Below are 214,406 nucleotides of genomic sequence, written 5' to 3'. Positions count from 1 at the left end.
TTTTATTTTATATCAATCAGTAAGTTCTCAGTAAGTAATTAATTTAGGAGTCCAATTATTATTCGATAAGTATCAATAGAAAAAGTATTTTAAATAATTTCACCTCTTAATTATTACTATTATATTAGGATAATTAATATAGCGTAATTATTGAATTTGGAAGGAAATATATCATTGAACCCACATTAACTGATAATATTGCTGCAGGTATTTATTAATTAAATAATTAGGAGAACATAAATTATGACTAAATAAGTAGAAGTGAAAGATATAACATATTCAATATTATTTTGATGACCCAATCACATTTTTTTATAATTTACAAATGATGTGTTTTATATCGTATTTTTAGTAAAATTGTTGTCGAAACACATACCTACTGTGAAAATATTTTTTTATAAATTAAATTATATCCACCTAACATTATAAATTTTAAAACAATATGTACCTACTTATCGGTTTAAAAATACAAGGACAATTAATTAACTAACCGTAAATACAAATAAGATTAAAATAATTGATAACGTCATAAGATCATCAACACAACTTTTAAAAGTACATTTCCAAGGACACGACATTAAAAATTGATTAAACCAATCATCATGTGAGGTATTCTACACCAGACATATTGGTTTCATCATCACTCGATACTAATTCACTTTCACTACTGCTGTCAAAATCGACACTAAAAACTAAACTTTGGTCACTCATAGTCTCACAACATCTATCTTTTACCATATAATCCTCTCCGAATGTATTGTGTGTTCACATTGTTTTTTCCAATCGTCCGGTGTTATCGTTCCAAAAGAAGTTTTTCAACATTTACAAAAGAATTTGCAATTCTTCTTTTCACAAGTGACCAGATAAATTCTATTGGGTTAAGATCACAGGGGTATGGTGGAAGACGAACTACTGTTGAGCCTTTTCCTTTAATCAGCTTGTCGAATAAATACTTTGGTGGTGGTTTATTTCTATCAATTATTTCTTTTAATTTAGTTTTAACCATATTTTCTTCGAATATAATATTATTGTCTCTCAGCCATTCTTGCATAACGCTTTTTTTATTGGCCAGTTGGCGGTTTATTTATTTTAATGCTATGGTAAGGGGCAATATCCATAACTATTATAGAATTTGTGAGAATGTTCTCCACGCAACTATGCCGTGTCTCTCTATGATAACATTTCTTTTAGAAAGGCTTTTTTTAAATTAAAACCCTAGCTTATGTAACCGTTGCCGTAAAAATTCTCCTAAGGAAACCAGTAAGTTTTGCAGCGTCGGAACTTGTTTATGGACAGTATAAAACTCCTGCATAAACTACTATTTACATAAATGTTCATGAATATTGAATATTGAGCATGAATATTCAAATACACTGCATTTTCAAGGTCTTGCTTGACAATTAATATTGAAGCATAATTTGGCATATTAGGCAAGACTGATGTTGGTGTAAACATAGACTAATTGGGTGTAAAGGTTCAAATAGACTATATGACGATCGGGCACATATATGCTAAGAGCGTTTTAGTGTCTATGATCAAATCTATGCCATTCCGACATTTATACATACATATTGTATGACAGCTATGACATCGTATTTACACTCTGTGACACCCTGTGACACAGGACGCCAACATAAGAAACGGGTTTTTCGACATATATATGACCGATCGTCATAGAGTGTATTTGAAGCATAAGTAACATAGCAACCAAAAATTAGATGTTGAAAGATATGTCATACCATAGACATATATTATAGACAATTCAAAGTTTACTTGTTATCAGTTCAGTTTTGTTGGCGTCACATTTTCCTAGTTTAAGATAAATCTTGTATAAGAGAATGACCATCCATCCACATCTATCTCAGCAAGGAATATTTAAATTACTACCAATGATTTGGAATGAATTACACTCTTATTCATATATCACTGCATACCATTCTCAGAAATTTCACAATAATGTGAGTAAGAGGTATAACAGCACTTATGAACATGATTATAGTACACTTCATTATTAATATGATTGATAGCAATGGCGAAGACTACTTATTAAGCAGTTATTTAGCGCTTACTTAAAAAAATACCAGTAGCAAAGACTCCATAGCAAACGATTATAAAAAACATTTAATTTGACTTAAAAAAGTAGACAGCTAGCTATCAAAATGATGCATATCCAGAAAAACAAAACTATATGTTTAAAATGAAGGAATTTTATGATAATAAGACATTAGTCTAACAACGGCAGTCTTATTCTATGAAATGAAAAAATGATTTGAAATGAAAAATAAATTAGAAGGCATGTATTAAAATATATTTGAATTAATATGACATATAAAATATACTAATTATATTACATTAAGTATTAATAAATTATAAATACCACATCATTTCATAAAAATGTATCTAGTAGAACCTGGATCCGGAATAACTAATTAGTGATAACAATGGTCCAGATAATCGAATATATTTTCATTTAAACCTTTTTCTTATAATCATACAAAACTGATTATGAAAAAGACATCTGGATAATCTAGGTCCGGATGTGTAACTGAGTTACTAATTAATATGTTTATCCGGTAGCCCATCGCCCACCTTCCTCCAACAGGCAATCTTCACTACTGCCATACTCAAGTGATGTTTGACTTTCCATAATAGCGTAGCTTTGAGATGTAACATAAATAATTATTAACATGACTATATTATAACGCATTATTAATATGAATAACAATTGTGTTCAAAAGTCCATGGCTCCTTCGAGAAAACTAAGGCAGTCCACTGTATCAACTACTGCATCAAAATCTTTCTTTGTCACAATTTTCTTCTTCGCTTTCATTGTATACGAATAACATTCCTTTGTGATGGAATCAATAAACATTTCCTGCAATAAAACAAATGTAAAATTAATAAAGGCAGAAATTACAATACAATAAAAATACATTTGAAAACTCACAATACCTCCCCTCCTATGTGGAGATTTCATTTATATCAGTAGTGAGATGGCAAGCAGTTATAGATGCAGATTTGATATTTGATCAGAAATTTTAAAAAGTCAGAGCTGCAATTGTTATAATACCTATTTTAAAACTGAAAATTGATGTATCATTTGAAAAAAGAAATATAGTTACCATAGCAAAATAATGTGAATGCAAATATTGCTTTTGCCATAAAAAATACATGTAGGTATAAAAGAATTATTTGGCAATAAACATGGCCACATGCAATTTCTTCCCATGCACAGGAAGTAAGCAGGTCTAGTGTGATTATTGTCACTGGTTGCTATCGTCAAACTGTGCCCACTGTATCATTTTGTCTGGCCCACTGCTCTTCTCACTATGTCTTGTTTCAACCAAAAACTATTGAACCTCATAGCAATGTGATAAGGTGGCCATATACGTACAGTTTTCGTAAGAGGTTGAACATGCCAGTTAATACGTAATGGTGGCCATACAGTTATCTTTGGTAGATAATCTGCTGCGCCCATAGACGGACACTTTTCGACCTGTCAGATGTGTGCCATGTTCAAACTGCCAGCGACCCCCTACTCCCGTGTTTTTGTAAAACTGTTGGAATTTCAACTAGCCGAAAGTTCTTGGATGACATTAGATGTTGGTAACGTAAAGTAGAATATACCGCGCGATACAACTTCGGCTGGTGTTGCTTGTTATAAAATACAAATTCATTTATTATTAAAAATGTAATAATATTATGAACGCGGAGATCGCAAATATTATATTTTATTTATTTTTACGAGAGTAAAACAAAGTAATAGTTATTTATGTAAACATATTATTTTATACAATATAATATAAATGTTAAAATGAAAGTTATTGTGAAAATATAGACTAATAACTCAGTACTCAAATTTTATTTATTGTATGTGGTGAATATTAAAAATTATTAATTTAAGACGTTCACAACATAAATTAATATACCTAATTGTGAATGACAATGTCGCTAAATCTAAATAAAATTTAAGTACCTATATATTTTAATAATATCATAGTAATTAATTATTATACTGATGACTGATGTAAATATAATTTTGTGGCATGTTTAAATTTATTGTATATAAAATTAATACCTTTATAAATATTACCGTTTTCTTACTTAATTAATACTGTCCATTAAAGGGAATAATTTATTCAAAAGAAAAGATTATATTTTATATTTACACGAATGTGTATAACATTGTTTCGGTGAATCGATAAAATACACAATCCACTAGCGAAATCATGATTTATTTTACCAATGTCATAGGTGTGTATTTTATGTCAATTTGTTTCTAATAAAAACAATTATAACCATAATAAATTCAAAGTAAAATTATTCGTGTATCATCATTCAAGTATACACTACCTAAAACTAATTGAAACAATACCCCTGTGTAATATCTCCGCGAACCTAACCTCCATAGTTTTTGACACTTGCTCTGCCACAGACAATAACTGTACGTATATGGGCACGTCTGTTGACAGTTCGACAGATTTAAATGGGGTAGTTAAACTGATCTGTGGTGTGGCCACTAATGTACAGTTATTGTCTGTGCCATGTTCAACCTGTTACGAAAACTGTACGTATATGGCCACCTATAGGTTTAGTTATCTTAGTAAAACTCCATATCAGCAAAATGTTCCCTTTTGCCATACCTACCAAAATAGTATAATATTTTGTTGCTGGAGTCATAAGACTATTGTTTTTACAAAATTGCACTAGAAATACAATGTTTTAATAAATATTCTTTACAATACATTAGTAAATGATTATTTTTTGTGAACTGCAAGACTGCAGCACAGTTCGATCAACTAAGATTTGGAAACTCCGCCGGCTAGGTGAATGATGAAACCATAGACTAAATTTGTCGCCATGACAGCACATAACGTGATGATAATGTATTTTAAGCATAAGTCTCAATAAATGTCATCAACTAACTACTGTCACTAACAGTGTAGGTACTTGTTATAATAAATATTAAGAATTATGAAGTCTGAATGTACTTACAGTAGCTTTTGTGATTGCAAAAACTGCATCATTGCTGGCTAAATTTACGTCGGGATCCATTTTCATAATATGTTTGATTCGTGCCATAGGCAATCGGGTGAATTTTATGACTTCGGGTTTATTATTGTCAGTCTTTTCGGCAGTTGTAATAGAATCGATAACAGTATCAGAAAATTCTTCTTTATCATCATGCGGATCAGTAATGTTCTCAGTATCTTCTATAACATTTTCCATGTCCATAATGTTATCATCTATCGTAACCTCTGTTGTCAGTGAATCTTCCATCGCAAACTAGTCACTAATAACTATTTTTGGTAGGTAATTTTATTGTTTTCTACGCAGAGATTAATTTTCTCTGGGTTGTATTTTATTTATCAATTGGCTGAAGAATCAGAAACAGTATACAGTGAATAATACAATCTGGAATAACATTTGAAACGGCGAAACTTCAATAAGTTTTTGACGTTTAATTTGACATAACATTTGGCGCTTAACTGTCATAGATAAGGTAACTGTATAGTGTGGATTTCTACAACCATAGATAATATACGTAAATCTACAATAAACATACTATCCAACAATTCAGTGGATACTTGCCTTACCTTAAAACGAGGTGACTTTTATGATTAATCTAGTTGGAAATAATTGAATTGACTCAAAAAATAGATTTCTGCTAGGTACCTATTAATTTACAGTAGTTTTTTTGTTAAAAACAATTCACAGTGGTGCAATCGGCATTTAAAACATGAATCATTCTATTATATTTTATTGATAAAATATAGAAAAATACAGGACTTTTATTATATTTCACAGGATTGAATATTATAATCAATCTTAGAAAAGTGTATTATATTATATCACAGACACCATGAAGTTTTCTTACGAAAAATGAATTGTTTTTACTTTTTTTACCTATGAGATTTTTTGCTATAAGTGTTACTAATTACGATAATATTTATGATAATTTTAAATATTGGTTTAAATACACTCTATGACGATCGGTCATATATATGTCGAAAAACCCGTTTCTTATGTTGGCGTCCTGTGTCACAGGGTGTCACAGAGTGTAAATACGATGTCATAGCTGGCATACAATATGTATGTATAAATATCGGAATGGCATAGATTTGATCATAGACACTAAAACGCTCTTAGCATATATGTGCCCGATCGTCATATAGTATATTTGAACCTTAAAAACGATGGATAAGACCAGTGACGCCCCGAGACAAAATGCCGCCCCGTTTTTTATACAGCCTTTTTTATCACCTGTGCAGTTTGCACGTATCGGTCACTATGGACGTCGATGAACAACGAAAGTACCTAAACTAGACATCGCGAGCTCGACAAACAAATTACAGTCCTGTTAAACCTTTTATGTTACATAATATACAGTGAGCTGGTTTTTTTTAACGGAAATTAACGGAAAGATATACTCGTTATTACTAAATTTAGGTACCTAGCTATTTCTACACTATATAGCTACGAAATGATTCTCCTCGATTTGCCGCCCCCAAGCGACGCTCAATCTGCCTACCTCCGCGGGTCGTCACTTGATAAGACAAATTAATAATATTCCACTATTTATCTGATGACAAACTAACTAGGTACATGAAAGAAGTTGAACAGTCTTCAATGTTTTTTACTTCATGCTAACATTCTATTTAAAGATCTCAATCATTCATATTAGACAGGTAAATATATTATCATTTATTATGCTAATTATTCAGAAAAAAATTTGACAATTATTGATAATTTTAGTCTAAAGCGTTTTATTGAAATTAGGTAAGATTTCTGCTGATTTTTTTTAAATAAAAATCCTTTCACATTCTTATAGGTAATAGTTAGTTAGGTAATAGGTACTTAGTGTGACCATTTATTTGAAACTTTTTTTATATTTATAAGATTTTCATTTTCTTTCAGATATTTATAAAAAAATCCCCCGTGAGCTAAATAGACAGAGAAGTACCTAGATAGGCTACAATTAATATACTATACGTTACACCAGTGGCGAAGGGTGGATGTTGGCTGTTAAGATCCGATAGAAATTGTGCACACTAACTGTTTTCATTGAACTAAGACTACAATGTGTAGATAGTATTTGTCAGTTTTTAAAATTCAATTAAACCCTGCCTAATCCAATTTTAAAAACTAACCAGCACAATCTGCATGTTGTATTCGTAGTTCAATGAAAACAAATAAGAATCTTAACAGCATACCCTCACCCCTCGCCACTGCGTTACACCGGGGGCAATCCAGAGAGTGCGAATACCGATTAGGATTAGAGGATGTGCGTGAGGCTTGAATATTAAATATTTACATATAGATACCTATTACTTTCGCAGATTAACATACTTATTTAACGTCGTAGTCGAAAAAAATATCATCTTCACGAGAGGTAAGTACAGTGACGTCCCAAGACAAAATGCCGCCCCATTTTTATACAGTATTTTTAATCATCCTTTTATGACTCAAATATCTAAAAATTGTATGGATACAATACTAACAAAATTTATATACCACTAAATCTAATTTAAGGTTCAAATAGACTATATGACGATCGGGCACATATATGCTAAGAGCGTTTTAGTGTATATGATCAAATCTATGCCATTCCGACATTTATACATACATATTGTATGACAGCTATGACATCGTATTTACACTCTGTGACACCCTGTGACACAGGACGCCAACATAAGAAACGGGTTTTTCGACATATATATGACCGATCGTCATAGAGTGTATTTGAAGCATTAAACGCCACCTCTACTTCAATAGACAATGTTGCGAGTTTACGATTTTAGATACATTCAAAAATACACCTGACAACTTTCAAAACTCGTGAATGTAATGAAATATTTGGATAAATTAATTAGGTAAGTACCTATATACCTACATATAATTCGCAAATCTGTACGTGTCACTGCTGGTCATCAAGGACGTGACGTCCAATTATAACGGAAGTAAACTAGATATCGCGAACCCGACAAAAAAAATACAGTCCTGTTAAACCTTTTATGTTAATTAATAGATTTTGTTTCCAACCAGTGAGCTGATTTTTTTAATGGAAATATATTTCCATCATTACTAAGTTTCAAGTACATATTTCTATATATACCAGATACCTAATGATCCCCCTCAATTTGCCGCCCTTCTAGTAACTGCCGCCCCCAAGCGACGCTCAATCTGCCCACCCCCACGGGACGTCACTGGGTAAGTACTCTGAAAAGTTCTTCAAATATATTCACATTTCCTTTACTTGATTTTTGTTGCCCTATTGATACCAAAATAAGTCGCCCCCAAATACCACTTGGACTTCTTTGAAACACAGAATATAAGTTTTCCTCGATTTAATGTAGGTACCTACTTGTACTACTTACTCATTATAGCAAAGGTAAGTCTGATGTGACATTGTCCAGTGTACAACCAGTCAATCGCGAAGAAAAATCCCGTCGATCCCGATTGTGAATTTTAAAATAATATTGATAGGTAGATATCCACATTACATAATTTTTATAAATCCAAAAAATATGTGTTGCTAGGCTTATTAGTGATTACAATAATATTAAAATATGAATGACAATGGTCAAAGTAAGCGGTCACCTTTTGTGGAACTGTTTGAAATTGATTTACAGGCAATTTTGATAGTTTTAATTTGAAATTTCTATGCTTACCAAAACACGACGTTTATTTAAACAGCTGCTTTTGGTACTTATAGGTATATTACAATCGATGTATTTTATTCGTTTTTTTTTACTTTCTCGTTTTCAAATAAAATAGCTTCTAGCTCTGCCGTGAAAGTATTGTCGTATACTTTCGTGTAAACTTTTCTTCAAAACAAGGAAAGGCTTTTAAAACTAGAAATTTTAAGCAACCTTGCATCAAAATTGAATAAGCTAAATTCTGATTTACAAGGGAAATCAAAAACCATCACTGATAATAATATAAGTATTATAATAAAGATATTAATTGCTTTGTATGTGAAAAAGGTTCATTTTGAGTACTTACCTCGAAAATCATTAAATGTATAATACATTTTTTTATAAGAAAAATAGTTGCGCCATATCGACATTATTTAACATCAATTTAAAACTTAATTTTGATTTCTTAATTAAGTCTGCAATAAATTAATAAAATACAGAAACACATGGATTGTGCATGGTTCATAATTTTAATATTTCGGGTTTTATTGTCACTAGGGTAGGTGACCTTAATCGATTTTCGGCCACCAATGTTTCACATTTTTTTTGAATGACAATATGAACAACGATCTACAATATTCTATCGACTTGGCAATTCGGTTGTAGGTAGTTATACCTATTGCCAGGGCTTTTTTGTCAAGTAACGCGGTGGAACGGCGTTCCGGCACCTTTGTTCATGGTATTTTTAACGTTTAGTTAAACTATTAAACAATTAGACGAAACAAAAGACGAAAAAACCATCTCATATGGAAAGACATATCTGAAAAACTATCGCGTTTGATAAACATATGCATTGAATTCTATTACCATATTTTCTTCAAGTGAATGTGAACGCGAATTTTCGCAAATGAATCTAATTATTATCCCAAGAAGACCAAAACAGTTTAGAGACTTTTGTTAATCGGACCACCTTTGACACTTTTTGATCCTTCAAAATACGTTAATCGGTGGCTACTCAGTGGAAGACATTCGGCCATAAACTCTAACGCTAAGAAAAGAAATCAAGACGATTTGCCAGCCGAAAATTGAACTGAATTTTGGAAATCACCATGGCCCCCACAAAGGGGGGACTGAGAGGGCTCTAGCCTGGGAAATTGACCAAATAAGTGAGATATACGCACCTCACAAATTTGCTCTAATCGTAAAAAAAAATTCATTCAAGCCTATTAACAATTTAAAATACGTGGTTGTGTAATTGCATTTTATGGTTAGTATTTGTTGATACACTGAAAACCCTTAATTTTACCTCGAACACCATTTGAAAAACGCTACCATAGAGCGTTACACTGCCTTTAACCTTCGTGATAGGTAGGGAGCCCGCCAAAGATTCTGGACTGGGGACCCGCTTCAGGATGCGGGGGCCATGGAAATCACTACATACTTTTATTCAAATATATGACGTTTTTACAACTTTAAGTAGTTGTTTATTTGTATATGTTTGTTTGTTTAATTTTCTATGCGCTTCGTAACATAGGAAAAGTTGCTTTAAATGATATTTGAATATAATTTTCTTTAGTACCTAGGTAGGAAGTTTGGCAAGAAGTGAGTTCCGGCACCTTTACTTAAAAAAAAGCCCTACCTATTGCGAATAAATGATGAATTTGAACGTGTGGATATATATTTAGAGTTTAATAAATATACACTTTCGGCTCCCATCTATATTCTTTTTTTGTGAATTATTCCAAATTGTTTTTCATGTTCTGCGACCCTGACTAATTTGAGAGCTCCTGGTCTATAAGCCTATTTGGTTGGACATATGGTAAATTTGGCTCTCCTTTTCGTGGAGAGTGTCTATAAATTAATATTCAAAATATAAATAATATATACCTACATATGGGTAGTCTTGGTACTTTGACATTAAAACTGTTTCTAAAGATGATGTAACACTGCGGTGGGACTATTTACAGTTTGTACCAGGTACCTACCTACCTACACCCATCCATAAATTTAATAAAATAATCATGTCCCCTCTGTGAAAAACTCTCGCCTACAACACTAATAATGATAATTGAATGCTCATATTTTGTGACTCAGAATGTCTCTCAATGACTCAAGATTGTTTAAAATAAAACTATTCTATATTATAAAATAAATTACTGTAGTGATATTACAAGTCAGTATAGATAGGACATAGGTGCTAACTTGTAATGGTTTCTATTTGACCAACTTAATGTTGTGTAACTGTTAGAATCAGTGACGTCTCGTGGGGAAGGCAAATAATGCGCTGCATAGGGACGGTACATTATGAAGGGCGGCGAATGAAGGCACGAATACATATTACAAGTGGCGGTTTAATGAAGCAGACGATGGTCGCTTTATTAGAAAGGATCGATATAGTTGTAAAAATAATCGAAGCATAAAAATATCTGACAACATAACTATAGTTGTATTGTAATGGCGGTTTACTGCAGGCAATAATTCTTTTCAGTACTAAAGCGTCTCCCAACCTAACCTGTCACCGCCACAAACCCCACGTACCTATAACCACCACTTTTGAGAGTAGGTTTCGCGGAAATGCTCTAATTCTAAGTAGGTGGTGTGTATGTCTGTTTATTTTGTCTTTGATATCCGATAATATTAACATATTATTATAAAATAGGTAAACAGGTATCTAACGAATTTGTAGACAATTTGAAACTAAATAATTACAAGATAAAAAGAACTTTTTATATAAAACGTTTTTAAATTTTCTGTTGAATCATATAAACTTGATTTGACTAGCTTAAACGATAAAAAAAATGTACTTGATAGAAATAATACTGAAATGTCATTTTGACATTTCCATAGTAACGCACGTATATATTAATAATTTAGTTGCTAGGATACCAGACCCCTAGCAACTTATAATAGTGGATCGGATTACGGATTTCTTCCGAAATAACTTTTCATACAAAACAGAATTAACTGAAAATTAATTCAATTCTACTTAAGGGGGGACATGCTCGTCGAAGGTCAAAATTGAGTTTTTATTGTATTTTCAAACCATGATCCTGGACACTTCTTAAACGTTGTAGATAATCTATTTATATAATTTTGAAACCTTATTATCCTTTATAGTTATTTTAAACATTTGATGACTGCATAAAGTATTTTTGTTACATAAAATAGTATTCTTTTAAACCTCTCGCTCTAATGTTTTAGAATATAGTCATATTTCGGTACATAACTGTGCAGTGGTGTTACGATTTTTTACATTTATTAATTTTTAAACGCATTTATAAAACTATTAGCATAATTTATTACGAGATAATTTTTGTAAAATATTCACGATAAAAAATTATATTGATAATCTCTGTGATCCCAAATTTGACAAGAATTAGGCATTTTATTATTCAAAAAATCGGCAAGATTAACACATTTGAAGATGATTCTAAAGATATTTATTATAAGCTATATCTTTGACCATTCAAGTGTGATAAACATCTTATGAATAATGATTGCTTTATAATAATTATTGACCTAAGAATAAGGTAGTGTTTTTTAGAAATACGCCATTTCTTTTGTCATTCCCTAGTGGTTAAGCTACAACATACGGCCGTAGCCATAAATTGACAAACTATAATTAAAGTAGGGAGTAAAATTATGTTAACGCGCGTGTTTGAACATGTACCTAACCGAATTTTTTTTAATTTTTTTTTAAACGGTACATGTTCAAACACGCGCGTTAATATCATTTTACTCCCTACTTTAATTATAGTTTGTCAATTTATGGCTACGGCCGTATGTTGTAGCTTAACCACTGGGGAATGACAAAAGAAATGGCGTATTTCAAAAAAACACTACCTTATTCTTAGGTCAATAATTATTATAAAGCAATCATTATTCATAAGATGTTTATCACACTTGAATGGTCAAAGACATAGCTTATAATAAATATCTTTAGAATCATCTTCAAATGCGTAAATCTTGCCGATTTTTTGAATAATAAAATGCCTAATTCTTGTCAAATTTGGGATCACAGAGATTATCAATATAATTTTTTATCGTGAATATTTTACAAAAATTATCTCGTAATAAATTATGCTAATAGTTTTATAAATGCGTTTAAAAATTAATAAATGTAAAAAATCTTAACACCACTGCACAGTTATGTACCGAAATATGACTATATTCTAAAACATTAGAGCGAGAGGTTTAAAAGAATACTATTTTATGTAACAAAAATACTTTATGCAGTCATCAAATGTTTAAAATAACTATATAGGATAATAAGTCTTCAAAATTATATAAATAGATTATCTACAACGTTTAAGGAGTGTCCAGGATCATGGTTTGAAAATACAATAAAAACTCAATTTTGACCTTCGACGAGCATGTCCCCCCTTAAATGCATTGGCCTCGTGTTCTGATATATTCTAAAAGTTTCAAATGTCTTGCTAGTCGGGAAGTTAGTTAACAATCGATTGCAAGATTTGTACTTAATAAACAACCACCGGACAAATAAGAATACGACCTAATAAAAATGTTGTAAAATGAAAGGGGACATCACTTTGCCTAGGAACGTCACTGGTTGCAATGTGCGTCAGTAGAAATCGTTTGAAGTGTAATAATAATAATAATAATATGTACTGTGACTAAACTTTTCGGAAAAACGTTTTTTTTTCGAAAATTACTATTTTTTATCCTATATTTTGAATGGATTCCGTGACGTAAGAGTATGTAAAGCGATAGGACCAGTCAGATAAGAGCTCCTAAATCTCAGTTCGATAGTTGTCAATATAATATTAAGACAGTTATGTTTCTGCAATAATTTACAAAGGGATATTGTATTAAAATTGATTAACTCATTTATTATTCATTGAATTCAAATGTATTTAGCTACCTACGTAGGTATTGAATTTTCCAATGTATTATTTGTTTTAACTAGTAACTACTGTACGAAAACATTTTCTTGGCTACGCTTCCAGGCGCTGTTGTTTACTAAATGGGAGGAGCTAATTAGTTTACAATGGAAGTGCGGTTAAAAATTAGCGGACCATGTTAGTTCACAGTTTTAACACGTAGCCAAGAAGATGTTTTCGTACAGTAGGTAGGCGTATCAATGGAATCAATAAGAAATGATAAAATAAAGATACATAGCAACTGTAGCCTAGGTATAATTAATACCGTTTAAGACATTTTCGAAGGTGGAGACATATTTTACGTGGTTTACCTTCTTAAACAGCTCATACTCAAAAATATGAAATCAAGGTATGAAATTTTGATAAATTTAAATAAAAATCAATTTTACTAATCAAATTTAATTATCGGGCTCTATGTTAATGGCATGATAAAAAGATATCTGTAAAGTAATTTCGTTTTTACAAAATCGAAATATAGTTATAAATAATCGATTTTCACCATTTTCTGCAACTTATCATAGCGGTTCCAAATTGGCGATGAATATTAGTATTAAGCCGTTCACAAAAATATTGATTAAAATATAAATTGCATGGTAATCTGAGTTTTGGAAACTCTCGACTTGAATTTTGTGTAATTATTTTTAGAAGCACTGAGAGTGGCTGTTGTATGGTTTTTATATAAAGGCACAATCTAGATTTTAGATTCTTAAAATCATTGCCCAGATGGTCATAAATTGGCTCGCTAGTTATAAATTGGTTTACAATGTCTCCTGTGCGATCAAACCTCTGTAGGTGCTGTCCTTTTTTTCTAGATGCCTTTATGGATACCTTGCATTTACTATCGAGATTTCTTTAAGAACTTTGGCAAGTAAACTGAGTAGTTTACTTGATGTTAAGCCAAAGGAAATTTGTACCGGCTAAAAACAATTCGTCCACCGCCATCGGGTATTGCTAATTTGAATTCGGTCAGGACCTTCACACCCAGGATCACCCTGCAAAAACCCTGAAATTCTTTGTAGTGCAAGGCGGTGGTGATTCTGATAAATATTTCGTCGTACCTATTCATCCATGAGAACTGCTAACACTGTCCTGTACTGACCCCAACGAGTTTAATAATATTCATCTGTTTATTAGGTTATATTCCTGAAACGATTTTGAAAAAGATAAGAACTCGTTTAGTGGGTATTTCAATTTTTATTGAATTTCAATATAATATCAATTTTCTTAAAACTAATGTCATCGTGTTCGAAATTTCGGTCATGAAAAGCAAAACATTTTCTTCCAAATGGATTTTTTCGTTTTGGCGACAGGTAACGCGGCTAAAATGGCAGAGTCAAATGTGTCCTTCAATCGACTCCTCATTTTTGCTGATGTTTCGATGTAGGGCGCATTTAGTGATGAAGCTAAGGATTTTGCTTCTGCTTCACTAACTGGTGCCTCTCCTTTTTCCTGAAACAAAAGAGAATAAAATTCAACATTACTTCTTTGCACTTGTCATGTTTTGCTCATTATGAAACAACGTCATTTCATATTATAGGTAGTATCTATGCGATGAACAGAAATTATATAAATTCGATATTACATACTTAGTACCTATATAATATTAGTGGCGACAACTCCATACTAGGCGAATATTTAAAACATACCTCCTTAAACCTTGAAACCAAAATTCCCATTTTTAAAACGACAATTACTTTTATGATATTAAAAATTTTATATGACCACGAAATGTGCTATTTCTAATATAAGAAAATATATGTGATCATAGTGACATATACATTGTTCCTACAAAGTTTACATATTATTCAAGCTTAGCTCCCAACGATATCCCAAAATGATCAATTTCGACTTTCACGCAACACGTCGGCCCTGAATCTCTAACGCTGGGGGCACGAAATCAGTGCGCTCTAGTAACCTCTACGACACTCTACGTCCTACGACGTATGCTCTACCGTAGGCGCCTATCCTAAGTCAATGGACCAAAATCAGCGGTCCACTATGCTATTTAAGACGGTCCGCCGGAGATAAAGTTGCGAAAAAATCAGGTGTTCGGTAAAACATGATAAAATGATTTTAATAGTAATAATAATAGATATTATGATTCGTGTGTGTTGTGCTGCAACTGATATATTGGCATAATATCCATCCTATAACTTGGTACGCGGCGATAACGATGAATATGCATGATACAGTATAATATTTTGCGTCAATAAATAAATTGAAAATTGATAAATTGGCCCATTGTGTTAAAACGGTTGTGGATCACTAGCATTCGAATTTAAAAAAAATGTTGTTTATTGAATTTTCGATAAAATTGCAAACGATTCAATATTCGGAATAATTGAAGAGACTTTGTATAGTTGCAGCAGCTGCACGTTTATTTTTGCATTTCTTATCTTATATTATTTTAGTTATGGAAAAATACTGCATAATCATAGATTAAATATAATACATACATGCAAAAGATAATGTTGTTATTATAATATAATATGGAGATTTTTTCGGAAGTGGGTATATGAAACTGGGCAAGTCAGTGGTTTCAAACTTTTTCGTTAGGTCCGACATAAATTGGTATAAATCAAAATATATGTTCAATATGTATAGAATATGGATTTCCTCTTAAATCTTACGAATTCTGATTAAAAAAAGACCTTCAACCTTCAAAGAATTGTTTTTGCTCGATCAAATAAGTAGTTAGGTATTTTTTAAATTATTGGTACCTATATTATTTACACTTTCTACAATAGTTATGAAAGTTTCAGTGCGAAAATACGTAGGTGTATGCTATTCCACTCTTCATCATAAACGTGTTCTAGATTAAAAATCAGTAAGACCCCTGTATTCAAAATAGATTCTCTTTCAATCCGCCCCATGTAGCAGTATAAACATCATAATGTGACCCTCCACTCAAAAAGTTTTGGGATACCTGATTTAGTGCATAAAAATTAATTGTACTGTGTGAATAAGTAACCGCTTACATATTATTATATGGAGAACCTCACACTATCGACACCCAAAACGTGATAAGGTCGGTATACCTAAATTTATTTGCATGTGGGATTATAGCTGATTATTCGCGCAGTAACAGACAGTAGAATATCAGTAATAAAATAAACTTTAATATTGGGACCCAGATACAACCAGAACATTAACATACCTACCTATGTAGGTACAAAAGTCAGTGTTTACCGATTTTGAACATTTTACTTCCAATATTTCAATGTAGGATTTATTAAAAGTGTACAAGTGTTGATATGGCTATTCTTGCATATTTTAAAATAATTAGAACTAAAGCAAAAAAATATATTTCATATTTATATTTCAGATAATATGAGATCTCGCGGAGATTACTATCATGCTTCAATAAATTTCAGCAAAATACTTTTACCCCATGACCAAATGTATTTTTTAAGTAGGTATCTAAGTAAAGGCAGCGTTTTACCTACCTACCCTAGAACTAGATATTGCAATAGCCAATGAAAATATCAATACCGGTTGTTCGGTATTTCTTATTGAATACCTGTGTTCTTTAAAACATATAGAAAAAAATAAGTATCTATCAATAAATACAGCTATAAAATGTATTTAAAACATTGATATTAGGTATATAGGAAATTATTTGTAATTAAATGAAACGCAATTTTTTAATACTTAAGTATACCTACTTCTTACAACTTAATGTCCCCTTGAAGAGGACGAAACCGGCACAGAATTTAATTAAAAGTGGAATAAGTATTATAAAATTGTGTTTCATTTATTTACAAATAATTAATCAAATAATACAATGCAGTTCCACCATGAATTGACAGTTAATACTATAAAATAAATATATAGGTAGGTACAGGTGATAAATTATAGAACTGTTGATTTTTACAAAAATGCAATTATTAAATTCGCTTTCCAAAAACTAAATAGGTATGTCTGCATTCTCAATATGAATACGTATACCGGTATTTTGGATATTTCAAACCGGTATTTCAGTATCGATAAATCCTGGAATACCGGTTTTGAAATCCTGGTACATATTGCAATCGCTGTGAATAGGTAGGTACCTACATAATTTTAATTTATTATTGTGTGCTAGTGAATTAGAATCACGTTTGCCCAGAAAACAACGAGCGTACCTTCATTTTTAATATTAATGAATTAGCATCAACTAACTATACATGCAAGGCTACCGAAACGTCGAGAGGAGTAAAATATTATTTACGTTTGGTGTTAGGTATTTTGATATCCAGCGAAAAATAACGTGACAGCATTAACAATGAGCCAACGATGAAGAAGGATCGAGGAAGCTCCATGTATATTATTTAGATATTCAAATTATTCTTCTATTTACATTTACATGGTCCATAATGAAATTATACTGGTCGATGACATAATAATCATTTCCATCATCGGTAATACAACACACTGTGAGTCTTGTTACAGCACCGTAGCATCAAGTATCAGGATCATGGCCCCTACAAACTGAAGCGGGCCCTCAAGCCAGGATCTTTGGCGGGCCCCCCTACCTATCACTAAGGTTAAATGCATCTGACGTTCTACAATGGCGTTTTCTAAATGGTGTTCGAGGTCAATAAAAATTCAGTGTAGTTGTCGACTATCAACATACATTAAACCAAAATTGCATCGGACAACCATATATTTTTAAATGGTAATAACATCAAAGTAAAATACCACTTTTTTTACTATTAGAGCAAATTAGACCATCGGCATAAGTCTCCTGAACCTGCTTTTCCCGTCAATTTTCAGAAAAAATCTGTTTCAATTTCTAAAAATAAAAAAGTATTTCCGCAAAAATGAGAAAAAACGTGAGCAGGCATATTTTTTGAATATTTTCTTGTGATGACCTATGTGTGAGCTTTAAATAGCTGTATGTACTCACTTATATTTACTGTATTTGTATAGTATTATTACAGTCCAGTTGGCAACACTGAGGTCCATTGAAGAGGTGCATTTTAGATCAGGGGTTCTCAAAATTATTCGGTTCATGACGCCCATTATCATCATGACAAAATCAGAACATATCTATAGAAGTAAAAACGCAATAAAGCCTCGCTGATTTCCTTGTTTACGTTATTTTCGCATGATACTTACTTCTTCGCACATAATATATAAGTAGGTACAATGATTTTATTTTATTTTTGGGTAAGTAACTGGGTCTGTGGTGAGTTATATGTTCAAAACGATTGGCATTTAAACGGTTCAGTGGATTTATTGGAATATTCCGCAGCGCACATCTTGAGAACTGCTGTCTTAAATCTCTTTCCACCATTAAAATATGACTTGTCGAACAATGGTGTTCAATCCCTCTCTCTATCAACACACTATATTCTAATAACCATGGTGCGTATCGTATGTATTTATTAATTTTCAAACTGGGAGTCCATTAAACATTAAAGTAGTTAAAGTATTAGTACTTAAATAGTATAATATATTATTAAACTCTGGTTCCACTTTTACTTGTAGATTGAACGTGACTAGGTACGTCTTTACAACAAAACCAAATTGTGGTATTTCATATTTTGCATTTCAACTCACAGTACCTATATAATGGAGATTTTTTTGCAAGAAGAAATTTGTTTCACCTTACCACCGAGGGATCCTTTCATTTCACCAAAAAAAATAGCAACGGTTCCTTGTATGTACTAACCAAATATACATATGACAATATCATTAGTAAATATAGGTGATAAGTTATGTACCTAGATAACGGAATATAATTTTTAAATGCTCACTTTTAAATCATGGAGGACACTTGGATGTTGGCGCAAATCACTCTGCGTTCCTACGAGCACCAGAGGCGCTTTGATAGCTGCTGCACAAGGCGCCCATCGCCTGATCACCGATTGAAAACTGCTCGGCTTCACCACAGAAAAACACAGGATTATCACGTCGGTCCCTGGATAACAGAGCTCCCTCAATCCTTCCAGAGAATCCTGAAAAATAAAGTTTTTATCTGTTATTATTCGTAGTTATATCATTTATCGAAGAAAGTGAAAATTGTATTTAATTAAAATTATATTATTTTTAAAAGGGGACATTTAATGATTGTGGTTCAACATGTTTATTCAGTTAATCTTTACAATAATCAATGACATATGTACTTAATTACCAATTACTTGTATACCTATATAATATACTATGATAAGAAGTGCATATCAAAAATATATTTATAGTCGAGATTAGATTTCAATTCATTTGATTAACTAACCTATCTATTAATAGGAGAATATTTATTAAAAATAAATATTATTAGAAGGGCATATTATCAGGGCTCGAAATGGACCGGAACGCACCGGAGCGCCGTTCCGGTTCATAAAATCTCCAAAATTATCGCTCCGTCTCGTGGATATATATATTTGACCGCCTGAGCTAGATACGTCATATAATAAGAAATCTAATAGACTTATTTTTATAAAATACATATACAATTAGATAACAACGTTAATATTTTCATAAAATTATCGAACGTTCCGGTTCGTAAAATTTTCCATTTCGAGTGCTGCATATTATCCACGTTTACTGACAAATAATGTATAGTACCTAATTTCATTATTGTTTAAATGAATGAAGTATCAACTACCTATAACATTTTTTCTTCGAGGAATATAATAATATATTCGCACAATAAAAAATTTACTATTTCATAAGAGCCGACAACATTGAAAATGGTGTAAGTCAGATCGGAAATATCGTAGATTTTAACTTTTTAATAGAATATTATTGTATCCCATTACACTCGAAAATGAATAGTTGTATCGATGGAAAATACATTTTGCTCTTCTTCGCGATTAAATTAATTATAAGAATATTTTAACACGAGTATAGTGGTAGTTTATTATATTTACATATTATATTTAGATATAACAATAATATATCACTATCAGTAGGTACCCAGTTTCGATTAGTATGGTAATATAATTTATAATATACCTACTCAACGTAACTACATTGAAAATAATTATATTCGTTAGAAAAATATAATATTTCACAAACAATATACTATAACTACCTAATTATTATAACAAATGTGTAAGAATTCGACGATTTAAAAAAATGTATTAAATAATAAATACGCAACACGACAATAATATTTAAAATTAAGTTATTTTTTTGATGTATTCATAGTTTCTTGTTACATTATTTTTACATAGTAGGTAACAAATGAAAAAATAAACTCCGTACAATACTTGATAATTTGTATTCTCCTATATTCGATTTTATTGATTATTAAAACGATAATTTCTACAGTACATAATATTGTCATATTTTACTTGACAGCTGATGTGAAATATTTTGCAGTCTCGTGCAATATCGTGACGTTGTTGCATTATTACCAGGGACTATTTTCATTGGTGAAATAATTTTTCGCTTTGTGAATTAAGTACCTACGTCCTTTTTCTATGTTGCAAAATATTTTTTTCTAGGTGAAAACAATATTATATTTTTTTAATGCGATACACTACTTTTGTTTGGTATTATGAATTAGTTTATGTGAAAACTATTTTCTGAATGTTTGAATATTATTGTAAGTATATTGAATAATGCTGCTGTGGATTTTAACGCAGTGTGCCATTAATTCCCAATCCTTTTCTTCGAATGTGCGCTGGTAAAGGAATAAAAAACTAAATTCGTTTTTTCGAAGGTTTTGATAATATAACTCTACCATTTTTTTATCTAAAATAATAATTGTAAGAACATATTATTTTTTATTATTACTCAGGTTTGTAGGTTGCCAACTGTTTTTTTTTCAGAAAAATGAGAGTAGAGTCTTTTTAGTTGTTCCGGCCTTACGGGATGGGATGTTCAAGGGTGTACGGCCAAGATGAGAGTCGATTTATTCACGGGATATTAAAGAATTTCTAGTTATTGTTTGGGTTTACTAAATATCTGGGATATTGTGCATCCCAGCTAAGCTACATCCGGGATCCTAAACAAGGGCTTCAATTCCGGGACGATCCCGGCCAACAGTTGACAACCCTATTTATAGGTGTGTAACATTTTACATTTGCATAATAAAAATAGTCAGGTACTTACTTGTCCAGCAGTATCACAGATATCCACACTAATTGGTCTCCTGTCTACCTCAACGACCACTGAAAATGAAAACAAAAAATATTTCAGTACCTAAGTCAATAATTATTAATAATTAATACAGAACAGAACAGTTCAAGGAATATAACAATATAGGATATTAAATTTTCATAATCAATCTCAGTAAATTTGCGAGAAACGCATGGACTTCCATTTAACTTGTGGTTGACTTAAATCCCCCAGCCAGTGTTGCCAACCATCATTCACAAAAAATACGCGAGATATAGTAAAACAGTAGCTGAATTTATAAAAATGTCTAGAAACTAGCATTTTTAAAAAAATATATAAGACATGATTATCAACATTTTTTTAGAACAAGGGTTAAAGAAGAATTACTACCTAGATTGTTTCACAACTGATAAATGTCATAAAACTAAAAATGATACTGAAATTATCGAATATGTAATTTACTTATCGATAATTCCATGGGCAGGCGAGCTTTCTACGACTGAACTACCAATGTCCACAGGGGCACTCTAAAACCTGCTAGATGTACGTACCAGAAAAAAACTAAGGACCGAGAAGAGTGGAGGGAGCTAGGGGACGTCTTCACCCAGCAGTGGATAGACCGCGGCTGATGATAATACCACAGGATTCATTCTACCGTAATATAATATAGGACATAAGTAATATCAACATTATTTTTTCGTTTCCATTAACCTTTTGCATTTTAAATTAGTCAAATCAGCCTGAAATTGGCCCTGTCCTCTGAGCTATGATTTCTAGTAGAATTTTCTACTGAATTATTCGATTTCTAGCAATTATATCATTGAATTACTTCAGTGACTAAATATTTTTCAACTATGTAGGTACGTCATTGCAAGAATCGTTTATCAATATTCTGAGAAGTAAAAGTACAATATTTGAAGGTAGGATTTGGAATCATGACTATATTAAATATGACATTTTAAATGTATATAATTTAACATTGTATTTTATATTGTGAGTCATTAATTAGCACATTGGGCGTAGATATCATTTTATTATAAATTATTATGTGAATCGAAAATGAGAGGTAATGTAATGACTTCGCGATTAGATAATGATATATTAATATTGTGTGATATAAATGCATTCAGATTGTAAATTCTAGGCTTGCTAGAATGGAAATGTAAATGAAAAATATACACAGGTTGTTTTACATGCGGTTCCGATTTAATTGCCGTCACTTTTGTTAGTAGCGTTGCGGTCTGTTGTAATTTGACTTGTTTTAGTTGGACGTTGGCAACTGATTATTCGCAACATGTTATCATAAAAGACTCATAACATTTAATTACTCAGAAAATTTAATCATGAGTGACGAAGCTCATTTCAACCTGAGTAGATCTGTTAATGAACAAAATTGTCGGTTGAAAACGGAAAACCTAAGAGAATGAGAACATTATTGTTTTCTCGCTCGTGGAGTGTTGAAATTTAAGACTGTGGAATCATTTGGCCGGTTTTTAAGATAAAAATAAAAATTCGATTACTGTGAATGATAATCGGTGTAATACGATGCTCTAAATTTACCTGAAATTTATTAACAGGCCTTGCAGCATTTATGTGGTTTCAACAGGATGGTTCGATAACGCACATAGCTCGTGCTACGGTGGATATTTTTGCGCGAAGAATTTCTTGGAGGAATAACGTCAAAATCTAGTGACATCGATTATTATCCACCTATGATTTAACAGCGCTAGGTTCTTTTCGTTGAGACTACAAAAACAAGCCGACAATAATTCAACAATTAAAACCCAGCATTCGCTAAGTAATCGACAAAATGACCCAATCAATATGCATGCCAAAATGTAGTCGAACGAGGATGCATTTGCACTCCAGTCATTATGTCAAATCGATGCCTAGAATTATATAAACAATTATTAAACATATATAACTCAATATGTTATTTACGAGGTATTAAAAGACAAAATCGGAACGCCGAACGGTACATAAAAACCCCCTGTATATATTATGTACTTTGACAATCAGCAAAGGTGTCTTTCAGGCGGGCACTGATTGTGGACATATTTAAAATATAATATCTTATCGTATGTTCTATATTTTTAAGAACCTTTGCCCCAAAACCCCATTCTCCATGTAAAACAGCATTACCGCTTGAATGTAAATTGGTATTCGTCGCGAATCGGTTTTACAACCGGGAGCAGGAGAAAGATGAATCCAGAGGGTTGCCGTCGTAAAAAAGGCAATGGCACTATGCATTTCCTATGTTTGTCTACATTTATTAATAATTGTCTATATTTATTATAAGGTAGCAATTTCGTTTAATTTTAATATATTTATACATAGCTAGATTCAAATTATAATATTTTCAAGAGGTGCATTATCTACTTTTTTTGCGACAACTATTTGAAATTTAGTGACTTGCGCATCTTTTAAGGATTATAGAATACTTAAATTAATTATCGTGGTTTGAATTGTTTCGAGGCCCCTTTTAAATCTTTTGACGATATATCTAGCTTCTTGATTTACCATAATACTAAAACTAATGTCATTTGTATAGATATAGTAAAGAAACCAATCTGGGTGATTCTATACAAAAATGCTACTAAATAAAATAATTTAAGCCAAGGAGGATCCTAAGAATCGATAATTTTGAACACATTGCACTACCCGCTATTTTTATTTTTTCAAATGGGACGAACCGTTCTACGACCATGCCGATGGCATGGTACAATTATTGAATTTTCAATCAATCCCTGATTCGGTCTTGGTTTTATTGAAGAACTCAAAACATTTTTTGGTGGGTTATTAGAAAAAAATTAAAACCTCAATAAAAAAAAAATACCACTAGTATCGCCTGGCAACATCGACATTATAATATATCTTTGTGACCCCTAGAACCTATTCCAATTGTCAGAATGCGTTCCGTATATTATGTTTACGAAAAGTCTATGGGATCCTGGACTACAGGCCCGTTGTCTCGGTTTGCGAAAGTACATGTCAGTGAAGAACTGGGAACTGATAAGGAAGTAGAAGGAGCTCTCGGCGATAGATTAAACCCAGCTGATAAAGCTGACAATGACGATTAATGAATGTAAGTATTTATGATAATTCTACAATAATGAATAAACTGAAAACAGCGTTGTGCCATTTGGTTCCAAATATACCAGAACGCATTGCCAGTTCTATTACGCCACTAATAATAGTGCTGATGTGATGGCATAGAGAAAATCTTTATATTACTTAATTACGTTTCAAAATAAGCAAAATTACTGCATTAAGTTGTACTTACTTACCACATCGCAATATTAAAATAGTTATCTTTTAACGAAGCAAAATTTATATTGCGATATTTCCTAACAAGATAGTTATTAAGCATGACATAAGTATGGTATAATGAGGCAGTCTCCCAAACTTTTTTATGTTTAGCGGCGTCTGCACCCTACTACGGTTTACTTTACTTTCACGAGTAAGACCTTGTCCAGATAGCGCAAATTGACTCGTGCGTAAAAACTCGCGCGCATTCCATTGAACCATCCACACGTACTCGTGGCGTGTCATCTGTCGCGCGATAAGCACAAGCACTTGTTAGATTCTCAACGACGCGGCGTTTTTATCGCCATTCCAAAATGAATTACGACCACCTCGCGCTCGAGACGACAGTTTTTATGGGCATTTCAAAATAAATTATGTCACCTAGCTTGTACACTACCAAGAATACATCTTGCTAGTTATCATGCTAATTAAATCTCAAAGGAACCGTGTATCACGATTGAGTTGTTAGTCTTTATTCTCGCACTAGCGCTTGTCTTTAATGCCATTCAAAAAATAATTACATCACCTAGCTTGTTCACTACTAAACTAAACGCGTTATATGGACGCAGCACACACATTTGGCGTGGCATAAAGCGTGGTGAGACACGTGTCATCTGGTCAAGGTCTAACTACGACAAAAAAGGGATGCAATTTTCAGGAGAGCACAAAACTTGGGATACACCATGGCCATACCCAATACGCGCATCAAGGGAGATGTCAATTCACAAAGAGAAATCGATAACCGAATGGCAATAGCCTGAGCAATATTCGACTTGATGCGGAATGTCTGAGATTGGGGCTGGGAAAAAGAAGTATTTGCAGCGGATACTGGTTGTGCGGTGTACGACTCTAAGTGGCGTAGCACACTGCAAGGAGCCGTGCGATGCGCGTACGGCGCAGGGGCCCTAAACGGCACTTATTTTGCGCACTAAGCTATAGATTCTTGAAGGCGCCATATGGTATGCGGCGTACATAGACTACTTATGTAATTATTGTAAAGTGTGTACCTATGTACGTAGGTATTGTCACGTTGTGGATACGTACCTATACGTAATTTGAGAGTAGGTAAATTCTCACCGATAGAAGAAGAAGCAAGATCGATTCTCTTTCACACAAACCCCCACCCCGCGGCCGTTGCTGATACCTACTTGTACTTTGGCGGACAGGAGGGTTGCACCTTTATCGATCTCGTTCACTTTTACCCTGACTTCTCAACTGGATGGATCTTTCAACTTAACTTACTTTTTGTGAACGGCCGGTACGGGACGCCGGCCACACATAAAAATCAGTTTTCTTTCACTTTTATTGAACTTTTATTAACATTAATTTCTAAAATTCAGTGTCTACAATTTGAAGGGATGCAGAGCAGATGAGTACCCTATTATTTTTATTTATAATGTTTCTTGTAGAATAGCATGTCTTCGCATAAAAAAGATCACCGAGTCTCCTTAATTTCAATTGTAATACTTGTCAAAATAAATTTAATGTTTTTTTTTCCTATAATAAACGACTATTGTTATCTCTAAATCTAGTGTTTTCTTTATTTGCATGGTGTTTAATTATGTACACACTTAGACAGCACTTGGCGCCCTTTTTATCAATTCAATTTTATCACACACTTATAAGTCTCTTTTATACATAGTTTCTCAGTCTATTTAAATTCCTTTTTTTACATATTTTATAGATGCTAGTTCTCTGATAATCACATACATTTGTCAGCGCGATCTCATGGCCCTGAATAATTCAATTATCCGATTTTACTATTCACGCTTAAATCTAATCATGCTCTACCTTTAACTTGCAATTTCTACAATTTATATTTTTATTCACACATTCACTCTCCTATTTTATTCACATATTTATAATCCATTTTATAGCCAATACCACAATTGGCGCTACAACTTTGGACCGATTGTTGAACTATTTTAACATCGATTGTCAATTGTGTGTGATTTTTCAGTGGAACTTGTATTTAATTTAATTGAAGCTTTGTCAATTGTTTTATTCTCTTAAATTATTTCTTTTATTCTTATAAAACGGATGATACGTGATCTTTTGCTTGCGGAGATAGATATTTTAATTACTATGTTAGGTTATTTTGTAATCTATATTTTTGTGTATTTATTTCAGCAGTGCTAATTTTTTCGCTTAGATATTTTCTATGTTGTATTTTTTTACTAATGCATTGTTACATTTTATCATCATACTAGTTTTTAATCAGTGTATATATAATTTTGTTGGGAATATTGTAGTTTAGAAGGAGACTTATAATCTATATTGTTAGGTTTGTTAGTCAGAAAATTTTCATGTCCGACGGCATTTGACTCTAGTTATTAAATCTGTTATAGTATTTTTTCTTAGTGAATTGTTTGAATTATGAATTTTATGAAAGTCCGTTGACAGCAAATCCTATCTAAACATAGTTGTTTGTGGTGTTTTTTTTCAATTTTTGGTTAGAAACTGTTTTATAAATGCATTAGTTTGTATTCTATAAATAATGCTAGGTTTATATATTTTTTCATAGCCAAAAATACTTAATTCATGCTTTGTTAAAGTTAGTGGATTGTATTATCTTCGCTTGATTATTTATAATAATTACATTGTTCGTTTATTTTCTAACATCCAATTAAATATTGATAGAGGATATCAATAGTTCAGTGAAATTCATATAGGTAGTTTTGTTTGTTGAGGCCGTAGATGCTTCGAATGCAGATTTTTAGTTTCTCCACATGGCACTGCATTTTTACTGTATATTAGGTACGGGGCAGTTCGCATCTTTCATTTCAATCTTACCTTTCGAAGTGTCAACATCTCAGAACTTAATTGTGTTATACTATCTATACCTACTCTATAATATATTTTCTATACTAGCTTCCATTGTGCTTAGTGTCTACAAGTGGTTTGATTTTTGGTAAGTTTTTGAACTATTATTTTAATCTTATGTTTGAACTTATATTCTTTTCAGTAATTATCTTTCATAAAAAGTGTATGGTTTGTAGATAGCTTGCGGCATTGTTCATTGCAAAATCTGCTTGGTGGTTATTTTTCTGGTTATTAGTTATTATTTTAAATCAGTGATTGTTTTATATTATTGAATGTCATATTAAATTAGATAAATCTTCTGTTTGAATAAGTTTAATATTTAAAAATTTCAATTAAAACTTAGTTATTAAAATTTTAATCAATTCTAGCGTCAGTGAGGGTATTGAGTGAGGGGATTTGCAGATAAGAATATCTACTAGACCTAGTTTTTTCTCAATTAACTATTAGATGAGGTTATAAACATAATTAATTTCATGGTCTTTTATCTTTTCTTGCTGATATTCTATTATAGAGCATAATCAGTAGGTATTAATATGTTTTTTTTTTAAATATCCAATTTGTTACAAATGTTTCTAATTTGCTTTTTAGTAAGTTCAATTTAGTGGTAGATTTGTCTACATTTAATTATATTAGGAATTATTGTCATCGCAAACTTTAATTAATATAATATCATAGTTAGATAGCTTTGTTGTAATGGCGGATTGTCAATTCATTTTGATTATTTTTCTCTTATTATTTCGACTGTATTTTTTTTAGATAAACTACGTAGGTAAGTATATGAATTTATTTTCCCGCGTAAATCATTTCCGAAGATCTCATTCTATTTTTTCATAAAGTTTTTGTTGTTAAGGCAATGTTAAAATTTAATAACCGTCATTTTTGTCAAAATGTGTAGTTATGAAATCATTCATGTAGGTATATTCCTATTACTTCCAAAAACCCATTTCAGGTATAAAACCTTCTTAACATTTTGTTTCAAGTAGTTAGGCAGGGACAAAATAGAATTATAGAAAAATAGTAAACAAGGTCGTTACCTACTTTATGCATTTCAGAGTAATTTGAAACCGTCATTATGTATTTTACCCTTGGTTTTTTTTCCACACTTAACAATTGTTTAGTTTTTGTATCTCTCACTTAAATAATATTATTTATCTGCTTTCCAATTATATTTACGGCACTTCGGAGAAAAATTCTTTGAATTCACCGCATTTATTTGTTATTGTGTAAAATCTTTACCATTTCTAGGTAGTGGGTTTATTTTTATTAGCCTATTGTCACATTTAGCTCTAGACCCTCTTGATTGCACCCCAATTTAGTTTTGGGACTTTTACAACTTTATTGTTATTGCTTTCTCTAAATATTTGAAACGGATGTGTTTTTATTTAAAATGCAGTTTATTTTGCACAGAAACACATTAACTCAAGGTTTAAAACCCTCGATTTTATTACTGGTATTTTTTAGCATTCTGGTTTTGTATTTTTTTTATTGCAGTTCGGAGAAATTTGCTGCATTTTTATTGTTTTGAACCACTTAGTTCTAGGTATCTAATATTTTATTATATTGTTTACTTAGATCTTTTTTAATTACCCCTATTTAGGCATTCGGTTTTTCTTTTGACCATATCCGATCCTAATGGATGTTTTGGGTCTTAGCAAAACCCAGTTCTTATAAATGCTTTATTAATATTCTTTTAAGCAAATGTCTTTACATTTAAAATACATTAATTTTACCTACCTAGTGAATACATAAACCTTTGTATTATTCCTAGTAGATTTTAAATTGTTTTTTGTAAACTTTAGTAACTTAAAATAAGCTAATGGTTATATTCACCTACTGTTCAATAGAAACTGCTCAGCATAAAGTTTCAAGCATTCTCATTACTATTACAAAAATATAATTATATTATGCAGTGGTTAAACCTACTTTTAAACTACTATAATCTGCTTACAATGATTCTCACGAGAGTTTTTTTCTCTTTTCTCTGCATTCTTATTAATTATCATTTAAAATACAAGCATTTTATTTAATTTTTTTAATTTGCTTATAGTTTATTTCTCAGATGAGAAGCTATATAATGCTACAACATTATTACTCGAGCACATCTTTTAATTTTTGTCAATTTAGAATGGAAATAACATGAATATTTTTTCAGATAATTATTATGTCGCGTGGGCATACATACCTACTGACTCGATTGCATCATATGGGATTCTGATGAATGCTTCAAAGAGGATTTAAAAAAAAAAAATCAAGATTGTCTTCTTCAATCTTGGGAGGACAATGTCTGGTCTTCGACATACCTTCTTCAATATATCACAGAAGATATAATTGAAAAGCTAAGTAACTGGTTAAAACATCACTATTTCTTTTCAGATATTATTAATTCGTTGCCAGTGATTAACTTTTACTATGTTAATCTTTAAAATAAAATAGTTGCAGTTTTTAATCTTAAATCTGAAATTCATCATTACTTCAACGACTATTTAAATAAATACTTACTGTAATTTTATTACGTCTGCTTGATTTTTTTTGAATATTTTCATCTTGTGATTGAATTTTATTACATATTATTCGTCATCTTTCACATTTGATTAACCTTATAATTTTATCATAAGTATTCTTTCAATTTCAAGTATCGGAGATTTTTTTTTTACACCTAAAGGTTCGTAAATTTCTCGTTCATTTTAGACAATTTTACTTATTGTTTCAATATTTTTTAATTTTTTATTGATTATCTCGATTTTTATTTTTCGACATTAATTATCATCGATTAGAACCTCGATATAATTTGTCAGTAATATTTCAATATTTTTTTTTTCTTTCTAGACTTTCATCATTTCACGGCGATTTTAAACTGTCTGGGAGCTCAGTAAATTTTTTGTCAGATTTTTTTTTCGCTCATTTTCTAACATTTCTACAAGCTTATATTGTAAAGTTTTTTGTTTTTACTCTTTAGCAATCTTTCTGCAGTTTTAACGTCTTCACGTAAAATATGAAGTACGGTTAAAATCATAAAATTTCAAACAACTACTTGTTATTTTTTTTATGGAAAAGTTAAATATTACAAATTAATAAGAATGTCCACTCGTCACAAAGATTTAGACATTATGTACCGAAAGAGCTTTGTGCAATCATCGGCAGCTAATTATTTTTCTAGCAAACTGGCGCCGATATTCGTGGAAAACGTTGTTTTAAAGAAAATTTCGCCTTTAATCTACTTGCTTGGAGATAAAAATCTCAAACCAATAGGGAAATTTCATATTAAAGATATTGCCAAATCAGCATAATATTTTTTAAATTACTATTAATCTTTTTATTTAATCTAATTATAACTTATTTTATTGCACACTACCTTTTAAATTTCACTTTTATTAAAATTGTACAATACACTTTAAATGATTTTGACAAACTAACTTACATTTATTTTTTCTGAAAACTGAGAACTTATTTGTGTGCTTGTTAATATTTCTACCCTTGTTTTTCTTTTTACCAAAATACTTTTACTTTAACTTGGCAAATCACTTAATTTACATTTATTAATCTTTGGATTAACATTGTCACTCAAAGACAATAGAAAATATGATCGAATTTTTAATGGCGTCGAGGTTTACGCCTTTGTTTTTTTTTTCAATGTTTGGAAATGAGGAAATATTCTGCTCAATCTCATTCTTTTTTTTTTCAAATTCATTTCGAAGGGGGTGATTCTATCCATTAGCATGTCTAGAAACTAAGTTTTTTTTTTTTTTCAATTTATACCTATGTTAATGATTCTAATGTCATATATTTTTTTTTTTTGCAAATTTTCATGAATCATGATTAATTATGCTCTTATTATATATCGAAACTGATATTTACAAATTTGTTACTCTATAAAACTTGTGTCTAAATTAGGTATGATGATTTTGTAATTTTGTATTGTAAATAATATACTTAAATGACGTATGAATTACTTAAAATATTGCATTTAAGATAATACATTTTTTTTTTCTCTTTTCCAATTAGTTTTATCTTTTAGTATTATACGTTACATCTGATATCGAGATTTCTTTAGTTCAAAATTAAGATAAAAACAAAATCTTACAAATTATATTATATGTTTTCAAATATTCTTTCAACATGTTGTGACAATTTTAATCTACATAATTGTTTTATCTTATTCAAGGTTCACAACTACAACACTGAAAAGCTTTTATTGGATGAAAAGCAATGTCGGCTGGCAGAGATTTGTGTCGCAGTATTCCAGTGGTCAACAGCCAAATGCAATCCTGTTTTTTTAATTGTGTCTATTACTTTATGGTTGAGGACGTTCAACATCAACTTAAGTTTTGCTAGGTTGTGGTCATGAGGGCTTTTACGCAAATGCTTGCAAGGACAATTCAGTTTTCACGCTAAAACATGTTTTTTCTTTCTTTTTTATTTCTCTTTTTACAACTGTACTGTGTACAGAATTTTTCTTGTAATTTATTGTTACTTGACTATCTTATTTGTTAAATCAATCTGCAAAATGGTTTGGTTTCACTTTAGGGTTATATTTTTTTTATTCTTAGTATTATTAATTAATTTTGTGAAATGAAAATTGAGCTTGTATTTGATAGGAAGTAAGTGTTAGTGACTATAAGTTCGGAGGTCTAGTTTTTTTCAATCTTACTCTATTGTGGATGATTGCTATGCAAAACTTTAATTTTCATACATCTCCATACTCTCTTTAACTGCGAAGTCGCGGACATTTAGGATTGGTCCTTTACTTTGTAGTTTATCTGTGTCGCTCACAGATACTTTGATTTGGGTCGGGAACATTTAGCGAGGAGCTTTACCCAATCACTCTATTTAGTCATTAGTCTTATGGCATGAGTTTCATAAGCTATTGCACTACTATTCTTATTTAAGGTTGAGAAGAAGCAGATCCTATGAATGAATTTGTCACGTAACGGGCTCTAAATTCAGAATGTTTTCCTTGCATGAAAGCATAGTGGTGGCTTGTTTAGCTTAATTCTCGAAACATGAGTAAATTCTTTGTTTTGTGATGGATTTTACTTGAATAAGTAATTATCCATGGATATCGTTGGTGGTATCTAACAGTAATTTCGCACTAGCTTTCGATGTAGTTTTTGATGTAGCTGTGTTGCAACTCTCGTTTATTATGGTTTCTCAATAGATTCGTTTATTTCGCAATTCTCTTACATTTGTGTTCATGAATGGTCTCACATTAGGTTAATTTTAGTAAGTAGGAAAGTGAGTCCAAGAAAGTATATATCTGTCGTTATAGAGAAGTCTCTTTGTTTTCCTTTGCAAGCTTGATGTCTACTTTGACTTTGCAGTAATTAAGTTAGTTTTTAAATTTTGAACTTACCCTTGGTAGTGTCATGTTAATTATCGCAAGATATTGCATGATACTTCTGATGGATATACAATAAACAATAACCTTCAGTCATGTACATTGTATAAAACTCAGCGTAACTTTGAAGAAAGAACTGTTAAGGTGTGGCATCGAAGGAGCATAGAAACGCGAATAGAAGACATTAAAGCTAGATTTTTTTGTTTGGATTTTGTTTTTTTTTCAACAGTAATCGTAAATTATATAATTATTAGTACGCTAATAAGCCTAATATTATTTTTTAGTAGATTCATGTAGAGAAATTGTAGTAGGCAGATTTGTGACTGGATATTTCTTAGTGCATCATTTTTCTAAATAACGTTTCGTAGAAGATTTCCACGCATTATCACGCTGGGTTAGTATCCTCGTGGGATAAACAGAAAAGTCTGCATACTGATCTGAAATTTCAATTGTATTTAGTTTAAATTATAAATGTACGGACTGCTTACAAACAGTGAGATAGTATTATAACCGTTGAGTGAAAACCTTGAAGTGAACACCATTCCAGCAACTAAGAAATTCATGGGAAGTAGAAATTTTATTTGTGGCAGTGGCTTGTATTCTTTTTATGCATTTCATTGTACTGCTTCAATCTTTTATGTTATTATTTTTTCCACCTGTTATCCTTATGTGCTTATCGCAGGATCTACTGGTTATTAATAACTAATCTTTAACGCAATAATTGACTTGGTCGCTTTCTGTTTTCTTTTATACCAACACAATTTTTTTGCACTAAATCTTACTAAATCAACTTCCCAAGAGTTATCTTATCTTTATCTAAACTTATCTATGCATTTCTCTTTGTAAAATATTACTTATATTATCAAAGAATTGTAATTTGATACTTTACATCTTTAAACTTTTATGTTGTATAGTCATTATTATTATGATGTTGCTTGTGCAATACTAGATTTTTTTATTATTTTAAATATCACATTGTCTACTTAATGTAATGTATTCACCTAAGCATTACCATTGAACGGTAAGCTATTTTATCAAAGCAGTTTACTAAATTGTAAACATTTCCCTTTGTTTTTGAAGCTATTTCAACTCGATTAAATGAGAATGTCATAAATTATGGCGAGCTTAAAGATAAATTAATTAATGTTCTCGATATCACGTAACGGTATTAAACTAAAGACTGAATTAAAAATTGTATTTTTTTTTTTGCTGGTAGTTTTTTAATTTGGAAATGGACATACTGATAGATGTTATTTTAAATTGCTTATGTATCTTTTTTTTCTTTCATTTATTTGATAACTAATTACTACGCTTTAATTTTATCTTTGCTTGTTCTTCATAAAGCTTTTTATTATTGACGAATCATTTATCATCTTTTGCAAATGTTTTCTATTTGAAAACTTAAAACCATTTTTTTTTGCTATGCTGGCAGACTAACAACATGTATAAATTGTATTGGTATTGTTTAGCATAAGTTTTTGAATTTTTGTATATTTTTTTATTATTTTTTCTGAGACTTTTTGAGACTTCGTGATCAATTTTACTTTCTGGTATTTGCTATCATTATCATCAACATCAAGATTTTTTTTTCTCAACGTGAAAATGACAATTTTACCTTTGAAGAAACATTCAGTGAAAGTGAAAACAAGGAACGTAATTTCCTTTAGTGAAAAAATAAGGAACGAAATTTCCTTAAGTGAAAAGAATCCAAAGTGAACAAACCGTCTAAATGTTTTTCTCAAACGATGCTCAAAGATTTTCGAAGAAAGACGAGCCCTTGGAACAAACCAGTCTGCAATATGAGGAACTACTCTCCACTACTGATCTTGGGTCAGTGTATCACACGATGGTCTACTACTTAGCTACTCTGGCAGAGGCAACTGAACTTCAATGGTCGAGATACTGACGAGCCGTGGACAAATTCAACCACGATAAGTCACACCATGAACAGCTGACTGCCAATGGAAACCCTGGGAGGAGTTCAATCTTTTTTTCTTTGAGTGGAAAAGGGGTGTTGTCACGTTGTGGATACGTACCTATACGTAATTTGAGAGTAGGTAAATTCTCACCGATAGAAGAAGAAGCAAGATCGATTCTCTTTCACACAAACCCCCACCCCGCGGCCGTTGCTGATACCTACTTGTACTTTGGCGGACAGGAGGGTTGCACCTTTATCGATCTCGTTCACTTTTACCCTGACTTCTCAACTGGATGGATCTTTCAACTTAACTTACTTTTTGTGAACGGCCGGTACGGGACGCCGGCCACACATAAAAATCAGTTTTCTTTCACTTTTATTGAACTTTTATTAACATTAATTTCTAAAATTCAGTGTCTACAATTTGAAGGGATGCAGAGCAGATGAGTACCCTATTATTTTTATTTATAATGTTTCTTGTAGAATAGCATGTCTTCGCATAAAAAAGATCACCGAGTCTCCTTAATTTCAATTGTAATACTTGTCAAAATAAATTTAATGTTTTTTTTTCCTATAATAAACGACTATTGTTATCTCTAAATCTAGTGTTTTCTTTATTTGCATGGTGTTTAATTATGTACACACTTAGACAGCACTTGGCGCCCTTTTTATCAATTCAATTTTATCACACACTTATAAGTCTTTTTTATACATAGTTTCTCAGTCTATTTAAATTCCTTTTTTTACATATTTTATAGATGCTAGTTCTCTGATAATCACATACATTTGTCAGCGCGATCTCATGGCCCTGAATAATTCAATTATCCGATTTTACTATTCACGCTTAAATCTAATCATGCTCTACCTTTAACTTGCAATTTCTACAATTTATATTTTTATTCACACATTCACTCTCCTATTTTATTCACATATTTTATAATCCATTTTTATCGCAAATTACAGTATACTATTCAGTCTCGATTTAGTACGCCTACAACTTACTTTTTTATAATATGCATGATGTATGTGCCCACTGCACACTTATCTAATTGGGTTAGTGATTAGTTGGTGACGGATGATAAATAAAAGCTTGTATAATAGTTGGTAGTCACCATAATATTGTTTAACTGTACATACACCTAATTGTTATGAATTCCACTAATGTTTAATTAATTGTATACTAGTAGGTTCATAGGAATACACATTCCAATTCATGTACCTACTTATGTATAATAAGTATGTAGGTCCATCAGTTCTCGAAATATAATATTTTACGAACCGGAGAGCTCGACAATTTTCCGAACATATTAGTGGGTTCAATCTTTTCGTTATAATATGAACCTTGAACGGACGAAATGCAATTACTGTCTTTAACACACATTGAAGATAACGACCGAGAAAGTTTGTCAGCACCGCAACCCAAAATTGTATTATTCTCTGCTTCTTCTTTTATTTTCCGCCTACAAGCAGTGGAAAATCCGACTGTTTTGTAATTATTATAGATAATTAAGTTAGTACAGTAAATCCTCGACTTACGCGAATTGGGTGAATTCATACTTACGCAATTTTTTAAAATATATTTTTTCAATAATCTTCTAATATGTATATAAAAATCAATATTTGTTTGTTTGTTTGTTCGTATTTTATGCGCTGCTATACCGTTCATCCGATTGAGATAAAACTTTGTCAACTTATTGCTTGCACTTGCGCGAAGAGTATAGGCTATTTATCTTATATATAAAAATGAATGCCTGTCTGTCTGTCTGTCTGTCCCGTATGTATTCCTATACCATTCATCCGACTGCGATGAAATTTTGGTAAGTGGTTGTATGCACACCCGCGAAGGTTTCTGAATTAGAAAAATCATCATCTTCTTCTTCATTCTATTTTCTTTTATTCGTATGGTTCCTATACCATTCATCTGATTGGGACGAAACTTTCGTCAGCTATTGTACGCACACCCGCAAAGGTTTCTAAATTAGAAAAACCATCTTCTTCTTCTTCTTCATTATATCTTCTTTTATTCGTATGGTTCCTATACCATTCATCCGATTGCGATGAAACTTTCGTCAGTGGTTGTGCCAACACCCGCGAAGGTTTCTGAATTAGTACAACCATCTTCTTCATCGTCTTCTATTCTATCTTCTTCTATTTGTATGCGTTCTTATACCATTCATCCGATTGCGATGAAATTTTGACCAGTTGTTGTGCGCTCGCCCGCGAAGGTTTCTGAATTAGTACAGCCATCTTCTTCTTCTTCTATGCGTATGCGTTCCTATACCATTCATCCGATTGCAATGAAATTTTGATCAAGTGTTGTGCTCACGCCTGCAAAGGTTTCTGCTACAACTATTTTCTTCTTCTTTTTCTTCTATTCTATCTTCTTCTATTCTATTCTTCTTCTTCTGTTCGTATGCGTTCCTATACCATTAATCCGATTGCAATGAAACTTTTGTGAGTTGTCGTGCGCATAACCACGAAGATTTCTGAATTAGAAAATCATCTTCTTCTTCCATTCGTATGCGTTCCTATACCATTCATCCGATTGCGATGTAACTTTTGTCAGTTGCTGTGTGCACACCTTCGAAGGTTTCTAAATTATTATTATATAAAATACAAAGTTTGTTGTTTGTTTGTTCCATCCAATTTTGATTTTTTTTTACTACATATTAATAACATTTATTAACGTTTTCATATTTTGGATTCGATTTTAATTTAGTGTTCTTTTGTTTGACCTTTACTCCTATTAGAATTATTTTCATACTGCCATTTTGTATTACACAGATATTTTAATATTAAAAAAATAATTACCTTTTATTATTTTTTAAATATCTAAGATAAATATAACCACGAAGCGACCCTGTGCGAAGCCGGTACTTCAGCTAGTAAATAATAAAAACATTAGCTAGGATACTGGAATTTCAGTCTCGTCTTTTTTTGAGTATTCACGTGAGCGGATGGCGTAACTAAATAATATCTAATATCTAGTGTAGGTTTAGCATGTACCTATACATATAATACATAAATACCTAATACTCGAAGGAATAAAAATAGCAGCAGGTAATATTAATAAAATATTAGGTACCTATGTATGTTCTTAATTGGTATCGAGATTTCTATATTTTACTACGTTCTTGCTTACTGATTAGGTAGTACCGAATCATTTATTCATTAATACTTAACTAAATAAAGACAAACTATGAATAAATAATATTATTGATCGCCTGGCTGACTCCAAATGAAGCAATAATCTCATAATTCACTTAATCGTGCGATAACTCTGAATAAATTGTATTTATTGTATGTACCCAGTTTTAGTACGTTTTACCTACACGGGACGAATTCGTCAATTATTTTAAAATTGCATTTAATATTTCTACGGTAGAACCTTGATTATCGGGATTTAAAACATTTAAATTGTTTTTTAAGTTCGGTTCGTGAATTAGGACATAATTCAATTTATTTAGTTTACATAATATGTTTTGCTCAATTTAATATAAAAACTTGTCTAATATGGCAATTTAATTTTTTTTTTGCCTATTGCGCTGACTCCACATGACTACCTTAATCTTCAATAGATATCCATGCCACAAGTTTAAACATTACTGTTGCATTTGTCCGTCTAAGACTAAAGTATAACAAATAAATCGAACACTTATTTTTGTCTATATTTATAATATCCACATACTTATGTCAATATTTTCAGAATATTATCGAGCGCTCCGGTTCGTGAACAATTTCCATTTCGAGCGCTGCCACAACTATAACTAAACTTGAAATCCGGCCGTTTGGAAGACCAATAACTCGCAATACACAATCAACTTATAATTATTTCATTATTATACGCATCGCTCTCGCACTCGTGCTGTTTGGCTCGGGCGCAAAAAACTACAGGAGCGAGCGCTGAGTGCCCCGAGAAAAAAACAACGAACCTCAATCAAAGGCGGCCGCAACTAGAAAACCCGGGCGACTATACAGTGATATTCCTCAGCCAAATTTTGTGAAAATCTTTTTCAAATTAATCACGACGAAACCCGTGTGACATAGATCATCAGCTGTTGATTCGTATTGCATCACTCGCAGGAACGAGAGAAAGAGACTATGTGAGTCCCCAATTTAATCTGAGGCGTAGTTCCGTTTACCGTCACGCATAATTTTGTCGATTGACTTAGAATAATTGCATAACATAGTCCAATTTAATAATAATTACTGTATCACACATCGTGGCTACGCGATGCGCGGATTGTGCAAATGATGCGTGCCGAACGAAATATAATTTGTCATAAAAATCCAACATGCGTCCATTTAATGTTATGTTTATTGTTAATAATTAAAAAAATGTGTACGCATTCCCGTGCAGAGAGAATAGTATATTCATTGACATGTTTTCTTTTTTAAGTACATACGTAAAGTTTTTTAGTCATCTTTACACGATTTAAGAATATTTTCGTCCGACGCCATGACAAAACAAATCGACGTGCGGATACCTCGACTGTCGGTCTGCGATTGGCGACTAGTGAGAAATTTCATCGCACCTACTGCTGAAAATTATTTGCGGCTCTTAAATCTTTCATAGCATTATTAGTGATTCCGTGCAATGTAGGCTTAAGTACCTGACTGAATAAAATAAAAACTATTAAAGGTACGTCAGTAAACGTACATATTATGCACAATTTTACATGTAATCGCTTGTTTAGTAAATCCATCACTATTATTATCTAGATATTATCACAAGTAGTAAGTACTAAACTCCCCCTTCTCAAAATTTATTATAATTCATGGAAAGACAAATCTTAATTATTATCTTATTTGCCTTTTCTTCTCGATTAAAATAGAATAATGTGACAATTTCTGACAAGCCTACCCTATAATAATCCTGGTAGAGTTATGTAGATACTACAGTGGTGCGTTTAGGGACTTATAGACCTAAGGCACTGACTGAATTAGTGCCCCTACGATAAAAGATAAAATAAAAATTCCAACTGTAAACGGAGGACCTAATAAAAATATTAAACTATTATCGAAGATGTCGCATTATAATATAAGTGGTTTATTTTTTGTGTAGAAGTACCTACGTATCTATTTGAGTGGTTATATTATAGGCCTTTTTTTATGATAGTTCCAGGGATTTCGTTATTTGTGACTAGTTTGATCTATTTCGAGGCCCCTTTTAAATAATGACGAATCGATAGCGTCATGTACGTCAAAGAAAATCCCCGCTGAGATACAGTGTAAATATTGTAAATAAAGGGTAATTTCACTACACGGTGATTTTTGGAATGAGATTTCCGAATACAACATTGTATGGTATTTTAGCTGAAACACTATTAGATTTGTTTTTATTTTATTTTTATCAACATGTCTCGAAAAAATCTATTATTGTCCAGGTTGTCTTGTTGGACTGTTTTCTTTCTATTTCACTAATAAACGGAAACTTTGATCCATGGCATAGGTATACATCCTGTAGCGGCCCCCCAAGTCAAGATCTTTGGCGGCCCCCCAACGTTAAAATTTACAGGTAAAAGACAGTGTGACGCTCTACAGTAGCGTTTTCCAAATGGTGTTTGAGGTCAAATTAACGGTAAATTTGTATGTTTTGCGATTTTATGTATTTTTAATACATTCAATTGAATTATGGACTATTTCCTATTAGAACAAATTTGTGATGTGTGTTTTTCTTACTTATATGGTCGACCCGCCACACCGCCCCTTCCTCCTTAAGCCCAAGCCCACAGGATAGAATCCTATCAGCCCATCCCTTGTGGGGGTCATGCTTTGGTCATATAATTGGAATAGCATATCGAATAAAAAAGGCATTTTTGTAGAACTCGGACGAGAGCTTCATAGGCTGCCTACATAACCACAAGTTTATCGTGACGGGAATGGGACAACTGGGCGCCGCACTGTCGAATGAAATATATAGACGTCCGTTACGATTTTGTACAGAAAGTAGACAAGGAATCAGTTTCTATCTACAACTTCGTAGTTTCAATTAATTTTGATCTTAACATAATGTTTGTTATATTATCAGATTGAGAATTATCATGCTTGAGGCTTTATATAAAAAATAAAAGAACTCTCTTCTCACTGGAACTTAAACATATCTACAATTAAATCATTATTCACGTGTGCATTTTTAAATTCTCACCAAGTATTAAATAATAATATACTTATTAATTTTAATATAAATAATAATATTAAATATATATTTAAAAGTACCTATAATTAAGAACTTCTATTTATTTTCGAATATCATTTGATTACGTGGCGCACAGTTGTCCCGGCCCAAATCGTCCTAGACACAATTATTATATTGTGACGATGCAAATAAGATGCAATTGATAATGTTAAAAGGATAAAATCAAAAAAAATAATCGATTTCTTTTTCAAGATCCTACGCGGTCAACCCGTCAATCGCGGACAGTTTACTAACCGTTGTAGTATATTATAAAAGTATCATTAGTAGTAGGTACTTTCAAATCGAAGGTTTAGTTATAGTTTATAGTAATATACTGAAACTTAATTATACTTATTAAGATTATGCCCATAGAGGTATTAAAATTATGCCTCATACCACAAAGCCAAGACCATTATCTTCCAACAACCAAATTCTCGAAATTTTATCGACGAACCTACTTCCTCAAATATTAATTATTTAGCAATCGCTAGGTAGTATTATTTATGTAAAGGTGAAATTACAAATTACATATTGTACTTCCTTAAAATAACAAATCTAGTTGATGATAAATAATTTGTCAGTTGTGCCTCCAACGCATTAGGAAGTTTCTAAGGTCGCTTCAAGGCCTCGAATTCAAAGAATAATTTACTTCTACTTTTTACCTGAGATATTCCTACGTAGGTACCTACCTGTATAACAGCTCTGAATACACTTCAGTGTATGCCATTGAACATACATAATTGTATAGAATATGTAAGTAGTATGCTACAATTATTATTAAAGGTCGATTCTACAATATAATGGTATTAATAATAATATTAAGCATGTGCAGTAACGTCTCGTGGGAGTAGGCAGGTCATACGTTGAGTAGAAGCGGCAAATTATAAAGGGCGGCAAATGACGCGACGTATACGATCATTACAACTTTTGAAAGCATTGACGTTTTTCCATGAAGCGAATGATGCGGTCACATATATAGAAAGTACCGACATCTTAGTTTTTTTTAATCACAGGGTGCCCTCCAAACCTGTCAGCGCTTCAAGCATCAGAGTGCTAAAAACCACCGCTGTTTGAGAGTAGGATTCGTATTAATGCTCTAATCCTTAGTAGATTTTAATAATATGTAGGTTCTAGATATTTTTAAGTACATTTGTCTATTTAAAGAGTTTAAGATAATAGAATAGATATATTATAATATGCAGTATATATACACCGAATAGCTTTGCCAGCGGCGTGTTTCTTTTGCGCAAATGGTGCAATCGATTCGTCGGAAGATTTAAAAGGGACATCGAAACAGTTCACACCAGTCACACAATTATTAAATTATACTACCAAAGTCTTAAAAAGGTGCGTTATACAGAATACGCACAAAATAATATGTACCCAAAACATAATAAAATCCCTATAACTGACGTCAATCTTACACCATGGCCACTCAAATAGATACACAAAAAATAAACCACTAATATTATTATATTGTGTCACTAGGACATGTATCACATTGCTATTTTTAGTAGGTACATTGGTATAATTTATATATGGTTTTATTTTATTTTATCATGGAGGGCCTCAAAATATATCAATTCCTCGAACCTCCAAGTCTCTAAACCCGCCACTGAGTTTTGCATACAATTTGAGACTAAAAATAAAAGGAGACGACATTTTTTTAACTCTACGTATGGGTGTCATCTCACCTAGAAACTAGAGTCGTCTATGAACATTTTATATGCGTGCGTGTGACAAGTTAGCAAAACCTATCATAGTTGGTAGGTATATATACGTCTTGATTAGACTTGACCATGCTCATGCCAGATTAAATAAATTACCATTACATACATATGTATTTTCAATTTATTGCAATCGAACATAACAACCAACTTAAAAGCAACTATACCAGTGGAAGCGAGCCTTTTTTATGGTTATATAACCAGAAAACTGTTTAACAATAATTAATGTAATAATAGTGACGTGCCAATGGAAATAAATAGGAGGTTTATAATTATGAACAGCATTTTGTTCAAGCTGTTTTCTTCAATAACATAAAAAATCGTACGGAACGAAGTCAAGCTTTTAAAAACATTCTTTCCCGAAAAAAAATTCGCCCAAATTTTCTGTCTGAAAAAATATCATCCAAGAAATCAAGAACTTTTTTTAGCTTCTCATTGAACGGTTTCCGATACCAAATAAAAATGTCTGCCTAGCACCAAGAGTTTTTTTAAGGTTTTTTTAGGTATGTACTAATAGTTTTTTCACAAAAAAAAATATCCATGTCCATTTCCAACAGATCTTTCCTTTTTCATTTTTCTAGGTGCCTTCCACAGCTGAGGTTACGTTTCGTAAGTGCCCTTTAAAATTACGTGCTGTCTTGCGTTGATCTTGTACAATTATTATTCTTTCGTGTATGCCGTATGCCAAACGCAGCACGCGTGCCATAGAGAGGTGACTAGATGGAGGAACATTAAATTTTAAGAATACTGCTATGTATTTCTAACTAAGTATTATTTCTTAGTTCTACTTAAATAGTAAATTTATTCTTGTTTGGAAGGTATCTACCTCTACCACAAAACAGATTAATAAATAGAATTCTGATAGGCTATACCCCGATAGACTACATTTTGTGTTTGGTATTGGCTTGTGTGTATCTGATAATTATCTTAGGAATCGAGGGCGTCCGTTGTTTGTTCTCCCAAGGTGCAGAACTAACCTGCCATTAGTAATGCCAATTGGGAGGACAATAATTATGTTTATATTTATATTACGTGAACGTTGTTTTATAATTTTTTAAGATAGGATCTATCAACCTGGTTCAACTTTATTTTTCTTATTTTATTAATGTATTATTTACTCACATTACCCTGTATTTTTATTTGAAAAATTGTTAACACTTACTTTATGTCATGTCGTGAACGGTTTAAATTTCTAATTTGTCATTTTCATTAAGCAGGGTTTTAAATGTGTGAGTATCCCACGAAAATTAAACACACATTTTAGATGTGCAATAGTGTGTTTTAACCTTCAAATACACCAATATTGAATGAACGTCAGTGCATAAAGTGAGAGCAGTAGTTGTCAGAACGAAGGACAAGCTTAGAATGACGTATTCTTGACACGTCGTGTTTAAGGTTAGGTATCCCATATTCTTCCACACTCGAGATTGGTTGCCTGTTACTTCACACCCGTACGGTTTTTCAATTCCCATTATTTCTGAGTTCCCTAGTAGGTACCTATACGAATATTTTGCATTTTCTCCTCATTTGACGTTGCCTGAAAAGACTTCTAACCCGCATTTTAGATAGTGATATCAGTATTTACTTAAGAAAATGTTATGTGGTTATGTATATTCTTACAATATCAGCTATTGCATATAGGTATTTATATAATTTAATGATAATATACTTTCATTGTTTACTTACCATTATAATTATCAAATGCCGTTGGCTTGTAGATATCGTTAAATGTATTCTGAGCATAAGTTGTTATCAGCGAGGTTTTTCCAACGGCGCCATCTCCAACAAATACACATTTTATTTTATTTTTTTCTTTTCCATCAAACCTTTGACACTCAGTTTTTTTCTCTTTGTCTTTTCTTACTTTCTTTTCCTTTTTTATTTTCCTATTGTCCTTAATGCGAAACATACTCTGCTTCGATTGTCCGCTATCAGCGTTGATATTGGACTTTATGTTAATTTTTTTATCACAGTACAACACATTCGATTCATTGTCTATCACAGATTTATCGCTTTCTTCTTCGTTGGCGAAGTCATAAGTATTATCGTGCCTGGACTGGTCGAGCTGGAATTGGCTTGGACTATGGACACCAAAAACAAAAGGACCGTCGTCTTTGTTGACTTTGTAGGAGCGTTGCTGGTGGTGTTGTTCGGTTACTATACAACGGTCTGGTGGTGCCGTTGAATAATTAGTTGCATGAGGTATATTGTATGCCACAGGTTTGGTCGTATGGAGGAATCTATTGTTCGCGATGTCGTCGTATTCGAAGGTATGAATCGGGGGCTGTCGATAATGCGGTGAGATTTCGCGTGTGCCAATTTCCGGCAGGTGCGCTCGTTCGTTGTAATAATTGTTGAATTCATTATTGGGAACGTTGTTGTAAGGGTAAGGCAAGAAGCCGTACTCCGGAGACGGGTCCTGTCGACGAATCGGCGCACGTCCGCTCGCACCTGCCTGACCTGCCTCCAGGTGGTTGTTCACATTCTTCACTGCCCTACTATTGTTGTTTTGTTTTTGAATCGTAGCCTCTTGCGTCCACCTGATCGATGACAAAAGAGGCTCTCGATGATACTGATCGTAATTAAGCATTTTAAAACATATAATCTCACTGGAACATTTACAGTTAACACGAAAATAATACTTCTATAATAAGGAGAGAACTAGTTTTGGGTCGGTAGATTGAAACGAATTAAATAATAATAATACAAAAACTCGCGTCACTGCCTGACTAAACCATTGTAATGAGTGGTCCAAATCATGGGGGCGAAACCGTGATTCACTTTTGAGTCATCTTAAAAAAAATGCATTATCTACGGTGGGCTTCGCCAATTTAAAAAGGTAACTATCCTTGAATGAAAACTTCACTATAACTCACAGGTAAACGTGCACACCTCTCAACATATGCGATTAGACTGGGTGAAAATACAAAACGGAATATGAATGTGAGCCGAGTTGTGAATAGCTAGCGCGGCAGTTGTTGAGCGAGCGGCTGCGGGAGAAACGACCTGTTGATTCTCTATCTACCTGGTCAGGTAAGCACGATGCATCGATCAGGGTCGCACTGAGATGATTAAAAACATCTCACGGACGTTTTTTTTAATCATCCATGCCAAATAAAATGTCGATGTATAAAAAATACGTAAGTACGTACAAAAAATACTTCCTGAGTACTATTATGTATGAGTACCTCACCATCGGGAAGAGATGTCAAATTAGAATAAGGTACTTACATGTATCTACAATTTAATAAGGTGTTTTATGTTAAAATTGTTCTCTGATTTTCATCATTCTTAAAAATAATATGGCATCATCCGAAATTGCAATTATAAAAACTGACAACAAAAACATTGTTTTACAATTTTATTTTACTCCCAAACTTTTTGTCGAATATGTTGATAATCAAACGACATACGATTGTATATGTAGGTATAACTAATTCGTGTTATGTGACATTTTCAATTAAAATTTCTCCCATTTTCAATAATGACCAAACAGAACTCAACTATAATAGACTAATTTAACTAATAGCGGAACGCATGAGTCGAATATGTGAAAAAATTAAAAAAAAAAATTAAAAAATGCTTGTACTTACCTATCACGCGTCAGATTTCTGGTGTGACGGACGCATAATAAGCCTCCAGTATGATCATGATATATTTAAATCTTACCATGTAAAATGATTTACTAAATGGCATACTTTTTTTTCCCGTGACACATACCTACTTCACGTAACATGTGTTCACATGACGTGATAATTGTATGTTTCTGGCTTAGTGTATTTTCACTGGCTTATCGAAAATATAAGAGTATCTTCCAAGCAATATGAAAACTTTTAAAATACTAAAACATGAAGGGTTGTGCTTTGTTTTATCATGTTAAATTTATACATCATTTTTCTTTTCCAAAACAGACACAATTATTACTTTCCAACTAAGTTCCAGCACCTACGCCAAATTTTCAACTCTATAGTAGTTAGAGAATGTAGATGTACTTATAATTGTTATAAATGAACTGAATCAACCGTTTAATCAATAAAATGCATTTTTTTTTTAATTTTATAAGACAAAATAAAGAGTAATATGTATTTTTTATTTTATTGTAATTATGCTTGGAATACACACGTTTTATTCAAGAGAGCGAAAATAAACAAACTGAAAAGTTAACATCTTAGTAAACCTACATAATAATTTTACAATGGCAACATTTTACACCAGTAGTCCTTTAAAAATGCAAACTAGCAACAAAAATTTTATTTTATTAACGATTTAATTAAACGCTCACTGTGGCCGAACGTTTAATGCGCCGGCTTATAATGTAGTGGGTCCCAGGTTCGAATCCTGGTTATGGCAAATATCTACATATCCTATTGTTTTTCAATATGTGTTTGGAGGCGTATGGACCTAATAGGTTAAGTAAGTGGCTAACATTCATTTCTCGTAAAAAAAAAAGGCCCATATTTTGATCTACATAGAACCGGAAATGGTAAAATAGTTTGCATAATTATTTCTACGATGTCCAGTTGGCTTTTAAAAAGTGGCACGAATGATTTACGGAGCCGTTATGTGAAATATTTTTTTTATTCACTTAACATAAATATAAATTTGTTTTTCCACTTCCTACAACCTACGCAACAGGTAAATAAAAAATAATACTATTTTCAAAAATCAACCTGATTTTATGTTGAATCGATTTGAAACCTCTTTTCAAACCGATTCATTCGAATTCTTTAATTTCAAATATTCTTTCATAAGTTTGGAAAACTCTGCATTTAAGCATTAGTGACAACACCGACTTTTTGAAGGTTTTTTTTAGAATTTCCAATACATTATTATTTTCATTCATAAAAACGTATTTAAGAAATAAACGATTAATTTATTACATTGTAATAAAAATTCGACTCTGGATATTATAAAGTTGCTTTGCTCCACCAACTGCTAGTCTCGCAAGGCGGCATGGCATGTAGAAGGTTGAGCGATCAACCATGCAATGCCAGCAGCAGCTGATGATTTTACTTACCTACCTAACTAATTTGGTTCGCATTTTTTTCATATTTTTTTGTTATCATTTCAGACGACAATATAAAATTGCCAAACCGAGAAAAACCTAGTGATTCATTAATAGACTAATGTCTATCATACTATTCATACTGTCATTCAGGGTACACAAAAATAAATCTGTTATGTGCTGTCATCCATCCAGTGCTAGGCGTAAGAGAAGGGTTTTTAAACTTTTTCGATTGTCGCTGCCCTTAGTGTACCTACCTGTAAAGATTCTTTCGCAGCGCCCTAAAAAAATTAGCTTCGCGTTTATTTGTTTCCTTTCCAATTATTGTTTTTCTGTTCAACCAGTTTTCCCATGAAAATAAATTTTTCATCACGATGCGAGATCTGTTTTTCAGTTTTTCTTAATAATTTTCCCCGTCCAACCGGTGTTTACTTAATTTTGCCTGAAGAAAACAGCTTCATCGATTTTTTTCATTCATTTTCAGAAACGTCTGTTAGCGCTCGTCCAGGATATGCGCGTTCGGCGGAGCGTTGACCGGCGCGCGCAACTCAAACGTATAACCAAAAAAAGACACTGTCTACGAACATTTTCACACACGGTTCTACGTTTGAGTCGCGCGCGCCGCTCAACGCACCGCCGAACGCGCCTACCAGGGGGCCTTATGCTCCTGGGATTCGCTCATGGCGCGCGTTTGAATACCACTGAATAAAGGCGTCTGGAAGACTCATCTTACTTTACCATATTGTATAATATTGGTAGGTACCTCGTTAGTCATTACATACCTATAGTATTTAAGTTAGAAATCGTGTTCTTGCACCTTCCCTACCTTATAACTTAACACAATAGGTATTCATCAGGTAGGTCAAATAAGATCCTGCAACAAATTAGATACATAGAGAACGCGATATTAAATTTAAAGATACGTTTCTTAAAATGTTCGTCTTCGCCAAAAGAGGTCATTACCCCTCTGAGTGAGGCAAAGACTAGGATCGACTTGCACCAATACCAGCGCTCGGAATGGAGCGGAACGCCCCGGAGCGCCGTTCCGGTTCGTGAATTCGTTGACAATTCCGTTCCGTCTCGTGGATTCTTCGAATCTACCGTTCCTTCTCGTGGAATCCTGATAGCGAGATGTCTCGTAAAATTTCTCGAGCCTCATCAGAATATTTAATATAGCGTTCCGGTTCAGATTGTGTTTAAATTGAGGAATATGAATTGGTATATAAATATATTTTTAAAAAAAAAAAAATTTATTAAACAATGATTTTACTTGTTGACTACCCCTGATTTTTAATAATTCGTACATGTCGATAATAACAGGCAAATTTCTTAGAAATGCATCTAGGTATATTTTTTCCTAACAATGGAGACTAGACAACCCATGCCTGATAATAAAAAATACAGTTTTTATTGAAGAAAGCACCCTTACATGACTGTATTGCTCTCTTCCGTTTTCTTTAAGACAGTATGAGATAATAGTATATTATTCTATTCTTCAGTGCTATTCAACAAGTTTTTTTTACTTGCAGACAAAATCACAAAATACATCATTTATTTAGGGTAGGTACCTACTACTAATATCGATAATAACGTTAAATTATTACGCACCTTTTTTTTGATTTTCAATTAAAACACATGAAATATCTACATAGGTATTGTGAAAAATGATTCATTTGTTAATTAATGTTTTATGAATAAATAAATTACCTTTGTGTAGGTATCTACCAAGGCTTGGATTTTAGACACTTTGGTATGAACCACAGGGCTTAGCTGACTTGGGTAGGAGTGTAAATCGCGGGTTCCCAAACAGTTATGATTTTGAGTACATTAAATTTGTAATCAATACGGGAGTGGAAGTCACAATATTTTATGGAATGAAACGGGAGAGAAATGGATGGAAGAAACAAAACAATAACTGTCCGATTGACGATTGCATAAAATATAGGATATAGGATAGCTAACTTTATGTACTAGGTAGGCTTGACGCATTCATAGTTTTCACAATACATTATAAGACAATCGAGGCCGTTCATTAGTCGACCTGTTGATATTAGATGGTATGCAACCAACAAGGTGTCTTCCCATCGGTATGGAGCGATATACATCCAAGGAGGTTTAATAACGCTATTGTGCAAGTAAATTAAAATGTCTGTGGTCTCTGTACAATTTTTGCGTGTATGGGCATCTTCATCAGGGGGAACGAACAAATTTAAACGTTCATAGTATTACCCATATCATGCTGAGCTAGGTACCTACTCTTATTTTTTATTTCGGTTTTAGTTCGGCAGAAATACTTCGCAGTGAAAAAATACTCGTAGGTAGGTGCCTACTTAAACTCTTTACCTATCCTTCATGTTATACAGAAAATAAAGCTAATGGAAAAAATATATTGTTGAGGATATTAAAATAACCATAGTAATACGGTCCTTTGAAATAAATCATTAAATCAATATAGGTAGGTAACTACTTAGTTCATATTTTTTGTTTCACAAAACTTCTACGTAGCAAAGCTGTTTACTACTCAATAATAATACAATGAATCCTACCTATTGTGCATTGAAAAAAATATTGTCGGTGAAGATTTATTGCTTGAAGAGATTTTTTTGTTTCAAAAAAAGGTTTTATAAACAATAACTAATAGCACATGTAATTTTTGATTTGAGGGCTTTGAAAGAATAAATTTTCTTACAAAATATTAGTTTAAACAGCAATCCTCGACTAACAAGAGGTCGTGGTCGTGGTCGTTTACATCGTCGTAGTATTTATTTATAAAACCATAATAATTATAAAAAAGTACATACCCACCTAAATCAAGTAGGTACTATATTAATTATCGTGTCTTGATTGTGAGTTTTTGTTGATGTTTTGAATTATTGTTTGTCTTGTGATTGGAGAAACTTGTTGCATACTATGCAAACCACAAACATAGTGGTACTATGATAGTACTAAGGATTTTTATATAGGTACCTACTGTACAATAATAGCAGAGTACAAATGAGTAAAAATAACAAAACTGTGTAGGTATTGCCAAGTGGTAACGACGAAATCTTAGAACAATGTATTTTGAGTTGTTTCCCTATAGAAGTTGGGTATCGAATGGGACTTTACACTCCGGTGATTTGGGTAAGTGTCTAAACTCTATCTTATACCTAGTAGCATAAAAAGCGAATAAATATTATGTATTAGTTATTAATTTCATATACCTATTATCGCAAAGGTATTTTTTGTTATATATTCATAGAACAGATTCATTATTACAGAGGTATTTGAGTCATCATAGGGAGATTTAAAATACTGTAGAAAAATTGACGCGGCATTTTGTTTAGGAACATCACTGTGTGACGTGTTTTTTCTCACCCTCATATGCACCTATATATTATATAAAACATAACATATAGATTGCATTGAGCAAATAATACATTGCGAAAACTCATGCGATAGATGTTGTCGAAATAAAAGAGGTAGCATACATTTTAATAAAATCATAGAGGAATCCAATGGGAATTTACTTACATAATAATTAATAGTTTCAACAACATCAGAAACCTATTAGAATAAATTATCCCACATGCCCACATGGTGTAAATATTTGAATATCTGGGGTTGTTTAAAATTATGCATATTTAATAATGAATGCTACATTCGTAAAACTTGTGTATTCATTAAGTACTTAATTTTATTAAATTAATTCATTATGAACCATGCTTCTACTTTTTCGTACATGATGGATTTTGATGTGATTAAAAAAATTGTTTAATCAAAATATTTCCAATTTAGGTACTAGCTTTAAATAAAGTAGCATGTAACTTGGTTTAACCAATGTACTTATCTTCTGTTTGAGACTTTCACGGTTGTTTGTCATCGTAATTGATTTTTGGGTTTTCACCGTGTGTAATTCTTCATTCTTTGCTCGACGTTTCGGGCTTGTTGCAGAGGCCATTATCAAGAGATATTATATGATATCAAGGAAAGAAGGAAGAAGTACACGTGGTGAAAACCCAAAAATCAATAACGATAAGGTATCTTCACTCATGTTTCCATTTACACTGATTTACATGTTTTTATTCAAACTACTGACGAAACAAATGGACAATTGTATTGGTTTGTCCATTATTTCATATATTTTTATGTTTCCTACTCCAATTAGATTCATATACTTACATTTAGGTATACATATTTGTATAATTATTATTATTATGAATGATGTATTTTTTAGAAAACGATTTCGTAAACTTATATTATGATATATTTTTTATGTTACAAACAACTGATTCGGGCGAAGGTGATGAGGAAAATGTTTTATAAAGTACATTATGTAAAACTAAGATATTTTTTTTATATTACAGATATTATATCTAATATTGCACATTTTTGAAAAATTATTGAGCGTTCCTGTTCGTGAAATTTTCCATTTCGAGCACTGACCAATACCAAACAATTTACGAAGGTTTCACTTGCACTGTAATATTATGTTATGTGTTACAAAACGTCGATATTTATAGCAACTATAAGCGACAAACAATAAAATAATATTTTCTTATTAATTAGAATGCAGTGATACCTACTTAATGTTTATAGCGAGAGAATACTGAAATGCAATTTAATAAAGTGAACTGATAATTATTTAAATATTTCGCCTGGGTATGGTTAACATTGACCTGGACTCGAAATGGACAGGAGCGCCGTTCCGATTCATAAAATCCACAATAATATTGCTCCGTTTCGTGAAAAAAATATTTGACAAGATATGTCATGTAAAAAAAATCCAACACATTTATTTCTATAAAATACATATAAAATTAAATAAGATTGTTAATACTTTCGTAAAATTATCAAGCGCTCCGGTTCGTAAATTTTTTCATTTCAGAAGCTAAATTCGATTTAAATAAAAAGTTTTAATAAATGGCTTAATAAAGCATTAACAATACCTGCACTGGCAATAGGTTCTTGCATATTATGTAGGTACCTATATTATTAAATGGGTACTTGCCTAGTAAAATTAGTGTAGAGAGCAAAATTATTAAATTTCTTTAAATTATAATGTATCTAGCTAAAATAATACGAACATGTTAGGTACATACGCAATAAATACATACACATAAAACAATACCGTACTTTGAATAGTGTAATTAAAATAATATTGAATATTATTATGTGCTTGGTATTACGGTTGGCAGCACTGCACTACCCTGCACTGACGGGTTTATTAATATTTTATTTTTAAGTTTTCCCTAGATGGATGATAAGATCCTTTTGCACTGCGCATGCGCGAGTCCTCTTAGTTTTCACTAGAGATGGCACTGATGGATGCCAGATTGTTTTGCACTGCGCGTGCGCGAGTCCATGTATGATTGCAGCGGCTAATATGCGTTAGCCTATTTAACATGAACCATTACAATATACATCTTCACTATCACAATATACAATATACAATTACACTATCATCATGGGGACTTTAATGCACGAATCGGATCCCAACACCAGGATGATGTAGCGGTTGGGCACTTCGGACATGGCACCAGGGATGGCCGAGGAGACATGTTAGTGGAGTTTGCGGAAAACCACAATCTCTACACCATGAACTCATTCTTCAAAAAGAAGCCTTTTCGAAAATGGACATGGCGAAGCCCAGCAAAACGAACCAGCGGAATCGACTACATCCTCGCCGACAAGAAGGATATTTTTCTAGACTGCACAGTCATTAATATATTTAATACTGGCAGCGACCACCGAATGGTAAGATGTAAAGTACGATTTAACATCAAACGTGAGAGATCCAAACTGATGCAGAAGCCCAGAGTCCGCAGAGGCTTGAGAAGCAGAGTCGAATTTCAACAAGAGCTGGAGAACAGGCTAGCGGCTTTCCAGGCTGAAAATGACCCCATCTCCCTACAAAGCACCGAGGCAAAAAAAAAGATCATTATATAATCTTCGGAAGAGACAGTTGCTGCTGTGGTTGAACGAGTAAGCAAACTTTCAAAGGAAATGTTGGATCTTATGAAGCTGCGTAGGAGTACGAAAAGCGAGCAACAAGTTTCAAAAATGATCTCGAGTACTCCACGCTGTGCAAAATTCTACGTAAAAACATACGAGAAGATCTTCGTAAGTTCAATATGAACCTTGTAGAATCAATTGTTGCGTCAGGAAGGAGCTTACATTAGAACAAGCAGCATCTGTCAATAGGGAGACGGCAGATCACGACACTAAAAGCGCAAGATGGAAGTATCGTGCGTAACTGGGATCATCTACTGGACACTGTTGTAGAGTTTTACAGCGCTATATACAAAGATGACACTGACATCAATTCAGATCTTCTGGTGAACGGAGAATATGGAGATCCTCTTCATGAGGTTACTACCACAGCGGTGGAATATGCTATAATGTGCATGAAGAGTGGGAAAGCCCCGGGAGAAGATGGGCTGACTATCAATGGTCTCAAACGGGCCGGGAGGACGGTGAGCGAAGTGCTCGCACGTTTGTTCACGGTTTGTCTGCACGAAGAGAACATTCCAGAGTCATGGAAAAATGCCTCCATTATTATTCTCCATAAGAAAGGAGACACTGAAGATCTGAAAAACTATCGACTAATTAGTCTACTGCCAATTCTGTATAAGGTTTTCACAGACGCCCTTAGCAACCAAGGACTTTCCAGACGCTACATAAACATATTATATACAGTATATACAGTGATGCCACAGCATGCGTGAAACTCCACAAACGGTCGTGTAAATTTCCCATTAACAAAGGTGTCCGGCAAGGTGATACCATTTCACCTAAACTATTCACCGCTACTCTTGAGGATTTATTAAGGAAACTTGATTGGGAGGAAAAAGGTGTTCCAATTAATGGGGAGCACCTCAGTCACCTGCGCTTTGCAGATGATATTGTAATACACTCACAAGACCCGAAAGACCTCCAAGGTAGAAAGATGTCAGTCAAACGGTCGGTCTAAAGATAAATGTCTCAAAGACAAAAGTGATGAGTAACTGTTTTTCGGACCCTTCGATTATCTGTATTTATGGCACCCAACTCGAGCAAGTCAGCAGCTACGTCTATCTCGGACAGCAGGTGTCCATAGACGGAAGCATGCACGATGAAATTGTTCGAAGAACAAAGCTGGGATGGAGTGCTTTCGGACGCCTGAATAGTATCTTCAAGAGTTACCTACCATTATGTCTTAAGCGTAGGGTGTTCAACCGATGTGTGATACCCGTGCTCACGTATGGCTGCGAGACGTGGACCCTCAACACGAGAGATATCCAAAGGCTAAGAGTCACACAGCGAGCCATGGAGAGGTGTATGTTGGGCATCACGCAAAAGGACCGTAAGAGAAACGAATGGGTTAGGAAGCAGACAGGAATACGCGATGTAATAGACGTTGCCAAACTGCTGAAATGGAGATGAGCGGGGCACATTGCTCGCCGAAAGGACGGCCGCTGGACAAATGCCGTCATCCAGTGGTACCCAAGGGGCATGAAACGGCCACAGGGCCGCCTTAAAAGCCACTGGATTGACGAACTGGTAAAGTTCGGCAGAAATACGTAGCAGCGAACGACACAGGACCGAGAGAGTTGGAGAAAGCTTGGGGAGGCCTTCATCCAGCAGTGGATTGAACCCGGCTGATGATGATGATTACAATATATAAATAGATAAATTTAATAAATAATTAAATAAATAATAAATTTAAATCCAACGCCACTTTTCTTTTATTTTTTATTAGATTTCCTACCACTGGCAACGTTTTTTCCATAGATAATTGTCATCATGGCACCATTGTCAAGTTATTACCTACATTATCTATGGTGAAGTTTGACATGTGTTTTTAGTGTGGCGCAGTTAGGTTAGCTTTCATAATAATAAAATTTGAAAGCTGATTTACATTCGTCATTTACCTACCTTCTACCACAATTAATAGTAGTTACAGTTATTCACCATGGCGAAATTTTGTTTAAGTAAGTTTTATTTCACTTTTATTTTCATTAGATTAATTTTTTCTACAAAATGATAAAATCATATTAAAGTTACACTGCCAACTCTTTTATGTAGTATTTGTAAAATATGACAGTTCTTTTTATAATTTTCAAATAAGTGAGTGTCGTAATAAACATTTCGTACCTATCAAAATTAAAAAAATAAGTACTCTGTAATTTGTAGAAATGTCATTCTGCATAGATTTTATACACATTGACTGTTAATGGTTACAGGGCGAAAAAGATCCTAACAAAACATTCAATGATTACAGATAAGAAATCGAAACGTGTGAAGGCCGGCCTTAGATACAAGGTAGAAAAGAAAGTGAGAGATCACAACAAAAAAGTACGTCGAGATACTAAAAAGAATCCTAAGAAGGGTGGTAAAAAACAGAAACCCCTCGTTATTCCAAATATATGCCCATTTAAGGGTGATATTTTAAAAGAGGTAGAGCTTGTCAAGCAGCAAAAAATATTGGAAAGGCAACAGAAGAAGGAGCAAGCTGCACTTGAACGAAAGCAAGAAAAGGAAGACCAAGAAAACAAAAAGAAAGACGGTGGCATGGATCTATTGGTAACTATTAATATTATACTAGAGACCGACAACTATGACTAGAGGCGTGGTCTGAGCGCTGGTGCCGCAATGTCAGTATTGCCAACTATTAGTAATCGTCATTCTCGTCACATGTGTTCCATAGGTTGCCGACCACTAATACTTAACCACATAGGATAGGCATTTAGCAAAATTTTGATATTCCATAAGGCAATCGTGGCCAATAATTCGTCAACCTTTGGTATCAGACGGTATGTGGCCAAAGACAAAACTGAAAGCGGGAAATTTAATTTACATATTTTTTCTAGGTTAAAAATGCCGATGTACGAGGCAAAATTCACGATAAATTGACTCCTCCGACTGATTCAAATGAAAATGGACATTTCAGCAGTGATAAGAAACAAGAGAATTCTTTGAAAGCATACTACAAAGAATTCAAAAAGGTGGTTCAAGAAGCAGATGTTGTTTTGGAAATCGTCGACGCTCGAGATCCATTAGGTGAGTCTATTCATTTCTTGTGCCTATAAACAATAATTAAATCATTTATTGATTGCCATACATAAATACATAGTTAAAATAACATAGCTATATCTATCTATATTTCTGTGTTTCCGTCTCTTTATTTCAACTTTCGATTCCGCTTTTCAACGCTGAGTAGTTTAGCATGCCTTCAACTATCTACATCTGGGCATCAGTATTTTTCAGTGTAGACATGAAGTTGTAATAGACGTAACTGGTGAACATATGTTAGCAGGTTGGTTTTAATGCTGGAAAAAGTGAGAAAACCATGAAAAATACTGGTGATCGCATCGAATTAAATATTTTTAAGAACTTTACAAATGTCCACAGTAAACTGCTACGAGCTGAAAATCGAAAAAAAAAAATTCTCATTTCAGAGAAGCAATATGAACTGAAGTTTCAGGAATTATTGAATAAAAAGTTTTTACACATGTAATATGCACAAATGTGGACATAGCAATGACATTCATGTAATCAACAAATTCACCATCTAGTTTACCTATAATATTTATTATATTTTAATACACTGTAAATTTGCTAAAAATATCTATTTCAGAAACATTAACTTTCCAATAAGATAGTTTATCCCATACATATTTAATTTAAAGGTACAAGGTGTGTCCAAGTGGAAGAAGCAGTGCGAGATTCACTCGGTAACAAAAGGCTTGTGATGGTTCTGAATAAAGCTGACCTGGTACCACGAGAAAATCTGGACCAATGGCTCAAATATCTCCGTAAATCTGTACCTTCTGTCGCATTCAAAGCATCTACACAAGATCAACAGCATAATTTAGGTCGGAAGAAGATGCTAAAAGGACAGAAAAATGAAAAAAACATGAAAGGTATTTTATATGATTTTATGTAGGTATATTATGTCTTATTTGTATTATAAAACATAATATTATTTAGGACAGTATTATATTATGACTTCTATTATAATGTCTTGTATTTATCATGTATTAGCAGTATGGACGCTAAACTAAAGCTTACGAAATAATGGATTGTGGACTCAAATAAATAATATTAAAAAAATGGACACTAACCTTTTGGCTGTCATAAAAAAATTGCAGTAGGTACCATCATGCCGAATATAATTCGATTGTTTTATTAATTACATTAAAAATAAATCATAATTACCTCACCAATGATTTATTATCTGTATGTGAAAAACAGTTTTTCTTGAAAAATGAATTTAGGATAGATTTGAGTAAATGTCAGTATGTGTCGTATTTTTAAATTGGGTAGTTGATTAGAGGAATAATTGAATACTAACGAGATCTCTTGTGTGGATTATTAAACAATATATCTGGCAGTGATCCGGATAAACAATAGTTGAACTATTACTTTGCTGCTGTGACTCGGTTTTCACAACTAGTGGCTTGGATATAGGCCCATATACTTAGATCAACAATCAAAGAAATACTTTTTTTATATTCTTAAAAATATGCAAATATATTTTTCTTTGTCTCATTGGATTGAAATATATTTCAGGTTGTTAATTTTTATGGATTATACTATTTTTTATTATGATTTATACATTAAGGTTCTTCATGCGTTGGAGCTGAACTTCTCATGTCACTCTTAGGCAATTACTGCCGAAATAAGGGTATCAAGACGTCAATAACAGTTGGCGTGGTGGGCCTTCCCAATGTTGGAAAGAGCTCCATCATCAACAGCTTGAAGAGGTCCAGAGCGTGCAATGTTGGCAGTACTCCGGGCATTACAAAGTAAGTTTTATTAAGATTGCCTATAATGTGTATCTACGTGGCAAATTGTGCATGTATTATATGGCATAGATAAACAGGAGATATTACATTTTTTTTTTAAACTGTTCTGATAACAATACATACGTATATTCATATGGAAATACTAGACCTTCAAATAATAATAAAAATTCACCCATTTACTTACTTAGTAATGTATAATTATTTATGTCGACATAAACTTTAATAATCATAATGTAATATATAAATGTATTGTACATTGACTGTATACTGATTCGGTTTTGTTTTTTTACTTTAGCATTAGGGACAATTTGAAACATTTTAAAAACACTATTTCTTGTCTTGGCTGGAGTAATATTGACAACCTTAGCCAGCATTTAAAAAAAAAATGCAAAGATTGGTTGATAGCCATTCATTCAATCCATTGTGTCCTTGCCCTGGATACAAACTAGTCGGGGAACAGGTTAACGCCTTCCCTTTTGTTTGTATTTGGCTAAGGTTATATCTTTTAGAAAACCCTAAAAGACTATTGTTTCAAATAAAATCATTGTTTTAATAGATTCATGGGTTATTTCGCATAGTAATTAAAATATGTTAATGTGTTTCTTTTAACAATCATAATAAATATATTGTTATATATAACAATTGTATTTGTATATTTTACTTTACAGGCAAATGCAAGTTATTCAACTGGATTCAAAGATAAAACTCTTAGATAGTCCAGGCATTGTTTTCGCGAGCAATTCCAATGAGAGTGACAATTCTGTTGTTTTGAAAAATGCGCTAAAAGTAGGCAGTCTGAAAGATCCCATCACACCGGCATCAGCTATTCTACAGAGAGCCAATAAGGCTACGCTCATGGAAATATACAACCTTCACAATTTTGACTCACCACAGGTATGAAATATGTAGTTGCAATATGTACAAAGATAAGCTACTATCACACAACAAACTTTCTAATCTATATTTTTGTTTTCATACTATTCATTGTCACAGGTCATATTAATCGCAACGATTTAGCAATGCATGCATAAATAAAACAATTTCACAAGTTAATTCTTATTTTTTTTATATATAATTATTTGTTTAGTTTTGAAATTTTAGTGTGAGGAAATTAATAACTTCTGTTTCTAGGACTTTTTTGCTCAATTAGCATCGAGGATGGGTCGTTTCAAAAAGGGAGGTATACCAGATCAGATCGCTTCCGCCAGGCAACTTCTTCAAGATTGGAATATTGGGAAAGTTAAATATTACACTTTACCGCCCGAGGACTTGAATGCGCAAAGTATCCATTTGGATGCGAAAATTGTATCAGAAATTGCAAAGGAATTCGATATTGACAGTTTTGAAGCCATGGAAACAAACACTTTAAGCGCTCTCAATAAAAATGATTTCACTGATTCCGCAGCTCAGGTTTGTGATAGGAATATTATTATAAAAATTATTAATGATAATATTTATAGATCCACCAGTATACGTTGTCCGCTGAGTATGGGCGGCCACATGCTAAGATTTGACATACCATTCAATATTTTTTATACTGTGATGAGCTTAGTTCTAAATTTGAACACCAAATGATTTATGATGGTAGGTATATTTATAGTTTTACAGAGTTGGCGCCCTCTCATTTTCTTTTGGATGTCTCTCTTCTCACACAAACTTTGATATAATATGTAATATTCCTCTCACTGTGCCATTCCCCATCGGAAGTCGCCCATCAATATATTGATTATTGCTTTATTGTCTACTACATATTCGGAATAGTTTGGTGGAACTGCACTCATATCTACTTTATTCTAAATAATGGTGTAAAGTCAAAGAATTTGGACTTTGGTGTGGTTGAATTGATAACTGTAGAACAACTTATATTTTAAGAGTTAGGAGAATTTTCTATAAAAAAAAGAAGGTTACGCCCTGCTGTTATTGAATTGCTTCAGTGACTTATGTACTGTTATTTTTAACTTTATGTAATGGTGTGACCAGTGTAAATCTAACTATAAATGAATCTGCAATCTAACATGACTTGCAGCTAATATATTCATTAGTTCAGTAACCTTTTTTCAGCTTCACTTTCATATGTTTAGGGTCAACCATCGTATCTTTTTTTCTGTTTATTCAATTATTCTAAATTATATAAAATTTTAGATGACAAGTACGGGACCCGTAAATGCTGTCGGTGACAGTGAGATGCTTGTCGACGGAGCTGATCCTAATGAGCTGATTTCCTCCTCCGTTAATATTGGCTCGGCAAAGGGTAAACTCAGGAAAGGTCAAGACGGCAGTAGAAAACGAAAACCTGACCAAGAAATGGAATTGGAAGGCAATACCCAATTAAACAAGAAGAAAAAACAGGAATTGAAAAAAATCAGGAAAGACAAGATACGATTTGAAAAGAAAACCAACTCCCTGGTCGGCGTCTTAGAAAGCGTAAATCTCATGGAGAATAATGAAGACGGTGATAATTATGATTTCAATGAACATTTTACTGGAGAGAACTAAATGTTAAATAAATTATTGTGGCAAAATCAAACCTGCTTGTTTTTATTTACGACATGCATAAAATAATTTTGTATTACTCGGTGATTTACAGATTTTTGGATTTGTGAATTGATTTTAAAAATCATCTCAATCTGTCGTCCATTTAGGGTTGTCATATCGAAAGAATCAATATAGAATATAGAAAACATATAATAATTATATACAATATATTAACAGACAAAGAATATCAATATAAAATCTTTCTATGTACTTCATATATTATATGCTTGAAATTTCCAACGTAGAAAAAGTATAAATACTGACAAAATAAAATAGTATTGATACATACTGACATTGTAACAGTCAAAAAGTATTTATACTTTTAATGAGTCAATATTTCTTTCAAGTAATTTGTACAAAGTAAATTTGATATTGTCATTGCATTTTTTCTGTAATAATAATTAGTAGTTCGCTGAAGAGATCCAACGGTAGGTGAATTCGCAAGTTGTTTTCTCAATAATATGTTCTTACCATAGAAATGCCCAATGTTCTTCTCCGCTAAATATATCTTAATGAGTAACAATAATAAAAAGTCTGTTAAGTCATGTGCCACATTGTAAGGCATCGATATTCTCTGTCTGAAACAGTATTCAGAAAAGAAAAAAAAAACATGTTTAGTAGGTATCATAGGAAACAAGTCATGTTACTGTTAATTTAGCAGGGTAACTTAATTTAAATCATGTAAATATGAAATCTAACTTGGGAATAGTGAAGTGAGACATATTATAATCAAAGAAGAATTAACTGGAAATCTAATACAGTGATTAAAATCTAAAATGATATATTTATGTAGTTTGCAATTCACTTCCATTTTGAGCAATTTACGGGTGATCTGATTCATCTATTCATAATCCAGTCACTCCATCTAGAAGGCACACATCCTCAGATATGGGATATTTATAGGAGTTATGTTTTTGTTTTTAAAATTAATTAATACCTAAGTACATTGCAGCATAATAGATTGTTGTGGAAGTAATATAATTCTTTGGGCGCATTTAATAAATAACAATTTTCAACCCCTTCACTAAATAAATACATATTGTATTTGCCAGAAATTTGAGTTTAACCTGTTAGGAAGTACATAATTGTTTTCCAGAATCCAGATCTATAATACAAACTTAATATAGTGTGCCATATAATATTATCATTAATTAGCAACACTATATCGGTGTTGAAGGGTGGAGATCGGACATACTAAACTTATTTGTTTTCATTGAACTAAGAATACAAATTACAGATGGTGTTGGTTAGTTTTTATACTTCAATTAAACCTTGCCTAAACCAAACCATAAAAAATATTCTTTATCTGTTAGGGTTTAATCCTTACAGCGCTGACGGCACAGCTGTTGTGTCATCATTAGGTGGCCATTAGATATAATTAGCGTGTTATTTATATGTGGTAATTAAATGTTCCGCAGTGAAGCGGTTAATATAATTTAAAAAATCATCTGCAATATGTATTATTAGTTCAAAGAAAATAAATAATTATTGTAGGTATGTCTGATAAAGTTTAGTGTGCACTATTTATGTCGGATCTCCACAACCTACTTCCAACCTTCGCGGCTGCTGTATATCTACATTCTTGTTTGATAAATTTAATGTTTTTGTTGGATGTGTTTTTTTTATGATTCAATAACTATGTAGGTTAGTACAAAAACATGCATTAACATTTTTTTAAAAGTTCATTGACGATAACATTCATAGCAGTCTTATTTTATTATTACTTATTTATTACTTACTTTTTTTTATGTTTTCATTTCAATACATTGAAAGCATGTTTTTATGCAATATTACGCTAGGTATTCTTTATTTATTTGCAGTGAATGGGTAACTGAAAGCAAAAGAAGTACGACAATAAATGATAGGTAGGCACTAATGATATGTAAATTTAGGGAAGATTTTATGACTTGTAAATATTGCAGTGATTTTCGACTAGGTCCGTTGAGCCCTGATGTTTGCGAGCCGTATGAGGAATTCTGGAAAAATTTGCAAAAGCTTGTGGGAAAAGTATGACTTGCCAACTTTATTATAATTAAGAAAGCAAACTAATTGCCTATGTATTAATTAATTGATTGAATACTAAGTTATAAAAAATATTTTTTGTATGTTATGTATAATATTATAAAAATTATAGGTAAGTAGGTAGTTATTTAGAAGTTAAAAATCTTCGATGTGTAACTAATTTACCACCATGGTATTTAAAAATACCGAATAACATTATTTTAATGTTTCAATAGTATTGGTCAATGTCGTAGCACAACAAATAAAATTATAGGCCGCCAGAGAATGGAAATAAAGTCAGGCATCACAAAGGTACACCATTTTCCTTACGAGTTCATTTCGCAGATAATAAAAAGTAGTACCTTTTTGTTATAATATATACCTATGTAATAAAATAATTTTATTGCTTCAACGTTTTTTTAATTAATTTAAGTTAGGTACTTACCCACCACTAAAAATAAATTATTTGGTGGAGGGGCAATTTTGGGCAGCTACCCATGGTGTGGCCCTGAATTATTTATTCATGGAGCAGCGGAACTAGTGGCTCATAGGATCAAATTCCCATGACATTTTTTCAATCAATATGACGGTATATTTGATTAGATAGGTACCTACCTACATACAATTTGAGGTTTGAGCATATCAGCAATTTTTTCTTATCTGCCTTGGCTAAGAAAATAAATGAAGATTTATCTGCATTAAATTAATTAATACTATCAACAATTATTTACCAATGTAGGTACATGAAATCTAATTAGATAAGTTCCTAAATACTGACCCACCTACATCTACTATTCTAATGAATGTTCCACAGCAAAATAAATTATGCTTCCTATTTTAATTAAGACTTAATTCATATTTCCAATAATTAATTAAAAATTCCTCAGTTTCATTAATTAAGTGGGTAGATATGGATGAATTAATTTCGTTGTTGATCAATATTGTTATTAATCGCGGTAGGTACCTACATAGAATTAAATAGATACACAATTACATAAATGGTTTTGTGAAAATGAAAGTTTTATAAAACCCTCCGGGCGTATAACAGTTGTGTGTCATTTACAATAACATTAGGTGCCATTAAATTTCCCTTTCTAAAGTATGTAATCTCATTACTGTATTCAGTATTGCTAATTATAAGAAAGGCGCCAAAATATTATTTATAGGTATCTAGTGATTATTATAATCCGTAGAAAATGTAAAATTGAACCATGAATGTCTTCTTAATATATATTTCTTTAATTTTCTCGTTAGAATGAACGATTTTGAAGAAGACTTCGTTAAAATACTGTTTTTTTTTTTGAATTTTCAATTCGATAAAGAAAAATGAAATCATTCAATTCAAATAAAATAATGACCACGCAGGAAACTAATCAAACGAGGCAAATGATTTTACATACGCGGCTCTCGTATAGATGACGTATTGAATGGGCCTAGTGTGGTGTAGACCGTTTATTGGTACAACGCTAACCAATAGAAGCTCTCCATCTGTCTCGTTGTTTCGCAATTGTACTACGACCTTCTGTTTACTATTTTGTCTCTTTCTTGCATACGATTATAGTACGCGTCGTAAATAGACGTGGGTCGTTGAATAGACTCGATTGTAATTACAACATTCAAGATACCGCGTACGTTCGTGAGTTTGTCTAGCACTCTCCTCGATAAATTGAACGATTTTGTAAAAGCAAGAGTGTCGTGTCATTTCGTCGCGATTACTTTTGCCATACCGTATACGTATAAAACCATTCGTGGCTTGTCTGTCTTCCTGCGTGGACGGTACGACTCAAGATGAAGGGGTTATTCTTTGCGTTTGTCACTTTACTGGCGATTTGTAGTGTAAATTCTGAAAAATATTTCGAAGAAAACTTCGAGGATGGTAAGCCTTTACTCGCAGCTTTCAAAAATTCTCATATTACTTTTCGCATCAATGTCAAGTGTGTTTAACCGGCAACCGCCTCGTCCGCAATGATCGATATTGAATATTTTTTACACTTTAAAAAGTACCTTTGAATTAAGTTCGGCATCCCTGTGTATGTTACAGATTCGTGGGAAAAGAATTGGGTGTACAGTGAACATCCCGGAAAAGAATTCGGAAAGTTAGTTTTAACCGCCGGCAAGTTCTACAACGACGAGGAAGCCGACAAAGGTAAGAAATCATTCCATTTCATTTCATTGACTGTCCCTTCAGTACACCGTCAGCTATGGAGACTTCCGACGTGACTGTCAATTACTAATTTGAATGGCATGTTTCTGACAGGTTTGAAGACATCTCAAGATGCAAGGTTCTACGCCCTGTCAAAGAAGTTCAAACCCTTCTCAAACAGCGGAAAGAACATGGTCATCCAGTTCTCCGTCAAACACGAGCAGGACATCGACTGCGGAGGCGGTTACCTGAAGGTGTTCGACTGCAAACTGGACCAGAAGGACATGCACGGAGAATCCCCTTATGAAATCATGTTCGGACCCGACATTTGCGGCCCCGGCACCAAGAAAGTCCATGTCATCTTCAGCTACAAAGGAAAGAACTTGTTGATCAACAAGGACATCAGATGTAAGGATGATGTCTTCACCCATCTGTACACGTTGGTCGTCAAACCGGATAACACCTATGAAGTTCTCATCGATAATGAAAAGGTCGAATCTGGTACCTTAGAAGCTGACTGGGACTTCTTACAACCGAAGAAAATCAAGGTTAGTTGTCTAATTAATACTCCGTTCATACGTGAACTTTATTCAACTGTCGCCTCGTGATGTCAGTTATTTCTTTAAATTTGTTTTACACAAATACCTACTTCATAATCCTTTAACGTCTCTGTTTGTATTTTGTCTGTATTGAGCAGTTAAGTAATGCAATTAATTGGTCCCAAAATGTTGATCTCTTCTATAATGTCAGTCACATTTATTTTCATATTGCTATCTCAAAACAATTGAAACAGTTGTGAAAATTATTTGTATGGTGAGAACTTTTTGTGTTATTGTTGCAGAGCTCATTCATTATAAATTATAATGTTGCCAGTATCAAATGTCATTATGTTTATGACTGTTAATTAGCTTTAATATTATTTATTTAATGCAGACTATAAATACCTATGCAACTAAATTTGCCACTCATATTAAAAATATATTCATGAAACAAGTCAGTTTGGATATACATTGACAAAAGATAAGTAACTACGAAATATTCAAATATCAATTTTTGTCTGTTTAATAAATTAACTTAAGTATACCTATATTATTAATTTCACACCCTCTGTGGAGTAATGGCAGTATCCACATTTGATGCTTAAGCGAACTTCACATGTTGTTTTTCAATATCTATGATCCAAAGTAGGAACTATCATGGTACTCTATAGTAAGGCAGCGGTGCCAATTACTAAATCTGATTGTAATGCTGGTTATCACTTCTACATCAAATACAATGCAGTAATTTGCTATGATTATTTATTATTTCGTAATGAAAATGATGGTAACACATTAAACAAACAAGATCAAACATTTTCATTTACTGCATTGCAATTGAAATAGGTATAAGTGACAGCAGCACTTTGATTGAAAATCACATTTTTGCGCCACAATCTGATTATAAATGGTGTCGACAAGGACCCAATGTTTAACCCGTTTAACTGCCGAAAGCGTAAAAGTTTACGCTTAATTAATTAATTGCGGCATAGAAAGGATTAATAACCATTCCTCGTAAAAAGGGCTATTGAATAACTTGCACTTTGTGGAGACTGAGGGATGGAAATAGTACTCTAAATAAACTCTTAATAAACAAAATATGAATTTGCCAAACCTAAGATTCAAACCGACTTCTACGTCTACTTAATAAATGAAATTCAAGTCCCTATTTGAACATTTTCAGTCATGTTGCTTGCGTAAATGGGTATTTGTAACAGTTTTACTCTTTACTATGTTCATGGCAATTGTCATGCCGCCATCCAAATAATATGGATGACTGTTTAATTTAAGTATATTAATTTTATAAATGATATTGTGTTTTTAGGATCCAGCTGCAAAGAAACCGGAAGACTGGGACGACAAGCCAACCATTCCCGACCCAGATGATACAAAACCTGAAAACTGGGACAAGCCAGAGCACATTCCAGATCCCGATGCCGTCAAGCCTGAAGATTGGGACGATGAGATGGACGGAGAATGGGAACCACCCATGATCGATAACCCAGAATACAAAGGAGAATGGAGCCCCAAACAGGTAAGCAAACATATTCCCATTCAATGATTCACCGCTATAAACATATCATTTAAGCGTGACGTTTGACAGTTTTGTCAGAAAACTACGCTGAGCAAGAGAAAATGATGCAATAGGTTTCATGTAAGAGCTATTGGAAATAATATCAGTAACAGTAATTAAATTCACCCTCTGTAATTTACGTGCACTAGAAGAAATTGCATCTGAGCAAGTTCAAAGTTAAATTGTTCCACTATAAAATATGCTCACTATTATGACACAGTACATGTACAGTCGCACTCGGTTATTACGATCACGGATATATCGAGATCTTGGATGTAACGAGAAAACAATAGTTGACATTTTAGTTATACATTTATTCGAGCTTATAACGAGCTACTTATCGGTTATACAGCTAAAATGTCGATCGTTTAAAAACATTTCGCCCTAAGCAATAAAATCTGACCGCACAGGATGCCACCGGAATCGGATTACGTTTATGAACTAGTTAAGTGTCTTAGTACCTACCTAATTGGTGTTTTCGCCGACAATATTAACACAAAGTATCCATGCATATGGTGGAAATAAGTAAATAATCCAAGGTTTGTGAAGTCAGTAGGCACAATAAACAACTTCTTTTGTAGTTTATGAATGCCATGTTTGTTTCGGGGATTTTTACGATGGTTTTCAGATTTTTTGTTTCTACTTTTTGTGTTATGTGACCGCTCATTTAAAAATACCTATTCTCTGATATATCGAGTAACGCTTCCATCTTCCTCGTAATAACCAAGTTCGACTGTATGTACTATAATGTCATTGAGATTATTGGTCCATGTTCAAATGAGCTGCCCTGATATTGGCCACTAATTAGATATCAACCGTTCAATGCCTATTTGAATAATTTTGCTCTTTAAATTGACTTAGATATCATTTTATGTAGTTTATCTTTAAAGAACTTTTGCCAGTGTTCAAAATATAATTTTGGTTATGCACTGAAATTTCCTTTTGAAATGTCAATTGTAACGTTCAGTAGGCGCTCAGTAATCCGGCACACATATTTTTTCACCTATTCCAGATTGTTGGAAATGCCGGATTATTGGATTTCTATAGGAAATAATTCTATCACAGTCAAGGTCGGGCACCGAACTGCCGGGCGAACGGCTTTCCGCTCTGTAATCCGGCAGTTTAATGTGAATCCTGCCGGATTATAGAGCAGGAGAGCTGAATTGCAAAATGTCGGACTATTGGACGTGCGGGATTGGTGAACGCCGGATTACCGAGCGCCTACTGTACATGGGGCCCATGTGAAAATGGGCTGAGTGCCAGATCTGGATGGGGGAAGGTTGGCCATAATGGCTCTAAAACCTTTACCCGAAACATAATTAAATAATATACTTTACCTACCTAATATAATTGTGAATAGTATTGACAATTATGTATAATTTTCTCGTGTTCTATTCCAGATTGATAATCCAGCATACAAGGGCTCGTGGGTGCACCCAGAGATCGATAACCCAGACTATGTATCAGACGACAAACTCTACAAACGCAAAGAGATCTGCGCTGTGGGTCTGGATCTGTGGCAAGTGAAGGCCGGCACCATCTTTGACAATTTCCTCATCACTGATGATTTGGAAGCAGCTAAAGCCGTCGGAGAACAAGTCAAAATCACTCAGGTTTGAGCCATCGCTTTGATAATATGTAATTTGTGTAAACCTGAATATTTTTGTAAATGTATCCCTGTGTTGTGTGTGTGTGTGTTGTAAATGTATCCCTAGTTTATAGCCTTTTTAATAATCAAAAATATATTACATTGCGTCGCTCAAGGCAATCGTGGCAGTTCATTGATCGGCCCATTGGGTTGAGGCGTTGTGCAGATAATAATTTTTATAATGCTATTATGCAGCTAACTTTACGATAGTCAAAACACTGACATTGGGTTTTATATGATTTTGGTGCTTATGGGCATCTTCATAGATGGCAGTGACAAAATTTCAAACCTTGCCTTGACTCATTTATAACCATTGCATACAAGTAACTTTACTACATAATGATTGGTACTATTTTTCCCATATTTTTTGACCATAAAAGTACATAGTTCATTTTAGGTACATAAGAGACCAAATCAAAAAATTTAGATAACGTATTTTGAATGAAAGTTACATCACTAAAGATGTAATAAGAAATGTATTTATTTTTGCCGTACTACATCATAAAATTAATTATATTGTATGATTAATCCACACAGAAAAAAATATTATGGCAAAACTTACATTGTTAGATGTTCACCCCGATGTTTGTGCTAAAATGCTAGTGTTCACAATTATGTGATTGGTTATCAGGTCATCACTGTCGAAGATGTTCAAAATCAATCTCTGTTCTCCATTAATAGTAATTGTTGACAGATTTTCATAACGATATTTTAATTTGTGATATTCAGGAAGGTGAAAAGAAGATGAAGGAGGAGCAAGATGCTGCAGAACGTGCGGCCGATGCCGAGTCACAAAAAGAGGACGGTGAATCACAACCTGCTGATGATGATGAAGACCTCGACGATGAAGAGAGTGACTTCAACAGTCTACCCACATCAGATGTAAATATATGTCATTTATTATCCACATTACTACGCAACCCAATCTTGACCAAACATAAATAAGTCATCAACCATTTACATACAAAATATATTATAGTAAATATGAAAGACATGTTTGAATATCCCCATGGAATTTACCTGAATCAAATCTATCATTTTCCCTAAAATTTTAGTACCGACGACGTATGTTGGAGACATTAAATAAAACATACTTCAGGTGTGAGTAAAAGGATGCTCATTGAATATCTTCCGAATTAGCTCCCTGTGACTAATGAAAGAGAAAATAAATTATATACACATTTGATTCTCAGAAATTCTCTTATAACGTCATACAAACTTCTAGTTATTATACAAAACAAATATGTATGTATGATATTGTCAACAGAAATAGATCCCAATTAGATTTTTTCCAAATTAGAGAATACAAAATAATACCTATTAAAGATTCTAGAAATGAAGTCTCGGTATTGTATGTATCAAGCGACAAAGTTCACTATATGTTTTTTGTTTTTGTTTTCAGGACGCTGATGAACACGATGAGCTTTAAGTGCGCGTCGAGTCTCGTTGAGATCTCAAAAAGACTTAAGTTATGAATTGTGTGCATGTGCAGAGCTGCTGGTAGCGTGTGCAGCCTAAAATGTGTCGGGACATTTACATATTCCAACTTTTGTGTTTATCCACTGTGTGTTTGTGCCGTGTCAACCATCTTTTTTATTACAAAACAAATTTACACATGTTCGATTTCTCACTTTTATACTAGCGTCGGTACAGTACTATTATATATTTTATATTTAAATGTTCTATCGTGCTGAAATTATCGAGGTGCCCCCCGCTTCATTTTCGCAAACGGAGGGAATAAGCTATCGGTAGCTATATTTTTTATGGTGTGATTTCAATTTGAAGCATTGTAGAATCTTGATTGTAAAGAAATAGTCTATTTTGAATGTAATATATAAGAACAGTAAGTATGTATTACGTATTTATAGTCATTTTATTGTGTAAGTTTTGGGCATATTTTTTGTTGCCTTCAACACATCACCGCTATATTATTATAGCGTTTATGGAAAATGTCTTCTTTCGCTGATGAGAATGTTCACTTTTCTTTTGACTGATTTCCTGTACCAAGTTTGTATTGTTGAAGTGAAAAATAAAATATTGAAAAAGTTGATGAAATGTATATTGTTTTTATTATGTCTCCACTCTATAACTGCCATGACCATATCTCACAATAAACTCTCAGTACATTTAAAAAAAAATTGACGATTTCCAAATCAATAAAATTATTTTTACATACTTAGGTACATGAATTTGATCCAACCATGGGTTTTTAAACTTGCAACCCACAGTGGAGTGGTCAGCATTCTCTGTCCGTTCCACACACATACATATAAAAAGAAAAATTATTGGTACTGTTCGGTTAAAGCGGATACAGCGGAAAACGCATTTTGAAAATAGCCGATAAACTGGATTATTTGTTAGTTTAGGTTAGGTTTGGTTAGGTTAACCTAACAAATAATCCAGTTTATCGGCTATTTTCAAAATGCGTTTTCCGCTGTATCCGCTTTAACCGAACAGTACCAAATTATTTATTTAGTAAAGTTGATAAAATAATTAAATGAAGATAACAATACATACATATTACTTTTTTTGCCAAAAAGTATACAGTAACATATAGGAGGTATTTATTCCATAGTTGTTTTGATGGTTAAACAATTACACTAAGAATCATTTTATCTGTGGTAGCTGCTGATTAGATTTCCTACCCAACTTTAAGTTTACTTAATATTCGATAAAATTTATCACCAAAGCGTTTAGCAGTATTATTCTGTGGTGTCTCAGTCGGAAATTGTTTATATATAAGTAGGTCTACTTATCAACAATTTATTAAGATACCTACCTACTTTTTAATTATACTTACTGAATAAGATGAATTATGTTTTCAATAATTTACAATATCACAAATATAATTTTTTTACCTCATAAGTACATAATACAGTCGAACTGAGAAGATGGGACCGACTGAATTTGCTCGTTATATCAGAATAGGTATTTTTAAATGAGCGGTCACATAACACAAAAATACACAATTAGAAATTTTCCCTGAAACAAGCATGGCATTCATAAACCACAAAAGAAGTTGTTTATTGTAATGAACGCTGGTAGATACCTACTGACTTCTCAAACCTTGGATTTTTTACATGCAATTGCAACCATATGTGTGTATACTTTTTCAATATTCTCGGCGAAAACACCAATTAGGTAGGTACTTGGACACTAAACTAGTGTCATAAATGCAATCTGATTCTGTCCGGTTTGATTTTTTTGCTTAGGGTCAAAATGTCTTTAAACGATCAACACATTAACAGTTTTAAGAAAAATTTTGACAATATTTTAGCTCGTTATAAAAGTGAATAAATGTATGGAGAAAATCATAAACTAAAATGTCAACGAATGTTTCCTAGTTACATCCGAGATCTCGCTATATCCGTGATCGTAATAACCGAGTTCGCTGTAATAAACTTTCGGTACATAGTGGTATTTTATAGAATTTCACTACAAAGTGGTCTATGTGCCGTATAAAGGATAAAAATTAAGAATTTTGGGAACCAAACTATAGTAAGTCATTGAAGAATTGAGAATACAGTTGTTTCACTCCATAAGATAAAACTTGTATGTTTGGTTTTATAACATTTTTCAAATCATTCTCTTGTCAATGATTAGTCAAAGTCCATTGGAGTTACAACATTATGTAGTATTTGCCGTGATATTTTATGATAGTTTCCTTTAATGTATCATCACAAGATTCATTCAATAAAATATGACCCTTACGCCTTCTATATTATGATTCATACATTCGCTGAGAAGACAATGGTGGAGATAGATATTATATTAAATTATTTTTAAAGTATTGCTTCACTCCTTATACCTTGGGGGGCCTTGGCCTTTCTCATGAGTGCATAATAGGTACAAGTACTTTAATTTGATGGTAAAACCCAACTACAGCTTTACCTGTAATCCAGCGCTCGAAATGGAAAAGTTAACGAACCGGAGCGCTCGACAATTTTCTGAAGATATTAACATGCTCGTAGTTATCAAATTATATTTAAATTAATTAGAGTATTATATAAAAAAATTGGTGTTAGATTTTTTGGTATATTATGACCTATCTAGCTCAGACGGTCAAATTATTTTTCCACGAGACGGAGCGATAATTTTACCGATTTCACGAACCGGAACGGCGCTCCGGTCCATTTCTAGCCCTGCTGTAATCTGAGTGCCCCACCCTGCCAAAGGGTCCCCAAATTAAAAAAAAAGGACAATTATTCCACAATGCATAATCATAAAACGATTCACCAATCTTTTACAGTATTTTAAATTATTAGATTTCAAACTCTGTTTCTATACAGAGATATCTATTACTAAATAAAGAATAGACAACCGTCAACATAATACTCCCATTTTATTTTTTATCCCGTGACTGCACTGCACCAATTGATAATAAATGTTACTGCATTATCAATCGATCAATGCTCCGGACTCGACGTTGAAAGAATACAAAATTATTATGTAAGTAGGTACTGTTTTAAGAAAGTTTTAAGTCCCTATATTATAATGTAATTTTTATTACCTACCATTTTTAGGTAAGTAACTGATTTTTTTTAAATAATCAATGTTGCTGTGATTAGATTAAATCCGTCCCTAGGTAAAACATTAAGTATCTGTGAACTGCCTCACACATCTATCTATTATAGCCACAAGTCTGCAACTACCTAAACATTCACAAGGGATTGTCTTTAATTAGGGTAACACGAATAAAAATATGTACTTAAGTAGATACAGATACCTATGAATATTATAAGATGTTATGTGAAATAACGTTGACACATTCAATTTAAATGTGGTTGATGAGGATCGCTTTTCGGTCAGCAAAGTAGTTAGTCTTTTTGTATAATTTCACCGAGGTTTTGACTCCAACTCTCTGTCATATCTCATCTTCTCCTCTGAGTGAGGATCTGTTAATCAGGCCCTCCAATTCTGTTGTAAAAATTTATTATCTTACCAAAATCTTCTGTTTTTGACGATGGTTACTTCGACCCTGACGGCTAAAATTATTAAACATGGATACATGCTTTGCCTACTGATTCTCTGAATGCTGGTTGTCCAAATTCGAAAGAAAATTTATTTGTCAAAGTAACCGAATTCAAAGGATTCAAACAATTGCACTTTTCTGAAAATAAAAATTTATGAATTCATATATGTTGGTGCGTAAGTATTTGCTACATTATTTATGATAGCTGAATTAAGTTATGTAATTTTTAGAATGAATTTTGTTGATGTGGCGAGCGAAGATAAAATCGATGCACGACCCACCACGAGTAGTTGAGATAGCTGGATTCGTTATCAGGAGAAGTCCGAACGTTTCCTCCATGAAAGTGATGAAATGTTGGTTTTCTTTTTTCATTTTTTTACTGCACTGATACGCCTCTTCGACTGATTACCTCGCATTAAATTAGATCAAACGATATTCACTTGTATTAATATATGTAGTAATAAATAAATATAACGTATATTTAATAAAATATATTACGGAGTGCAAAGTTGTGAAGTGATACTCTACATTTATTATGAAAAATGTTCTAAAACGGTGTTGAAGGTGGAAATATATTTTTAATTTATTAATTATTGTAAGAGTACATTAATCTCAGAAGGAATATCGGAAAACTATCTTGATGAAGAGAACTTACCTTACATACCTAATAAAAACTGCTTATGCGCATTATCAAGGCTACAAAAATAAACGACTTGTCTCTGCAAGGGCGGACGTGCTCAGCGTGGGTCAAAATGGAGCTTTTTTTCTATTTTCAAAGCATGATCCTGGACATACCTTAAACGTTGTAGATAATCTATTTATATAATTTTGAAGCCTTATTATCCGATATATTTATTTTAAACATTTTATGACTGCATAAAGTATTTTTATTACATAAAATAGTATTCTTTTAAACCTCTCGCTCTAATGTTTTAGAATATAGTCATATTTCAGTACATAAATGTGCAGTGGTGTTTAGATTTTTTACATTTATTAATTTTTAAACGCATTTATAAAACCATCAGTATACTTTATATCGACATTATTATAGTGAAATATTTACGATAAAAAATTATATTGATAATCTCTGTGATCCCAAATTTGACAAGAATTAGGCATTTTATTATTCAAAAAATGGGCAAGATTAACACATTTGAAGATAATTCTAAAGATACTCATTATAAGCTATGTCTTTGACCATTCAAGTGTGATCAACATCATACGAATAATGATTGCTTTATAATAATTATTGGCCTAAGAATAAGGTAGTGTTTTTTTTAAATACGCCATTTCTTTTGGCATTCCCCAGTGGTTAAGCTAAACATACGGCCGTAGCCATAAATTAATAAACTATAATTGAAGTAGGGAGTAAAATGATGTTAACGCGCGTGTTTGAATATGTACCTAACCGATTTACGGTAAAACGGTACACAGAAAAAACAAGATTATAAACAATTGAAATTGAAAGCAATTAACTATAGGTACCTTGGGCTTACACAAATAAAAACATGGCAAAAAAAATATTTGTAATTATCCAGCACCCTTTTAAGAAAAATTTCTCAGATTTTAATTTCTAACACAAATATTTCTAAACACTAATGTCAGGTTATTTTAGAAACCCAATCCCTAATGGAACTGTCAAAAAATTCTCGTTGTCCACCCGAATTCCGGAGTGGCGTAGTTCATGGCTGGGAAGGGCTGACAGAGCTCTAACCTGGAGGCCCGGCGTGTCGGGTTGACCAGATAAGTGAGATAAGCACACATCATAAATTAGCTTTAATAGTAAAAAAGTCACCTGCGGCGCTATTATACTTCATGACCACGATCATTTTAAATTATATAATTGTTCAATATATTTTCTGATTATTATGTGTCGATACTTGACAGCTCCATTATTAAAGTACTTAGATGTATTAAAAATCACCAATATTTATTATCACTGTATAAGTACTTACCCTTAATTTGAACTAAAACACAATTTGAAAAACGTTAATGTAGTGTTTCACACTGCCTTTAATCTTAGCGGTAGGTAGGAGGCCCGCCAAATATCCTAGCCTGAGGGCCCGTTTCAGGATGTGGGAGCCATGGTGTAGGTACACCGAGTGCAATAGACAAAAGACCGATAAACGAGAAATTAGGCTATGTTGTGTTGAGTAGGTTTGATTTTTTTGTATCCATTTTCAATTATATTTTGAAACCTCAATATTAAAAAAACCAAAATTCGACGATAAATATTCGGCGAAAAGGAACGACTACACCAATACAGTCGGTGGTGGTGTAAATCAACAGAACATTTTTTTCAGTGGAATTCGGCATAAATATTGTAGCTCTCTAGACCAAGCGGGAAGCACTGCCGATATTATTTGAGTAATGTTTTAGCATATCTATGTTTAGCATACTAGGCGCACATGTCCAGCACGGTCGCTGTTAGTCACTTCCAATCCGCCAGACGCTGATGACGCGCTCAACGGCTACCGCCACTATGCCTCCAATTTAATAAAAACTAGGAGAAACTGTACAAATATACTGCCGTGTATTGTGAAAATATGTAAAAATAATATATGAAGAAGAAAAAGAGCCTATGGGACTATCTTAAATTCTCGTCCTTGGGCTCCCCCCAATATTAAATCCTGAGTGCGCCACTGGTAGCCACTATGTGGCAGAATCACAGATTTTTTGGGTAAACCGAGAACTACGTGTCTCTAATAAAGATAATCTAGATTCTAGACCATGGTTTCCCAAACTATGGGTCGCGACCCACCAGTGGGTCGCGAGCGAATATTGAGTGGGCCCTCGCCACTGTATACATGATTTTTAAAAAATAGGAAGTGATAAATTTGATATTTCATTCAGCTATTTATAATTCCTAAAAATTGAAATAAACTGGCTAAAATAATTCTGGCTCTCAGTTGCTGATAATAAATTATCCTTGCCTGTTCGATGAAGCTATGAAAGTCCTCCTTCTCTTTACTACCTCATATCTATGTGAGGTCGGATTTTCGGCTATGGTTAACATTAAAACTAAATAAGTACCGAAATAAATTGGATATATCAAACTCACTGCGATTAAAAATAACTAAAGTTGAAGTTGATGCTAAAACTGTAATGAAGAAAAATAAGAAACATACAGAAATAACTTTGTAAAAAAACCTTGCAGGTGTAGGTATTTAAGTAATATTTTTTTTATTCAAGTTGTGTTTCTTATTTCAACAGTCTTTCATTCATATTGGTAACACTTATAAAAAAAAAATTTTTTATTTCAATTAGAACAAATAAGACAGCATTAAGTATTTCCACGACTCGCCACTAGGGAATCTGAGCATTACCAATATTTATGCCCTCTTTTCTCTAAGACAGCTAAGAGGTGGGTCCCAAGATTGGAAATTTTTGTTAGATGGGTCGGAGCCCAGTCAACTTTGGGAACCACTGTTCTAGACCACTATTTAAAGAAACAATCAAAATAAACTAATGATAAATAATGATAATGATGCAGTATAACCATTGAGTAGGTACAACACAATATTGTTAGACGAGTATAACAGGCAGTATTTATTATATATTAATTATTTATTATAGAAGATGCTAGTAGTGAGGTACATTTTTTTTTAAATAATTTTCCGATAAAGAAAGGCAGAAAAAAGATAATCTTGGTCAGCTAGTAAATTAATAGTTTTGTTATATTAACAAAATGTCCAGCAAATAGTTGTTACAGTATGTAGTTATTATCAATAATAAGCATTTTTTTAAAGTAAACTATACCCTCAGCCCCTCCCCCGCAACCGTTTTTTGGAAGGAAACTACGAGTTTGGACCCTCGCTCACATGATCAATCGGGCCTCGAGCTTGCTAGGACCGGCTATGCGCTTATCAAACGGGAAATAGGTAAGTACATATTATTTCAAAATCACAGACAACACTTAAAATTGTATTATTAGTAGGTACAAATATAGATAGTAGGTACATTACATATTACCATTCTTCATAAATACTTCATAAAATGTATAACTAGATTCAAGGATGTGTCCATTTTAAAACGTCCTGCAATGTATCTATAATATTATAATACGTATAATGCATTCAGATCAGTGTTGCCAACTTTTTCTATGCTGATTATAGTACAAAGGCGTAAAAATTATAGTATTTCCAAAAAATATATAGTACAGGAACATTTTTCGTCTTGAATCCTTTAAAATTATAGTATTTTGGTATATTTGGCGTAAAACTATAGTATTTTACATTTTTGGCAGAATTAAAATTATAGTATTGTACTATAATTATAGTACGGTTGGCATCACTGATTCAGATTCTTCAGTTGTGAATGTCATTCCTTTTGTTTGGCAGCAGTGCTGTACTCGGAAAACCCATTAAAAAGGATGCGGTGGAAAATTATTAGCCGTAAAAAATATTTTTACACTAATTAGTAAGTATCTAAGTTACTAAATCTTTTTTGTAAATGGTAAGTATCATTTTTTACAAAAGAAGGAGTACATACTTACCAAGACAATAGTAATAAATGTGGGTCTAAAATATTTTTCTACGTGCATTCCCCCGTACGGTGAAAGGACATATTATAATACAATAATGCTAAAAACACATGACCACACGTCACCAAAGCTCAGTGACGTCCCTAGGAAAAGTGCCACCCTTTAAGCAGACTTGCAGAATTCAGTCCCCTTTCATTGTCAATTTCAAATCATCTGCAAATTCGTTAGGTTAGGTCAGGTTTACATCGTTTTTATTTATTTTCGTCTACCTTAAACAGACGAATACACCAAAAACCTTTAAATTGACATTGGTACATACCATAGGTGTACTGCTAATTAAATCATTTCAATGAAACCTACTCTTAACAGTGGTGGTTTTAGGTACGTGGAGGTATGTGGCGCTGACAGGTTTGCAGGTAACTTTGTGAAAAAATTGTCTGAGCGACAAACCGCCATTACATTATATTCGGTGCAATGTATATGTTGACACGATTTAAAAAAAAAAACTAAGATGTCTATAAGTAGATACTTTATAATAAAGCGACAGCATCGTTTACCTCATGGAAAACCGCCAGTACTTTCAAAAGTTGTAATATTTTGTATTCATTCCTTCATTCACCGTCCTTTATAATGTGCCGCCCCTATGTAGCGCATAGCCTGTCTACCCCCACGGGACGTCACTGCGTCACTGTTACAAAAACATTATGTAAATTAGATACCTACCTGTCTTTTGTAGCTCCCTTCTAAGCCACTAGAATAAAAAATACGTGAGATCGTTGACCCAAAAATGTGTAAACATGCAGGGAAAAAATGTTTTATCAAGCGTGAGGTTGGTGGTGTGGCGTGATACACGTGAGGTAACCGTGAGGTGGTTCTGATACCTATATTTTGGCAGATTTTGCTAACTGACACTATTCCTTTTCGGCTGAAAATGTACGACGTGGTGGGAGCATTTGGCTAATAATGTTTTACATACCAAGTATTTTGCTCGTGTCGCGAGCTCACGTGTGCTGCTTCTATCATTTCACTTCTAGTATCTCTACTATCTGCTCTATATATCACTTAACATATCAAATAACTTAAAAATCAATAAAAAAAGTAATAAATATTATATGTCGTTTGTCTATGACAATGACAAATATACATCAATTGTAAAAAACTTGTAAAGGTAGGGTAGAGGTATAATTTATTATTATTCGTCTAAAACCTGAAGTGGATCTAGCAACTTGCTCAAACTATTAGAAACGTATCTACATTAGAAAATAAATCTACTAGACCCGATATACAATCTTGAGATCCACAACTTCATTAACGATCACTTTGGATGTCAGATAGGTGCTTAAATTAGTCTCACGAGTAAGAACTTGGTATCCTTCATGTTTACACCCATTGTTGACGTTTAGGAAGGGGGGGAGCCACCTGAAATTTATCCACATAACAAAATGTTTCCATGTTTCCCAAACTACCCCCGCTACAATTTTGCATTATTTTTATATTGAATATATTCAAGTTAGGGATCAAATTATATGTTTTTGTCGACGCTAAATTCTAAAAAAGGCATTAAAATGTTATACGTTCAATTTTCACATTTAATAACCCAAAAATGGCATCAAGCGTAAACCAAGCCCAGGATGCCTCATATCGAAGAAGGTTGTGAATTAGCAGAAAACATCATATAGGTACATCCAAATCGACCACAACAATACAATATAATATTGAGGTTTTTTTTTACACCAATGCACATTTTAAAATGAAGATTTTTTTACAGTTTACAGTTTAAAAACATGCATGCCAGTGCAGTGGTCGAAAATTTCATAAACCGGTACGTAGGTATACATATTCTAAAATTTGTTAAATGCAGATTCGCGTATCCACCGGTATTCATGGGAATTATTAAAATCAGTGACGTCCCGTGGGGGTAGGCAGATCATACTTTGCATAGGGGCGAAACATTATAATTGGCGGCGAATGTAGGAACAAATATAAATACACATTATAACTTTTGAGAGCAGTCGCGGTTTTCATGAAGAAGACGATGCGGATGGTCCATTCGACAATATGGACATCACTTTTTAAAACATTCGAACCATACAAATCCTGAAAACATAAATATTGCTGTATTGTACGTAATATAATATGTTATTGTAATGGCGGTTTATAAAAATACCACTGTTTAAAACTAGGTTTCGTGAAAATGCTCGAAGATTACAAACATCTAAACAACATTTTTTTAAATAATTTTTGATTTTTGGAAAGAATAAATAAATAATAAAATAATATTATGTAAGTAGGTGCTTAACAAATTTTCAGATAATTTCAAACTAAAAATGAACGGTGAGGACATTCTAAGGGGTGTTTACGGGCGCCACTTTGACTAGGGATGTCACTGGTAGAAATAATGTACCTAGTAACAAGTAATAGGTAAGTACCTTCAATTAACTACCTACAGTATTAACGTTGCATGAACATTTGTGTGCAGATGTGATAATGCCAAAATAATCATTCGATCAAGGTGGTGAAAATGCATATCTGCAATCGTGTGTGGTTGCGCCACTGTTGTGCATCAACCGGAATAGCGTCGGACGTCGGCGAAGCAGTTACCAACAACTTACTCCAACTAGCTCTTGTGTTACGATTCGAGAGACGCATTGGCGGAATGGCAGCCGCCGAGACGAGAGAAATAACAAAAAATAAATAAACTGCCTGGTGGGAGAACTGCTTTTGTGTTCAGCTACCAATAAACACCAACACTGAGTCACATTCAACTTGCGGATCTGTCGCTGCTGCGGTGGGCACGATTTTTTTCAATGACAGTCGTACGTTCTCCGCGACGATGCAGTGTTGTGCCCGACAAATTAAATATACAAATAGACAAAGAAAACTGCAGTGTATTTGAAAGTATTTCCTACACATGTAAAGTGCATCGGGAGTATTAATTATTTTCAATAAAAATAATTGAAAGTAATTTTATTTTAATGCTGGCTGAAACTCCTATGAAAATTGGATCTGGTGTTGTTGACTTACAGTTCTGTGATTAAATTAACATATTTTTTTAAACGGAAAAAGGAAGAGGTAAGGTCTTCATTTTGATTATTATTATTTAAGCGCATGTACATTTTAGTTTGTGTAAAAGGCCGAGCGTGCATGAAAAATTCTACTGGAAGGCAACGTGAATGTTTAGTTTTGGCCTTCAATCAATTCGTGAACCCTCCAAACACAGAAACAAAAAATACCACTCTAACACTAACAAAATATAAATAACAATATAATGAAACTATAATACATCTAACTTCCGTGGATTTTTAACACCTCACTAGAAAATATAACTACAAAAACATGCACATATTCTGCCGGTACCTACAAAAGCTCTAATGAAACATATTTTGTAACAATGCGGTATTTGCACATTTCCATATATTGCACAATTTCAGCAAACAAACCTGTATCAATCGCTGATTAAAACTGTGAACGGCCTGTTCTATTCTTTGATTTTCCATTAGTGTTTTTATGTTGAACTTTATAAACACTAACGACTAAGTCACTTTCAAATCAAAAGAAATACAAGGAAATGCTCAGTTTTCATCGAATAAACGAATCAGATTCTAATTGGACTCTACTTGGGTTTATTTTTGTTTTTCAATGCCATCGTGATATTTTAACGCTGGTCTATTATCATTAGTAACCTGTCACAAAAGAATCATAATGGGGATTTTTGATAATGCTGTTATAAAAAGTTTTCGTGCCATTATGTTTAATAAGCCATACTCTCAGACACTGTATCGTGGCATAGCGGCTATAAATTAAAATGCATGAATGTTCCCAAGTAAATCCCCTATAACGAAAATGTTACCGTTCGGACTAGGTATACCTATCTACATATTAATCCAATTTATGATGTATAATATTGTTAATAGTAGAGAATATATTATTATTACCCTATTGATTAACCATAATAAATACTATCTGTGTAGGATATTATAATATTATATTAAACAGTTATATTATATAGGGGGCGGTCTCATTGCCTGGAAAGTTTCTCAATAGAAAATATTTAAAAATAAATCGCGCACCAGCTAATATTCACTAAATAGTAAAGTTCACAATATTGTGACGAGAGGTGGCCCTTGTAGTCCAGTGGGTAAGACGCTGGCCTTTCATCCGGGGGCTCCGGCTTCGATTCCCGCACAATATGTATATTTATGTGATTTTCTCAAAGCCTGGTAGTTTGTGATTATTTCAATTATATTACTGATTACACTACTGTCATTGGGCCTCATGGTCTGATGTAGTATTAAACATAATATATACTTATATAGTATGTGTGTATATCATGGCCCCCACATCTTGAAGCGGGTCCTCGGGCTAGAAGCTTCGGCGGGCCCCAATTCCTATCGCTAAGGTTAAAGGCAGAGTGGCGATCTACAGTTGTGTATTGCAAATAATGTTCGAGGTAAAATTTAGGGTATTTTATAGCGATTTTTTTAATATACCCACTTGAATTATGGAGTTGTCGAATATCAACAAACAATAATCAAAAATTGCATCGCACAATCACATATTTTTAAATGTTAATATGCTTGATGTAAAATAGCGCCGCAGGCGACATTTTTATGCATCGATACAATTTTGTGTTGTGTGTTTATCTCACTTGGCTGGTCGATCCGCCACGTCGGGCCCCCAGACTAGAGCCCTGTCAGCCCTCCTCTTGTGGGGGCCATGGTGTATATATATATATATTTAAATAACTTAAATGACAATATAAGTAATGATTTTGCGAATAAATATACCTGCCTACATTTGGACCGCCCTCTAATATTATGTAACAGCACACACATGATGTACAGAATATAGAGGGAACACAACATCCATATAATTATTTCTAAGCTTTTCCGGGAAAGAGAGATATAAGGGAAATTCTGTAGCGATAAGAATAGAGAGTTTTCACGACCGCCCTGTTGCACTATGCACTATTCATGTTGTCTTTGTCAAAGCGTTTTAAACATGTACAGGTGTACACATAACAAGTACCCACATCATTGTTGTATTGCTATACTATTTATTATGACGTTTACTTTATTGGCATGTCGATTAGTTTTGGACAGTGTGGAAATGAGTGGAAATATGGTTAGATAACCCGTATATGAAATAAATATTCTTTTAACATATTTTTAGATTCCGTGGAGATCGCAAAATTTTCGCCTGCGACGCTAACAAACTATACCTATTAGCATTTTTAATTTAATGAATTTACATAAACTTTGATACTAAAAATAATAACCTACAATATTTTAAGTCTCCTTATGTGATTTACACGATTTTCTTTGTCGTTTAACTACATTGCACCTTAATACGTGTCAACTGATCTCCAAAATACCCAAAGATCCAAAAAAAGATTAGGAATCATTGGATTACATCCATAAATGGTAATATATAGGTATACGTTGTAATTAATATGGTTTTCTAGTAATTTTATCATCAAGTTACTGAATAGAGACGTACATAGGTACCTATTATTACTCACAGTTACTCGATCGGTGTTCGGTATATACCTACTTACCATCTTAATATATTAATAATACATACGTCGTGCAATCTCTCTTCTCTCTTCGGGCTATTATTTATTCACGACTTTGGTAGACAAGGTGCTTAGTGGGACCGCGATTTGACAGTCGTGACAACTTAGGGTTTTCACGGAAAACTATTTAAAATAATATTAGAGAGCACAACATAATATGATCACCACACCTGCACTAAGTACAATACAGTTTCGTCTACATCTACACCGGAAAATTGATGTCAATTCTTATTGAAAGCATAATATATTATTTAGTTATATGAAGGCAATGACATTATTAATGGACGACGCACTCAATACAGTAGCTAGCAAGTAAATTCGCGCATTCGCATATATAGGTAGACGTCACGCAATTTCCATTATGCGATATCACGCATCGGGAATTTATAGCAATATGACCTTTATTGTAATGGCGTTAGAGCAGTGTTTCTAATGTCAATGTTGATTCGAGCGAACCCGTTCGAACCGAACCATTCGGCAGACCCAACAAAAAGCATCAGGAATGTATAGCAATATCGCCTTTATTGTAATGGCGTTAGAACAGATTATGCCATTCGGCAGACCCGACAATAAAGTGAGTGTCATTTTTTTCCAGATGATTCGTCCATATTAATGCCATTGTATGACGGCTATGTCACTAGCTGGCTAATATTATAGTAATTGCTCACTAATCATTATCCTCGATTTACCATCCATGCCATCTTTATACCCTTCTAGAAACAAGAGGACATACAATAATATATAATATTATATACTAATAACAAGTGAAGTAGTGACGTTAATTAAGCCTAGTATTACAGATATACACCTTCCCGCAAACATGTAGGTAAAATACACGTGCATAAACATTTGTTTGTAATTCGACAATTTGACACATCAAATCTAATTAAATACAGTTTGGACAATCTACTTCTACATTCTAAAACGTAAACAAATTGCAGGCCTTATCCAAATCCCGCAAACATGTTCACAATCGCTATTTGGTCGGTGCATTTACACATGTTTAACATTTTAAATAGTTTGATATATCGTTTAAACAGGTAGATATGTACCAACTAGATTACACCACAGCAAGATTCTTATTAAGTTTAATTATTATTTTAGTTGTTTAATTTTCAATTACCTACGATGACCGAGCGGTAACGTGTCGACTTACAATGTCATGCATCCCGGGTTCGAATCGCGGGCAGGCCTCGAAATGGACTTGAGCGCAACGGAGCACAGTTCCGGTTCATGAAATCCTCGAGATTATAGCTCCGTCTCGTGAAAAAAATAAGTTGACCATCTGAGCTAGGTAGACCATATAACAAAAAATCTAACACACTTATTTTTATAAAATATACATAAAATTAGAAAAATATGTTGATATTTTCGGAAAATTGTCGAGCGCTCCGGTTCGTAAAAATATTCCATTTCAAGCACTGAACGCGGGTCTGGCAAAATTCACCTGTTGTTTTTTTTAAATGTGTTTTTTATTTGACAGATCTTTATTTAATATAAAATTCCTAATCATTTTTTTGACACGTCGCTTGATCTATAAACGCATAACGCGGTCAAAGTTACGTTACGCTTCACTCGGCAATATACGACGCAAAAACCTTTTACTTCTAATAACTTCACAAAACTCAACCAATCTTGAAAGTTTTATATCAAGGCTGTGATGTGCTGCTTGTTTTAAGAAGCACACCAAACTCTTGCACCAATTTCATCGCTACCTATCACTTTGTAGCTATATCCTCCTACTTCCGTGATCTAGTCGTGTGGTTTATAAAGTATTCTCTTTGTATTTGACCACTTGCGTAGATCTAGTATTTTACCTATTGGTGGTTTTGCGGCCGCACAGAGGCGGATGTATAAAAAACACAGAGATTGTTATTAATTAATTGTAAAATATAAAAATAACACACATTATTGATACAATACACCAGTGGCGAGGGGTGGAGGTAGGCTGTTAAGATTCGACATAAATAGTGCATACTAAACTTTGTTAGTTATACTTATTTGTTTTCATTGAACTAAAAATACAATTTGAAGATGGTGATGGTTAGTTTTTATAGTTCAATTAATCCCTGCCTAAAACAAACCATAATAGTGTAGGTATGCTATAGGTGATCTGACAAAAATAGTGCACACTTTTTCAGACATACCTACTTATTCATTGAATTAAGAAAATATATTACAGATGGTGTTGGTTAGTTTTTGATATAAAAATATTCTTCTAACTATAAAATATCTAAAATTATGTATGGTTTAATGGTATAGTTTTAGATATTTTATCACTATGGTTTGGATTAGAAATTTTAATCTTAATTTAATTTTAAAAACTAACGAACATTATCAGCTCTGTAGTGTTAGTTCAATGAAAACGAATACGTTTGACTGACAATGATTACTATGCACTATTTATGTGGGATCTTAACAGCCTACGTTCACCCTTCGCCACTGCAATACACTCACAGTTTGCGGCATTACATGGGGAATCTGAAATACATACAAAAATTCAAGACATTTTAAATCTATTTATTTATGTCAACACATTGATTAGCCGTATCTCACACATTTTATATGAAACCTTATCGATACAATAACTTACAAAAATTTTTAATATTCTTCCCGAAACACTCTAACAGTCTAACATATATATTCAACATGCATAATTTAAAATCATTCACGCACATACTCACTAGAAAAAATCTATTTTAGAAAAAAAAATACGACACCCGACAGGACATTAACCTGTAACCGCTGGATTCGCGCCAGTGTGCTTTTACAATTAAGCTACGGGCATCCTGCTCAATTACTATGATTTAAAAACCTATTAGAGTAGTTGTTACATTAAATGCTTATCAAGTTGCGTTAATAATGTTGGCTATTAGTTGTTGTATATTAAATCAAGGAATTTATCAATTGAATTCCTTAATTATTAGCCGACGTCACGGATTACTCAAAATATTTCGTTTTTATAATGTACTTGCACTTGCTGATAATTTAATAAACCACTTATTTTATTCAACGAATATTTCATAAGATTTGAGAATGTAACATTGTGAGTAGGTACATATATGCATGAGATGTTTTCAAATTATGTAGCATGTTCAATATATAGAATGTTATATTCTCAAATCTTGTGAACTATTCGTTGAATAAAATAAGTGATTATTACATATATTCGTCAAACTGCCAATCAGTGGTGTATTACTTTATATAAAATACTGTCAGGTCGCTAGGTATTTAAAATATTAATCAAAACAAAATTTAAGACTTTTAGTACCACTTGATTTTCAGTAGGAATTCTGTGACAGTTTTTCCGGGGTGTGAATTATGAAGGATGCAATTAAATTGTAATGCACTCGATGCAGAAGAATGTAGGCTATTAAATTCCGATATGCAACCTACACGGAGATGGTACAGTAGTAGTTTCAGGTACGTGAAGACCCTAAGTGAAGAAAACATTGCCTGCGCGATAAACCACCAAGTGTTAAAAGCTCAGTGATAGTTATGTTATCAGAATTTATTAGACGTTGATTAATTGTAGATTGATTTCTACACTCAAGACATTAAAACATAATCATATTTTTTAGATTATGTATCGTACATTCTGACGAAACACCGTCATCTGCTTCGAGTAAAATTTTCAGTGGTAAACCACTGTGGTCGTCGTATTAATAATTAGGTACTCGTATAATATAATATGGGTACAGTAATAGATAATCAAAATATCTCGGCACTATTTACAAATAGGTGGGTTCATTTTTTCTACTCCCTATTACTACCTACTACTATTACCTACCTTCATCCACCTCATACGATGTGAATAATGTTGCGAATCCCAAATTGGAGAGGAATAGTAATAAGATAAAAAGTAACGCAGTAACAATGAATCGAAAATAACATTTTTTAAGTCAAGGCAATGAACGAAATTCTCTTATGTATTGTTTTCATCCGCCATTCGTTCATTTAGTGATGAATATTGGCACGTATGTTGTTTCGTCATAACATTATATTATGCATTTTAATTAAAAGAGATAATTTTGGTTTTCACAAGTTATTATTTTAAATTATCGCAATGTACCTACCTCTAGGGTACAGATTCAAAATACATTATATTATATCAGTTTATTTGATAGATACCTATAATATTATATTGTATAACTATATATTATATTATTATTGTCTGTGTTAGATACTATTCTAGATTCTCGAAACAATGTTACTTGAAATCTGCATTATCCTCGCACTTTATCAATTGTAATATATTATGTTTTCTCAACCATATAGCCCACGTTCCCCGTTATCTCGTTTTATATGCAAACCAACTCACCGTGTCTTGTATTGTTCTGCTAACTACTTGGTAAAATAAAAACAAACAAAAAATAGTTTCATGAGAGTTTCACTACGACGAGGGAATATTTTTCCCATTAAAATACACACAGTCATGTTAGTGATATGATACAATAAGGGCTGCATGCGACCCTGACGTGACATGAACCGGAAAATCTATACGTAATCTGATCTTACTTATACAGAAGAACTGTTCTAACTTACTCACGTACATGTGAGTCATTTAAAACCATTGCATCCAGTACTAACATATTATTATTCTTACTTATTTTTACTTGAATCTTTCTTATGATTCCTTCAGAGCAAAATATGATTCATATGTTATGCAGGTATTAATATACATAGGTATATAAATTATTGATTTAGGTAAATTCTTTATCATTAGAACCTCACGCCATATTATAGTCTAAACACTCTAAACACTCTAAACGCTAGAAGATCTCTTTATTTGGCCACGTATATTTCCGACTTATATGCGGTGTAAATAAAATTATGCCATTATTAGTAATATTGACCTGTGTGTCCTTGATCAACGGAATCGGTAGCATCGGTTGTTAAGTTTGTCCTCCCAAGGTACAGAACTAAAATGTCATTGGTGATGCCAATTGGCAGGGCAATAAGTCTATTCAACCAAATAGTTTCAGATATTGCTATATTCCACTTACGCAAGGATGCGTATAGGTGGACATTGTTTTATAGATTCTTAAAATATTGTCTACTAAGTTTATTGGGCATACCATGTAGATAGGTAGGTAGGTACTCTTTATACTCTTTTTATAGGTACTGTTTTTTTCTAAAACTGCTTATATTCCTTTGTTTTTTCGTGTAAGTATAAGTATGTAAATAAATTAATTTTAATTTTCGGCATTCGGTATATGTCCATCTTCGTGGCGCTTTTCCTTATCTTCTCCAATCTTCAGTCTGATGAAGTACCACGAGCTTTTCCAGGTTGTCGTTTTCTCTGCGGGTTATAGTCTAAAATTATTATATAAACCTTCCTTTAATGTGAAAATATTAGCTGATGCTTGATTCGTTGTTTGTCCGTTTATGCGAGAACCCGTGAGATTCTCAACATTCGCCTCATTTTTGATAACAAACCGCTCAATTATTATGCATTTTTTTTTCAAATAATACTATTATTAATTGTCAATGCATGTAACTAAAAATTGTATTACAGACGAACCGTGATTAGTTGCGGAGGTGCGATTTGATTAGAAATTTTCACACAGTAAATCCATGTTAATTACTATTAAAATGTTCTCGAAATCCGACTGGTTATATTAAAATGAAATAAATAATAAATCCGCCGTAATCTGCTAGTGTTGTACACATGATAATAAAAATTGTGTCAATCCCGGCTTTGTTGTTCTGCAATAATATAATGTTTAGCCTCTATTAAAATATGGAACAATGAAGCTTAGTTTTAGATTCTGGGTTTAGATCAAAGTTTGTGTCTATTTGGATGTCTTTAAGGACGTATAACTACTTCCGTACGAGAAACCATTAATTAGTTAGAATAATAGCTGTTAAAGGCACATATTTTAGGACCAGTGTTCAATAATGAAAAATTCCAATGCTATTTTATTGGGTAGCCCGTTTAGAAAACGCTTCTGTAGAGCGTCACACTGCCTTTAACTCGAGTAATAGGTAGGGGGGCGCCAACGATCCTGGCCTGAGGGCTCGCTTCAGAATGTGGGGGCCATGGGGTAGCCTAATTCTAAAATCCCATGTTGTACAAAAAAAGAGCTAGTTTAAAAATAGGTTTGTAATATTATACTTACTAATTTAATTGTTCATCAAATACGAAATCAATAAATTTATTTATCGACGTTCCCATTCTCAATTTATAGTAGTTTCACTTAAATCATGACGTATCTACCTGCGGTTTAACTAAAAAAATACTACATACATGCTTTCATACACCTTTATAAATACTATAATTTCTCAGTTGCCATTACTTTTGTATGTGTATATAATTAGTAAAATCTTCATAGATATAATTTGGTAATAATAAAGTCATAATTTGTTGATGTTTCTGAACAATATCCTTTTGTTATTATTCTTCATTATTTACTTTCTTACAACACTTATAGAAATTTCCCTTTTGTTTAAATATTATATATACCTACGTTTATTTTATAACTGCAAACAAATAATAGGTAAATTATTTATAATGTTCCCACGTGGTGAAGTCGCATTTTATAATTTGATTTTTATTTAATCGATTCGATGTAAACTAAAAATTACCTGGTGGGAAAAAATGTTAACTACATTCAAACCACACAATAGTGATCAACCGTAACCATACTATATATATAATAATAATTCAAAGATTACTTTTTATTACATTCGCGATTTGCTCTACGGGATATACCAACCTACGTACTTTGCGACTTGGCTAAGCGAAGGAAACTTTGACAGAATATCCACACAACAACGCGCTATAAATGGAACATTTTACGAACCGGAGCACTGGATACTTTTCAGAAAATATTAATTTAAGTATCTAATTTTATGTATATTTTATAAAAATAAGTGTGTTGGATTTTCTGTTATATGGTTTACTAAGGTCTTACGGTTAACTTAATTTTTCCACAATACAGCGATTGATTTTATGAACCGGATCTGCGACCATTTCAAGCTTAGATTTCAAGCCCTGCCACACACCAATCTGACCATCGAAAATTCTGTGAAAAGTTGTATTATTATTAGTAAAATAACCCATAAGTAGGTAAGTAGTATACAAATTCAAAAACTATATAAAAAAAATCTTGTTAGAGAGCTATGTACAATTATTGTTAGTGTAATATTACCGTGAAATTGAATTGGAGTATACACTAAACAAAATAAAAATAAATATAAAAGTTACACAGCGTGGCATTTTCAGTCCGTAGATGAATTTTATTAAATTGCACCGGTTGGGACGGTTAGGTAATAAATTTCCTGAATGCAGTTTGGTAAACAAGTCGATTTTACTACAAGTAAGCTGTTTGAATTTGCAAGAAAACGAAAGTCTTTCATAGAATTCAAATAAATTTATTTGTTGGTTTTGATCGCTCATAAAATTTCACGACTATCTCTGTTGCACTAAAAGTGCCAATTCAAGTAAAAGTTGTATATGATAAAGGAAAATCGTATAGATATACAAAAATGAAAGGAAAATTTTTGACTATAAATTACCTATTAGCCGTTATATTTACGTAATTCTTACCTACGGTAGCCGAGTTGGTAGAGTGCCTGTTTGTGAAGCAAAGACCCAATGAGTTGGACGAATCGTTACTTGTAAGACGATTAATACAAAAAAAATGATATAAAATGGCAGCATCTGCATCGTTGTAAATAATGGCAGTGAAAAGCTACATATCAAAATAAGTGAGAGGAGAAAGGGAAGGACTTTATCCGACAAGGCATTGACCTCGGCTGATGATAAGTCCATAATATCATGATGATATAATTATCTAACATTTCTGAAATTGAAATGACCCTTTAAAACATATTTGAAAACCAATGGACAGCATAAGACAAGTAACATTAATTACAAGATAAAAAGAACTTTTTATATACAACGTTTTTAAATTTTCTGTTGAATTATTATGCTCAATATGCTCAAAATTGTACTTGATATGAAGTAAATAAAAAACAAACAAATATAGAATACTGAAATGCCATTTTAACATTTCATTTTGATTTCCATAGTAACGCACGTATATATTAATAATTTAGTTGCTAGTACCACCCCCTTAGCAACCAATAATAGTCTTTTACTTTTTACAGATTTTTATGAAATATCTTTCCATACAAAACAGAATTAACTGAAAATGAATTCAATTCTGCAGAAAGATGGCTAAAAGTATTAAAAGAATGCATTGGCATCGTGTTCTGATATATTCTAAGAGTTTCAAATGTCCAGCTAGTCGGGAAGATGGTTAAAAATCGATTGCAAGATTTGTACTGGACAAACAACCACCGGACAAACAATAATACGAGCTAATAAAAACGTTGTAAAAAATACAATAATAAGTTATTAGTACCCAAAGCCTTGTACACAGATAAAACGTTGATTTCATTTTGCTTATGTTTATTTTTCTTTTCTTCTTAGGCACATTAATCGGTGCATGACGAATGTTATTCCTCGATATGAAAATCAATCGTATTCACCGAATTGTGCGGCTCGCTAATATGGCTGTGTCGTCTACGGATCTGGTGGAAGGTCACGATAATAAAACATTCTCGAATATTAAGTACCTTCATAAAATAATATTACGTATTTGGTTCATTGTCAAAAAATATTTTATTCATAGAAAAATCGACGAAGCAGCGCTGATTTTCTTTGATGCATATAACGCAACCGGTTCCTCAGAAATAAATAAAGGGGGCCTCAAACAGTTCAAATGAATCATAAAATTATTAAATTATACCAAAATCTATAAAAGTTGAGTATTTTGATTCAGATTTCACGTGATAAACGCTCAACTATCGTTCAACAATGTTAACATAAGTGACGTCTCGTGAGATTATGCAGAGCATGCGTTGCTAATAGAAAACGAATCAAGGCAGAAATTGCAAATAGTATATACCTACATGGACGCGAAATTGATATTTTTTTTAATCGTTGAGGGTTCAAAATTTGTCGGTGAGTCGTACCCAGGGAACTCAGAATTAATGGGAACTGAAATACATAACGGGTAAGGCGATAGCAGGTAACCGACTCGAGTAAGGAAGAATCCGGGCTAAACTTTCACACTTGTCAATAATACGTTTTACATCGAATACTGAAAGGTGCTCTTTACTCTCATTTAATGTTAGTGTATTACACACACTATTGCAGTGCATCATGCGTGCTTCATTTTCGTAAGACACTCACACATTCAAAAGCCTGCATCAACATGTGGCGTATTGAATATAGCCTATCGGTATTATATTTATTATCTGTTCTGTGGTCGTGCCACTACATCACTAAAGGCGCCTCAGTACAGAGGTTAAAATTGAATGAAGTTTTGCTGCAAAGCCTTGTTTACAGATAATAGCAATATGCTCAAAAGATACACTGAACTAAAAACTTTCCAGTGGACAATAAACTTAGTAGAACATAGATATACTAGTCAAGAAGACCATTAGATTTCTTAGTGTCGTTCTACACTAGACATGTCACTATGTGGGTGTTTAACACACCATGTAATGTAGATTAATATTGTACTAGGGTATAAAGACGTAGGTCGTAGGCAGTCGTTGTACATATCTGTAAGAACATTATTTCAGCCATAAGAAAATCAGTGAGTCGTTTCGAGTGTAGCTATAACTGTAACTCCATTTTATCAAAAAAAAATTAAAAGATATTATACGTATATGTACATAACTTAGTTATATGGATTATAGAAAGACATTATCATGGTGACAGGCGCTCAGGACTGAAAAAAATACAAATTATATAGGTGAGTGGATTGGAAAATACTGGAAAATACTCCAGAAGTCTGCGCTCAACGGAGTGTACATAATATTAACTCTAACTGCTTCTTTATTCTCTGTAATACCGTGTCGTTTCTAATATTGTCTTTCCGCCATATTTGAAGCATACAATCAAAAGGCTGCATCATTTTGCATAATCTGCTTCTACACCATATGGACGGCTGGGAAAACTTTACGTGGTACATACGACGATCCAATTTCCAATCATTATTCCATAATAGTTTCTTCATTTTAGTGAATACCGCACTATATTTCTCCATTTGAGCCTCAATGATCATTCTAATCAATTATATTTTCTAACCAGTGATATTATAGTGGGGTGGAGAGCACTCTTAAACATTTGTAATAGGTGTAATTCATAGTGTTTTTTTTCAGGTGATTTACTCAACTCCACCGTTTCAACCACTATTGCGTCGATTTACTAATTTCTGAGTAACGTCCCGAATTGTACGTGAAATAAATATTGCCACATTAATAATCAAAATATTATGTACCTATGTGTCGTTTATATTTTGTAATCTCTTTTTGTTCAAATTTGCATCGGATATTAAAAAATCACAGTAGGTATATATTGCAAAATGTAAAAGTGGATTTAGGGGGTGGGATTACTAAGGAAATTAAAATTAATTAGCGCTCCGAACCTTTTTTTACTACTTATCTACATCACTGATTTTATTACTCAACCATTGGCAGATATTCGAATATTTAGTTCGATCGTTTTTGTTTTTGACGTATGAGAGAAAACAAATGAAAATGTATATGAGAGAGCAAGACAAGGAGAATGCATATTAAACAACACGTATAAACGAAAATTCGAAATTTGAATAATCGGAGGAATCATTTATTTTAGTCGGGTCGTGGAAGAAAACAAATGATACTCCCATAATAGTTTGACAGATGCTTACATTGCGATAAAAGAATATCGAGAAATTAGTAGGTATATAGTCCAAAAGATTTAAGGGTAATTATAATAGGGATAGGGTGCTGTTAGACCCGGTAACTGAAGAAATGTGGCGAGAGACCGGAGTGAGTGGAGAGCGGTTGTAGAGGCCAAATCCCACCCCGGGATGTAGCGCCGTGGAAGAAGAGGGTGCTGTTATCTACTGTAACCTTATGCCGGGTCCACACTGGAAACATGTCGCGCGACAACCTCGTTAAATTTTACGATAAGTATGATAATTATCGTAAAATTTAACGAGGTTGTCGCGCGACATGTTGCCAGTGTGGACCCGGCATTTACGCAACATAGATAGGTACACAATATTTTCTTTAATAAAAATATTATGAATGAGGAAGAACCATCAGTTAAGCATCGCCGCTTGTCAAATGAATGAGTTCAGCGATGACATGCTCGGAAAAATTAAGACACTGATGTAGCAGCTCACATATAATAATACATAATTGAGTCTGAAACATAAGAACAAAGACAGTAAGACAGAACATATACGTAGACATATGAGAAAGTCGACAGGTGATACTGCCACCTGGTAATATTTGTCAGTTAATCAATAATCGCTTAATTAAATCTATTTTGCAGAAGTTTCAAGCGATAATGTGTTTTAGCAATTTATTATCAAAATATGTCCATTAATTTATTTTGAGTGGTTAACCAAATCATTATCGACCGTAATATTTTTTCGCGGCGTCGTTTATCGTTTATCAGTAAAGCCGCACATAGGTGAAATAAATTAATTGCAGTGACCTTTAAAGTTCGCTGACATACCGTTTCGTGGTCAATCATGGTCATTGCCGGGCTAATAGTGGATGTTCTGGCAATCGTTTCATTTTGATTACATTTCGTATCTCCTTATTAACCTGAATCGTTTTTAGTTCAACATGGACATGAGATTGATCATGTGTAGCAAAATAATATAGCATCTCCAATCGCAACTAAGGTTATATATTATGTAAGACGTCATATTATGAGATCATTTCTTTGGATTCATATAAATAACATAGGTAATCAGGGACGAATCGGTGGACTCGGTCTACCTCAGGGTATTTTATAGTCAATTGGCCCAAATAATTAGACATATATATATAGCAATTATATTAGCATATATTATATATCAATTTATATATATATATATATATATATATATATATATATCTATACTATAATTCCGAAAATATATTTGGATGTTTGTTTGTACCGTCGTCGTGTCGGTTTTTCTTTATAAAAATCCACACGCGCAGTCTGATTTCGACAAAATTTGGAGGGTAGACGGAGATCGACAAGCCGAAGTGCGTGGTTGGAGTCTTGAATTTCAGATTTAACCCGCTTCTTCTTCTTCTTCATTCTATCTTCTTTTATTCCGATGGTTCCTATACCATACATCCGATTGCGATGAAACTTTGGTGAGTTGTTGTGCGCACACCCGCAAAGGTTTCTGAATTAGAAAAACTATCTTTTTCTTCTTCTATTCAGAATGTGTGTATTTAGAAAATATTAGCGTTTACTTCAGCTCGATCGGAGGTAAAATGGCAAAGTTAGATGCAAATAATTGTGTTATTAGAATCTCTTATCGGTAGGGAGCCAACCGAGCCGGTATGGCGCGGGCGACGCAGTGCTTCCAAATTTTTTAATGAATCCATTTCAAAAAGGCTCAGCGAGACTCACCCTATGTGCAATTTTCAGCTCTGACATATTGCATATAGAGAATCTGATGATATGACGAACATTTCCATCACGTTTCCGTGTTTTTTTCAACAATTCAATTCAATCCTTTGCACTAATTAAATTTAGAATTTTTAATTTTCAAATATTATACCATTCCACTCCCGGGCAGCGGCGGGTGATACTGTTAGTACTTATATATAAAAGAATAATCATAAAATATTGCAAATAAACATAACTACCTATATAAGTAACTAAATTTCATCATTACATAGGGTGATCATCTTTTTTGTTTACAAACAAATGACGTCGCATATACTATTAATTTTTCTATAACTTCTAATTCAACCACACTAAAAAACATTTTGAAATCGCCATCAAGTGTTGACCACAAAAAGTTCAAAAAACTCCCTCTACTACCTGTTAAGCGCCTGCTAGACGCTGCTAGACTCATGCTTTACCACAAGCTTACATGCGCAAACCGGTTTGTATCGGGAAACTCGTGTATATGGACGGGAAAACTGAAGCTCGCGCAAACCTAAAAGCGCTGTAAAAGAACTATACCGCGCAGGCAAGTGGCTGCCGTCTAGCCCGGCGCATTGTAGTACAATTTATTGGGTTTTACGTTAATTTTTTTCTTACTTATGCGTCAATGACATTGAGCTTCTTTACAAGCTGTTTGTTAGCGAATTTAAAAGCGGGCGATTCAGTTACTGCGATTGTGATGATGACACACAAAACTTTCCATTCGCTGAGAAGCCAACAATCTAGCGATTATTTTGATAGAACGTAGTTCGTTTTTTTTATGCAGTAGGCCCACACGCCGGCGTGTAGCGTGTAAAGTTGACCGGCTTTCAACTTTTCTCGGTAGATTGTTTACAATCTGCCTGTTAGCTTGTACGATAATGACACTGGGTGACTTTACAGGCAGATTGTAAATTCGCCAACAAGCAGCTCGTAAAGAAGCTCAATGTCATTGACGCTTTACCAGTAGAAATACTGCATATTCATACACTGATTAATATTGAATTTTTTCACAAGAAACTGAATTAATTATATTGTCGATTATTGAACGGCTTGGAGGGGGATAAAATGTAATAAACGCAAATACTTATTACATAATATGGTACCATTCAATAGTTTGTAAGCTATAATTGTAATTGTAAGCTGTAAAGTTGGTGTGTCCTGTCGTGCCAATTCGCCCCTGAATATAATGTAAGCTTATAAAGAAACACTGATACTTTTATATAATAAATAATAGTAATACCCAGCATTACCTCACCTGCGTGGGCAGAACAAATAAATAATTTATCAGTAACTCTCAATTCATATTAAAAATAAAATCGTACACACAATATAAAACAGAAACCGCCTGTTTTGATTATGTCAAAAACAATAATATGTTTAATTGATTAAACTTCAACAATGAGAGCTATGCCTGTGTAGTATGTGACTATTTAACTCGTTTCTATAATAATTTTTCAAGGACAGAAAAAAAAACAAAGCAAGGTGAACTCTGGTTTTATAATCATCGTGTGAGATTAGGCAAGGTATTTTTTTTTATAAACATGAATTAAAACCTAATCATTTAATGAGTGAATTCTAAATTAACAAACAATTACTAAGCAACGCGTATGTTAGTGCGGATGCATTAAAATTAATGAAATGTATAAATAATGCCATTATTAATATGAAATATTTTTTAACGTTGCGTAATAAAACTTACTATTATCTTATAAAGCAGAATCTCAATTTTTAACTTATTTATTATTTTTAGTAATTTATTATAAACTATTTTCTTCATTGCAATAGTAATAATATTACAATAGCTATTATTATTTTAATTCTACATTGATCCAAATGTCAAACACAAAGAAAATGTTGATGATTTGATTAAACTGGCGCTAAGGTCCATTTAGGTCCATGGCCGACTGCACAACCATCCTCCACGCGTCTCTGTCCAGAGCTTCTCTTTTCCAGTCGGTCACACCCAGCTTCGCTGCATCCCTGATGACGGCGTCCGACCATCTCTTCCGAGGTCGGCCCAGAGGCCGGATACCCACTGGGACTCCCTTGTAGACCCTATAGAGAGCTCTGCTTTCTTCGCACCTTACAACGTGACCGGCCCATCTCAGCCTTCTTGCCCTCAGAATATTTCTGATCTTCGGTTTGAAAGACTCGTAAAGTTCGACATTCTTACGAATGCGCCACCCTTGGTCCTCTTTAATTGGTCCAAGTATTCTTCGGAGAATTTTGTTTTCAAATACTTGGATAGCCTTTTCTTGTTTCTCCGTAATGCTCCAGGCTTCGCATCCGTAGAGAACTATAGGTTTTACGATCACGTTGTATTCCCGAAATTTCGTTTTTCTGGACAGCAATTTGGACCCAAATATGCTCTTCAATGCAAAGAACGCTCTATCTCCACTCTTCAGTCGGCATGCAAGCTCTGTGTCAAGATCATTTTTTTCAGAGATCCCAGTTCTTAAGTACCTAAATTGTGCTACTTTTTTCAAATATGGAATTGCCAATTACAATATTTCCTGAGTTTCGGTTTTTTCTCGACACTCTTAGGTACTTGGTATTCTAAAGAAAATGTTACGAAACATAAAACAAATAATAATTGAAATAAAAATATTATAAAATGTCAGTAATTTGAGCTTATTGATTATAATTTTTATTAGTTTTTAACACTTTAATGATAATTCACATTTTATTATCTGGTGGATTTAGTTTTAATATTGACTGTTTTCTTACAATGTTTACATTTATATCGTCACCTTAATACTATAACTAGGTAGATAGGTAACTCTATTTTCACTATTTTTGAGATAACTATTGAAAATCATGATTCTACATTTTCTTCTCTGAAAAATGATAAAACTAGATAAGTCAGAAGTTAATGGGATCTGTATTAATTTTATGTTAATATTAGATAACTTTAAAACCATAAATAAATTAAATAATATATCTACAAATTTTTTTCATACAATTGAACATTATTTAATTATTCGCAATTAGACAAGCACAATTTTCCAATTTTATTTTAAATAATAATTATAGCCTAGATTTATGTTAATCAAGTAAAGTTTAAATTTCATTTTCCCAACAATGACTAAATCGGAGTTATCTAGTTGTAGTATTGGGGTGACGATATAACAAAAGACCTAGCACTATATAGATACCCAGTAGGAATCGTCTGAACTTTTTAAATTACAACACTTGTTTATATAGCCAGGGCCGTATTTACCATATACTTAAATGGTGCTATAGCCCATGGCCCCTAAAAATAATGCTGTTAATATGCGAGTATCCTGTAATAACCGTGGCATATAAAATGACTCATGACACATTACATTAAAATGGCACAATATGACACATAAAAATTGTGGGCGAATCAAATAATATAGGTACTACTTACAATTTTACATTGAGGAAATCTCGTGTTGCATTCAAGTTGTTATTTTACTATTTGAATACGCGTGATAAAAAAATACTTAAAACCAAATATATCCTAGTTTTCACGAAATAAACATTTTTTGAATTTTTATTAAGTCAGTATTTTGAAGTACCCATTAAGTATTAGCCCAGGGCCCTCATATATATGACGTTGGGGTGTTTTGTGATTGTTCATCTAAATAATAAAAACATCTCATCCATTGTGTATAGAACTTGTTTAACATTAATTTTATTTGTATTTCAATCTCAGTGCAACCTTTGTCAATAAATCTAATATTGATGCTTTTGCATTGTTATACGGAGATAACGAATGAATGCATCTAAAATCGTCTTGAAAATATTGAAACGCTTATGGGTTTTGACAGATGCGGATGATAGCAATGCTACAAATACAAGACGACTAATTATTGTATCTTGAGTTTCAGTAACTTTTTTTCAGTTCCACTTGGGCGTTCTATTTAGCACCCGTCCTTATAAAGAAGGTTTTTTCCAACGTTTTTCGTTATTATTGTAATTGAAATGTCCTATTTTAACCATTACAATATATTTAGTTTATCCCTGTGCTATTATTTATATAGTTCAATATTCACAAAATCGATTCCGTGCGAATATAATCGTCGCAGAAATACAAAATGTCTATTGTTATTCTACGAAACGAACGTAGGCATTATTTCTTCTATAAATATATAACAATTTCTATGCAGAAGTAGATATCCTTGGCGGTATGCCCACGATGCTAAAAGTTCAAAGGCTGACTTGTCATTTCCGATCGCGAATTAAATTCAAATAATCATATGCCAAACAACGTTTACTAACATTTTAAGTTACTCAAGTAACATTCCTTTATTTATAATACAATTGGACATATTGGTGTCCATTTAAATTAAATTATCACAATAGAAAAAAAAAACATTTTAATTCTGTTTACGTATATGTGGGTGCATACAAATGAGGTGCGCTTGTGATCCGTATAATAGAAACATTGCGTAGATACAAAATACACAAAATAATATCAAATTCAAAGAAAGAATGGAAAATTCATCATTCATAAAAAGAGTATACCTACAATTTATTATGCTCTATCTCCAAATGAATTAATATGTTTTATAAATGTAAGCATGGTTTATACCATGCTTATATTTTAATTAGAGACGTCCAAATATGTCGAATAAAACCGTCTTTGGGTAGGTACGGCAGTGCATTCGCCATAATCATCTGTTAATTCTAATTTAAACCACACAATTAATAATATTATGCCAATAGGTTGAACGAACAATTAACGACACGTTAGTGTTCGAAGCCTCATAGAAAAGCGGCCAAGATCTTTACTGAATTGCAGAAAACACACATTAATACTTGGATACATAATTAAATATACAAAAGTGGCAAAAAATATAGTTAGTTGTAATATTTTTGTTGAATTATATCTGATATTAAAAACTGTACATATCCACTGTCGTATAACATGTTCGAACACAATATTTTAAAAAGCAACGATTCACACGTTTTCACTACATATAAAAACAATTTTATTTTGTTATGTTGAATAAATCTTCAAGATCAAACGATTGACCTCTCATTGAACGTAATAAAATAAATGAAAATAATATTTTTAAATGGTCTTGCTATGGTTTTTATATGTTGGTATGGAATCAAACAGTGACAAGACAAACATCCATGGTAGCACGTATACAGAGCAGCGCCAAGGATGACTGTCACCAAGGTGCAAGACAAAAATTGCCGCCCCACATCATAACAAAAAAAATAGTAGAAATATAAAAGAAATAAAAACATATTTTCATCAAAAATATATATAAAATATTAAATATAGGTATAACATTCTGAATTATGACGTGTAGCGATTTGAAACAACTGAATCGAGCACAATTTATTTAAAAAAAAAAAAAAAAAAAAAAAACTAAAAATAACCTCCGTCCAAGCCCAAGGGCTTATTTTGGCAACTGGTATGCACAGGCTCGGTCTGACGGCGATTTAAACATTTACTCAAGAAACCCAAGAACCCCATTTTCAACAAAATACATTAAAAATGGGCGCATTGGTATTATCCGAGACTCAAATTCGACTAAAAAACCGACAGAAAAAAATAATTTATCTGTATACAATTTTATATTCAAATTAATTGTTACTTACCAAAGAAGCTAGATTTTTTTTGGAAAAAATATGAACGCTTTTGCTCACAAAAGGTTTTGAAAAATATTCTTTTTATTATGTGAATAGTTTCCATAATATTAAATGAAAATGCCCAGTAAATGGTTATAACATAAAAAAATAGTTTTTTCAAGTTAACTAGAAAGATAAAGTGTTTTTTGGGTCGTAATATAACATTCACGCCCCGTACCCATAGGGCCTCGCACTTGCTAGGACCGGCTCTGGGTATGTACCTACTGACCCACTGTAATTACTTATTTTATTGGTGACAGTAAAGTTTTGTAAGATGGTCGTTATCAGTTAGTTACCTGATAATCGCTAAGTAAGACCAGACACTTGAAAAGATAATAATTTCTCCTCTCGGTAGTAACACAAATTATGAGAATTAATATTTATGTGAAAATGCACTTTCTTCAATAGAGATGTCGGCAATTATTAAAGTACAGGTGTGTCACCTTTGTAATTAATGGAGTGGTTTCTATTACCGGCAAGACGGTGCCTCCGTATCGGCAAAACAAATTTACTTTTCAATCAATTTATACACAATTTTAAGAGAAAAGAAGTAGGCATATTATTTCAACTAATTAAAATTTAATAGACTAGATTAAATATTTTTTTTTCGAATAATTTTGAGTTTTGACATACCTACATGGTGGTCATGATCTGTGAATAGAATCATTTTATTATACAACTTTCTGAATATAAAAAAGTGGGTTATTTAACATTTTGCGGAACGGTAAATAATTAATTCCAGATATAACGATTTAGATACTGTGCCAAACTTATAGGTACGTCATATTATAGTATATCCTCTAAGCACGACGAAAATTGAATTGATCCATATTAGTTACTTTATTTTATGAGTAAAATTCATTAAAACGTCAATTAAAATGGTTTAAAACTTTTATTTTCATAAAATATCGTTGTTATTGTTTAAAAAAAATATTAGCCATATTTCATTCATCTAAGACTTCAGTAAGTTTTAAAAACTTTTTTGACACACGAGCGTTTGTGTTAAAATCCGAAAACACCTGTGACTATTTGCCATATTAAATTTGAAATGGGAACGTGAATTTAAAACGCATAAAAACGTATAATTTATAAACTCATAAGAAAATATTTAAATGTATCATGTTTGTTTTAATCATGATTGGAGCTGAACAGCCCTCGAAATGGAACAGCCCTTTTCTGTTATATACATAGGTACCTAGGTATTATTGTTTTAATATGTAATCTAAAGTCTAAACGATTTTAATATTTTCTTAATAATTCACGTAACTGAACGCAATTTATAAAATGTTCCACGAAACCGAAGCTGCGTTTCGGTCCAGTCCGGTCCGTTTCGGACCGTGACTGCTAATACATGGATCCCAAAAAATTTTCCCCTTAGCAGTTTCAGCTATATTTTAATATTAAATGTATGTATTCAATACCAATGAGGCAATGTTTTTAAAGCAACGTTTTTTAAGCTAAATGGAGTTTTACTACTTAACCAATAGTTCAGTTAATCAATAATTATGTATGTACCTAGTCAATTTATAAATAGATACTTTCATAATATCTTCCCATGTATCTCACAAACTATATTTCGATTAATCTTATCAGTATTGATTATTTTGTACGTGCATATATTGAAATTAAAATATACTTATACAGATTGGTAATTTTATACACAATTAATGTTTTTTGAAATGCATTTTAATAAAATGGCTTTATTGCAAAGCGCCTGAATAAATTGTTATTCTTGCCATGAAATGTGACCTTAACATAATGAATGAAGTGGAAAATTAATGATATCATTTTATGGATGACATGCAAATTGAATAGAATTTATTGTTTAAGTTTAACATAATATTAAAATTATTATCTCTTTGTTACATCTTTTGTGACACTGCTATATACCTATTTATTATCAGATAATGGCCACTCTTTATTATATTATGTGCATAACATCAACATGAATGTTACAAAACTAATTTAAGCCAAAAGAAGTAAATGGGGACCTGTTTTTAATACGTGTACATCTTCTACACCAGATTTTCTCAAAAATAGAGTCAATTAAAAAAACGACTTTAATTTATTAGCATCGCCTGGTCGATTTGTTTTTTATTTCAATTTTTTTGTTGCTCAAATACACAAAATATATTTTCTATGGAAATTTTGAGTTGGTGTTTATTAATCCTAAATTATTATTAGTCGAAGAATATTTATTTTGGGATCGTCCATAATATATTACGTCACGCTATAAGGGGAAGAGAATCTGATACACAGTTGTGATGAAATGGCGGCCCTAGAAAATGTGACCTCAAAAAACCAACAAAGTATAAACTTATATTCCGTATGAACATCAGTCCTTTTCAACATTTAAAAAACAAATAGATGGAGTTCAAAACTGTGATGTGATTTAGACAGGGTGGTAAAAATTACGACGAAGTGTATGTATAGATGGTGTGAAAGATGGTCAAATCCCGAAAATCTCACACACTTCTCGATTTACATATGGTAATGCTAATAGCGAATGTATGAAATAATTATACTTAACAGATTACATTTTCTAAATTATTAATTATTTCGAAAATATTCACAATTAATAATTATGCAATGCAGTTAGTTTTGCAACAAATAAGTGGAGAATAATATACACCAATATGAGCGTCAAATAAAAAAATAACTTAATTCGGCTTAAAAAGTATTCTTTTCTCAAAAGTTTTCCTTGTTTAAAAAACCAACAAATAAAATTTAGACTACTTTACAAAAAATATAAACACAGAACTTTTATTGAAGGCCAGGTGATATTCAACCGCAAATGGTTTTAATATTTTACATAGTTTCTCAGAATGACATTTGGCTTTTCTAGTGAGATAATAACAAAACTTTACGGATAATTAAACTACATAAAAAAGAAACATTCGGACCAAGGTATATTATATTGTTCAATCTTTTCATTGGTTATGAATACTAAAGAGGCGTGGATTATTTTATTCATAGTTGACATTAATCAAAATGAAGATGAGAGTCGGAAAAATAAATGTAGGTTTGTCTTAATTTAAGGAAAAACCAGAAATCAAATAAATTATGTCCAATTAGTACACTTAGTATTAAAGTATTCTCCTACACGTGCCATACTATAAACAGTCATAATTACACACGTCGTAGTCAGGACATTGGTTTGAGTTTGCCAGTATTATTTTTCAATGTCGTCTTATTTACTCGGAATAGCTAATCAGGATCTAGTCTTGTGACTATGGCGTTGTGTGCTGTGACCCTCAAAAGTTCGACGAACGTAAAATAGATACGTTATATTTATTTAAAATATATCTACGTGTTTAATAGCATACATGAAATTTAGTCTTACTGTGAAATTTATTGATATATTATCTACTCCCAGGCGGAGTGTAAAACTGCAACGTTATCTGTTATGATTAGCAGTGTTTTACGTATATCGGTGATTAGTCAATTGGTCAAAAATTTTGTAGGATAATGAAAAATATAACTTAGACTCTTATACCTACATTGCATATATTTTTTTCTTGAGATCAGAAATTTTCCTTGCTCCAGGCCCACGTGTCAGTGATACAGTGTCTACTTGTACATAGGAGATGCTCGTTTTAATGCCGCAGATTTCTAGGGACTACGAAACGTTCAATTACTAATTTATAACTTTATCAATCGATAATAATGTGATATAGAGCGATATGCGATAATAAAAGAGAAAAAATAAATGATGAGAAAAATTAGCTTATGGCCACTTAACAATTATTATTTACTATGTTGCCTTTAAAACAGTTTTCGATTTGGAAGTATGTGAAATTTATTAATCTACTGCGGTTAGTATATAGTAATAGTTAACTCAAGTTTTCCAATAATTCCTGAATCATTATCTAATGGTTATCTCACATACACTTAAGCGAATTAATTTATAAAATATAAGTTCAATGGAATACACTCAATTGACAATATTAATAATGTATACATATTATAAAAAGGGTGAAAATATGTTTTTAATTTCTCTCTTCAGTAAGTTGGCATTGCCAATTGCAATCGACTTAAGTTTTTGGTACCCGGGACTCTTCTCCGTTGAATATATCAACGTCGCCCATAGATCCAATCTTGAAACTCGATTAACTAGTATTTAAAACATTATTACATTTTGATTCGATACCAAACATACACGAGATTTAAGAATGTTAAATTCCTTTATTATTGAAAATACATAATTTGTAAAAACTCAAAAACACACCTACGCTCTGGCGTTTTGAAAAATTATAAAATTTAAATCGCACTTACGAGTTAGGTGATTAGCGATTAGCACTGCCAAGAGTGCCAAGGAGCCCCCAAATTCTAATATATCAAATAATATGCAAAAATAGTTGTTCCATAAATATTTAAATTTCTCTAAATCGTATTAAAAAAAACAGACAAGAGAGCTTTCAAGATTCGACATATCAAGGACAATTAATAGCTCTCTCTATTGCACCAGAAAATCCCAAATCATATTTTATAAATGTTTAAAAAAATCTTTATATAATTTACAAGCATCAGTTTATTTATAATCAAGTTATTAACTAATTATAGGTATTTCAAATTCTTACAAAATAATTGTTATATTAATTTATAATTAAATGCAGTTTTTCATGTGTACTATTTTTATGAATATTTCTGTTTCTGTGGAGTTCAATTTCCGACCATGTCCGATCCTAATATGATCATATGAGCCTCCACAGAGTAGAGGTTTGTATTAACAGATTTTGTTTTTTTACGAGAAATGGATGTCAGCCACTTGCTCAACCTATTAGGTCCATACCCTGACTCACACCCAAATTGAAAAACAATATGTGTACTTGCCAGACCCAGGATTCGAACCTGGGACCCACGGCGTGATAGTCCAACGCTTAAGCCGCGCGGCCATCTTGGGTTCAATTGATTATGGTTAAATCTGCCCCTGAAGATGACGATAGGTAAAGAGTCCTTGAATATTCCATGGATCTTCTAAAATGCTAACTGAATGAATGCATAATAAATGCATGTATACTATATACATATTATGTATGTGTACTATAATATGCTCATTCTTAACTTCCTAAATGCTAGGTCTTTTGTATACTGACCAACCTGCAGTCACCGAAAGACGAAATCAATGCAATATAAAAGCGTGATACCGTCGATGCTTTGATTATGACAGAATCCAGTTAATTAATTGAAAATATCGCGTTATTTTCCGATCTATATTTGTTCGGTTGGTAATCAGTGCGAGACGCGAGGTGTATCGCCCCCAACAAAGCAGGCAGGCACGTTGCCAAACTAAACTAAATTCAAATCGGCTGCCGCAACTCGAGGTGAGTTGATGTGAAACAAAAAAGCATCTAAAAGCGAGGGAACTTTCATTATTGTGAACGATTGTGCAATCAAACAAGAATAACACCGACACGGTGCTGCGAGGAGTGAAGTTTTGATACAATAACGGTACGGCAAAGGTAAAATGGAGGCATGCGCTCTGCTAGACAGCTAAATCAGAAATAACTTCACCACAGACGTATTAATTTTGAAACATAATATATTCCACAACGAAATTTTTCGAAGATACATAAAATTATACTACACGACACGGTGTAGAGTTGTGTATACAGTAGAACGTTAGATCAATATTGATAAATCTACATTACGTAAATTCTATTCTTCCCTAATAAAATAAATGTCATTAACTCGCGTCATTTATTTCAAAATGGATTAAAGGTTAAGAAGTTACGTGTTTTCTGTAATTTTACAATACATGTCAGACAAGTTTTCATAATTTATAGAAATCGCAGTTGGCAATGTCCTTCTAAAATTAAGACGGACTGGTCTACCCGGTGATCTGAATTAAGTACCTACCTATCTACTATAATATAGTCGAACTTGGTTATTACGATCACGGAAATAGCGAGATCTCGGATGTAATGAGGAAACATTCGTTGACATTTTTGTTTATGATTTTCTCTATACATTTATTCACTTTTATAACGAGCTACTTCTCGGGTATACTGAGCAAAACTGTTGATGTGTCGATCGTTTAAAACAACATTTTCGACCCTAAGCAATAAAATCCGACCGGAGAGTTAACTAGACCGATGCCGCCTGGATCGGATTAAGTTTATGACACTAGTTAAGTGTCTAAGTACCTAATTGGTGCTTTCGCCGACAACAAAAGTATCCACGCATATGGTTGAAGTTGCATGAAAAAAATCCAAGCTTTGTGAAGTCAGTAGGTATCTACCAGCGCCGGCGGCTCAGCACTTCATTACAATAAACCACTTCTTTTGTAGTTTATGAATGCCATGCTTGTTTCGGGAATTTTTACGATGGTTTTTTTATGTTCTATGCTTAAATAGAACGTGGCGCGAAAGAATTCATATAAAGATATAACAAGTAATGCTTATAACGAGCAAATTCAGTCGGTCTCATCTTCCTCGTAATAACCGTTCGACTATAGGTATATTGTATTTTATTTTAATAAATCAACGTATTTTTTAAATTCTTAAAACCTTTTACCAATCATATTCATAGTATTTTGACTCGTTCTTAAAATTGTATGTAGGATATTAAAAATTTAACAATAACAATATTGTAACTGTCAGTAACAAATGTTGCAAACTACACAGAATCTCTGCAGATTGTTGGCAAAGCTTGCAATTTCAGTGATCACTATCCTCTGTAATGTCGCAAAGGATATGAAGAACGAAAATACGATAATAATAACATTTATTTTGAGTGCTACGAACGAATGCCTCAAAAAGTAGTTGGCTGCGAGCTACGAGGCGCTCCAAAATATTTCACCGAGCGGTCAACCAAGAAACCCGAGTAAAAAAACGCCCAACTTATTAATTACTACGAAAAACCAACATTTTGGATGTAAGTACATTTTATTCTTCTATCCTATGGATATGAGATATTGTGTAGTAGTAATGTGTAGTAGGTATATATTTTAATCCCGGTATTACAGAATTAGTATGTTATCAATCTCGGGTTTCCGGTATTATAAAAAAACATATGAACATCGATCAACTTGATGCAGTAATTTCCGTTTTATGATTTATGACTTTTATATATTTTATGCATCTGAATCCTCTTTTACTTTGTAGGTTAATAGATTTTTGGTGTTATTTGAAGTGAAACTGTATAGTTCAATGAAACAGAAATATATTTTCACTAATTTTCGTTTTTGTAACAACTTACACCTACATTCTTAGTAGATGACAGTGGCGAAGGCTCCATAGTAGGCGATTATTTAAAGCCTACCTTCTAAGAAAAATAGATCTTCAAGTAACTAATTTAATTTAAAAAATAAATAAACACACAGAAAAATCAATCCAATTCAGAGTCATAAATTTAGAAGTTTTATTTTATTTAATAAGGTTTATAACCATATACCCATACTAGCGCCGCCTGGATTCCAACTATATTATGAATTAATGTGACCCCTTTTCCAGATCTGTTTTGTATGACTTCAGTGTCATGGCGCCGACCACTGTCTGGCTTTTTATTCCGAAATCATAAGCTGTTTAGTATGCGCTTAGATCTCTAGGGAACATTTATTCAAAATAATTATTAATAAGATAATTTAAAAAACAATTTCTATGGGATTCAATCACATATAAATATTGATTGTTAAAAATATAAAATAATTTATCTCGCGATTTTTATTTATCAGTTATTTATACCAAAGTCTGTGTTTTAAATACTCGTATATAAGTATTTTAAAATGTCTAGTTTTACGGGTTAAATTATTATAAATTGTTATGGAACATTTATACACAACAACGGATATTTTCAAAGATGATAGGTTATGTATTTTGAGAGTAGGTATGTTACGTTTATAAATGTTTAGGAAAATACATAATTAAAACTAATTGCTTATTTATAAATTAATTAAGTATATCAAACTAATTGAGCTTTTGAAATTTCATCGATTTAGTGTACCTATTCATCAGTAGTAATATTGGGTTATCTTCTTATTTCCGGTAAATATATCTGACAAGCGTGGTAACTCCACAGCCTACCTCTTTCCAAAAGTCACCCTTCGTCACTGGTATATGATAGTACTTACATTATTTTTAAGATTCCAATATATATTTAGTTGTAATCTAACCGATTTCATTCTATGACTTATATTACCTACTTCAGTCGATAGATTTTTGTCAAACTTCATAATACTATAAAAACAAATCCTGAAATTGCGGGATTTCGGAATCAATAAGTTGAGTAAGATCCTAAATGACTGACTCTAAATAAATACACTAATCCGTTATCGCTTTTTTGTTTATTATTTGTTTTGTTCTTTTTTCAAAATCTTATAATTATTAAAGAGATAATGCAACACTTAGCCAAATGAAAATAAATTGCTGGTCCAAACATACACACACGGTAGATTATTTGCCTACCGACTTTATTACATAATGTTAACAGTCAAAATTACGATTAAATTATATATTTTTGACTTTTGCACTCCAATTGTTTGTTGGTTCACACATAGACCAACAAATAATCATAAATATTATATTATTAAAAACGTAGCTATCATTCATTATGTCTAGGAGAAGTCGCGACGATCCGGCGATACAATAAATCCAACGTGGGAACATCTTGTTATTGTTTATCGTCAAATAAAATTCGACGTTCATATTTTTACGCGCACTTTTACCGGAAATGTTTTTAATCCGAAAATTGCTTTTGTAACACGATAATTTATGTTTTGGTTATGTAAGCCTTTGTCTGCCGAACAGTGATTGTCATAATAATTTTAAGAATCGTTAGTATTTTTGTGTGCGCACGATAGTTCTTAAAGATGTATTTTTCAATAGATAATTACACAAGTGCCAAGCAAATGCCGTAATGTATGTGTAGGCTTTCAATAGGTACATCCGGATTCAGCCCGGATTATCCGATATTGGCAACCCTGTCTGAACTCGTGCTTTCTTTCGGTTTCTCATTTTGTATTATTATTACTTTTATCTAATTTCTAGTAACATCGGTTGATATTTATACGCGTATATACAAATTCCGAAAGAGTAGGTTTTAACGAAAATAAATTGCGTATTAAATGTACGTAGCATTACACTTACAGTATGTAGCCACTAAAATAAAGTGAAAAAAAAATTGTGGATGCCAATATGGAAATATGTGGTGAATAGTATTCTAATTCTTATCTTAAATTATCTGTAACGCATGAGAGAAAACATATGAAAATGTGTAAGAGAGAGCGATACAGGAACAAAATTTATTAAACATACACGTATAAACACAAATTCTAACCTTGAATAATCGTAGGAATCGTTTATTTTCATCGGGTCGTGAAAGAAAACAAATGACATTTCCATAATAGTTTGACAGATGATTACAATGATGTATTAATTAGCATATTGAGTGATTAGAGTATCGAGAAATTAGTTTGTTATCTAAGAGATTTAAAGATAATTATAATAGAAATAGGGTGTTGTAATCAACTGTAACTTTAGGCAATATAGGTACACAATCAATTTAAAAAAAAAATAGAAACATTATGAATGAGGTAGGACCTAAGGAACCTAAGAAACATGGCCGCTTTACAAATGAAAGGGTTCAGCGATGACGTGCTCGACAAAATGAGGAAACTACTGATACAGCAGCTCACAGACAAATAATTGAGTATGCAACACCAGAATAAAGACAGTAAGATAGAATATACACGTAACCATATGATAGAGAGGGAGACAATGAGAAGACATATGAGAATGATAACATGTGGTACTGCCACCTGATAATATTAGCTATTAATAAATAAGTATCCGGACTTGACACTAAAATTGACAATCCTACGAACATATCTTACATTATTATAGCCAGTTCGAATGTTTCTTCAACTTCAACGTAAGCAAAACCAACCTAAAAACCGTTCACCCAAAAGTGCATACCTTTTGTAACAGCCAATTCTATAACCATTGTTCGACAAAAGATACATTAACCCAGTTATTTCGCAATTATGTAGTACCTAACACATACTACATTAAGACCACGTTGACTAAAATTCAAATTGATATTTAATGGTTAACTTCTTTGGTGATTAACACTGAAACTATAGGTATGGTCACTGACGTTCCATCAGGTCATACAGATTTTTAGCGGCAAATTCGAATACTGAAAGTTTGACAATAGTTTTGAGAGAATATTAAAAAAAAATCGACCGTGAATCTCATGCGTTTGTCGGAATTTTAAAGAGTTGAATTGCGTTTTTTTCTGTAAATGACGCGAAGAAAGGCATAATGAAATATCGTAATAAGTACACAACAAATTTGAATAAAAAATAACCTAACCTAACCTAACCTAACCTAACCTAGACCTAATAAATAGCATATTGATAACCTATATAGATCGCACAACCAGAGTTGAGGCAGTCGAATACTCACACAGACGCATTCAAAAAAGGAACTGCCTGTAAAAGAACACTGTATTCTTCAGAAATTCACCAATACACACAATCTTTCGTATCTGTGTCGCACCAACTCTGGCTGAGAGACCTATACCTAGTATATCAATGCATAGGTACCCGTTTATATTTACCAAGATACACCGGTGTACATTTAAAATCAAATAAAATTGTAATATTAAAGTAAATAAGTTTTACAAATAGGTCAAAAACATCCTTCCAAGATATATATAGAGATAGTTTTTCAACCAAATGTAAATGTTTATGAATGAATGACATTTATATGAACTCACCCTGGCAGATAAAATTGTTTATGGGCAGGGTCGTTTACGAGTACTTCTTTTTAAATTCCACTTGCTGCATCCACCTATTCTGCCAATGTATTATCTAGATAGGAAAGGAACTTTTTTTTAATCGTGAGTTTTTCACATCCAAACATAGTAATTATTATTAAAATGGCAGTTAATAAAATAAATGTGCAACGTACCTACATACATTATAATTGCTGCCCAAATCAATAGGTACAACACGTGATACTCATTTTCAATTAATATTTTTCCATTGCATTAATAATAATGAAAACATTTACATCACTTTCAAAACTAAATTGACTAATTGCTGCATTGAACCAATTAAACTTTTAATTATTTCCTAGTCTGATACCTACGAATTTGTCATTTTATGAAATCTTTATTGGGCAATTAGTAAATTTTTGCAGACTTTTCGGTGGGTCATCATCACTTCACTTGCAGTAACTTCACGAATAACCTTCATCGCATTTCCTGTAAAAGTGATGTTTGCCGGTACGATAAATATGGTAATAGGTACAATGAATGAATACGTTCAGAAAAAGAAAAGGAGTTACGCTTTGTCGATTGCATTATAGAACACACTTTACGTAAGACCATACATAAACGCTTTACGGCCGGAAACATGTATAATTGAAAGTCTTTTTAGCTGAAAATTATTTTAATTAGCATTATCAAAATCACTCATTTTTGGTTAGATTTTCTTTAAATTTTCATTATGAGTATTTAATAACATTATTTCGCAGTAAAATAGTTACGGATGAAGCAAAATTTTTTAAATATTTTCTGTGATATTTACCGTAAAATACGCTAGTAGGAAGGTAATAAAATAGTCGTGTTTAATGCGTAAATCCGTATTGCTTATTCAAAAATATATTTAAATGTTCTTTATTATTTATATATTTTATAGATTTGATCCTCGCAAATATGTATCATTATCAAACATCTAACTGTAGAATCAGTGACGTGCCTAGACAAAATGCCGCCCCATGGCAGCGCTAAAATGACACTTCATTTTTCTTATTCTTCTTCTTCCACGGCGCTACGTCCCCGGGTTGAATTTGGCCTCCTCCACAACCGCTCTCCACTCACTCCGGTCTCTCGCCACACTTCTCCAGCTACCGGGTCTTCCTATATGAAGCCAGTCCACTTCTACGGCGTCAGCCCATCTCCTTCTTGGACGGCCTCTGGGTCTCTTCCGTTGGGGTAGCCACTTTGTCATGATCCTTGGCACTCTAACTTCAGGCATTCTCTCCACATGTCCGGCCCACCGTAGTCTTTGGGACTTACAGTATCTTATGATTGTTTGCTGTTCAATCAGCTCTTCCAACTCGTGGTTCATATTTATTCTGAAGTTCCCATTTTCCAACGTGGGTCCAAAGATTTTGCGGAGTATTTTGCGCTCGAAGACATCTAATTTGTTTTCCTCGTTTTGAGTTAAGCACCAAGTCTCACAGCCATAAGTGACCACTGGCCTTATAATTGTTTTATAAATTAGAAGTTTACTTCTTCGGCCTAGAATTTTCCCACCAGTCGCTTGCAGGCATGCCAGCATTTATTCCCGGAGATAAGGCGGATTTTTATCTCCTCTGCTGTCTTATTTTGGGTATTTAGGCTGGATCCGAGATACGTGAACTTGTCCACCCCTTCATATGCATGCTGTCCTATGTCTATATTCTGCAGCGGTACCTGATCGCGTGTGCTGACCATATATTTAGTTTTTGACTGGTTTATTTGCAGCCCAGCGTTTTCTGCTTTTATTTTCATTTGCTTTTTAGCGGCTGCAAATAATTTAATAATTAGTAATACATGGTTTAAACATAAAAATATCCACAAAGGAACCTGGGAAATACCTGGAAGTAATACATGCAACCAAGTAGATCACATTTTTATATCGAAAAGAAGAGCGACAACAGTGGAGGATGTGTGCGTCTGCAGAGGAGCCAATTGCGATTCTGATCATTTCCTGGTGAGAGCAAAATTAAAACAAAAAATCTCCTTAATACTGAAAAAAGAAGGCAAGAGAAGAACTAAATGGAAAGCTGAAAAATTGAGGGATGAAGAAATTTTGGATAAATACCAGGAATCTATAGAAACAAACTTAAAAATGACTTTAATAACCAATGATGTGAATGTGGACTGGGAAAATACAAAAAATTGTATTATCACGAGTGCCACAGAAATTATGGGGGAAAACAAAGCAAAAATAGATGCAGGATGGTTTGATGATGATTGCAGGAAAGCACTGTTTGAAAAAAATGAAAAAGGAAAAAATGCCTACAAAGGGAAACGCGCCAAAATTACGAAACTTATAAAGAAAAGAGAAAAACTGCAACAAAGCTCTGTCGAGAGAAAAAGCGAATGATGCTCAAGAGAATACTCCAAGACATGGAATATCAAAGAAGAAACAATGATCCCAGAAAATTTTACAAGACTCTTCGAAATCTAACGGAATCCTATCAACCCAGATTAAACTCCTGTAAGAATAGTGAAGGACAAATGCTGATCAAAAAGGAGGACATTATGGAAAGATGGAAAGGCTATTTCACAACACTTTTAAATCAGGCTTATAGTAATGGTCATGAGAAAACAGAAGAAGTATTGTACCACACTGCTGAGTAATTTATTGATGAGCCTACTCTGCCTGAAGTAAGAAGAGCATTAAGAACGTGAAAAACAATAAAGCACCTGGAACCGACAGGATAACAGCCGAGCTGATAAAGAGTGGTGGCCCAACACTGGAAGCAAATATCCACAAGATAATTCTCAATATTTGGGAAAAAGAAATTCTACCTGAGATGGGTATAATCGTGCCTATTCTGAAAAAGGGAGACAAAACAATGTGCGATAACTACAGAGAGATCACAATTCTAAACACAGCTTATTAAGTTTTCTCATCTGTACTGTATAGCAGGTTAATGATCTATGGTGAGGAAATCCTGGGAGAATACTAATGCGGCTTCCGACCAAATAGATCCACCATAGATCACATCCATCTCATGAGGCAAACTATGGAGAAAGCGCACGAATACAACCTTACACTCCACCACCTGTTTATTGATTTTAAACAAGCTTTCGATAGCGTGAATAGGGATAAGATGCTGCAAAGCCTTAAAATACTGGGAATTCCCTTAAAACTAGTAAGGCTAATAAAGACCACACTGACGGATACTCAGCAGTTGTCACTGTGCAAAATGAACAAACTGAAAGCTTCAAAATCGAATCAGGTGTGAGACAAGGGGATGCGCTATCCACTATGGTATTTAACCTTGTGGTGGAATCCATAGCTCGTGAAACCAACATAAAAGGATGGGTAGATAACAGTACAACGCAGATGTGCGCTTATGCGCAGATCCAAACAGAGGATGATCGACCATGGTGGCACTATGAAAATAAAAGCAGAAAACGCTGGGCTGCAAATAAACCAGTCAAAAACTAAATATATGGTCAGCACACGCGATCAGGTACCGCTGCAGAATATAGACATAGGACAGCATGCATATGAAGGGGTGGACAAGTTCACGTATCTCGGATCCAGCCTAAATACCCAAAATAAGACAGCAGAGGAGATAAAAATCCGCCTTATCTCCGGGAATAAATGCTGGCATGCCTGCAAGCGACTGGTGGGAAAATTCTAGGCCGAAGAAGTAAACTTCTAATTTATAAAACAATTATAAGGCCAGTGGTCACTTATGGCTGTGAGACTCAGTGCTTAACTCAAAACGAAGAAAACAAATTAGCTGTCTTCGAGCGCAAAATACTCCACACTCCATTTTTATACAGTATTTTTTGTCAGCCTTTTATGACTACAATATCTAAGAAATATGTTGTATGGATTACTAACAAAAAATATAAATATGTACCACTAAAACATACAAAATTAAATTTAACCAAAAATACAACATAAGTTAGACATTTTACCCAAATCACCAGAGCTGAGGTCTTATTTGGTTAATATTTCTGACACATTTGGTTTGTCCCATTCAGCAATATACAGATTTATTATTTTCACAGCATTTTTACTATGCTATTATGTACCTAGAACGCGTAAAAAAATAATTTTAGCTATTTCTATATACACCAAAATAATTCTCCTCGATTTGCCGCCCTTCGAATTCCTGCCGCCCCCAAGTCACGCTCAATCTGCCTACCCCCACGGGACGTCACTGTGTAGAATAATGACAACGTAATTATTGATATCATGATGAATAATTATTATATTCTCATAATAATATGCGACTATCTATAATGGTAGATTATATTAATTAAATTATAACGTATCCTATGACGTATTCCATATTAGATTTACAATTAATCGTATAACATGATAAACTAATACGTTATAATAGGATTGATCACTAAACACACCCTATATATGTTATGAATCATTGTTAATGGAAATACATGTTCTTAAAAATGACGTTATTTTTTTTAAATGTTTAGTTATTTTAATTTCGTTCAGTATTTTTTTTTAAATCAATGAGAAATTAAGTATGCATCTATAAATAAAACTCTAACTTAACATTTAAAAAAGTGTTTGTTATTTTCAATAACAATATATCTTTCCATCAAGAATAATAATTAACAATGAAAATATCGTCACCGTTTTAGCAAAACCATCTATGTGTCACTTTTATCAAAAATGACTTTTAAATACCAAGTCATTCCTTATTTTTTTGTCTATAGGCCAGTAAAATGATCTATGTGTTGGGTAAACTCGCTCCGAAGTTATTTCAAAAAATAGAAAACAGCTATGTGTAAGGTTCAAAAACCACGGTTCACAAAAACAACTATGTGTATATTATAGTAACATATAGAATTATAGATGGTATTTTGATATCGAGAGTGTAATGTTTTTTTACAGTTTGGCTACACATAGTTTGTTTCTATGTTATATGCTATGCATTATGGTCTTGCACGACGGTTTGAAAGATGCTTTCTCAAAAAGAGAGACAGGAAATATTCAATAATTTCTGGAAGATGCCTACATGGTCAATAGGGTATAGGCGAGAATTAATTTAAAAGTTGGATAAACAACTACAAACGTCTCGATGACAGTGGCCAATTGAAAGCAACAATGACAGGTAATAAGAATCTGACTGAAGATAAATAATTGGTAGTGCAACCAAAAATCAAAACGGAGAGATTTGTGGAAAAATGTTACATTATGGTTGGATCTAATTCCAAAGTTCCCAGCCATTATTGCAGAGAAAATACCTCCAGGGTATATGTGGAATCGTGTTTCCGATCCAAAATACAAAAGCATGATGAATATAAAAAATGGTCTCTGTAAAATGGTCATAAAGCAGCAGAATATACTCCAGTATATTTACCACCAAAAAATCAGTATCCACCAACCACGTAAAGATCAATGTGCCATCACTGCCATCTGCTGTAGTTATAAAATGAAGAATGTTTCAGAAATGGAATACAATAGCCACATTATTATAAAAAAAAGATGCTAGAAGACCAAAAATGAAATGAAGGAGAGTACCAGAACGTGGACGGTTAGTAATCACAATGGATCTCCAAAGTGTGCTGCTATGTCCAAAACACAGGCACAAATTTACTATAAACAAAAGCTGCAACTACACAATTTCACCATATACATTCTTCATAATGTATCTTCTAATGAATTTGTCTCATCTCATCGAAAGCAGGACAATACAATGAAATAATTCTAATATCGGATGGGTGTGGATATCAAAACCGAAATAAATTATTCGCTACTGCTCTAAGTTATATCTTTAGAGAGAAAAAACATCGAGATTCAACAGCTTTTTCTGGAAAAAGGCTACACCATGATAGAGGCCGATAGTGCACATGCCACCTAAGAAAAGTATTTTAAGCCTCCAATATATTCACCATCTGATTATATAGCACATATGCGGCTAGCAAGACCAACACAACCTTATAAAATTAATGTCATTGATTTTTAATTTTTAAGAATTATGGATAAGATTAAATCTGGATTAAGTTCAATCAGACCAGGAAAACGAACCGGAGATCCTGTTGTATATGATTTTAAAATGTTACAGTATCTACCAGATGGAACAATCTTTTACAAACTCAACTTTATCAGTGCAACCGTTTGACTGCCTTTGTAATATATATAATGAATCATTGCCAATATCGCAGTCGAAATACATACATCTTCAGGAATTAAAAAGTGTAATAGAGAAAGATCACCACTATTTCTACGATAACCTAACATTTAAACCTGCTAATAGAAAGTAAACGAACTTATAAATATAATATCATCTCAGTATTGCATTAATAATTAATAAAATGATATTGCAATTTATCACTAACGCACTATGTATATTTCAACTATTATTTATGTAACAGTTTTTCATGAATTTATTATTATTTACATTTTGATGAATAAATTAAACTATGTGTATTTACAAAACGGTCAAAACAACTTATGTGACATCACAAACTGTATTTCGTCACCGTTTTAGCAAAACCATCTATGTGTCACTTTTATCAAAAATGACTTTTAAATACCAAGTCATTCCTTATTTTTTTCTCTATAGGCCAGTAAAATGATCTATGTGTTGGGTAAACTCGCTCCGAAGTTATTTCAAAAAATAAAAAACAGCTATGTGTAAGGTTCAAAAACCACGGTTCACAAAAACAACTATGTGTACTTATATTATAGTAACATATAAGTAAGATGGTATTTTGATATCGAGAGTGTAATGTTTTTTTACAGTTTGGCTACACATAGTTTGTTTCTATGTTATATGCTATGCATTATGGTCTTGCACGACGGTTTGAAAGATGCTTTCTCAAAAAGAGAGACAGGAAATATTCAATAATTTCTGGAAGATGCCTACATGGTCAATAGGGTATAGGCGAGAATTAATTTAAAAGTTGGATAAACAACTACAAACGTCTCGATGACAGAGGCCAATTGAAAGCAACAATGACAGGTAATAAGAATCTGAATGAAGATAAATAATTGGTAGTGCAACCAAAAATCAAAACGGAGAGATTTGTGGAAAAATGTTACATTATGGTTGGATCTAATTCCAAAGTTCCCAGCCATTATTGCAGAGAAAATACCTCCAGGGTGTATGTGGAATCGTGTTTCCGATCCAAAATACAAATGCATGATGAATATAAAAAATGGTCTCTGGAAAATGGTCATAAAGCAGCAGAATATACTCCAGTATATTTACCACCAAAAAATCAGTATCCACCAACCACGTAAATATCAGTGTGCCATCACTGCCATCTGCTGTAGTTATAAAATGAAGAATGTTTCAGAAATGAAATACAATAGCCACATTATTAAAAAAAAAAAAAAATGCTAGAAGACCAAAAATGAAATGAAGGAGAGTACCAGAAGTATTACTGGACGGTTAGTAATCACAATGGATCTCCAAAGTGTGCTGCTATGTCCAAAACACAGGCACAAATGTATTATAAACAAAAGCTGCAACTACACAATTTCACCATATACATACTTCATAATGTATCTTCTAATGAATTTGTCTCATCTCATCGAAAGCAGGACAATACAATGAAATAATTCTAATATCGGATGGGTGTGGATATCAAAACCGAAATAAATTATTCGCTACTGCTCTAAGTTATATCTTTAAAGAGAAAAAACATCGAGATTCAACAGCTTTTTCTGGGAAAAGGCCACACCATGATAGAGGCCGATAGTGCACATGCCACCTAAGAAAAGTATTTTAAGCCTCCAATATATTCACCATCTGATTATATAGCACGTATGTGGCTAGCAAGACCAAAACAACCTTATAAAATTAATGTCATTGATTTAAAATTTTTAAGAATTATGGATAAGATTAAATCTGGATTAAGTTCAATCAGACCAGGAAAACGAATCGGAGATCCTGTTGTATATGATATTAAAATGTTACAGTATCTACCAGATGGAACAATCTTTTACAAACTCAACTTTATCAGTGCAACTTTTTGACTGCCTTTGTAATATATATAATGAATCATTGCCAATATCGCAGTCGAAATACATACACCTTCAGGAATTAAAAAGTGTAATAGAGAAAGATCACCACTATTTCTACGATAACCTAACATTTAAACCTGCTAATAGAAAGTAAACGAACTTATAAATATAATATCATCTCACTATTGCATAATAATTAATAAAATGATATTGCAATTTATCACTAACGCACTATGTATATTTCAACTATTATTTATGTAACAGTTTTTCATGAATTTATTATTACTCACATTTTGATGAATAAATTAAACTATGTGTATTTATAAAACGGTCAAAACAACTTATGTGACATCACAAACTGTATTTTTATTATTTTTGTATTAAAAATAAAAGATTTTTGTAAACAAAATAATAATCTTAGACCATTTTCTGATTATAATAAAGCATTCTTCATAATTTTAATGTTTAAATGTAACATTATTTTTTTATTCAGTTTTATCCTTCTCCTGCACAATTTGAGAAAGTGCACATAGATGGTTTTGCTAAAACGGTGACGATTTTTATTATTTTTGTATTAAAAATAAAAGATTTTTGTAAACAAAATAATAATCTTAGACCATTTTCTGATTATAATAAAGCATTCTTCATAATTTTAATGTTTAAATGTAACATTATTTTTTTATTCAGTTTTATCCTTCTCCTGCACAATTTGAGAAAGTGCACATAGATGGATTTGCTAAAACGGTGACGATATATAATAATCACTAATCAGCAATGATTCATAAATAAGTCGGTACTGATTTAATTCATATGTACATAATTAGGCTGTGTACCTACGTACATATATTGCAAATCTTAGTAATCTCAAAAATGAATCACATCTTATCACACCCTCACCATCGACTCTCGCTAGCTGTGAAGCAATTAAGATTAGTTAATCCCTTATCGCTTTTTATTACAATATAATATGTAACAATTGCAATGCTGAAGAAATCAGCGTCACTCTTGTCTCGGACTTCTCGGCAAACATTTCTAATTAAAAATTGTTTTCGCCACTTCAACTTTACAATTTATTAATTGGATTAAAACAAATATACTTTATTAAAAAATAATATTATTTAAATATTCCCAAATCTTTGATCACTATTTAGCAGTAGTAAAGGGTGGAAATAATGCACATTAAACTTTGTTAGTCTTACGTATTTGTTTTTATTGAACTAATGCTACAATTTACAGATGGTGTTGGTTAATTTTAAAAAATCAATTAAGCCCTGCCCAACCAAACCATAATAGTTTTGGTTTACTTTGGGCGATACGACAAAATTGTGGACGCTTTTTCATTCATACTTATTTGTTTTTGTTTGATTAAGAATGCAAATCATTACACATATTGTTGTTTCATTTTTTAAATTCATTAAGCCTTGCCGGAACCAAACTATAATCGATAAAAATATTATTCTATTTACAAAATATCCAAAGCTATGTGTGATTTAATTGCATAATTTTAGATATTTATAAATATACGAGTATTTTGTACTAATATTTGTTATGGCATGGTTTCGCAGAGTTTTATTGGATTTTAAAAACACCATCTTTAAATTAATTGTAGTCTTATTTCAATAAAAATAAATACATATGACTGACAAAGATTAGTGTGCACTATATATGGCGGATCTTAACAGCCTACCTCAAGTCTTCGAATATGCTATTTAGTGTGGCTTTTTTAATTTATTCAGTCTAAATATAAATATGCTTTGGCATTCAAAATTTCAATGGCAATTGCTACTTATTTCCCAGTTTAAATTGAGGTGAATGACAATAAACGAGATGTATATCATTCAAAACACGATTTTTTCTATTTTTTCAGCTGCTGGAAGCACTTAAAACACGACTTAGAAAAATGGTTAATTGAGATAACACGGAAGAAATCGCAGGAGCAGAAAACGTAGGTCGGCCATAGTCACACCTTCATAGAGCGGAAAATGACGTCGGAACGGAGTATACCCCATCTGCGAGACATCTTCGGGCTGGGGGGCCAAGCGTTTCATCAGCACTCGGGCTACAGCGAAATAGGAAATTTTCCGATTCAAAAAAATGTTGAAAACTTCGAAAACACGAATGAAAACAAGAAGGTGCCAAAAAAGACTAGCAGCAAAAAATCTAAGAGTAAAGATAATTATAAAACACTCACGAACGGTGACGTGAAAACTCTTGAAAGACATCTGAGTATGAAGAAAACAATCAGGAAAAAGATTATGAGAGATCTACAGCAAGCGTTCGTTGAAGACCCTAATGAATTTAAAGTTGAAGACTCGACCCCGGAGAAGTTGAAAGCTGAACTGGGGGCTGAAGCGATGAAATTTGGAGAAAAGCACAACAAAAAAACAGGGGGGGATTCAAACTTCTTAGACATGCTCCGAGGAGATACAAAGTCAAGCAAGAATAATAGCTCTTCCCAAGAAAATGAGTATTGTAATATAGGAAAGAATGAAGATGACGCCGAAGACGCGAGCGGTCAATCGGCAGGAGAAAAAACAAGCTTTTGGCGAAGGTTTACAATGAAAACTAAAAACAAAAGATGAAACCAAATCGATGCCTCGCCAAATAAACAGTTTCGCCAATCGTATACATGAAATCGGCGCAAACTGTTTCTTTCGCAGGAGTTTCGCATCTTTGTATTTTGTTTTGTCGATCGCCAAATATTTTCCTAAAAATAAGAATTAGCTGCAAGTGAATCGACCGATACATTTTGTCATCACTTGCATGCCTTTTGTGATAATGATACAACTATTTTACTTTTATGTAACTAAAGTGAGCAATTAAAGCAAGATATAAAAATATGTTTATATTTATGCAATGAATATTGTAATATATGAGAAAATAGAAAATGTATTATGGTAGACATTATAAATGAGCTTATGCCGTCCATTAAAATATGTTTTAAATTTAGATCTAAATAAAATACAATAGATATAAGAGTCCGACGTATTATTGTTGGTAATGAATTGTACTGAAAAAAATCTTTATCGAATGTGATTTTTGTATATTTAGTCATAGCTAAATTAGCTGGATTTAAAACAAGCCTAATATTTCCGCAGACATTTAAATTACATGTTAATGACGATACATAATGTGAATCAGTTGTATTAAATATTTTGTATCTTATTAAATAAAGTGGTGTTACGTAATAGCATGATTTGACGATATTATAATACTTATTTAAATATGCATAAGTTCGAAAATTGCTTGATAAACAGTCACAACTCTTGATGAATCCAACTAATTTGGCCAGTATTTTAAGTTTATTTTAAACTCTAATCAAAGTTACACCATTTCAATTTCGCTTGGACCGTATTTATGAATATATTCTTTCGTTTACATTTTACAACGACGGATTACCAAATTTCAAAAGTCGTCTTCATACAAAAGAATACTTAATTAAAATCAGCATTTTACTAATTTCTCTATAAAGTTATTGTTGGAATAAAAATATTAATAATGTTATCATTATTTTTGTATACCTACCTATGCTTAAGCTAATTAATATACTCATGTTTTCTATTAAAGGTTAGAAAATAAAACGATTCAAGACTTGTATTATTTTAAAATAATTTAGTACGTTTGAATCAGCCCAAACAAATAATAAATATACATTATTCACAGGGCCCATTTTTTTAGTCTGCCTTGGAGCAACAATTGTAATATGCCGACCTTTATTTTTAGAAAAATTGTTTTTTATTTGTTACTACATGAAAGTTGACAAATTTCAATACATTTACATGTCAACTGATAATAATATTATTCTTCATGGAAACCCATTATATTTAATAATATATTACATACTATCCAGTACTAATTAATCCACATACTTTTGGATATCATATACATACAACGATACATACATTGTATTTATATTTGATCTACCTCGTTATCACAGCGTTTAGAACTTTTTGACTATCATAATCTTCAAAAGGCAAAAGTAATACATTCATATAAATAATAATGTCATACATTCAATCCATTGGTTTACAATCGATTATCGTTGAAAGAATATTATAATATTTCAAATCTTACATTTAAAAAATATAGTTTTCATTAAAGTTAAATTTTAAAAATATATTAAATAAACACCTATTTAAATGAGAGTAGTTAGACGTGGAATAATATGTTACTATAGATGGGTAGCAGTTTTTTCAGTATGGTTTTCTAGTTTTATGTATATTTAAATTCCTTCTAATAATATATTAATTCTACATGCATCGATTAAATTATTGCCCTTTTAATTGTTTTATTATTTAAACCAATATAGCTCGTCTGAAATACGCGGCGAGATCATGGTGCTGAATTGACAACAGAACGTGATATAAATGTAGTATAATTGACAATGTAATATGAAAGTACTAAAATATCAATATACGATCATAACATTATCCAGTGTCATTTTTTCTATCACTGATGGCAGTATTTATTATCACAATTTTTCAACAACTTTACGACTATCGTGCATTTGTGAATATTTTCGTCACAATGATCCTCTAAGCCTCGGAGTTATACTCTCCCAGTCTTTCTGTATGCCATCAATCCACCGAAGTCATGTTATTCTCGCATTCCGTTTTCTTTCTTGTCCATTACACTGAATTTTAGAGATAAATATTAAGAAGAGATGTACAATTTAAATAATTTATGATTTTTTAGATAGCAGTACCTACTTGATCAGCAATAAATAAATTGTAATCACGTAAATGTAAATTCCACGATGGCCGAGCGGCATTCGCGTCGGCTTATAATGTCATGGGTCCTAGGTTCAAATCCTGTGTCTGGCAAATACACATATTGTTTTTCAATTTATTGTTGGAGTCAAGAGTATGGTCCCAATAGGTTGAACAAGTGGCCAACACCAATTTCTCGTAAAAACAAAAAAACTGTTAATACAAACCTTCACTCCGTGGAGTCCCATATGATCCTATTAGGATCGGCTATGGTCAAAAATAAAACGGATAGCCAACGTAAATGATTAATTTAGCTACGAAATCCCGCAAAGAAATTTAATTTGTAGCAAAATGTACGGTATTGTTCTCTAAGAATTAATTATCTAGCTCATTTTCGATTAAAACGTTTTACATTAGTGTTACAACCCTATTTTTTTGCGATAGTCAACAATATTTAGACAAATTTTGCATATGTAAGTAACCAATCAAAATGTCAAAACAGACCACTATGTACAACCAATATTGCAAACCCAGATATTATTATTATTATGTTCTTTAACTATATGCCCATATGATCATATTTCGATCGGACATGGTCAAAAGAAAGAAAGAAATGTAAATTAACACAGACAATATAAGTAAAGAAAAATACCATTTTCGCCATTGAGCCCTTTCTGAGTTTCAAACACACATTGAGAAGATAACATGGATTGTTTGTCAAAGTGGCTCAGCCCTGGAAAAATATATTACAAACAATTTAGCTATCCAAAATATCAATTATTTACTGATTATATAGAAAATTAAAGACATGTACCTACCTATTTCTTTTTCATTAGCACAATTAGTTGAAAAATATTTTTCAACTGGAAAAACCGTAATAATAATACAATATTTATGCCATACGATATTTTATTTATTGGTAATATGTAAACTTGATTTCCTTTTGCCGTTTCCCTTTTTATATTATTATTATAATATCAAGTAAATTATGTTTCTTCTATCTTCCTACAAAACCTTGGTGACCATATTTTTTGATGTAGGTATAGAGTAGTCAGTAGAGGGCAGTATTGAATTTTTCTGTGCGCCAATTTAGAGTTTTTTTTTTCATTTTTCTCAATTTTCCATCTAGATTGAAAGTCGAGACCTTTTTTAGCTATTTTTCCGTGTTTTTGATTTGAATTCGATTTCGGGACCTTTGGTCTTTCTTTTCAAAAATAGTTTTAATTCAGAATCATTCTGGAAAGCTTCTTTACAATGATTAGTGCCATTAGAAGGTAATATATATTATTTTCTGTGGCAAATATATAGAAAGGTTTGTTTTATTTGTTGTATTTGAAAGAAAACGTGAGGTTTTCTAAATAAAGTAAATCTAAAATTAAATCTCTGAAAAAGAAAATCTCTGAAATTAAAATAAACTGACCACTAAAATACTGGACGAATGGTCACCGTGCCTTTATAATACATTTACGGTAAGGGTCTATGAATGAAATTATTTAATTAATTAAGACGAAAATTTGGATTTTTTTATCGTTACGATCTGTAAGTATGTGAATATTTGTATAATAATATTATTATTAATTTAACATTTTTCTTGATTCCATCGCACGCTGATTGTTCCCAATATCCTAATCCTACAGTTCGCAAAAATGTGGATAGGTTCTGACATCAGCAGACCCGCCATAGCTGCATAGTTTACACTGTACAGTGACGCACACACTGGGAATGATGTTTTAACTATTAATTTTAGTCCATCGAGATCAGGAGAGTAGGCCAGGTTCAGGTGAGACCATCGAGTAGCATATGACCGAGCCAAATCCAACGAAGTATCCTTAAGTCAGATGTGACAAAAGTCTCCATGGTTTCACGTGCTGTCTTCTTGCCTCTGATAAAGTCCTACCATCGCGAGATTATCTTGTAATATGCAACCTACTAAATCGGTGCATCATTCATAGGACGCAGTCTTAAAGCGACCTGCATAAGAGAGACGAAGCTGTACTACAAATGCTACAATACAGGTGACACCTCAAAAAGGAGGAGGCTGCATATTTATTTAGATATTATATATATATTATACATATTCACACCGATGCTAAATTTATTATTCTCAGTTATTTAAATTGCATTCACTTATAAATAACGTGGCCTATGCAATAATTGTGAATAAAATAATATAAAACATCAAATAGTACGTACCAAACTAATCAATTGGTAACCGAAGCACTTACAGTTAAACAAAAAGTGTAAGGTTTTAGAACGCAGAACTGGAGCTCCGTTTAATGTAAAAAAAATGATTTCATATTACATCGAGAACAATCTATTATTTTAAGAAATATTTATATGAAGCAATTTCAGTGACTTTGGTTTAATGCAGTAGCAAATTAAAACTAATTAAGAACTACCGTACATCACCAACAAAACAAGAACGTTTGTTGGATATATGCATATTAACAATCCCTCGTATTCCAATGTAAGATACTTTGGTTGTCATCCGGGGCCTACAAGTTCAATCATAGGTGGGATCATAATATACGTATATGATTAGGTATCACAAAAACTTGTGTATTTTTGTAATTGTCTCGCTACTACTACCACACTACTTTAATAGGGCGTCATTGTATATAGAAAAGGTAAAAAGATGGAAGAAACGGAATAGGTGCTCTAACGCCAAAAAATATTGATAAATTTTCAAATTTAAAAGCTCTCAAAATGAATTTGTGAACTACTAGGTATTTGAAGAATGCAACAATACTCAAATATATCAATTTTTGATGATGGAATTATTTTTAAGTGAATATAGGTGTACATTTTGTATTAAGTACATTTAAAACTATTTGTATTATATAAATCTTTAAATAGCACTTAACTTTCTGCATTTTAGATATATGTGTGCGAAAAATGGTTATAATGATACAACCTTTGTATTACTTACGTAAGGGACGTAAATTTTTACTGCTCCGTGCGCTAAAGCTCCTAATTGCGCCCCTTGAGTATTGTAAGTTTTATCCACATTTTAGCGAGGTATAGTTAGTTTTGTTAAATATTGAAGTTTTATAATTATTTATCGTAATATTGCGTGGTAAGTAAAGGCCAGTGGGTAATGAAATTGTGATGCACCAGTATTGAGTATCGATACAATGGGTCATTAAACTGTATTTTTTTTAAAACCTGAAATAACTTCCTCAGTATCTTCACACAACCAATAATAGATGGCGAACACATAGAATGAGTGCTATATAATATGAGTGATTCTCAAACTTTTTCATAGTATACCCCCTAAATGCCTAAATCTTATAACTTAAATTCGAAAGTCACTGGGCGGCAATAGTTTTTACTGTCCAATATTTATTTATATATTTATATTTTGCATTAATAATTCATAGGTTCCATGTTAATAAATATAGTAATGCTCTTCGTGATTCACTGTATTAGCAAAAGCAGTGAATTTATAAGATAATCAACTGGACAAAAAGTGCTTAACTGTCAATGATCTAAAACTTAAAAATATGTAGCTCACTATATTTTTATATGAAGACAAGTATAGTAGTAGTTATAGTAGGTTATTTTTTTTTAATAAACTCAGCATTTAATGACGAAATTTGTCTTTTTCACCTAATTCATAACATTTTCCGCGAAAGGAATTTTCCCACGATCTAAGGCCGCAATCTAGAGCGAATAAGGATCTATAAGAGGTCATCCATGAGTGGCGAAGTGTCGAGGTAGGTTGTGGATATCCGCCAAAAATAGTGCACACTAAACTTTGTCAGTCATATTTGTTTGTTTTCAATGAACTTAGAATGCAAATTACAGATTATTTTGATTAGTTTTTAAAATCTACTTACATCCTGGCTAACCAAACCATAAAATATATAAAAAAAACTTATATCTTTAAAATATCTATAATTATCCCATTAACTCATACATAATTTAAAGAAAGTATCATGGTTTGGATAATTTGGATTAGACAGGTTATCTAACTAACACCGCTTGCATTTTGTATTCTTAGTTCAATGAAAACAAGTAAGTATGACCGACAACGTTCAGAATGCACTATTTATCTCGGATATCCACAGCCTACCTTCTTTTTTCGCCACTGTACACCCATGTATGTATAAAGTCATTAGTTGACATGATAAGTTGTGACTGCCTGGGATTTATTGTTAGAAAATGTGGCATAACAGAACGAGGACTGGGGAGAGTCCAAAAATGTGATATAATTTATATAGGGAGTGGGTAAAAGATATTGTGATATTGGAAGGAGAAAAATACCAAAAATCGTGTGTCATTGAATGTGTGTGCCATGAAGGTGCGTGCCATTATCAACGTATATACAAAAACGAACACACCTATGCAATGTGGAATAACTAAAAAAATGTTATTTACACACATGATGTGATTATTGGCACTGTATAGTGTGATATGTAGGTATAGGTACCTACTGAAATATTTGCCGCATGGGTTCTTCATCGTTTTGTGGTAGCGGGCGCATTTTAGATTTGGGATAATAGTGGCGGGCGCACATCGGATTTCTGTCGCGTAAATTTTAAAGATATTAAAAATATCTTCGCCTCTTGTTTGCTCTTCCATTGGTAGTAACTTTAGTAGTTATTCTTTTACACTAAAATCACTGAATACCATCTTTACCGGCATACTGCCAAGCCATCAGCGTTGACATCTTTCATAATATTGTCTTGTAGTATGTTGTTTCAGCAGATTTAGAAATAGCAACAAGAGTGTCAATTGATTTGTCAATTTGAATTAAGTAGGAACATCGCAAACTAAAATAAGACATTTTTTTTTCAACCATGTCCGATCCTAATAGGATCATATTATGGACCTCCACAGAGTATAGGTTTAGGTTTGTATTAACAGATTTTGTTTTTACTAGGAATAGATGTCGGCCAATTGCTCACCATATTAGGTCCATACTCTTACTCATACACAAATTGAAAAAATATATACTTGCCAGACCCAGGATTCGAACCTGGGACCCACGATGCTATAAGCCAGGGGTTCTTAACCGTGTGCCAGAGTAATTTTCGTGTGTTCCCGGCAAAGTATTATTAATCTGACTGTAAAAAGTACCCTCTTTTGAAAAAAGGAGCTTATAAAATTAAATCCAGTTTTGGTTCCCCTGCCAATTGCGCTGTAACAGATATATCTGTCGACTCGTTTAATTGCAGTGAGAACCATTCACATTTATCCGTATCATTTTTCAACTGACTTTGTAAATCAGTTGACATCTTCTGGATTATCATAGTAGTCATGTCATTAGATAGCTGCATATCTTGAATTGCCGAAATAATATCTCGCTTATTAAAAAATCCTTCAAACAGCATATCGGCACCAGTTATCTCTTAATTAATTCGTTGTCTAAAAATGGTTTTTTACTTTGTGCTAACAAATCAGAAATTTGAAGGGAAGAAATGGTGGCATTTTTATTCTTATTACCTACATGGCCGATAAATTGCTTAAAACTTCAAAATATAGTATCAGTAGTTAAATCTATTGGAATATTCTTCAAGCTACACATTTTCAATAAAAATGACACAGATATCGTATGTTTCCGATTTTAGGCCAAAGTCAACCCACATTACGGTAATAAAAAAGTTTGCTGTGTAGATAGTTCTGATTTTAGTTGATCAATTTTCCTTTTTCTCAACTCTGCCGGTGCCTCACGAAAATAGCTCCGCGGTTAAGAACCACTTGTCTAGACGATTTGCGATATATCTATTTCAACTTGATTGTTGCTTTTATAACCATCATGAATATCTTAAACTATGAATTGTACAACACAAAAAATTGATTTTTAAGATTAATTATTTTCATTTTCCACGGGAGCGCCACTACATTAAATTTCATTCTCACGCACTTACCTATAAACCAGTCTTCTATAGCCTTGAATAAAATTAATTTCATAACAACGAAAAAAGCGGGAGAAGAAAAAATGTTTTCATAATTGGGTTCCATTACTATATCTATAAATTTCGGGATATCATAGATAGTTTGCGCTATTAAACAGGATGGGGCTGAGAGACAATAACTCCATAGTGAATAGTTTGAAACTTGTCAATTCAACCACGTAAAATTAAGTACATATAGGCATATACAAAATAATTAAGATAAAAAGAACTTTTTATATACTTACTACGTTTTTAAATTTTCTGTTGAATCATATAAACTTGACAATTCTGTGTATTAATAAATATTTTTTATTGTACTTGATAGAAATACTGAATAAATATTGTAGAATACACAAATGTCATTTTGACATTTCATATTGATTTCCATAGTAACGCACGTATATATTAAAATTTAGTTGCTGAGTAGTAAATATTACTTATAACGATTTTTTTCCGAAACACACAAAACAGAATTAACTGAAAATGAATTCAATTCTGCTTAAAGATGGCCAAAAGTATTAAATTCTCGTCGTGTTCTGATACATTCTAAAAGTTTCAAATGTCTAGCTAGTCGGGAATCTTGGACAAACAAGAAGAAATTTGTACTGCACAAGAAAAAATCTGTACCGGACAAACAAGAATACGAGCTAATAAAAACGTGGTAAAATAATACCAAAAGCATAACAAAATCTCCGCAACTACCGTTAAATGGGCAAATAACACAACCACTCAAACAGATACGTAATTTTACAGAAAAAAAGCCACTAATATTATTAGTAAGTACCTACCTATGTGTTATCGCTGTCATCTTCAATAATAATTATTTTTTTGTTACACAATGTGATTCTAGGAAATATATACATTGTTATTCTTACTAGTAAGTTGGAATTTGTGATCTTTATATTATTTTGCATCATGGCAGGTCTCAAAATGAATCAGTGCCTCAAGTCTCCAAGTCCTTACGCTGTCTTTGTATAGATATGCTTGGTGCATAATATTATATTATTTGAAATGTGTAAAGTATCTCATTATACTCGATAAAAAAGCAGAAAATAAGGCGTTTTGCAATTAAGCTACTATGCCTATCCCTCGTGTACGGATAAATTTTCGTTTATATTACTTTATTCTGTGATATAATGTGTTATGATAGGTACTTACTTAAATTCGCCAAACATCCAATCTTTGGAAATAATTATAGGAATCATATATGACGATTCACCAAATCGTCTGGTGGTGAATCATTTCCATATTGCATTGCCATTGGTGGGTCTAAATTCCAACTGATATCAAATTTGCTATACTTCCATGGATCAGTGGTAGTTTTGCATAAAGCATATTATGAGAAATCCGTTGCACAAAAAATATCAACTAGTAAAAAAACTCTTGATAAACTACTGAAATAATTTACGTATATCACGTAATCAAATTTTTCATATATCACAAACCCGTCAGAGCCTCTGATATCTGCGTACCTAACTAGGGGCGGCAGGTTATATTATGAAAGTATGGTGAAGCAGGCAGGCTATATAAAATTATGGTGAGGCAGGCTGGTAATCAAGTTGCGGCAAAACTTCCACGTTAACATTATTATACTATATGGGTAGGTACGTTATAATGACGGTCAAAGGACTAAAGTAAATCCTCCGTGATGCACTGCATTTCTTTAATCGCGTCGCTATTTCCCGTAAGTTGTCGACTATTGTTGGCCTGCTTCATTCTGTTGTATAAGAAAACCGATTCCTTGCCCCTCTTTTTATTTAATACCGCTATGGTACCTACCTAAAACGACCATCACGCATTCTCGCTGTGAAATTGTAAAGAATTGTTATCATCAGGTTGTGTGATAAATAAAATAATTGTTATAGGTATAATACGTTCATTCATGCAGACATCCAGGAAGAGACTAGGCAAAACCACCCCGTCCTATGCGGCATGCGATTGAATTTAAAGTGTTAGTCATTAATTTGTACCTACCTATTAAAATTTCCAAAGGCTATTTAAAACAAAATATCCTACACATCTAATTCAATCTAATACTTTTTTTGTAATTTAAAAATGTCGTGTTTTTCTAAAACAAGGGGGCGGCCTATTAATTACTGGGATCATATTATGGAGGCAGCTGAGTCGTTTGGTACGGACCTGAGGGTAAGCAGTTATTACTATATTGTATGTAGGTACCTATAATATCTTTTTCGTTTGGATGTATTATCGGCATGCACGTATCAGTTTCAAAACACGACAGTAATCGCTGAGAGCTGTCTATTTTCAAATAATATTTTTCTATTGAACATAATAGTCGGACTATGGGCGTAGGTGGGGTGGGGTATTGGCGTGTTAAGTAGGTATTCTGGTATTACATTACCGTAAGCCGGAAGATGAACAAATTTATATACAATGGAAAGAATAAATTGTAACCTAGAAAATACTGAGTTCATAATAGATAAGATACCTATGGCGGTATATGAACCAGTTTTTCTTCTCCGATCAAATTTGCTTCGGTTCAAATTTTAAAGGCAAAATATTGATTACCGGTTTTTTAACCGGTTTCCGGATAGCCGTCAAAAAAATGTTCGCCTTATAGGTTAGTACCCACCCATCAATAAACTTGTTTCGAAGCTATGCAACCTCAGCTGTAATAATAAAATTGTTTGAGAAATCTGAACGGTATTTTTACGAAAACAAAGAAATACCTAGGTACCATTTGCCACAACCAAGTTACTTTAAGACGTGCCCAATAAAATAATATTTAGTTATAATACCTATCTCATATCTACGTCAGGTGTATCTAACCCGTGGCCGCGGGCCGTATTCGACCCCGGGTAACTAGTAATACCTACGGTTCGATCTTCAATAACCTGGTTGTGAAAATTTTACTTTTTCTTGAAAAAAAAGCTGCCGATGAGAGTCGACAGAATTGGTAATGTAGGGCGGAAAGGATGATCTAGGCAGGAAGAAGGTGACTTTTATCCATGTGCGGCCCAAGAGAATAAAATTCTTCTTCGCTCAATGTTTCCAGGCGAAATTAAATCAACTAGTATCTACATCCAATTCTCTGTTGGTTCTTGCAACTTTAACTTGAATCGAATAAATCAGAAAGAATGTAGGTATCCAAATACTAAACTGGAAAATAATATTACAACTTTTATGGGGAAATTGTTATGTAACTACATAGTTATTTTATAGCATAAAATCTGCAATTTCGCGTGGATTGGGAAATGGTCAAAGTATTGGATTATTGGGTAGTATCTATCCTAGTTAGTCTCACTTGCGACAATCGTTTTTATTATCGGACTTATAAAATTCTGCTGAAAATAACCCACAACATAAATTGATGTAGGTACCTACCTATTGAATAAAATTGCACTAGCTCGCAAATTGCACTAACCAGTCTGTTTTGTCTGGGGCAAAGTTACACAGGTAATGAAAATGAAAACACAGATAAACAGATATTGAATATTCATAAAATTACAGAAAAAATAACCAATGGGATAACAGTCTCAATCTACGGGTGCCTATAATCTTGGCCTTGGTCGCTCGATGAGCTTACCTACCCTTAGTTTCTTTAATAAATCTAATGTCTCCACTGATTTTGGGACCCAGGACTTTCAGCCATCAGACACGGAAATAGGTTCGCTGTTTTTCACATAATTTCAAGTACCATACAGAATAATTTTATTATAGGTATTATGATGTCGCGAATTTTATGTTACTTACTGCAATCATATGCTTTGTTGATTACGATTACAGCATAGCCTTTTCAACTTAAGTTAAGTTAAGTTACCGTTAAGTTAAGTACCTACCTAGGACAAAATAATAATATGGCAAATTGTAATTGCTATGGGTGCACCAGCACACCTCGTTTGTATAATAAAATCAATATATCCATACGACCAACCCTCTACTAGTCGACTGGTTGGTACACAAAACGTTGGAGTGCAAGAAGGTGTTCGGCAAGGGTGCATACTCTCGACAACACTCTGTAATGTACTTGTTACCTCGTTTAAACTACCCAGTATTAAAGGTATCCACACTTCACTACGAGTTAATCTTAGCTCTAGACACCGAAAGTCGCGAAATTGGATGACTCGTGGATCACAGCATAGGCATCGCAAAGGGAGTAATGTCGCACTTTGAACAACATCATGAGGGGAAAAACAATGCTGTACCTACAAAATGGATCAATATTCCAATGTTCGCCTAGTCAAGTCGATGTGTGTCTCTATCGGTGTTGAGACTAGGACCATAATCATAAAGATTAGTGCGTACGCCATAAAATATACTAGGTATTTGAGAATTACATGGACCGGAAAAAAACGATTTTTCGGTTAGGTACATGTTCAAACACGCGCATTAACATGATCTTACTCCCTACTTCAGTTATAGTTTGTCAATATGGTGTAGCCTAACCACTGGGAAATGCCAAAAGAAATGGCGTATTTCAAAAAAATACTACATTATTCTTAGGTCAATAATTATTATAAAACAATCATTATTCGTAGGACGTTTATCACATTTGAATGGCCAAAGATATAGCTTATAATCAGTATCTTTAGAACTATCTTCAAATGTGGCAATCTTGCCCATTTTTTGAATAATAAAATGCCTAATAATTCTTGTCAAATTTGGGATCACAGAGATTATATATATAAATTTTTATCGTAAATATTTCACTATAATAATGTCAACATAAATTTACTAATGGTTTTATAAATGCGTTTAAAAATTAATAAACCTAAAAAATCTCAACACCACTGCACATGGATGTACTGAAATATGACAATATTCTAAAATCTAAAACATTAGATCGAGAGGTTTAAAAGAATACTATTTTATGTAATAAAAATACTTTATGTAGTCATCAAATGTTTAAAATAAATATAAAGGATAATAAGGCTTAAAAATTATATAAATAGATGGTCTACAACATTTAATAAATGTTCAGGCTAATGCTTTGAAAATACCATTCTCCATTTTGACCTACGTTGGGCATGTGGGCCGTTAAGTAGTAACCTTAACCTGGCAAAATACCGCCCTGTCAATTTTCGAATATTTTATTCGAAAAAAAAAATAAAAAATATATAGATATTTATAATAATTGTTTCTCTTTTCTCCGTGCGCTCCGAAGATGTAATTTATCGCACCGTCCAATCTCTTTGTAGGTACATCTCTTTGTTCTATTTATCAGGATTTCATAGGTGTTATGTCATCACTGATTCTTTAAAAACAATTAATATTTTGGCATTATCGTTAATTCAATGTTTTTGTGATATTTTAGGTAACATCCTATAATCAAGCATAACATAATAAACAAGGAGGACAATGGAAAATATATTATTTGACGAAAAGCAATAGTACGTATAAACGGAACAGCTTATTAATGTCATCCACAGACACGATTTGCGACTCTTGTTGAGTTCAGTGTTGCCAACCGTACTATAATTATAGTATTTGTACTATAATTTTGGTCCGCGTACTATGTACGATATAAAATATGTATAGTACGCCCAAAATACTATAATTTTGAAAATCGTACTATAATTTCATATAAAAGTACTATAATTTTGCATTTGCCATTTCGCAATCGAGTGGTCTTCGAAAATTTGGAAATCTGCGGCCCGCGACGAAATATCTTTCCTAAAAAAAACGAGCCGACTATGAAAAATCGGGAACCTGCGGCCCGCGAAGAAATATTTTTTCTAAAAAAACGAGCCGACCATGAAAAATTGGGAAAATTTTTATTTTCAACAGATGACAACGCGTACTATATTTTATCCCCAAATACTATAATTTTGGAGGCTCTGTACTATAATTCCACTTTCAAAATATGGCAACACTGGTTGAGTTGGTGTTCGTAAAAATAATGTCAGTGTGTTAGTGTTCCGTGGTGAGGCAAATCGTCGTGTTGTGTCGCTCGTTATTTTCTCATGTATCAATAGAATTAAAAAACTTCAAAAATGGCACCACAATTTAGCAAACTAGTGACAAATAAAAATTTGCAAATAATTGGAGCAATTTCTGCCATAGTTGGAGCATGGTGCTTAAAAAAGGGAATTTATGACAAGAGGCAAGTGCATTTTCATAATAATAATAGTGCTTATTTAAAAACTTTTGTATTTTGTTACTAGGTACCTATGACTTCTTAAATTTTGTAATAATCCTTTGACCCAAAGTGATATTATTATAGTAATATTTGTTATTATAGTGTTATAATAATAAGCATAGGAGTGTTTGGTATTTAAACTTTGAACCTAATCATAAAATTGAATAATTGAGCCTTGAATTTTCTACTGCACGTTTAAAATGTTCATGATTTTAATTCAATTTCACAATTAGCAATAAACGTCTTAATTAAATCAGTTACCATAATTTATGCTTTATCAATCCAACTCGGCAGTTTTTAAAGCATTCTGCTTACTTTTTACGGCACAAAACCTTTTAGTAATTATATGGGTACTTTATGTCACATTAATTATTAATCATATTGTGCCCGCTTGTTCCACAATAGTTGTGTTCGATCTTGAACAACTGTTCAAAACGTCATAGCATCCTTATTGGATTTTTTATTCTACATTAATAATTTATCTAGGTATTCATTTTTCATAACGGAATGGACTGAACAAAAAAGTAGTTTGTTTATATTTTTTTTCTTTAGGATCAGATTCATCATTCCAGTATTTTTAGGTTATTAATTATCTCAAATAATAGTTTTGTATTATTTACACAAACTAAGAGAAATCTTTAACCATCAAGGACACCTACATTTTTATTATCACCTCTTTATCATTGTTTAATTATTAATTAAATTACTTATGGGTAAGGGTAACCGGTAATGTAACTTAAACTGACACTTTGAATAGGTACATAGGTAGGTACCTACTCCAATACTTTTCTGAACCTTTTTAAATGTATTCACATAGGTACGTACCTAATTAATAGTTATTTTGATATACACCTGCTTATCATTCATTGTGAAGACAAGATAAACATGGAGGCTTATGAAGATAAATTAAATATTATTATCTAAGCAAGAATAAAGTTATGTTAATTCATCATACTTTAATCTATGAATTCATTACATACAGCAAACTTATTTCTGCTAATTTCAATAACACTTTGATACTTACTTATTGATCATTCAAATCAGATTGAAACTTTTGGAAAATATGTGGTGATTGGGAGTTTCCACGTTTTCACTGCAAAAAGATGGTCTTGTAGGCGACAATCAAAATTATAAGATTTATATAAATTAATATCGACTACTCAAAAGTAGTCGATATTTTTTACATTCATACATTTACAGTAAAAAGCTAACCTAACATTTTGATTTGATGTTACGAGTTACATAAAACCAGCTACAACCATGAAAGTATACTCAAGCAGAAATGTGCGCATTTTATGCATAAGTATACATGAGCGTAAGTAAGTATCATTTCACCAGTCTTGTGACTGTGCAGGAGACATGAGAATGTTTGAATTTCTGTACTGTATACTTGTGTATAATTGACATCTGTAGCAAGGACTTCACAAGTCTGAACCAGTAGCCTATTTTCTGCTGCTTTTTTCGATGACATAATTCAAGCGTAAATTGAACCTGTTCGTGTATACGCGTTCAATAAATTTGTGCAAATATACCTCGTAAATCTACAGTTATGTCTGTAGATGGCTTAATTAATACTGCTGGATTAAATCCTCCCTCCGTTACTTCCACTTCGCAGTCTATTCATCTACATTTACATCAATTCCATATGTGACTAATTGCACACATCTTCTAATTCTTATGCTACATATAGAAATACATCCATTTGCGTGACTGCGGCAATTGGCTGCACACGGTGTCAACTATCCTCAGCTGCCATCACAAAACTAATGAAATGGTCAAAATCTAAATATTCACGCACGACTCAGTTACGTTATTTCGAGTTGCATGCAATTGTCAGTAAATGGGTTTGATCGCACAGCTATTCGTTGTCAGGATGACCCTGTGGCTGTTTATTATTTCATGGCTACTATAGTGTGATGGTGTTTATCAGGCAGTTATGCACTCACCAAACAGCATATTTGACCCATTGTTATTACAACAGTTTTGCAATATCTGTTTCATCGCTTACTGTTGCCGTTTACTTATCCATTAGCTTCTTTTGTGGTCCTTCTGCATCACGCAGAGGGGCTGCCCTAGCAGTTTGTCCAGGCAGTGGAGATTGCACCCCCATAATGATTGTTAAAATAATTAATATTTTGGTTAAGAATATATAGAAAAAAATATTTGGCGTTTTATTAAAAAAAAGATTATTTACGATTAATTATTAAAGCCTTGTCAATATAATATCACGGGTGTAGATGTTTTAGCGGCGATCTGCGGAACTACAGATCCCCCCATTTAATGGCATATATCCACACCCTCAACTACTGACTATAAAATCGCAGCCAAGACATGAATAGATCAGCACCTTAAAATTAGAATAAATTATTTTCTTCATATTTCTAAAAAAACATGCTTTTTTTTACATTTTAATGACATTTTATATATTAAATATTATAAAATTTGAATATACATGAATTGCACGGTTGAGAAGAAATCTGAAAATTTTACAACACTCTAAATTCGGACTTATTGGTTATTTTTGAATCAACCTACGTAGACTTTCTTGATACATAGTGAAGTGTAAATAAGTTTTGATGAATTTCAATTAACTGAAGCTACGTTCACTGTTATCAAAAGTCACAGACGTTGGGAATAATATCGTACCATCTATTTTGTTTAATAAGTTCAAGAGCTTAATGATTTGTTCTAATGGAATTTTAAAAAGTTTGTTCACTTTGGCACCCGGTTTGATCGCACCAGTTCCACTGCCCTAGGGCCGCCCTTTGTCATGCCCAACACCCATCTTTCTAGGCCACATTACTGTGCCTCTTGGTTTTCGAATATGAGTGTGTTTCACTCTATATATTTTCTTTACCTTTATCTTTTCATAGATATTTTATTAGAAAAATTGCATACTCATAATAATTATTTATTACTTTAGGTTGGTATCTTAATTTATTACACGTGATTTGAAAAGTGGATATTTCCAATACTATTTAATATCAATATTTTAAGTTCAAAAGTTCAATAACTGATTTAATAATGTATATGTATCTACTTATTATAATGTATCCTATTCTTACCATGAGTATGTACTTAAATGTTTATAAATTAATTCGAAATTTGCTGCAATTTTGAAATATCTCTTCCTCTACATTATGGTAATATATATTTATAGCTGAGAAATAATACTTGTATTATTTATACTCTACGGGCCAGTTAAAGTTGTTTGAATGTATATATCCAAAGACGTAATAATAATACTATCATAACATCTCAGAACCTGTTATTATTATGCCAATATAAAATAAGTATTTGGAAAATTAACCAATTAAGTAGGTAACTATTTTTACACTCGGTCAAAAAAAGTCAGTATTGTAATACATTAAAGACAAGTTAGATGGTGTTGAGGCTAAATATTACAAACTCCATCTTTTTTGAAGAATGTATTTTGAATCGAATGGAAATCCATTTTTTTTTATTACTTAATCAGAGATTTTTAACAAATAAGGATACAAGCGCCAATTTTTTTTATTTTGAGGAAAACGTGTTTAAAAAAATATACCTACTAATTCTAATTAAGTATGGTGATATATTTTTATTTAGAAAAAAATGATTAATTTGTTTTAATATATTACTTCATCCAGTGACGTCCCTAGACAAAATGCCGCCCCATTTTTTTATACAATATTTTTTATCATCAATGCTCGTGTCGTTTCTGGTCACCAAGGACGTCGAAGGGCAACGGAAGTAAACTAGACATTGCGAACCCAACAAAAAATTAAAGTCCTGTTAAACCTTTTAAGCTAATTAATACATTTTGTTTCCAACCACTGAACTGAATTTTTGAAAGGAAAGATATTTTCATTATTAAATACTCAGTTTAGGTAGTTATTTATATATATTATACCAAATGATTCTCCTCGATTTGCCGCCCTTCGAGTAACTGCCGCCCCCAAGTGACGCTCAATATGTCTACCCCCACGGGACGTCACTGACTTCATCCTGTTACGCTCCGGCATTTAAGCATAGAGTAAGCACAAGGTCGAGCCAGTTCCCTCGGTCTATCACCATCTCTCGCGCCTCCCGTCATGTGAGACATACAGTGCATAGATTGCATAATTATAATAACGCACTTTTTAATGATGAATAATTATTGTATCAAACATATGTATTGAAAAGCACAACATGCATTTTTTTTTGCTTAGTTTAAGAGAAGAGAATTTTACCAATCCGGCACCGCGGGTGCTATACACTATCTATGCTGTATTAAGATATTTTTTAACGTGACTTGTGAAGACAGTGAATTTTATTTAGCCTATTGACATTATTCACAAGTTAGAAAAGGGCTAAAGGCCAAAATATCACTTGCTGTTGAAGCCACTTTATATAAAATGTTTGGTCTTGCCACCAAACACAGGCCATTATTTATGAAAACATTTCATACCGCTAGAACCTGTCTAATCTTACTTTGTGGCCTACTCCTGTAATTATTTTTTTTAGACACAACGTGCCTTTATTACTTAACTGTATTGGCATTTATTTTGCTTTTAAAATAAAACCTCATACTTTTGCATTCGTGGCTTTTGGGCCTTTATTTTATTCAACTCTTCGAGTATTGACTTTTTATATCATATTCAATAATAAATCCAATGAAATAGAAACTTAGGTAGATAGTGATAATTCATCTAATTTTTTTACAAAATATGTAAATACATCAATAAATTAAAAAAAGTAGGCACCCAATTTACCTATAAGCAATAATTCAATTTTTACATGTAACATTCTACCAAGTATTAAAAGAAACATTGATTTAAAAAAAAATATAATGAAAACACTTCATAGTAATAAAAATAATATGTACTAATTTTATACAAAAAAAATCTACATTCTTGTACTAAATCAATCATATTATTATCTTTAGTATATTTAATTAAATCCTCAATATATCCTCCTATATAAATATACTACACTTTTATACTAATTTTATTTTCGTCGAGATACTCATTTCTTTATTTTTTTTTATTATTGAAGCGGAGGCACGAAACGACGCAAACCCGTGCAGCGTAAACCTGAGGACCAAATTCAATACATGATTGTGCAAAAATCATCAAAAGGTCCTAAACCCCAAGTGGACGCAAAGTTCTTTGCCCAGTTAAAGATCTTACTCAAAATTATGATACCGGGATTATGGTGCAAGGAAACTGGATTTCTTATGCTCGTCGCAGCATCGCTGGTAGCGAGGACACTTTGTGATTTATGGATGATAAAAAATGGAACATTAGTAGAAAGGTACCAACTTACACTGCCGTTATGTTTATGAAATTTTAAAACAATGTATTCATAATTTTAACTGACTTGCTAGTCATTACCGTGCCATACTTTCTCTTTTTCGGTTTATATTATTCAATGCCACAATTTCACAATGACTGAACTTGACCGTCAAGTTTCTGGACAAGTCATGGTAATAATAAATTTTATACTCAACATTATCTGGTAAGGTATGTTGATAAACAAGCAATTTACTTATATAGGTAATTGATTTATTAATCTGTCTAGGATGTTATCTAGGGCACCACAGCATTTAGACTGAGCAACAAAATCAATACTGCCCGTTTATACCTGTTTAGTGAATAAACTCATCATGATTTATCTAATAATCAGCAATTTTGGGTCAAGCAACGAAATCAATACTGGCCATTAATACCTGTTTAGTAAATTAATAAACTACTATGAGAATAATAAATTGGCTGAAGTAAGGTTTAGGCAACAAAGCCATAATAGCTTCAGCTTTATTTTTTATATAAATTTCAAACATATTTTTAATCAGCCAGGTAAAAAACCTGTTTTATTAGTTTTTATTTTATTAATGAAGGTTTAAAATGAATTTTCAGTGCAATCATCACTATGGATAAAGCATTATTTAGACAGAGACTATTAAGATTCTTCTATGCTATGCCTGTTGTAAGTATTATATCTTTATACATATATTATTAAATTAATGCTGTCTATTGATAATCTTAACCTATATAAATCAACATTGTATTGATAAAAATAATTACCTGAAGAATTTTTAGCAAATTATTTAGATTAAATTTACAGAACATATTTCAATATTTTTCTCTGTATGACAATGCCTTTTGTTTTATTAATTACTCTGATAATTATACTATTGTCATGGCAAACTTGCAAAATAATTTAATCTAATTAATTTTAATTTACATACTTGATGTTTATTTGTAGGTCTCCCTCGTAAATAATGTAATGAAATGGAGTATAGGTGAATTAAAACTTAGGCTAAGGACAAATATGACACATAATCTATACAACCAATATCTCAAGTAAGTATTAATAGATTCACTAATCAAATTTATCATATTTTTTTCTTTACATATCTCCCAGTGCTTCAATAAATTATCGGTAGTAAAAAAAGTGCCAGATGATGTCAACATTTCTTATGAGTAGCAAGTAAACATACTGAAAATATTTATTATAACTCTTAATAAATACCAGTCACCCTATTGTATTTACAATCATTTGTATTATAATATACCGATTAATGTTTCCCAAACTGTGGAGCATGAATGATTTAAAGTAGTATGCGATTGAATTTTTCTGGTAAATATAATATAACTTATCAGTCATTTCCAGTATTGCCAACTGTACCTACTATAATTATTGAAGCAAATCCAACAAAGTCCTAAAGTGTTAAAAAGAAATTTTTGACTGTTTAATAATATTTATATCACATTACTACACATTTTTAGAAAAAAAGTTTTTAAATAAAGTTATTTTTTAAATGCTACTTTAATTGAGTCATTTACGTTGACAGCTGTTTCAGGCTATACACCCATCCTCGGTTTGGTCGACTATAAACGTTCCGAAGATGGGTTTATAGCCCGAAAAAGTTGTCAATGTAAATAACTCTATTATAGTAGAATTAACAAAAATAACTTTGTTTCAAAACCATTATAATGGAGTTCTATGATGTAAATACTGATTCAATTAATAAAGAAACACAACTTTAACTATTTTTTTAATTGGCTCTACAATCCAATCTTGGCCGCCTCAAGAAGAGGTTTCTTCGTATATTTATGTTTTACGAGAAATGATTGTTAGCCACTCATTCAACCTACAATATCTGTGCTCTGGATCCAAACGCACATTAAAAATCAACATATGAATTTGCCAGACCCAATATTTGAACCTGGGACTTTTGATTACATAAGCGGACATGTTAGCAATTTTCCATCTTTGATGCAGCGTCTTATCTAAATGAAAATTTTATTTAAAGATAAGCTCGGTTGCAAATGACACAAGGTCCAGGAATATTGGTTTGCTAAGTTCATAAGTTCAATGCAAAGCCAGCCAATCTGAATTATTAAATTAATGATAATTTAATGATTGTTTAATAAAAATATGAAATCAGTCAATAAACAACTATGATCATTGCGTGTTCAAATTATTAAAGATATTATATAATATTTTACCATAGTTAGATAATATATTATGGGAGTTTTTATATGATTTTCCAAAAAATGGTAAAATGGGATTTCGTTGTCTTTGCTTCTAATAGTTTCAATTATAATATTTGTACAAGTATTCCTCGACTTATGGCCAAGTTACGTTTCTAGACTTTAATTGTAAGTTGTGTTGGTCGTATGTTGACCTTCATACAAAATATTTAAATTATGTCAGAAGAAAATCCTTACATGACTTGTAAAAATGTCGTAACTCGAGGAGTACCTGTATGTACCTGTACACCAAGAATACTTTGGTTTTGTTGTAAATATTATAATTTATTACTTAGATGTATAAACACAAGAAAAAAAAAATTATTATTTGCAATTCGTTGCTCAAAACATAATAAAAAGAATTCATCATTAAAACTGGTGTACGCCACTAAAAAGGGGTACTAGCAGGTTATTCATTTGGGAAACACTGCTAGACGATACTTAATTTTTTTCATTACAGACAGAACAACATTGACACTATTTAAAATTTAATAATGAATAATCTTTCATCCTGTCTATTGGACTATGAACATAGTTTTGAAAATCTATTTATATCAACATACTAATTGGTTCCAACAAATTATTATGACGATGAACATTTTTAAATAACTGATAAAGATGAAATCTTTTTTTTTTCGACCATGTCCATTCCTAACAAGACCATATGGGCCTCCAGAGAGTGGAGATTTGTATTAACAGATTTTTGTTTTTACGAGAAATGGATGTCAGCCACTTGCTCAACCTATTATTAGGTCCATACTCTGACTCATACACAAATTGAAAAACAATAGTTTCAATGACGATATGTGTACTTGTCAGACCCAGGATTCTAACCTGGGACCCACGACGCTATAGGCTGACGCTAAAGCCGCGCAGCCATCGTGGGGATCACTTATCTATTCAGTCATTGCAAAATTAATTGCATGTCGGATAACATTCATAAATAATGTACAAATAAAATTTCAGTACTTCTATAAACGTGCATATATAGGCTGAAGTTGAAAGAAAGTAATTCTCATTGTGAATATAATATGAAATCCCCATAATTTAGAGAGCAGTATATTCATTACTTTGCTTAGTACTTATGTATTATCGTAAAACTCATTAAAAAATATCACGAGTTAATCTATAAGATGACCTAGCAATGGATGATGCGGTCACACCGCTTTATCAAGATTACTACAAATGAAAACCGAGCATCGGTGACTCGGCACATTTGAGAAATAATTTCTTATCTCTATACATGTGCGTGCGATGATAATAATACATATAAATATTTTTTGCAGAGGATTTACGTACTACCAAATGTCAAATTTAGACAATAGAATTTCGAATGCTGACCAGTTGCTCACTACAGATATTGAGAAATTCTGTGAAACTGTTACTGATCTTTATAGTAATGTTTCAAAACCGATTCTCGACATAGGCATATATGTTTATAGATTGACAGTTAATCTTGGAGGAGAGGTAAAATATTATTATAATACTACATAATATTATATGATTTTTTTAGAAAGTTGTGAAATTCTATAATGCTATTCAACATGTTAACCTTGTAGTCCTCTTTATCTATTTATAACTGAACAACGTATTTCGAAATCATTTTTTTGACATAATCAAACATTATTCAAATGGGTATTATGAATAATTTTATTATTATATAATCAGGTAAAATATAATTTTACGTAATTATAATTTTAGATAAACTATCACATAATAATAGTGCATCTATAAAATATATCCTAGAATATATATTCAACACAATATACCCTTCACTACAGCCCTGTTAATGCAAAATGAAAAGTACTTTGGGCTTTGCCGCGTTTGGCCTTTGACCCTCCGGAATAGATTATTCGTTTGGTTATTTTGAACCGCACTTTGCTGTAGGAATAAATTAAGCAGTCTATTGTGTGTTTTTTTAAATGTGAAAAATAATAATAAATGCATTATTATAATCTAAATATTAATCATTCAGTGGAAGTATATTTTTACAGACATTAATTTTGGTATTGTATGCCTACAATAATTATTATGTTTATGCCCAGAATTTATGTACACGATTTACTACTGTATCCCTCTGGCTGGGTGAAATTTACTAATCTTCTTCGTCGTCTTGTTTGATCCAAGATTTGGATGTTCGTAATAATCATACTTTCCTCACTCCACTTCACACAATATGGTATTGCCAAATAACTGACCACCGATTCTCATAAAAATATCTTTTGAAATCCTACATCCAGATTGTGAGAGTATTTTTTTTTTTATATGTCAGAAGTCTGCTGAATTTAATATTAATACAATTTATATATTTTGCAGACTCCTGGATATATGTTAGGCTACCTTCTATTCTCGGGCATCTTCCTAACAAACCTACGTAAACCGACTGGTAAGTCAACACAACATTAAAAAATATATATATTGAGTGTCTTTTATTTAGCAATTTGGTCTCTGACGTAATATTATTATGTCAAATGAATTACGAGGGTGGGTCAATAAGTCCTTAGAAAAGCCGACAGGTGGCGCGACTAGTACTGTAAGCGGTTTGTTTTCATGCAGCGGCACTACCGATTCAGTATGCTGCGAAGTTTCAATCAGATTGGTCGGGTTGTTGTGTGTTTCTCGTACATTTAAAAAAATGTGAAAAATGGAAAAATGGAAAATGGAGAAAATTGAGTTTAGAGCTGTTATTAAACATTTTAATATAAAAGGGTTAACAGCAAAGGAAATAAAAAATGAGTTGGATTTAGTTCACGGCATATCTGCTCCTTCACTTGCAACTATTTATAACTGGTTAAATGAATTTAAACGTGGTCGTACATCAACAAAGGATGAACCACGCTCAGGACGTCCTGTAGAGGTGACTACACCAGAAATGATCAATAAAATCCACGATATGGTGTTAAGTGACCGAAGATTAAAGTTGAGTGAGATAATTGAGGTTACAGGGATCTCAAAAGGTAGCGTCATTTCTATTTTACATGACAAATTGGGCATGAAAAAAATTTCTGCAAGATGGGTGCCGCGTTTGCTCACAGTCGACAATAAACGCAATAGGGTGGTGGCCTCTAAAGCCCTGTTGTCGCTCGTGCAACGCAATCCGGATGAATTTTTTCGTCGCTTTGTGACTGTAGATGAAACATGGATACACCACTATACTCCCGAGACGAAAGAACAGTCAAAGCAGTGGATTGCGAAAGGCGAACCATGTCCAAAGAAGGCGAAAACCGTAAAATCAGCTGGTAAGGTTATGGCTACTGTATTTTGGGATGCACGTGTAATTATTTTCGTTGACTATTTGGAAAAAGGAAAAACAATAACAGGGGATTATTATGCATCTTTATTGGACCAGCTAAAAAACAAAATTGAAGAAAAACGGCCTCATTTAAACAGGAAAAAAATCCTCTTTCATCAGGACAATGCCCGTGTTCACACATGTTTACGATCAATGGCTAAAATTGAAGAATTGAAGTTCGAATTGGTCGACCACCCACCGTATTCGCCAGATTTAGCCCCCAGTGACTTTTTCCTTTTCCCAAACTTAAAAAATGGCTAAGTGGACAACGTTTTTTTTCAAATGAAGAAGTCATCGATCGGACAAATGCTTATTTTGAGGACCTTCCGAAAACTTATTTTTCTGTCGGCTTAAAAAAAATTGAGAAACGTCTAACCAAGTGTATTGAGCTCCAAGGAGATTATGTTGAGAAATAAAAAAAAAATACAAAAATAAAAACTGTTTTAATGCTTTTTTCTAAGGAATTATTGACCCACCCTCGTAACACATTGCTGTAATTGGTTTTTTCACCAATTTTTTGTATAATAATTTTCATAAAAACATCAACCTTTTAATAAAAATTAGCTATTCAAAATTGTTGTTGACCAAGAGAACACTAATAAATCCCAATGAATAAAGCTTACAGTTGATGAAACCTGTCATTCATTCATTATTGGTTTTTTTCCTGTTCATAATGTTAAATGACTAATTTTTTTCTTGTTGGTCATTTTAATTTCGATTTTTTTTTTATATATCATGTTCCATCCTAAGATCATAATAATATGGACCTCCACAGAATTGAGGCTGTATCAATAGCTGATATTTTTTTTACTCAACCTATTTGATCCATACTCTGGGTACAAACACAAATTGAAAAACATGTTTTTTTTGTAAAACCCAGGACCCTCGACATTATAAACCGAAACGGTAACCGCTAAGCCATCGTGGGCAATCGAATTAACAAGATTTTACTGTATATAATAGTCAAGTCCATTTTTTCTCTTAAATTCCTGCATTGAAATTTATTGTTGAAATTCTGAAATCAATCTTCTATAAAATAAGTCAATTCTACCTTCACCGTGCTTGGTGCCTTGGCTTGTCAAGTCGCATCTTAACAAAAATTGTGTTCACACTGCACCTGCACACTGATATTGGAGCTAAGAACAGGCCACACTATGGGTAAAAGATTTGATGTTCTCATGGGGAGAAATGATTCCCATCTCTGCATGCATTGTTCAAAAGGACACTATACACATAGCGATGCAATACTCCAAATATTATTGACATAAAGTACAGCTGCGACTTGGAAATATCTTTCAGAGTGACGGAGAACTGAAACGTGCCCGTCTATTGAAAAGAATGGGAAACTGTAGTAAAATTTCTTTAATAAAATTGGAAAAAGAGTCTGAATAACAGATCCTCAATCAGAGGCGGTCTAATATGTCAGTGGGTCGCAGTTTAAGCCAGTAAAATTATTTGAAAAAATAAATATTTGTTAATAGATATAATGATTTTAATAATTTATTCCATATCTTTACAGCTAGAATGACAGTAACTGAACAAAAATTAGAAGGAGAATTTAGGTATATTAACTCAAGACTCATAACAAACTCTGAAGAGATAGCATTTTATCAGGTAATATTATATCATAATTTTGTACCTATTAATTTGATTTAGTATTTTTTGTGTGATTTGTACCTATGTGATATTTTATTTTTTGACAACTTATATTTTATTTTTATTTTGTTTCAATGTAAATATTATTTATTCAGGGTAATAATAGAGAAAAACTCACACTCCTGGCCAGCTTCAACAAATTGACTAACCATCTGAGGAAATTTTTGGAGTTTAGAGTGTTAATGGGCGTTATTGATAATGTTGTAGCAAAGTGTAAGTAATATTCTTGAATAACTAACTTCTTAACTCTAACTGTCCAAACTTATATCATGAATAGGGACCGGATTTATATGCTAGTGCATGTTTTGTTAGGGTGTATGCACAGCTATAAGAGTTGCACAGAAATCCGTTTTGAGAGACGCAGAATCCAAAAATAAAATTTTATTTTGCATATAAATGCATATTTGAGACGTTGGTGCATATTTCATAAATAAATGCATATTTTAGGGCTTTTGCATTAATTATAACTTTAGTTTTTTTTAATTATTTTATTGAAATATAACTAAATTAGGTAGGTAGATAGTTTAGATGCACTTGCATTTTTAATGGCATCCCCAAGCTGTGGATTTATCGGAAAAAGTCAACTTGTACACCTTTATTTAAATTTTTCCCAATCACCTCTGTCGACGTTGAGAGCTTGTTTTCCGCATATAAACAAAATGCTGACAGATATGTGGAAAATTTTAATATCAGCACAATATTGAAAAAAATATTTTTTTCTTTTTTTCGGACAAAAAAACAGTAAATAGTATTCAGGAATAGTTTAAATGTGTCGTTTTTGTTTTTGAAAGTTGTGTATAGTTTACATTGCATTTTATATTGAATTATTTGTAGAACAAACTATCTTGAAAATTGTAATTGATTAACTTTATATTGATTATTTGAGTTTTTTGTTATTGATATTGATTAAAGTTATTAATTTGTTATTCGATTTTTTATCACTAATATTGGGTGAAGTGGATATTTACAATATTTTCCATAAAAAATGTAATTTTTAACTGCATATTTCTATGGTTTTAGTGCATATTTTAATGATTTTAAGTGCATACGTGCATGCATATAATCATGTTTTTTTTGCATATAAATCCGCTCCCTAATCATGAATAATTGGTTTATAAAACCCGAAAGCTGTACAAAAATGTTGAAGCCCAAAGATGTTGATGGAACCTTTATATTATTACAATAATATGAATGTGACCCCGGAAAAAAAAGATTAGATTTGCTAAGTCATTAATCATAGCAGGTTCATCTGTCACTAGTTTCACACTTGCTCTGAGATTCCCAGAGCCACCACAAAAAAAATCTTGTATTACTATAAGCTACAAAGTTTTTATACAATGAACCATATTTATTTAAATGAACAACCATATAAAATCAGAACTGACAATGTGTAAATGAGTATCGAATGCAAATCAACAGCAGTCCATCATTTTCATTTTATTTATAATCAATTATTTGCTGCCAATATACCTAGTAATAGTAATTTATTCTATACTTACCAATTATTCAACCATTTTAAAATGTTGTAAGTAATTTAAAAAGAGTATTTATTATTGAAATTTAGATTTGTTGTTTCAATACATACTTTGATAAATTTTTATCAATTATCTTCAGTATGAAAAGATTTAATAGTTTTCACAGCTCAGTGTCATTGGTTAGTTTATCTGAGCTGTGATCAAAATGGGTTGTTATTTAGTTATGTTATTTTTCACAAATCGATCACACATTACAAGAAAATTAAATAATAAATTACCCAATTATTTTTTGCATTTCACATTTGACATAACTAACTAAAAAATATTTATAAATGTGATTTTCAGACATAGCAACTGTTGTTGGTTTCTATGCGGTGTCGATCCCATTCTTTGTAAAGGACCACAAACTCTTGACTGGTGATAACGGAAATCGGTTTGGAGTAAGTATTATTCTATTGGTATTTTTGCGATTCTATGATTACCATTTTATTTGGCGTAATATCTGATTTAGTTGTGGTATTTGAAAGTAATTTTGACCAGTTTTATTTATTCATTGCAAAAAATATAATTATATGGCTCTACATCGTACAACCAAGCCATTCAAGAGACTAAAACCGGTTTTTAGATCAAAGAATGATGTATGTATTATCTTTTATATTAAAAAAAAATATATTAATTTTATTTATTTCCTTTACAGCATTATTACACGTATGGCCGTATGCTGGTAAAATTGGCTGAAGCCATTGGCCGCCTCGTGTTAGCTGGAAGGGAATTGACAAAATTGGCCGGATTCACTTCACGGGTAACCGAATTAATGGACGTATTGAAGGATTTAAATAATGGAAACTATCAAAGAACCATGCTTAACGGAACAAATTCCCTTTCTAATGGGGAGAGTCTTACAAATGGTATGAATAACTTCTACTTATAAACTATGTTGTGACTTCTATATTCTGTCAAACACGTCAGAACAGAATGTGTTGTGTGCGAGTGTAGGGTCAAAGTATGTACGTGAAATGAAGATGGGATTGTAGTAAGCAGGGGGAAATGTAGTTTTAGTTCTCCGGGTAGCCGCGATGATATATCGGCCAGAATATGAATGTCACTATACACCAAAATTCTAAAATCCCACAAAACATGAAAGTGTCAATTCATTGACCAAAATAAAATTTATATATTGTTTCGGTAACCTGTCACATTGACATATTAATCAGGAGGTAGATATTAATTTGAAGAGCAAAAGTAAATTAATCAAAGTGAAGTAGATTGGATGTTTTTATAAATAGTTTTATTTTATATGTTCAGTCATATTTATTTAGTCTGGAAATAAAACTACATAATACCGTTGCTAAAAACCAGAGACAACCAATAAGCCATACTATCATAATGATATGATTGACAGATGAGTGTAATCGCTACAAAGAATACACTATATTTGTTTATCATGATTCTACTATTCATAGTTTATAATATTGTGTCAATTGACTGAATCCATATATTGTATATTACAGTTTATGTAGTTAAAAATTTCATTCCGATGGATAATGGATGTTGCTAGTTATTTTGTTTTGTCTCATAATAATTTATTTATCTTTTAGGAGACATTGTTCCACTTAAGCCCAACTCGGGTAAAATTATATTCCAGGATCATATAATAAAGTTTGAGAAAGTACCGCTGGTCACTCCAAATGGAGACGTACTTGTGAGTGATCTGTCGTTTGAAGTCAGGTATGTATTTGCACTGCAGTATTCTAAAATCAAATTTGAAACATAAATTTTAATTATTGACTGATAATAGTTAAGGGCGGACATGCTCAGCGTGAGTCAAAATGGAGCTTTATTCTATTTTCAAAGCATGATCCTGGACATACCTTAAACGTTGTAGATAATCTATTTATATAATTTTGAAGCCTTATTATCCTTTATATTTATTTTAAACATTTGATGACTGCATAAAGTATTTTTATTACATAAAATAGTATTCTTTTAAACCTCTCGCTCTAATGTTTTAGAATATAGTCATATTTCAATACATAAATGTGCAGTGGTGTTAGGATTTTTTACGTTTATTAATTTTTAAACGCATTTATAAAACCATCACTATAATTTATATCGACATTATTATAGTGAAATATTTACGATAAAAAATTATATTGATAATCTCTGTGATCCCAAATTTGACAAGAATTAGGCATTTTATTATTCAAAAAATGGGCAAGATTAACACATTTGAAGATAATTCTAAAGATACTAATTATAAGCTATGTCTTTGACTATTCAAGTGTGATAAACATCCTACGAATAATGATTGCTTTATAATAATTATTGACCTAAGAATAAGGTAGTGTTTTTTTGAAATACGCCATTTCTTTTGGCATTCCCCAGTGGTTAAGCTACAACATACGGCCGTAGCCATAAATTGACAAATTATAATTGAAGTAGCAAGTAAAATGATGTTAACGCGCGTGTAACTTGCCCACTTAACTTAATAATAATGTATTCTGTGTCAGTTGTGCATTTGCCATTAGTGAGTGTGCATATTTTGCCTGAAAATAACAAAAAGCAAAACCCAGGTCGCAAATACATGACAGATGAAAAAATATTAAACTTAAATCAATTTGAAAGATACCTACCAAAGTTATGTTAATATTTACCAAGCCATTCACAATATTCATATATCTACGACAGTCAAATGTTTCATCCTCAATTACTAAGACGTGATATAAATTAAAAATTCACACAAGCTTACATTGACTTACAAGTTGAATTGCATCTTTTTTCAGATCCGGAATGAATGTGTTGGTGTGTGGTCCAAATGGATGCGGCAAGTCAAGTCTGTTCAGAATCCTCGGGGAACTGTGGCCAATGTTTGGCGGAACTTTGACCAAACCTCCTCGAGGAAAACTTTTCTACATTCCTCAACGCCCTTACATGACTCTTGGCACGTTGCGGGACCAGGTATAAGTCATTGGTATTTAATAAGTCCTAAAATTAATGGAATCTAATTTATCATATCGACACCCCCAACGAACAAAGCAGTAACTAACTTTTTGGCTGTTTTGAGTTACGACATAACGCATACTAAGAAAAAAATACTCTTTCTGCCTGTATTAACGTTGTATCTCTATGTACACCAGTTGCAGAGATATGAACTCGAAAAAGGTTGTAATTATTATTTTTTTGTATTTCAACCTGTAAGAAAATAGTACAGTAAAACCTTGTTAAGAGCGTACATAAGTGAAACGGCAAATAATTTTTAACACTGTGGAACGAAATTTCGGCCGCGTTGCCATTCGGAGAGGGATAGCGACCTGTTCGCACGTCAATTTCTTTTGTAATGGAGTCTTGTGGGATGGGAAAAAACGTTCCGCATGTACTTGAAAAAGAAAACATGTCAATGAATTTACTATTATTTTGTTTCCTATCATAGATGTGCCTATCAAATTGGGACATAAAAAATGTCAGGATTATTTTTATTACCTTCATAAAATAAGTCATTTTGGATGTTTTAGGAAAAGTCTGTCTTTGACTGTTGTTTTCAATGACTCATGAAGTAGTGTACTTTTTTACGGTTTATTGAATATTTTTATATGCCAGGACTCTGAAATAAATTCGAATTAAAGGAATTGTTTTATATGAAAATAATGTTCAAGGGACTTTTTTTTCGCGAAAATTTCGAATTAGCGCGAATTTCGAATTATCTGTGTTCTTATTAACGGGGTTTTACTGTAACTTGAATTACTCCATTTTATGCATTCAGCATTCATGTGAAATAGTTGTATAATGAATTACAACTATATTCTGATGAAAATGTTCGCAAGTCATCGGTGTATCGCTTGTATTTTATTCTGATAATTGCAGTGGCCAGAACAAAAATAGAGTAGTTTTCTGTATGTATTCATATGCTGCGGGGGTTTTAAAGTTAAGTTACAACAATATTCCATGAAAAATATTTTTTTATATTAAATTATCTCACGAAAAAAGTTGTAATATGAGTTACAATATTATTCTTTGGAAATATGCTGTTTTATGACAAGTCGTAACTCATAAAAAGTATACTTCTGGCTTTTTTACAGAGATAAACCATTAATATACTTGACCAGTACCAGCACTAACTACATCTTTTAACCCTATTACCAGATATTTTCTTCTTTGCATTTCGATATGAGAATTTTTCAAACTTTCATTTTGCTCTCCTGAAAAATGACCAAAAGTGAGTTACTGCTTTGTTCGTTATGAGTCGTAATAATTTTATGAATCGATTGTCAATCTTTTAGTGAAAGATATTTAAATTTGTACTACACTAAGTGCCCATACGCACCTATCGTTTTTTGTATGCCGGCTAACCGCAGCGGCCTGCCGCATATCGCACTTTGCATACAAAAAACGATAGGCGGCCTGCCGCAAGTGCGTATGGGCACTAAGAGAACATCCATAGACGGAATCTGTATGTAGTTTTATACAATACTAAACTTATGATTCCTGTTCATGGTAATATATCTTCACCGTGCATATAAGCGTCTAACCGTATACGTTTATTTACTTTGTCCAAAATGAAAAGTTTAATGAATGTTTATAGACAAAAACTTGGTAAACTACTTCAGTCGATATTTTAGCAACTATTAACACAAAGATTTATCTAGCTGGATATATTACACACAGTGATTTCATTAACCAGAGAGTAAAGTATCGAACAAGTAGCGAGAAAGGTAACCCAGTCTTCAACTGAATGTGTAATAGCAAAATAAGTGTGCGAGTAGCCACGAGTTAATATGCAACCAACTAAATAGTAAACAAGCCCAATATAATTGAGGCTTTAGTTCCAAACTTGAACACCAGAAAATCTATGTTGGTATATCTATAAATAGAGCTTATTATAATAATCATCTTTTTATTATTTCAGGTTATATACCCACATACACATGACGAAATGAAACGCCGTGGCAGAAGTGATAAAGAATTAGTTAAATTCTTAGAGTTGGTTCAACTGTCTTACCTTCTGACCAGAGAAGGCGGTTGGGACGCGATCGCCGATTGGTTGGATGTTTTATCTGGCGGAGAGAAACAGAGGATAGCGGTTTGTGACATATTTATCATGATACTATATCGTTCTGTACATACAGAGTAATTAGAATTAATAAAATTAATCACATCTGTTTTTGTTTTTAGATGGGTCGCCTCTTTTACCATGCGCCGCAGTTTGCCATTTTGGATGAGTGCACGAGCGCTGTTTCAGTTGACGTTGAGGGTTCAATGTATCAGTATTGCAAGGAGGTATAGTTTTTATTGAATATAACTAAACTACATGATTGTTTTTACTTTTTATGCCCACCATAGCATGGAGGTAGAGTTTACGATATTGATAAATGAATCTAAGCGATAGCGCTCATAGAACGCGTCGAGCGGGCGAAGTCGGCGAATGCAGTGTTTATTCATAACCATAATCACACGTCTCTTCCCGCGCATTACCCTTCACCTATGTAATAAGCGGCCCAAGCAGCACAAAATAATTAGTTTTTACAGTGTCTCTCATAACAAAGCAATAAAAATATTATATTATTTCGGGTCTTGTCATTAATATTTACGACGACATTATTCAACCAGCGATAAACTGAACACGCAATAAAATTAAACAATGACTTCTCTGTAATTAAATAATTGCTTTTCGCCCGTCGATCGACAAGGCCTCAAGCAGCGTAATTTTGGTAGCCGTGTTCAATGAATGGACTTCTTTGTATTTTCATTAAATCGTATCGCCGAGAAGCGAAAAACGGTGACTCATGCGGCACGCGGGGCGCAAGGCATCGTGAAGTCCAGTGGGCGCTGGCGTATTTGATTACGTTGTATTTTTGATGATTTACGCGCCACTTGTAGAAATTTTGCGCGAGTGCCGCACTCGCTGCGTCAATGGGCTTTATGCCTAAGGTTCACACCCCATAGGCTGAATGAAATACAGAAACATAATTATTATCCATTGTTTTATCATTAATATGTGTATATGGATCCAAGGTATAAGAGTTTGTAATGTTATCCATATCCATCCTCTAAATATGAATCACACATTAGTTTACCAAATAGGATAAACTTTTAGCTAAATTCGCATAGTTTTGATGGATAGACAGTTTTTGACACTGTAAGATAATTGAGACCGTTCATTGACCGGCCTTTTTGTATTAGGCCGATGCAGCAAATGAGGAGTTGGGTCAATTGGTATGAAATAGTTTACAGACAATGTTGTTTTATATCAATCACTAAAGTGCGGGAAAAACAAAACTGAATGTGGGCTCTGTATATTTCAAACCCTTTTTTATAACGAGTCCTCATAAAAAAGTCTGTTAGGTGACCTCCCATGTCGTACGGGGACGGGGACAAAACACACTCCATTATCATTTATGTATACTGTAGGTATGTGAAATTTCTTTTTTTTTCAGGTTGGAATTTCACTTTTCACCGTATCACACAGAAAATCTCTGTGGACCCATCATGATTTCTTCCTGAAAATGGACGGTAGAGGGTATTTTAAATTCGGTCCTATTTCTGGTGACACTGAAGAATTCGGTTCATGATTTGTAGAATTATTTGTGAGAAATGATATTCCTTATCCTGTTAATTAATTTTAACGATAACTTCTTTAGGAAACAAATTATATATTGTGTATAATTAAATGAGGCTTTATATGTTTGTACAGATACTATTGTGCATAAGAAATTATTTTCTGATTATTCTTTGACCATTTGAATGCTTCAATTATTTACAGTTTTATTAATATTTCATTTTGAAAAGCCGTAATTTCCAGTAGTACATACATATTTTGACAGCATCTTTCTATGTTAAAACTGTCATTGTGTGTAGGTAGTATATTATTAAATTAATTAATAATCAATTACATTGAGACAGCAAAGGGATAATTAAATAATTTTTATTGAAAACTTGTCATTGTATGAAGACGTCATTTTCAATTCCAACTGATGCTTTAAATATTTTGTTATGTTTTAAAATCTCAATTACGTCAGATAAAATAATTATTGATGTCACTCTGTACTTACATTGAATATGCATTAGGTGATATTATTTTGTATATGTATAGTTTGAACAAGTATTCTCATTATTTATGAAAAAATATCATTTTTAAATGTTAATTTTTTATGTAAAGCTAAAATTATACCTACAATAATCATGTTTGGTAAATTACCATCTTTTTTTAATAATAATAAATTACATTCCGTATGAATGTTTATGACAGTATCGCACAACACAGTGGTGGCAAGTTGGCAGCTCCCGAATAAATAATTCATTCGATACATAATTAAAGATAGGTAATATATTTTAGTAATACTTTCATTATTTACTAAACGCTCGAATGTTGCTTCTGTCAATTTATGGTGGAAACCCGTTGTATAAAAAATATTTGAGAATCTGGACCGATTCCATTTCTCTAGTGGTCCTTAGCATTATTAATTTATTTGGATTATTAATCATAAAATTTTGCATCTACAATTTCACTAAATTGTTTCATTTCATGAAAATATTTAAACAACAAAATATTACATTGCTCTAATGTAAGTTAAAGTTTGGAATGGTTAATGTTATGTATAGTAATAAAAGTATTATATATATGATACTAAAATAATAATCTTTATGAAAACTGGAACAAACTACTGGGAATAGAATTATAATAATGTTATATTAATTTATAAAAAACATTAAATCGGTGATTGTTATGTATTTTATAGTATAATAGATACATACTATTCTTTGATGGGAAAACTAATGATATTTTTCCATTAAAGTTATAATTTAATATGTAAAAAAGGTGTTGGATTACATCTAATATTATTTATAGGAATTGTATAATGGTATAGTGGTATAGCGTATATAAATTCACTTGCAAAGTAATTATACTTATTCCAACTTGAAATACTATTTTAATGTGTTGATTTGATTGTATGTATATAAATGACTACAGCCTTTTTATGCAACATTTTTGCTACATCCCAATTATTGAAAAATGCCTGGCAACAACCTTTATTGTGGTTCCATTTCGTTAATTATGTAGAAAATTAATATTATTTTGTATCACAATTATAAATCAATACACTTAAGTGCGAACCAAATTAAGGTGCATGTCGCCTTCTGTCATGATGAAGAGTGCCAACTATAATGTATTATTTAGATGTAACTACTTGCATTATAATGTATTAATAATTTGAATTATTAATATTATTCATGCTAATTTCAATAAATTTTAACAGTTTCTACGTGTACGTTAAAATGACCGACATGACATCCATAGATAATATTTTGAACAGAACCCAAACTGCAGACCACAGATATAGACAATATTTTTATAGAAAATACATAGTCCCAACCACTAAAAACAAAAAAAACGTGATTTTGACATGTCATTCGAAAAGTGTAGGCATGTGGAATATAATAAAAACGTTCAAAACGTCATGCAGTTGCCGATGCAGTGCAGTTCAACGTGAGGTGACCTCATTGTTGTTTTAGTGATTTCGGCAGATTTTGCCAACTAACAATGTTCGTTTAAAGGTGTCATTCGAAAAGTGTAGGCATGTGGAATATAATAAAAACGTTCAAAACGTCATGCAGGTGCCGATGCAGTGCAGTTCAACGTGAGGTGACCTCATTGTTGTTTTAGTGATTTCGGCAGATTTTGCCAACTAACAATGTTCGTTTAAAGGTTCAAAATGTGCTACGGGATGGGAGCATCAGTCTGATAACATTTTAAACACCAAGAACAACGACATTCCACACTTTTTTCCCGTAGCGACGGCCCGTGACAGTAAGCGACATGCACCTCAATTTGGTTTGCGCTTAACAATATTCATAATAATATATTAAGTCACTGCAGACCGATTTTATAATAAAAAATTATTTACATTATATATCAGCTATATAATAACATTTTGCTTAACCGTGTTGAATTGTTTGTCAATTTATACATACAATACATGTATACTATTTTTTGTTGGGCAAAGATTTTACTGGTGATCAATAATTCGGCAGTCACGTGTATAATACATCATTTTCCATTTATCTATGTTATCATTAAGTAAAATACAGCAATCGTGTATAAAATAATTGAGTGCTTTTATAAAAGTTACAATCATGTAATAATCAATAGAAAAATAAATTAAAACCATCGTATAAGGACGTGTTCAAGCGAATTGTAACTATTGATTCAGTCAATTTCAATAACCATCAAGAAAAGTATAAAATATCAAAACAGAAATTCACTCCCATAAAGTCACAAATTTCACTTTTCATTCTTTGGTTGACAGCAAGTTGCAACCGCCTATATCTGTGTGCAAAAGGAAGAAGGCATTAAGTCTAGAATCGCTACTTTTGAGGAGAGCCAAAAGGACACTTTTCTATGGGAACTTTTTTTGTGTGGAATTTCGTAATTCAGAGGTTTTGATTTGATTCATCCCTTTGCTCATTTGTGAATCTTATTTATGTATTATAATTTATTTGGCATATTTAACTCATTTTTCGATTTTTGAGACTTGTCACTCTTTTCCTTCCGCTCACAGATATATACTATGGTGTATAATTATTATTTGAATCAAATGACTGGCATTTTCTTTGCTGATTCACTACACTGTGTATGCAGCCGAAAATGTGCAATTTACTCAATTATTATCATGTTAATAAGAAACTAAATCATTGTGTTTTATACATGTTTTTGATAAATTTTAACTCGTTGCCAATAAATATTGTTTTGCTTCGTATCAAAATTCAGTTAATATGGCGATACTTGAGCACCTTTACTCGTTCGATTTTTTTATCTATGTTCTGTGTAGCCAACCAGAGAAGGTGTATAATCCTCATAATAAATAGTCTTGCCATTTTTATGTGATATTTAGGTGAAATGTCTCTTTTTTAATATGATTACATTAACTGTGTCAACCTATCTGTATCTTCCCCATCTTTGTTTATTCAATATTTAATGAAATTATTTATTTGTTAATTGGATATATTTTTACATTATTATATTAAATTATTTTTATCCACGCTAAGCTATATGGGCCTCCATAGAGTGGATATTATTTTTTTAACAACAGTTAACAGACTTTTTACTAAAAATGGTTATTATCCATTCTCTCAACCCATTGGAAAAATATGTGAAATTGAGCCAGCCGTGGAACTGCTAAAATTCGTTTTTGCTGTGAATGAGTTTAATCCACAAACTGAGATTAGAAATTACACTATTCCAAATAAATGACTTGAAGGCTTCATGCATTTCATATGTTGGAAAATAATATTCTTGTTATATTTGACTGAATGACTAATATAGTAGTGAATTTCAATGTGTACCACCTGTAAAATAATTTATTCAGCTTGATTTTTTTACTTAACTTATTCATATTTTTTTTTGTTTATGGAAAAGTTCTTTGTAGGTATCCTCAAAAGTTACCAAATACTTATTCGTAAAAAAACATCATGTCGGTGGATACCATACACCAAATATATTTAATTATTACACCTTTCAATAAGTTTTATAATGAGACAAAATGTACCATATCTCACAAGTAGACTTGCAGAATAAGACCATTCAACTTAAGGTTTTTGCTGCTTACTGATGTAAATTGTACAGAAATATTTTGTGTGGTGCTAAAGTTATGTTGAAAACAACAGCTGAGAATTATATTAATGTTTTATTTATTTATATGAATCAAATGCTATTTTTATATTCTAAATAATCCTCTTACACCTACCCTTCATTTGTTTTGTAATTAAATTTTCATATATATTTTGTATGTCTGATAATAGCTACTATTCCTCAAATTTCAAATAAAAGTTATCTGAAAACATTAAAGATTTTTTTTTATTGACCTATACATGAAGAGATCGTGATAGAGATTTCTCTTCTCGAGAATTCTTCAGAAATAATCAGAAAAGAATTCATTCTACAAGAAATTATTTTTCAGAAATTTTGAAATTCTCATTTCTTAAAGAATCAATGAGAATCTCGAGAATTCAAGAAATCGTTGTCAGGATAATGAGGTAAAAAATGAGTCACTTTGACTTGAAATGGCATTGGTAAAATTTGCAGTTAAAAAAATTTTGGGCCAGAAGAACTAAAAAACAGATCTATAAGTGTTCGATTATTTGGACCGGAAAAGTAAACAAAGAAATTCTGGACAGGAAAAAAATCCTGAGGGAAATGGAACATGAGAAATTTCTGGAGTAAACCATTCTCAGTTCTCGAGGAACAAAAAAAAATCGAGAAATCACAAGTTCTATAAAAATTACAATATATAAAATTTGATTCGAGCAGACTTATTAATTATACCTACTGTAAGTACTTGTGATGGCCGAGCGGAAACGCGTCCGCTTATAATTTCATGGGTCCCAGATCTGGCAAAAACACAAGTTTTTTAATGTTAAAAAACTCAGTTAAGGTCTATTAAAGAATAAAGAGTATCTTCCAATGTAGTCTTGCCGCCTCATCATGTGAGTAGATAGAAGGATCCCGATAGAGTTTGTGGTAATATCTTCCTCACCACATACTATTTTCACATATGGTTCAAATTCCTTTCAAAAATAATATTTTTTATAAGAATGTTTGTGATCAGTTAAATGATGTGATTTTTATGATAAAATGACAATAGTAGGCATATTATAAACTTTTGACCTGAGATTCAGGAAAAGAGTAATGCAGGGGATGGATCAAATCGGCGCCACCAACTGAACGGCGAATATCTAGATATCTGGGCGCCACTTAGGTACATACCCTACTTCCACTTGGACTAACAACTAGACAAACAAATCGAATATAGAGTATAAGTAAAACAATCTACAGATGAACCATGGATACATACGGCAAAAGCGATTCGCAGTTGTGTGATTATTGGTAATCATACAATTTGAACACAAAACGGCAATCTATTGATAATTTTTTTATACATTCCCTTCTCTATGATATTGGCATGATATCCTCTCTGCTTCAAAAAGCGCGCTATTTTGAATAGTACTACTTACAGTGTGAGCAACACTAAAAATAGTTTTCCATATTTTATTTTGTGTTATTTCAATCCTAAAAAGATCATTTATAAGCTGAACATAGAATTTCTATTATATAAATATGTTTAAAAATATTTTAACACGATAAAATAAAGTGATTGTTATTTTTTCAAAATTATTAAAATCGCTTTTATTAATATAAATTTATTTCGATTGGTCACACTTGCAGCCACATCAAATCTGGGCCCTGCTGTAAAGTGACCCTGTTTTCCTGTTACTAATTAATAATATCGTCCCTATAAGGAATTTCGCTACGTAATAAGGCCGTGAAAAGTGTTTTGAATGGTTTAGAAACAATATATTAAAAATGGAACGGCGCACGTCCAGTGAAACGCTTGGGTGTGGCTCAAGCCATTCTTCAGAAATAACGCTGAACATACAAACAACTACGGGAGGAAATTTCTCAATCACCTGCGAAAATAATAATTCCGTGGACCAGCTCAAGAAAATTGTATCCAAGAAACTGAAAGTTTCCAAAGATAGGATTTGTCTCTTGCACCGGGAAAGGTACAATTGGCTAAAACTACTTTCATCTTATCAAAATACGCTACGTCCATATACATTCCGTTCTATCTGAGCGGTTAATAGGTTTACTCGTGAACCGTATGCAATTCCACTGTAAATTGTCAATATGCATTGTTTTATTCGAAAAAACATTTCATTTCAGACAATTGAGGGATGGTACCCTGGAAGACAACGGTCTCATGGACGGATCAAGGGTTATCCTGTTGCCCAGCGTCGAGACTGGTTTACTGGTAAGTTTTCTTACTCGTTCGTATCTATCCTAAATTCTTATGCGCCAGAACTAAACTTTTCCAATCGAGTTTTCTATTTTCGAGAAGAATACCACGATTTATATGATTTCAATTAAATTTTAATATGATAATAATTTGTTTGTATTTTACTGACGACCATTTTTTTATGTACAAATCAGCATTGATGAATGTATTAGTCATAATAATAATAAGTAGGTATATACCTATTCTATAAACATTCGCAATAATCAGTAACCTTCAAAATTATGTAGTTTTTTTATACATGGTTAAATAAAATAATCACATAAGCCCACAATCGGCTTCAGCTGTGGCTCTTGTCCAAATTATCCCAATACCTATCACAAATAAATAACATTTTGTTAAAAGCCATGGAAATGACATCTAATTATAATATTATACATCATAAAATATTATCATTATTTGGTTGCGTTCAATACATCCCTTGCCATCATTGATTGATTCACCGTAAAAGATAAGACTTTTTGCTAAATTTGCATAGATTTAACGCATGCACAATTTTGGTCGGCCTATTGATATTAGGCAGTATCTATGTAACCAATGAGGTATCAGCTGATTAGTATGAAATAGTTATGAGAGCTATGGCGCAGGTGAACCTAAAGGCTTAATTACATTGGCAGACGCGCAGACCCAACCCGATCCAACGCTCCACGCCGACCGTCGTGGCCAACGTTTTTACACTATTTGCAATTACACGCAACAATTCAATCGCGTTGGTCCTTGTTTTTGATTGGTTTAAAATAAACATAGTGCTGCTATTATTAAAAATATAGGTTGACCAAAAACCATTTCATCGTTAGATTGGTGCAACACTGAACAGTATTCTTGCGCAAATTTACGTCAAAACTGAGCTGTCAAACCTAGTGGGCGGTTTTCGGATATCTTCGTACGTTCTCGGCAATCTTCGCTTAGATCGGGACGACGGAAAATAGGTTTTATCCCACTTTACTCACGATCGCTCCCAATCCTTGAAAACCACAGAGAATAGATTAGTCGTAGCAGATGCAATCTGCCATTGGAATTTGAGCTTAACTGAGCGTAGTAAACTCAAATTACATAGCAGATTCTCAGGCCGACCATTTGCTACTATTGACCCGATCACAAAAAGCCACGAGTCGTTCCCTGGAGTTGTGACCGAATTGGAAGGATTCCTATTTTTTGGCATGATTCATCTGACAATCGTGTCGAAGACTACCAAGAACGTACAAAAATATCCAAATTAACCTTGAGCTTCAGAGTATGGATGCACGTGGCATGTTCTGTCTTGTGTTTCACATAACAACACAAATTTGACATTTTTACGTATTGAAGACTGCCTGAATACCTATTCATTATTTTAACAGACGATAATAATACAAAATAAAAATAATACTTAAGTAAGTACAATCAGCAACTCGTTACTTGTTTAAATTTCATTTATTGCTTTACTTCACGCTAGCAACTGAGCGTATATTATAAACCAATCAAATCAAGCACCAACACTATTGCATTGGTAACTGTGTAATTGCTATTAAAGTCAATGATTGCTCACGATTTAAGATTTTCATTTGTGGGGCGCGTCTTTATGAATGCACTGAAATATTTAAAACCTCATTGCACAATATTGAGTAGAAAATTGGGGCGGCTTGAGACAATGAGTCTCAACATTATTTGCCAACTCATTATTTCATCTGGTGCTGTGGCATTTTTTGCTACCTGCATGCCTCAAAAAGTTACGTGTGTAGTTTAAATACCAATAACATGTATCCCTCAATATCACACATGTACGCAGGGTGCTTGTGACGAGTCAAAGTTAGCATGTCAATTTCAAGGTGAAGGAATTCATCATTACACAATTTAGTCACTATAAATAATTAATTAGGTCCGTATGTATTATATAAAATACTTTATTCAATACATAAACAAAAAAATAATATAAATACTATCGACCGAAGGTACTTGATAGAATTTGAATTTAAATCCATTAGAAAAAAAAATATGACAAACTTATGTAAATATATAATTTTTAGGTATCTCATTCATTTTATGTCATTTTCAGACACAGAGACCGGAAAATTCAGTCATGCAGGCATTAGAGTCCCTGAATGATTCCCAAGTGAATGATTTTTTGAGTGGAAAGTCTCCGCTCAACCTAACGATGCGGCTCGGTGACCACATGATGCTTATCCAACTGCAATTGTCCACCCTAAACCCGGTGGCCACTCACTCCGGCACAGGCACCGCCCCCACACCCAAACCCCGCCCTGACGCCCGCCGTCCTCCGGCCAAACGTTCCCCGCATGCCTTCAAGACTCCCGAGGGACCTGTTAAATTTATGTACAAACCGACCGCAGAACGCGGGTACGAGTCCGCTGAGGACTCCTCCGATGTTGCCGGCCCGTCACCTGCCTCTGGGGACGCATCCCCCGCTCCAGAGCCACGCCCTACGCGCTCTGCCCCTGATGACATCTCATTCCTCCGAAAACAGGACATAGAAACTCTCCAAAACGCATTCGAGATATTCAAATCCCTGGCGGAGATTGGAAATGCTGACAAGGATTCAGATGGGACCCCCCCCGATGGGACTGAGAGACGGGGGCGCACCTCCCCTGACCACCCTGCGGGAAACACCGCGGGCGGTTTCGAGGGGCGCTCCCCCATCGAGTCCTTGTCCAATCTGGTCTCAAGCCCCCTTAAGTCGTCCATGAGACCCTCTTTTCCGCCCCCTGACCCAGCCCGTGCAGACCGGGGGAGCGAAAAGGGCGAGGCCCCGCCGCCCAGATACGTCCCGCTGCCGAGCTCCCTCAAGAACAACCTGATCGAAAGCATGGCGGAAGACCCGAGCAACGCGGGGGAGACCAGTCCTGGCGATCCCATTGCCGCCAACCTTACCTCCTGCCTCTGTGCCGCCCTCGACCCACGTTGTGCCGCCACCCGTCCCCGGCGACCCGGACCCGCACCCCGCCGGTCCCCACCCCGAGAGACCGTTGACGGCGACCCGGGGCCGTCCAGTTCAACTTCGGACATCACTGAAAGCTCCGAATCCGACCCAAGAGGAGATGTTACAACGGGAACCCGCCATGCGTCCCCGTCTCGGGAGGTGGCTGACTCCTCCAAAAACAAGCGGCTGCACTACCTCCTGCATCGGACATCCAAGCGTGGTGGCCCCGCCGGCCAGAGCAAGCAGAGGACCTTCATGCAGTCTGTCGTCAACAAGCACCTCAAGAAGAAAATGCAGCGAAACGCTCGAGCCGAAGAGGCCGCTGCGCGCGCCTCACACATCCATCGGGAGGCTGCTGGTTGCTCGTCTGCCGAGGGTCGATTTTCACCAGCAGAAGAGGAGCCGCGACCCGAAGTTAGCGCGTCCCCATCTCCACCGCCTGCTGACCGGGAAGCAGGAGCCGAGACATCGGTCGCAGCCGCCCCGCCCTCTGCTTCTGTCTCTGACGCCAAGGCACTCATTGAGGCGTCCAAAAATCTGACACAGACCCTTAAAAAGCTTTCCAAGGAGGTGCTTACCAGCAAAGTGGACCCAGCTGACGAGGAGAGCGCGCGCTCCAAGGCGGGCCAGGGCGCTGTTATCGAGTCCATGAAGCACCATGGCAAAGGAATCTACTCCGGCACATTTTCTGGGACTCTCAATCCGGCCCTCCAAGACAGGTAACACTCATTCAATCCCTTCCAGTGCTTGATTGCTTGTTTAGTCTCAATGAGGCATCATTTAAATTGTTTTTTTTTTTTCGATTTTGACTTTGTTTTTGAAAGATGACAGATCTGGATGCCGAGGTTTTTAATAGTTTTAGCTAATAGTCGCGTACTGACTGAGCGGGCAGCCTCGAATCTGTCAATATAACCTCCAATTAGGAACAAAAATATAAATTTACTTTACGATAATGAAAGTTATTCAGTCAAAAAATAACGAATGTTTTTATGAATGAATCCTCATGGCTCTGTTTGTAATATGAAATATTTGCGGATAGAGAGGACACGTTAGAAAAAAGGCTCTCCTTGATACGTCAGCTATTTATTACAGGCTAATAACATAATTATAATAATTAATTTGGTTGTAATTTACTTGGTAGAATTCCATTTTACAAACTGATAATATAAATAATAATAAATTGTACAGGTACTTCCATGTTAACACTGAAGCTTCGCGCTCGGTTTCCGCGTGAAAACCACGTCTTTCTGAACAGCTATCATTTGCCGCATGGTCCATTCCGCGCGGAATCCGCCGTGTCTGAACCGAGCCTAAATAATGCTGGTTCATTGTGTAAGACACTTGTTCTACGTTTGTAGTGTTTTTATCATAAGATATAAACAGCCGATGCAGCTCTGACAAATAAATCTCAGAGCACAAAATTGTGCAAAATGAATTTGCAATGCAAATTCCAAATGATTTCGAGCTAATTTGAACTTCTCTATATTGAGACTCCATTTTTTAATTTTGACAGTTTTTAATTTTGATACATTTATTTTTTTCTTTTTTACTTTCAATTCATGGTAGAAATGCATTGTATTATTAATTTGTAATGCAATTTTATAGTTCTAATTCCATGAAATCGTTTTTATACTTCGTAAACTTTATCAGTTTTTATACTTAATATTAATTAAAAAAAACCATTTATAAATAAAATTAGGCATCAAATAGATGTTTAGCTTATTTTGAAATATGTTTGTATCCAAATTAGATCTTACACAGGGATAGTTTTAAATATTATTATTGATATATGAAAAACTCTAGGTACCATTTTATTTAATTTCACCCTTACGATTTTTAGATTTGGCAGACCGAAGAGAGACATCTCTACGATAATTCACATATTAAACGACTTGCTGTGCGCCACGCCTCCGCAGTATCGCCGAGGAGCTCGCATCACTTTTGAACCCACTCACAATTCCGCTTCTTCTGCGCGATCCAGACAGGTGAGAGTTTGCTAGCACGTTTATTAACTCATTCCGTGCGTCCAACGCAACTATTGTGTTGCCATTAGTTGGCCATTAGATACAATTAGCATGTTAATTAAATGTGGTAATTAAATAGTAATTAACAGGTCCGCAGTGAATGAGTTTGTACTCGAGGTGCTGAACTAACCTGTCATTGGTGATATCAATTGACAGTAATGATTGTATTTAACCAAATCGTTTCACTTCAATATTGCTACCATTTATTATATTTATAGTCAAAATGTCAATGCTTGAGTTTTTTTGGCTCATGTTTTTGCTGCAAGTAAGGGCCTAAACAGATCAAGTAGTACCTACTCTTATATATAGTTCCTTTCAATATATAATCTGAAATTAATTGTCTTTGCAGAGGGAGTCCAGGCAACAGGCCGGCAGTTGCTGGTCGTCAGAATGTGGATGCACCAAGTGCAGCGGCCCCGCGGGGGAGTGCCCCTATGGTGAGTGCGATGGCCACTATCCCTCGCCCGACCCTGCCCATGCTCATGCCTCCTCCGCCTGCGCTTGCACGCGCAAATCCCCCGCCGATGCTCGCCCTCCGTCTGCGGCTGCCACCCAGGTCTGCGCCTGTGCCACCGCTAGACTTGTCGCCCGCGGCCCTGCCGCACCCCAAACTAAAAAGTGTCACATGTGCTCCGATAAAGATGAAAAGTTGAGAAAGAGTAAAAACTGCCGGAAGTGCCACTCGGCCACAGCCCTAGCGCTAGACAACTCCAAAACCAAGTGCAAGCTGGAGCAGCTGCGTTTGGTGATGCAGCAGAAGAAGCAGCGGCGGGAGGCGCGCAAGATGAAGGCGGCACCGTACACCTCCGCCTCTGCCGTGGTGGCTTCCATCTCGCAGAGTGAGGCTCCCAGCGTCATCGCCGAGGAAATCGACACCGTCGCGTAGTCTTCAAATCCGGCTTCCGAGACGACGTATGAAACGCGTCTTTCATATTTTACGTCTCATTATTCCAAATATATATTAATTTAATCCTATTTATATTCACCGCGGAAGATATTATTTCACCGAATAGTATCGATTTTCCCGTTTTCCGGAGTCTTGTTAGAAAATGAAATCTCACTTTCCGCGTTAAAAACGTCTAGTCAGATGCCCGAGGCGGTTACGGAGAACGTTGGCGAGCGTCGCAGTGCAATTTTCAAAAATGATTCGATAATGTCGTTTTGTTGAAATGACAGTGACGCTCTCCGTGCGTTGGATACTTGAAATTGTTAACTGTAGATAGGAACGTGATTTGTATAAAATCCTGTTATGCTCGTTGATGCATGTTTATTTTCCGAATTTATCTTAAATGTTCAGTTATTATAGTTTAAATTTTATTTTCTACGCATTATTTATTTGTTTTTGAAATTATAAACACGTTTCGTTCCCAAAATATTGTGTTATGTATTAGATTTTTTATCAATTTTGAGAAAAATACAGGCAAACTTCTCTCGCGTCGCATTCTAAAGATTGAATGACCGATAGACGTATGCAATATCCTATCCCACGTGGAGTTGACAGATTTAGGTTAGTTTAAATTTATGCAGAGCTCCGATGTGGAGAACGAACGAGCTCTCGTAAGCGAGGAGTAATAAATATTTTGCCGTCGGCACTTGTTATTAATTGTTTAAAGAAGGACCGTTCCGATTCTTCTCATGTGTACATATATTATACTGATGTAGTGCATGCATAATTATTATTTATAAAAATTATTGTAAAGTAACCGTAAAGGAATCATAAAGCAATGTTTCATCTTAAGTACTATTTATTAATATTTCGATTTTACATTTCTCCATGTAGAAAACACCACGTAAATAATATTAAATTATAAGCCGACGACGCATCCTTTTGCTAGCTTGTGAACAATATTTGCGTGTTGATTTGCGTTCTGCGAATAGGTAAAAAGATTATTAGATCACTTTTTTGAGCGCACAAACTATCACTAGTGTAATAATGGGACCAAATTGATGTTTGTTTGTTGTCTCCGATTGTTATTGGTCCGGCAAAAGAAATCACCCAAAAAAATATTTTAAACTAAGAAATGCGAATCATCGAGGATTTATTTATAAATTGGTTTGATGTTTTATCTTCGCTTCACCTTAGGTATATTATAACATTAAAATGCTTCATTGTGAAGAACCAACATCTATAACCAAATCCAGTTTCAAATTCCAAGTATGGGGGCTAATTTTTATTACTGACTTTTTTTACTTTTAAATCTATGTAAATCAACATATAGGACTTATTCAATATGGAAGCTAAATGTACATTTCCCTGATATAAGAACACCTCCTCACTAAAATTGTACAGCCAAATCTTCGTTAGCCTTAATTTTTGAAACATTGGTTGACTTCACTGCGAAATTAAATATTAATTTTGATTTATATGCTCCGGCTTTTACGTTACTTAACCGCAAAGAAAGAATTTATAACTTTTTTTTATATGAATTGCATACATGATCAGTTTCAAAAATTTTATCCCGAAGCAAAATATACAATGTTATTATACATTATTCATTTAAAGTTTTGTATTTAATTGACTTACTAATGAAATAAGTAAACCATTTTTTATATTGCTTTTCTCAAATCAAGTAGATGTAAATCCGTATCGGGTTTGGTTACCTGTTTACCATTTTGAAGATTTTCATTATTTATTATGTTATTTGTTCAAACAAAATATATTAAGTGCTGATTTTACTTATGCGATCATCGCAACTGAATTGATTGTGTACATTTAAATGAGACCGTTTTACTAATGCGATGATCGCACAAGCGAAAACACCACTATACACCCGACGAAAATAAGAGGAGTCTTGTTCAAATATAATCTTTGTCTTATGTAATCGGTAATCACAGAATGTGTTTATGCAATGTGCACATGAATAATAATTCACTGTCCATTATTTTAAAACCAAAAAAATATTTGTAATAAATGGACAGTAAGTACAACTTATGACTATTCTCATCATAGTAATATTATTGTCACTAGCTTATGAAATAACTATGTAAAGAATATAATATATTGTGTGGGAAATTCTAAACTGAGTAATATGTTCTAAAGTCTAAAGTATATTTAGTCATAAAAACATCAAAGCAGTTCACACCGACTGAGAAACAATTTGGAGTTATTTCATGAAACACGTTTGTGCTCTTAGGTAAAAATAATGCATTCGCTTGGTGTACAGATTACGAGTTAATTTAAGAAATGAAACAAAATATATTTAGATAAATAGTAATCTGACCTAAGACTATATTGTTCTCGAGATGTACGAGTATTTAGTAAATAAATAAATTGAAAATGTAAACACAATTACTTTTATTTCACCTATCTCATCATTGCATACTAAACTTATTGAGAGCTATTGGGGGTAGGGATCTGAAATGTGATCACCAACCTCCTTTTTGATTTGCTCTGCTGCGAGGCTGGCCCTTGGGGCCCATCCAATTCCGTAATATTTTGTTTACAAATCTTATCTGTTTTGTCATGTAATTATCATAAATATAAAGCAACATAATATTTAATGTCTGAAATAAGGAAAAAGCAGTATACTGCGTGGAAATTTTGTAATCCCATGAAGAAAACGGCATCAGCACATAGAATTAAGATTGTCTTCAATTATTAAAAATCCTGTAGTGGTACGGAGGAGTACTTTGAAAGCCTCTGAACATAATAAATTTTTGGGTTGTCATGTTGTATCCTTCCTCCTTCATTCCTAGACGTTTCGAACTCGTTGCAGAAGCCTTTCTCAAGAAGAAGTCTGTAAATCTATCTATTGAGTATTACACTCTACTTATTTAAGGGAAGCGCAGAAGTCGGCAGAAAACCTCTCTGCATCATTTTCTAAGTAAGTGTCCATCACATCATTATCAAATATATGAGTGGGTTATCAATCATCTCACAAGGTACTGTCCGACAAGAAGATTTAGGCAATAACCGTAAGTCGCTAGTGCGGTTAAAAGTAGGAGGAGCTTGTTAGTTCACAGTTTAACACGTAGACAACTCGTCGATAACCGGAAGGCGCTATAATCGAAGTGCAGTTAAAAATGGGAGGAGCTTGTTAGTTCACAGTTTTAACACGTAACCAAGAAGATCTTGTTGGACAGTACAATGGTACATATTAGTGGTTCACAAGCATAGTGAACCAAGTCCAGTCTGGTTATTTTTGAGTAAGCTAGGTTCAAACATAATATTTGAGTATTTCTTATTCTGAAAGGGTATCATTTCCATTACATAATAACTTAAATGTACTCAAAATAACACTTTAGAATTGTAATCATAACCCTTACAGAATTAGAAATACTCATATATTATGTTTGAACCTAGCTTACTCAAATAAAACCAGAATGGACTTAGTTCACTATGCTTGTGAACCACTCATATACAGCTCAGTGGTAACATAGACTTGAAAAAAGTCCTGTGTACAAAGCCTAATTTACTGAGCTATAGTTGCCAGGATTTTGGTTTGAACTCAAACTGATCACGTCGCTGAAGCCACACGCTGCTTCGCATCACTCGCCGGGCGTGATCTACATGAAGGCCACTCATGTAGCATGTTGATATTTCCGTGTCGCACTGCGTCGCATCGACTTCGCCCATGTAAGACGCCGCACCGCGTTATTGATGCATTTTAATATTCATAAATATGTACAGTCAGTGAAGGGGACTGTTGAGTTTTTTGAGACCATTTTATATTAGATTATACATTGAAAAAAGACAGCACGCATGTAGACTTTAAATAATCGCCTAATATGAAGTCTTCGTTACTGGCACATTGTTATGCAGTTTATCGACAAAACAGCTATGTGAAGCCATCACCACTTTGACATACAAAGTTGGGACATCACGAACAATTGGGTTGGTGTAAAATAGAAAATGTTCATTTTGACTATGATTGATGGAGCGACTGACCACTGTGTCTGACTTTTTCATGATGGCCATCGCGTAGATCAGTGCTTTTCAAGTTAGCGGCACCCTTAAAAACTGATTTTGTAACACACCAAAATTGTGGCACCCTTAAAAACTAATAGAAATTTTGTAACACACCAAAATTGTAGAACTTGACTAACCATTCACAATATATTGATGCATATTTAAATTAGGCACAGCGACACCTAATTAATTGGAATCTATAGATTATGTCAATTCCCATTCCTTTCAAATGTGTAGGCTTCATGTAAACTTCCATATTTATAAATGGTTGTCCAGTACCATTGTTTTCCTGAGTTGACATGGGAGATGTCAATCGATGATTGGCCTTTCAAAAGTGAAATCATCCAATTTCGACTCTATTTATACGTGCTATAGTGCGTTTGAATGTCTTTATTAACTGACAAATTTATCATTGTAACCATTCGTCAGTGAATTGAATTAAGATTGACTGAAGTTGTTAATTTTCTCACATGTCCCACGGCGTCTCTGGGCACGGGGACACTTTGAACATCATTCTATTATTACATCAGTATAACAGCAAAGATGAAACAAAATACAACTTCAAATGATCTTCACAATGTTTTTAATGTGATTGAATTGAAATCCAATAGAAACAATGTACCTATATTCTATATCAGCACATTGAAAGACAGCGGCCTCAAAAGTATATTAGTCTATGGCGGCCTCTTTCAACACTTTGTTATAACCTATGCATGATGTACAGTTCATTATTGTTTGCCTTTGTTCATTATCTCAGTGTAGCCCTGGCAAATAAATCTAGAGTTTTTGCATTGTTTACTTATGAATAGTTATGCGACTTTACAGGGATTGTTCATCTTAATTATTTTTAATAATGTTGGTTCGTAACAAATTCATGTTTCATGGTTTTACCTAGAATGCCAAGATATTGATCTGAATATTTAATAATTTATGTACCTATGTAATCAACTGTTTGAGTGAATATAGAATTGTGTCAAAATGCTTGTAGTTTTTGACAGATAGCTCCAACTAAGAAGCAGAACATACTAGGGTGAAGCTAAAGCTGAGAGTGGTACCGCTTAACAATTAATGTATCCAAAACTGTTTTCTTCCAGTCAGCAGAAGTAGGCAGGGATAATGTTTTTATTGTCTACGGTCGGCATTGCACGAAGCACCTTCTAACCTTTACCTATTGTCGCGAAAGTTCAATTTATTATGTCTATGGTTCCTATTCACAGTAATAAATCCATTCATGTGTAAAACCCTTATTACTTGTAATGTGGTTCACGAATATAAACAAACAGCATAAGGTTAAAGACATAGGAGCGGCGCCGAGTGAGAGAAAACGATCTAATTGACTTTATTTCAGTGCTAGTTGAGAATAGCAACCATAACAATAATCACACTTGCCTAATTTCTGTGCACTAAAAGAAATTGCATCTGCGCATTTTCAAGGTAAAATTGTTCCACTACAGTAACCTTTCATTCTGTTTCAATTTCATATACTTAGATTGTCTATATCACGGGTACCCAACCTATGGGTTGTGACCCCAAGTGGGGTCGCCAGGAGTTGTCTGCGGAGTCATCGGCTGAAAAAGTGAACATAAAAAATATTGATGTACTAAATCGCACCCTAGTATGCGAAGGTCGAAACAACAAAATTGACATTTTGAGTTAGTGTTAGGAAAGTATTTCTCCTATTCATAATTACGCAGTATTTCCGATGATGTACAAGATGAATTCATGTAAAATTTCTGAATCAATTCTTGTTTGCTATATCATCGCTATAGGATTGGTTTGTCGAATATCCGTTTTTGTCGAAATCGACCTTTTAATGCAGAATGTTTTTTTGTATCTAAATGGACCAGAACCATCCTTTTCTTTAAATTACTTTGTAATGGTTATGAATACATCATTCGTATGCTGTAAAAATAACAATTTAAATATCTCCATGTATTTAAATATAGGATTATGAAATTTGTTTTTCGTCTCCTGAACATTTGGTCTATTCGACAAACCAATCCTACAGTGACGATATGTATATCAGTTATATCAAATAGTTACCATGCTTGTCTTTTGAGTTTTACCACCATTTGCCTCTATGTATCTCTGCGAAAGTGGAATTTCAACGCTTCATTTGACAAGCAAAACAAACAGATTAAATGTTAAGAATGACATGAGTTTGGTATTAACGAAAACTTAAATGCGAATTTTGAAGTTAATTAACGAGTTGCAATTTCAACCATCGCATTAAATATGTTTTCAGTTAAAATTATATTGAATTATATTATACTATTTTTGATATGTTTTCTTTATCCTATTAAAAACACATTTTATAATTTATCGGGGTCGCGGGTCACTGGGCTTCTATAAAATGGGGTCACGACTCGAAAAAGGTTGGGAACGTGTGGTCTATATAGAGAAAGTTCCCTTCAACTTAGCACTATTCGGTTAAATTTTTAATTAAAATTACTGTTGTATATTAATCGTGCTCTTCAAATACCTTTGTAATCTAATCAGCTATGCCTATGGGTTAATAACTCCAGTTAATATAATATTATACAATCGAACTTGGTTATTACTAAACACCGGACAGTTCATGTCTTTAACGGTCAACCCATAAAAAAACACATTAAATTGGTGGACGAATCAGATATCCTCAGTAATTTTGGACCTTGGTAAGACATTTTTGCAAAATTTGAGTTGTCTTTGGTTAATAACTCCAGTTAATATAATATTATACAATCGAACTTGGTTATTACTAAACACCGGACAGTTCATGTCTTTAACGGTCAACCCATAAAAAAACACATTAAATTGGTGGACGAATCAGATATCCTCAGTAATTTTGGACCTTGGTAAGACATTTTTGCAAAATTTGAGTTGTCTTTGCTGCCAGCTGGGGTGCGATGGTAATTATTGTAATTAAAATAATCATCTTGCCAATATTAAAATGCGATGTGCGGCATACGAAAAGAATTCAAATTCGCACAACCCAATTAAAAAGGTCGTATTACGAAAGTAATGGTGAACCATTTTTATAAAATGTGTGTAGAATATGTTTTTTCATAATTAAATATCGAATAGCTTTTGCGTACCTACCACTACTATAAATACAAATATTGAAAGATTTTGTCCGCTGACCCGTTTTATGTTCTAAAAGTATCATATTGATACCTATTAGTATTACCAAGTATCAATACCGATATCGCGAAATAACCTACATATCGATAAAAAAAGTCATATTATACTTATTTATTTCTTTAGATATTTAAGTATTGTTGTTTTAATTTAATAAAATGCAATTTTTTTTTTTTGTAGTACTTATTCCACTTTTAATCAATAAATTAGGACCGGTTTAGTCGGCCTCAGAGTGACATTTTCAACTGAAACATGTTGAAAATGTCCCTCTGAGGTGGACGAAACCGTCCTAATTTATTGATTAAAAGTGGAATAAGTACTACAAAAAAAATGCGTTTTATTAAATTAAAACAACAATACAATGCAGTTCCACCATGAATTAACAGTTAAAATAATAAAAGAAAATATTTAAGTATTTTGAGGATGCTCTGCCCAAACTGATCTATTTGATTATAAACTATTGACATTGAAGAATTTCATCAAATTGATCGTAAGAAATTTCCTCTTCAAAATACCAGTGGCGTACGGTCTATAGAATACAATAGATGCGAGACATCCCTGGAAATATTCGTTTGAATAATTATAATACCTACTATTACATTATAATATTATGTATTGCGTAAGGCGTAATTGCATTCTTCTAAAGGTTTTGCAATATAATATTGCTTCAGATGTTCACTTATTGAATACGTTTATTATAAATATTACGTATTCCGTTAATATATTTAGATTTAGAATATTCCAGAGTTACTAATCCTCAATGCCACACTATACTACTCACCGTGACTAAATTAGTTATAAGACCTTGAGTAGATAAAATGCAGGTTACAGACCTACAAACTTATCTGAAGAATAGGATCGGGGGCCACTGTCGAAAACTACCCAATCAAAACTCGTAACTGGACAAAATCTGACATTCGCATGAAACTTTCAAAATAGCGTCCTATGGTAGTTCGTAGTTCCATTTTTGCCCATTCTACAGGTTTGTAGGTGTGTAACGTTAATTATAAAAAAAGTCGCCGCCGTCCCATTTAACACATTGGACACTAAAAACGCGCCGATTAGGTGGCCATTCGATGTAATTAGCATGCTTTTTAAGTGTGGTAATTAAAAAGTAATTATCTAGTCAGCGGTCAATGTGTTAATCGTGTATTTATAATTATATGTATTTGATTTAAATACTTATAAAGTGTAAAGAACTATTCATGACATAAAACGATTGGTAGGTACCTAGGTACATATTTCATTAGAACACTTATATGAATGGTCTATATTTCTTCGTTCTTTTTCCACATTTATTTCATAATTTTAATGATATTCAACCGATTTTATCCTAATAGACATTTTCAATTGAATAACAGTACAAAATATAGGTACATATTATTGTATAAAAAATCAATTAAGTGTAGAGAACGTGGGTTGTTTACTTCAACTAACTTGTTGGTGATATTTGTCCTTGTTTATTAAATGACTGATTTATATACATTATGAAATAGCGTAACTTTATCACCGTGAAAAATTTGCTGTGTTTAAAATTCACCTGCCGTAGGTATCAAAAAAGGTTCCATACCAATGACAAAAACTTGAAGACGATTTTATTATGATATTACCACAACTTAATATTGAATTATTTTCCATACGATAGTACTTACAGAGGCGCCGATATCCATAGCGATCATGAGTTACTTATTGGAAACATTCGAGTAAAACTCAGTCGCCAGGCGAGGCCTCCAAAGCACGAACGAATTGACGTTGAGAAGCTCCGAGGCCGAAGAATTCGGATCGAATTCGAAACTGCTGTACGAGATAGTGTAGATCGTATCTACGAGCGGCACAAATCTGAATCCGTCCTCTTTGAGGCGGACTGGAGCCTCATAAAGAGTGCGATTGTGTCATCGGCTCGTACCATCCTTGGTACCAGAAGGAGTGACCAGCCAAAGTGGATGTCTGACGAAACGTGGGTTGAAATTGGTGAACGAGCCAGGCTGAAAGCCCTGAGAGACAAGGAGACAGACCCCGACCGAAACGAGGACCGCCGGACTGACTACCAGACCCAAGACAGGGTAGTCAAACGATCCGTGCGGTTGGACAAGCGCAATTTTATGAACCGGCAAATTGAAGCGGCAGAGGACGCAGCAAGCAGAAATGACACCAGGAAACTCTTCCAAATCACCCGTGAAGTCTGCGGCAGGCGACCACCGACTCCCGGAGCCATTCGTGGTCCCAGTGGAGCAATAGAGTCTGACGCAGAATGCGTCAAGAAGATTTGGAAGAATCATTTCTGCGGAGTGCTGAACCGCCCACCCCCTTTGGATCCCTTTGACATATCTGTGGAAGCTTTACTTTTGGACATTCCCCGAGCGACCGGCATTTCCGATTGCCGAGATTGAGATAAAATCGGCTGTGAAAAGGCTCAAGAACGGAAAGGCACCGGGGGGAGACGGGATTCATCCTGAATTCCTCAAGTACAGCTTGAGCGCAATCCTGCACCCTATGTTTCATCTGATGACAAAGGTGTGGGAAGAAGGGCGCTGCTCAAGGGACTGGGTGAACGGTGAAATCATCACACTTCTTAAAAAAGGTGATCCTCTAAGCTGCGACAATTACCGAGGCATTATGCTATTCAGTGTTCCGGGAAAGATTTTGGCAAACATCATTTTGATGAGAATAACGGACCCAATAATGCACGTCCTCAGGAAAAACTAAGCCGGGTTTCTACCTGGTCGAGTGTGTGCAGACCAAATCCACAACCTTCGATGTCTTCTCCAGCAGAACCATGAGCTGAACAGTCCGATGGCTTGCTGCTTTGTGGATTATGAGAAGGCTTTCGACAGTCCGCACCGCCCCTCCCTCTGGATGTTACTGGGAGCATACGGGATCCCTCCCAAGATCATTGCCATAATCAAAAGCCTGCACGAGAATAGCGAATGCTGTGTCAGAATTGGAGACACTGTCACGGAATGGTTTGGGGTCACGACCGGAGTCAGACAGGGTTGTGTCCTTGCACCGTTTCTCTTTATCATTCTCTTTGACTTCACACTACGGAAGTCAATACCACCCGACCGAGGCATACCTGTTACCCCCACGGTGAAGCTATGCGACCTGGAATACGCCGATGATGCTGTCCTATTCGACAACTCAATCGAGGGCATTCAAGAGACAATCGACAGGTTGCATAACAACTCCTGTCGCGTTGGTTTGAAAATCAATGCGAAGAAAACAAACGTCTTGTGCAATAGCACCTGTCCTGATCCAGATTTCCCTCTGATTAGCGATGGACAAAACATCGAGAGCGTCGACAGCTTCAAGTACCTGGGGGTCAGTGGCGAAGGGTGGAGGTAAGCTGTTAAGATTCGCTATAAATAGTGCACACTAAACTTTGTTAGTCATATGTATTTGTTTTTATTGAACTAAGACTACAATTTACAGATGGTATTAGTTAGTTTTTAAAAATCAATTAAACCCTGCCTAAACGAAACCATAATAGATTTGGTCTAATTTGGGCAATGCGACAAAATTGTGTACAATTTTTCATTCATAGTTATTTGTTTTCGTTGGATTAAAACTACATATTACACATATTTTTGCTTCATTTTTTTGATTCATTAAGCCCTGCGTAAACCAAACTATAATAAATAAAAAATATTATTCTATCTATAAAATACTCAAAGTTATGTATGATTTAATTGCATAATTTTAGATATTTTATAGATAGACATGTATTTTTTGACTAATATCTATTATGGCTTGGTTTCTCAGGGTTTAATTGAATTTTAAAATCTAACCTACACTATCTGTTAATTGTAGTCTTATTTCAATGATAACAAATATGTATGTTTGAAAAAGTTTAATGTGCACTATTTATGGCGGATCTTAACAGCCTACCTCCACCCTTCGCCACTGCTGGGGGTACACATCACGGGAGATGCCATTTTGCAGAAAGAGCTCGCTATCCGAATGGGAATGGATGGAGCAACATTCAACTCAATGCGAAATGTCTGGGACTCACGATTGTACTCGGTCAAAACCAAATGCCGCCTATTCGACGCTTGCATTCTGACAGTGCTGCTTTACGGTAGCGAATCATGGCACCTTACGAAGGCTCAGAGCAACCGTATACTGAGCTTCGAAAACAGATGTTTGCGACGAATACTGGGTGTGCGGTGGTATGACTTTAGGAGCAACGAGGAGATAAGAGAACGTACCAAGCAGCCTCTCATCACGCTGAAAGTGAAGAGGCGACGTTGGACCTGGCTCGGCCACGTGCTGCGGATGCCAGAAGAGAACTTTAACCTGGCTTGCCTGTTCTTCAAGCCGACTGGATTCCGGCGACCTGGAAGGCCGCTAAATACAATCTACAGAGTGTATACGGCGGAGCTACGGGATGCTGGTTTGACCTGGAACGAAGCAAGAAGACTGGCGAGCGACAGGAATTCTTGGAGGCGCCGCGTGGTGTCCATATGCTCCAGCTAAGGGGCGGATATGGCCAAAGAAGAAGAAGAAGTATGTATCATCATCAGCTGTAGTATATACCAATATTGTATATAAATTTATGTTTACATTTTAGATTTAATACAGCAGCCATAATGGCGTGGATTTACAATAATAAAATTACAAAGCAAAGGATAATCTGGAAAAAAAATAACAATACAATATGTTTTAAAAACAATATGAACAGCGGGTTTACATAGTTCGTATATTTTATATTTAGGAATATTATATTTCATCCATTATTGTTATTTTTAAGTAATAATATTAAATAAGATTTAAAATGTAGAACAACTGAGTTGTAAAATTATATTTTTTTTATCAACTTGGTTACTCATTTCAGGTATGCATTTGATTTAGATGAAATTCATTTTAAATGTAGCAAAAGATGGATATTATTAACACACATGGTAGGAAATTAAAAAGAATAATTTTATATGAATTGTCTGTACTTACAATTGGTCTAAGACTTTGACGGCAGTTTTTGCAAATGACTCAATGAGAGGCAATCTATTAAATGAATGAAATGCAAATCCCTCCGAATGTCCTCAAATATTACCAATTATTAATGCGAGTGACGTTTATGTGACAAACATAAGTGCATATTATGACACAGACATACATATTCCTTAACACGTGTTCAAGTTTATCCCATATTTCTCTACACTTGACAATCTTATTTTCTTATAAATAACCAAACCAAACCAATAAGGTAACGTACTTCCCATTATTTTTATGTTACCCGAAAGCAGCTCCATTTTGTCGTTTGTGTACAGTTGCGGTCAATTTCGCCTATTCTTGTGAATTAATGTAAGAGAATTGGACTACGCGTTATTTTATTTTTATAAAAAAAAACACTAATTTTTATGAAATGGTAACTCTCAATTATTTTGCTAATATTCTAATTTATGTGAGCTTGTTGGATCAGGACCAGAATTAAATTATAATGATCGTAGTCATCATAAATTGTTGGAGAAAATACATTATAGAAATATCACTTTACGACTTTACACTAAAATGCATTTCTTTTAAATAACATTCTGTCACTGAGAAATATCATAGAAACATACATATTATTATTATATGGCCTGCGGTATAAAAATATCGGAAAATACAACGCCAATTATTCGCTATCGGCTACAGCTACACGATCAAAATTCATAATATGATTACGGAACTTATTACGGATTTAGCTCGAAAATATGCCTATTATTTATTATTGTGTTTAGAATTGTCATCGATAAATTCCAATTTACTAATCAATTAATACAATGGCATTATCATCATAATGCTGACAGATCATTTATATGTGATTTATTTGAAAACTACTGGGAGGCATGTACGTAACTACTTATAGGAAGTTCTCACATACTTGTTATTTTTTCTCCACCGTAGATCACATTGAATAGTTAATGAATTACTGTGACTGTATTCTTCAATAATTTGTCTAAATAAGTACTAAACTATACTAATACCAGCTTCTATATAACGAAAATTCCTCGGTATCCAAGTCTCTAGTACTTTGTACTATAACTATATCAATATTATTTATTTCATATTTCATTGTACCTACTACATCTTACAACTTAATTTTCTGGAAAACATAGGTTCCATAAATTATTAACGATTTTTTTAATTAAAAATTGTTGCAATATTACAGTTCGGCCCCAAAAAAAAAGAACCCCAGACGGCCAGTGTTTAGTTATTACGATCACGGAAATAGCGAGATCTCAGATGTAATGAGGAAACATTCGCTGACATTTTAGTTTATGATTTTCGCTATACATTTATTCACTTTTATAACGAGCTACTTCTCGGGTATACCGAGCAAAACTGTTAATGTGTCGATCGTTTAAAAACAACATTTTTGACCACCCTACGCAATAAAATCCAACCGGGCAGTTAACTAGACCAGTGGTCGGCAAACCGCGGCTCGCGAGCTACATGTGGCTCTTTGGCCCCTTAGGTGTGGCTCTGCCACAAATGACCACGTAGGGCTAAAACAGTGAAAGATGGAACAGTCAAAATGTCTTCGAATATAACCAACCAGCAAGTCGAAGATCTTTAATTGGTTTCAGCTTTATCAATAGCAGTTAACGAGTCTTGTGACATAAAATGATACAGCACAAGTTTCACGTTTTGTACGATTTATTTCATCTACAGGTCCTAAAGAAAAACTTGTAGGATTATTGCCACTCAAATGTCAAACACGTGGAGAGGATATTGCAAATGCTGTAATTGAGTGTATGGAAAAACATCATATTATTCCACTCGATAAAATTGTGTCAATTTCAACAAGTTTGACCGGCGTAAGAAAAGGGGTTGTTGCTATTTTGAAAGAAAAAAAATCACAATATACTTCCTTACCATTGTATCATTTGTCAAGAAGAGCTTTGTGCGCAAACATTTGCAAAGTTATGGAATTGGTGATTAAGATTATCAACTCTATTATAAATAAAGCATATGGATTAAGAATTATAATTCTTTCCCTTTCCAGTTCTGCATATTCATGCGAACAATCTTTTTCAAGCATGAACCTTATCAAGAGTAAATTGAAAAGTCGTCTTATTAATGAGAACTGCAATCGTGCCTAACATTAAAAAGCAACAACATACATACCTGACTTACCAAAACTTTTCAAGGAGATGAAAGGCCATTGTTCACCATAAGTGTTGGTCAGTCACAACATATTTATGATTTAATTTTATTGATACCTTATCTACAATTTAATTTTTATCAATAAATAAGATCATTGTTAAGAATGATATCACGTTAACAGTGTACCTACCTGTATAGTAAGTTGAAGCAATTTGGCTCTCAAAATAAATCTCAATCGTTGTACTGTTGATATTTGGCTCTATTGACTAATGAGTTTGCCGACCACTGAACTAGACCGATGCCGCCGGGATCGCATTACGTTTATGACACTAGTTAAGTGTACCTAATTGGTGATTTCGCCAACAACATTGAAAAAGTATCCACGCATATGGTTGAAATTGCATGTAAAAAATCCAAGCTTTGTGAAGTCAAGTAGATACCTACCAGCGCCGGAGGCTCAGCACTTCATTACAATAAACAACTTCTTTTGTGGTTTATGAATGCCATGCTTGTTTCGGGGATTTTTATGATGGTTTTCAGATTTTCTATGTTCTATGCTTAAATAGAATGTGGCGCGAAAAATGTTATATAATGATTTAAGGAGTAATGCTTATAACAAGCAAATTCAGTCGGTCCGATCTTCCTCGTAATAACCAAGTTTAACTGTAGTTATGTTACATTGATTCGACACCAACTGTGTAGTATTATACATACCAATTTATTTTACCATTGGCTTGGAACCTTCAAATTTCTATCAGACCAGGGTTTAAATTTTTTAACCATATAGAACAGAGGTAGTCAACCTTTTTATACCTACCGCCCACTTTTGTATTTATGTTAGTAGTAAAATTTTCAAACCGCCCACCGGTTTCACAGTAATGGTGATTTATAAAGTAGGGAAGTAACTTTACTTTATAAAATTTATAAAGCAGAGTTACAGCAAGTTATAGCATATAATAATAATTACTTACCAAATACTGTATGTCAGACTTTCGCTAAGTTTGGCAGAATAAATCTTTATAAAACAACTTACTGTAATTAAATTTATCTTTTTATTTATACTTTGCATACATAGAAGCATGAAGTCTGATGAAAGTACATTTAATTAATTATTAATGAGATCGCTGAGGCTGATGCATAATGAAAATGTTTTTTAAACCCCTACCGCCCACCATGAAAGCTGGAACGCCCACTAGTGGGCGGCAGGGACCAGGTTGACTACCCCTGATATAAAACATAATATAGTAAAATATTGAGGCATTTCAATGGATTCACAAGAATTAGAACCCAGAACTGACATTTTGCTAGTTTATTTTTTTATTAATGTATCTTTTCTTCTTACGTCATGTTTCCTTACACAGCTGTTTCCAAAAATATATATTTCCTAGTACATAAATATGAATAATTACATTTTTCTTATGTTCATCGCACACATACACTTCATATTTGTTCAACACAAATTTTATGGATACCGATATTATAAATATACCAGCGACGCCGAGCGAGAGAAAACAAACCAAAAGTTTCATGTAAGAGCAGTCAGAAATAGAATCGGTAACAATAATTAGATTCATTCTGTGTAATTCATGTGCATTAGAAGAAATTGCAATCTGCGCAAGTTCACAGCTAAATTGTTCCGCTATACTATATTATCAGTTTAGACGGCTAACTTATTGTAACAATTATAATACCTCAATACATAAATATGATAAAACTACCCTTGATAGCAGCTTTGTGTATAGAATAGATGCGCTGGTATCAATAATTTTTCTTGCAATATGACGGCGCTACCTATGTGCGACAAAATATTATTTCATAGATTAAAATCAAGCATCTACTAAATGTCACCTGATTCATTGCATTTAGTGAAATGAGATCAACATTCAAATATTTTTCCCCCTTGGTATTAATTTTCATTGATGATGATGCAGTTTAAATTTCTCAGAAATTAGTCTGTCTTTCAAGCATTGACCTCAGACACAAAAAAATGGGTTTATCTCATTTAAAAAATTGATTACCAATCATTTGACTTTGTAATATTATTTTTAGTGGCAGTCTAATAAAACAATTCTAACTGATAACTATAATAAAATTAGCACTATTGGTTGTTATGGAGGAAGCATGTCAATATTCAATCCATACATTTCTATGGTTTTTTTTTTAAATATGTATATTTTGTAGTAGGTACTATATTATCGTCGGTGTAAGTGCAAAACTGCAGAAGAACAGTTATTTTTAAATACGTTGATTTGTTGTGTGATAAAATGCATTGATTGGAACTGAAATATGACTATATTCTAAAACATTAGATCGAGAGGTTTAAAAGAATACTATTTTATGTAATAAAAATACTTTCTGCAGTCATCAAATGTTTAAAATAAATATAAAGGATAATAATGCTTCAAAATTATATAAAGAGATTATCTACAATCTTTAAGGAATGTTCAGGCTAATGCTTTGAAAATACCATAAAACCTGTGCATGTGTGTAAAAGCAAGTGGGCTGTTAAGAGACAAGAATTTTTGCGAAGAAATTAAACTTTTTAAAAGGTGTTTGCAATAAATAAATTAAATGAGTCTCTCATTTCAAATGTACATAATAGGAAAAATCTGTTTTCAACCAGTGTACCACAAGTGAGTGTCCTAGTGTGCCACCAAATTTTACCTAGGTATAAAGAAATATATAAATATAACCACATATAAATAAATATAAAATAATATATATAAATATACCCACAGTGGCCGCGCGGCTTAAGTGTTGGACTATAATGCCGTGGGTCCCAGGTTCGAATCCTGGGTCTGGCAAGTACACATTTATTGTTTTCAATTTATGAGTCAGGGTATGGACCTAATAGGTTGAGCAAGTGGCTGACATCCAGTTCTCGTAAAAAACAAAATCTGTTAATACAAACCTCTACTGCGTGGAGCCCCATATGATCCTATAAGGATCAGACCTGGTCGGGGAAAAAAAAAAAAAAAAACTAATTCCGTATTCGATTCTAAGCAAATCATATTATTGGCTTCCAAAGTGGAAGTTGTATTAACAGCCTTTTTTTACAAAAAATAATAAAATCATTGTTAGTCATTCGCCCAACCCATTGATTCATTGCACTGGATCAAAAACACATTGAAAACAAAAAGTATTTTTTAACCAGCCGCAGGCTCGAACCCGCGACCCACAGCTTCATATGTATACCCATAAAGAACATCAAACCTACACCCATGACAACAATCAACAGATACTATACTAGCTAGACGCCGTTAATGGCAGCTCATCTACACATGCATTAGTTTAACATGAAAATTGAACAGCAAATTAGCTGCTCACACATTTTACTGATTGCTTCGTTTCCACGCGCTCTGTCCCAGTAGATTAATATGAATCGCAGCACTTTATAGGGAGCATCATGTCTAATTATTATTATATCAATGCCATGTGAGTTATGACAGTCAGGTGTGCAGAATTAGTAAAAAGGTTGAAAAACACTTTAAAAACATTTCAAGTGATGATACCAATGAAAGTGTGCTGAGATTTTTTTTTAATTTGGCATGAAATAGGATTGTTACTGGATTTTTAAATATAGTATGAAGAGCATATTATATCTTCTTGTAGTCTATTGTGACAATACAGATTATAACTCTGATGGTGCTAAAGGTTTATGCATGGTATCACTTTTTACCATGTAACGATATTCTGGGATAAGTGGATCTTGAAGAGGGGAAAATGAAAACAGTTAATAATAAATAGCTCTTTTTTTAGGATTTTATTTAATTTTCTCTTAACAAAAGTTTTAAGTTACTTGTCTATAGTAGTGATCAGCACTTAATTACAAAAATCTTATAAATATATTTTAAAATTATGACAAGTTGAAAACATCATAAACATTTTCGTACAATGTCGACGGCGTCCGCTGCTTCTCATCACCGTGTGGAAAATTCAATACAAACGTAATCATCGAGGCTCTGACGACAAAATTATAACGAGTATTTTAGACACGGCACAAATTTAATAAAAACAAAGTACCTGCATTTTTATTAGGATGAAAATTTGTAAATCCCTTCGAAAGAAAACTTATAAACAAACAGTTTCCACGTATAAGATCAAAGATGTCGCCGTGACTCCGATCCGACCGCTCTATCACGTCATGAAACGAACACTGTCCTCCGTTCGATTAAATTTGATAATTCATAAATAAACAGTTCACACTCACAAACTTTCGGAATTCTCTTCAGGGAGTGAATCGTTACGAGAGAGTATCTGTCATTTAGAAGAGTATCGTACCCATCCCTCCCATTTCTGACTGTTCTTTGACAAATATCTCAAAGTATTGATAGATGATGGTGACAGCGAGGAGAATACCCGTCCCGGAGCCAATGGCCCCGAGGAAATCCGCCAACACTGACAGCGCCCCTATGCACAGCCCTCCGAAGGCAGCCGCCGTCGGAATGTAGCGGTTCAACTCGTGGATCATGGAGTTGTCTCTGTGACCTCTCATCACCATCTGTTGCTCTTTCAGTTGTTTCGCCACCTGTCATAAATTAAGGCTGAATCAGTAAATGATATCTTCTAATTGCGTGGATAAAACTACTCATCCATAAAATACAAACACAACATATCATCGAAGTGATAGATTTAAAAACTCTCTTTTTATAATAGTCAAAAATATATGGAAAATCACATATGAAATGCATATTTCCAATTTTTAAAACTTAATTCATTGTCGAGTGGCTGGTCAAGTCGTGGGTTCGATCTCGCAGCTGGCAAAAACTCATGTTGTTTTTTCAATGTTAGTTTGGTCGTGTAGAAGTAAGTGTAGAAAAGGCTATCATCATGTTATTTATTGTACAGTCGAACTTGGTTTTTACGAGGAAGATGGGACCGACTGAATTTGCTCATTATCAGCATTACTCGTTATATTGTTATATAACATTTTTCGCGCCACGTTCTATTTAAGCATACGTAGCATAAGTAGTTCGTTATAAAAGTGAATAAATGTATGCAGAAAATCATAAACTAATATGTCAACGAATGTTTCCTCATTACATCCGAGATCTAGGTATTTCCGTGATCGTAATAACCGAGTTCGACTGTATTTGATTTTTAGGACGTCACCAAGTATTTTTTCTTTGCCTTTCGGGTTCGTTGGAGAGGTCATTCTGAAGAGATAATGTGGACACAACATTACACAACACAACATTATTTCTTGCAAACGACCTTTGCAACGACCCCAAAACGTCAAATAAATAAGGAACAGACCCCAAAAACCAAGTAAAATAACAACCAACCGTGAAAGTCTCAAGTCACTATGCCACTCCAACCGAGTGCACCGATCCGTTTTCAAGTCTCGCCTGCTGGGCAAAATTTATATTGTTTTGCCAATCAATGTGGAAAGTAAATTCTGGGATTAAGTGAGCAAACGTGGCGCTTACGTCTTTGGCGGAGGATCCTGACACGTCGATCCACGTCTTGGAGAAGAAGGCGCATGAGCCCAGCATGAAGATGACGTAGAGGACGGCGTGGACGGGGTCCTGAGCGATGTGGCCCAGTGATTCGGGAGGACTAAAGTAATAACATAATCCACCGACAGGGTACGCCCGAGCCGGGCCGCCGCCTCCCACGTCCGCCCAAACTCCCAGCAGGTTCACCAAAAAGTTACCGCTGAACTTCACGGCCAACATCTGCAAGAGATTATATCAAACTTCCAGTGAGATAAACAAAATTCAAGTACACATTAAATATATGACACTTTTTTTTTTAAATATAAATATATGAAATAAAAATGAATTGTATTTGATTTTTGGGGTGCCACCTCCCCCTTCGTTCCTCAATATTTCAAGCTTGTTGGGGAAGTTATTTTCATGAGGCGTACAACAAACCCAAAACGTTGAGAAAAGAACATGCAATGACAGCCCAAATACAACAATTGACTGAAAGTTTCAAACAATCAAAATAAATATTCGTAATATAGTAAGTAAGAAATTTCAATACACAATTTGTGAAACTGTCATTTACTTAGTTTTGATATTTCATAATTACAAGTGGAACTCAATTATATTATAATTGAAAAATTTTTAATAAGTATAAAAAAAATAAGCAAACGTAATATATGGCTAAACGCCCTTACCTGAGATATGACATATAAATTGGAAACCAACGCGCTCTGCAAGATGATAGGGATATTTGATGTGTAGAAAAGTTTGATCGGGTATGAAGAGTATTGTCCTCTGTAGCGAGCTGATTTGATCGGTAGGTCCACCCTGAATCCCTGAAAAATGACAAAACACAAAAATTATATAAAAACCATATCAAATGAGATCAATTTTATACATCGGAAGAGGTTAAATTTTTTTTTGTTTCGATTATGTCCAATCCTAATAAGATCATATCGGCCTCCATGGAGTGGAGGTATGTATTAACAGATTTTTGTTTTTACAAGAAATGGATGTTAGCCACTTGCTCAACCTATTAGGTCAGCGGTTCCCAACCTGTGGTACGTGTACCACCGGTGGTACGCGAGTGGATAGTTGGTGGTACGCGAAAAATAATCAGTAATGGCGGACATAAAAAGTAAAAAAAAATCAGTCATAAAAATAATATTTAAACTATTGTACTTTTTCAATAATTCAAAATTTTAATTAATAATAATTATACAGTACAGTTGTTAATATGTACAGTCGATGATCGAAAATCCAACAATCAATATCGTATTTTTGGAGTGCACTTTTAAATTTAGCGCGTTAGCTATAAGTAACTTGAAATGTCGCTGTCACTGTTATAATGTTGCTGTACTCCATTCACTTGAGCGCGTGGCTTACGAGTGACAGATGCGTTGTTGTTTGTGATTGTATCATCTTTGTTTATTAAACTTCGTTGATCCTGTGTGTTAACTAACTTTTTTCTTTTTTAATAAGACATGGATCAGTGGTTAAAAACCGGTATGTGCCAAAATCTCAAACAAAACACGGACAGTGATGTATTGCCAAGTTATCCAAATGACAGTTCTGAAAATTCAGTGCAAAACGTGCAAAATTTTATATACATATATTTTCTATTAATATCGGTAATTTTTGGGAAAAAATTGCCTGCGGCGCATTTCATTTTTTTTTATACAAATAATTTAATTTAATTATATGTAATGTTTTTTTTTAATAAAAATTAGTTGTCAAAAAAAAAACTTCTTTAAATGTCCTGGTTTTGAATTTCAACAAGAAATGAGCTTCGGCATCTTTTATTAAAAAAAAAAAAAACATTGTAATATGTAAAGTTCAAATGTCTCATTTTTATCAGAAAAAATAAAACCTTTGGTATTCTTTTTTAAACTTAAATAAATTGAGTTCTGGGAAATATAGTCACCCTATAAAATTTATAATGCAAATAGAATAACAAATTTCTCGAAATACAATCATTTTTACAAAGTGGTACAATTAAGCGTGATGTACTACCAAGTGGTACGCGAGCCAAAAAAGGTTGGGAAACGCTGTATTAGGTCCATACTCTGACTCAAACACAAATTTAAAAACAATTTGTGTATTTGCCAGATCCACGATTCGAACCTGGGACCCATGACGTTATAGGTCGATACTTAAGCTGCGCGGTTAAAATACATTCATTTAAAGAGATTTTGAAGTTACAAATATAATGGATGAAGATATTGAAAACTTTAATAAATGATTTAACCCCATCCTTGAGAATAACTAATCTAAGTATGTACCACAAACAACGATATGATTGATTGATAAATGTAATGTAAAAGAGAAACTCACTTGGAAGTATATTACTATAGCAAAGACTAAGACAGTGGCCAGAAGATTCATTAGGTTGGGAAGATTTTGGCGGTAGAAAGCTTCACGGAGAGCTCTGACTTTGTCTTGTCTGGTAGCCAAAAGATGGAATAGAGCAATAACAGCACCTTCGAACTCTGTGCCACGACCTAGAAACACAACACAATTTAAAAATTTATTTCATGTTTAATATTCCACATAACAATGAATAGCCCCAACATTAGGATTACATATTCATAGTTATATGTTTGCATATTATCAAACATGCAGTGGAACCTCGATTTTACATGCCCAAAATTCATGTTTTCCCACTATCTGTGTCTAGGTTTTGCAGTCCTGTTTTATTTTAAAACGTTTATTTCCCACAAGTTACGTCTGAAACATTATTTAAAACTCAATTTAAAGTAAAAATTAAATTAACAACACATTCAATTACATAATATTATGGATGTACATAAATGCACTGCAATCACTGAAATTGTAAGTTTCAGATGCATATGCGGATTACAGCGCAGTTGGTTAGGGTGCTGACATATATTCATAATCCGGTGGATGAACTTTTACTTTTTTTGCTTTAGGCAAGATGCTATGAGGTACATCGAAGGCATAAATAGCTATTTTCCTATCATTGATGACTTCTAATCAAATGGACTGTTTTTTAATAAAAAAATATTTTAAACCCCATTTGAATTTTTGATTATTTGTCTGTATTGAAGATATTATCAGCATGGGTGATTGATTATCTTTGCTGTACAACTGTTTCCAATACTAAAATGTTACAAATATTCAATTCAAAGAATGTTAATAATAATTATGTTACATGGATTATATGGATAAGCTTTATATATGTTACACCGAATGTGCGAAATTGACTATTACATGAAATGGGCAAAATTTTGGCTAATTCATGTAATAGTCAAGCCTGTTGCCTTATTCATGAATTAGGTAATTTTTCTGCTGAGTACATGAATTCGCCACGGTATGGAATTCTTGAACTGTCATGACATGACAGAAGAAAAAGTAAATTTAATAGGGATGGTTTTATTAGTTATAATTGGACATAATATAATATTATTATTATTAGGTTAGGTTAGGTTTTGTAATTCTGAATTAAATTATTCAACTGAATGTCCATTTTGAGGTTAGCTATCAAGAGTCAACAAACATTCAATCGACCATTGCACAATTGATACCCAAGCACGAATCAAATCGCGAAAATACTTTTCAATAAAATTCTTCCGTAGAATTTTTTTGCGCATAGTAAATGGATATGAACGTCATTGTAGTTATTGATTGGTATATTTTTATATTATAATCAATGACATTTGACACATTTGTTTAGTTGCAAAAAACACCACGGAGCGCGATCATCTATTTTGACCATAGATAATATAAATGTACATTTTGACCAATCCATGAGCATTTGATACATTTAGTTTAGTTGCAAAAAATACCACCGTAGCGCTACTATCTAATTTGTCCAAGACATGAAGTAGGCAGAAAAATTACTGCCGATTTCACGCACTCTCCAGATATTTTGTCTAATTCATGAATAAGGCAACGGGCTTGCATTTTTCATGATTTAGGCAAAATTTTGCCCATTACATGTAATATTCAATTTCGCACATTCGGCGTAACATATACATGTACAAATAGTGTGTTTAAAATGGACACAATCGCTTTTAAACTTACCAGTGTTAACAGTGGCTGGAGAGAATGCCTTCCAAACAATTGTTTCGCAGATGTTTGTAGCAATGAAGAGTGAGATACCTGACCCAAGTCCATAACCTGAAATGAAAATGAACATATTGAATTAAAGAAACTTTTAAAAGTTTTTATAGATATAAATTATAACCTCCATTAATTTACGAAAGACCAAAAATAATCAATTAGTAATTATTTGATAATGTTACCAAAAACTAACTAATTAACAGAAAAACAACAGTATGCAAGAAACATTTGTACATTAAAATGAATTTATTAATAATCATACCAGAGGCACAAAAAATATTTCTTTGAATAAAATCAACGAGGCTTGATAATTAATCATAAAGGTCAAATGGCATACCTTTCTGAAGCAGCTCATCGAGAAGTAATACAATAAGACCAGCAACAAACAGTTGAATGATGATGAGCAAGCAAACTCCAGCTCCGATTTCACTTGGCTCTCCGTACATTCCGGTCATTACATAAACTATCGCTTGGCCTACAGTTATCACCATACCGAACACTGTAAAAAAGAAAAACAATATAGAATTATACAACAAATCTACATTGAAAAATGAGGAAAAACCACAATACTCGTTTGTTCAGAAACTTATTAGTGGTATAATTTTAATAGTGTTTCTAAACGCAAACACGGATGAGCAAAACAAGGGGTAATAATTTTAGAACATTAAAAAAAAATACCTATTAATAATAATTCATTCGATTTTTGTATAATTCCACAGGAAATAGCAATCCGAGTTTCGCTCTTCGGTCTCTTTAATCATATGGTATACAATTGACCAAGATTAAAGTTTCTAAAATTACTTTTATTGCAAAGACATATTTTAAATTCGGTTCATAGTTGTTTCTAGGAATTTTTCAAATAGACATTCTGAAATCCAGTATTGAATAGAAAATAATTTTATTAATAATTATTTTCATGTGCAAGTACGTCACAACTAAAAATTTGGATTACTACTGATGCCAGCTATAAATCATAATAGTAATATCAATACCTAGAGCTATGCTTTAGCCAATCACATCGCAATGAAAGTAAAGTCGCTAAAGCCGATTCTTATCTATTGAATAGTATCAAAATGTCATCAATTAGAGTTAAAATAAACAATTTCTATCAAAGTCAGTTGATGTTATTCCTTTTTAATAAAACAATTAACCAATAAGATCATTTTGCGACTAATTGTTTTGAAAAACCTTGTTATTCACGTATTACTTACACTTTTGAGCGCCATTAAATAAAGCTCTGTCTTTCGGTGTGTCTCCAACCTCAATAATCTTGGCACCAGCTAGCAGCTGCATGATGAGGCCAGAGGTGACGATGGGTGAAATACCCAGCTCCATAAGTGTTCCTCTGTTCGAAGCAAGGATCACACGAATCCAGTAGAAAGGATCTGCACTGTCCGATGACATGATACCGAACAGAGGTATCTGAAGGAGAAAAGAAACTTTAACATCCCATAAGTATTCCTAAATACATCATGTATATTTGATTCTAGTTTGAAAGTACAACACAACTTCTTCTGTTATTGAAAATGTATGGGCTTCTTATAAATTTATATATTATTTATAAATGGTTGTCCTGTACCATTGCTTTCTGAGATGACATGGTGAAAGATGTCAATCGAGAATATATCTAGGTAGGTATATAATATATAGTACCCATTCAAACAGACGATCAGTCACTTTTGTATTTCAATTGCAAGTTTAGAAAGTGATTGGTACACTATGCTTTAGATTTGATTTTTTTTTAATATTATTTTGCGGAACATGGTCATTTGATTCATGATGAACATACCTGGCAACATACTAAGAAGATAAATAGAGTAATTGCAGTCCATAATACTTTCTCCCTAAATTGAATCTGAAAGAAAAACAAACACATTAATAATATTTTGAGAAATTAACTTATTTTGTACAATAAATTATTATTTAAGAAGGTCTTCATCTTTAATAGATTGTAAAATAATATATTTATTATCATGCTGTCACAATAAATGGGAAATAAGGAAACAGTTTAAAATGTAGTATTTTTAAAAGTGAAAGTAATGGGTACTCAAATTAATATTATCGTAAAATCAAAGGAAACGAAAATATGTCCACACTACTGTCATTGTTCAAGATATTAAAATGATTAGATAATTTGTGACCGAAAATATCTCCATATTGAAAATTGCATGAACATTCAAAACAAAATTGTCCATGTTTCCTCAGGATATAACACAATCCTTACACGGCTAATATGTAGGGCAAATAGAAAGTTCTAAATGGAGCATACGGTATTTTTCTAAATAATAGGAAAAACGATCAGGCCTGCCAAATTGCACGGTACATACCTTCCTTTCGGGTTTCGCTATTTCTGGTAGAATACTACAGAACGGTTTGATTACTTCGAGGAATTTAACTAGAAGAAAAATAAATATGAATTAGTACAACAATATCATTCGTTCCATATACAAAATTGGTAAATGTAAGCCTTTTGTATACGTGGGCAAAAACGATGAGACAAATCATTCAATTTGGTTATATTTCAAAGCCATTTCCGAATTAAGTGACAGGTAAAATCCCAAAAACAAATTTAACACAATAGTCTACTTACTCCCCATCGTGTCTTAATTGATAATTTCTTCTTAATGAGACTATAAACACGTATTACTCCTCCAAATACCACTGACAGAAACGACGGCAGCCAGACCCGAAAACCAATCTAGCACGAAGTGAGCGTGCGTAGCCGCAGCATTCGGCTCTTTCAAATGACACGTCCTCAACGTCACGTCACGTGACCGGTGATGTTGGATTGCCGTGTAACGACCTCGACCTTTAAGTTGCCATCACAAAAATTTTTTTTAAATAAAATTTTGTTCAATTCACGATTTCTTTATATAATAGAAGTTAACAATATAAATATCTAGTAAAATCAGTTCATACAAATTATTAAATTCTTTTGTAATCCCCAATTTGAAGTATCAACGTCTTAAGGGTAACAAAATTAACGATTCTTAAATTGCAAAATAACAGGTATACATAATCATCCTTGATAGAATCCACCACAAATTTTAAAACAATGTAATTTCTAATATTTTTAAGGTATTGTTCGAAATAATATGACTATTAAATAATATTTGCATACTATCAAGTCAATTTGTTTTGTTATATGTACAGAGTTCGTTGATCACAGATTAAAGTTCTCAATATTATACTAAACATTAAAATAAATAGTGAATTATCGTTGTTTGGCTAATAAAGGTAAATTTTTCGGCCGATGATGCAGTCTCAGTAGAATGAAGTAAAATACCACGGTTCACGAAGGTCACTTATTATTACAAAATGAGCGCACGAGCCTTGACAGTGTAATGTCTGTGCTCCATTGGCACACAATTCAGACAATACAGTCTTCGGACATTTTTTCGCTGGAGCACCCAGGCTCGATAGATTTCGAGGCTCGTATCATTCAAACTGAATCGAACAAATCAAATGGACGATTGGATTTATTGGGATTGGGACCATTTGGCAGAATGTCCACGGGAACCAAAGAGATTGAAGAATTAAGAGGGAACATACCATCATTAACGTACCTACGAAGAAATACGACACGGAGAAAAGACAGTTGGTATTACTGGAAGCTGTAAGTCGTAAAAAAACATGGCGAATGCCGGATAAATGAGTGTTGTTATTATTCTACGTTATTCGGCTAAAAAGGTGTGTATTAATGAAAGAATACAAAGGAGTAACAGCATTTCAGAACAATATACCTATGCATACTATTAATTTATACATTGATAATTTTTCCTAAAAGATTTTTTACAATAACAATTCACAACTTTTACAACAAACGTCAAAAATGGTTGTTTATTGTGAAAAAACTCCAGGGCCGTAGGTACTCATAATATTATTTTGAACCCAAAATATACGATGTGTTTTTCAAAGTAAAAACTTTTAGTGGTAGTTAATGACATCCGTTATTTACATAGATTTATATTTAACTTCAGAGTTAAATATATTTTTAAGAATAGGTACCTACCAAACATTTTTTTTTATTTATATGAAGTATGTAATGAAGTATATGTAGCACTTTTGTAATTTTATACTTACCTGTATTTTTTTTTTGTTTGAATAATGATTTAATATGCTGAATAGATAAAATTTTATATTGTAATTAACTATATAATCAAATTTTCAACATATCGTCGCTGCGCTTCCAAAATCTGCTATGTAAAAAAACACAACTTTTCCTGAAGGAAAAAAACTGATTTACTCAGCTATGCCTCACATTTTTTACTAAACAAATAAACTGAAAATTAGATCCTTACGTCGGATTCAGTATAAATGATATTTATAATAGAACATTGAACACTTCAGTCGTAATAATTTTTTTTTGTGGGTAAAAAGCACATAGCTGGTTTTATGTAGGTCTTTTAATCCGCTTTGTGGTAGAGGCAGAATATAGCGGATTTTAATTAACGTGTATTTTAGACATAGCGGAATTTACACCAGGTTAGAAATGATAATTACCAGCGTTCGAAATGGAAAATTTTACGAACCGGAGCGCTCGATAATTTTACGAAAATATCAGCTATATTATCGTAGTAGATTTTTGGGTTTCCACCGTGTGTCTTTCTTCCTTCTTTACTCGACGTTTCGGGCTCGTTGTAAAGTCCATTAACAAGGAATGATATCATCTCTTCAAAGAAGGAAGAAGGACACACGGTGGAAACCCAAAAATCTACTACGATAAAAAAAACAACCGTGAAAGCCTCAAACATTATATCAGATATATTATGTTATAATACATTAATTGTAAATGTGATTTATAAAAATAAGTGTGTTATTTTTTTATTATGTGAAATATCTAGCTCAGACGGTCAAATTAATATTTCCACGAGACGGAGCGATAATTTCGTGGAATTTATGAACCGGAACGGCGCTCCGGTGCGTTCCAGTCCATTTCGAGCCCTGATAATTACATAATTAAATGATATTAACTTTATGCATAAAATATCTTTAACCAAGCCAATTATATATTTCAAACAAATCTTTATCTTCACAGCCAAAAATTTACATATAAATAAGTAATTATCGAGTGAAGGGTAAATAAAAATATACGGAAAAGGATGGATAAATCATTTTAAATAAATTTATTATATATGACATTTTATTTATCGAAACAAGAAAAATATAGTAACTAGTACTACAATCCAAATATTATTCTTAACCAACAGATACCTACTTAATAATACAATAATAATCATCTTAACATTTTAACAAAAAAAAAATAATCTCTCAATAATTATGCCTAAAACACTAATAATGCCTACTGGTAAACTAAACTTTCTTCTTATAACTATTGATATCTAAAAAAAATTGTAGGTACCTACCTAAGTAATCAACAAAATCAGTATTTGAGATTATCGTAAAAGAAGTGATAATCTCGAGGCATATCAGTTTATTGTGTTTTGAGAAAATCGAAGTTTAATATTTGAGATGAGAGATATATAACTTTAACGATTGTAATTTTATTTCTCAAACTTATTTATAATAATATGCCAGCGAAAGTTATGTACCTATTAATTTATGAATAATATACATACCATAATAGCACAATATGTACTCATAAGTAAGTTTGCAAAAGCACATTAAGAAGTTATAATATTAGGATATTATAGTAAACAGTTGTATTAGTGACCGGGCTTTTAAAATTAACACTCTTCTTTAAGTAAACGTAAATAATTATGTAGTGTAATGTCATTTCACGCTGTTTTTAGAGCTTAAATATTATTTTTCGACCAGTAAAATGCACGTTCTGAAGCAGGACTCAGTGCAAACTCCGGTATGTGTCATTAACAGGCGCAATAGTAAGTTTTTTGTTAAATTCAAAGTGCGATATGTGACATACAGTACGTGACATACAGTATTTTGCAAGCCATTTTTTAAATGAAAATACATAGCTTGTTTTGAATTTTTCTAAACCAGCTTTGATATTAGAAAACGGGTTTCACAGGCCCATCCGCCGTGTCTTTTTCTATCACATAGAGTAAAATACCGATTTTCTAAAAAAAAAACGTTTAGCGGATTTTGCAGGTGCAACGACGATATCTGTATTTTGTGTCTAATAGGTTTATATAAACAAGTAATTTTACAAACAGTGGGTATGTAAAAAACGAACCCATGTTATATTTTTATTTTATAAAATATTTTCAAAATACACACGTGTAAATAGGTAATATAATAAATTTCTTTTTTGATGTGTAATTAATGCGGTCCACACACCAAAGCAAATATTCGCCAATCAAGCTCGGATTGGCTTACGGGAAAGAGCACGCTTGATCGACCGCCTTGCGTCTTGAGTGCGATTTTGCAGCGAATAATCGCTGCGATTGTTTGATGTTTCGGTATCGAGCATTAAAATATATCGATAATTTTATATTATTCGCTATTGACTCAGAAGTCCCTTGAGATGTTGATCGTATTTTTTGCCTTGTGTTCTTCTGTGCTGGCCGCTTTTTACCCCCTTTTCTTCTCGATTATTTATCTCTCTGGTTGCTCATCTTGTTTAACTGGCTGGCAGGACTGACGCTTCTGTTGGTGGCGTACTTTGTCTCTGCTATTCATTAGCTGATTAATTTTTCCTTTGTTCGCAAGCGGGAAAAATTGAGTCTTACGAAAGTACAGTAAAAATTGTGAAATTGTGCATTAACATGAAGCGTAATGAAGACAGCAACGTCGTAGAAAGACTGGCGATGGAGACCGACTCGCATGAGTCGGAATTACTGATGGAGGATCCCGTGAGTGAGCTGATGTCATGATGAGTAATGTCAATGGATAATAAGGTATCGCATCTTTTCAATGTTGGCCTAACAGGGTGTGCCTGCAGCGGTACCTACTCCGCAGAAGCCGACAGTAAACATCGACTATCCGGTAAGTTTGTTATGGGCCGCAAGGCCCGAACCAGCGGAAAAACCCAACAGGATTCCGTTGCCTGTATTTAGTGTCGTAGTATAGGAGCCTGCTTTTCCGACGCCAGGCAAAGCTCGGGTAACGAAACTTACCAGACTCCAGCTTTTCGACACAGATAATTGGGCGGGTGTTCGCTATGCTGAAACCCAAAAACAGTATTTGGCGGCCCCGTCCTTCGTTGAGTTGGGACTCAACGATGAGTTATGCCCCTACGATCGTTCATCGCAAACCATACATCTAATAGAGCGTACGATCGCCGGCCTCCAAAATGCAATGCTCGCTCAAAACGAGTGCATTCGGGACTCGTTACAGCGAGTGGTCGACTCTGCCAGCGACCACACCATTGGTACGGCTCTTTTTGAGACGGTCGTAAAGGAGTTCGGGAACTCGTCAGCACTAGCGTCCCACCTAGCGCCGAACATATCTTCAACAAAGATAAACTGGCGGTTTTCCTAGAAAGAGGTGGGGGTCGCGAGAAGGTCTTCGATCAGACCTCCAAAGTGGTTGATCAGGGCAGGGAGAGTCAACCTAGCACTTCGTCAGGTGGACACAAGGACACCTTTCGGAGGCAGGGATACACGAGGAGGATATCAGACGAGGTTAGGGGTGGCTTGCCGTGAGGTCCACGCCCATCCAATCAAGGTTTTCCCAGAGGTAACCGAAGTGGTGCGAGGGGCACTTACCCTAGACGGAGGTGACCGAGTCTCACTCACCACGTTCACAGGGTGACGCCTCCAGCATTTCCAGGAAATCTGGCAGGCCAAGGGTGCACCACCACCATTATTAAGAATAATAACGGGAGCCCGTATTCCGATTATAAAGAAACCTCCTCTAATAATGCCTTCCGTACAATTCCAGAAGAATTTCCAAACGCGACAATCGCCGGAGATCACTTCACAAATCGCGGAACTGAAGAAATCGGGAGTATTGGAATCGGCAGAGCCATCTCCAAGCTTCCTCTCAACCCTGTTTCTAGTAAGGAAGCAAGACGGCAGTCAAGGACCCGTCTTCAACCTAAAACGCCTAAACGGTTTCCTACAACCAAGGCCGTTCAAATTGTTCCACCATTTCAAGGTCCCAACATTCCTGCAAAGGGGAGACTGGTTAGTAAAAATAGACCTAAGCCAAGCGTACCTACATGCACCTGTAGCTATACAACATCGCCGATTCCTTCGGCTAGTTTACCACGGAGAACTCCTGCAATTCACATGCCTGCCGTTCAGACTGTCGGCAGCACCAAGACTGTTTGCCTCATTAACAAACTGGGTGGCCGAACATCTCCGGGAAAAGGTATGAGAATCGTCACTTTCACGTCAACCGAATAGAGTTGTATGCAGTACTCTCAGCCACACAACTCTGGGAGCAAACGCTCAGGGGATCAGAATTACTCCTACAAACCGACAACAAAATAGTGGTGGCTTACAACAACAACGAAGGGGGCACAAAGTCCGCAACCCTACTAAGTATTTGCTGACAGATTCTGGAAATCGCCAACCAGGCCAGTACCTATATCATTGACTGCACAATACCTTCCAGATACAACTTCGTGGCAGACCATCTCTCACGCAGCAAAATTATCCCAGAATGGCACCTAGTTATGGCGGCTACAACTCTAGTATTTCAAAGATGGGGACTCCCAGACGTAGACCTGTTCGCGTCAAACACAACCCATGTTGTCGCAACGTACTATGTCTCACGAAATCCGAACGATGCCCTTGCACTGTTCCACGATGCCTTCAGTCGACAGTGGGACTTCAAACTAGCCTGGATATTCCCGCGACCGAATCTAATTCCACAAGTATTGGCACACTTGAACACGGCAAGGGGAAAATATTTACTGGTGGCCCCATGGTGGAAGAAGTGTTTTTGGAGCGCAGACCTACAGCAGAGATCACTGAAACCCCCCTACCCGATCCCGCACTTAGAGTCATTTCTAGTGGACACGGTGACAAACCATCCACCTCCACAAGTCCGGGACCTATCACTCCAGTCATGGATACTTTCGGGTGGGGAGAGTTAGTTTCTAGCTGGTCGGTAGAGGATAGATCACTTCTCACTTCCGGCTGACGACCATCCACTTTGAAGACCTATAAACCTGCATGGGACAAATGGAAGACATGGTGCATGGCTAACACGATAAACTATAATACCCCCGAGCCGATTGAAGTGGCTAGATACCTGGGTCACTTATACAATAAGGAAGGTCTTTCATATAACACTATTCTTGTACATAAGTCAGCCATAGCTACCTTTTGCAAACCTATGATCAGTAAAGACATCAGCAGTAACATAATAGTGCATCATATTATGTTAAAAGCCATATCCACCCGCCAGTGACGTCCCTAGACAAAATGCCGCCCCTAGGCAGCGTCAAAATGCCGCCCCATTTTTTTATCATCCTTTCATTACTCCAATATCTAAGAAATGTGTTGTATGAAGCATGGCCCCCTCATCCTGAAGCAGGCCCCATGTTAGGATTTTTGCCCCCCCTACCTATTGCTAAGGATAAAAGCAGTGTGACGCTATACAGTAATGTTTTCCAAATGGTGTACGCGTTAAAATTGATGTGTATATTTAGTGTCTTTTTGTATATTTTAATACATACACTTGAATTGTGGAGTTTTTGAGTATCGCTACACAATTATATATTGTATTGTGTAACCATATAATTTTAAATAATATCGATATTGAAGGAAAATAGCGCCGCAGGCGAATTTTTTGCTATTAGAGCAAATTTGTGATAAGTGTTTATCTCACTTATCGAGCCCGAGCCCCAGGTTAGAGCCCTGTCAGCCCCCCCCCCTTCTGGGGGCCATAGTTTGGATACATTACTAATAAAATATACACCTACCACTAAGCTGAAACATACAAAATTAAATTTAGATATCAATAAATAAATAAGCGAATAAATATAATATTAGTTAGACACTTACCCAAATCACCAGAGTCTGAGATGCCATTTGGTTAATACCTATGTCTGACACATTTGGTTTGTATCATTTAGTAATACCTACGCAGATGTATTATTTTCACACCATTTTTTCTATGCTATTATTGTACCCTACAACATGTAAACAAAATAATTTTCCTCATTATTTTTTTAATGTAAACCTAAATTTAATCATAAATACACTATTAATTAATGGTCTCAACATTCAACCGTTGATGATTGAAATAAACTACAAATCCACACTATTATCAGCAAAAAATATGTTTACAAAAAAACGACTTAAAAGAAGGTATTGCACAGTATTGTATTCACAGCACGATAAATATGGTACATTTTTAATACAATTAGATGGTACTTAACGTAAATACCTATTATATGCACGAATACTAATTGACTATGTTAAATGTCAATAAGGATTAATAATCATTATGAATAGGTATCTATTTGCAATAGGTACATCCGGCAACTTTTAAATCTCGCGAATGACTGGCAAAAATATTTGGATAAATTAAAAAATACGGTATGTACCTAGCTACCTATAAATCTCTACCATAAATTCTCCTTGTTTCGTTACCAACGTTGATATAATACTCGTATATAATATTATTTTCTTTTAATAACCATGGCGCGACATAATTATTGGTTTTTGCGCAGTATACCTACCACTGTTATGAAAGGAACTCTTTAATCTGATTAAATGACATTATATTATTATGACTGATTTATTATTCGTTTGTGATGTTTTACATTTATAAAAATATTCATAATGTGTATAGGCGCCAAGTTTATTAGCATTTGTATACGAAACCGAGCAGTCAAAAATAAAATAAAAAAATCTCTAGCTGAGCGTGGTGACATCATACTAAAATCGCTGCGAGTACCGACTGGATAATAATAAAAAAAAAGCATCCGGAACAAAACATCTCCAAAGCTCTGGTTATAATATAACTAAGTTTAGGTAGCTATTTCTATATAATACCAAATGATTCTCCTCGATTTGCCGCCCTTCGAGTATCTGCCGCCCCCAAGCGACGCTCAATCTGCCTACCCCCACGGGACGTCACTGCCACCCGCAAGGCTAAACCTACAAAACCACCGATTTGGGATCCAAGAATAGTCGTAGATTACCTCAAAAAAACAACACCACTAGTATACAACCCATATGAAGTTTCACGCAGAACAGCTATATTATTATTACTCGCATCGGGACGACGGGTTCATGACCTTACCCTACACACAGCGCTCGGAATGGACAGGAACGCACCGGAGCGCCGTTGTAGTTCGTGGAATTCCAAAATATACCGTTCCGGCTCGTGGATTCATTTAAAATTGCGTTGCGGTTCGTTAGATTGAGATAATTATGTATGCATGTATCTTTTAAAGTTTTTCTCAAAATTAAAAATTAACGAAGTTATGTTATGCCGGGCGTGCAAGGGTTAAAAATAAAATTTATGACATCCCTAAATTTCTTTCAATTTTCTTTTTTTGTGTCGATACATCCGTGCCTAAATGCATTGTCTAAACACTCCAAATAATTGCATACCTACTTGCATAAAAAAAGTAACTGCAGCTGCAAGCTACAAAAAATTGTGCCTTTGCTGACATTGTTTGAAAACCTTTTGTTCAATAAAAAATAAAGTAGGCACCTACATATTTGTATAATACTTTCTAAAGTATGAAACATCTCAGTACAGTCTCGCTTTTACCTTTGACTGGTATGCATTAAGAATTTACTTACCTACTAATTTATTACTTATATTTTATTGTGAGTAATAAAACTTATTTATTTTCATCGCCGTGTTAATTTTATACCCACATATATGTTTGCGGGCAAATGAATTGAGTTTTCGGTGGTAAAATTAATATGATAAAGTTTGGTAATTTAAATCGTACAATTCCGCTAAAATATACTTATTAGTGATCATCGTTTATTTTTTAAAACATTTTGTAGATATTATTTAAATCTGTTCTCTTAAAATTTGGTTAAACATATCAGCAGGCGATACCTTTCTATATAGCACATATATATTTTTTGTCGTTGGTATCCAAACTGATTTAACATAATGCTGTTGGCCAGTGGACACATGCAGAATTTTATTTTTTTGAAAATGATAAATATGAGTGGATATTTATAAATTTAATGAATGCTTAATTAAGTGGTAGGTACTTCGTGTAAATCTGCTAAAACATTAAGAATTCACTCCGATAAGCATTTAAGACCGACAATACAGTGGAAACAGAGTTGTCTGATTCAATGTCATTTCAACAATTGACTCGTGTTAAAAAATATTTATGACGTGTCGTAAGCCCCTATTTTTACAATGAATTATGAATGAATGCACCATTATGCCATTTTCCTACAAAAATGTTTTTGTTATGAAACTATTGAATAGCCTATCGTAATTAGTTTATTTTTAAGGGACGTTTCTATTTCTTTCTTCTTTGTGTTATATTTACATATGTTGTAACTTGCTACTTTAAAAATAATAGAAATAATACATACCTACTATGTAGAGAACTTTAAGTTAATTTTTGTTTATAAATTTGTTTTAAAAAAATAGGAATATCCTCCAATAAAAATTTAGATATTACTATCATAATAATAAATTATTGTTCTGTATTATCATCATTCATCACCGTGGCTATTATAATGAGACTAGGTAAGGACAAACATCATAAATTGAATCGTTTAGTTTAAAATACACTAACAAATTAGGTAGGTTCGTACTCAGTGCGGACATCTAATAATTTTAGGTGGTAGTCATAGATTAAATAAATACGGTGGTAAGTTCTTTAATCTGAGGTGGTAAATGTAGGTATAATACAATAATGGTAACCAAAGCATCATCATTGTGACATATAGGTCATGGCCCCCACAAAGAGGGGGCTAAGAGGGCTCTAGCCTGGGGGCCCGGCGAGGCGAATCGACCAGATAAGTGAGATAAACACACATCACAAATTTGCTTTAATAGTAAAAAAAAAGTCAATAAAAAAAAAATATTTGAAGTTATGTGGTTATACGATACAATTTTTAATTGTGTATCAATACTCGACATTTCCATAATTCGTATGGATGTATTAAAATACACAATAAAACACTAAATATACAGATTATTGTTACCGCGTACATACTGCCTTTATTCTTAGCGATAGGAAGGGGGACCCACCAAGGATCCTAGCCTGGGGGCCTGCTTCACGATGTGGGGCCCATGATATAGGTACATACATACACTACAATATTAGTCCTTATAATGTTGAATATAGGTGGGTGCCTACTGATTAATGACAATTTTATATTATTCTATAGGAATCGTGTTCAGCAACTCGAGTTGCACCTTCCGTCATGTTTTATCTTATATAATTAATGATACTTCTTCTTCTTCTTCCACCTTGTCACGTCCCAACATTGGGGCATAGGGCAAACACAAGTTGGCGCCGTTTCCCTCGGTCCATCGCCAACTCCTGCGCCTCCCGCCATGTCAGACCTGCAGCACATAGGTCGATTTTATAGCACCGCTGCAGGGTGAGGGAGGGGCGGTCACGACGACGGAACCCTTGAGGCTGTGCCACAAGGGTACGAAGTGCCGCACTCTTTGGCGGCATCCGGAATATGTGTCCCAGCCACGTAAATCGTCTCTTCATGATAACTTCAATCACTGAAGGCTGTTGTGTCTGCTCACGAACTCGGGTGTTTGTAACGCGGTCGTACCAATGTACCCCTAAGATTCGGCGGAGACATCGATTCTCAAAGCTCAAAAGCCGATAATTAATGATACACCGTTGGTAATTTAAAATGCTATAATTACGTTGTTTGGTGATGATGGCTTGAAACTTTTCTTAGAAATCGGTATGGCCTAATGGCCCTTATGGTGGAGAAGGTTCAAAATAAATCTTTAAGGATCCTTTGTTTGAAGCTGTGTGGATACCATCCATGGCTTTATCCGATTGATTTATCTTAAGTATGCTTATATACTGTAGTGCAGAACTAATCTGCAATTGCTAATAATATTCAATAGACCATTAGAATGCTGTACCTAGCCAGGACTCTCCATATAGGCTGTAAGCAAGCTGCTTAATTATTCCTGTTGAATGTATTGTAATACTAGTCATATTCTTCGAAAAGCAAGCATGGAATTTGATTTCTAAATGAGGCCACATAATAATATAGGTTTGCTAACATAGCTCAAATACTTACCATTTGTTGTATCGCTTAAGCTAAGGTTTATAGGCATAAAAACAAACAAAAAAACAAATATTTTTACAAGATATTTATTCATACAAAAAACATTAATTTATTATACCGGCTTTTGTACATTTTTGCTTAATATACGATAAACTGGTTGAGTATGAACAGTAGTTGCTGGCGTTATTTTGTCACTTTGTCCCATAAAGGCAACTTCATGCATCAGCTTCTCGGCCAGCAATCTTTGTCCCTGTGACATCGATCGTAGTTTCATGGCCATCATTTTGCCAAAAACATCAAATTCATCTTCAGTCTTGCTTAGTTTGTCGGTGATTAATTCTAACACTTTGTTGGCGCTATCATTCGATTTTTTTCGTTTGAACGATGGGGGTTCTGGTGCTCTTTTAAGATTCGACCTTGGAGTAGTCGACAACGTGGATGTTGAAGGCGAATATTCTATCTGTAAATAAAATGTTGATTATTTTTTGTTGCAGTTCCCTGATACGCACGAAGAAATGGAGACGATTGCAGAAGAATTTAATAGTAAATGGCAATTTCCAAATTGCCTGGGCGCAGTTGATGGGAAACACATTGCAATCGTGCCACCTGCAGGCGCCGGCTCCCACTTTTATAATTACAAACATTTCCACAGCATTGTTTTGATGGCGATTGCAAATGCTAATTATGAATTTATTTATGTTGATGTTGGAACAAATGGACGTATTTCTGATGGAGGCGTACTGAGAAAATCTGATTTTTTCAAACGTTTAGACGAAGGCAGATTAAAAATACCTGCACCAAAAAAACCTACTGCTTATTCTGATGCACTGCCATTTGTTTATATTGGCGATGAAGCCTTTGCATTACGTAACGATTTCATAAAGCCGTATTCACAAAGGCAATTAAATCACAGTAAAAGAATATATAATTATCGGACATGCAGAGCCAGGCGAATTATAGAAAATGTTTTTGGCATCTGTCACATGGCAAGAAAGTATGATAAGCAATAGATAAATTAAACCAATGTAACAATTTAGTTAAAATGTTTTACCTCAATACAATCTTCGTTGTTTAACGAGTTGGAGTAACTCTCATCAGGAGACATGTTTTCCAAATCGTCCACCATGCTGGATATTGAGCTCGATTCTGTAAAACAAAATGTAAATTGTTAAAATACAACATAATACTCAAACTTGTTTTTTATTATCTCTCCCCTAAGTACCCATTCCTTCATACGGTTAATATTGATATTGGTATAATTGGTGTAATCCAGTATATCGGGTATTTTCAAAATGTGTTTTCCGCTGTATTCCTCATAACCAAACTGTACCATTAATTTTGATTGATGATTGACGATTTATTGATTGTCTCTGAAGGAACCTAACTCGAGCGATTTTTGATTTTATGATCATTTCTTTTCTTCTTCTTTCGACCATGTCCGATCATAATATGGACCTCCACGGAGTGGAGGTTTGTATTGACAGATTTTGTTTTTACGAGAAATGGATGTCAGCCACTTGCTCAACATATTAGGTCCATACTCTGACTCATACACAAATTGAAATTCAATGTGTACTTGTCAGACCCAGGATTTGAACCTGGGACCCGACCACGACTCAATAAGCCGCGCTTCCACCGCCATGATCGTACCTATATATTATTATTTCTTACCTACCTCAGCAAAGAATAAATAATTTTATTGTGACTAGAAATGATTCATAGCTGTATGTTTTAATTGCTTAATAGTAGCTAATCTAATGCGATGTCACTTTCAGAGATACGACAATGTCATAGTCTGCACGTGTATAATAAATAGCTTTAAAGCATTCCCTCGTACCTATATATTATTATTATTTATTACCTACCTCGGCAAAGAATAAGAAATTTTATTGTGACTAGAAATGATTCATAGCTGTATGTTTTAATTGCTTAATAGTAGCTAATCTAATGCGATGTCACTTTCAGAGCTAGGTACGACAATTTCATAATCTGCACGTGTATAATAAATAGCTTTAAAGCATTCCTACGTACCTTCCATTTGGTCGTTCAAGAACTCCAAATTTTTATAGTACCACAGTTTGGGTAGATAAACTGCGTCTGTGCCGGCTCCGCTTCGATATGATGTCCTTACTTTATTTCTCTCCTTTCTGTAACCCGACCTCAATGTCTGTATTTTCTTTTTAACATCGTCGACCCTTGCCTGCGGCTCCACCTTGATTAAAATCTCCAAAAGTTCCGCATACGCCAAGGACTTGGCATCACGATTCTTGTATAGTGGGCTGGTCGTCTTCCACAACGATGGGTTGTCTTTAAAACAACTAATAAAATCTTCCAAGAAACTTTTCGAATGCACTCGTAGATCTACCATTGTTGTTATCGATGTGAGATGTCCGAACACTTTGAATGACAGTAAAATAATGATGGCGCTGTCGTCCGTCGGCATAGATATAAATAATGTGACGGTAAAGCGTGGTGAACGTACGAATTTCAGCGGCTCGGCGAGTAAAATATCAAACATGTTTGAAATCCAACGAGCCTGGTCTTCGGATTAAAAAGTCCGCAGACCTGGGGTGCTCCACGCGAAAAAAAAGTCCGAAGACTGTAAATCGTCTGACTTGCGTGCCAATGGAGCGCCGGCATTAGAGGTGGTAGCATTGGTTGGAGCCATAGACTAAATACATCAGAAATTTGATTTTGAGCGGCCGCCAAGTTTTAACACAAAACATTTTTTCTACATTTTTTAAATGCATACCTTTGAGTAATTTTATTGCATATTTTTTCATGTATTTTTATGGTTTTTCAATTGAAATTACGTGAAAAATTCGCATTTTTGTATTTTCACTAATTACCCCGACAAAATATCCCGAAAAAAGCACCCGCCTTCGGTACGGAAGGTCCGGTCAAAAGAGTTTCAAAAAAAGCCAACGCCGCTGTAATGCTCCTTAATTACCTGTTGTTAATGAACAAACGAAACGTTTATTCATACGGGAGATCTAAAGATACAATAAAAGCCATCAATTTGTCATATGTTTGGCTATTTTTTGAGACTCTTTTGACCGGACCTTTCATACCGATGCGGGTGCTTTTTTCGGGATATTTTGACGGGGTAAATGCGGATGGATGGATTGTATCAATGATATTATAAAATTATTTATATATTTGAATGCTCGACACCTAAACGTCAAACAATCGCAGCGCTCCATAGTGAACTTTGTAAGATAATAACTTAATTCCCTTCCGAAATCTGTGCGTCGCGTTCTCTTTTCCGTAAGCCAATACGAGCTTGATTGGTGAATATTCGCGTTGGTGTGTCGAATGTCTTTGTGTCAAAGGTTACTTTATAATTATTTAAATTATATGAAATGCATTGGCGAACTCTATTATGATATACTGATTTTTGAAAACGGCGAATTTTATTAATTTAAAATGTTTGAATTTTATTCATTGTAAATGTTTTATATATTTTTACTTATTGTCTACGCTTATAATAGCGATTTTGCCACATAATAGTGGTTTTTCCATGATTGTCTATGCTCAAAAAATGTCGCTTAGATGCTTTCAAGTATTGAATAAGAAATCTGACGCTTTATCCAGGGTAAGCGCTTGGCCCTAGTCGGGCGTGTACGACGCGGTATAGGCGCGGGGACGGGCACGGGTAGAGTGTCCGTAGTAGCCCGCGCGCGTACAGTCGTGTTCAGCGTTAAGTCAGGGATAGGAAACCATAAACATAGAAAAGTTTTTACTGGAAAACTCCTATTTGAAATGGCAAAACTTTGCAGCAAAATATGGGGCCAATGAAATCAATATGGAAAGCACTTTAACAGAAGAATTTTATAACTTATACAAGAAACTGCGGGAACAACCAGACAAGTTTTTCGAATACTAGTAACATGAGAAAATATTTGATTAAGTATATTCTAATTGAAAGTTTTTTACTATTCTTTTTGAGTCATTTTTTGCGATTCGACTATTGTCTTTCGGCATCTTCAAACACCACCAATAATACAGTTAATTCCTGTTTATTTGGTAAATTTATATTTATTAATTTAAATTTAAATTCCATTAAGTACCCTTGGTCGATAATATATTTTGATTATATATTGGATAATATATAAGGAAACTAAGTTTAAAAATTACTTTTCGGTTCATATGGTGTGAATGTAGGTGTAGAGTATACGCTTCATAACTTTGCAAACCGACTCTAGGATGGAAATGACGTACCTACTTAATATATTTTATTTTTATTATGTTTAAAATTTTTTTATTAAGGAAAACAAACATTTACATAGATTACAAATATGTATAAAATAAACTAGAAAAAAGATATTGCAACCAGCAAAGTTCCCATATAAATTATAATATAGTTAAGCCTAACAATATATAAAGCAAGAAGAACATAAAATACTGAGAAATTAGATAAAGAGAAAAATGAGAAAGAATATTGAATAATTATATACTTACAAAAAAAAAACATTTTTTAAGTACGTTTATAAATATAAGTAAGATAAGTATACAATATTATAAGTATGTGTGTTAAGAATTATTGAAATTTAAACATATTATTTTTACATATACTTAATATTATTTATATAGTAAAAAGTGCAAAATTATAAAACGTATACCTATTTTACATCACTTCGCACTATCTATGCTTTGCGAAGATAATACCACAAATGCACCTGACGCGCGCGGTAAGCTCATGATGGTTTGAGACACCCGCTGGTCGCTCGTTTCCCGCATTGGCGCCCATCCATTCTATGCGCGCAGTATGGGAAGAGCCCGCCGCATGTACGACCTTGTCTGCGCCAAGCTACACGCACCAAAACAACACGCGCGAACACCCGTCCCCGCGCATTGTCTACGGACATGTCGAGACGTGTTCATAGTTGCCCGCACCGCCGCCGCCCCGCGCTCGCTAAACCACCACGTCCGAGCACTAAGCTGTCGTAATATAGAACCCAAATTTCTGATGTCTGATCTGATCAGATTTCTGTCTATGACTCCAACCAATTCTACCACCTATAATACACTTTACGCGAATTGGTAAAAGTTGTAGCAATTCTGAAAGCGCTATAGTGTACTTTTTTTTTCATATTTAATTCATAAAAATTATAGAATATTTGGGGTAAAATATTAATATTATTTACAATTTTTAAACTGGCGCGTAAATAAAATTATTTAGTCTATAATATCTGCGTCGCTGTCGCTGGTGTGACGCCAAACGCGAAATTCGCATCAAATGCAAGCGGTAGCGACAGCGATAGCGGCTGCGTTGCGAATTCGCTGCGAATATTCGCGTTGGTTTGTGCGAGCCTTTTCTGTGTAATTATTTTTTTTAACATATTTGTATTTTGTATTTAACAGTTTTATCTGAACAATAATACTACGTTATTATTTTATATATTATTATTATGAACAATGGGTATGTAAAAACACGACCATATTTTTTATTCCAAGACTTACCCATTTTCTATCAACTGATTTGTGTTAAATTTTTCAAAATATTGTGTTTTTTGTATTGCTATTAAAAATAAAATGCTTCCATTTGCATTATTCTTTCTTACTCTGAATCCGAATAAATGTCATAGGTACCTATAAATGTATACATCTTATAAATTAACTAAATGGCTACATATTCATGAAGCATTATTTATATTTTGTACATTTAAAATAGATGAATACGATAGTTTGTTAAATTTGTGTCATTATAGACGACGATAGGAAGTTAGAATTTCATAACAAGTTGAAGTTTATATGTGTGTTTTAGAGACCAATATGTTATTGAATTAATTTTAAGTACTGGCAACACTAATTAGTCGTCAGAAAAGCGTTCCCGTAAACATTCTGCCAAACGGTCCCAAATCCAACAGTTCGTTTCAGTTTGAATGGTACAAACCTTTGATAATTTACTCTCCGAGTTGCCAGAATTCGTCCGTCAATCACTACGTAAATTGGATTTGACGCGATTCGCAATCATTCGGACCGAAATAAATCTGTACCTAATTATTTTTTTAAACTTTTTTATTGTTATATACACAATTATCGATTTTTTTCGGTCCGAATGATCGCTTATTAATGTCAAATTGAATTTGCATAGTGTTCGACGGACGAAGTCTGGCAACTCGGAGAGTAAAATATCAAACATGTTTGAAATCTAACGAGCCTGGTCTGCGGCTTAAAAAGTCCGCAGATCTGGGGTGCTCCACGCGAAAAAAAACTTCGAAGACTGTAAGCCGGCTCGCACATCACAACTCGCCTCGTGTGCCTGACCGCCATAAATCAAAACTTCCGAGAACGGGCGGCCAGTGTTGCATGACACAACCTCTCAGATCTACCTAGCGACAGTTGCGCGTAGCCTTCGAAACGTATTGATATTAATTCATGTGGTGATCGGCGGGCCGGTATACCAGCGCTCCATTGGCAAGCCAAAA

General features: G+C 33.4%; 9 protein-coding genes across 9 annotated transcripts; 6 read left to right on the top strand and 3 right to left on the bottom strand.

The window, feature by feature from the left end:
* Nucleotides 1-2,300: 2,300 nt before the first annotated feature.
* PolE4 (DNA polymerase epsilon subunit 4) lies at nucleotides 2,301-5,488 on the bottom strand. The gene is made up of 2 exons (XM_085952713.1): nucleotides 4,996-5,488; nucleotides 2,301-2,875 (listed from the first exon to the last, which is right to left on the bottom strand). Exons 1-2 carry the CDS (start codon nucleotides 5,278-5,280, stop codon nucleotides 2,732-2,734), a joined length of 429 nt encoding a protein of 142 aa, XP_085808839.1. The 5' UTR covers nucleotides 5,281-5,488; the 3' UTR covers nucleotides 2,301-2,731.
* A 9,228-nt stretch (nucleotides 5,489-14,716) lies between these two features.
* LOC147068262 (uncharacterized) lies at nucleotides 14,717-45,791 on the bottom strand. Its single transcript, XM_085952680.1, has 4 exons — nucleotides 44,563-45,791; nucleotides 21,584-21,642; nucleotides 19,282-19,482; nucleotides 14,717-14,989 (listed from the first exon to the last, which is right to left on the bottom strand). The coding sequence occupies exons 1-4, from the start codon at nucleotides 45,464-45,466 to the stop codon at nucleotides 14,798-14,800; spliced, it is 1,356 nt and encodes a 451-aa protein (XP_085808806.1). The 5' UTR covers nucleotides 45,467-45,791; the 3' UTR covers nucleotides 14,717-14,797.
* Nucleotides 45,792-53,419: 7,628 nt separating this feature from the next.
* On the top strand, nucleotides 53,420-53,809 carry LOC147068261 (uncharacterized). The gene has a single exon (XM_085952646.1). The coding sequence runs from the start codon at nucleotides 53,420-53,422 to the stop codon at nucleotides 53,807-53,809; it is 390 nt and encodes a 129-aa protein (XP_085808772.1).
* A 1,871-nt stretch (nucleotides 53,810-55,680) lies between these two features.
* Ns1 (Nucleostemin 1) lies at nucleotides 55,681-61,177 on the top strand. Its single transcript, XM_085952679.1, has 8 exons — nucleotides 55,681-55,833; nucleotides 56,124-56,425; nucleotides 56,713-56,902; nucleotides 57,532-57,765; nucleotides 58,467-58,650; nucleotides 59,319-59,544; nucleotides 59,782-60,060; nucleotides 60,793-61,177. The coding sequence occupies exons 1-8, from the start codon at nucleotides 55,815-55,817 to the stop codon at nucleotides 61,144-61,146; spliced, it is 1,788 nt and encodes a 595-aa protein (XP_085808805.1). The 5' UTR covers nucleotides 55,681-55,814; the 3' UTR covers nucleotides 61,147-61,177.
* Nucleotides 61,178-64,930: 3,753 nt separating this feature from the next.
* Nucleotides 64,931-71,141, top strand: Calr (calreticulin). The gene is made up of 7 exons (XM_085952058.1): nucleotides 64,931-65,062; nucleotides 65,228-65,332; nucleotides 65,444-65,877; nucleotides 67,190-67,399; nucleotides 68,839-69,051; nucleotides 69,816-69,968; nucleotides 70,489-71,141. Exons 1-7 carry the CDS (start codon nucleotides 64,975-64,977, stop codon nucleotides 70,513-70,515), a joined length of 1,230 nt encoding a protein of 409 aa, XP_085808184.1. The 5' UTR covers nucleotides 64,931-64,974; the 3' UTR covers nucleotides 70,516-71,141.
* A 10,157-nt stretch (nucleotides 71,142-81,298) lies between these two features.
* On the top strand, nucleotides 81,299-124,459 carry LOC147068258 (uncharacterized). The gene is made up of 2 exons (XM_085952678.1): nucleotides 81,299-81,613; nucleotides 122,724-124,459. Exon 2 carries the CDS (start codon nucleotides 122,839-122,841, stop codon nucleotides 123,436-123,438), a length of 600 nt encoding a protein of 199 aa, XP_085808804.1. The 5' UTR covers nucleotides 81,299-81,613; nucleotides 122,724-122,838; the 3' UTR covers nucleotides 123,439-124,459.
* Nucleotides 124,460-137,330: 12,871 nt separating this feature from the next.
* Nucleotides 137,331-158,192, top strand: Abcd3 (ATP binding cassette subfamily D member Pmp70). The gene is made up of 15 exons (XM_085951997.1): nucleotides 137,331-137,529; nucleotides 142,582-142,839; nucleotides 143,442-143,511; nucleotides 143,791-143,888; nucleotides 146,348-146,528; nucleotides 147,378-147,447; nucleotides 149,873-149,967; nucleotides 150,105-150,222; nucleotides 151,830-151,924; nucleotides 152,182-152,392; nucleotides 153,083-153,212; nucleotides 154,268-154,442; nucleotides 156,388-156,561; nucleotides 156,654-156,758; nucleotides 157,916-158,192. The coding sequence occupies exons 1-15, from the start codon at nucleotides 137,420-137,422 to the stop codon at nucleotides 158,048-158,050; spliced, it is 2,025 nt and encodes a 674-aa protein (XP_085808123.1). The 5' UTR covers nucleotides 137,331-137,419; the 3' UTR covers nucleotides 158,051-158,192.
* Nucleotides 158,193-163,687: 5,495 nt separating this feature from the next.
* Nucleotides 163,688-172,559, top strand: stx (ubiquitin-like domain-containing protein stuxnet). Its single transcript, XM_085951996.1, has 5 exons — nucleotides 163,688-164,039; nucleotides 164,200-164,287; nucleotides 166,365-167,965; nucleotides 169,087-169,231; nucleotides 169,620-172,559. The coding sequence occupies exons 1-5, from the start codon at nucleotides 163,840-163,842 to the stop codon at nucleotides 170,154-170,156; spliced, it is 2,571 nt and encodes an 856-aa protein (XP_085808122.1). The 5' UTR covers nucleotides 163,688-163,839; the 3' UTR covers nucleotides 170,157-172,559.
* A 15,563-nt stretch (nucleotides 172,560-188,122) lies between these two features.
* Nucleotides 188,123-196,607, bottom strand: Sec61alpha (SEC61 translocon subunit alpha). The gene is made up of 10 exons (XM_085952452.1): nucleotides 196,488-196,607; nucleotides 196,225-196,292; nucleotides 195,687-195,752; nucleotides 195,109-195,319; nucleotides 194,235-194,396; nucleotides 193,859-193,954; nucleotides 192,149-192,315; nucleotides 190,510-190,650; nucleotides 189,815-190,063; nucleotides 188,123-188,913 (listed from the first exon to the last, which is right to left on the bottom strand). The coding sequence occupies exons 1-10, from the start codon at nucleotides 196,492-196,494 to the stop codon at nucleotides 188,650-188,652; spliced, it is 1,431 nt and encodes a 476-aa protein (XP_085808578.1). The 5' UTR covers nucleotides 196,495-196,607; the 3' UTR covers nucleotides 188,123-188,649.
* Between the last annotated feature and the right edge of the window lie 17,799 nt (nucleotides 196,608-214,406).

The sequence above is a fragment of the Rhyacophila brunnea genome, unplaced genomic scaffold (assembly GCF_057557595.1).
Source record: "Rhyacophila brunnea isolate RB1 unplaced genomic scaffold, BYU_Rbru_1.0 scaffold_3, whole genome shotgun sequence".
Lineage (NCBI taxonomy): Eukaryota > Metazoa > Arthropoda > Insecta > Trichoptera > Rhyacophilidae > Rhyacophila > Rhyacophila brunnea.
Note: the sequence above shows the minus strand (reverse complement) of the source record. Positions and strands in the feature narration are given on the sequence as shown.

Coding starts and splice junctions, on each gene's coding strand:
- PolE4 (XM_085952713.1), bottom strand. CDS start 5,280: ATGGAAGATTCACTGACAACAGAGGTTACGATAGATGATAACATTATG. Junction 2,876..4,995: donor TTGCAATCACAAAAGCTACT/GTAAGTACATTC, acceptor GTTTTATTGCAG/GAAATGTTTATTGATTCCAT.
- LOC147068262 (XM_085952680.1), bottom strand. CDS start 45,466: ATGCTTAATTACGATCAGTATCATCGAGAGCCTCTTTTGTCATCGATC. Junction 19,483..21,583: donor TCTGTGATACTGCTGGACAA/GTAAGTACCTGA, acceptor TTTATTTTTCAG/GATTCTCTGGAAGGATTGAG. Junction 14,990..19,281: donor GTGTCCTCCATGATTTAAAA/GTGAGCATTTAA, acceptor CTTTTGTTTCAG/GAAAAAGGAGAGGCACCAGT.
- LOC147068261 (XM_085952646.1), top strand. CDS start 53,420: ATGTTAGTGGAGTTTGCGGAAAACCACAATCTCTACACCATGAACTCA.
- Ns1 (XM_085952679.1), top strand. Junction 57,766..58,466: donor AAATGAAAAAAACATGAAAG/GTATTTTATATG, acceptor TTATACATTAAG/GTTCTTCATGCGTTGGAGCT. Junction 58,651..59,318: donor AGTACTCCGGGCATTACAAA/GTAAGTTTTATT, acceptor TTTACTTTACAG/GCAAATGCAAGTTATTCAAC.
- Calr (XM_085952058.1), top strand. CDS start 64,975: ATGAAGGGGTTATTCTTTGCGTTTGTCACTTTACTGGCGATTTGTAGT. Junction 65,063..65,227: donor CGAAGAAAACTTCGAGGATG/GTAAGCCTTTAC, acceptor TGTATGTTACAG/ATTCGTGGGAAAAGAATTGG. Junction 65,878..67,189: donor TACAACCGAAGAAAATCAAG/GTTAGTTGTCTA, acceptor TTGTGTTTTTAG/GATCCAGCTGCAAAGAAACC.
- LOC147068258 (XM_085952678.1), top strand. CDS start 122,839: ATGACGTCGGAACGGAGTATACCCCATCTGCGAGACATCTTCGGGCTG.
- Abcd3 (XM_085951997.1), top strand. CDS start 137,420: ATGGCACCACAATTTAGCAAACTAGTGACAAATAAAAATTTGCAAATA. Junction 151,925..152,181: donor ATAACGGAAATCGGTTTGGA/GTAAGTATTATT, acceptor TTTCCTTTACAG/CATTATTACACGTATGGCCG. Junction 152,393..153,082: donor TGGGGAGAGTCTTACAAATG/GTATGAATAACT, acceptor TTTATCTTTTAG/GAGACATTGTTCCACTTAAG.
- stx (XM_085951996.1), top strand. CDS start 163,840: ATGGAACGGCGCACGTCCAGTGAAACGCTTGGGTGTGGCTCAAGCCAT. Junction 164,040..164,199: donor TGTCTCTTGCACCGGGAAAG/GTACAATTGGCT, acceptor ATTTCATTTCAG/ACAATTGAGGGATGGTACCC. Junction 169,232..169,619: donor CTTCTGCGCGATCCAGACAG/GTGAGAGTTTGC, acceptor TTGTCTTTGCAG/AGGGAGTCCAGGCAACAGGC.
- Sec61alpha (XM_085952452.1), bottom strand. Junction 194,397..195,108: donor ATTTAATGGCGCTCAAAAGT/GTAAGTAATACG, acceptor TCTTTTTTACAG/TGTTCGGTATGGTGATAACT. Junction 188,914..189,814: donor CAGGATCCTCCGCCAAAGAC/GTAAGCGCCACG, acceptor AATTTATGACAG/GTGGCGAAACAACTGAAAGA.